The sequence below is a fragment of the Lissotriton helveticus genome, chromosome 3_1 (assembly GCF_964261635.1).
Source record: "Lissotriton helveticus chromosome 3_1, aLisHel1.1, whole genome shotgun sequence".
Classification (NCBI taxonomy): domain Eukaryota; kingdom Metazoa; phylum Chordata; class Amphibia; order Caudata; family Salamandridae; genus Lissotriton; species Lissotriton helveticus.
Genome location: NC_136061.1, coordinates 1,560,718,157 through 1,561,006,514, shown reverse-complemented (window position 1 = coordinate 1,561,006,514; position 288,358 = coordinate 1,560,718,157).

The window sequence follows — 288,358 nt, the reverse complement described above, 5'->3', positions numbered from 1 at the left end:
GCTGAACATCCACTGACTCGCTACCTCCAGCTTTCCCAAACAATCCTTGTTTCTTGAAACTGCTGTCTTTGATATGCTAGCCAAATCTGTTTGCACACCACACACATGCCATATGCATACACGTCTATCCAGCACTCTACTGTTCAACTGTCCACAACTGCTACTCGTATTTGCTCTGTACATTCAATCTTAAAAATGCCAATTAATCTGCTACTCCCTGTTCTGTTGTCCTACACTCCACATCCCCATCTCATATTTACTCTCCTCACTAAGGGCCTGATTAAGATGGCGGTTAACCCGCCACCGGCAGGCTGCCGGTGGCAAGGTTCACTGCCATTGTAAGGCCTTTTACCTCCCGCCAGATCAGGATGGCGGACTGTGTGGCCGGCGGGCGGAAAGCCCGTCCGCCACGGGACTGACAGAGGCAATCATTACGATTGCCTGTCGGACCCACCCCGCATCCATAAAATGGTAGCGGTACCTAGCAGGCACCGCCCGCTCAGATTTGGATGCTGCATCCCCGCCAGCCTGTCTATGGCAGTTCAACCGTGATTAAAAAGGCTGGCGGGGATGTACTTTGGGGCCCGCTGCAGGCCCCCCTTGTGCAGGGGCATGTTGAATTTGCACTTGGGGGCACATATGGTGCCCCCTACAGTTCCCTGCATCAGGTTGCAGGCACAGCGGGTTCCCTGCAAAGTAGTGCAGGGAAATACACAACATGCAATTTTACCATTGCGGCGGGTGCTCCATCCATCAGCACCCGCCACAATGGTAAACATGCACAATGCGTCTGCGACAGTGACGGTCGCATTGTAATGTCATGTGAGGGACCGCCGCCATATAGGCGCCTTGTTCCAATCCCCAGAACAATGGCGGCAGACTTAAGCCTGCTCGCCATCGTCATCAGGCCCTAAGTATCTATGAGAATATCTTCTCACCTTGTTCGCAATCATGATCATCATCCTCCCATAACAACATCTACTTAAACCCTTTCTTGACCCTACCACCACTTGTCGAGAAGTACTTTAAATACTATTTGGTAGCACCCTCTATCTAGAGACAGCTACTAGCACTACTTATTCTCACCTTTCATTCAATACAACCACAAGACACAACAAACACCTGGAGCCACACACAATCCCTCGGTTTTCCTCAGCTGTTCACACTCTGTACCCTTATCCATGCATCACCACTGACTCTACACAAAGTTAATCTAGACATCACTTATAAGCATTGTATACCGCTCATTCACACCAGTCTCCAGCACCCACTGACAGGGCACTCAATACCATTCTCTTTAACCTACTCTCACTAGTCACTTATAAAATTATTCACAATGCTTTTCACATATCTCACTACACCATTTACCCTCATGAAATCAGCAACTTGCAAATCTAGCGGTGCAGAGACAGACTATTGAATCAAAAATATTGATTTACACAAATATCGAGTTAAAAATATTGTGGGTCAGAAATATCAACAGACAAATTCTCGTGGTCAAGATTATCGAATGTAGGTAAGTAATATAGATGTTAAATATATAGAAGTGTAAATTATCGTTTGCAAAAATATAGTTGTTAAAAATATCGATTTTTTAAAATTAATGCTATGTACTTTAGTATGTATTTTAGATGTATGTTTTTGGTATAATATCTTTCTTTTTAACATATGTGTTAAATTTTTAGTAGTTGTTATTTTTTTATTTTTTTATTTTTGCGTTTTTGTTCCGTACTGGGTTGTGGGTTTATAGGGGAATAGGGTGGGAAATAATTTAATGATATAAAATTAATTGATTATTTCTAATATTTATTAATATTTTTCAATTTAAATTTAGTATTTTTAGTTCCGTAGCGGTTGTGGGTTTATAGGGGAATAGGGTGGGAAGTCATTTAAATATATTAAATGTATCGAATATTTTTTATTTATTATTATTTGTCGATTTGAGATGTTATAGTGTTAAATGGGTAAAGTAATTTATTATTAATTGATTAATAATTGGTTGTTAATGAATTTTAATTAATTAATTAGTAATTAATTATAGTAATTGTGTATTTATTTTAGGTGTGTGTTGTGGTGTTTACAGGAGTAAAGGGTGGTAAGTATTTTGTGTTTGATTAATTATTATATAGGGCCCGATTGCAATGTCTTTCAGAAGGCCTCCAAATAAGATTTGGCTTACCCGGATCCAATTCATAGCCCTTTTTTTGGACCAAATCGCACTCAGGTCCGAACAACCATGCGAAGGATGCGAAGATCACAAATGCGCTGACTGAATCGTTTCCGGGACCCGAACGAATCCGTGCGACTCATTCGTAGCCGAATCATGCAGTGCTATGGAACTGAATTCCGACAGAGCGAGTATGATGCACGATTTAGACAGCCACTTCGCCTCGGTCTCAGCGAGACAAAATAGCTGTTGGAAGCATACTTCGGGGAGGGGCCATAGCAAGCCCCCATTTACCCGGGGCAATCCGAATCTGTCACGGGTGTGTGCCCATGGGTACCTCTGATCCAGGCATGCACAGTGTGGCGAGCACCAATGGGTGCCTGCCACAGGGTGTACGCTTTTCTCCACCCATCCCTCTTTGCTATGGGAGCCTGTGTACACGTCTGCGCACAGACTCCCATAGAGATCAATGGGAGTCTGAGCGAAACGAGTCTGTAAGTACACGGCTGCATCGTACTCGCTCGTTTGGACCCGCAGAGCACGTTTCGCTCGGTAAGCCCTCCAGATCCGAGTCGTACGGAGTGCTTTCCTAGCGAGATGGAATTGGGCCCAGAGTTGTTAATTAAATGTTAATTATTTGATATTTATTTTGTGTACTTGTTTATTTTTCTGTCTGTTGTTTTTACTTTTGAAGGGGTAAAAGGTGGGTATTTAATAAATGTTTAAATATTTAAATATTAGTTGTTAAAAGTAATATTTAATTGTGTTTTCTTATTTTATAGTTTAATTTAGGTGTGTGTTGTGGATATTATAGTATTAAAGCATATGTACTCAATAAATGTTAATTTTGTATTAATATGATTATTGAATTGATTATTAATTATGTTAATTATGGAAATACATCTAATTTAAAATGTTGAATTGTTTTGTTATTGGTGTGGTGATATAGGGTTGGAAATAAAATAAATACATTTATGTTTTAATTAGTTCTTTTGTTTGTTAATATTTTTCTACTTTAAATAATTATTGTTTATAAATGTGTTTATTAATTTATTTTACATATTCTTTGTAGGTTTTTGTTTTATGTGATTAATATTATCATATGTGTTCTTTCTATATGTTTAATATATTTAATTTTATATTTTACAAATATTGTTTCTTTGTTTTTATGATTTTTAAAACTTTGTAATATTTGGTATTTTTTTTCAATTGTTTAAGTGTTATAAGTAATATTTGTTTCTCTGCTATCCAACACTTTCCCTAATGTTGTAATCACTGGAGTGGGAATAGTAATTTTTAACCCTCCGCTGTCCAACACTTTCCCTACTGTCGCACTCACTGGAGTGGGAATAGTAATTTTTGCCTCTCGCTATCCAACACTTTCCCTACTGTTGCACTCACTGGAGTGGGAGTAGTAATTGTTCCCCCTCAGCTATCCAACATTTTTCCTACTGTTGCACTCACTGGAGTTGGAATTGTAAATTTTATACCTCCACTATCCAACACTTACCCTACTTTTGCACTCACATGAGTTGGAATAGGTTATTTAATCCCTCTGCTATCCAAAACTTACCATATTTCTGCACTCACTGCAGTGGGAATAGTAATTTTTACTCCTCTGCTATCTAACACTTTCCCTACTGTTGTACTCTTTGGAGTGGGAATAGTAATTTTTGCCCCTCCGTTATCCAACACTCTCCCTACTGTTGCACTCTTTAGAGTGGGGATAGTAATTTTTGCCCCTCCGCAATCCAACACTTTCCCTACTGTTGCACTCACTGGAGTGGGAGTAGTAATTGTTCCCCTTCCGCTATCCAACATTTTCCCTACTGTTGCACTCACTGGAGTTGGAATTGTAAATTTTATACCTCCACTATCCAACAGTTACCCTACTTTTGCACTCACATGAGTTGGAATAGGTTATTTAATCCCTCTGCTATCCAAAACTTACCATATTTCTGCACTCACTGCAGTGGGAATAGTAATTTTTACTCCTCTGCTATCTAACACTTTCCCTACTGTTGTACTCTTTGGAGTGGGAATAGTAATTTTTGCCCCTCCGTTATCCAACACTCTCCCTACTGTTGCACTCTTTAGAGTGGGGATAGTAATTTTTGCCCCTCCGCAATCCAACACTTTCCCTACTGTTGCACTCACTGGAGTGGGAGTAGTAATTGTTCCCCTTCCGCTATCCAACATTTTCCCTACTGTTGCACTCACTGGAGTTGGAATTGTAAATTTTATACCTCCACTATCCAACACTTACCCTACTTTTGCACTCACATGAGTTGGAATAGGTTATTTAATCCCTCTGCTATCCAACACTTACCCTATTTCTGCACTCACTGCAGTGGGAATAGTAATTTTTACTCCTCTGCTATCTAACACTTTCCCTACTGTTGTACTCTTTGGAGTGGGAATACTAATTTTTGCCCCTCCGTTATCCAACACTCTCCCTACTGTTGCACTCTTTAGAGTGGGGATAGTAATTTTTGCCCCTCCGCAATCCAACACTTTTCCTACTGTTGCACTCATTGGAGTGGGAATAGTAATTTTTACCCCTCTGCTATCCAACATTTTCCCTACTGTTGCACTCACTGGAGTGGGAATAGTAATTTTTACCCCTCTGCTATCCAACAATTTCCCTACTGTTGCACTCTTTGGAGTGGGAATAGTAATTTTTTCCCCTCCGCTATCCAACACTTTCCCTACTGTTGCTATCTCTGGAGTGGGAATAGTAATTTTTACCCCTCTGCTATCCAACACTTTCCCTACTGTTGCATTCAATGTGGTTGGAATAGTAAATTTAATTATTCCGCTATCCCACACTTTCGCTACTGTTGCACTTATTGTATTGGGAAATGTAAGTTTATTTTATTTTTAATCGTTTCTTTTTATTTATTATGGATTTTGTTTAAATTACTGATATATATTTTTATTTTTATATAATTTTAAAGTTAAAAAAATAAATACAGATAATTGTTAATACATTATCTGTAATTAAATATATGTATATGTATACATGTTCATGTTTCTGTGTTTATATATTTTTTAATTAAGTTTATTCGTTATATTTATCGAAATGTATATGAAATTTAATTTATTTTGTTGAAAATATTAATATTTAATATATTTACTACATATTATTTTATATATATTTTTATCGATATTTTTTAAATCTATATTTTTTACCTCAATATGTTTGATTCAATATTTTTGTACTTACCTGTTAAGGTATTGGAGTCCATATGTTTGCAGTCGATATTTTTTGGGGGATAGTTTGAACATCGATGTTTGTTACATCGATACTCTATCAGTGAACCAATCCAGCGACTTGCAATTCACCACCCCTTTACCCAAAGCCATTCACATTAAAATTCATATCTGTTACTCTGTCCCACTGAGAATATTGCCCACTTGCACACAACTCCTACATCATGATTTCCACCAACAATGCTTACCAACACCCTCTCACCCATAGATTGTCTACCATTTTCATAGCCAGTTACCTACCAATGCTCAGGCAGTCAAAGGGAAGCAACAGAAGAAATGGTTAATAAGATTGAGATAGGTAGGCTAAATTCATGGTGATAGTTTTCTCTGACCTTCTCTCAATAACAGATTGCTGTAAGTGCAAAAAATATTCATTATCCAGTAAGTGGAATTCCGTTCATTTAGCATGATTGCTGCAATTTAGAGAAAAGTGGTGTTACTTTAATAAGTAATGTGGTAATACCATTTCAATTCACTGAAAGCTAGCTCTATCAATATAGCTTGAAATGAAGTTGACAAATGAAAATACCCTCACATTATGTTATTCCCCATTGAAATCTAAATTTACAGTAATCACAATTAGTGGTTCCTGAGATAGTTAGTTGAATTGAATTAGTACCACAAAAGTATGTCAGACAGGTATCTGACATGCAGTAATTTAGGGTATTTGTGTTTCTGCGTAACAACTCACTCTAGTGCTGTTAAAGTCTAGATGAATGACCTTTGGAGAAAGACCTGTCAATTACAAAAAAAAGGTACTTCAAAGTAATCTTTGTGGAATCCTATTTAAGTAGGCAAAACCCTTCCATAAATCCTCAGAGTCACAGTGAAGTAATGAAACCACACCCTGAAATACTCATGAAAGCATATTGAAGTAGCCTGCTCCCATCCTCTAGTTGTCACTGAGTTATTGTGAAGTAATCTGCCCAATCTGCTAGTTCTCAGAATCATCCTGGAGTAATCTGCTGTCATCCCTTTGTTGTCATGGGGTCATCCTGGAGTAATTTGCTCTCATCCCTAGTTGTTATGGAGTCTTCCCGAAGTAATCTGCGCTCATTCCTCTGTTGTCATGGAGACATCCTGGAGTAATCTGTGCTCATCCCTTTGTTGTCATGGAGTCATTCTGGAGGAATCTGCACTCTTAACTTTTGTTGTCATGGAGTCATCCTGAAGTAATATGCTGTCATCGATTGTTATCATGGAGTCATCCTAGAGTAATGTACCGTCAGCCCTTTCAAGTCACGGAGTCATCCTGGAGTAATCTGTGGTCATCCCTTTGTTGTCATGGAGTCTTCCTGGAGTAATCTGCTGTCATCTTTTTCTTGTCATGAAGTATTCCTGGAGTAATCTGCGGTCATCCCTTTGTTGTTATGGAGTCTTCCTGGAGTAATCTGCTGTCATCCCGTTCTTGTCATGAAGTCTTCCTGGAGTAATCTGCGCTCATCTCTTTGTTGTCATGGAGTCATCATGGAGTAGTTAATGATAATCACACGTTTTCCAAGGAAGTAATCAGAACATCATCCTGAAGTATTTATTGTGATGACTCTGGAGGCATCTCATTTAAATATTTAGCCCTATAGGCATACTTCAGGATGGTTTCAGATGTCTTCAACAGATCATTACAGGAATAGCTCAGCTGAAGTCAACCAATGACTTCAGCTGAGCTACTCCTGTGATGACTCCAGCAAGATCTTTTTTTTTACTTTGGAATGTGGCGGGCCTTGGAGTTGCATTTCTATGCTCTCTCCCTTGTATACCCCTCTTTTTGTTCCTTGATCTCTAAAATTACATGGTACAGTTAATTTCTAATAAGTAAATGTTGCAAAATAAAAGGAGGAAGGCACAAATATGTAGAGCCTAAAATGTTAAAGCAAGACATAAGGAGAGAGCTACACGAACCACCAAGAACACTACAAGCGGTTTTATCTAAGGCACAAGGGTGAAGATGGCAGCAAGCACTTTTGGTGAGAGAATTGGGAGGAGGCGAGTTGTTTTATGTCATTTTTCAGGAGTATTTAATATTTCCAGCACTTTTGAAACACTGCAAAAATGCTAGAATTACTACAATTCGACAAACTGAGTACCCTGCGTACCCTAAGATTGAACATCTAATTTACAATATTTCATAAAAGGAAGCGACCTTAAGATTACAATGACTGGAAATAGGAAACAAAAATTGGGTGATAAAGAAATGGGTATGAGGCTCTAAAGTGGGAATTTATATTGGCTAAATTAGGATTAGGAGAGCATAGTGGCAGCTTACTTTGATCATAAAATGGAACTGGGTCTAAATCATATTTATGAACCAGCTCGAACATGAACAGAAATACACCCTCTATATTTTAACTTTAAACTGGGGGTCTTTCTGACTAGAGAATATCTTCTAAGATGAAGAGTGTGAATACTGCGATTGCATGTGGGGGGAGAAGATGCTTTCACGCACCTCATGTTATTCTGTATCAAATTCATAACAGCATGCTGAAATTGGCTGCTGCTGTTCTATAGGATAAATTCAGTCAGGGGTACCTTGGGCCTTTGCTACAGGACAGGTGGTGGTGATAATTTTCAGACCTGTGGCTTGTCACCTGTGAGCAGTATGGTCCTCAGTTAGTTTATAACTTTCTTATGAATAGGAGATGGATTTAATTATTGTTGCATGTGACTACCTCAATTAAAGTATGAATATTATTATCTTGACTAGCTGCTATACACTCATAGGAATTGTTGGGGGCTTTCAGTAAACCTACTGATCCTGCTATTGTGCAGTTAGATCTAGAGAGGGCTCTGCAGTTTGCACAGGCACTTTATTACCACTGCACTTCTAGGCCTGATTCACAAAGGTAAACGTACACTTTTGTGTACATTCACGACTGTTTGCTATTCACAAAGATATTTTATCAGTATTATCTTTATGACTGCGGAGTCACTGCACATAAAAAGACAGGACTCTCTTATCTTTTATGAGACTCTTCAGGCAAAGTGGCTCTGCGTGGCATAGTAAATCTGATTTATGGGCTCGCTTTACATTACGGGACGCAACACAGGCCCTTGATAGATCTAGACTCTAGGGCCTAAAAAACTGGGAAAGGGAAATTCTGTTCAGAGATAGCGTGAATCCCTATTTGTGAGCCAAATAAAAATCAATGCAGTATTTAACATACTGAATTCCTTCTAGGACAAACTAATTTATTTTTCACATTAAAAAAATAAAATGCGGTTTTTAACAGGCTTTCTGAGAATGTAAAGCAAGCACCCTGTTTTGCTTCAAAATATGAAGCAGTAGACGCATTTTTTGCATTGTAGAAACATCCATACTAGCCCTTTATTATCTAAACCTACCAGTAGCGTAGCAAGGATGCCATGGGCCCTGGTGCAAGCAAGAAACATTGGGGCATATTACCAAGGGCCATTATCGCCGCATTAGCGGGACTTTTTCCCGCTAATGCGGCGATAATTGTATCGCCCTATTACCTAGCTGTCGCTAACACCAGTTAGCGACAGCTAGTAGGAGATAGCGGGCATTTAGGTGCCCACTTTGCATGTCAGTGATAATTATCGCTAATGACATGTAAAGTGGGCGTGCCAAGATGTTAGCGACTGGAAACAGTCGCTAACATCTCTATCTCCTATTAGCAACTTTTGGAAATAATCGCGCTAAGCGCGATTATCTTCAAAAGCTAACGCCTGCCCAGAGCAGTTCTTAGCCATGTAATCCAATGGTAGGTGGATTACATGGCTAAGAGCATTTGCTCGGTAATGCATGAATATCGCTGACTTTACAGCGATATTCATGCATTTCGGTCGATTTTTATCGCTTAGGAGATAAACCTTGATAATAGCAAGGCTCCTATGCGATAAAAATTGGCGGAGCTCGGCGATATTAATGTTGCCGCTAAACCAACATAGCGATAATTATCGCTAGTTGTTGGTAATATGCCCCATTTACCCTTTGACTGCTCATGAGGTAGTAAAATACAGCAATTATCAGGCTCAATGGGCGCCCTCAGGGCTCTGGAGCCACTGCACATACTGCATCAGTGGTCTCATCTCCCCTGGCAGCTATTGCACGAGTGATCACAGTTTTTAATGTGAGCAGGAGCAATTGGAATCCCTTATGAGCATTTAATGGGCACCTCACGCATGGAAGATGCACACGATTGAAACTACCTGTGGCATGCAGGTGTGAGGCATTGACTATGAGAGGTAGCATGCGAGTGAATGCTGACTGGGAGATGGGATGTGGGCTGCAGTGTCCCGAGTCAGTTTTCAACAATGCATCATCTAGGGAGCATTAACATCTACATCAAGGTGGGTATTGCAAATCCAGCTAATTAAAAAAATAAAATAAAAATCCGTAGACCATATATCGGTGTAGAGTGATACATTGTTTTGGCTCTCTTTATGAATTGCACAAATTATCCCCACCCCTAAAGTTACTGAACCCGAGGGTACCGGTAACTCCAGGGCGGGTACATTCCAGCTCAGCATAGATTGGAACCTGAGGGTTGAAAAAAAAATGATGCATTTCCGTGGCATCAGTAGTTCCAGGTCCAATTCACCTAGTAATTCCTCATTTTCAGCCATTTTGATTTTAACCTGGAGGTTAGAAGCTGAACTCTCCGGCCGAAAGTTAAAAGTCCTGCTGAGTTCCTGTGCCTCTCATAATTCCGATGGGACAGGTAACTCCTATCATTGACCCCAATGTAATTAAGAGACCTTAGAAATAAAGAATGTACTGTTAGTGGCCTGTGAGCAGTAACACCTGGATAAAGCGTGAACCAATGTTGCTGAATATAGGTTCCAATGACATTTGGCGACTCCACATGGGAATGTGAGAGTTTTGTGTTTTTATTGGCGCTGGAGTCTGATTCAGGGGTTACACTGAATTTGTATCCAGCTGGAAGCTGTTTGCCTGAGTGGAAATATAATCTCAGAAGCTTTATGACACTGCCGTTAAAATATTGTTCAGTCTTGGTTGAGCAAACTGCTTCTGGCCACATTGCTGCTGGGGGGCAAGGCACAAAACAGTATAGCTTTTGGTTACTGGGCATTGGAAAGTATATTTGATGAATCACACATTGCATACAGTTGTAAGTTTATGACGTTCAACGGGGCGGGTTATTTATATAGAGTAAACAAGGCTGCTGCATTATAGTTTTCGCTGGAAGTAATTCAGTGTGCCCGGTATCTGTTTGGCTTTGTGCCAAGAACAGCTGGTGGCAGGGCAGTCCCCTTATTTGACTCTGCAAATATTGTTGGGCAGGGGAGTGTGCACGGAGGCTGCTCCAAAGATCAAGGAGAGTTTTTCAAAGGGGAATTTGGAAATAGCTTAGATGTTTTGCGAATACTGACACAAAGGTCTGAATAGGCGCCATGGGAGATTTTCTGAAAATATAAATGACAAAGGAACAAGATAACAGAAAGAGTTTCAATCCAGAAGGGGTGTCTTTGTTTTAAGGAGCTATAAAGACACTTGCTCACTAAGCATGCGTACAAACGCAGTGAATCGTGACCTGAATGTCAGCATGTACTCATTCAAAACAATCACTATTTGTGAACGATAACTATATCATTATAACAAATTAATAATTCTGCATATAATATCAATCATGCCTAGAAACAGAACTCGGTTTTGCTTTGTGCTGAGAGCTGCAGCTGGTTGTTTGAATCTTTACAACCGTTTTTTTTTAAACAGGGGTCGTCTGGGGAACGATAAAGGCTTCATTACGAGAGAGAGCACCAGAGGAGGGTACAACATTTATTACATCCAATAAAATCAGACTCCATACCTATTTTCCTGGCATAGGGGATACCATGCACATTTAAACCATCACTGCATCAAAATTCACATTTCCAGTAAAACTACACGGCAATTTCCTCCAATTAAATTCCAGCAACGACTAGCTATAATTTAACATTAGCACACTATTTACTCAGTGCAATAACATTCCCCAAACGTATAATACCGACCTTCCAAACGGGCTTGGCAGCTGTCAGAAAACATCAGGTCACTCGTTGTGAATTCATTTTTTGGGGAGGCATCAAATGGCAGCCCCCAACCAATCACCACACAAAATATCAGGAAGAGGCATTTAGATAAAAACAACTGGTTTAAATATGAAAGTTAAAATACGCAGCATAGCACATACATTTAATACATAGGAGCTTACCGCCCACAGGGTAAGTGCAGAAACAATTGGGCCTGTGAACTCTCTTAAATATTATGCCCAGACATTACTTCAGGTAGGAGTGTGAAAAGTTTTTTTGCAACTTTTACAATGGTCAGTGATCAAATTTGTCACAGAGGGACAACCACTTCTAGCAAGATTAAAGCACGCTTTAATAAGTCTGTGACCGTCTTTTGTCACTGACACAACATCCCTGAACCCTAGGTGACTTCTCTTGCCACGTCCGCAAGCCATTGCCCTGGACAAGTCATCTGCTCACCAAAGAAGAAAGTGTGCTCGTGCCCCTCAACCCACAGTGCCCAGCAGGAAGTTCTTGGCAGGGAAAGGTGAGGTGGTGCAACATCCAGATCACCTGGCCACCACACAAAAGACAGAGGGGCATATTACCAAGAAGTGCGTTAGTAAACGCACAACGCACATCCCCATATCGCCGGCTATCGCCGGATTTCATTGCCGTTTTAGCGCGCAATTATCAATGCGCATCACGTAGGCGAATTGAAATCCGGCGATAGTCAGCGATATGGCACATTAGCACATGAAAACAATGTGTGCCTTGATAATATGGGGGTGTGGACTCAGCGTTATGATCCACTCCCCCATGTTATCAATGCCCTAACACCTTGTCAGAGCAGGCTTTGGGAGACCTGCGATAAACAAGTTTATCGCAGGTCTCCCTCTCCCAACGCCTGCCTAGGTAATAGGGTGTTCCCACCTCCAACCACATTTTACATGTGGTTGGACGTGGGAACGCCCACTTTGCATGTCATTAGCGATGTTAATCGCCGACATGCAAAGTGGGCTTGCGCCAGGCTTTAAAATGCCCTTGTTAATAGGGCTCTAGCAGTATCGCCGCTTTCTCGGCACAATTCGCCGAAAAAGCGGCGACACTTGCCCTTGGTAATATTCCCCAGAGTGCTTGTGCCATTCCCCACATCATTCAATTGAGAGCTCTTACCCCTAAGTGACCATCTGCCCCAAATAATAGAGGTTGAAAACCCTTTCTTTGAACATCATGAAGATGTGCTCTCCCTAGGTACAGTCTCTGACGTGGCTCTGGGGAGGCAGAATGGGTATACTCTAAAATGGGGCAAGGTTGTTCCAGAAATGTTCCTCGCGAAACTGCTGAACATTTGTTCAGACAGTTTCGCAATCTGCTTAGGGGAGAAGTCTCACAGTAAGCAGATAATAGAGCACTTTAATATCATAGCTTCTGAGATTAAAAACAGTCTGCGGGTAGAGGCAAAGAAAAGAATAAAGGGCAATAAAAGTTGGTTTGACAATGCATGTACAAGGGCACTGACTGACTTGAAACATGCTATCCACAGGTCACCCCGAGACCCGCTAGAAATAAGAGGTTTGAGGAAAACATATAAAGAGGCTCTAAATAATAGAAAAAATGCTATAAAAAAGGAGGCTCTAGAAGCCCTCTGCGAGGCTTCACAGTCCAAGGATGCATCCGCATTTTGGAGGGCCGTTAATACCCCTTTCCTCTTCGACAACTCCAAGGCCCGCATGGAGATAGCAATTATTGAGGAGGACTGGGTGGAGCACTTCTCAAACCTTTATAGGTCCCAAGATGAATCCCACACTATAGATTCTTTCTCTATGGGTAATAGTGGAGCAGGGGTTGAAAAATTGGTAATAACTTTGGATGAAGTCATGATGGCTGTAAAAGCAACGAAGGGAAGCAAGGCAGCAGGGGCTGATGGGATCCCTGCAGATCTATATAAAGCAAACACTGAGATCTGGGGCCTCATGCTGGTGCAGCTTTTTAATGCAGCACTTGCAAGGGGTTTAAATCCGTCTTGGTTCACCTCGGTTATTGTACCTATATATAAGAAGGGAGATAGACAAAATTGTGCCTGTTATAGGCCAATCTCCCTCCTTGACTCATCCGTAAAAATCCTTGGAAGAATCATCTTGGCAAGACTCCAGAGCTGGGCGGAGGAAAATGAGATAATGAGCGACCTACAGTATGGATTTCAGAAGGGCATTGGAACCGTTGAACAATGTTTAAATTTAATGATTGTTCAACAAAAGTACACCAGGGTAAAAGGTGAACATCTGTACTTTACGTTTGTCGACCTTTCGTCGGCGTTCGACTGTGTGTCACATACTAAATTATGGGCAATCCTGAAAGGGCTGGGCGTGGAAGATCTTATCATTCGCTTCCTGAGAGAGTTATACTCAGGAGCTACAGCTTCAGTCCGCTACGGTAGGGGGGGAGAATGTACCAGAAAATTTGAAGTGGGATGCGGAGTACGCCAGGGGTGTGTTCTGGCCCCTTTCCTATTTTTGCTTTATATAAATGGACTTGAGCATCGTCTTCTGCAGGAGTGCAGGGATATGCCCAGGGTTGGTAAGAGATCTATCCCTGCACTCTTGTATGCGGACGATGCAGTCTTAATGGCACGTACTCCCTTGGCCCTACAAAAACTGATATTATCATTTGAGAAGTTCATGTTGAGTCTAGATCTAAAAATCAATTGTAGTAAAACTTTCTCCATGAACTGTGGCACAAGATCTGGAAAGCAGATGAAAAGAATGTTTATAAATAACGTTCCTTTGAAAAATACCACTACCTTCCCTTATCTGGGTATTTTGTTTCATGAATCTGGGGTTTGGACAAGTGCTGTAAAGGCCAGAACTCTTTCGTTCCAAAAAACTATAATGGCCATAAAGACTTTTATAAAAAAGCTGGGCAAAAAACCAATAAGAGAAATCTTGACTATATATAATGCCACGTGCACATCGGTAGCCCTGTATGGTGCAGGTCTTTGGGGGTATTCGAACGTAGAACCAATTCAAATAGACGAAAATAAATTTATGAGGGACGTCCTAGCGGTCCCACAAAGTGTTTCGACCTACATTTGTCAAATTGAACTGGGACAACCTCATATTTCGGATATAATTAGAACACAAACCATCCTTTTGTGGCATAGGGTATGGACAACTAACGAATGTGTCATGAATCCAGCTATGTTGCAGGACGTATTAAAAATGGAAAATGTGGGTAGACTTGATTGGCTAGATTACGTTAAACGTTTTATGATTCAAATTGGCTGCCGACAATACTACGAGGACCCACTTACCATGGGAAATATACCCAGAAAACTGCTGAAAAAACTATGTTTGGAATACCTCGAAGACAAGAGAAGGCGAGAGGAAATGAGTAAAAAGACAGTTACCTCGCACATCTTGTTATTAACTGGCAACAAAGTACAGCCATATTTAACTCTCCCGATGTCTAATTATGACCGATTTCTCTTGACCCGTTTTAGATTAAACATAGTTTTTAGACTCTTGTCCTTCCCAGAAATGAATTCATGGTTGCGAAATTTACCTACTTGCCCGTGTGATGATTCCTCGCCCCAATCTGATATCCACATTTTATTTTTTTGTAAATTTTATATTATGCCACGTAGGAAACTCATACTCCCATTCCTTGAAGAAATGAATTTAAACAGATGTCGTCCAGCTTTTTTAGAATTTCAGAGAATGGACACAGTTTTAACTGTTGCTGTAGTTTTAAGATTTTTTAAATATGTTTTTAAATTACGGAAAACAATTGGTGATGATGAAATTTAATAGATTTGTCACTTTTTAAATTTCCCTGTGTAAAATTGTAAATTTCATGTTGCTACTTTTATGGTTATTGTCTTTTAACCGAATAAAGTACTTTTTGAACTTGAACTTTGAGAGCTCTTACCAGGGAGAGAAGAGGTGGCGCTGTCATTTCTGACCACAACTCTAGATGGTCACTAATAGCCTCCACCACCACAACCCCTCAGCAAGAGGGCAAAGAAAAGGCTCAGAAAACAGCAAAACAAGACAAGTTGTACCACTTTTCATGCGACTCGTAACCTGTTCCCAATATTTGCAAGTAGATGAGCAGAATCCGCTGTTCCAAATGGGGTAGAATGCATGCCCCTACAGTCACAGCACTCTCCAATGCGACCTTGGATGCTGTAGCAGAATCCGCAGACACTGAAAAACCACCCCAAGGGTGAGCTAAGTCAACTCTCTGGACACTCTGGCTCTGTCAAAAGAGGAATATTGTCCCAATCAGACATAGTGGTAGTGATCAGAGTGGTCAGACCCAACCATCCTCGTTATAGCATCAGTGGAGTAGGTGTAATAATCAAGGTCGACAATGGGAATCCGAGCATACAAAGCCAGCTGTCCCACTGACATGTAGCCATGGAATAACCCAACTCTACCACAGGTGTTCGTGATGATTCGGTACAATCTTTAAAGGACTCTAACAGAGTAACAATGACACAGAACCAGGGTCCCCAGTCTCCTCAAGTGGAGCCAGCGTATACAATTGAGTATTTACATCACGTCCCTTGAGAGGTGTGTCAGGAGGGAGCAACACTGCATCCAAACGAGGTAGAACAGGGATCCTTGTCAAGTAGACAACCTTGAAACTGCCTTGTTAAATCAAAACACCAGGCTAGTGTTACTCCACTCCTTGTAAGGTCCACATGATATTCTAAATAGGGGGAACATCCTCAGGTTACTTAAGTCCATCTCCCAACTGAGTAGATTGGAGTCTACTGATATCATAGCACTAGAATGTCTCCACCCTAACAGTTATCAAACAACAGAAACCACACTAGCAACATTTATTTCGACAACAGTCACACAGCTCTTATTATCCAGATCACAACTATTTAGCTCATGGGGTATCAAGATCATCCCGATCAAAGAGATAGGTTTACCCACAGTATTAGCAAAATCACCAGCTTCCACAGTGTTTGGTAGGAAGACGCCATTCTCAATTTTAAAAAATACCAGGGATTGTAATATCACAAAGCACAGAGAACAAGGGGTGCAAACCACAGACTACATGTGGAAAGACTAGATCTGGCTGCCTGCAGCATTATCCAGGAGAAGCATTACTGTATTAGCTCTCAATCATCCACGTGTGTCAATCTTCCATCACTATCCTTGGGGCTCATTTATGAGGCTGTGCGTCACTTTTACGCCGCCGGTGCGTCACTTTTAGTGACGCACCAGTGGCGTAAAAAATGTGCCTTGTTGCGCCATATTTACAAAGTGACGCATCTAGGTACATGCGTCACTTTGTAAACTCCTGCGCCACATTATACCTGTGCCAGGTATAATGTATGCAAGGGGGGCGTTTTGACACAACAAAAGGACATGGAAGTGACGCAGTGAAATCTATAAGATTTCACTGCGCCATTTCTTGCCCGCTGAAGCGTCAAAATCTTACGCCTGCCACTGATGCAGGCACCAACAACACGGGACTTGCGCATGTGAAAGGACACATTGCCGGAGGTGCGTCACTTTTGTGACACACTCCAGCAATGCGTCACTTTTGCGCCATACAGGTAGGTCAGAAATACTGACGTATCTGTAACTCCTTGCGCCATGATGCGTCATACTGTAAATATGACGCATCTTTAGTGTCGCGGGGGGAGCTCAGTGAAAAGTGACGCATCGATGTTTTCACGCAGCGATGCTTCACTTTTCGTAAATGAGGCTCCTTGTGTTCTTGGAATGTCAACAGCCTTACTCAGAAACTTCAATCTCCTGACGTGTTTACGTTTTGTAAGAACCATGAAATCATAGTTCGACAGGAAACATGGTCCGAGACAAGCCTCCCGATTGTTGGCTACATTGAGGACCAGTCACCCACCTTCAGGGGACACAAGCACGTTGGACCAAAAGACGGGCTATCTATCTACATCTCATTCAAGTTAAAAGGAATCATTGATTCATTAACACTTGAGGAGAACTGGCTGCCTGGTATCAAGATTTGTAACGCAAGATCAAACAATGGATATTACTGATAATTCTTGACATCTGTCCGAATGCAAGATAGGATAAAATATGATCAAATTTAGAGAGTGTACTAAAACCAGAAGGTTTCAAAGTGCTATAACAGAACAAAGGAGTCCACAGGAGCAGTGCAGCAAGGTCAGGGATTCAAAGGTGAGAAGGGCCAGGTTTTCAGATGTTTTTTAAATGACACAAAAGAGTCCACATCTAAGATATATGTAGGCAGGGTGTTCCATAATTTTCGCGGCAGCTACAGAGAAGGAGCGCTTCTTCAGAAATCTTAAGATCATAAAGTTTTCACAAGATGAGAATCTAAGTGGTCGGCCCAGAGTGTACCAATGAAAAAGGGCATTCATTTGAGTGGGGCCCTTGTGATGACTAGGCACAAAGCCTTAAAGGAAATACCTTTCCTAACAGGGACTTAATAGAGGGAGCAAATCACCTCCTTAACCGAATGCAGCTTGGAAGTTTCCAGAATGAGTTGAGCAGCCACATTCTGTTCAACTTGAAGTGTATTCAAGGAGTAACTATTGATGTTCAAGTACAGAGCATTGCAGTAGTCCAACCATGAAGTGACAAGGGCAATGGTTACAGTCTGGTGCAGTTACGATGGAATATCAGGAAAAATCTTTTTCAGGGTCCTAATGATGTAAAAACAAGTGCTGAGAGTGCAACTGACCTGTGCATCAAAACTCAGGAGAGTCATCAAAGATGAACCCGAGATTTTTGTCTGACCTGATGGGTGGGGAGAGGTCCGCAGGCATCCGGCCAGCATGTGCTTGACCAAATGGATTTTGAGAACCGAACATGAGCACTTCAGTCTTATCTGCATTAATCTTCAGGGAGTTGTTGTGGTTCATCCTAACCATGGTCGTAAAATCCGTTTCGCGGGCGAATTTGCGGATTTTTGACGATTTCGCGATCCGGGAATCGCACGAATTTACCCAATAATCCGCAAATTCGCAAGCTACGAATTATTTTGCTTGGTCGCGCTTTAAAAATACAATATTGCGCGCGCGGCGTTGACTCTGAGCCTGCCGAGTTGTTTTTCTCCCGGTTTTGCGTGTGCTGCGCCATTTTCGATCCTGCTGCGTGATCGCGCGAGAGTTTTTCAAACGCAATTACGTCATCGCGGCTTGTCATCTTGCACAGCGAGAGTTTCACAACGCGAGTACGTCATAAATGCCCGCGACGGCGCGCAGCTGACTTCCGGCGGGAGGTTTGAACAGCTCGAGTTCCCGAAATTGCAAAAATTGCAATTCTGCACAAGAAATCCACCGCAGGAAGCATAAACCTTGTGAAAATGATGATTTTGATCATAATAACTCCTCAGATTGACATTTGGCTGCACTTTTTGGTGCAGGAGTTCATTTTTTGGGGTGGGGTGGGAGGAAGGAAGTGCCTCAGAGTCTCCAACTTCCTGTTCCTGTCCAGCAGGCTCCTCCCAGTGCTTTGTCCATGTACTGGCCACTTTTCATTTGGCTGTTGAGCTGGAAGGATTACTTTTTCTTGCTGGTGGTGGATTTTTGTATTTGAGGACTTTTTGGACTTTGGAGTTGGGATCACTTTTGGACTTGAGATTTTACAAGTAAGTTGGTGTTGTTTGTTTGGGGCATTGCACTTGAGGCAGCTCCAGTTCTAAAACTTGTTTCACAACTTTAACAAAATATATATTGTGGTGGTAGCTAGCCACAGTATCCAGTAGGCCCAGGGTTAGTCATGGGTGCATGATACAACTGTTTCTCTGATTTTTTTTTAACTTAATTCTCATATATGTCATGGAATTTTAGCTCACTGTTATATGTTGGTTTTTTTTAATTTTGGGGGCCTGTAAAGCCTCACTAGCCAGTAGGCCCAGGGGTAGTGAGTGGTGCATGGGCCTAGTCTTTATGTTGGGTGTCTTGAATTTAAACATCATTGAGGGCATGGATGGCATGGGATTGTGGTGATTTTTATGTGTTTTTCGATTTTTGGGGGTGTTGTTGTGGACTGTGCATGTGGGTGGGGGCCATTTTGAGTGCTGGTACAGGCAGGGACGGGCCATGTGCTGGGGTGCAAGGGGCCATTTTGAAGGCAGGCAGTGTTCTCAGGCCTGCACCCATTTTGCCTAGCTTTCATCCATTATGCCCAGGGGTAGTGAGTGGTGCATGGGCCTAGTCTTTCTGTGGGGTGTCTTGAATTTAAACATCATTGAGGGCATGGATGGCATGGGATTGTGGTGATTTTTAGTTGTTTTTCGATTTTTGGGGGTGTTGTTGTGGACTGTGCATGGGGGTGGGGGCCATTTTGAGTGCTGGTAAAGGCAGGGACGGGCCATGTGCTGGGGTGCAAGGGGCCATCTTGAAGGCAGGCAGTGTTCTCAGGCCTGCACCCATTTTGCCTAGCTTTTATCCATTATGCCCAGGGGTAGTGAGTGGTGCATGGGCCTAGTCTTTCTGTGGGGTGTCTTGAATTTAAACATCATTGAGGGCATGGATGGCATGGGATTGTGGTGATTTTTATGTGTTTTTCGATTTTTGGGGGTGTTGTTGTGGACTGTGCATGTGGGTGGGGGCCATTTTGAGTGCTGGTACAGGCAGGGACGGGCCATGTGCTGGGGTGCAAGGGGCCATTTTGAAGGCAGGCAGTGTTCTCAGGCCTGCACCCATTTTGCCTAGATTTCATCCATTATGCCCAGGGGTAGTTAGTGGTGCATGGGCCTAGTCTTTCTGTGGGGTGTCTTGAATTTAAACATCATTGTGGGCATGGATGGCATGGGATTGTGGTGATTTTTATGTGTTTTTCGATTTTTGGGGGTGTAGAACTGATGTTCCTCTGTCTTCCATTGCTTTTAGGTGCACAAGAGAACCACCAGTTCCAGGAAGAAGTCCTGCAGCGGTGTGTGCAGCACAACGTCACGCGACGTCACGTGTGGCCACAGACAAGACAACTCTGCAACTTGTGCAACTGCGGCCTGCTGTTCTGACATCTGAAGAAGATGGGCCCAAAGAAAGGTGGCCGTAGCGCCACAGCAAAGAAAGTTGCCAGTGCCACTGCCAGTAAGAAGGAGCAGAAGAAACAAGTGGCACCACCTACCAAGGAGACTGGTGTGCCCACCGACACCTTTTTTGGAAAAAAAAAAATGACGCCTGCAGCAGCAGCGGTGTCCGCTGGGGACCAAGCTGGAAGCAGCACCTCCGCCTCATTGGGGTCAGTGCCACCACGCCAAGTTAGGTCCAAGACCATGAGTGCTGCTGCGGCAGCCACTTTGGTTGTTCAATCACCATCGACCAGTGATGTTGGCTCATCACAAGAAAGTACCATCCAATCAACGCCGGGTGTAACTCAGCTGGCGAGTGTTCAACAACCAGCCATCAGCAAATCAAAAGGGAGAGAGAGGACTAGGTAAGCTAGTCCGGGTCCCCTGTTATATGTAGAAATATCAATATAGGACTAGCTAGGTTGTGTTAGTGAGACTCAGGGGGTACATCTGTAGGCAAACCCTTAGGTTTGGTCATGAAGCCCTCACACACCAACCTAGTTGGTGTCATGCTTCATCATCGGGCCCACCACAGTGACACCGAGTGTGTCCCGGGTGTGCTGCGACTCCAGATTACTGAGGAGCTGGTATGCTCGCTGAGTGTGCAGTGATGGTGAGAAAGGAAGTGAAAAGTTAAAAGCTATACAGGTGGTCCCAGTTCCCGAGGGTAAAAGGTAAATTTAATACCTGGGCCCCTGTTAGCAAGATAAAAAGGCTGTGGACGATGTGGAGTGTATTAAGAGCTCCTACGTCCTTGCGGTCTACATGTTTCAGCCAGGCCTTTTGATTAAAACTGGCTTTCCTCAGGACCAATGAGTATGTGTGGGTGATAATAAACTATATTAAGTGACAATGTGTGGTAAAAAGTGTCGCACTCGCTAAGGTGCTGTACGTGTAAGAGGGGGATTCCCTCTACTTTACTGTACATGGAACATAGAAACAATACAGACATACAAGGGAGAACCAGTGAGAATGGTATTTACCAAAACACAACATATGGCCGACTTCTAGTGTGCGTGAGCGACCTAGAGCGGCAGATAACGTGGCCATGAGCGTGTGCCATGGCTGAGGTGAATTATGGCGGTAAAGTTTGAAACGCAGTGGCGGTGGTGGGCTACACAGCGAAACAGGCATAGCGTGAGGTACAGGTAAGTATGGTACATAATTCCTCACACTTGCTACTTGCTGTTAAAGCCTCATGGGTCACTTGGCAGGGAGGGAAAGAAGACCCTAAACGTTTGTAAAAGGTCAGAGTTAGGATGGTACCTGTTGAGAGAAAATATGCTGCTTACCCAGAGCGTCGTGTAGAGATCACTCGTTTACTCACGGTATTTCCGATCAGCGTGCTCCTGCGACCTATCGTCCTGCTCCAGTGTCCCGAGTGAACTTGCATGGATCAGGTATGGGCTTAAATAGCCGGTTCAATTGGTAACACCTGGAGAGGGGAGAGGGTGCGGTCGCGCTGGCTCTTAGCGCGCGTGTGCAGGGAGACAGCGGCACTCGCGTTGCGCATGCGCGGTGATGGATTTCCAGCGCATGCGTGATCAACAGAGCTCTATACATTCGCGCATGCGCATTGGCGCTGTTAGGGGTGACGAGACGCTGGACAGCAGTAATAGTGACATGTGCCCACTAGTGCGTGTGCACAGGGGAAAAGGGCCCATTTGGGACAAGGGAAGTTTAAAAAGCATAAAAAGCAACAATTAGCAAATTGCATGGAGGCAAATACAGAGTAGGGACAGACCACGAGTCTGAGTGCAGACAGGGATACAGACTTAATGTTTTGAATAGAAATGGAGTGTTTATCTGGCTAGGGCATTCCACGGGATGGAATCGTTGAGCCCCTCTATATGGGTAGAAAGGCGGTAAATCCAGCGTTGCTCTTTGGAGAGTAGTGTTTTCTCATCGCAGCTAGATGGTGCGAATTGTTCAATGACTGTCCAGGTGAAGTCGTTCGGGGTGTGATTTTGAACGATGAAGTGCTGGGTCAGCTTGCTGATGTTTTTGCCACAGCGCATTGTGCTCCTGTGTTCAGTCATCCTGGTTCTGACTTTCCTGGTAGTCATACCAATGTATCTCAAACCACAACGACAGATGATTAAGTATATTAAGTTAGATGAGTTACAGTTGGTAAATTGTCGTTGTGTCCAGGTTTTTCCATTTTCCAATGATAATGTTTTGGAAGGGGTAGTCAGGTGGCAGACGCTGCAATTGTAACACGGTTGGTGGCCTGTTATTTCTGGTAGACCCCATGCATTCAAAATTGTCTGGCCTGTTTGTTGTTTCTTTCTCGGTCTTGTGGATACCAGTTGGTCCTTCAAATTCTGTGCTCTTTTGTATGCGAACCTGGGGGGGTCCCAGTTCCTGGTTCCTGAATTGATGATCTTCCAATTTTTGCGAATTATGTTTGAGACCTGGTTTGAGTGTTCAACAACCACAGCCGCAACGACAACCACAGGTGCAACTAGTACAAGCGCAAGTACATGGTCAAGGAGAGGCGCAAGGAGAGGCGCAAGTAGAGCCGCAATGAGAGGCGCAAGGAGAGGCGCATGGACAGGTGCATGGAGAGGTGCAACTAGAGGTTCATGGAGCGGCACAACTGCCTACATCGCTTGTTCCTCCAGAAGTAGGGGCACATCAGGAAATTGATATTCAAGAGGAGGTATCATCCGAGGAAGCCACTCCTCCTGATGATGATCCATTGTCTTCCAGATCCCCCGCAAGAAAAAGGTCAAGGAGGGCTACTACTACAAGTTCTTCTTCAAGCCCCCTTCATTCTGATGACCTTGATCCTGATTGGAACCGACAAATGCAGTCTGAGAGTGAGGCACGCCATGAGCCGACAAAGGTAGCTAAGCCTAAAAGGAAGGTTCCCGCAAGTCTTCGACTTATGGGTGATGATGACGAACAAGAAGTGGTGCCTTCTGCTGCTGATGAAGAGTCTGACGATGACCCAGTCATCACAGATGTACTCCAGCCACAGCGGGCATGCAGCAGACAAACATTTTAACCCTAGCCCAAATGGCTGCTGAGTAGGATGAGGGCGGCGCGGCCCTGGTGGTACCACCACCAACGCAGTTAACTACAACACCAACACGACCTACAGCTTCCATATTTTCTCGTCAGAAGGGCCGGCAGGGACCTCCATCCAGCTCGACCCCCATTACCTCAAGTAGTGGTGCTGTAAGTCAACTACAGGGAAAAATTCAGCCACGCACAACCTACACTTCATCTGGCATTGGAAGTCAAAGTAGCACCTGCACCACCACCAGCAGACATCTCCAGTCCCCAGTTTGGGACTTCTTTAGTGTTAGCAAAAAGGCGGAAAACATGGTTGTTTGTTCAATTTGTAAAGTATCAGTTAGTCGGGGTAAGCTTGGTACCAACTATGGTACCGGAGGGCAGAGAGGTCATCTCAAAAAACACCACCCTATCCAGTGGTATAAGCACCTAAGTGACATCGATGAAGCCAAAACAAATCCAAATGTATCCCTTGATATTGCACCTGATGATGATGAGAGGCTGATCGTGCAGGGGGGAAGTGAATAAGCGACAGGCATTTTTTCTGGTGCACCCAGTACCCCTGGCATCAGCACTGCAGTGGTAGCGCACACACCCTCTACCCCTGCAACATGTATGAGGCACACTAAGAGTCTGGGGGACACACCAATGCAAAAAAGTAAATCAATGAGCCTAACTGGTTTAAGTCTGCATCATCATCATCATCATCACGTAAAACGGTCCAGCGCACCATTTGCAGCATGTTTTGATCTGATCCGCCATTTGAACGCAACCACCCAACGGTGCGTCTCTATAACGCAAAGCTGGCTAAAATGCTAGCGCTGGACCTTCTCCCTTTCTCTTTCGTGGAAGGGGTGGGTTTTCGTGAATTTGTGGCAACAGTCTGCCCTAAATGGAAGGTTCCTAGCCGGTACTATTTTGCAAAGGTTGCTGTTCCAGCACTACATCAAGATGTGCTGGAGGTGATTGGCGCAGCTATTCTGAAGAGTGCTGTTCACACTATCCACATGACAACAGACATGTGGACCAGTTGCGCAGCCATTGATTACATGTGCACTGGGTCTCTTTTGCAGGGGTCGAAAGACAGTTAAAACACAAAGATGTTGACACGGAGGAAGTTTTTCAAGCTACTCGCAAACATGCAACAGTAGGCATGTTTGCTTTGGAGAAAACTCACACTGCACCTAACCTTTTGGAGGAGTTTAACAGGAAGGTCAATGAATGGCTGCATCCAAGAAACCGCACAGGTGGGTATGTTTCCACGGATAATGGCAGTAATATAGTTAGGGCCATGTCTGATGGTGGCTATTTCAGAGTGCCGAATTTGGCGCACAGTATTAACATCGTAGTGCAAGCCTTCTTGAAAGCAGAAGAGCCAGTCATCAATGTACTGACCACCTGCCGAAAAATCTGTAGCCATTTCAACCATTCTTTTAAGGCCCGGAAGCAGCTGAGGAGCCTTCAATATGAACGTCAACTGCCAGTCAAAGGACTAATCCAGGAGGTGGCAACACATTGGAACTCAACCTTTTACATGCTTGAGCGTCTGTCTGAGCAGTGGGAGGTAATACATGAGTTTGTCTTTAAACTGAGTTCTGCTCACAAAGACTTGATGCTAGAGTTGGAGGAATGGAAGCTAATTGCAAGCCTGACAGACATGCTTCGTCCTTTTGAGCTCTTCACGCGTGTAGTCAGCAGGGAGGACTGTTCTTTGACCAAAGCTATCCCATTGTTGCGCATGCTAGAGCACCAACTGAAGGAAGTGTGTTCAACATTCCGAGATGATGGTGAAAAGCGAGAAGCATATTGTTTGGCACAGAAGTTATTATCGCGCCTACTTGACAATGAAAGGCTTAAAAAGATACATGCAGAACAACATTACATTTGTGCCACTGTTCTTGATCCACGGTACAAAAAGGCACTGCCCACCAATACTTTCTTTCCTTTTTCGGAAGCAGAAGTTTCAAAGTACAAACATTGGCTAGCTGTGTCAGCCACTCGGTTCGAAAGAGAGCGACAGAAGATTCAAGGAGGCAGCACAAGTACAACTGAATCAGCAGGCCATCCAGCGTCAAGTTCCACTTCTCAATCCGTGGCCGAAGGGAGTCACTTTCCCTCACAGCCGTTAACGACACCAGCAACCATATCATCACCCTCACCTGCACCAGGCCGCAAACAAATATTGTCATTAGGGGATTGGCTAACTCAGCAAGGGTTAGCTCGGTCCACTGATGAAAAGGTCACAGATGGTACGCAAAGTGGATCAACCCTGGAGAAACTTGAGTCGGTGGTGCAAGCCTATCTGGATGACCCAACAGAGGTCTGTCATGATGAGAACCCACTGGGATATTGGTATACGAAAAGCTCAAAATGGCCACTGATCACCAACCTGGCTCTAAATTATTTGTCTTGCCCAACTCGCAAGCGTGTCTTCTGAACGTGTTTTCAGTGCTGCTGGTGCCATTGTTACTTCAGAAAGGACCCGCCTTTTGCCCAAAAATGTGGAGAGGTTAACAATAATCGAGATGAATCAGCACTTCATACCACCCGATTACAAAATACGTGAATGCACGCAGGAAGAAGAGGACACCGACTTAGGTGATGACGACGACGGAAGTTCTTCTCGGTCACCAGACCTACTCCCGTCTCAATTCATAGTCTGGGAGGACGAGCTCTACTTCCCTGACAACGAGGACTGAAAATTGCGTCCTTTTTTTCCGTACTTATTCACTTTTATTCCTGTGTGTCTTTCTTTGTTTTGATACTTTTACCACAACAAAACTCTAATCAACTAATCACAATAAGTCCATGATCAACACTGTCTTCATCTTATTTTCCGTATTGATTTGAAGTTGCCGCAGTCTGCATTCAGATGTTCACAAGTTAACAACTCAATCATGTTCCTCTATCCTCCTCCTCCCCCTCCAGACTCCCCCTATCCATTTTCCTCAAGGCAGATGGATGGATTATGGAGAAAAAACAAACTTTGTCTTCGTAGACGAGTCCCCTCAAGTGGGACTGGAATAACTGACTGACTGACTACATGCTTGCTGATTGTTGACAGACCTACTTCTGAAATTTACAGGAGAGGCTGCCCTGTGGGCCCTCACTTTCCGAAGAAGATGCGGACATAAAGTAGAACAGGTAATGAATAATGAGAAGATGGCATGCAGTGGACAGCAATGGCTGTCTGTCTCTGTTGAAACCAATTGCTGTTTGTTTTTTGTGAACAGCGCAATTTGCCATGTTTTCAATATACCAGTATTGCAGGTTTTTGGGGGTTTATTTGTGGGTGTTCTAGATTTGTGGTGCTGGGTCGGGGGTCTAGGAGCACTGCTGGCACAGTCTAATGTTGATTGCTTTTGTTTTTCAGGAAATCCATAGTAGAAAATGGGAGTTATGGCATAGCTGCACAGCGCGCCTGGAGTGATTTTGGAATGAGGCCGAAAATATTTCTAAGTGTGAGCTTTTCCGGTTTTGCCTGTTTGGGGGTCTTCTGCTTGTTTCTGCCTGGGTTGACGGGTCTGGGGCCATTGCTGGGAAGGTCTAATACTGGATAAAAGTGTTTTGGATAAAATACATGGTTAAAAAGTTTTTCACTTTTTAGCGTTTTCTGTCAGTTTCGTGTTTTCGGGGGCCTGCTTGGGGGGGTTCCTGGTGTTTGTGGGTGGGTTTTTGGGGCTTGGAGCAACGCTGGGTATGGATACTTTTGATTGCAAGAGGTTTGAAGCAAATCCATGGTGGCAAAGGGGAGTTAGGGCCTAGCTGCAGAGCGCGCGCTGAGTGATTTTGGAAATTTTCCTGAAAATTTCTAAGTCCACACTTTTGTATATTTGCTTTTTGCCTGTTTGGGGGGCTTTTACTTGTTTCCGCCTGGGTTGACGGGTCTGGGGCCATTGCTGGGAAGGTCTAATACCGGATAAAAGTGTTTTGGAGAAAATCGGAGTTGAATTTCTTTTCCGATTTCGCTCACTTGCTTGTCTTTGGGGTGCTGTTTGGGGGGGTTCCTGGTGTTTGGGGGTGGGTTTTGGGGTCTGGGAGCACTGCTGGCACAGTCTAATGTTGATTGCATTTGTTTTTCAGGACATCCATGGTGGAAAAGTGGAGTTATGACCTAGCTGCACAGCGCGTTTGGAGTGATTTTGGAATGGGGCCGAAAATATTTCTAAGTGTGAGCTTTTCCGGGTTTGCTTTTTGCCTGTTTGGGGGTCTTCTGCTTGTTGCTGCCTGGGTTGACGGTTCTGGGGCCATTGCTGGGAAGGTCTAATACCGAATAAAAGTGTTTTGAATAAAAAACATGGTTAAAAAGTTTTTCACTTTTTAGCGTTTTCTGTCACTTTTGTCTTTTCGGGGGCCTGCTTGGGGGGGTTCCTGGTGTTTGTGGGTGGGTTTTTGGGTCTTGGAGCAACGCTGGGTATGGATACTTTTGATTGCAAGAGGTTTGAAGCAAATCTATGGTGGCAAAGGGGAGTTAGGGCCTAGCTGCAGAGCGCGCGCTGAGTGATTTTGGAAATGTTCGTGAAAATGTCTAAGTCCCCACTTTTGTATATTTGCTTTTTGCCTGTTTGGGGGGCTTCTACTTGTTTCCGCCTGGGTTGACGGGTCTGGGGCCATTGCTGGGAAGGTCTAATACCGGATAAAAGTGTTTTGGAGAAAATCGGAGTTGAATTTTTTTTCCGATTTTGCTCACTTGCTTGTCTTTGGGGTGCTGTTTGGGGGGGGTTCCTGGTGTTTGGGGGTGGGTTTTGGGGTCTGGGAGCACTGCTGGCACAGTCTAATGTTGATTGCATTTGTTTTTCAGGACATCCATGGTGGAAAAGTGGAGTTATGACCTAGCTGCACAGCGCGTTTGGACAGAATTGAAAGAAGACCGAAAAATATTGTAAGTATGAGATTTTCCATTTTTGCTTTTTGCCTGTTTGGGGGTGTTGTGCTTTTTTGCGGGTGGGTTGGCGGGTCTTGGGGCATTGCTGGGAAGGTCTAATACCGGATAAAAGTGGTTTGGAGAAAATCCATGCAGAAAAGCCTTTTGGCACTTTTTTTAACTTAGGGTTCGTTAGGGTTAGCACTAGCAGCAGTATTCCATGTGTTTGGGGGTGTTCTACATTTTTGTAACTGGGTTCTGGGGTCTTAGAGCAGTCGTGGGAATGTGTAATTTTGGTTGCAAGTGGTTTGAAGAAAATCCATGGTGGGAAAGGGGGGATTTGGCCTAGTTAAAGAAAGCGTTTGCCACTATTCTTAACTTAGGACTCGTTAGGGTTAGCAGTATTGTATTGCATGTGTTTGGGCGGGGGTTCTAGATTTTTACGACTGGGTGGGGTCTTGGAAAACTTGTTGGAATGTCTAATTTTTATTGCAAGTGAAGATTATCCATGGTGGGAAAGGGGGGTTTTGGGCATACTTTCTGAGTGCGTTTTGGCAGGATTTGAAATTAGGCCTCTGCGAGGTAGCAGCAGTATTCTGCACGTTTTAGGGAGGGTAATGTGGGGTGTTCTAGATTTTGGGGATTGTCATCTCTGAAAGTGACAGTATAATTTTTGCACTACACAGCGTGCCTTATATAATTTTTTCTACGAGGTGTCTTTAACACTTACTGTTGTGTTTTTCCATCATCAATTACAGCATGCTTTTACCCTGTGCCATCGATGTACTACTCAGGCTTACAATTAGCGATCCGCAAATCCGCATCAGGCAGGCAGTGGAAAGTGTGTCTGGTCACCAAGATTGATCGACGGAGCATCCGATGGAATGAAGGAGTACCGCGAATAAGAGGAATGGCTGGATGCATCAACTTCAGAAATTCAACGGGACAACTTCCAAAAACAGTAACAGTATCCAAAATTCTCCTTATATTTTAAATGATATTCTTGTGAACTTGAACTTACTTCTACGAGTGTGACTCTGTGCGTTTGTTTGATCTCTGCTTCAAATTCATCCATCCAGCTATTTGATACGTCTTTGCTATGTTTAACACTAATTTAATGTTCTAAGTGTTTATTCTCTCTGAGGGCAGAGAGGCAAGTGAAATTGCGTAATGACTGCAGCCCTGTACTGTCAACTTGTTTCTTCGTACTTACTAGTAAGTTGCAGTAAGTAGTAGTACTACTTCTCAGTAACCTAACCATCCATTTAGTACTTCTGGCATGCAGTAGTGCACTTCCTTTATGTCCCTTTAAAGATTTATCAATATCTTCTAATCCAAAGATTTGTTTCTCTTCATTTGTTGTTTGAGTGTCCATGCTGTGTTTTTTTTCCTCTCTACCAAACTTTCCCCAAAACCCTCATTCCCATCCAATGTTCAAACCCTACCCCTCTTCCCCCGGGCTGTGTGGTATTTCATTGAGGTGTGACTGACAACAACAATAAATTCCACACACTTGCTGGGGAGGATAAGGTCAAAGCAACCAGAAGTTCATGTGTGCCATCGTGGATTGATAAGAACATCCTCCTCCTAGACGACGTAAACAATCAAATGCTTAATGCTTACCTTACGTTACCTTGGCACTGCTTAGGCTACAATTTAGGGCACTGTTCTGTACCGTACTATCTATTGTACTGTTTCTAATGCTACGCTCAGGCCACTCAATGTTTAATTTCCTCTTTTTTTCATATGGTGACACTGCCAGTGTGTACCACTACTGCTACCAGCACAACAATGATATTGCATCCGTCGAGGATTCAAGTCAAGAACCAACCTTAATCACCATTAGCAATGAAGCCAGCCCTGGGGCTACCCCGATTGTCAAACACAAATCACAGGTAAGATAAGCATATTGGAGAGGTAGTAGAATAATGGGCTAGGACTAAGTTGGGAGGAGACTAGGAGAGCAGAGACTGACAGTACTACTAGTAAAGTACATAAAGTACAGTAGTAGGGCTACTAAATTTACTAACTCGGTTACTTGCATTTTGGTAGATTTCGGGACTAGATGTTTCATTCATGCTGGTAAGTTTGAAGAAAACAAACGTCCAGTAACCACCGCCAACCCCCACACAAAATAATATATGAACGCGTATACTGTGTTTTTGAAAGAAAAGTAATTATTAGAAAATATATATTCGTGTTGTTTTCAGCACAACACTAATAAAAAAATTACCCAAACTCACCCCCCCTCCTGAACCCAACCAATCTTAAAAAGTCCAAAAGTCCCCTTTCCCAAACACCCAATACCCACCCCCCAAACAGTCTTTAAAAAAGGGGCAAGGGACAGTCACTTCCTCCGGTGGCGTAGTTTTGCAAGCTGTTGCTGCATGTCCCGCTGCTCTTTGCGGAGGTCCCGGAGCTGGCGCTGATGTTTTTGGGCCAACCACTCCAGGTAGTCCACTCTTCTGCGTAGCCGGCGCACACGAACCATCCAGGATCTGGGGGAGGCCGCTGATGTTGTTGCTGCTGTGCGACGGCGGCGGGAAGCTGTCGGGCCACGGCTCCGTTTCTCTGGAGGCTTCTGGCTGGTGGACCCGGGGGCAGTGAAGGAGGATGTTGATGTCTCCTCATGCTCCCGATCCCACAACCGCCGATACTCGGCACAAATAGCCTCCAGCTTACGGGCCCTGGCCCAGACAGCCATCTCCTTACGGGTGAGCTTTTTGGGAGTAGCATCTATGAATAAAGAAAGAAAAATACTGTAGCCAATAGTCTTTAACATAAAGTCAAAATAATTCAACGGAAGGTTGACACTCAGTAACACCAGCAAGTAGTAAACACAGTATAACATTTTGGCATGTATCTTTCTGCCGTCTTTGTTAGCCTGTGACACTGTGAGTTTCAGGAATTCCACTAGCAGCACTATAGGTGGACTCACTACTACATACATAGTCAGAGAGTACTAAAAAAAGGCCTTTTTTACTTTTTTTCTCTTGTTTTGCTAAATAAATTACTGGTACGTGAACTTGTGGTAGCCGCCATAATGGCAGCTCACTCAACTTTCACCCAAGAAATACAGACACAGGCCAAGATGATGCAGACTCGCAGTACTTCAAGCAGTACATGCAGGTGGGGATAGGAATGTCTTACTTTTCTATAGGGGTGGCACTGCCACTGGCCATACTTCATCCACTCAGCGTCTGCTCTACTACATCATACACCTCTGCTATCGACGAGGAGGATAAGAAGATAACATCCGGGCTTCCAAAGTACGTCTATGATTCTTCTTAATGTCTCAAATGTACCAAAATTTCTTTTTGTCAACAACCAACTAACACCCTTTTTATAATATTTTTGAAACCGCCGTCTTCTTTCTTATGGTGAATTGCATTCAACAAAACCATTCTTTACAGTCATAAATATTCAGACTCCCTCGTCCTTCCTTTCACCCTTCTTTAACTTTTCATTCTTCACATCCCTAAACTACATCTGATATGACTTGGCTTCACAATAAAAATTAGCAAGCTGAGTTGAAGTGAAATTGAGGGGGCCATTGGTTACCAGAGAAGTACCGCCGCTAATGCTATTAAAAGTCAAGGTTGACTGTCTTCTCCATGATAGCCCAAAAAGTAGTTCTAAATTAGTAAATGTTCTCGACAGTACAGTGTACCTATACTAGTGTACTGTGTACTACTGTACAGTACATCATACACTCCTTTGCGAGCCTACTCAAAATAATTTCAATAAGTAAGGAGTATAATAACTTACCACCGTCTGCCGCCGCTGAGTCTTCCCCCCCAGCTCCTCCTGTTGGCGCCGCCGCATCCAGAGTGGACCCCTCCGCACTGCTGGCCCCGGCACTGGTGGTCATCTGTGCCGCATCAGATGTTGTGACGTCTAGGAAAAACATGTCATATTTTCAGATGCCATAAACAACCCCCCTATTTTGTCTCGTAATGGAAGAAAATGTTACATAACACATTTTTTATTACTGGGATTGAAAACAAATGCGGTGTTGGGGAGGGTGTTAACCTTTTATATGCTTATTCCATTAAATGCTACACTTCTTATGACAACTGATGAATGCTTGTTTAACGTGCACCATTTTTCTCATTACAGAAAGAAGATTCCATTGCCCTTCTGCCAGACTATTCACCAACTACTACTAAGTCATCACCAGCAGTACTTTAAGTACTTTAAAGAAGGTGGGGGCTCCCGCACAGTTATTCTAATAATTTCATGTGTCTGTTAACTATTATTAAGTTTAAGTCATGCTAGTTTCATTCATGGGAATGTTGTTTAAACTTTAACGTCATCTTCATCCATCAATACTACGCTATTAAAAATAAAGAAGTAATGTTTTCATTTCTTAATTGAAAATAAAAGTTTAAAACTAACAAACACGGTGTGGTTTTTGTTTACGAGTGAGTGAGTGAGCGGAAAGGTTTAAACTACTGCACTTGGCAGTCATGTTTCAGTGACTCAGATAGGCCGGGACTCGGAGGTAGTCTTCTTCTGTTCTTCTGGGTCGTAAAATCATTGGTCAGACATTCTAGATAGTCGGTCAGGGGATTGGGGGTTAAACTTCTGTTCGGATTGAGGTATGTCGAAAGTCGAACTGCACCTATCATCAACAATGTCCTATTTATCTTGTCCATACTTCTTTGTGTGCAGAATAGTCCCTGAAACACTAGCGGTATGGGATGTGCTCCTCTCAAATCAAAAAGGCAACTGCTACCTTTTACTTGGTGTAAACAATGACATTTTATTGTGGGAAATTGTCAAAGCACTTACATTAAGAAGACTGGAATAGACAGCAAGGGCAACCCAGAGGACTGCACTCAGTGCCTAGAGCTATTGCTGTATCAGAGTTTTGTTTCACACCGTTTGCCGAATGGGCAAGCTTAGCTACCTACACAGACCGACTCACAATTGTAAATAGTAGTAGCACAGAGAGTGATGGTAGAGCCAGGATACGAATGTAGAAAGTAGTCTACATTAGAAGAAGATCAAAGACTATTTTGTAAAACATAGAATTATTAGGAACCAGTTTATAATGAATAGGAGCTGTAAAAGTTAGGGAAGTATAAGTATTAATAGAACAATAAAACAACTTACTGGGGCCAGTAGAAGAGCCTGCAAGGGACTGCTCCTGTCCAACTTCTGCCACCGGAGTCTCTGTCGCTGCCCACGCCTTGCCCCTGGGAGTTGCTGGTGATCATGAAATAAAGAAACACAACATGGATGATTGTTTTTTGGGAAATATTTGATTTCTTTGTACTCAATCTAAAATTATGTCGGGGAAACAAATTAACATCAATTGCATCTGATCTGGTCAACTAGGAGGATAGTAGTACAGTATTGCAGGATTCGCAGACCGTCTAATAGGAAAGTTATGTAATTCACTAACTACATCAACAACAAAAAGGTTCTACTACGACTGCCATCACTCAGCAGCACGAGACGTCGCGTGACAGACACAGTCCGTCATCATGATTGCAGACCACTAACAAATGTCCTATAACAAGTAATAAATAATATACTCAACGTATCAATCCACCACTATCTCTTCAAAGTGGCAGCAGCAGGAGTACAAAGAAGGACTAGACTTGAGTCTACTGTCTCTAGCATTACGTAGTAATGCTCTCAAATGACTAAAAAGTTGCAAACAAGTAAGCATAGTAGCAACGCCAATAACCAGGCGAGCACCTACAATGACAGAAGCTATTTAAACATTAATTTCCTGCAATGTAATCTAATCAGCAGCATTCGTACTCTTCAGGAAAAAAATAGATTAGCAATATAACAGAGCAGAAGGAAAAAAAGTAGTTATTAAATAGCTACTTACCAAGGCCAGGGATCTCCACACCGAGCAGGTCGATCATGTCATGCTCCCGGTCCAAGATGTCACTCCACCGGTGCGTCACTTGGTGGTAGGTGCGCCGGACCCCAGACTCCTTATACATGCGCCGGCACACATTCTCCCACAGCTGGCGACGCTCCCGGAGGATGTAACCGGAAGCAATCCGCCCACCTGCTGCCACGGTCTTAGGGAGGTGGACTTGCACAAAAACCATCAAGGCGGTCACCTCCACCGCAGAGAAGATCTCCCTGGGCTGCACTTCCTCCCCCCTCCAACGCCCGCAAGGGAGCCGGGTACGTGGTGCTGGACCCTTTCCCTTGCCCTTGTCGCCTCAATTAGCCATGGTCCTGGGCACAAGAAGAAGGAAAGAAGAATAGGTGTGAAAAAAAATAAGAGAGAGAGCGAAAGAAATAAAGTAGGTAATAAAGTAACAAAAAGTAAAAAAAAAGTAAAAAAACGCAAAATATAGATGTAGGAAATTGAAGAGAGAGAAAATAAGCAAAAAAAGATGTGAGATGGATAGAAAGGTAGCATGCCCCAAACCATAGCAGTGAATGAAAAACAAGATGGCCGCGCCCGTAGAGGACCGCGTGGGTAAGTTCGCGCAATATTTTCCCCGCGAGCACGCAAAAACGCCCATGAACACGTAATCGCGCGCCGCATACGTCGCGAGCATGCAACAAGCGCCCGGAAACGGAAGCACGTCACGCAAACAAAATGGCTGCGCCCATACACGACCGCATGGGCAACCTCGGGGTCGGTGCGCTGCAAGCGGTCCGCGAATAAGCAGAAAAACGTGCGAACACGCAAAAAAAAGAAATAAGCAAATTCGCACAAATTTGCGGATTGCAAGTTTGATTTCGCACGAATACGCGCCCCGCGAATCACGCGAAATGGCAGAAAAACGACTTTTGGAAAACTAAAAGCACTTAGCAGGTGCAAAAGTTCAAGCTAATTTGTAACCATTCCCTGTAGTGCTTCCTGAGGGGACCCTCCAGAGTTCAGCTGCCTACTTGCAACTATTCTCTGACCCTGCTCTGACCCTCAAAGCAGGGTCAGAGAATAGTTACAAGTATGGCACAATGCTCCTGTAAAAAAAATAACTGCAACTGGAAGCACTTACAGCTAAGGAAGCAGGTGGCAGGGATGAACCAGAGGGTGGCAGGGATGAAGCAGAGGGTGGCAGTGCTGTTCCCGATTGATAGACGCTGGCTGCCAGACGGAATTCAACGCTGAAAAGCTCTCGACTTGGGAACACAAAGCTTTTTACCCGGGCATCCAAGGGAGCTGGTTATTTGATCACCCCAAGGTCGGCAACTACCTCGCCGTGGCTCGACCCTGACAGACGGTACGTGTAGATGACCGCCCTTGTTTAGAACGAGCCTCTTCTGTTTAACACAGTAGTTACGCGACCCCCAGCAACAATCACCCTGCAGGGGTCACAACTACTCTGCAACTAAAAGCGGCACGTCAGGGGTGGCAACGACATCGCCCTCCTGTTGAATTTGGCCCCTGGTGCGTGTTGATGACCGTTTCTGTATGAATATTGAGCGAGCCTGCCTTCAAAGAAGATCCATTGCCCCACCCCTCAACGTCCCCGTCCTGATGAAGACCCTCTAGCAAGGTTTATCCACACCTGCATTCCATTTGGGTCGAAACGTCGACATTTTCTTCTATGTTCAGCCTCGACTATCATTTATTAGTATTGTTTTTTCTTGAGGCATGATCCTGTTTAATAGAAGATGATTTAATTCTGTATACAATCAATTGGTTATACTGTGGTTTTGCAGACCTTCCTTGAAGATCTTATTCTTTCACTATCCCAACACTACCCTTCCCTTTCTTACTCTCATAGGGGCACCTTTAAAAAGTGATATATTGTACATGTATTGAATGAAGTAATGTGATTGGAGACACATTGTGATTAAAAACAGTGTTGCTATAATTAATTGTACATTTATTATTTTTATTTGTTATTGATTGTTCTCTATTTGTTCTCTATTACTGGGACCACCTTGTTTGTACTGTTCCAGAGGGTGGCAGGGGTGAACCAGAGGTGCTGTGATGAACCAGAGGGTGCTGTGATGAACCAGAGGGTGGCAGTGCTGAACCAGAGGGTGGCAGTGCTGAACCAGAGGGTGGTAGTGATGAACCAGAGGGTGGCAGGGATGAACCAGAGGGTGGTAGTGATGAACCAGAGGGTGGCAGGGATGAACCAGAGGGTGGTAGTGATGAACCAGAGGGTGGCAGGGATGAATCAGAGGGTGGCAGGGATGAACCAGAGGGAGGTAGTGATGAACCAGAGGGTGGCAGGGATGAACCAGAGGGTGGCAGGGATGAACCAGAGGGTGGAAGGGATGAACCAGAGGGTGGCAGTGATGAACCAGAGGGTGGCAGGGATGAACCAGAGGGTGGCAGGGATGAAGCAGAGGGTGGCAGGGATGAACCAGAGGGTGGCAGGGATGAACCTGAGGGTGGCAGTGCTGAACCAGAGGGTGGTAGTGATGAACCAGAGGGTGGCAGGGATGAACCAGAGGGTGGCAGGGATGAACCAGAGGGTGGCACTGGTGAACCAGAGGGTGGCAGTGCTGAACCAGAGGGTGGTAGTGATGACCTAGAGGGTGGCAGGGATGAACCAGAGGGTGGCAGGGATGAACCAGAGGGTGGCACTGGTGAACCAGAGGGTGGTAGTGATGAACCAGAGGGTGGCAGTGGTGAACCTGAGGGTGGCAGGGATGAACTAGAGGGTGGTAGTGATGAACCAGAGGGTGACAGGGATGAACCAGAGGGTGGCAGGAATGAACCAGAGGGTGGCAGGGATGAAGCAGAGGGTGAAAGTGCTGTACCAGAGGGTGGCAGTGATGAACCAGAGGGTGGCACTGGTGAACCAGAGGGTGCTGTGATGAACCAGAGGGTGGCAGTGCTGAACCAGAGGGTGGCAGTGATGAACCAGAGGGTGGCAGGGATGAACCAGAGGGTGGCAGGGATGAAGCAGAGGGTGGTAGGGATGAACCAGAGGGTGGCAGGGATGAACCAGAGGGTGGCAGGGATGAAGCAGAGGGTGAAAGTGCTGTACCAGAGGGTGGCAGGGATGAACCAGAGGGTGGCACTGGTGAACCAGAGGGTGCTGTGATGAACCAGAGGGTGGCAGTGCTGAACCAGAGGGTGGCAATGATGAACCAGAGGGTGGCAGGGATGAACCAGAGGGTGGCAGGGATGAACCAGAGGGTGGCAGGGATGAACCAGAGGGTGGCAGTGATGAACCAGAGGGTGGCAGGGATGAACCAGAGGGTGGCAGGGATGAACCAGAGGGTGGCAGTGCTGAACCAGGGGGTGGTAGTGATGAACCAGAGGGTGGCAGGGATGAACCAGAGGGTGGCAGGGATGAACCAGAGGGTGGCAGGGATGAACCAGAGGGTTGCAGGGATGAAGCAGAGGGTGAAAGTGCTGTACCAGAGGGTGGCAGGAATGAACCAGAGGGTGGCAGTGATGAACCAGAGGGTGGCAGGGATGAACCAGAGGGTGGCACTGGTGAACCAGAGGGTGCTGTGATGAACCAGAGGGTGGCAGTGCTGAACCAGAGGGTGGCAGTGATGAACCAGAGGGTGGCAGGGATGAACCAGAGGGTGGCAGGAATGAAGCAGAGGGTGACAGTGCTGTACCAGAGGGTGGCAGGTGTGAACCAGAGGTGCTGTGATGAACCAGAGGGTGCTGTGATGAACCAGAGGGTGGCAGTGCTAAACCAGAGGGTGGTAGTGATGAACCAGAGGGTGGCAGGGATGAACCAGAGGGTGGCAGGGATGAACCAGAGGGTGGCACTGGTGAACCAGAGGGTGCTGTGATGAACCAGAGGGTGGCAGTGGTGAGTGCTGAACCAGAGGGTGGCAGCAGGGGTGAACCAGAGGGTGCTGTGATGAACCAGAGGGTGGCAGTAGTGAGTGCTGAACCTGAGGGTGGCAGGGGTGAACCAGAGGGTGGCAGTGATGAACAAAGGGTGGCAGTGGTGAACCAGAGGGTGTCAGTGGTGAACCAGAGGGTGGCAGTGTAAACCAGAGGGTGCTGTGCCCACATACACAACCGCATGGGTAACTTCGCCATGCAAGCGGCCCGCGAACATGCAAAAAGCCCCTCGAACACGCAAAAATACCCGCGAACACGCAAAAAACAAAAATTCGCAATTTTGCACTAATTCGAGAATTATGCGGATCGCGAATTCGCTTTCGCACGATTTCGCGGACCACGATTTCGCTGATTTCGCGTTAGTTCATCCAGCAGATAATGCTGGACATGGATTGGTTGAATCTCCCCGCCACAAAGTGCAGGACATTGGAAATAGATATGATAACTTGCATGTCGTCTACATATGACAGCACTTGAAACCCAAATGAATGCAACAGATCAGCCAAAGGAGACACATAGAGATTGAAAAAGGTAAGACTAAGAGATGAGCCCGGCGGCACCCCAGAGGGGAGAGTAAAAGTCTTGACCCCCATCCTCCACAATATGAAAAACAAAGAGGGAGGAACCCTACTATTTCACAATAGGGACAGGGTAGGTACAATTGACAAACACAAGGATGTCCCTAATGGCTTGTATCTAATGTATGTGAGTTCTAGGTAAGCAATAAAAAGCCTATCATATACTTAAAATTACATTATGCATGTGCAGTTTTATATGTTAGAAGGGTCAGCCAAACAACAATCAATCAAAAGAAATGCAAACAAATACAATTAATAAAAACAATTATGGCAGTTTATTACACAAAGTTTAAAAACAAATCATTCATTAAAACATTTCATAGTGATTCTTAACAATCAAATATACAGTTCATAGTTCAAGAAAACAAAGTCGACGCTGCGTTTCGGTGATTTCACAAGGATGTTCACCTTCTTCAGGACAGTTTTCTCTCTTAGCCACAAGGCCGGGTCTACTATCGGTTTTCACTTTCGATACATGTAGACCAGATTAAATGAAGATAGGTTTTCGAAATTTCCTTAAAATTTCACCCAGGGTAAATACCAATGAGTGATGAACTCAAATTTAAGAGACCTTAGTTGGATGCCACCGTATTTATGTGATAAAAACTGGTGAATGCCTGACAAGAGACCTTCAATTTTGTCTGCTTGCATTTCGCGACTGGATAGCGACTGAGCCTAGCACATCCCAATGGATTTATTCTTCTGGGTCTTAAAGTGCTTTTTAAAACATTTGCTCGGCAGGCTTTAGGTTCTTCATCGACCTTAGTAGTCCGGAACGGTATCCCTGCCTCCAACGTGGTCTCTTCCTGATGCGCATCACATAAACACGGTGGCATCTAACGAAGGTCTCTTAAATTTGAGTTCATCACTCATTGGTATTTACCCTGGGTGAAATTTTAATGAAATTTCGAAAGCCTATCTTCATTTAATCTGGTCTACATGTATCGAAAGTGAAAACCGATAGTAGACCTGGCCTTGTGGCTAAGAGAAAAACTGTAATCTAAACAAAGGAGGGAGGTAGAGCTATTAGTTGGATTTGTACTCCACTATCATAAGTAAATAAACAAAAGAAATCCAACATCAGGGGAGGGAAGGAGTGATCAATGGATATTGAAGCACTCAGTGTTTGTTAAAATACCCCTCACACACCAAAAGGCCCCTTGGTGTCATGCTTCATCATTGGGGTCTTCGCACCCCTCTATCGGGATGCGGCGTGCTACGACCTACGGATACGCGGGAGCACTTCAGAGTTGGCTATGTGTGGTGTACAGTGTGTGGGGTATGTGACTAAAGTGAGTAGGGAAACGTGGTGAAGGTAATTTAAAAAGTACCTGGCACTAGAGTGAAAAAAAGTTTTATTCCGAACTCTGGCTGGTACTAGTAAAAACAAGTGCAGGGCGAGATCAACCTGTTATGTTAATGAACAGGATCTCTGGTGTGCTGTGTTGTCGACATGTTTCGGAGACAAGCTCCTTCTTCAGGACAGGGGCACAAACTCCCTTCCCTACTCACGTCTTCTTCTACAAAAAAAGTGTAATATTTACAAAAAAGTGAAATTTTGTAGGAATAGGCTAAGTGTGCCTACAGCGGTCTGCTACAAGTACAATGACCTGTAGAAAGACAAAACCAAAAAACTAATGGTTACCCATGTAGCGGGTAGTTGCAAGGCGCAGTCGCCTGGAACCACACCATGTGCTTTTTAATAAGCTAGTAAAAAGGACTCACAACACAAACAACATAAAACACATAAAACTAGGATTTTTACTGTCAGGTATACTCATACTTGTGAAGCCTGGTTGGTGGGCTTCATGAACAGCGCATTGGGGTGCTGCTTCAATGGCTATCTGTGGTAGAGGATAATGCATTTGTAAATAGCCGTCTATTCCCACTTACTTCTAAAGATAAAGGTCGATTTCATAAGGGATGTTGTCTTGGATGGTATACTCACAAGGTCCGGACACTTTGATCACCGCCTTACCCCTCTCGCTGCTCCGCTGGTATGGAGTCATGCGAAAGACATGGGTATTTATACTCTGTTTTGTTAATTGGTTTCGTTAATTGGGCGGAAACCGGAGTGTCTCCATGTATGGGTATTCCGCATGGTAGCCATACAGGGCGCTCATATGTTGCTGCCGTGTTAACATAAGAGTCGCGTCTGTCTGGTCTTGTTAGTGCCGCTTGACGCCGCTACTTCCTCGCGCATGCGCAGTTGTTCGTTCCTTCGCGCATGCGCACAGCCTGCAAGCGCACCGATTCTTATCTGAGAAGCGCTGAGGACTTTGGTGTCTTTGAGAAGTGCCAATTATCTTCAGAATGGTACTGTGTGTGGTCACAAGGCTTAGTACAGCGGGTGAGAAAAATAGCAGGAGCAGTATTGTTCCCTCGATGGTTTTCAATAGCACTTTACTAGAAAAAACTTCGAGGTCCTTTTTTGAGAATAATGAAATATTTAATAACTGTGTGGTCTGTGGCATAGGTGTTGTTATGATGTTCATGCTGACAGTTGGCTCCATGGCACATCATCATTGAGCCCATTAATATGTGTGCCCAGACGGAACACCCATCTTTGTTCTTTTTGAAAAAGGCCAGCATCAGTGGGTAATTGTTCGATTACTGTCCATCTCAAATCATTAACGCAGTGCTGCATTGTGAGAAAATGTGTGGCCATTTTCGTTGTGCTTTTCTTGCATCGTACGTTACTTTTGTGTTCATTCAGACGCGTTTTTATGGCTCGTGTTGTCATTCCCACATATTCAAGGTGGCATGGGCACTTGATGAGGTAGATAACATTTTTTGAGTTGCAGTTCGTAAATCTACGCTGTTCCCATGTTGATCCATTGCTGAAGGTGAGTTTTTTACTTTTCTCCGTTAGGTGACAGCTACTACAGTTCCCACAGGGAAAGTGGCCTTGGATCCCTATTGGTAGTTGCGGGGACACAGTAGTAGGTTTCGGTCTGGTGTGTACCAAAATGTCTCTTAGGTTGCGTCCTCTGCGGTGTGCAAACATCGGTTTGTCTAGATCCAGATCACCACTCGTTAGTATTCTCCAGTGTTTGTTCACTATCTTGGATACTTCATTCGACATGGTGTTGTAGGTTGTCACACAGATTGGTCTTTATTTTCAGTGGGTTCCCTTGTTCGTTCCTCCAGTAATGACTCTCTGTTGTTATTTCTTGCCCTCTTTAGCGCTTTGTTGATAATCCTGTTTGGGTATTCTCGTTGTTTGAGTTTGTCTTTGAGGTCAACCGCTTGTTCCTTGAAAAAAGACACATCTGTGCAGTTACGCCTTAAGCGTAAGAACTGCCCGTAGGGCAGGTTTTCCCGTAGATGCCGAGGGTGAAAGCTATCGTACCTCAGTAGGCAATTTCTGGAAGTAGGTTTAAAATGGGTAGTTGTTTTTAGTATGCCTGCATCTGCATAGATGTTGAGATCTAGGAAAACCATTGTTTGGTCAGAAATTGTGCTCGTGAATTTCAAGAATGTGTTTTGGGTATTTAGCCAAATCACAAAGGTTTCCGCTGACTGGCGGTCGCCTTGCCATATGACCAGGATGTCATCAATATACCTTCTCCAACATTTTATATTTGACCTGTACGGGTTCTGTTCATGGAGTATCTTATTGGTCTCTAGGTGGTGCACATAGAGACCAGCCAGGCTGGGAGCAAAGGTGCTTCCCATGCTGGTCCCATGGCATTGTTGGTAAATAGTTGTTTTATATTGGAAAAAGTTTTTTTGCAGAGCCAGTGAGATACATTCCAGAACTAAGCCTCGTGGTGTTTGGTAATCCCATTTGGTGGTGAAGAGTACTTCTTCGATGATCATCAAAGTCTCATCGTGGGGCAGGCTGGTGTATAGACTTTCTACGTCAAGGGACATTAGTAGTTGGGTATGTGGGTCAAAGGTCATTTCCTGAAGGAGTTGTAATACTGCCTTGGTATCCTTTAAGTACGTGTTTGTGGACTGCACCAAAGGTCTCAAGAATGCATCCGCAAATTTTGACAGTGGTTCTAGGATGGAACCAATGCCTGAGACTATTGGTCTCCCCGGAGGTTTTCTGAAGTCCTTGTGTATCTTTGGGATACTGTAAAAATAGGGGATGCGGGGTTTCTTTTGCTCAAGGAATTCGCCTTCCTTTTTACTCAGCCAATTGTGTGTTAGACCCTCCTCAATCATACTTCCGATTTTTATCCTGAGTTGTTCTGTTGGATCCTGTTGTAGAACCATATAGTTGCGTCTGTCCGACAGGAGGCGCATGCATTCAGTGTCATAGTCCTCAGCGGACTGTAACACTATTGCTCCCCCCTTGTCCGCTGGTTTTATGACTATGCTGGTGTCTCCAGATAGACTCTTTAAGGCAAGTTGTTCCTCCTTTGTCGTATTATGAAAGACTTGTGTGGATGACACATCTAATTTGTTGACGTCCGTCATGACAGCCTTTTCAAAGGCGAGTAGTTCGATTGGGAGTGCTGGATCGGGAGGTGTGAAGGTCGATTTAGGTCTCACACCAGTGTCTGTTGATGTGGTTATTGATGGTTTGTCACTGAAAAAGACCTGTAGTTTCAATTTTCGTACAAATTCTTTCATTTCGACATTTACTTTGAAGATGTCTGGTTTCTGTGTTGGTACAAAACCCAGTCCTTTATTTAGTACCTGTCTTTGGATACTCGTGAGTGGTTTTGAGGTGAGATTCACCACTAGGTCCCTCTCTGGTTGCTGGTTGATGCCTGGTTCGGTAGGGAGCCCGTCATGCTCCTGGTTTGTCTGGGGTTCCCTTGGTCTGTTGACTCCCAAGTGACGTTGTTGCCCTTCCGGTTCCTTCCCCGTGTTCCTGGACGGGAGCCTAAAAAAGGCTGTGGATCATAAAAGCCCCCATTGTAGTCTTGGTTCCATTGTGGGAAACTTTGTATATCCGGTTGATGGTTGAACTGGAACGGCTGGAAAGGGGGGGGTTGGGGTGGTCCCATGAATTGCGGATACTGGGGCGGGTATCCCCTCCATCCTCTTTGTCTTGGGAACTGCTGTCGTCTTTGTCTCCATCCGCCTCTATTCGGGCGGTTCCGTCTGCCACCGCTGGAATTCGAACTGGCAGAGCTGCCGTCCGACCCATCACTATCTGTGTCATTTCTCGTGGATACATAGTCAGCCTTGGTGTATGGGTACGTTCCTTCCGGTGTAAATTTATCTTTGTCCTTACTCAATTTATTGAGTTTGCTTTGTTTCAGGGTGAATTCAAATTCCGTCATTTGTTGGTTCAATTCATCCAGTCTAGTCTTTAGGTCTTCTGTCGACATGTACGTTTTTAGTTTGACTTCGATTTTACCGATCTCTATTTTAAGTTCCTGTGTGATTCTGGTTGCTGTTTTTATTATTAGAACCAACCAGTCCCTGGTACAATGCCAAGAGATCAGTGACCACTCTTTTTTAAACTGTAAATCGGTCTGGAAAATGAACGGTTCATTTTTTACAATAAGTCCTGCAGGTCCCATCTTGTTCCTCAAGTATCCTGTCATTATCAAGCCATGTAGAGCTGCCTTAATTAGTCACATACCCCACACACTGTACACCACACATAGCCAACTCTGAAGTGCTCCCGCGTATCCGTAGGTCGTAGCACGCCGCATCCCGATAGAGGGGTGCGAAGACCCCAATGATGAAGCATGACACCAAGGGGCCTTTTGGTGTGTGAGGGGTATTTTAACAAACACTGAGTGCTTCAATATCCATTGATCACTCCTTCCCTCCCCTGATGTTGGATTTCTTTTAAGAGAAAAACTGTCCTGAAGAAGGTGAACATCCTTGTGAAATCACCGAAACGCAGCGTCGACTTTGTTTTCTTGAACTATGAACTGTATATTTGATTGTTAAGTATCACTATGAAATGTTTTAATGAATGATTTGTTTTTAAACTTTGTGTAATAAACTGCCATAATTGTTTTTATTAATTGTATTTTTTTGCATTTCTTTTAATTGATTGTTGTTTGGGTGACCCTTCTAACGTATAAAACTGCACATGCATAATGTAATTTTAAGTATATGATAGCCTTTTTTTTGCTTGCCTAGAACTCACGTACATTTGATACAAGCCATTAGGAGCGTCCTTGTGTTTGTCACTTGTAGCCTCTACAACAAAAAAAATCGGTCCCTTTTAGACAAAAAAGAGTAGAGAAGCTGCAAGTCTGTTCCACTGACCCCCACTTGCTGCAGATGCTGAACTATCCGTGTCTGCGAGATGGTATTGAATGCCGCTGAGAGGTCAAGCATTACCAAATTAGCAGCACCACCCTGATCAGCCTGGGCAAGGATGCTCTCTTTGGCCACAATACGGGTGGTTTCTGTGCTGTGGCCAGCATGAAACCCATTTTGAGAGAGATTGAAGATCCCCTGGGTATCAATACATTTCCTGATTGATAAATTGTTCTATGATTTTGTGAAGAGCTGGTAATAACGAGATGGGATGAAGATTTTTCATATCTTCGAGATGGGCATTAGCTTTCTTGAGGAGCGGTGTAACCATCACTCCCTTCCAAATGGCAGGAAAAATGTCAGATTGGAGCATGCAATTGAAGGCCTTCTGTAGAAATTTGGTAATACGTTCTGGATTAAGTTGAAGTATTGTAGGTGTGCACGGATTTGAGGGGGCTCCTGATTTTAAACTCAGCTATAGGTGCTTGGTTTGCTGGGCAGAGATCTGGGGGAAGGCTTCAAAGAGATTCTCAGTAGCACAGTAGGCAGATTCATCAAAAGGAATTTCATCCACAACAGGCAGACTACATTTCCGGAAGATGCTGAGAACTTTATCCTGTAAGCATACTGCTACTTTGTTGCAAACATCTTGAGAAGAATTAAGTGCTCACTGAGAGAACGGTTCTGATAACTCCTTAACAATCTTGAACAGCAGCTTAGAGGAGTCATAAGTTGACCTAACTTTCTCTGTTAAAAAGATTGATTAAGCCTGTGCCATCGCCTACTTATAATTCAGGAGAAGTTCTTTATGTTACTCTTTTTCACTGAGGCATGAGTTTGCCCTCCATGTCTGTTCTTGTCTATGGCATTCCTGCCTGAGGGACATGAGTTGAATACCAGGGAGCAGAAGGTTTATTTCTACTTGCAATCTTTGTTTTTTAGGGAGCAGCAATATCCAGGGCAGCAATAACCCAGTTTCAGACACCTTTTGTAGATGAGGGGAAGGAACTGTCCTTAGTTGATATAAAGGATTCCAGCGCCTGTTCCCATCCTTCTGCTGTAATCTTATTTAAGTTCCTACATAGTAGTTGCTTATTAGGGATAGGGCTCATTCCAGTAGTGAGGCAAGGGAAGAAGAGCTTAAACTGGATCACCCAGTGATCAACACAGCAAAGGGGCTGGACTTCCTCGATGACCAAATTATTATGATTAGTGAAAATCCCATCTAATGTATGGCCCACCATATGCGTAGGAGATTGCACCAGCTGTTCGAATCCAAAATTGGACATACGTTCAAGAAGTAGGGCAGAATTCTTACAAAGAGAGTCATCAAAATAGAAATTGAAATCCCTAGAATAGTAAATTGAGTGGTAGTCGGATAAGGTTTCATGGTCCGGCACCAAGCCTCAGTGAAGTTGCCTTGTGTGCCTGGTGGGTGGTATACCAGGAGACCTCAAATGGCATATTTAACTGCAATTTTGATCCCATATTTGGCTGCCTCCAGGGAGTCACCTGTTCTCTTAGCCTCAGGTTTAAGGGTTCAGCTAAAAGCCTTGCCTTCAATTAAAGCTAGGCCGCCCCCCTCCAGTCCTGGCAGTCACATCTAAGAATAGCCTCCGGGACTGTGTCTACTAGATCAGGGCCAGAATCCTCCTTTTGCCCAGGTCTCAGTAATAAATAGAAGAGAGAATATGTCCAATAGTGATAGTAATAAATAAAAGACAGAAAAATGTAATCGCCTATTCCGAGCACTGTGTGACCTAGCCATTGATTACCCCAAATCAACATGCTTGATCCCTGGGGACTTTAACACAAATCTCTTCCAAAATCTCTCAGGCTACCACAAGGAACTACCCCTAGGGAGCGACAAAACACAATTGGACAGGCCAAGCCGGACAGCTGTCCACATATCAACCTTGGTAAATACAGGGTACTGCAATTCAGCAACATTGGCTACATAATCTACATACAAATGCTATGCCAACCTGATCCTGGAAAACGTATGGTCATGAGTGGAACAAAATCGGCTAATCCCCTTCAATGAAATGGGGTTCATGGCTGAATCTGGGATGTTAACCAATCTAACAACAATATCTGTCCCGGCGGATAAAGAAACAGCCTCAAAATCTCTGATACACTGCTGTTTCATCAACTTCAAGGCAGTGTTCATTCAAGTACCAAGGGGAGCCCTGTGGGCCAAGTTACACAGATGGGGAATACCCCAGATCCACTTGGAGGCTATAATCCAGCTACACTCTGACACAAGGATAGGTATCAAACTGGGTGATGGCGCCCACATATACAGATAAATTATGGCAACACGAGGAGCGAAGCAGGGGTGCATATTATCCCCCTTGCTCTTTAACCTAGTCATTGCAGATCTACCGCAGACATTGACATTACTAATAGTCACTCTCCAAAAATAGGCGGTGAGGTGTAGTACCCTGAATCAGCAATTTCTTGTATGCAGACAACCTCGCCCTATTTAGTTACACAAGTGTAGGCCTCCAGCGACCACTTAGCCAGCTGTACACCTATACAACGGTCAATAAATTAGTGATGAACCTGAAAAAACTATGATTGTAACATTTGGGCTGAAAAAAAATGAGGGAGGAGGATGGTCCTACAGTGGCAACAGAATCGCATTGGAACATTTCTATAAGTACCTAGGGCAGAGGTCTTCAAACTTTTGTAGGTTGAGCCCCCCCAGCTGAATTGTTTTAGCTGTTGGGCCCCCCACCACCTGACAGAAATTTCTGGAATCTGGTACACTACATAATCCTTGATGGGGCACGACATGCCCATACTTGTGTACAGGGGCTCAACTAGACCCAAACTTCGGGGGTGCTAACACTTCCATCCAGGGCTGGCCCTAGCACTGGACGCACATAGTGCAACGGTCTGTTTTGGCCCCCATTTCCTCCTTCTCCCTGAATTTCCTCACTACCACTCACCAACAATGCACCCCATCTCTCTGGCAAACATTTCATTTTTTTATTGCGCTACTCATAGTTTACCCAGACTCAGTTCTTTGATCTGCGTGGTACACATTCTTTATAGCAGGCACATTAACCCTCTGCACTTTTTGGGTGGTAGGAGTGCCCATGTGAGTGCACGGTGAGTTATGCGACAATGTGAGAGAAGGTTAGGAGGAGTGACTGCAGGGTGAGTGAGGTGACAATATGAATTTGGGTGCGGATGTAAGTGCAGAGTGGGACAAATGAATGTACGGTTAGTGATGATCTTATTTGAGTAAGTATGTACATTGAGCAAAAAGGGAGACATGTGATTGAAGTGTTTCATGAGTGCAGGGTGAGTAATGTGCATGTGTGACTGCAGGGTGTGGTACAGGGTGACCTGCACAAGTGCATTGTGAGTGCAGAGTGATCACTGTGAGTTCGGGGTAAGCGGGTGATCAGAGTGAGTGCATTGTGAATGGTGTGAGTGCATGGTGATCAGTATGAGTGCACTGTGATCGCTATGAGTGCAGGGTGAATGGTGTGAGTGCATGGTGATCAGTGTGAGTGCATGGTGATCAGTGTGAGTGCATGGTGATCAGGGTGAGTGCATTGTGAATGGTGTGAGTGCATGGTGATCAGTGTGAGTGCATTGTGATCGCTATGAGTGCAGGGTGAATGGTGTGAGTGCATGGTGATCAGTGTGAGTGCATTGTGATCGCTGTGAGTGCAGGGTGATCAGTGTGAGTGCATGGTGATCAGGGTGAGTGCATTGTGATCGTTGTGAGTGCAGGGTGAATGGTGTGAGTGCATGGTGATCAGTGTGAGTGCATTGTGATCGATGTGAGTGCAGGGTGAGAGGGTGAATGGTGTGAGTGCATGGTGATCAGTGTGAGTGCATGAAGATCACTGTGCGTGCAGGGTGAGCATGAAAGTGAAGGGCGAGAATGAGAGCGAGTTGTCTGAATGCAGGGTGCATTCCCAGACACTTGAACTAACTCAGCAGGTTATTGACGGCAGCGTAGGGTTTTAGATATGTTAAACTATTGCTATTATGACATTAACCAGGGATCAGGGTGGACGTAATAAATGTGCTGATCTTCCAACAAACTTCCAGTTTTATGGTTAGGGTTGCCAGCTCATTATTTTGATGGCCCAGTTGGTACAAAAATAAGAGTCACCTGAAACAGTATTGTCAGCACTTGCCTACTTTCAGCAGGAAATATAAATAGTAGCACTTTTAATTGTGTTTTATAGCTGCCTGAATGGTCCATGACTGATAATAATATGGAACAAAGAAAGAAACATCACATTACAAATGTTTATTTATAAGCATATTTGGTGTCAAGACAAGCAGGCTCTTTAAAAAACACATGGCTCATTTTTCTGGTGGTAACTTGAAGCACTGTGGGTGTTGCAGCGCCTGCCTGTGTAAATCTAAAATAAACTTTGTCTTCTTTCTACTAAGAGCTTCCTCCCAGGACGGGGTTAAACTGGTAAAGCTGAAATGCTTCAGCTGCTTTGGGAGGCAGGACGTCTACTTTGCTAAAACTGAAAGCAAGGAAAGACCGTCCTTTCAGCTGCAGTGGGAGGCAAGGAGTCTTCTCTGCTTTGAAATCTAACGCAAAGGAACAGGACTGTCTGTTCGTTTTTTAGCAGAGGAGACCCTGCCTCCCACTGCAGCTGAAGCATCCAAGTTCTACCAATTAACCCCCTCCTGGGATGGTTAACTGTTAGCTCTTAACGTGACAAAAGCACGCGTTCTACCTTATCTATTTCCCCTCCCTCCCCCTCCAGCCCTCAGTTATGGGAGAATTCCCATTTGAACTTGTGACACCTCGGGACAGTAAAAGGCTCTGAAAGGGAAGATCTTCGTATGGAGTGCGCGTCCCCCCTGAGAGGGTGTCGCGCCCCACAGATTGAAAAACTGTGACCTAGGGATATACATCGACGCCAGATGCTATTTTGTAACACAACGAGAAGTTGAATCAAAAGCTCCGACCCTTCAGGTGACGCTATCGAACTTAGCGGTACTGTTATTGGGCCCAAGCCTCTCTCCAGTAGAAAAAATTGTTGAGGGCCAAAATCTCTCCTTCTTTAACTTATGGCCAGGAAATCTTATTAGGCCGAGGTAACAGCCTGCTGAATAAACTTGTTGTTAATATCTACAAGCGAGTCCCTCAACTACTGAAATCTGCAAATGCCACTCAGATCAGGCTTGAACTTGGCCTACCTGATCAACGGGCAGCAGGTGCCGGTGCTTTCCTTAACCTGTGTCATAAGTTACCGAGAGCCAGAGCCGGTAGCCTAGAGACATTGCTATGGTCTGAAATCAGTTGTAGCCAGACCAGCCAAACTCATAGATGACTGTCACGAATACCTTGAAGGGGCACATTAGCAAGCGGCAGCGATAAATATCGCTGACCGCTGCTAGCGTGAGGAAATCTATCGCCCGCTATCGCTGGCGATAATCTCCATGGTAGCGTTGTATTAACAACACTTAACGCCATGGAGATAAAAATCCCAGCGAGGATTATCGCCGTTTTCAATGGAATATCGCTGGTTTTCCAGCGATATTCCATTGAAAATGGCGATAACCTTGCTGATAGGGCAGGACAATCTTAGCCATGTAATCCACCTCCCATTGGATTACATGGCTAAGTACAGGTCACAAGCAGGCGTTAGGAAAGTAGCATTAACTGTGGTTAGCGCTACTTTTCCTAACGCTCTGCTTATTAGCGAGCAGCTTGATAATAGGAGAAATGTCGCTTAGCTAAAGTCAGGACACACTGTTTCTAAAATCTACAGACTCTTATCTCCTAAACTCTGAAAGTCACAGCTAAAATGAGAGATAAAATGGAAATCTGAAACTGACTCCAGAGGAATCCCCTTTGACTGGGGCAAGATATACATAACTCCCTTCTCTAATAAAATATCACCAGTATTATCCCAAACAAAACTTATGCTAATAAATAGGACATGTATACTGGACCCCTGAAAGGATTTCTAAACTTAAACTCAGCCAGAGCGCTACATGCTGGAATTGCAACACACGTCGGTGACCTTTGCCATATGCTCTTCCATTGCCCCATCCTACAAACCTATTGGGACAAAATATACAAGTGTATGAACAAAACATTTCACATCAACCCCCCAAGAGAATTTTCCTACATCCTGCTGGGCTTTCTGGACCCAATGCTTCCAGATGTAAATGGTCGCTACTTACTAGACCTCATGCTTACACTGGCCTGCAAAGTTGTGCTTAATGAGTGGAAAAACTCCAAAGAAGTCTCCTTCCGAATATGGCAGGAATGGTTGTCCTTCCTCAGAGGGGAAGACGCACCCCACATAAGAAACTGTGGAGGTCCCTAGATGCCTTTTCCTTTACATTTAACCCACTGTGAGCAAATTGTATCGCACTCCATTACACTCCATTACACTCCATTGCACGTACTTGACACCCTATGCTTTTGAACTTTAAGAGAAGTCTACCCACCTGTCCCCTCATTACTAAAGACCGTATTTTATTTAATGTTCCTTGACTTTAACGTAATGTAGGATTTTGCTGTGAATTTACTATGTCCTCTCTGGTACGCCTGTAATGTATCATGGATTATACGTAGATTATGTTATTCTTAGCCCTCTAGGGGTTGCCTGTAATGTATTATAACTAATTTGTAGTCTGTGATATTCCTAGTCTTCTGATGCCTCTCCAACATAACTGCATTTCCTATTACATCGCATCTGGATTATTGCTGTCTTTTTCTCCTTTTGTAATTGATCTCATCATATGTTACTGATATTGTTTTATTTAGGTTACTTTCACTGTATATTTATTTTGTATTATTCTTTTTGTAAAATCAATAAAAACAATTTGAAAAAAAATAAATATATTGAAACAAGTTTTGTGTGAGATATACTTCTCCCAAACCAATATAACACTAATGTTACCAAGTGAGTTGTGCTACATCAGTCCTCCTTGCACCAGGTTTGGGAGATGGGGTGCACCCACTGTGGAGGATGAAGACACCACACGGATCAGAATGCCACTCGCGGTGGCGACGTCCACCGAGGCGGGGTCCTAGACCACTCAGGTGCTTCAAAACAATGCAAGGCCATCCCATCGAACCACAAGCCTGCAGACCATGATTAAGTGCAGGTAGCACGAAACGGATGTATGACATTACAACGCATGCTTTTACATCGCATGCTTTTACAACGCGGTTTTTACAACGCATACCATTACAACCCATAGTGCTTTTAGGCGCTGGATAGTGAATTGTTTAATTTACTATTCCAACTCCAGTCCCCGTGGATAGTATGGAAGGTGTTGGATAGTACATTAAACACACTCCCTATCCTAGAGCGCCCCCCAGCGCAATGCGTTGTAATGGTTTGCGTTGTAAAAGTTGCGTCGTAAAGGTACTGCGTGGTAAAAGTTGCGTTGTAAAGGTTGTTTACCGCACGAAACGCATCGGGGAGCAGAACTAGAATCGAGTGTGTCATCATGAATTTCTGCATGCAGCACCTCCAATAAAATATTGCCAGCCATCAATTTCCAGTTGTGTGCCCTTTCCTCACCTTGTGAGTTTGATGTTTAGCGGTTCCGCCTGGACGGCGGTAAAGAGCCCTGCTGTGTTTACAGACCTGCCACAGTGTCAACCATCACTGTGGAGAAAGTGAGAAAGGAACTAGTAGCTGCATTTGGGGGAGAAATCTGCTGGTGCAAGGAAGGCTGATGTACCGCAACACACTTGGAACATTGGTGTTATATTGGTTTGGGAGACGGCGTGCAACCCACTGTGGAGGACAAAGATACAAGGACCAGAATGCCACTCGACGTCGCACTGAGGTGGGGTCCTAGAGTACTCAGGTGCTCCAAAACAATGCAAGGCCATCCCACTGAACCACAAGCCTGCAACCCATGATTAAGTGCAGTTGGCACAAAATGCGTTGGGGAGCAGAACTACAATCGAGTGTGTCATCATGAATTTCTGCATGCAGCACATCCAATAAAGAATTGCCAGCCATCAATTTCCAGTTGTGGGCTCTTTCCTCAGCAGGCACCTTGTGAGTTTGATGTTTAGCGGTTCCGCCTGGACCGCGGTAAAGAGCCCTGCAGTGTTTACAGACCTGCCGCAGCCTCAACCGGCACTGTGGAGAATGGAACTGGTAGCTGCATTTGGGGGAGAAATCTGCTGGTGCAAAAACATCCATGTAAAAACTTATTTAAACATTTATTCTTCCATCAACTTTTACATATACATATATAACACATATTTATTTTTCAGAAAGACACACATTCACTGGATGGTGTCATCAGTGATGTCATGAGTGATGTCATTGACCATGTCATGAGTGATGTAATATGTGACGTCATCAGCTGTGCATTGCACGCGCAAGTTATAGTGAGTCCAACTAACTATAACGTGGGAATTTCAATGGTTTTATGCGAGTAAAATTTCCAGCTAACTATAACTGGTGTGAAACCTATGGTTTTTTCAGTGAATTTAATAGGTTTTTTTTATGCTAATTCCTAACTATAACTGATGTGAAACCTATGGTTTTTTCAGTGAATTTCAATGGTTTTTTAATAGCAAATCTCTATAGGTATGAAAAGTAATATTTTTTATAACTAATTTTATATTGTGTAAATATGTAATTTTTTTTTTTTTGCCCCGGGGCGCTCCCGGGGCGTGTACCGGTGAACGCACGGGTAAGCGCAATGTTGCGGCGCGCCCGGGGGCGCGTACCGGGGAGCGTCCCGTTAGCGCTATTCCCGCGAACGAAAACAACATCGTGACGTTTCGCGTAGTCGCGTGATGCGTCATATGACGCACTGCGTAAGCGCACCCGGAAGCACGCGATCGCATACGATCGCGCAACGTCTCAACTCGCTTACGTGATGCGCCCTGGGGCGCTAAGCGTAAGCGCATCGGGTCATGTGATCTGAAAATAACACTTTTCATTGGTGCAGATCAGTTTTGGTTTCCAAATGATGAAAGCCTGGATCATGTGACTTGAAAATAACACTTTTCATTGGTCCAGAACAGTTTTGTTTTCCAAATGATGAAAGCCCCCACCTTTTTTCCTTATTCTGACTTTGTCCTTTGACTGAGGAAGACCTGTTTACAGTTCTATCTCTACTCTTTACTAGTAGAAAATGGCTACAGTAGCAGCAGCAGCTGGAGCATCTGCCCCCCCACCACCACCACCACCTTCTAAAAGACCACCAGAAGATTACATTGGTGATCAAGAGGAAGAGGAGGAGGATGATGAAGAGGAGGCACAGACAAGGGAGTACCTGCCTGAAGATAAACAGCCCTACAAACCAAAAGAGCACTTTATATGGGAGTTCTACAAACTCCCAAGGGGTTTTAAAAAAGTCAACGCTGCAAAGGTGACTTGTTTAATTTGTGGTGCTGAGCTATCCAGGGGGAACCCTAACAAAAAGTATTCCTTCGGGAATCATACCATGATTCGCCACATGATGCGTTGGCATCCAAACAATTATTCTAATGCAGAGTTATGGGACCTCTGCAGTAAGCTACCCCCATCAACGTCTAGACGCTCAACATCAAAACAACCCACTGCATCGGGTCCGGGGGCAAGAGACACATTGGCTACTATTCAACCTAAGTTTGCCGATTACAAAATTGTGTGCAAATAGTGTAACAAGACACTTTGCTATGGTGAGCAAAGCATCAAACTTATCATGGTTGCTGGTGATAACCATAAGTAACCAAAAAAACCCTCATTTTTGCAGATTTTTTTTATGCTCCAGTTGAGCCATTTACAATTCCCTGTTTTTTGTTTCTCCCCATAAAAAATACAAATAAAATATAAAAGTGTTCAGAAAAGCCCAAAAAAGTACAAAATGTTCAGAAAAACATTAAAAAAATATAAAACAACAAAAAGAAGAAAAAAACAGTTCTTTTTAGAACTACCTTTACTTTATAAAAATAAACCTATATTTGTAAAGAATCTGTGTCAATCTTTTTTCTGCAGGGCACGCGTACCTGTACGTGCACCGGGGAGCGCACCAAAAAAATAAAGAAAAAAAAATTAATGAAGGAGATAGCATGAGGGAAGAACACAAAGAGAGTAATGTTAAGAGAAAGAGAGCTAGAGGCAGAAACACAGAGGGATTGTTTATTACATAGTAAAAAACAGAGAAGGTGTAATAGGGTGAAAGTGAGAAAAGGAAAATGAATAAGGGAGCGAAAGAAGGGAAGAGAGAGGAAGAAGACTAAAGTACAGATAGTGAGAGAATGTGAGTGGGTGTTGATTGCTGGAGTACAATCATTCCATTTCAGTACTGAAAACTCACTATTTTACAAAATACATTTCCTCTCTCTTGCAAACAATCCTACCAAGCATTACCAAAAAAATAACACAAACCAACAGCAAAGAAGCTCGGTGTGCTTCCTAATCTGAGGTAACACAGGTGACATGATTGTGAAAGCTTCAAATTTTTTTATGCAATCATGCACACACTATTTATTCTTTCTCAAAAATGTAGAAGTCATTGATTTGTCCCAAAATCGATTTTTCAATAACATTTTAGAAACACAGTGCAGGTCCTATGTACAATCATTCCATTTCAGTACTGAAAAGTCACTATTTTACAAAATACATTTCCTATCTCTTGCAAACATTCCTACCAAGCATTACCCAAAAAATGAAACAAACCAACAGCAAAGAAACTCAGTCTGCTTCCCAATCTGAGGTAAAACAGGTAACATGTTTGTAAAAGATTCAAATATTTTTATATAATTATGCACACACTATTTATTCCTTCTTAAAAATGTTAAAGCCATGGATTTGCACTAAAATCGTTTTTCAATTACCATTTTAGGAACAGAACACACGTCCTATGTACAAGCATTCATTTTCACTACTGAAAGCCATTAATTTGCCCTAAAATCGTTTTTTATTTAATATTTTATGAACAGAGCACAGATCCTATTTACAAGCATTCATTTTCACTACTAAAACCCATTGTTTTGCACTAAAATCGTTTTTCAATTAACATTTTAGAAACACTGCACAGATCCTATATACAAGCATTCATTTTCACTACTGAAACCCATTGATTTGCACTAAAATCGTTTTTCAATTACCATTTTAGGAACACAACACAGGTCCTATGTACAAGCATTCATTTTCACTACTGAAACCCATTCATTTACCCTAAAATTGATTTTTAAAATAACATTTTAGATACAGAGTGCAAGTCCTATGTACAACCATTCAACTTCACTACTGAAACATCACTATTTCACAAAATACAAATCCTCTATTTTACAAATATTGAAACCATGCATTTTCAAAAAGCATCACACAAACCAACAGCAAAGAAAATCAATGTGCTTCTTAATCTTAACTCTCTATCTAAATGAATCATAACTCACCTTTACAAATGCTTTAGGAGATTCAGAACAGTGTCAGATACACACACCAATATTTCTTTAGCTGAGCAAAAGGTATGTTCTCCAGGCACTGCAACCATTAATGGCACAGAAAACCTCTAATTCTACACACATATTCCTCATGGTAACCAATCAAAACTCTTCCCTCTCTATTTTCAAATCAACACCCTTCCCCCCCCTCAGCCCTTTATACCGGTTACCATAGCAACTCCCTCCTCACTGAGCTCCCAGGGTTAAAAGTTTATTCTACAATGTTGCAAATCAAATCAGCAAGCATGTTTGACCTCTCAATACACCAGCTTATCCACTGCAATCTTTCTTTAAATGACTTTTTCTTAACCACTCAAAGTACTTCTTTCACATAACAGAACCATGCACCCTAACTTTCAGTTTTCAACTATCTGAATCCACCAATCATTGCTTGTGATTCAAGAGCACTGAAACTCCACAGTTTTTTTGCAAACTCCTACTTTTCCAACTGCCATTTCATTCCTACACTTCATCTGACTGCACCAGAACCTCCTCTCACCATGTACTCTGTCTGGATTATTGGACATAGCTACATTCACTGGGCTCAAAGGTATGCAGCTACCAGAAATGTTCACAACCTTGATTTACCAAATGTGCACATAAAATGGATTGGCCAAAGAGGATTGAGATGTCATCAATTGATACCATTGGTGAAAACCTTTTACCATCTGCCGCACCCTGACCTCATAATTTTGCACTGTGGTGGAAATGACCTAGGCACTTTGACTGGGGTAGGTCTGGAGATGGTTTTAAAGGACACCTTTGGGCAATTGATGACACTTTTTCCACAAACTGCCATGGTATATTCCAATATATGCCAAAGACAGAAATGGAATCGGTCCAACCAATTTTGTCCACAAATTGAGAAAGCACGGAAACATGTGAATAAATCTGTTTCTGCTTACATGAGAGACTATGGAATGGGTTCAATATACAACAACAACTTGCGTTACAACATGCAAGATATCTACAGAGGAGATGGTGTGCACTTCTCAGATGAGGGGAATAGAATATTCCTCCTGAATTTAAGACTGTGCATTGGTACCTACTTGTAGGTACCTAAATCAGCCACAGAACCCAAAAGCTCTTTTCAGGGCTACCCTACCTCTGATCACTCCAAATGATTATCTTTTTCTAACTTTTTTCACTATTTTTCACCAAAGTACGCTCCCCGGTACGCTCCCCGGTGCACGTACCGGGCGCTCCCCCTGCGAAAAATTAATTTTTTTTTTCCGCCTATATGGGCCTCCTAAGACCCCCTCAGAAAACCTAGAGGGTCAGGGAGTGCCTACGATGCCCCCTTATACCCATTCCCAACGTTGTTTGTCCTCCATTTTCTGTCTCAAATCTACCGAAACACAAAATGGAGGACTCCCGTTACGCTTACCGGTACGCGTACCGGGGCGCGCACCGGGAACCGCTCCCAAACATTTTTAAAAGTTAATTTACATAAAAACCACTGGAGACACTTTCACCAAATATAGAATAGGCCATACTACATACCAGTCCCTACCATTTTCCCAAATTTGGTGGAATTCCATTGAGCCATTTGGCCTGTAGCCCTCTCTAAATATCCTGAGGTGAATTACTTGACAAAATACATCTGAAGTGTTAGAATTTAGAACCAATTAAAATGTTCCTTTCATATTCCACTATTATTTCGTCGCAATAGATAAATGTCTAGACCCAAGTGTGTGTGGTGCTCGGGTGGTCAGGGCATTCGAAGAAATTGCACAACACGTAAATAATTCCCTAAAGGCTACTGGGTCTAACAAAACGTCCTCAAATCCTCGCTGGTTTGATTCGAATTGCACCAAGGCGCTCAAAAAACTGAAGGTCAGCCTCCACTCTAAACCAAGGGACAAGATCATGGTGGCACAGAACAGAGCTGAATATAAAAAAGCTCTGAAGAAAACGTAAGCAAAGCCTACAAAACCAGGCCTGGGAGGATTTAAGGGATGCTGCCGAAAGGAAAGACTCTGTAAGCTTCTGGAAAGTGATTAACTCCCCATGTTTCCAGGATCAAGGGGCACCAAAAATTATGAACATCATCTTGCCGGAACAATGGCAGACCCACTTCCAGAGTCTATACAAACACTCAAGTCACCTAACCCTGGAGGATGCATCGAGGGATCATCAGCCGGCCAAGTTGGACTTCTCCCTGAAAGAAGTCGAATTGGGAATAATTGGGCTCAGTAAAAATAAGGCTCCGGGTCCGGACGGAATTCCACCAGACCTATACCTAAGCAGACCCGAACTGTGGGCGCCGTTGCTTACCAGGGTACTAAATGAGGCAGTGGTGGCAGGACTGCCTCAGTCCTGGTCAACGGCGACCATAGTTCCAATTTACAAGAAAGGGATCCTTGATGACCCGCAATGCTACCGACCCATTTCGCTCATAGATGTGACAGCAAAGGTACTAGGGCGAGTCATCTTACAGCGACTGCAAGACTGGGCCGAGGAGCATCAAGTCCTCTCGGAAATGCAATATGGCTTCAGGAAAGGTAGATCTACCACCGATCAATGCCTAAACTTATACCTCCTGACAGCCAAATATACCATCGCCGGGAAGGGGTCCATTCATATGGGATTTATGGACCTTTCAGCGGCTTTCGACCGTGTAAACAGGAGAAAGCTCTGGTCCATGCTATTAGAATTAGGAGTGGATCAACCGCTAGTGGACACCCTGCAAAATCTCCACCGGAACACCACCGCAAGTGTGAGGTACAACCAAGAGGGTAAAAAGACCGATCCCTTCACTTGTTCGAGTGGAGTAAAGCAGGGATGTATCCTCGCGCCCTTTCTTTTTTCCATCTATATCAACTCGCTGGAAAAAGACCTCCTTAAACTCAAGGTGGACTCACCACAAATCGGTCATCGTGCTGTACCTGTACTACTCTACGCCGATGACGCGGTCTTGCTTGCCAGAACTCCCCTAGGATTGCAAAAACTGATTGATGGGTTTGTCATGTTCATGGATAAACTGGACCTGGCAACTAACCTGGAAAAATCTTACATCATGTCATCAGGGCAACCAACAAAAGGGTCTTTCACCTATCACATCGGGTCGCACAAAATAGACCAGGTTAAGACCTTTTCATACCTGGGGGTACTATTTGACCATCAGCTCACTTTTAAACCTCTGGTAGAAAAGCATTCCATGAGACTGGCAGCCTCAGTAGGAGCCATTATGGGGTACGGGCAAAGACTAGGAAAATGGTCTCCGGAACAAATATTGAACTTATATAGGTCAATCTGCTGTGCGAAAGTATCCTATGGTGCAGAAGTGTGGGGCTTCCTGGATAATAAAGTACAGCAGATCCAGACAGAAGAAAATAAATTCTTGAGGAGAATCCTGAAAGTCCCCCAGAGTGTCTCGGCCCACATCATCCATGAAGAAGTAGGAGAAACCTTCATAGAAGACAGGATTAAAATTAAACCTCTCCTGGCATGGGTTAAAGTATGGACCAACCCAGAGGCGTCCCTAACAAGACAAATCATAGGGGACTGCCTCAAAAGAGACAAAGGTGAAACCATTCCCTGGCTGAAATACGTTAAGAAATCTCTAGTTGAAATTGATTGCACTAACCTCTTCACATCCCCAGACTCTATAACACCTGAGAGCAAGACCCTGGTGAAAAAACTTTTCTCAGCACAGCTCAAGTCGTCAAGGGCAGAAAAAGAAAACCATAAACCCACTAATCTTTTTTATAATGAACTTACAGTGAAGCATGGCATGGAACCTTATTTAAGGGTCATGTTCAACGCCCAGGATCGCTTTGTTATGACACGTTTCAGACTTAACATGCTCCATCACCTCCTTGCGGTCCCGGCTGGGTTTACTCACACAGTGGAGGAGAAGGGTACCTGCGGCTGCGACCACAGGTCTCCGCAGGATACCCTTCACTTTGTTTTACTGTGCCCTTTTTATACTATGCCAAGACGCAAGTTCCTGGTGGGGATTTTGAAAGACCTAAAGTTTAAACATGCAAGATTGGCCTTGAGGTGCTTACAGGAAGCGGAGGATGCTTACACCCTTTTTTGCACCATAAACTTTATTCGAATGGCAATAAGACTGAGGAATACTAGAGAAACTGGCCCCTAACATCACTCGTCCCCTTGAAACTTTAAATTTATGATCCCCTGGTCTTTTTAGAGTGCCAGATAATTTTAACATTTATACCTTTTTATGAAAAATGTATTGATGTTTTTAAAAAATTTTTGTTGTGTGTACTTTGTATTTGTGCTTTTATGGTGTCTTTTTAAGAACCGAATAAAGATTACAAATTGAAAAATTGAATACTATTATTTCATGACATTTGATTGGTTATGTACATGAATATATATAAAGAAAGAGAAGGAAACACAGCCATTTTGACTACTACTTCCTGAAGTACATTTCAAAAGGATTTTCACTGAGAACTTAAACTTCTTTTTCAAAGGTAAGATGTTATTTTGAAAACTGAAGTATCTTGTGCACTTTAAGTTAATTTGGAAACATTTTCTGATAGTTATATACTATCCCTCTGTAATAGTTATAGATTGAGATAGGCTTTTCTGTTATAGTTATGGATGGAGTTAGGCTTGTCTTGTAGAATTATGAATTTACTTAGGCTTTATGATATACACTATTTTATATTTCTACTTCCAGCCTGATACCATACACTGCCCAAAGATAACTTCACTGTTAAAAAATCAAAACTGTCTGTCTGAATTTAAACCCAACAGTGCCCTATCTCTACTGATATATTTATTTGTTATGCAAATTACAGCAAGAAAATGGAAGGAGAGCAGAATATTTCCTTCAAAATTGTTCTGGAGAACAACGGTGAAAAATTTATTGTAGATAATGATGACTTAGATAACATGGATGAATCACGGGACTATGAATTAGTTCAATGTGTAGAAGCAGTAGATTCGCTGATTGAAAATGAGGACATTTCCGGCAATGTGTTGTTAGAAGTTTTGTTAAATTTCGAAAAAGAATCAGAAAAATAAATTTATATTTAATAATCAAAAATTGTTCGAGACATTATTCATTTTTTATGTAATTCATAAACTAGTACCAAATTGATTATAATGTAAATTCAGACTTATAGTATACTGTGCATCTTTTTTATGTTACATAGTAATTTTGCTCATAGTTACTTCCTTTCTCCCACTATATTATCTCCAATGTGTATTTGACATCTCTTTTTCATCTCCTGCCTCCATGTTCTTTCTGCTTTCCTGACAGACTATGATATGGATTCCATATACCACAATAACTTCTGTAACAACATGCAAGATATCTACAGAGGAAACAGTGTACATTAAATTTAAGACTCAGCATTGGTACCTAAAGTCCACATTTGTAAAGCGCACAATCACCCGTTAGGGTCTCTAGGCGCTGGGGGCCGTCGGGAAGATTAAGCGAGCTATTGCCCAGAGTCACATGGTGCTGGGCTAACCTGCCGCCGGAGCCGGGGATCGAACCGTGGTCCCCAGATTCCAGCGTCAGTCGCCCCGGCCGCGGCGCCACACCTCTCCCTACATGTTGGTACTTAAAACACCCAAACAACACAACAACTCTATGCAGAGCTACCCTACCTCTAATCACTATAAATTATTATTTTACTGTTTCACTGGGTTTGCCTCTTGGTACGCTCCCCGGTAAGCTCCCCGGTGCGCGTACCGGGCGCTCCCCCCGCAAAAATCGAAAAAAAAATAAAAAATGTGTTTGGTGCGGGACCCTTTTATGGCCCCTACATCAAACCTAGGGGTTCAGGGGGGTGTACCCTGCCCCATTTTGATCATTTCCCCCTTTGTTTTTTGCCACCTCTTGTGTCTCCATCCTACCGAGACACAAGATGGCGGCCACTGCGGACTGTTTCAAATGTTTACAGACACCCGAGAGCCAATCAGCTTTCCGTGCGCAAGTCGCGCAGCGCACCCGGTGCGCTCCCCGGTACAAGTACCGGGGCGCGCTTATAGATATATATATATTTTTTTTAAACTCAAATTCCTCAAAATCCTCTGGAGCACATATCTTGAGACATAGCAAAGGCACATCGGGCTACCAGTCCCTACAATTTTGCCAAGTTTGGTGAAAATCCATTCAGCCGTTCGAGCTGAAAGTGAGTTCGACCGCCCTATGGAAATTAACATGGGGAAAACACGTTTTGGGACCCCCCTTTTATCTCAGCCCCCGCTTGACGAATCCCCCCCAAACTTTCAGGGAAGGAGCGGAGAGCCGCGAAGCAAAGTTGAGAAAACATTCAGGCAGATTCCTCAACCGGCGCCAAAGTTATTCCCAATAGAATGTTGCAATTTCCCTATGGAAAACAATCCTAACTATAACTACCTACTGGCGACCACCAGTAGGTAATATGTATATATATATATATATATATATATATATATTCACTGAAAAAACCATAGGTTATAGACCATATATAGTTAGGAATTAGCATTTACAAAACCTTATTTTACTCACACAAAACCATTGAAATTCCATATACAGTTAGTTGCACTAACTATATATCGCGCATCCGCAATCCACTGCTGATGATGTCACATATTACATCATTCATGACATGGTCAGTGACATCACTGATGACATCACTGATGACATCTCAAATGACATCACTGATGACAACATCCAGTGACTGTATGTTTCTGTAAAGTTAAAATATGTTTTACATATTGAAGAATGAGTAGATGTATAAGTGTCTGAATGAAGGTTTTAGTAGGTGCGTGGTTGACTGTATCAGTGAGTGATTAAATGCGTGCTACTGAATGCATAGGTTAGTGACTAAACTGTGTGAAAGTTTGCATCAGTATGTCTGTTCTTGTGCAAGCTGCTGCATGTGTTGATCAGTAGCTATATGAGTGGCTATATGGGTTATTGATTGGTTGGCCAAGTATTTGTATGGGAGACTGAGTGTGTGTGTGGCTGGTTGGGAGGTGTGTGACTCTGTGCAGATCAATGTGTACTTGTATCAGTGATTGTATAAGAGAGTAAGTATGTGTTAGTATATGTTTGAAAATGTAAGGTGCTCTATGTTTAACTGTATAGATTAGAAAATGGAGGTGTGATTGATTCTTTGCATGACTGACTAGGTGTGTGAGTAACTCCATGGATGAGCAACAGAGTGTAAATGTCTGTATAGGTGTATGAGTGCATATGATAGTGTTGTAAAGATGAGTGATTGTATGTATGAATGATTGTATGGATGAATGAGTGAATGTGTGTGTAGACGTAGGAATCAGTGAGTGCGTATGTAGTAACTAGTATTGGTGTGTCAATGGTTTCAAAAATTATACTCTGTATTTAACACTGGTTGTAACAGAGGTTATATTAAAATGTGAGGAGATGCATTGTATTGTCACATGAATGATATCATCAGTGATGTGGTCATTGATGTCAAATGAGATGTCATCAGTGATGTCATTTGAGATGTCATCAGTGATGTCATCAGTGATGTCACTGACCATGTCATGAATGATGTAATATGTGACATCATCAGCAGTGGATTGCGGATGCGCGATATATAGTTAGTGCAACTAACTATATATGGAATTTCAATGGTTTTGTGTGAGTAAAATAAGGTTTTGTAAATGCTAATTCCTAACTATATATGGTCTATAACCTATGGTTTTTTCAGTGAATTTTCAAGGTTTTGTAAATGCTAATTCCTAACTATATATGGTCTATAACCTATGGTTTTTTCAGTGAATTTCATTGGTTTTTTAACAGCTAATATCTGTAGCTGTAAAATGTATTCTTCTTTAAATCCAAAAATATATTTTATATGTTTATGAATAATTTTTTTTTTAAATTTTTTTTTTCTTCGTTCCCGCTTCGCGAATCGGGAAGCTTCCCGTTAGCTGACCTTGATGCCGCGAAATAGACCGCGAGCCGGTAAACGTTTCTTTACCGCAAGTGCCGCGTTAGAAAACAACATCGTGACGCCTCCCGTCCGCATGACGTTTCACGTTGTCGCGTGATACGTCATATGACGTGCTACGTTAGCGAACTGGTACGCGAAGCGAGTCGCAAAGCGCAGGTTTCTGGAAGCAAACCGGGAGGCCCTGCAAAGCGCTTAACGTAAACACAGCAGGTCATGTGACTTGGTAATAACACTTTTCATTGGTTCATTTCACTTTTGGTTTCCTAATGATGTAAGACTAGGTCATATAATCTAAAATGAACACTTTTCATTGGTTGAGAACTCTTGTTTTTCCCAAATGATGAAAATCCCTCCTTCTTTCCTCACTCTGACTTTCATCATTGTGAGAGAAAGACCCTTTGTGATCACTGAGCAATGGCTTCTTTAGTAGCTTCAGCTGGTGCTTCCCCACCACCTCCACCACCTCCAAGGAAGAGTGGACCACCTGCTCAAGTTATAATTCAACAAGAAGAGGAAGAAGAGGAACAGAACGACGAGCACGAAGAGAGGCAGTTTTTGCCTGAGGAGCCCAGGACGTCTCACCGGAAAGAAAACTTCATTTGGCAATTTTTTAAAATTCCCAAAGGTCAGAAAAAAGTAAATGCAAGATACGTAACTTGCCTTATATGTCAAGATAGACTGTCCAGAGGAACCGAGAAAAAATACAGTTTCGGAAACTACACAATGCATCGCCATGTGACTAGGTGGCATCCTAACAACTACAGTGCTGCACAGTTTCGGAACGACCTAGATAATCTCCCTATTATGGCCAGAAGATCTGTTGTACCGGAAGTAACGGGACCAGAGGGCAGGGAGATGGTGCCAAATATACAAATGAGATTTGGTGAAGTAAAACACATCTGCGTATTTTGCGATGGATTCATTTGCTACGGAGAAAGAAGCATCACTCTGATCAACAGAGCTATTGACTATCATATGCAAGTTTGTACGAAACGCCCAAAATAATAAATATTTTTTTTTTGTTTTGTTGCTCCTGTTCAGCCCTTTACAATGAATCGTTTTCATTGCCCCCTCCAAGAAAACCCCCAAAAAATATAAAACTGTTCAGAAAAATTCAAAAAAAGTAAAAAAATGTTCTGAAAAATAATAAAACAAATATAAAACAACAAAAACAATAAAAAAAAAGTTCTTTTCAGAACTACCTCCCCGTTATTAAAAAATTGGTACAATATTTTGAACTGTGCCAACCTCTATTTCTCTTAGTTCGCTTCCCAGTTCGCTCGCCGGTACGCGAACCGGAAGCGAACCAAAAACAGTAAGTATAAGGGAAGGAAACAGACACTTATGTTAAAAGAAAGACAGCTATAGGGGAGTAAACTAGAGATACTATTACCCGTAATCCACTGCTGATGATGTCACATATTACATCATTCATGACATGCTCAGTGACATCATCAGCAGAGGATTGCGGATTTTTTGGCAACGTGCCTTATCCACGGTTTAATAACGCTGCCTTTTGCTTTATATAAGTTTTCAAATTGTATGAAATATATACCAATAGGTCGTTATGAACCTTTAGGTAGTGCTTTTCTTCATGAGGTCTGGTCGCTTCCATACACATACAGATGTTTCAAAGATGATCAAGAAGTTTATCTGAATGGAGAGGAATGCACTGAGATGCCAGATCATTCACTAATGTGTAGGCACATACAGTTACACGGTTCATGCAACAAACACCGACCAAATATGGCTTGCGTGTTGCAAGGCACGCCAGTTCCTGCTATCATCCCTACGTTCAAGTTGTTGGAAAATGGTAGTTATTTGATGCTCAATAATGAAGATTGTTCTGAGTTAATTAAAAGTATTCCTTTTATCGTAACAGTAAGTGAACGGGTTATTTGCTGCAGAAATGTTCTATTTCCTCCCACACATGAACATAGGGAGTTTTCAATTTGGCCACAAATACCAACCTTGGGAGAGATTTCAACGGCATGGCAAGAATAAGAGCTCTTTTGTCTCAGAGAGAGGTGGCCTTGAGTTCGGCCCGTGAAACTTTCGTGCTTCACATAGCGAACACCCGTACAGAGGTGCAGACCCTTTTCAATTCACATTTGCCTTTCAATTTCAGCAAGATGGTTCGGACTATCTTTAACGCATCCTCCACAAAGGCCCTGGCGCACTTTTTTAAAGTTGTTACCAGTGGTCTCGTGACTTCATTTGAGAAAATCTTTGGAGTCATCCCTGCTTTCTTTCATTGTATTTTCTCCACTCTGCTTCGTGGATTGGCATTTTTACTTGCATTACCAGCGGACGCTCTTGTGCTTTTTTACATTTTTAAATATGGATGTCCCTCCTATGCAACCTCCCACCCTGCAGCTGCTGACACTGTTCCGCAATCGCATGCTAGAATATTATGGCACAATGCCGTTGGCGATATTAAGCACGGCATATGGATTATCTTTTCGATTCTCCTACTTCACCTGTGTCCAGCCTGTATTTCACTGCCTGACCTGTGATTTCGATTGGGCCATTGATTTGTGTCTCTGCGGACCGGTTTCTCCTGACGTCGACTTTAATCAGCTGATGACTCCTATCATTACTCACAAGTTGGTTTGTCCTGGCGAAAGGATTATGGCTGTGGCATTGATGCATGGACTATTTGGTCCCTGGAATTTACTGGCGGCAGCACAGTCTTTCTTGGAACAGAGCTTTCTTGAAAACCCACCGAGCTGTCCTCTGATGGTGATAGAGGATCCGGTGCTGGGAGAGCAAGTATGTTCTTTTCCGCTTTTAAATTGGATGGCTGAACTGTTTTCGGATGAAGACGGTGACTTCCTATTGGAGGCTGTTGCAGCTTATTTTGCATACACAGTTATGTCATAGACCTTTTTCATGTTTGATATGCTGAGTACTAGCATTTCATTGACAATTCATTGACTTATTTGTCAAGTTTTTATTATTTACCTTGCCTATTGGCTTAAGACTCGATAAAGTACTTGGCTGTTTTATTTTTCTTTAGCATTAAATTTTCCTAGTTTTTAATGCTTTACCTTGCGGACCGTCCACATATAAACTTGCAATCTGCTCTCATGAGATGGCACTTCTATTATCTTATTCAGTTCGTTTCCGGATCATGGGGAGGTGTCATCTAGGTCCTGGATATCTTTACACCGTGTTAAGTTAGCATGGGCTCATTACCGGTTTAAACGCCATTTTTCCTTTTTTGCAACTTCTGCACACGACACTTAGTTGTTGCTTTAGCTTTCCACCTAGTAGTTCATCGTGGTTTACATGAGAATAATATGTTATTGCTCTACTATCTGCTTTGCTTGTTAAACTATATCTGTACAGCGAGTGCTAAAGTTTCAAGAACAACACGATACAGAATTGTTATGAGGTCTGATCTCCACGACTTCATACTCATAACATAAGTGCAACTTCTGCCAATTCTGGGCATGAGGCGGGTTTTATATTGCTTTGCCGAACACACATACACAACAGTTGATGCGGTTCACATGAAGAGAGAGCTGGTGTATGCTGATGTGATTCCTTCAAATCTAAGACACTAAAGTATGGGCACGCCCTAAACCAACACAAAGAGACCTTCTTAGCAAATAATATAATATGTGTATTAGGGAGGGTGAGATATAAGCAGCCGCGGGCCGTGGAGGGAGTTACGGTGAGGCAGGGAGGCGGGGAGGGGGAGAAGCAGGGTGGAGCCCTCTCTACCCTGCCCCTCCCCCTCCCCGCCTCCCTGCCCCACCGTAACTCCCTCCACGGCCCGCGGCTGCTTATAAGTGTTGCTAACTCTTATTCATTTACAGCATGTTAACATACTGTCACCATTCGCTTTTTATGTACTAGTAACTATGCTGGTAATTTTGCTACTGATAATATGTGTACTTGTATTCTCCACCCTGCTTCTCCCCCTCCCCGCCTCCCTGCCTCACCGTAACTCCCTCCACGGCCCGCGGCTGCTTATAAGTGTTGCTAACTCTTATTCATTTACAGCATGTTAACATACTATCACCATTCGCTTTTTATGTACTAGTAACTATGCTGGTAATTTTGCTACTGATAATATGTGTACTTGTATTATCTAAGGTACTACGCCTGAGAAGACGGCATTAGTAAATAAACATTTCAAATACACATGTGTTCTTCTTAACTCCATGTTCTGGTTTCTAAGAAATATATAACGACCGACTGTTCATGAGTTCCACGTATCCTGAGGTACTATAAGTTCATATTCTGGATTGTCTAAACATTGAGAGTTTGTTATATCCAATGTGACACTGTACCTAGCTTGCTAAGGAGTTTTTGATTCCTAACGTGAGTTTTGGGACACCCTAATTCGCCGAGGTTCCAATCCTCTGTCCACAGTTCTGTGTGAGAACAGAAACCCTGCGACAGGGGCACCCCCGACCCTTGCTGGAGCTTCATCACACTTGCGATACAACTCCAGCAATGCGCCACCTTTACGGCACAGATACATCACGCATCTGTGCTGTTTTTGCCCCATGATGTGCCGCATTGTAAATGCAGCACACCATAGGTGACGGAACAGCGGCACAGAATGACTAACACATCCCTGGTGATGCGCCAGTCATCATAAATGTATCCCTATGCTTCTTATCTTGTTAGAGATGAACCGCCATATGTATCATCAAAGTTTTTTGCATTTCCTAAATAGCGAACTTTAAGGAATAAATAGCGATTCTTTACCATTCCTAGTTTGCGATTAGCTATTTGCTAATTACAAATTACCCATTCATTTCCTTCATTTCCATAGGGCGGTTGGACTCACTTTTAGCTCGAATGGCTGAATGGATTTCCACGAAACTTGGCAAAATTGTAGGGACTGGTAGCCCGATGAGCCTTTGCTATGTCTCAAGATATATGCTCCAGTGGTTTTTACGAAAATTAACTTTGAAAAATATATATTGGGCTACATTGGCCTATATATATGTTGGAGCCCAAATGTAGCCCAATGTAGCCCAATGAAGCCCAATGTAGCCCAATGTAGCCCAAAGATGGCCGCCAGACACACAAAAAAACAAATGTAGCCCAAATATCAGCCAGATGTAGCCCAACTATAGCCCAGTGACAGAATGACCAATCAGCTTCGCAAACCTCCGTTACGCGAAGCGGAGCGCTGTTACAGATATATATCTTTTTTTGAACGTTAATTTCTCAAAATCCACTGGAGCACATATATTGAGACCTAGCAAAGGCACATCGGGCTACCAGTCCCTAATATTTTACCAAGTTTCGTGCAAATCCATTCAGCCGTTCGATTATTATTATTTTTTATTTTTTTTTTGCCCCGCGGGGCCCTTTTAAAACCTCCACATCAAACCTAGGGGGTCAGCGAGGATCTACTATTCCCCCTTATGGTCATTTGCCCCTTCGTTTTCGCCTCCTCTTGTCTCTCGATCCTACCGAGAGACAAGATGGCGGCCGCTACGGACTGTTTGGAATGTTGACAGACGCCGGAGAACCAATCAGCTTCGCTTCACAAAGCTCCGTTGCGCGAAAAGTACGCGTCCTGGGACGCTGCCCGGTCCGCTGTTACAGATATATATCTTTTTTTAAACGTTAATTTCTCAAAATCCACTGGAGCACATATATTGAGACCTACAAAAGGCACATCGGGCTACCAGTCCCTACAATTTTGCCAAGTTTCGTGCAAATCCATTCAGCCGTTCGGGCTAAAAGTGAGGCCAACCGCCCTATGGAAAACTCAATGTTAAAAACACGTTTTGGGACCCCCCTTTTTACTCGGCCCCCCCTTGACGAACCCCCCCCAAATTTTCATGGGCTGCTCAGAAACAAAATGTGCCATTTTCCTGAAAATTTCAGCCAATTCCGTCCACAAACGCCAAAGTTATTAGACATAGAATTTTCAAAAATCCCATAGAGAAAAAATCCTAACTATATATACCTACTGGCGACCGCCAGTAGGTAATATATATATATATATATATATATATATATATATATATATATATATATATATATATATATATATATATATATCTATATATATATCTATATATATATATATATATATATATATATATATATATATATATATATATATATATATATATATATATATATATATATATCATAACAAAACACCCCTCCGGTTGGAAAGGAAAGAGGCCACTCGGGGAGACCTTTAGGGAGCCGTTTATTCAGACCACACAGCATGATGCATTTCGGCAAGATTAGCCTTCCTCAGATGCTGCTACAAACTGGTTAAAACTCCACCCACGCCTTTTGAAGTGTCCTGCCTTATCATCATTGGACGGTAAGTTTACTCCCCAGATCACATGTTCGTTCACCCAAAGCAATCCAAAGTGAACTACACTTCCCAGAAAGCACCGCTTCCCCGCGGGTGTAACGTGGAGATGGAATCACTGTTTTCAGGGAAAAGACGTGGTAATGAGCATGGAGTGTCCCGGTAAAATGATGTCCTGAGGCTCTCTTGCGTCCCCTTAACGCTCCAGCCTCCAATGTGAGTCCCAGCCTGGCTGTAAATCGTCAATACAGTGATTGCGACTTCTCGTGCAGTCACGAGCTGCACCTGGCAGCAGTCCGTAGCTGAAACAATACTCGAGGCGGGCAGGAGTTGTTCCTATACCTCGAGGGAAAAGAAAAAGCTGCAAAGCTGGTGCCAGCATCTCTCCTGCCATTTGGTAGAGCGGGCCTCTTGTGCACCTCTGGCTGGTGCACCAATTGAATCATAACAAAACACCCCTCCGGTTGGAAAGGAAAGAGGCCACTCGGTGAGACCTTTAGGGAGCCGTTTATTCAGACCACACAGCATGATGCATTTCGGCAAGATTAGCCTTCCTCAGATGCTGCTACAAACTAGTTAAAACTCCACCCACGCCTTTCGAAGTGTCCTGCCTTGTCATCATTGGACGGTTAGTTCCCTCCCCAGATCACATGTTCGTTCACCCAAAGCAGTCCAAAGTGAACTACACTTCCCAGAAAGCACCGCTTTCCAGCGGGTGTAACATGGAGATGGAATCACTATTTTCAGGGAAAAGACGTGGTAATGAGCATGGAGTGTCCCGGTAAAATGATGTCCTCTGGCTCTCTTGGGTCCCCATAACGCGCCAGCCTCTAATGTGAGTCCCAGCCTGGCTGTAAATCGTCAATACAATGATTGCGACTTCTCGTGCAGTCACGAGCTGCACCTGGCAGCAGTCCGTAGCTGAAACAATACGCGGGGCGGGCAGGAGTTGTTCCGATACCTTGAGGGAAAATAAAAAGCTGCAAAGCTGGTGCCAGCTTCTCTCCTGCCACTTGGTAGAGCGGGCCTCTTGTACACCTCTGGCTGGTGCACCAATTGAATCATAACAAAACACCCCTCCAGTTGGAAAGGAAAGAGGCCACTCGGGGAGACCTTTAGGGAGCCGTTTTTTCAGACCACACAGCATGATGCATTTCTGCAAGATTAGCCTTCCTCAGATGCTGCTACAAACTGGTTAAAACTCCACCCACGCCCTTTGAAGTGTCCTGCCTTGTCACCATTGGATGGTAAGTTCCCTCCCCAGATCACATGTTCGTTCACCCAAAGCAGTCCAAAGTGAACTACACTTCCCAGAAAGCACCGCTTCCCAGCGGGTGTAACGTGGAGATGGAATCACTATTTTCAGGGAAAAGACGTGGTAATGAGCATGTAGTGTCCCGGTAAAATGATGTCCTCAGACTCTCTTGGGTCCCCTTAACGCTCCAGCCTCTAGTGTGAGTCCCAGCCGGGCTGTAAATCGTCAATACAGTGATATATATATATATATATATATATATATATATATATATATATATATATGCTCAACAGACGCCATCCATCACGCTCCATTACCACTCGGGCAAACAACGTCGGAACGAAACCACAAATGCGTGCGATATTTTCAGTGCTTTATTCCGTGCAAATATATATATATATATATATATTGGGTCCAATACTCACTCGACGGATGTAGTAGCTGGAACCGATTGTGACCCTTGCAGGGGTCAGAATCATATATATATATATATATATATATATATATAGGAGGGGATCCACACGCTTCTTCCCTCACCACTGACCCTTGGAAGGTGGTGCGTATGCCGACGAAGCCCATCGGCAATAATGTCCATACACAAAAGTCCCACCATGGGATTTCATGCACTCTCAGGACAAATCCACACGACAAGGGAATAATGCTCAGGAAAGTTTTATTGGCTACCACGCAACGCTTTTCGGATGACCTGCAGCCTTGTTCACACGTAAATAAGCCATGTTGCAAAAGTTCATATGTACAAGCAGTCAAAACAAATAATCATCAACATAGACAGCAGACTCTGATACTCGTCAATGCATAGAAATACATGGGACAAAATCGGCCATCTTGTAATATGTAGTTAATCATGCCTTGACTGGTGGGGGGTCATCGCTGAGCGCACACCGGCTCCAGGAGGGGTCACAGCGCTTTACCGCTTGCTGCACGCTGCACTGACCTGACAGCGGGAGTCATCGCTGAGCGCACATCGGCTCCAGGAGGGGTCACAGCGCTTTACCGCTTGCTGCACGCTGACAGGCAAAACCACGCAGCGCCGCTGGATTCCTGATGCTGTAATTGGACTACAGCTCCCAGCCTGCTCTGCAACCACACCGCTTCCTCTTCCTGTGGAAAGCGCCAGGAGGCGCACAAAAGGGAACAGCTCCCACAGAGGAGTGGGGGTCATCGCTGAGCGCACACCGGCTCCAGGAGGGGTCACAGCGCTTTACCGCTTGCTGCACGCTGCACTGACCTGACAGCGGGGGTCATCGCTGAGCGCACATCGGCTCCAGGAGGGGTCACAGCGCTTTACCGCTTGCTGCACGCTGACAGGCAAAACCACGCAGCGCCGCTGGGTTCCTGATGCTGTAATTGGACTACAGCTCCCAGCCTGCTCTGCAACCACACCGCTTCCTCTTCCTGTGGAAAGCGCCAGGAGGCGCACAAAAGGGAACAGCTCCCACAGAGGAGTGGGGGTCATCGCTGAGCGCACACCGGCTCCAGGAGGGGTCACAGCGCTTTACCGCTTGCTGCACGCTGCACTGACCTGACAGCGGGGGTCATCGCTGAGCGCACATCGGCTCCAGGAGGGGTCACAGCGCTTTACCGCTTGCTGCACGCTGACAGGCAAAACCACGCAGCGCCGCTGGGTTCCTGATGCTGTAATTGGACTACAGCTCCCAGCCTGCTCTGCAACCACACCGCTTCCTCTTCCTGTGGAAAGCGCCAGGAGGCGCACAAAAGGGAACAGCTTCCTCCGCGTCGCGGACGCGCGCGGACGGCCCCGGGCGGAGCCCGGGCAGAGGGCGGGCCGTCTGTGGCCGTCAGGGGACGACAGAGGACAGGACAGGCCATATCCTTTGGCTGCCGTCATGGGGAAACGTAAGCTAATGAGACAGGATAACGACAAGGACGGTAAGAAACCTAAGGTGGCTAAGAAACAAGACACCATAATCTCTTATCTAACTTCTGCTGTGGGAGCCTTAAATGAGGAAATTGCCATCGCTGAAAAGGAGCTTGGCCTTGATTCCAGGGATTCTTCCATTACTGTCTCACAACACGCCCCACTTCTAATCAGTGCAGCCCCTGTCCCCCTTGAGCCTGTTATTGCTATTGTACAACCACCTCAGGCCCCCATACCATCAGAAGTATCATCCCTTACGGCACAAGAACATGACTGTGGACCGGTACCCCCACAAGAACATAAACGTACGGGGGTAAAGGCAAAACACAGGCTTGCAAAGAAAGGTCACATTAAAAACAACAAGTCTACTTTGGACCCGGACCTGGCCGATTCAGTCGTTCCATTTGATGCAAGGGCCATGAACTACATGGCTGAATTAGTGGAGGGGATGTTTGAGTCCCGCCTAGAGCCGGCCCTTGTTGCTATTGCTAAAGATATTGTGGATACTCTGAACTCCTGTGTACACAGACTACTGGACAAATGTAAAAATCTTGATAATTTCGTTAAAGAGTATAAAGCACAAACTAATAGGACATTGGTCCAGAAGGATTTGGGGACCAGACCCAACATTCTTTCTGGGCCGTGTGTAGCTAATGAAACAGCTGTGAGTCAGATTTTTGAGGATATATGATGTTAAAACGCATACTTTTACAACGCCTACCATTACAACGGGACTTTTACAACGCAAATACTATTACAACGCATGTATTTACAACGCAGTTTTTTACAACGCAGGTACCTTTACAACGCATACCATTACAACGTAAGTATTGGTAAGTATATATAATTATTTTAATTGTATATTATTTAAAATTATTTATATTTAATGTAATTGTATTTAATTTAATTTAATTTAAATTAATTTAATTTTATTAATTTAATTTATATTTAATTTTATTTTATTTTTTCTTGTACCCCTTTATCTAAAATTCCCAAAACTGACCCTAAACCCTAAAAATACCCCTTTACCCAAAAACTGAAAACTGACCCTATACCCTAAAAATACCCCTTTACCCAAAAACTGAATACTGACCCTGAACCCTAAAAATACCCCTTTACCCAAAAACTGAAAACTGACCCTAAACCCAAAAAATACCCCTTTACCCAAAAACTGAAAACTGACCCTGAACCCTAAAAATACCCCTTTACCCAAAAACTGAAAACTGACCCTAAATCCTAAAAATACCCCTTTACCCAAAAACTGAAAACTGACCCTGAACCCTAAAAATACCCCTTTACCCAAAAACTGAAAACTGACCCTAAACCCTAAAAATACCCCTTTACCCAAAAACTGAAAACTGACCCTAAACCCTAAAAATACCCATTTACCCAAAAACTGAAAACTGACCCTGAACCCTAAAAATACCCCTTTACCCAAAAACTGAAAACTGACCCTGAACCCTAAAAATACCCCTTTACCCAAAAACTGAAAACTGACCATGAACCCTAAAAATACCCTTTTACCCAAAATCCCAAAACTGACCCTGAACCCTAAAAATACCCCTTTAAAAAAAAACTAACATATAACATTTTAAATATAATTATATACTTACTTATACTTACGTTGTAATGGTATGCGTTGTAAAAGTACCTGCGTTGTAAAAAACTGCGTTGTAAATACATGCGTTGTAATAGTATTTGCGTTGTAAAAGTCCCGTTGTAATGGTAGTGCGTTGTAAAAAATGCGTTGTAATGTGTGTTTACCGATTTTTGATGACGCTGTGGGGTCTAGAGAGTTTAGAGAGTCTCAGACAATCCCTGGGGGCCAGCAGGGTATGCCCGACAAAGTACTACCTCAAGCAGGTGACATGAAGACAAGCTCACCACCGTTTCCCCCTAGCAAACCTCCCCAGAATAGGAACCGCTTTTTGCACCTTCCTCCTGATGCGGCCCCTCTAGTAGCTGTCTTAACTGGAATTCCACCTTTGAGACCTGGTATGATAGAAACTGATCACGATCTATTGGCTAGGACTCAAAATTGGTGCTCTCAATTCTGTAGTGGGGGAAATGACATTTCTAAGAACATCATTTCTGCAAGACGGGCAGAATGGGTAGGTAGACGGCGTAAATGCCTATCTGGGGATTGTGTGGTTATCAATTTTAACCTCCCTAATGTTGCAAACAGACTGTTTTGGGACGGTTCTGAACTTAAAGGTACTTGTATTAGACCCTTACCACTGGGTTATTTCTATCCACCTGACATCTATCCAGTTAATCACTTGAATAGGCTGACCCTACCACCTACGTGTTTTACAGGGAAGCCTTATACATCCAAATATTCCTATCAGGCAAGACAGACTGAGCTTAGACAGGGTGGTTGGATTACAGTGCAACATAGTAAAAACCCGCCCCCAGTCAATGATTCTCTTATACCTACCACTACAGAAAATAGATTCTCAGTACTGACCGATATGGAATCTAATGATTGACTAAATAATCACGTTTCAAGTAACGGGGATAATAGACAATTACTAGACAATAAAACTTCACGAAAATTTTTAAGTTGGAATATTGCAGGTTTGCATAATAAACGAAATGACCCATCATGGATTAATTATATTCAATGCCATGACATAATAGCCTTCCAGGAAACATGGGACCTAGATAATGATTTCTGTTTGGATGGTTTCTCTTTCTTCTGTGTGAAGGCAGTTCCAGGCCGGAGAGGCCGACCAAGGGGAGGCTTGTTACTACTGGTCTCTTTGGACCTGGTAGGATCTTTTAATAGACTGGAGTTTGCATCTGATAATATATTGATTGTAGAATGGGGGGGTTTAACCCACACCACCATCCTGCTGATCAATTTTTATAATGTCATAGAGAAAGAAGTATGCAACTCTAATTTTACGGCTCTAGAACGTTTTTTAAATGAATATAAAAGTTTACATAGCACTTCTGTCGAAATTGTGGTGATGGGAGATTTTAATATTCACCCATGTAGATGGGATTGCCTGGCGGACCAGCAGATGGGTCCTGCTGGATCCCTTGCTGTACATTTTGAACATACCCCACAGGGGGAAGCCCTAGAGGCTCTATTAGCGAGTCTTAACTTCTTTGAGGTAGATGGGTTTAGGGGCGAAGAGAGATTAATAACATTTAAAACGAGGGAATCCGGCACAGTCATAGACTATATATTTGTCTCAGTTGGTCTGATCCCTGTAGCCACCTCATATACAGTTGAGGATTCCGTATATAGTGATCATAACCCCCTAGTCATGACGATAGATCTAGGAGATATAACTATTAGACGCAATGCCGGTGGCATAACTAAAGACACCCTGAAACTCAAAGATCAATCCAGAAGACTTAACTGGGCGAAAGTAGTCCCTGACTCATTTATGCTGGATTTACTCTCCAAAGCAGAGACAGACTTTACAGTCTGCCTTGATGAAGCGGCCGATGGTACCAACATTATTGATTCTTTTGTATCTATTTGTAATAAGATCAATGAGGGCCTTAAAACTACAACTAAATCCTTAGCATCCAACCACCCACGATGGTTTGATGGTAATTGCTCTAAAGCCCATAAGGCCTTATTGCACGCCCTGAAACAGAAACCGAGGAACAGGGAGGCAGTAGTTAGTCTGAGGAGCGCCTATAAGCAAGCCATTGCCTCTAGAAAGAAGGACATTAAAAACACAGCTTGGCATGACCTTAGTTCAACAGATACACTGAAGGATAGTAGTAAATTCTGGGGCATAATTAATCATCCGTATTTTTCCTGTACAGAGAATGCTGTATTAGACTGTGTAATCGCAGATGATTTGTGGGTTGCACACTTTAGTAAGATCTATGACAATGAGGCCACGGATACACTCTCGCCAACTGATTTTACATCTATTAATAGTCCCCGAATGTTACACTTTGAAGTGGCTGATGTTGAAAAGGCAATTATGGATACATCCAAAAACAAAGCCCCAGGCCCAGATGGGGTGCCAGCTGACCTTTACATGACAGAACCAACTTTATGGGCTAAGGTGCTCACTAATGTTTTTAACTCAGCTGGTACCAATGGTTTTCCCCCTTCGTGGTCTACATCAACCATAATACCGGTGTTTAAAAAAGGCTCGAGATGTGACCCCTCCTGCTACAGCCAATCTCCTTAATCGACTCTGCCGTCAAAATCTTGGGCAGAGTGATTCTTTCAAAACTGGAGGATTGTCTGAAAGACGGAGGGGTTCTCTCTAACCTTCAATATGGTTTCCGTGCTAAAAGAGGTACATTAGATCAATGCCTCAACTTGCAAATGCTTATTAGCAAGTATACCCAGGCGAAAGAAGGCATGCTCTACATGGGGTTTATGGACTTATCATCAGACTTCGATCTGGTTAATAGGGGGAAATTGTGGGCAATTCTGAAAAACTTGGGAATTGACCCTTGTTTAGTGAATTTTTTGGATACTCTCCACCAAGGACTGAAGGCCAACATTCGTGTTAACAGGGAAGGAGGATGCACCCGTTATTTCGACTCTAAGCGGGGCGTAAGGCAAGGGTGCATCTTGGCCCCTCTACTTTTCACACTTTATATAAATTCCATTGACAAACATTTGATAAAAGCCACTCAGGACATTCCGCTTGTGGGAAACTCTGCAGTCCCGGTCCTGCTCTATGCCGACGACGCGGTATTGTTGGCACGTACAGGACTGGGGCTGCAGAGACTCTTAGACTCCTTTGGTGGCTTCATGGAATCGTTAGATCTGAGTGTGAACAGTAAAAAGTCCCACGTCATGGTGGTAGGAAAGCGCCCAAAAACATATAGAATACAGTCTTTCTCTTGTAATGGTGTTGCCTTGTCAATTGTCCCCGTGTTTACGTACCTTGGTGTAATTTTTGATCTAAAGGGAAGCTGGGCCCCCCAAATTAATGCTAAATGCCTTGCAGTTGCCAGATCATCATCTGCTTTAATGGACTTTGTTAAACGGTTAGGATCCAGGCCTATGGAGGCACTCTTATCCATCTATAAATCAAAATGTATATCTATTGCACTGTATGGGGCTTCATTATGGGGATATTTGCAATAGGAAAAACTGCAAAAAATTGAGAATAAGTTTTTAAGGAATCTCTTAGCAGTTCCCCAATCAACGCCTGTCTATACTATTCATACCGAGTTGGGACTGAGCTTCATCTCCGACCTTATTCACTTAGCCCCTATAGTGTGTTGGGTTAAGACATGGACCAACAAGGAGATCTCACTGAACCATGCCATCCTAAAAGACGTAATGGCACTTGATAAAGCAAATAAAATACCCTGGCTATGCTATATAAGAGATGTCTTTGCCAAACTGGGACGACCAGAGCTTTTTCATTCCCCGCACTTGTTGCAAAAAAATGATTTGAAGTGGGTGAAGACAAACTTTTTGAGGATGGTAGAGCAAGAACGAGAACAGCTGGAAATGTGTAAACCCCTTGTGAGAGCAAATTATGTTCTGAAAACTACTTCACAAATAGAACCATACCTCAGAATTGTTTCCATCCCACAGCATAGACATCTCCTGATCAGATTTAGACTGAGCATTGTTCAATACACTTTGGGTATCTCATGTGTGTGGGGGAAACCAGACCTTACACCTCCTTGTAGCTGTGATAGTGTCTCCCCCCAAAGCCTCTTGCACTTTATCATGTTTTGCCAGTACTTTTCGGATATCAGGAAGCGACATCTACTGCCTATACTTAGAGAAGCGGGATTCACCCAGGTTAAACCAGCACTGATGTTCTTACAAATGTTAAGTACACCAAGGGTGATGTTTGGGGTTGCAAGCTTTCTGGTGGCTGCTGTACGTAATAAGAATAGGAGGTATGCCCTTATGCAATTGGAGATCTGATTACACCCCTTTTTTTTCAACGTACAGATTATATCCCTCTGTTAATGAATTATGAGATTTTTTATCTATGGCTGACCGCATCACCAACACTCGATTTTATGTCTTTTTATCATGTATAATACCGTATACCATGTAAGATTATATCTTTTTATGTATTTTTTATCAATATTGTGTGTAATATTATTGTGTGATCGCTTTTATGATTTTTATTAATCGAAATAAAGTGCTATTGACTTGACTTGACTGGTGAAAAAATCAAACATAATTGTACATAGAATGAATCATCCAACCAATCTAAATTCAGAGTAAGAAAAGCATATAGCAGTCTATTGTGAAGTTAAATAAACCAGCATGAAAATTCTTGTTTACATGTACATGAGTCAATATATTAAATAACATCATTAAGTAACGGTCATATTATGTACATCTCAGCGATCCATAGGTATGGTAAAAGAATATATGCTCATTCGAGACCTTGTGCCCGTAGTGCACTTTCACTCTATGAATACCTGTGTCAATAAAGTTTGCTGCTTCAAAGTACAAATATGTAAACAATGTAAATAGAGTTTACTAAATGCGCACATAAATGAAAGAAAGCCCCAAATACTTAGGGCCCCATTAGGATGGCGGGCGCATCGCCCCCGCCGGGCCGGCGGTAGCCATCACCGGCCAGGCGGGGGCGATCCGCCGCCATCCGTGCCGGAATGACCCCCACTACATTATCATGGCTGGGGGGTCCGCGACGGACGGGAAGACCGTCCTCCGCTTTTTTGTCCCGGTCGCAAAAGGGTTCTATATGGTGGCGGTGTCTATCAGACACCGCCAGCCATATTAGAATGGGTATTTTTCAATACCTTTCCGTCGTGGCATTGCCACCACGGAAAGGGATGCGGTGTCTGCTTTGGGGGCCCGTTGCGGGCCCCCAGGGACTCCGGGGGAGGTTGGGGGGTGCACATGAAGGGTACCTATGGTACCCCCCAGCAGTTCCATGCACAACATGGCAGGCACCACGCGGTGCCTGCCATGTTGAGCATGGAAATGCACAGCATACCTTCCTGGCATTGTGGTGGGCGGAGCTGAGTGTGGCGGGCAAAGCTGAATGCACCACCCTCCACAATGTCAGGAATGCTGGATGCGCCCGCCACTTTGGCGGGTGCATCCTAATTGCAGGCACGGGACCCCCGCCCTTAAGGTGGGCAGTAACTATATACGATGGGATGGCGGGCGGACAAAATCTGCCCGTCATCCTAAGGGGCCCCTTAGTGTCAATAAATAAATATATATTGACGAAATCGGGTAAGATCCGTCAGTTGCAAATATTGAGCTGGTTCTGATAACGCCCTAGTGGGCAAAAAGGGGGCCAACGGCAATGTACTGGTCCTCACAAGTGTGAGTAAGGAAGTATAAATCAGACCAGACATGATAAAAAAGATGCACAGACTCAAAAACAAATAAAGTTAACTGTCGCCCAAGTGGGCTGATGAGAAACAGTAATACAATATCCTCCATATATACAGACATGCCAATAAAATAAGCGGTTGAGCGTAATACTGCACTTATGGGCCTATGCCCGACGGTACTAGAAATGTAAGAAAATGACTGTACAGTGAAGGCAGAACCTTCCAAGCACTGCGTGTGCACAAAAACTAGAATAAAGTGTCTTATCTGTGATATGTGCCCACAACGATGCTGTTGAAGAAAAGGTTAGGGGACCTGTGAACGTGATAAAAAGTGCAAGGTGGACCCCTTCCTTTCCTCCTATAGAAAAAGAGAAAAAGAGAGAAAAAAACATAATGAGAATTTGAAAAATCATTGATTAATACATAACAGTGTATACAATAAAAACCATGCCATAAACATGTACCCTGCATTAACAACCTACGGGGGGGGGACATATAAGAGGGAGAGAGGGGGGACTTAACACGTAACTACATCTCTCATGTAAATGAACTCCCAATTCCTCATCCATGTTAAGGCCTCCCGGGTGTTTGGTTTAGAGGTCAATAATGTATTTCAATTCAATCTGTCTCAATTTGAGTGTTCTACTTCCTCCCCTAGGCATTTGGGTAACCTGTTCAATACCTGCAAATGTCAAAAGTGTGCTATTGGAGAAATGATATTTCTCAAAATGGTGAGCTACAGGGTATTGCTGGTCTCTGCTGTTTATAGCACGCATGTGCTCAAGAACACGTTTTTTAACCATCTGGGACGTACCGCACACATACTTGAGGTTGCATGGACATTCAAGTATGTAGACAACAAATGGTGTACTACATGTAAAAAATTGTGTAAGGGGCCTTTCTGTGCCATTAAACAGCTTAAGATATTTTTTCATAGTGCTGTTTTTGCAGGCCTTGCAGTGGCCACAGGAAAAAAAATATATATATATATATATTCACTGAAAAAACCATAGGTTTCACACCAGTTATAGTTAGGCGGAAATTTTACTCGCATAAAACCATTGAAATTCCAACGTTATAGTTAGTTGGACTCACTATAACTTGCGCGTGCAATGCACTGCTGATGACGTCACATATTACATCACTCATGACATGGTCAGTGACATCACTCATGACATCACTGATGACATCTCAAATGACATCACTGATGACAACATCCTTGTGACAAAGTGGCAGACCTCCTATCAGCATAAAATAACCTTTGACACACACATTCAAAAATAGAAACTAACATTTTCTTAAAAAAGGAGAAACCAATACCAATTACAACAACTTATTAGGTAATTCCAACATCTACATACACATCCACTCATTCACCAACAGTTCTATATAGTCACTCATGCATGTACTTACTCATCATATGTACTCATACACCTATACATCCTGTTACACACTAATACTCATCCATATAGTTACTCACACACAAATTCACACATGCAAATAAACTATCAAAAAACCATTTACTTGATTATACAGCTATATACACACCACTACACATACTTCTACAGAAACGGAAACATATTTACTCTCTTAAACAATCAATTATAAAAACACATACTCACTAAGCCACCCATACACACAATCATCCACCCATACAGACTTGCACACATGCTGTCTTCAAAATACATACAAATAGTGAGTCACTCATTCATGCATCTGTGCTCTAAGTAATATCCCCCACCGACACTGATACTGATACTCAAAAAAACAACTAATAACCCATATACACACTCATGTAGCTACTCACCAACCCATGCAGCCACTTATACACTAAGTGAGACACAGATACAGATATTTAAATATTTAAACATTACTCCCTAATATATGTATTCACTAAGATACATTTAATAAGTCAGTTAACCAATCAATTTTACACAAAAAAAACATCCATTTAGACATTTATTTACCCATCTATTCTTCCATCAACATTTAGATATACATATATAAAAAATATTTATTTTTCAGAAAGATACACATTCACTGGATGATGTCATCAGTGATGTCATTTGAGATGTCATCAGTGATGTCATGAGTGATGTCACTGACCATGTCATGAGTGATGTAATATGTGACGTCATCAGCAGTGCATTGCATGCGCAAGTTATAGTGAGTCCAACTAACTATAACGTGGGAATTTCAATGGGTAAAATTTCCACCTAACTATAACTGGTGTGAAACCTATGGTTTTTTCAGTGAATTTAATAGGTTTTTTAAATGCTAATTCCTAACTATAATTGGTGTGAAACCTATGGTTTTTTCAGTGAATATATATATATATATAAAATTTCTATGGCAAAATGAAACCCCTCATTTTGTTCCTTTTCAAATTAAATGTATTAAGTGTTACCACTTTATTCCAATCAAGATGACTTCAGGTGTGCCATACTTTTGTCATAAGTAAGACTGTTAGCGTTCTAGTTGTTCTTTAGAACACTCTGGGACATTCTGTCATTGGGCTATAGTTGGGCTACATCTGGCTGATATTTGGGCTACATTTGGGCTCTTTTGTCTCTGGTGGCCATCTTGGGAGACTGCATATCAGAATTTATTTAATGAAATATAAGAGGATTTGAGAAGTCACTCAAAATGTGCCCTAATTTTTCTTTCTTCAGCACTAATCATAATTTCTATGGCAAAATGAACCCCCTCATTTTGTTCCTTTGCAAATTAAATGTTTTAAGTGTTTAACACTTTATTCCAATCAAGATGACTTCAGGTGTGCCATACCTTTGTCATAAGTAAGACTGTTAGCGCTCTAGTTGTTCTTTAGAACACTCTGGGACATTCTGTCATTGGGCTATAGTTGGGCTACATCTGGCTGATATTTGGGTTACATTTGGTTTTTTTTGTCTCTGGTGGCCATCTTTGGGCTACATTGGGCTACATTGGGCTACATTGGGCTACATTGGGCTACATTTGGGCTCTAACATATATATAGCCCAATGTAGCCCAATATATATTTTTTCAAAGTTAATTTTCGTAAAAACCACTGGAGCATATATCTTGAGACATAGCAAAGGCACATCGGGGTACCAGTCCCTACAATGTTGCCAAGTTTGGTGGAAATCCATTCAGCCGTTCGGTCTAAAAGTGAGTCCAACCGCCCTATGGAAATTAACATGGGGAAAACACGTTTTGGGACCCACCTTTTGTCTCGGCCCCCGCTTGACGGATCCCCCCGAAACTTTCAGGGAAGGAGCGGAGCACAGCGAGGCAAAGTTAAGGAAAATTACAGGCAGATCCCTCATTCGGCGCCAAAGTTATTCCCAATAGAATGTTGCGGATGTCCTATGGAAAACAATCCTAACTATAACTACCTACTGGCGACCGCCAGTAGGTAATATATATATATATATATATATATATATATATATATATATATATATATATATATATATCTCCCCATATCCTCCACACCACTCCCACTGCAGCCCCCAGCACTGGCGGCAGCACTATTTTCTGGCTTCTGGAAAAAGGGAAGCGCACTCCAGTATAGAATGCATGTGAAATTTAATCCATGGTACATGTAGGAAAACATAAACTCCAAACGCATTTCGGCGATCAAATCGCACTGATCATGGGTGGATTGCTTCTGCATTGTAAATGGTTCAAAAGGAAACATTTATGTCATCAAGGTAACAACATAAACATAAACAAAGAGGTAGTTGTTGAGGTAACATCCTGTATCTAATTCTCCACATGTTAGAAAGCTTCTAATTGCAGAGTTTATAATTATGCTGCATAAAGAAATGATGGACAAAATGCTGAACAAGTCAAGCGTTCACCTCCAATCAAGAAATCTGGGCTAAATCCATTGTGGCAGATTTACAAGCTCCTTGCAACACTTTTACTCCTCTGTTGCGTCACTTTTGTGATGCAGCAGTGTCGTAAACAATGCGCCACGTTGCGACACATTTACAACGTGATGCATCTAGGGAGATGTGTCACATTGTAAAGCCCTGCGTCACATTATATCTGCGTCAGGTATAATGTATGCAGGGTCAGCCTTCCGACGCAAGAAAGCCTCGTAAAAGTGGCGCAGTGAAATCTACAAGATTTCACTGCGTCACTTCTACGAGGCCACTGCACTAAAACCGTAACGGAGCACATTATGAATAGGCTTTCCTGAGCATTTCTGGAGTTGCGTTGTGCTAGCGACATGACTCCAGCAATGCGTTATGGGTACGCAAACAGATGCGTGACGCATCTGTCAATCCTTGCTCCACGGTGCATTGTAAATGCGATGCATCCATGGTGGTGCAACGTTTTTTTTGCGTGACCCAATTGAACTGAATGATCTCTGCTAAAATGCAGACATGCGTCAGTTCTTGTAAATCTGCCCCATAATTCTTTTGCTCACCATACCATACCCGCTTGGACCCAGCCATATGCAAATCAGTCTTGAGCCCGGTGATTCTTGTTGAGCATGGAAAGTTTTAGGGTAATCCATCAAGCGGGAGCCAGGAAAAAGGGTGGGTCAATAAAGATGTATTTTCCCATGTTAATTCCCATAGCACCTTTAGACATGGCTACAGCCTGAACAGCTGGACAGAATTAAACAAAATTTGACAGAAAGGTTGATGTTTTTCCAAGAATGCCTTTTGTGATATAGTGTAAATCCATTCAGTAATTGCTGCGTTATTAAAAAAAGAAATTCAAATTTGTATATATAGGGATGCTGAGGATCCACGACCGCTCCTGATCTTGTGCTGAGATCTGATTGGCTGCCAACACGATGATGGATTCAACCCAGATCTGTGACTGCGGTGAGTGTCTGAAAACTTTCAGAGCTCCGTCCATCATCTCCTTGTGTTTGCTTTGTTTGCCCTAATTTGGCAGGGTATGCCCAGACGTGGGTCCCATGCTCACTTTGCCACTGGATTCAAGCCAGCCTGACTGAGGAGGGCTGTTAGCCCAAAACCGGTCCCAGGATGCTTGTTTCCAGTCCAGGGAAGACATTACTTGGCAGGTCAGGCTGGACTGTTCCCATGAGGCACAGGGTCAAGACTGATTTGCATATAGCTGTGTCTGAACTGGGGTGGCGAAGGGAGCTAAAGAACGATGATGGATTTAACCCAGATCTGTGACTGGAGGTGAGTCTCTTTAAAAGTTTCAGCATTCCGTCCATCATTTCCTTGTATTTGCTTTGTTAACCCTAAGTTGGCAGGGTATACCCAGACTTGGGTCCATTGCTCACTTTGCCACTGGATTCAAACTAGCCTGGCTGAGGAGGGTTGTTAGCCCGAAACCGGTTCCAGGATGCTTGTTTCCGGTCCAGGGAAGACATGGCATGGCAGTTCGGGCTGGACTGTTCCCATGAGGCACAGGGTCAAGAATGATTTGCATATAGCTGTGTCTGAACTGGGGTGGCGAAGTGAGCTAAAGAACGATGATGGATTAAACCCAGATCTGTGACTTGGGGTGAGTGTCTGAAAAGTTTCAGTGCTCCGTCCATCAACTCCTAGGGTTTGCTGCCAACACCTCAAACCAGGAAGTGTTATCAGCCATCTTAGGACTCAGTTTGAGCCGAGTCCCAGAGAAAATGTAAAACAAAAGAAAACAGGGCATGGTATAAATACCCTGACCCCCCCTTATCCTCTTGGAAGAGTCCGGCAGGGACCCCAATAAGCCAAAAAAATGCATATTTTTTGTTTAATTTTCAGTGGGAGCCGCATTGGATCCTCGCCTCCAGCGCGAAATTCTTTTTTTTTTAAGCGTGGGCTCCCGCGCTTCTGTAGTACTCGGCCCCTGGGTAGGCCTGGTCCCAGTGGCATGTTTAAAATAAAGAAAGGGGAGTAAACAGCCCCTCCCTTCTGGACTTATTAATGCCCTGGGGACTATCAATCAATCAATCAATCATGGCATTTGTATCGCGCGCTACTCACCCGGAAGGGTCTCAAGGCGCTGGGGGGAGGGGGTTGCTACTGCTCGAACAGCCAGGTCTTGAGTTGTTTCCTGAAGGCGAGGTGGTCCTGTGTCAGTCGGAGGTGGATGGGGAGGGAGTTCCATGTCTTGGCTGCCAGGTAGGAGAAGGATCTTCCTCCGGCGGTGGCTCTTCGGATGCGTGGTACGGCGGCGAGGGCGAGGCTTGTAGAGCGTAGCTGGCGGGTGGGTGTGTAGAAGGTCAGGCGGTCTTTGAGGTACTTGGGGCCCAGGTCGTGGAGAAACTTGTGTGCGTGGGTGAGAAGCCTGAACGTGATCCTTTTGCTGACGGGGAGCCAGTGCAGGTCCTCAGGTGTCCAGAGATGTGGCTGCTTCGGGGGATGTCCAGGATGAGTCGGGCGGAGGCGTTCTGTATGCGCTGGAGTTTTTTCTGTAGTTTAGCTGTGGTTCCCGCGTAGAGGGTGTTCCCGTAGTCCAGTCTGCTGGTGACAAGTGCCTGGGTGACGGTCTTCCTGGTCTCGGTGGGGATCCATCGGAAGATCTTACGGAGCATACGCAGGGTGTTGAAGCACGATGAGGAGACGGCGTTGACTTGTCTGGTCATCGAGAGGGAGGAGTCCAGGATGAAGACCAGGTTGCGTGCGTGGTCTGTTGGCTTGGGAGCGGTGCCCAGGGCGGGAGGCCACCAGGAGTCATCCCAGGTGGAGGGCGATGGTCCCAGGATGAGGACTTCCGTCTTGTCTGTGTTCAGTTTCAGGCGGCTGTTCTTCATCCATTCGGCGACGTCTTTCATCCCTTCGTGTAGGCTCGTTCTGGCGGTGTCGGGGTCTCGGGTGAGAGAGAGGATCAGCTGTGTGTCGTCGGCGTAGGAGATGATGTTGAGGTTGTGTTGGCGTGCGATGGTTGCAAGAGGTCTCATGTAGACGTTGAAGAGGGTTGGGCTGAGCCAAGATCCTTGGGGTACGCCGCAGATGACTTCGGTGGCCTCAGATCGGAACGGGGGGAGGCGGACTCTTTGTGTTCTTCCGGCGAGGAATGAGATGATCCACTCTAGTGCCTTTTCTTGGATCCCGATGTTGCTGAGGCGTTGCACTAGGGCGCGGTGGCAGACGGTGTCGAACGCTGCAGAGAGGTCCAGGAGGATGAGGGCCGCTGTTTCCCCATTGTCGAGCAGGGCTCGGATGTTGTCGGTGGCTGCGATGAGGGCGGTCTCGGTGCTGTGGTTGGCTCGGAACCCGGACTGCGAAGGGTCGAGGGATCCGTTCGTCTCGAGGAAGGCTGCAAGCTGTTTGTTGACGGTCTTCTCGATGACTTTGGCAGGAAAAGGGAGGAGCGAGATGGGGCGGAAGTTCTTGAGGTCGGTGGGGTCCGCTGTTGGTTTCTTCAGTAGGGCTCTGAGCTCGGCATGCTTCCAGCTCTCCGGGAAGGTGGCGGTGTTGAAGGATGAGTTGATGACATCCCGGAGTTGGGGTGCGATGATGGAGTCGGCCTTGTTGAAGACGTGGTGGGGGCAGGGGTCGGTTGGGGATCCGGAGTGGATGGTGTTCATCGTACGGGCTGTGTCTTCGGTGGTCACCGTGGTCCAGGTGCGGAGGGTGGCGGTGGGGGGCATTGGTTCGACGATTGGGTGCGTGGAAGGTGCGCCGAAGCTGTTGTGGATGTCGGCGATCTTGCGGTGGAAGTACGAGGCGAGAGAGTCGCAGAGATCTTGTGAAGGAGTGATGTCGTTGTTGCTGCTGCTGGGATTGGAGAACTCCTTGACGATGTTGAAGAGTTCCTTGCTGTCGTGAGCGTTGTTGTCCAGTCGTTCCTTCAGTGATTTCTTCTTGGTGGTGCGGATGAGTTGGTGGTGCTTGTGGGTGGCGTCTTTGAGGGCGGTCCTGTTGTCTGTGGTCTGGTCGTGGAGCCAGGCTTTCTCGAGGGTGCGGCAGTTCTTCTTGGAATTCTTGAGTTCGTCGGTGAACCAGGAGGCTTTCTTGCTTCTGGGTCTGCTAGGCGGGTTCTTAAGTGGCGCGAGGTAGTCGGCGCAGGCGGTCAGCCATTGTGTGAAGTTGCGGGCTGCTTCGTTGGGGTCCGTTGTGCTGGCGGGTGGGTTCTGGCTGAGGGAGGTGGTGAGCTGCTCGGCGGTGATCTTGTTCCAGCTCCTGCGAGGAACCTGTTGTGGGTGGTGGTGGGTCGTGGTTCTTCTGAAGCTGAAGTGGACGCAGCTGTGGTCGGTCCAGTGAAGTCCGGTGGAGTGGCGGAAGGTGATGTGCTTGCTGGCTGAGAAGACGGGATCAAGCGTGTGGCCGGCGTAGTGGGTGGGGGTGTTGACCAGTTGCTTGAGTCCGAGGTTGGCGAGGTTGTCCAGCAGGGCGGTGGTGTTGTGGTCCTTGTTGTTCTCCAGGTGGAATTTGAGGTCCCCTAGGAGGATGTAGTCAGCAGTGCGGAGGGCGTGCGGGCTGATGAAGTCCGTGATGTCTTCGCTGAATTGTGTACGTGGTCCCGGGGGTCTGTAGACGAGGGTGCCTCTGAGGGTCGTCTTTGGGGCGGTGTGTATCTGGAAGTGGAGATACTTGGCGGTGGTGAAGGTGTCGTTGGAGTCGGTCGTGATGCGGATGGTGTTCTTGTGTACGATGGCGATGCCTCCTCCAGTCTGGTTGGCGCGGTCTCTCCGGATGATCTTGTATCCGTCTGGGATGGCGATGGCGATGTCGGGTGCTGAGGAGGCGTTCATCCAGGTTTCCATGAGGAAGGCGACATCTGGTGAGGTTGTGTCGAGCAGGTTCCAAAGTTCGATGGCGTGTCTGTGGACGGAGCGGGTGTTGAGCAAGATGCACTTGAGGTGGTTGCTGCTGGTGCTTGGCTTGGCGGGTGCGGTGCAGGTCCGGAGGCAGGTGAACTTGCAGGCCTGACAGGTGAAGGGTCCGTGGGTGCGTCTCGGGGTGGCTCGGTGACAGGCTCTTGCTCGGTTGGGTTTGAGTGCGATGAGGGTGGCGTCGTTGTAGGTCCGTCGGGGGCCAGGGGTCCTGGCACTGGGCGTGGTCCTGGTGCGAATCGGCACGCCCGCGGCGCGTCAATGCTGCGCGTGCATGGAGGCAACATAAGAAGGGAGCCGGGAGGGAGGGTCCGCTGGGTGGCGGGAGCGGGGGAGCCAATCGGCTGACGGGGGGCGGGGCCGCAGGGAGGCAGCGGCGGGAAAAGGCGAGTGGCGAGTGGCGAGTGGCGGCAAAAACAGCAACAGGAACCCAGCAAAACAGGAGCAGGAGGAGCGTGGGGGCGACCCGGCCTGGCAAGGCACAGTGGTCGCTCCCGAGGTCAGGACGAAGTCCCCTTAAGAAGGGAGCCGGGAGGGAGGGTCCGCTGGGTGGCGGGAGCGGGGGGGCCAATCGGCTGGCAGGGGGCGGGGCCGCAGGGAGGCAGCGGCGGGAAAAGGCGAGTGGCGAGTGGCGGCAAAAACAGCAACAGGAACCCAGCAAAACAGGAGCAGGAGGAGCGTGGGGGCGACCCGGCCTGGCAAGGCACAGTGGACTACCACCTCCCCGGGGCTTATTCTTTTTTAAATGGGGTGGTCTCTTTGATCGCCCCTGGGGGCCACCACCTCCTGGGGACCACATTGCAAAAAATAAATTGGGGGCCTTAAGGACTCCCCATACCTTGGGGACCACCACCTCCCCTGGGGCTTATTTATTTTTAGATGAGGGGCCATCTTGGACCCCCCCCTGGGCCTGGGGACAACCCCCTACCCGGGCCATAATCAAATGGTAGTGGAGGGCCTCGGAGACCCCCCTGGCCACTGGGACCATCACCTCTAAGGGGCCCTACGCCAAGTAAAGAAGGAGGCTGCATGGCCCCCCTCAGGAGCCATAGATGGTCCTGTGGTGCCCACCCCCAGGACATAGCTGTTTGCTGTGACTTGGTGGGAACTTTACCACTCCCACCATGCCACAACAAACGCTTTGCTTCCGCTTCCGGCGGAAAATTGTACGTGGAGCCGCTGCCAAGGCAAGGAATCCAAATGGAGGTAAAGTGCTATTTGAACCATCTCGGACACAAATAAGAAAGAATCACAAGGATGTATGGAAACCCATAGATTTGTAACAACTTTTAATATGAAGCATTAGGATGTAAGAGCCATTTAAAAAAAACATTGGCACCTCATCAAAGTGGATCCAATATTAGGCCCTAAAATTAAGAAACATCCTGAAATAACTTTCAAAAGGTCAAAGTCTCTGAAAGATCAAATAGCAAACAGTGAGTACAGAGAGAAAGAGACTACTTCTACCTGGCTTAAACAAAATATGGGTTTTAGAAAGTTTTTTAAATGCAAAGTGTGTCAGCATGGAGAGAATTTAACACATTTTAAAACACCATTTAATAAAACCATTGAAGTTAGGGGCTTTTTGACATGTAGATCGAGTTTTGTGGTTTACAGGCTGAGGTGTCCCTGTGGTAAAATATATGTAGGGAATACCACTCTTCCTGTGTATTGCAACACAGGAGGGAAGTTATTAATAAAGAAAGAACATACCCGGTAGCCAGGCACTTTGGAAAAAATCTTCAAAGTAACCCTATATTCATGCAGTATAGCTGTATTGCAGAGATCCCTAAAAAGAAGAGAGGGGGAAATAGGAACAAAGAACTCCGGAGGTTAGAGACGTATTATATCCTAGAGCTTGACAGTTAGGTACCAAATGGTTTAAATATAGATGAAGATTTATTCACCTGCCTAGGCTAAAAAAGCTGATGAGTCTGCATATTCAAATGATCAATTTCTTTTATGTTAAAAAACTGTTAAAAGAAGAACTTTTTATCAAAGGACACGTGGCACTTTATTATTGAGCACTTTAAATCTTAGCACTTTAACTCATTCATGTGAATACAATAGTACTAAATATTTGTAACCTTGAATATAGGTTAAAATATGTATTTTAATGTTAATGTACTTTTGTATGAGATTTATGTCTTGTGAAGGGCATATGAATTTTAATATACTGAAGCACTGGCATTTTATATAGCACTAACACTTTGTTGAAAAGAATTGTAGTGAGGATAAGGGGTTAACTGCAGACATTGCTATGTTAGCATAAGTGAGATATATGCTTAGACACCATTTTGCAGCTTTTGCACATGACACTACAGGGTTCTGTTCTCGTAAATAAACTGCTTGCGCTTCTTCACATGAGAACTGTCTGTTTTTCACATATCTAGGTGCACACTGTGCCCTCAGTCTGCACAGTGTGTTCAAGGTCGAATAACAATGTATGCTAATAATTCATGTTGATCAGTCCCACGCACATAGACATAACAGAGGGCGGAGCTACCCAAACTCAAACTCGGGTGCTTTTAATATTGCATTTTGCATGCATGAGGAGGCACTTGGAGACAATTTGTCCAACCTTGAGGAGCTTTGCTTGTGCTGGGATGTGATTCATTTCATCGGATCTTGGAGGAATGGGGTCCCCTGTCCAAGCCTAGAGGTCTTCTTCTATTATTAATTAAAACATGCTCCAAGCACAGGGAGGGTGGTAACTACGCTGTAATCCTGTTTCCACTGTCAATGTAATATGATATCCCCTTTTGTGCTTTATGGAATTGTAACCATGCTGATTGTATTATTCTTATGCATCTTTCTGTTAGTAATGGCGAGAGTACTGCATCTTAGAGCACGCTAGTTAAAATAAACACTTTAAACTATATTGTGTCTCTGATTACTCACGTTGTTTACTAGTATGAGTGTTAGAGGGAAAGAGTGTTCTTGATTCCCACTATTCCTGAGAGTTTACTAAGTCGAATGTTCTAGGTTGTCTAATCATTGCTAGCTTTGCTGTAGTAGGGAGAACGAATGAGACACTAATGCTAGTCGGATCGGGGTTCTTGGCACTGAGGTGGGTTTTTTGGTACAGCACAATAAACCGAGGTCCTAGTTTCCTGCGCATAGTTATGTGCATGAGCAGAATCCCTGCAACATGGCACACCTAACGTTTGGTCTGGTACTTATTTTCGAGACACTTTAGTAGTGCTTATACTTGTCCACAATACCCTCACTCCTGTTTCCGGAAAACAGTTGTGACAGCATAACCTACCTATATAGATGAGTTATAGGTTCATTCAAGCTCGAGATTTTAAAAAGGTTCATATTGTTATATTGAATTGCTAACCTTTTTTTGTGCTGCCACACAAATAAGTAGTTATGCTTTTCTTTGTTGGTATGGCAGTCAAAATCGCACTGCATAGTTGCGCTGCACTCTGTCGTCATTTGACACAATATGGAGTGCCTGACGCAGGTATCGTGCTTATTTTTGTGGTTGGTGCTAATGCAGAGTTCCAATTTGAGGTTTTCTACTCTTGGGTTACCTTTGCGGCAGTGAATGGGGATGATAACTTATTCCATTCATACACTCCCACAGCGATTCCTGTTGCATATCGATCATAGACGACACTCGAAGTTCCGATTTCGGCATGACAACATCGTATTTGGTTTAATGGCACCCTCCCCCACTCAGTGGCTCCGGTTCATTTAGGCCCTTTGTCAATCCCTGGGGCCACTTGGCCAGTTTGGGCCGGGTACACACCACATCCACATTATCTAGCAGCCCCTATAGATGAATTGCGTGTTTTGCACACCTCCTTAGTTCGGGTGCATCGGGCTCTAGTACAATACGTTTCCCGCAATCTCCAGGTGGGGGCACCTGGGGTTGTGGCACAACCAGCTGAGCCGGTCGGGATGTTGATTAGTCCCGTCATGGTTAATTCGGTTATGGGCAAGCAAACCCAGATTAAGGATGATTTACCTTACTGGCTTGCTGAGAAATTTGCCCAGCTGGAAGCAGTATTTCCTAATACCACTCAATAGGAAAAAAACAGGATCCTAACAATTAGTTTGCAGAAAGACTTAATACCAGAGGTAACCGATTGTAAGAATTGGGATAAAGTATTCGCAGAAGTGTATGCGAAGTGTTTTGGCAAACCTTCTATGACTGTGCTGCCCTCCATGATCCAGCGTGTTCAGGATGAGCACAGTCCGGAGGCGGCAGTTGAGTTGGGAATGAGGCTTCTCGGAGGTAGTTACTGATCTCATCCTTGCTAATGTAAAGGGAGATGCGCTTAACTTTCAGGTGTCTAATGCTTTGCACCTTGTCCCAGATGCCGCGAAACCCTGTGAGTTAATGAAGATTATTGCTGAGGCATACAAGACCATTGGCCGCAATAGTTTGGGTTTTAGGCATTTTGCTAAAACACTAGCACAACCGCAAACTTAGACGGCACAGTCTAATAAAGACGACCATCCTGTTTTTCCTAAAAAGAATTGGAAAAATCAAAAACAGGGGAAGCAACAACAGAAACATGGGTTGCGTGCTGTGTCACCGATACCTAAGTCTACTGAGCGCACTTATGACTTGCGCGACTGCGCGAGAATTAAGTCTCCAGATAGATTTCAAGTCCCTGATCAGCATTCTCTTCGTTCTTCACAGGAAACATCGGGCTCACAAGCTGGTGGAGGAGATCGTCAGGATCGCGGCAGAGGTCGAGGTGCCCCGCAAGGATGCGAGCAACCTCGTCAGACTGACGGTAAAGGCAAGCAGGACGATTTTCCTCGTCAACACCCATTGTTTCAGAAAAAGAAGGTTGCTGCATTCACAGCAAGATATGCCACAGACGGCGAGAACCCAACTTCGGAACCTAACATGGGCAGTAACGCTGCTAGACAGCGCAGAGGAGGTTACAATAGTGCGGCAAGCACTGCGTCCATTTCTGAAGGCAACAGCAACTGACACTTTCATCACAGTTGAAACTGCTGACACCCGAGTGGCTCCCCTGACAGACTATATGACATAGTATTTTTAATTGAAGGTGATATACAACATGTTGTGAAAGGGATTTTTTAAGAAAATCTGACTTCTTCATATGGCATCTTGTTAGCTGAGGCAGATTGGCCCCTGCCTTTCATTTTGGCCGCTCCGAGGGGGGAGGATGTGATCCTCCCTAGTTTTTTGCACACAGTGCCAGAAGAGCATGGAAAGGCTTTTGCGGAAGAGTGGGCGCTTGTGCTTGCACTGGAGTTGTACTGTACTCAGGTTGGTTGGGATAAAATTTCACCCTCACATGAGATACCATTGCGGTCTATGCCGCATCCACAACCCCAATATCCCCTCCGATGAGGGGAAAAAGCTCCTGTTTCTGAAATTGTAGAACAGTTAGAGTATCAAGGAGTGATTGAGAAATGAATAACCCTCTTTTTACTGTGACCAAACCAGATGGGTCGTACCGCCTAGTTATGGATTATCGACATTTGAACTCTCATTGTCGAACCTGTGTGGTTCAGATTACCCATAGTTATGCCCTCGTGGATAGTCTTGTAAGAAAAAGATTTAAAATCACTCTTGACATTTTAAATGGATTTTTAGTCATAACCTGTCCTCTATAAGTAGTCAGTGGACAGCTTTCACTTCCGGCGGCAAACAAAAACAATTTAAAAGATTGGCCATGGGCTACAAGAAAGGCCCAGGTGTTTTCGCCGCACGTGTCGTCTCTTTGTTAGACAACATAGACCCTGATGCATACTCATACGTTGATGATAATTAGCTCACGGATATCAAATTATGGCTGCATCTCTGTCACTTGGACTGCATCATAGTTTTGTTTGCGGACTACGGTTACAAATGTAACTTTTCAAAATCACACATTGCAGAGTACACAGTGTTGTTCCTGGGCTATGAGCTCAACAATGAAGGCAGAGGCTTGGCGCCTCACTTCTTGGAGAAATGAGCAGATTTGCGCTCATGTTGGGATTTTAAAATTTCGGTCGAACTTACATTCCCGAATATGCCCGGCGTATCAAGCCTCTATATGCCTTGATACAACCAACTTTTTCAAAAGCCTGCTGGCTTCCGGAACATTCAACTATACTGCAATCTTTGCAGTCTGATCTTCTTGAATCTAAATACTTGTTGACACGTGACAACCACAGGATAGGTGACCTCTTCTAAGGGCCACCTGTCCTGGTAATAAGAATTGTGCCAGGCGCAGTGGGTTTCACCTACTTGACATTTAATGAAGGGGACACAGTACCTATTGCTTACAAGTCACATTTGTACACTTCAGCTGAGATGCGATTTTCATCGGTTAAAAAAGTCTTGACAGCGGTCCAGATGGCGATCCTGAAGGAACGTGCACTGGCGCAAGGAAAATACATGTTGGTTATAACACCATATCCTGCTCTTGAAGCAGTGACGAAGGCCAGTGTACCAAATTCAAAAGCTGTACATCCTTGTTGGATACAATGGGCAACTTCGCTGACATCTCCTGATGTCACGTTTATATTTGACTCCTCATTGCAAACACAGGAGTTTGTACAGTATGAATTTGTTCATCCTGCTCCTCTATCAATGCGCCCGCTTGAGGAGTACAATTGTATCATTTACACCGACGGTTCTGCGCAACCGGTGAAGGGATCTAAGCATTCTTGTTCAGCAGCCTGCACTATAGTGGCCTGTACCATGGTGAATGGTGAGTTCCAGTGCAAGGTCATGCACACGCAGGCACTAGGGGACTGTAACGCCCAGTTAGGTGAGCTGCGTGCTCTGGTGCTAGCACTGGAGTTTGCTGATCCTCATGTGACAACCATGATAGTAAGTGACACTTACTACTGTGTTCAGTCTTTTAACAACAACTTATTCTTTTGGACTTAGAATGGCTATCATGATTCCAAAGGTATCACAATTAAGCATAAAACGCTTTGGGTTCGAGTTGCAGATTTTAAAGAACGTCTGCCTCTCACGCAAGTAATTGTTATTAGCTCGTATTTGGGCCTGGAGGGTGATTGAAATCTCCACCTTGACTGGTTATGCGCAAGCGCACTGGACTCTGTCAAACTCCATGCTGTGACATAGAAACCCAGCCAAAGACCCTTTAACCAGAGAAGCACCTGGGAACACCACCTCTTGACCCGGAGAGGGAAGGAGAAAAAGTCAAAATGTGCACACAATGTATTAATCCTAATGTGAAAAGCGGGTGGGAAATAAAGGTTGGGAAAGTAATTAAGGGGAGGGAACATAGAACAATAAGTTTAAGAAATTACATTACATTAGTATGGTGTGATGACCTCACCCCCTCCCATTGTCCAATCAGAAGAAGGGGATTTACGAATAATAAAACATTGGGGGTGGTACATACACTTAGAATAGTATAACTAAGGTAGGCTCAGTCAGTTAGATTGTTAGACTTCTCACCGACCTGTCACCGACCCATCACTACAGCAGAAGACGGCAGATACCACGGTGGTCAGAGACGCTGCTCGAGCACTCTGACAGAAAAATCGAGAAAGGAGAGATGGAGAAAAAGAAGAGTCAGAGAAATCGCTGAGGTAGAAGAATCTGTCCATCCAGAAGGGGGAAGAATCAAAGAGAGTAGTACCAGAGAGGGGTGCGACGCTGGCGTTGCACTTTGAAGAGGTCACCTGTCCTGTCCTGAACGTGTCCTGAACTGTTGGCTCCTGACTACTCGGGAGTCCCTTTCCCAGCTCCTTGGCATGGGGTTGGTCCTCACACCATTCTAGGTAAATATAATTATGTGTGGTATGTCCTTGTACCATTTACCCTTTTCACCCTCCCCAGGTACCAACGTCATGAGATTTTTCTAAGTCTTTATGTTTTATTCTGAACATTTCCTTAAACAAGTTGGGGGGCAGATTTACAACTTCTGGCGCATCTCTGCTGATCAGCAGGGATGCGCCAGAACAGTTGTGGCATGCCAAACCGCCCGTGCGCCACCACTGATGCGCCGCATTTACAATGGCGCACTGATGGCCAGATGCGTGTCACATCCCCCGGCGGAAAGGCAGTGCATTGCTGGAGTCACGTCGCAAGCGCGACGCAGCTCCAGCAAGGCTCGGGGTGCCCCAATGCCTAACATGCTGCGTCAATCCTTACACCTGCTTCAAGAGGCGCAGGGTTTTGATGAAGCATGGCCGTAAAAGTGACTGAGTGAAATCTTGTAGATTTCACTCAGCCACTTTTCCGCGGTGTTCCTGCGCCGGAACACCCCGCCCCCTGTGCTGGAACGCCCACATGTGGCGCAGGGCTTTACAATGTGACGCATCTCCCTGATGCGTCACGTTGTAAATACCCCGCAGCATGGCACTGGCTTTGCACCACCGCTGCGTCACAAAAGTGACGCAATGCTGGAGCAAATGTGGCGTACGGGGCTTGTAAATCTGCCCCCACGTGTATGACATGTATTGGTAGTTGACTCACAAAATTATTGCATAGATAAAGCTTTTAAACCTCTCTCGAGTCTGTGGTCATTCAAAGTAATAATGGTAAATTACATTTCTACCTATTCTGCTAACAACCTGATCTATTGACCAGAGGAAATTGAGAACTAAGATGGTAAGGTTTGGTAAGAAATGGCGTGAAGGTAAATTTTTATCACAAAGTAAATATAAGTCCTGATCACCAGCGGTGATTATCAGCTTATGTATGCGTGTTTTATGGGCCCAGGTGAGTATGGTGTTTTAGAGTAACCCAACCTGGTAATCACACTGCAACAGTTTTACTTGGTAGCAAAGCTATGGTTAGGTTTTAGTTAAGTTAGGTAGAAATTTGTGTATTGAAATATTGATTTATATAATAACCAACACCCGTATGTATTGTTTTATGTTGTCCAGAAATTCAAGGGAATAATGAATAGCGGGTTGGAAATGGAAGCCACACTGCAGTGAGGTTACTTGCCTTGATTAAGAAAGCTTGGAAAGTTAGGTAGAACTTGAAGCACTGGTTAGGGATTATTTTCTTGTATAAAAGTGAGAGTGATTGGTAGCAAAGGAGTTCACTGGTGAAACTTTGGTCTTGTATCACCTACAAACGGTAATACTGAAGGAGTAGCAGGTTCTTTGATGCTTGAGTGAAGAGTAAACGGAAGAGGTTTTACTCGTAGTGTGTGAGGGGTAAACGGAAAAGTTTTACTCGCAATGGAAGAAATTGACTTTTCTTTGGAATTAGTAAATCAGGCACAGTAGCAAATGTTTTTATGTTGTTAATTGAAGAAATGTGTAGGAAAAATCGAAAGAAATTGAGTTTCGCATTACCTTGTAAAGGAGGGGTCAGTTGCGGGTGCTGCACCGACGTCACTAAGAGCCGCGCTGGGATTGGTTGAGACAATGGGCATGTAGCTGAGGTAAAATTGCAAAGGAGGGGTGAGTACAGTGGAGCGAAACTGACGTCAAAGAAAAGCAGCGCAAGCATTGGTTAAAGTAAATAAGTAAACCATTGATTGGTCATCGGAATAAAAGACACGTTGGTATTGGAGAAGCATTAGAGTAGAAGTAAACAATTGATTAATTGCCAAAATAGAAGTTTCGGACAGTGGGAATTGTATGTGGAGCCAAGATACTACTATAGTAGAGACCCGTCCAGACAGAAGAATTATAGGTTTTGCCCATGAGCAATTTATTAGTGGGAATCCAACCAAAACGTATGGAGGGAAAAGGAAAATGTCATTTATGCAGAGAATCAAAAATTAGTTTAAATAGGATAAACCAATTAAAACTAGAGAAGTAATTATTATCCCTCCCCCGAAAACACCTGCATCCTACATGATGATAGAAAGAGGCTATCACACGTGTGTATGGTTAGAAAATTGGATAGAATGCACAAATAATGATGGAGTATTAGAATTTCCTGAGTACTGAACATTTAATGGAAGAGTTTTAACAATTTACGTACTTGCATGAATGAGTTGGAACCAAGACCTAGATTAACACAGTACGAAGCTTTAAAAGAATGGGAAACTGAGGCTTTTGAGCGAGACAGATCACGATGTAGTGGTAACATAAGTACATTTTATCCTAGATTTCCCAGAGAGACTCAAGATAATCCGATGAAGCAATGGAAACAGGCCATGGTAGTGGAAGGATTATATCCTGCACTGACCACAGAAGAAACAACCAGAAGTAAATGTACAGGGAAAACAAAACATTTAGTGACTGGTAGTGGAGACGCAGAAGATGATTATTTTTAAGATAATTTAATGAAAAATCCTCCACCTTACCAAGAAGAGTTAAATAGAACTACCCCTAGTGCCCCTCTTCTGAAAACACCTCTAGTACCGCAGGTTGTGCATGCGACTGAAATGGAAAGGGTACTTCAAGAAAAAGAAAGAGAAGCAATGAATAAAAATTGAAGTGAGCTAATTCAGAAAATAACTCAGTTGAATACAAATCCTTAAGCACTAACGATACCAGTGACTATAGGTCCTGTTGGCCCCTTATATGGTATTGTGGTATACTTATTGTGGTATACTTATATAGCGCAGACCTGTCACCACCAAGGGCATCCTGGCGCTTTGACCCATGATCCAGCAAATTCAGCAGCCTAGCCTGTTCTAGGGAAGAGGTAGGTTTTCAGCGCCTTTCTGAAGGCTAAGAGATCCTCAAGACTTCTCAGGGATATTGGCAGGGAGTTCCAGAGTTTGGCCGCCGCTACTCTGAACGATCGGCCACCCATCCTCACTCTCTGGAAACGCGGAACTATTAGTAGCCTGGATGAAGAGGAGCGTAAGGCTCGGGATGGAAGGTACCAGGCAAACATTCTCCGCAAAGGGATTGGGCCCAGGCCGTGGATAGCCCTGAACACAATGCACGCTGCTTTGTAGCGAACGCGTAGATGGACCGGCAACCAGTGGAGTTCCTGTAACGCTGCCGTGGCAGAGCTGTAATAGGGGTGGGAGAGGGCGAGTTTGGCAGCCATATTTTGCACCCTTTGGAGCTTGCCCAGAAGTGTTACCGGGGCCTCCAGAAGTAGTGCGTTACAATAGTCGAGTCGACTTAGGATGGTACTTCGCACTACTTCGGGTCTGGCTTGCTCAGGGAGGAAGGGTAAGACCTTGCGCAGCATGCGGATCAACATCATGCACGTTGAGGTGGTCCTATTTACGTGCAGATCCAGCTGCAGGTTGGGCCCAAAAATGACACCCAGATTACGTGCCGATTGTGCGGCTGACACCGTCTCTGAAAATGACGGGGTCAAAAATCGTCTGGGAGATCTCGGGGAACTCGGTCGTTAGAGCAGTACAGGACCTCTGTCTTAGTTCCGTTGAACTGTAACGAGTTCAAACGGAGCCATTCCGCTGTAGCCTGCATGCACCGGCGGAAGGTCTCCAATGGGACTGCATCCTGTCCCTCCAGTGAAAAGACCAGCTGGGTATCATCCACATAGTTAAATGCGGAGATCCCAAATGATTTAATGAGCTGGACTAGAGGGCGGAGGTAAATATTAAAGAGTATAGGGCTGATGGCTGAGCCCTGAGGTACTCCTTGTCCTACTCTCTGCTCCTCTGAACTGAAGGGGGGGAGCGAAACCCGCTGCTGACGGCTGTCCAGATAGGAGATTAACCAGTCCCTGGCCTTATCTTTGACCCCGCACTCTTCCAGCCTCGAAATCAAGGTAGGATGGCTGACCGTGTCGAACGCGGCCGACATGTCGAGCAGCACCAAAAAGGCTGCCCGACCACTGTCGACTCGCGCCCGCAGATTGTCTAACACGGTCACCAACGCGGATTCCGTCCCATGAGCTGGGCGAAAACCGAATTGCGTCTCGTCCAGCCAGGTGTTCCCTTCTAAGAAGCCGGACAGAGTGCGGGTAACCAATTTTTCCATGATTTTGACTGGAAAAGGAAGCAGGGAGATTGGCCGGTAGTTGGAAAGGCAAGCAGGGTCAAGCGTAGGTTTTTTTAAGAGCGGAGATACCACTGCCTTCTTCCAGCAACCCGGTACCGTCCCTGTTTCAAACGACTGGCAACAGATGGAATGCAAGGGCTGGAAGAGATCCTCCTGAAACACCTTCCAAAGTTTTGGAGGAAGAGGATCAAGAGGCGAGCCGGATGAAATCGTAAGGGCTAGGCTGCCAAACTCCTCCAAGGAGGGAAGGGGAAAGCTACTCAGCTGGGTTCGACTGGCCTCAATCGCCGGAGCTCCCAACCTGAGGGCCGGGTCCAAGGAGGGAGGGGAGAAGCTACTCAGCTGGGGTCGACTGGCCTCAATCGCCGGAGCTCCCAAGCTGAGGGCCGGGTCCAAGGAGGGAGGGGAGAAGCTACTCAGCTGGGGTCGACTGGCCTCAATCGCCGGATATGGGGATAAGCAAAATTGTCCTAAAACTCCTGTCCTGACTACACCGATCACAGAACCAAGAAAAGAAAATATAATAATTGACAATCAGGCAAGTGAGTGTGAGTCAATGGGATGCAACTGTTACAACGCAACTTTTACAACGGACTACTTTTACAACGCAAATTTTACAACGCAGGATCCATTACAACGAATATTATTACAACGCATTTTTTTACAACGCAAATACCTTTACAACGCATACCATTACAACGTAAGTATAGGTAAGTATATAATTATAGTAAAAATGTTATAGGATTGGGTTTTTGGGTAAAGGGGTATTTTTAGGGTTTAGGGCTAGGTTTGGGTTTTTGGGTACAGGGGTATTTAAGGGGTTCAGGGCTAGGTTTGGGTTTTGGGGTACAGGGGTATTTTTAGGGTTCAGGGCTAGGTTTGGGTTTTGGGGTAAAGGGGTATTTTTAGGGTTCAGTGCTAGGTTTGGGTTTTTGGGTACAGGGGTATTTTTAGGGTTCAGGGCTAGGTTTGGGTTTTGGGGTACAGGCGTATTTTTAGGGTTTAGGAATAGGTTTGGGTTTTTGGGTACAGGGGTATTTTTAGGGTTCAGGGCTAGGTTTGGGTTTTGGGGTACAGGGGTATTTTTAGGGTTTAGGGCTAGGTTTGGGTTTTTGGGGTACAGGGGTATTTCTAGGGTTCAGGGCTAGGTTTGGGTTTTGGGGTACAAGGGTATTTTTAGGGTTCAGGGCTAGGTTTGGGTTTTGGGGTACAGGGGTACAGGGTAAAAATAAAGTAAAATTAAATTTAAATTAAATTAAATTAAATTAAATTAAATTAAATTAAATTAAATTAAATTAAATTAATTTTAATTAATTTACATTAAAAAAATATTATATACTTACCAATACTTATGTTGTAATGGTATGCGTTGTAAAGGTATCTGCGTTGTAAAAACATGCGTTGTAATGGTATTCGTTGTAATGGATCCTGCGTTGTAAAAATTGCGTTGTAAAGGTAGGCGTTGTAAAAGTATGCGTTGTAACGTCATACATCCGAGTCAATAATTTCCTTAATGGATTTGCCAATAAGAGAGCCAATAAACGATTCATTCAGAAAATTCACACCTGGATGCTCAAAAGAGGTACAGATTGAAACATCCACAGGGACAAAAAGTGCCACGGTAGTAACCCCAGAAGAAATAGAAAGATGGGCACGAAAAATAGAAAAGCCAAAAATACAGCCAAAGGCATTGGATATATTTAAATTAAGATTAAGAGTAGAATTGGAACAAATGATAGCTGGAAATGTAGGGGTAGAAAGATTAAATACTTTTAGCGAAGAAGAGTTGTTATTCATATGCAGAAGCATCACCCGAAATACAAAAATATTTTATGAAAAAATTATGAATTTGGCTTCAGAAATGTGCATCGACGTAGGAAAATCCAAAGTATTGCAGAAACCATATAGAAGAATTTTCTGATAAAGATTTAAAGAACGTGAATATGTCAGGAAGAAAATTACAGATGAAGGAATTATTGACATTGTTACAAAAATGGGGAGATTTGGATAGATGGAAAACTAGGTGGACAATGAAAAAGGAAGAAGCACAGGCAAATCTAACAACATCCGAGTATTTAATGAAAGAAACAGAAAAAGTTGAAAGGTTGTGCCCAATGAGAGAAGTTCCGGGAGATGGTTATGTACATGTCCCATGGACCCGACAGGAAAATTTATCATTTACAAATGATTTCCGAAAGCTTAGAGAAAAACCAGTAGAATAGTACAGGTAAGTTGAAAGGTTTGTGAAAGTCTCGAAAGTTTTGAGAAGGATTTAGATGGTTTATTTGACATAGTTGTTCCTGCTGATTTATGGACAGAATGTACAATTATGATAGATTGGCCTAATGATGAGTACCCAAGAGATGAAAAGACAGGAGCCCCGTCAGCTGAGGTAATGAAAAAATATAATCAGGTAATTACATTTCTGAAAGGAAAGATTCCCCCAAAGGAAACTGGTTGGATAAAAATAGACAGAACAACCCAAGAAAAAGATGAGTAGGTACATGCATATTATGAACATCTCTTACAGGTGTTCAAGCAGTACAGCGGGTTTTAGAATATTGAATACAAGGACATGACACATTTTGTGTACCGGTATGTGTCTGGATTAAGGTTGGACATATTGCAAATGATTAAGCAGCACATGTTATGCTGGCAAGCAAAGCCTATAGATGAAATCCTCAAGTACTCTAAATACTGTGGGGATGAAATCTACAATAGATGAAAGAATTTAGAAGAAAAGGTAATATGAGCCCAAGTTAAATTAGCAGAGCAGCAAGAGCTTCAGCTAAGTAATCAGGCAGAACACCAAGGGAAAGGGCAAGGCCACAGTGACAATAGTGGGGGCCAATCAAAAGGGCGAATGAGCAGAGAAGAGGCAAAAAAAAAGTTTCCCTGTCACAGGTGTGAAAAATTGGGGCATTGGAAAAACAAGTGTAAGCTTATACCGAATAATAATGTCTAAAATCAAAATTTAAATCCACAGATGCAGAATGAGGTGTTAATGAGGCAACCGCAGCAGTTTGACAGAGTCAATTGCCACCTGCCCCTATGCCAAATTTTGTGAGTCAAGTCAAGTACAGTATGGACACTGGATTCCAGGAGGGACGTGGTAAGAAAAACTCAGTAACCCCACAGTTTCTTTTGCAGGATTCATTTTTTGAGAATGACATACAATGACGGTGCCTGAAAGGGGAGGAAGATGAATGCGTACTTGGAGCATCCTTGCCGGTAGATCAGTCAGGTCCATAAATAGATGGTTAGGTTGAAGAAAACATCACCTTCTTATTAGATACTGCGGCTACCCGTTCTACTGTGAGAACAGCAGACATCTCAAACCTACCTCTCTCTGGAGAAGCGATCCATGTAGTGGGTGATTCTAATAAACAAATTAAGACCCCAACTACCGAACCAATGGAGGTATGTATTGGCAACTTTAGAGAAATGCACAAATTTGTTGTGTGTGACTCAAGTCCTGTGAATTTGCTAGGAAGGCATTTATTGTGCAAAATGAACTGCACTATATTTTACACACTGGATGGTGTTGCAATTCAGACTCCTGATGAAGACGGAGTATATAAGATCATATTAGCAAAACAGGGAACAGAAGTGAATGAAATATTTTCCATGCTGACACCAAACGAGTTACTAGACGAGTTCCATAATACTGTAAATTAATGATGTTTGGGATTTTACCCGAAAGGAAGTAGGATTAATGGCAAATGGAGACCCAGTAAAAGTAACTGTAAAGGAAGGTGCAGTTTACCCTAATACCCAACAATATAAAATGAGCCCAGAAAATAAAGCTGGTGTAACAGCAGAAATTTATCGATGGGTTGAGCAAGGTATTCTAAAAGAAATAATGAGTAGCCCTTGTAATTCACCTATAATTGGAATGAGGAAACTAACGGGAAATCTAGGGTAGTCCAACATTTGAGGAAAATAAACAAAATTGTCATACCATGTTGTCGGATAGTGCCAAATCCAGCAGAAGTTTATACCAGATACTGTGGACCGCAGGATGGTTTACTGTAATTGAGTTATGCCGTGCCTTTTTCTCTGTTCCATTGCATCTTGATAGTCAAATGTTATTTTCATTCAAATTTGATGAGCATGTTTACGTTTGGAATCGTGTTCCACAAGGGTACACTGAAAGTCCTTAAATTTGTAACCACATTTTGAAAAAATGTCTTGAATCTCTGGTGTTGCCTAGACAATCAGTTTGGTGCAATACATTGATGACTTATTGGTCGCACCAAAAACTCGAAGTGATTGTGTTATTTATTCAATTGCATTACTAAATCATCTGGCTGAAGGTGGACATAAAGTGTCGCCAGAAAGATTACAATTTTGCAAAAATTTGGTTAAAGATTTGGGATACCAAATAGAAAGAGGAGTTAGAAAAGTGACCTTAGAAAGAGTAAAAATAATAAGATATATGCAGTTACCACAGACCCAAAAAGAAATAAGGATGTTTCTCAGAGTTGTAGGTTATTGCAGGCAGTGGATTGTGGGATTTGCAGTACTAGCTAAACCTTTGATACAAATGACCAAGAAAAGAGCAAAAGATCCAGTAGAATGGGATGATGAAAGCATGACAGCTTTTGTAAAATTACGAAACTGTCTGTGTGAAGCATCTGCTTTTGGTATGCCAGATTATTCAAAATAATTTGCATTATTCTATGAGCAGAGAGATAATTGTGCACTTTCACTTCTAGCATAGAGACATGGCTTAATGCGACATCCTGTGGCATATTTTTCTGCTACATTGGACCCAGTGGCATCTGCATTGCCAGGGTGTCTAAAAGCTGTAGCTGCAACGTGCATGAGTCTGGAACAAAGTGAATCCATTGTAATGGGATACCCTGTAAAGGTGTACATTCCACATTCAGTCACAATTCTGTTGACAAAAATTACAAACTCAGGGGCATATTATCAAGGACCGGTGTTAAAATTATCGCTGTTTTATCAGCAGGAAACTGCCGATAAAACGGCGATAATGGGCTTGATAATACGCCCTTGTTAATTCCCATAGAAGCCCATGTTAACATCAGAACATAGGCTTCTATGAGAATCAACGAGCGCGTATTATCAAGCCCATTATCGCCGTTTTATCAGCAGTTTCCTGCTGATAAAACGACGATAATTTTAACACCGGTCCTTCATAATATGCCCCTCAGTACCTTGCTCCTAGTCGACTGACAAAATATGAGCAAGTCATATATGGGGCTGAGAATGTAACAATAGCCAGATGTACTGTCTTAAACCCAGCAACCTTGTTGTCAGATCCGTATTATGAAGAGGTAAAAGATGAAGTTGATCATGAATGTCTTGACGTCACTGAATTAAGTACCAAACCCCATCCAGACATACAGGAAGAACCCTTAAAAGATGTAGAACATGAGCTTTTTGTAAATGGCTCTTGTATGTGCCATGAGGAAGGAGGATTAAGTGCTGCTTACACTGTGTGCACATTGGCTGGAATAGTCGAAGCATCCTATTTACCAGGAGTCAAGTCTGCACAAGTAGCCAAATTGATTGCTTTAATTAAAGCTCGCAAAATTTGGAAAAATTGGAGAGTAATCATTTACACTGACAGTCAGTATGGTTACGGGGTTGTGTATGACTTTGGCCAACTCTGGATGCAGAGGGATTTCATGACTTCTTCAGGAACCCCGATTAAAAACGGAAATTTTGAAAAATAATTAATTGAAGCAATTCAGTTGCCAAAAGAAGTGGGTGTGGTCAAGTGTGCTGCTCACCAGTCAGGAAATGATAAGGTGACAGCTGGTAATCGTTATGGTGACTAAGTTGCCCAATAAAAAATAAGAAAACTGAAGCATGTGGAATCAGCTGCCAACTTATGCTTCTTGGGGGCGTAGGAACATGGGAAGAAGTGAGAGACTTACAAGATGAAACAGACATAAAAGAAAAGGAGGAGTGGTAGAAAATAGGTTATCAGAGAAGGGCTGATGATGGTGTGTGGATTTACCTAGATGGAAGACCAGTGCTGCCAGACTGTATGCTTGCACCCATGGCTAGAATGTACCACGGAGACACTCACGTAGGCAGAGATGCTATGATTAGACTTTTCAGTCAAGATTGGCTCAATGCAAGGTTTAGGAATGTCGCAGAGTCTTTGCCAGCGATGCTTAACTCGTCAGAAAATGAACCCAGGCAGGAAAACTGTAGTCTGCACATGGAAAATTGGGAAAGCAGAAGGTCCATTTATAAGACTTCAAATATATTTCTTTCAGTTACCTGTTTGTCAAGGACTAAAATATGTACTTGTCATAGTTTGTCTATTTTCAAAGTGGGTGGAATCATATCCGTCCAGAAGGAATAACAGCTTGACAGTGGCCAGACTCCTATTGAGGGATCTCATTCCTCGATTCAATTTTCCAGTAACTATTGAATCAGACAGAGGGTCTCATTTTAATAATGAAATAATTTGATTAAGTTGTGAAGCATTTAAAATTGAACAAAAACTGTACTGGGCATACCGCCCAGAGGCTTCTGGAGTGGTAGAACAATTGAATGGCACAATCAAGTCAAGACTGGAAAAGGTGTGTGCATCCACCCCATTGGAGTGGCCTGATACTTTACCTCTTGTCCTGATGGGACTCAGAAGTATCCCAGACGGAAATACAGGCTTGAGTCCCCATGAAATACTCATGGGAAGGGCAATGAGGCAAGCATGTATTCCAGGACACAAGCTGTTGAATATATCTGATGATTTGGTACTAGATTATTGCAAAGAGTTGGCTGACCAAGTGCGTTATATCTCTCACCAGGTTGGGGAAGATGCTGTTGCCAGGCAGCCGAACCAAGTGCATGATATGAATCCCGGTAAATGGGTAGTTGTGAAAAATCACACTTGAGAATTGTGCCTAGCGCCAAGGTGGGAAAAGCCACATAAGGTTATATTGGTTACAAAAACAGCTGTAAAATGTGCAGGCTTGCCTAATTGGATTCATGCAAGCCATACAAAGAGAGTGCCAGTGCCAGCACATGACGCAGTAGATCCTCAACTAACTCAAGCAATTGAAGTGGCTGATGGTTGTACAGCTGAAGGATCATGAGTAACAGATCCTGAAGTAGCTGAACAAGAACAACCTAGCACTAGTCAGGACGACTGGATCCCAGTAGTGGACATACCTAAAATTATTGTGAGAACAAGAAGTCAAACTAGATTAGAAAGACAGGACGAGGGTGAGGGTGAGACAGGAATAGAAGAACGCGCTCAGATTATATAAAATAAAGCTAATACCGAACCTGCGCAGGACCAGATAAGGAATGAACAATATACTCGGACAGAAGAAAATAAAAGCAATATCCACGAGTCTGAGGAGGGACAGATAGGTAATAGAGACAATGCCCAGGCAGACGAAAACAAAAAATGTTAAGACCTGAGCTGGACCAGTTAGGAAAAGTAAAACAAGTTCAGGAAGAAGAAGAACAAAGCCAAATTAAACAATATCCTGAACAGGTTCAGATTAGAAAAGAAGAACACATCCAGGCAGAAACGGCTAAGGTAATAAGCCCTGGACAAGGTCAGCTAGAGAGGACTTCAGAAGATGAAAATAATCAAGTTGTGTCACAAATCAACGAAAACAAAAGAACTCTTGAAGAAACTGAAAGCACAGTGCAAGCTAAAAGAATCAGGAAGGGTGATCCTTGACCTAGTATTATTAAGAGACTGAAATATCACCTTAAGACAAGAAATGAACAACCTGACCAAGCCAATCTGGACTGTCAACAGAAAAGCCAAGAAGGAGAAGTCCACGATTGAAAAGACTGAATAATAAATTCAAGGGGCTTGGGACATATGTAATTCTTGAAGATTTAGAGAATCTGGAAATAAGTGGAGATAGTGATGAAGAATTAAATGCTGATCGAATTGACGAAGAAGTGAGACCAACTTGAAGACATAACTCCCCAGGTTGTATTCTGTACAAAAGTTAAAAAGAGGGGAAAATATTTTTAGTCTGAAATGGCTGACAATAAAGCTGCTGGAAAACCGAAACGAAATTGTGTAAAAAGATGCTGTAGAATGACACTAATGCACATGGAAAGGTAGCTAACATTAAGCAAGACAGAGTAGAATTAGAGGCACCAGATGAGACAGTATAAAAATGATACAGATCTAAATGTTTTTGCCAACCTGTTAGTATACTATGTAGAAACCATGGAAGTTAGCAATTGTTATGCATGTATGAAATTGCCAACATCAGTAGCAGAAGGAGTAACATATCATCATTTACCATTGACATATGGTATTTCATGTAGTATTGTAGCTGGTTTATTTTATAGAACTGGAAAGTTACAATATTATTATTCTAACATAGATGTGATTTTTTCTGAAGTTCCCCTGCGGAAAAGTATGAACCCTGTCCTTAGCAGTAGAGATTCACAATTCATGGGTGAATATTTTCTAACGATGAAAGCAATAGATATAGCTGAAGCACATACGCACAATTTAACATGTAAGTTACATGAAGAAGAAAAGATATTTTTGAATTTAGTAGAGAAAAGGAGACAGGATTTCCATAGAAGGGCCTCTGAACTGAAACCTCAGATACCTAAGGGGGCTGAGAGAGAATACATTATTGCAACTGGCAAGACTCGTGCTGCTATATCCCTGGACCTTGAAAAGAAAGGAAAAATCTGTCTTCATAGGTTAAAAACAGATTATAACAATATATTTATTGGTTCCAGTGAATGTGAGCATAATTTTCTGATAATAGGGGGATGGGGGACTAAAAGCTAAAAGGTGGAACAGATCCAGTATTTTCTGGAGTTTATTATGTTTGTGGAAACAAAGCTTACTTTAAGCTGCCTGACCATTGGTATGGGAGTTGCTATTTCTGAAGAGTATTTCCTAAAGTCTATCATGTAAAAAGAATCACTGGAAGCAATGAAGAAAATAACGGACTAACACGCAAGAAAAGGGCTAGTTTTTCAGAAATTGTAGGAGATATATTTAGTGCATTGATACCTTCAGTGGGAGTAAATATGAATACACAAAGAATTTGTAAATTATCTACAGTGGTGGATCGCTTATCGACTGACACTGCTGGAGGATTCTTATTGATCAATACCGAACTAGTTGCGGTAAGATCGATGGTTTTGAAAAATCGACTAGCTCTTGATAAAATATTGGCAAAGGAGGGCGGAGTCTGTAAAATGTTGAAGGCGCAACATTGTTGCACCTACATACCTGACAAAAGTGTTGAAATTGGGAGATATGGCAAAAAATCACGAATTTGGAAGAAGACTTGAAACCACTGGAAGTTGACAGTGTATGGAAGAAACTAACAAATAGTATTTCTTCTATAAGATAGTTGGTTTTCTAATGTAGGGCGAAGTATTATAGGTCAAATACTGATGGCAATATTGGGAATAACACTATTAGTCTTAACAATAATGGTTTGGTGCAAATGCTGCAGCAAAAGAAAATGGTATGAAGTGAATGAAAAGGGAAGGAAAAGAATAGATGAAGAAATTCAGCTTGAAGAAATAAAGGAAGATATTTACAAAAGAATGACTGGTTTCCAAAAGAGAAAAGGAAAGGGAAATTCCAATTGAATTGAAGAAATTAAAATGGGAAATTACTAAAGTTGCCATCTGGTTTAGTAATTAGTGATGGCATAGAATGCCATCAAAGAGGGGATTGATGGAGCAAGGTTTCGTACGTAAGAAACTTGCTCGGATACAATCCTCTCGAATAACATGTAATAATGTAACCAACATGTTATGTGGAAACTAATAATTGCATTACACAACATTTTACTTCATCAAGGGAAGCTTTTCAATGTGCTTTACTAACAAGTAATCCGAGTGGCTTAAAATGGCTGCCGAAAACGCGGGAATCTTCTGCACATGCGTCTACTGCATCTACGTAGTATGACGTTTTTTGCTTTGGTGGGATTTCTTTGCAGCTGCGCAGTAGTATTTAAGAAGGCCGCTTGAACCTCACATACTAATGCACATGCTATGCTTAAACTAAAACCTTGCATGTCTTACTAAACTGGTAATGCAATAGTTAAAATAAATTAAAGGTCTTAGAGTAGGAATAAGTGGTTTACAGTGCATTCATTTATTCCCGAAATCTAACTTTTTTTCTTTGAATTTGTTATTAGTTCGTATTTGGGCCTGGAGGGGGACTGAAATCTCCATCTTAACTGGTTATGCGCATGCGCACTGGCCTTTGTCAAACTCTGTGGTATGACATTGAAACCCAGCCAAGGTTACTTTAACCATAGAACGCCTGGGAACACCACCTCTTGACCCAGAGAGGGGAAGGAGAAAAAGTCAAACTTTGCATACATTGTATTAATCTTAATGTGAAATGCGGGTGGGAAATAAAGCTTGGGAAAGTAATTAAGGGGAGGGAACAAAGAACAATACGTTTAAGAAATTACATTACATTAGTATGGTGTGATGACCTCTCCCCATCCCACTGTCCAACCAGAAGTAGGGGATTCACGAATATTGGAACATTGGGGGTGGTACATACACTTAGAATAGTATAACTAAGGTAGGCTCAGTCAGTTAGATTGTCAGACTTGTCACCGACCTGTCACCGACCCATTACTGAAGCAGAAGACGGCGGATGCCACGAAAGTCAGAGACGCTGCTCGAGCACTCTGACAGAAGAATCGAGAAAGGAGAGACGGAGAAAGAGAAGAGTCAGTGAGATCTCAGAGGGAGAAAAATCTGTCCATCCAGAAGGGGGAAGAATCGAAGAGAGTAGTACCAGAGAGGGGTGTGACGCTGGCGTTGCACTTAGGAGAGGTCACCTGTCGTGTTCTGAACTGTTTGCTCCTGACTACTCAGGAGTCCCTTTCCCAGCTCCTGGGCCAGGAGTTGATCCTCACACCATTCTAGGTAAATATAATTTTGTGTGGTATGTCCTTGTACCGTTTTCCTTTTTCACCCTTCCCAGGTACCAAGTCATGAGATTTTTCTAGGTCGTTATGTTTTACTCTGAACATTTCCTTAAAGAAGTTGGTGTATGACATGTATTGGTGTTTGACTAACAAAATCATTGCATAGATAAAGCTTTTAAAACTCTCTCGAGTCTGTGGTCATTCAAAGTAATATTAGTAAATGTAATTTCTACCTATTCTGCTAACAACCTGATCTATTGACCGGAGGAAATTGAGAACTAAGGTGGTAAGGTTTGGTAAAAAATGGTGTAGAGCTACATTTTCATCACAAAGTAAATATTACACCTGACCACCAGCGGTGATTATCAGCTTATGTATGCGTGTTTTATGGGCCCAGGTGAGTATTGTGTTCTAGAGTAACCGAAGCTGGTAATCGCGCTGCAACAGAGAGAAACAAGATAATTACTCAAAAGGCTTCCCTTCTAAATACTCTTATCATTTAAGTCCCGATAATGTTCCCTATGTGAGAATAAATGACGTAGGTGACAGGTTGATTACCAACGCGGACTGCAGACTTTCATTGATAACAGCCGCAGGTGAAGGCATGGCCTCGGCACATGCAGGCATTTCGGCGACTGTTTCTATCTTACAGCAACGTTACTAGTGGCGTGGGTTGTATAAACAAACCAGTGATTATGTGCTTTCATGTGACATTTGTCAGCAGATTAAACCTTCAACTGCTGCACGCCCGCCACAAACACAGCTGTATATTTCTAATAAGCCATTCGGTTGTGTTTATTTAGATCACTGCGGTCCATTTTCTTCAGATACCGCGTATACGTTTATCTTAGTTGCAGTTGATTCGTGCACACGCTTTCTATGGGTCTGGCTACAGCACAGTGCTGATGCACGAACTGTCATCAGGGATCTGCGTGTCTTTGTGGAAATTTTTGCATGTGGCACCTTCCATTCTGACTAGGGTCCTGTGTTAGCCTATAGGAGTACAAGTATGCCATGAGGTCTTTGGGGGTACAGGTCAAATTTTCGTCTCCATACAGGCCTGAGGGCAACTCAGTTGTGGAGCGAATGAAGCGTGAATTAAAGCAATCCTTGACAGCTAGAGTTAAAGGTACTGGCAGGAACTGGTTTGCCCATTTGTATAGCGTACAACGTGCACTTAATAATCTACCTAGAAGATCTCTGGGTGGGCGGACCCCATAAGAAATGCTCTTGGCATAAAAATGTTTGTCCCGGACCTTGATGGTCTAGACATGGTGGCGACAGCCGCAGCCTTTTACGTAGATAATCATTCTGCTGTATTACAGAACCTACAATAGACTCATGACAGTCTTGCAAAGGAACATTTGTCCTCCGCCACTGAAGCTGCACTACAGATTCCTGTAGTTGGATGGCTACCTAAAATCGGTGACCTGGTCCGTGAGAAGGTGGAGAACAAGATAGAGTTTGGCCCCTCTTATCGTGCACCGGTTCCAGTGCTTGGCGTGAAGGGTACTCGTACAGTCATTTTACCACCACTTTCTGGTCGCAAGGATAACAGATACATCCCGGTGGACAATGTAAAAAAAACGACTGGTCGATTCGTCATAGTATGAGTCCAGCTGTTTCCTGTCCAGCGATTTTAAGGAATTCTGTCTTGGATTCAACGAGCATCATCAGTCCTGACATTGTTAACCAGTCACGTTTTTCTTTTGACACTGACTCCACAGCATCAAGTAACCCTTCAAAATGTTCTATTTTTGTCACCTGGTTTAAACAACATTTTTTAGTTCCACCTTGGACTTACATCTGGTTGGTCATCATCGCATTTTTTTTGTTCATGTCAATTGGATTTGTGACATTCTTTTCCCTTCTAATCAATGGTCACTTACTTACTGAACGCTCTGCTGTGAAGGTGATTGATGGAACTTTGGCACCACACTCGTCTTCAAACATCATGAAACGTGACCAGACTTTTGTCAACATCTCTGCCTGGCCAGTTTTAGATGGAATTGTTAGGGATGCTGTAAAGTTCCAAATTCATGGACCCACCAGGTTGGTTACTGTCCCAAATGTACTCTGTGTTTCTATGGGGGATATAGTGAAACAAAACATACGCTTTGATGATTGGGACGTTGAAGCCATACAGTCTTTATTTTCTGATTTAAAATATTATGCTGCATTTGATGCTGAAGATTTGTATATGAATTCTGCCAATTATGCTGATTTAATTTGCTACCAACCTTATGGCCATCATTTCCTGCATAAAGCGAATACATTTAGAAATGTGGTTAATTATACACAATGGGAACATTGCCCATCTCCCATTGAAGTCAGTTCAAAAACTCTTTTGAAAACATTTACATACTTCATTGATTTTAATAAATCCAATCCTGATTTATGTTATTTTAAAATGAATTCTACATCCAATTCTAAAGTCAGGCTCACCTATGCAAAGTTACTGTATTTCAAATCTTTTATTGATCAGTTAGCTATAGGTGGCTATGAGCTATGGAAAGATACTGTCGATCTTAAATCTGTTTGGGGTTCTAGATCCTGGCAGGTACAGGGCACGGAGGCTTTACATTGAGGGTGCCTTATCCCTAACCTAATCCTGTTTTTAAACAATTTGATTTATTAGACAACCTGTTTTGAGTTGGCCACTTCAAAACAAATGAATGCCCCTAAAATTCCTGATCTGTATGCTTATGACACCTGGAACAATCATACCGATATGACCCTTGATGAGTTGCAATCATTGATTGCAAATGCATCTTTTATTGTCTCTGCCTTAGACCCCCCCTGGGTTGGTTGGTTTGGTAAACAATTTCTGATTCCTGACAACATCGTTTTCTGGGCAGTTCTCCTGGTGATGTTGATTTAAAGGATTTTATTAAAGTACCCTCAGGTGCTAGATCAAAAAGATTTCTGTATGCTATTTACAATGGAGTTTGGAAGATGTTCCAAATTGAAGCAGCTTCAAGTCTAAGGGGAATAGACCAAGCTAATATTGAAAAGGTGCTTGCAGTCGTTAATAATAGCATTCACACGCTTTCCTCCGGCATTTACACATTAGACAATATTGTTTCGTCTGTTGTGGATTTTGTTCATGATGAAGTGTCTGTTTTGTACCATGGTCAAAATCAATTGCGTTCAATCATGCAGTTTGCTTGGACTTTGCAAACACTTAAAATGGGTAAGGTTCCATGGGACTATATGAACAGGTCATCTTTATTTTTGCCTTTTAACCTGACAGATAAACAACAGTTTATGTCCATGAAGGATGCAACATACAGTCTGTTACACATTGAAAAGTTAGAACTTTTACCCATTTATGTAGCTGAAACTGATTCTGCTGTCCATCCATGGGGTAATAGCTTTGCCATTTTCCTTCTTTAAGTTTAGTTCATGCATGAAACATTATGCCCTGGGCCGATATGAACCCCTAGGTAGTACATATCTCCAAGTGGTGTGGTCTTTGCCTTTCACATACAGATGCCTAACGGATGGCAGGGAGGTGTACTTGACTGGGCAATCGTGTGATTCCTCACCAGATCACTCTCTCGTGTGCGAGAATGTACAGTTGCACAGCGCTTGTAATTTAAAAGCACCAAATTTGGCTTGTGTTTTAAAGGGTAATTCAGTGCCGGCTATCACACCTACATTCAAACTGCTTGCAAAAGGTAGCTCTTTGCTTTTAAACAATGAAGATTGATGTGGCATGCTAGCTGGAATCCCTTACATTGTAACTGTCTCACAACGTGTAGTTTGCTGTAAAAAAGTGCTTTTTCCGCCCCCACACGGGAGGTTCGACATTTCAATTTGGCCTTCCATTTCGACCTTGAAAGCAGAGTTCAATCAATTGAGCAGAATAAGAGCACTATTGTCCCAAAAAGAAGTTGAGCTCACATCTTCCCATGAAACATTCGTCCTTCACGTGGCCAACACCGGCACACAGGTGCAGGAGCTTTTAAATACTGATCTCCCACTTCATTTTGGTGCCTTGATCCATACCATTTTCAATGCCTCTACTACTAAAGGCTTGGGCCATTTTTTAAACTTGTTGGCTCCAGCCTTGTGACTTCATTCCAAACTATATTTGGTGTGATACCGGCATTTTTTCATTCTATTTTTTCCAGCATCTTAGGCGGCTTCCCATTAATACTAGGCTTGGCTGCAGGGGTGCTGCTGGTAATCTGCCTGCTTCGGAATGGCTGCTCTCTCTGTGGCGCAAAACAGCCGAGACCGGCTGATCCAGCTTCGTAGACGTATGCTTGAATGCAACGGTACTCTGCCCTTGGCCACTATAAGCGGGGCTTATGGATTGTCTTTTCAATTCGCATACTTCACTTGCGTGAAACCTGTCTTCCACTGCCTGGAATGCTCCTTTGAATGGGCATTGGATCATTGCCTCTCCAACACGGTGTCTCCTGCCCCGGATTACGGAATGCTAATGAGTCCTCTTGTGGCACATGAGCTGGAATGTTCTGGAGTTGTGATTATGGCCTGCGGCTGTGCTTTGAGTGTTGGCAGAATGGGATGTCTATGCTGCTGCACATGATTTCCTGCAACAAAGTTTTCTTTCTTGAAGAACAAACAAGTAGTCCTCTGATGGTGCTAGTGGCTCCCTTTGTTGAAGAACATGCATGTTCATTCTCTTTGCTTGATTGGATGGCATCTCTCTTTTCTGACCGTAACAATGACTTCCTCCTAGAGGCTGTTGCAACATATTGCTCATATATACTGATGGATTAACTTGGCAGCCTTCCATCATCAGTCGAGAACTTTTAATGAGCTTTTTTTGCTGGCTTACGCCCCCATTTTTTTTTTCTCTTCTTCACTTTTTTCTTTTAATTTTTTCTTCTCCCTTCCAATTTTCCCATTTGACATGGATGAACTTATTTATTGCTCACTCAAACTTGAACTCTGCGTTCTATTCAGTCCATTGTCCTTTGGCCCGATCAAGGGGAGGGTGTAGTGAGGATAAGGGGTTAACTGCAGATATTGCTATGTTAGCATAATTGAGATATATGCTTAGACACCATTTTGCCGCTTTTGTTCACAACACCACATGGCTCTGTTCTCGTAAATAAACTGCTTGCGCTTCTTCACATGAGAACTGTCTGTTTTTCACATATCTAGGCGCACACTGTGCCTTCAGTCTGCTCAGCGTGTTCAAGGTCGAATAACAATGTATGCTGTTAATTCATGTTGATCAGTCCCACGTACATAGACATAACAGAAGGCGCAGCTCCCCAAACTCAAACTCGGGTGCTTTTAATATTGAATTTTGCATGCATGAGGAGGCACTTGGAGACAACCTTTCCAACCTCGAGGAGCTGTGCTTGTCCATTTCATCTGATCTTGGAGGAATGGGGTTCCCTGTCAAAGCCTAGAGGTCTTCTTCTATTATTAATTAAAACTAGCTCCAAGCACGGGGAGGGTGATAACTGCGCTGTAATCCTGTTTCCACTGTCATTATAATATGATTTCCCCTTTTGTGATTTATGGAATTGTAACTATGCTGATTGTATTATTCTTATGCATCTTTTTGTTAGTATTGGCGAGAGTACTGCATCTTAGAGCACGTTAGCTAAAATGAACATTTTAAATGATATTGTGTCTCTGATTATTCACATCGTGGACTAGTATGAGTGTTAGAGCGAAAGAGTGCTCTTGATTCCCACTATTCCTGAGAGTTTACTAAGTTGCATGTTCTAGGTTGTCTAATCATTGGCAGCTTCACTGTAGTATGGAGAACGAATGAGACACTAACTGTACCTATCATGCTAACACAATAACCACAGGGACACACTTGCTCAGACACAGGTTTGGGGGGCGTTGGCGGTCCTGGAGTTGTTGCGATGAGTCTTGTGGCCCTCATGGGTATCCTTGTATAATGCTCATTGACTCTATGGCACCTGTGGGTGTTCTGGTGTGGCTCTTGGCTGTCTTCCCTTTCATGGTGCAGGTAGTCATCCTGCTTATGAGGTTGTGGTTGTGGTGGCGCTGGGTGTTGTGGCCTTGTTGGGTGTCGGACTGCATGATCAGTAGCTCTATCACATGTTGGTCTTTAGATGTGGCTGTGAGTTGGGTCCAATTCACGGAGTAGATAGTCGACCTCCTCACACCAGTTAAAGGTTGATGTTAATTTGTTACGGATAACTCGGCTTATCGCCTGCTTTTTGGATCGGAATTGCAGATTTGGCTGGTCGTTGAAAATATGGGGAAGTGTTTTTTTGTGGGTTTTTTTGCACAGGAATGCCTACTTTGCATATCATTAGCGTTAGTTGTGGCCATTTTGTGGGCGTAAGGAATTGATGGAAGAGTGAGTACTATGATCGACATGTAGTCATGATGAAATGTCAATATTTGTCTTGTATTTAAAAAAAAAGGGCATTGAATAACCTTGCATGGTCTGTCCACTATGTTTATTGGTTAATGTTGTCACGTGAGCACTAATCACCATGCACTAGCACTTTAAAAACAAAAAATGTCTGTTGAACTGTGTCATGTGATTAAGGCTCACCCGAGCCGAAACGCGTCAGGACCGAGCAGGCGAATACACTTACTATTTTTGGCACAAACAAACTGGTCCGTTTCCGTCCAAGAGTGTATGCTGAGGAGCGATGGAGTGCTATATTGCTCTATATATATATATATATATATATATATATATATATATATATATATATATTATATATCTATATATATATATCTATATATATATATATATATATATATATATATATATATATATATATATATATATATATTCCAACTTCAGGTTGCACCATAAGAGAAAAGCCTCAGGAAGCACATTTAAAGTTCGTACTCTTTAATGTCATCAACTTGCAAACATTCACCTCGCCAGGAGCAGGCATCCCATATCTTTAGCCAGACGCGTTTCAGGAGTTGAAATCCTTTCTTCAGTGGCAGAGTAGAAAAATGAAGGGTCGCGCTGCAGACGCACAATTATTAATTCCAAACACCTGCCCTTGTGGGCGTGGCGCTCCCACTGCCTCATGGTGTTTGTAGTCCGTCTAAATTGTCCCCAGTGGGTGCGTTTCCATTCATTTCATTTTCAAATTAAAATTACATCCCAAGTGGGTTGATGCACATGTCTCGGCGCTGTGGCTGCCATGCTTTGCAGAAGTTGACACGAACTGTGCAGGCTGCAGCCCTGCTACTGGAGCTCTGCACCTAATATATATATATATATTACCTACTGGCGGTCGCCAGTAGGTATATATAGTTAGGATTTTTTCCCTATGGGATTTTTGAAAATTATATGTCTAATAACTTTGGCGTTTGTGGACGGAATTGGCTGAAATTTTCAGGAAAATGGAACATTTTGTTTCTGAGCAGCCCCTGAAAATTTGGGGGGGGTCGTCAAGGGGGGGCCTAGAAAAAAGGGGGGTCCCAAAACGTGTTTTTCCAATGTTAATTTCCATAGGGCGGTTGGCCTCACTTTTAGCCCGAACGGCTGAATGGATTTGCACGAAACTTGGCAAAATTGTAGGGACTGTTAGCCCGATGTGCCTTTGCTAGGTCTCAATATATGTGCTCCAGTGGATTTTGAGAAATTAACGTTCAAAAAAAGATATATATCTGTAACAGCGGACCGGGCAGCGCTCCAGTTCGCGTACTTTTCGCGTTACGGAGCTTAGTGAAGCGAAGCTGATTGGTTCTCCGGCGTCTGTAAACATTCCAAACAGTCCGTAGCGGCCGCCATCTTGTCTCTCGGTAGGATCGAGAGACAAGAGGAGGCCAAAGCGAAGGGGCAAATGACCATAAGGGGGCATAGTAGATCCTCCCTGACCCCCTAGGTTTGATGTGGAGGTTTTAAAAGGGCCCCGCGGGGCAAAAAAAAAAAAAAATAATAATCGAACGGCTGAATGGATTTGCACGAAACTTGGCAAAATTGTAGGGACTGGTAGCCCGATGTGCCTTTGCTAGGTCTCAATATATGTGCTCCAGTGGATTTTGAGAAATTAACGTTCAAAAAAAGATATATATCTGTGACAGCGGACTGGGCAGCGCTCCGCTTCGCGTACTTTTCGCGTTACGGAGCTTTGTGAAGCGAAGCTGATTGGTTCTCCGGCGTCTGTAAACATTCCAAACAGTCCATAGCGGCCGCCATCTTGTCTCTCGGTAGGATCGAGAGACAAGAGGAGGCCAAAGCGAAGGGGCAAATGACCATAAGGGGGCATAGTAGATCCTCCCTGACCCCCTAGGTTTGATGTACCATTTTGCCAAGTTTGGTGTAATTCCGTTCAGCCATTCAGGCTGTAGACGTATCTAAATGTCCTATGGAAAATTGCATGGGGAAAACACATTTGAAAGTGTTGAAATTTAGAACCAATTAAAATGTTACTTTGGTTTTGTATTTGTGTGTGATGAAAGTTAATTGGTTATGTATATATCTAAAATTAGAGGAAACCACAGCCATTTTGTGATACTACTGTCTGAGGTACATTTGTGAGGAATTTTTGGTGCTCAATTTCTGGTGTTTGATTTACACAGTACTAACGCTTCTCCTACTTTCAAAAAGGTGAGTTGTTAATTTGTAAGGGGAACTATGTTGTACACTTTAAGATAATTTGAAAAATGTTTTCTGTTATTTATTTACAGTCCTTCTGTTATACTAAATACTTGATAAAGTTAGTTTTATATTATGTATTACTAAAAACGATAAATGAAAGTGATTATTTTTTTCTGCAATTTACAGCAAGAAATTTCAAAATAAAATGGATCACAATGAAGAGACCGTGGCAATTTCTTTTGAATTATCCACTACATTTATTGAAATTGACAGCACCAATAATGAAATATTCTCACAAGGAGGAGATGACTTGAATGATTTTTTTGATCAATCTCTTGACGGCGAATTTATCGAATGTTTGGAGACCATAGAGTTACAAGAATCATCATTGCAGACTTTTCATGAGGAGATTCCTGATGAGATGATTGAAGAGGAAATTCCTGATGAGGACATATTACTAGTTCTTTCAAATTATGAAAATTCAGAAGAATAAATTTATATTTAGAAATCAAAAATTGTTTGAGACATTATTCATTTTTATTTTTAATTTATGAGGTTGTAGCGAAGTTCTTTTTTTTCTGCTGAGTGACGTCTCGGCCTATCTCCACGGGATGCAGTCCCTACCATCTCGGCGTTTAAGCCCAGGGGGACCGGTAGTGTGGTAGAGATAACGTCTGTTAACGTTCGATTCGAAGGAAATCAGGAAGTGTTGATAAACATTGTCTGCGCCATCTTGCCTTTTTTCAAATGCCACACTTTTGTCGTGCACGGCAGCCATTTTAGATGCCTTGACCAGACCCACTCTCTGCACGCTGTCGATCCTTAGCATGGCTCCCCACCCTCGCAAGCATCTCCCCCAGGCACTGGTCACCGCCGCTCTCTGTCTTACGCATGGGCAATAAACCTCCCCCCATCTGCGCTGCTCTTCCCTGAGAATCACACCCTGTGCCTGTCCGACACCTCCCTTTCGCCCTATTCACTACCGCACCCTCTGACACTCCTCTTCCTCTGTGTCCGATTGTCCAGGCCGGTCCCAGGCTATCAGCTAGCCCTGCAGATGTAGTTTATGGCCCCAGCTGTAAAGAATCACCCCTCTTCAAAGGAGTTATAGTAGATCAAGGCCCACACCCGATGAGATCCGTCACACCACACGCGTTCCTACTATCTGAAAACCATTCTGTATTGTGATTGGGGAGGGGACCGAGCCTGAAGCGGAAGATTCCAGGGATGCCTCTTTGTACATCAAAGTTTTTACAATTATGTGTCACATTAAAAATATATAGCACTCCAACAAAGTAGAAGGATTATAAAACTTTAATAACTTATAAATATATACAACAAAACAAAAACAGTAAAAACATTTAAACATTTTTAGGGAAAAAGAAGGAAGTAGCGGTCGGTTGTGCGAATAGTCCCAACGCAGCACAACGTGCAGATTTCTGGACGGCACCCAGGTGATGTTGCCTGGGTGCCGCACTGATTTCGGTATCCGGCGTGGGGCGTCGCGGGGGGTGGGTCATCAGTAGCGGTCTGTTGTGCGAATAGTTCCAAGGCAGCACAACGTCCAGATTTCTGGACGGCACCCAGGTGATGTTGCCTGGGTGCCGCAATGATTTCGGTATCCGGCGTGGGGCGTCGCGGGGGGTGGGTCATCAGTAGCGGTCTGTTGTGCGAATAGTTCCAAGGCAGCAGAATGATGGCACCAAGGTGATGTCCAGTAAGTTGCCGCCCTCCGAATAACGGCGTGGGGCGCCCCGGGGGGGGGGGGTGAGGCGGCGTGTACTGGCCTCCCCAGGTGGAGGCTCGTCTGCTGTAGTGGGGCGCCCCTTTACCGTTTCAGTTGCCATTCCGTCCGCTTTTGGTCCACTGTGTCAAAATCCGCCATTCAGCTGAGTTGCGCCCGCTGTTGCGGTGCAGCGATAGGCGGATGCCACAGGACTCTCAAAATGGCGGCCGGCTCTTCAGATTTGGGCGTGGTCCACTGAAATGGCCCTGGGACACCTTGGAAATCGGACGCTTGTCTGCTAGGTCTTGGACCCCATTCTCGAAAGCGTCCCCTCAGCCTTGAGGATTCTACAAAAGTCTTGGGGGCCCCCGACTCCTGCAGGCTTCCGGTGGGGAGCGGCTGCCATGATTGCTCGCGGAATGACCACGACGGAGCCACGAGATGGTGGTGCTTTCATGCTGACGCCAGCTTCAGTCTGAAACATCCAGAAACAAGGTGGGGCTTTCATCGTTTGGGAAAAAAAAATGTTTTAATCCAATGAAAAGTGTATTTTTAGGTCATATGATCAAGCCTTCCATCATTAGGAAACCAAAAGTAAAATGAACCAATGAAAAGTTTTATAAACAAGTCACATGACCTGTTATGCGGCATAGGGTATAAAAAGCGTAGAAAATCGGTTGGCACGTGAGGCAGCGTCAGTAGCGGACCGATGTGCGAATAGGCCGAAGGCAGCACAACGCGCCAAGATCCGGATGGCACCGAGGTGGTGTCTAGCAAGTTGCCGCACTGGTGTGGCCATCGTACAATGCTGAAAGTGGGCGTGGGGCGCCCCGTTGGCCTGTGAGGTGGCGTCAGTAGCGGACCGATGTGCGAATGGGGCCAAAGGCAGCGCAACGCGCCAAGATCCGGATGGCACCGAGGTGGTGTCATAGTTGAGAGTTCTGAGCAGCGGTTCTAACACCGTCTGAAGCTTATTTGCAGCTGCTGCAGCTTCACTACGCGCCAAGATCCGGATGGCACCGAGGTGGTGTCTAGCAAGTTGCCGCCCTGGTGTGGCCATCCTATAATGCTGAAAGTCGGCGTGGGGCGCCTCGTTGGCCTGTGAGTTCGCGTCAGTAGCGGACTGATGTGCGAATAGGCCGAAGGCAGCACAACGCGCCAAGATCCGGATGGCACCGAGGTGGTGTCTAGCAAGTTGCCGCACTGGTGTGGCCATCCTACAATGCTGAAAGTCGGCGCGGGGCGCCCCGTTGGCCTGTGAGGTGGCGTCAGTAGCGGACCGATGTGCGAATGGGGCCAAAGGCAGCGCAACAATATTTTCTGAATAGAAGACACCACAAGGCGCTGCGATGCCAAGATCCGGATTGCACCGAGGTGGTGTCTAGCAAGTTGCCGCACTGGTGTGGCCATCCTACAATGCTGAAAGTCGGCGTGGGGCGCCCCGTTGGCCTGTGAGGTGGCGTCAGTAGCGGACCGATGTGCGAATAGGGCCAAAGGCAGCGCAACAATATTTTCTGAATAGAAGACACCACAAGGCGCTGAGATTCGGTTGGCACCGAGGTGGTGTCTAGCAAGTTGCCGCACTGGTGTGGCCATCCTACAATCCTGCTCCGAATAACGGCGTGGGGTGCCCGAAGGGGGGGGGGAGGCGGCGTGAACGGGCCTTCCCAGGTGGAGGCTCGTCTGCTGTAGTGGGGCGCCCCTTTACCGTTTCAGTTGCCATTCAGCTGAGTTTCGGCCGCTCTTGATGCTACAGCGACAGGCGGCTGCAACAGGACTCTCAAAATGGCGGTCTGTCCTTTGGATTTGGGCCTGGTCCACTAAAATGGCCCTGGGACACCTTAGAACTCGGACGCTCGAATTTTTTTTCCTTTGATCTACATGCAAAAAAGGTAAATTCCCGGTACGTTACACGCTTCATCTGCCACGATGTACTCTCCAGAGGAATCGAAAAAAAATAAAGGTATGGTAACTATACCATGCATCGTCATATGGAGAGGTGGCACCCATTAATTATAGTGTTGCATAAAAGAGAGATTTGGAGGAGAACCCCCGACCTGCCAGTACATTCATCAAAGACCTGGCACTGACAGCATCAGAGGCAAGGGAAACGGTCCCAAATATTTAGAAGAACTTTGGAAAGATTAAAATGACATGTTTAGATTGTGGCAAATTAATTTCATGTGGACAGATGAGTGTTACTCTAATAAATACAGCATATGAACATCATCATAGTCGATGGTTGGTAGAGACATTTTGACTATATCCTGGACCTGCCCGTCCTCGCCCAAAATGGCGCCAGAATAAATGGGAGTCGTAACTCCTTGTTGTGTACTGGTTGCAGAACATTGAAATCACGAGATACGTATGCAGTTTTGAAGCACATGGCGGGCGGGGACGAGAATTGATTGAATATTTCGACATCCCTATTGATATTAAGTTCTGATGTGTTATTGATTACTGTACTATTGAAAGTTCGAATTAACGTCACCCATGGTACTTGCCCGCAAATGTATATCTAGATAATTTTATTGTAACTGGCCCTGTCGTATTTTAATTATAAAATGTACGTCCACCGATTCCGCAACTGTTAGACACCTTAGTTCTTGCAACCTAATGGCCTGCCCGTTACGTTCCTCTACAGTGTAAATGTCTACTCATCATATACGATTACAGTTTGCTCCGTGGCCGGCCCACGTGGTTATAGGCCCGTATTTGTATACTGACATTTTCACAATAAAGGTTTTTAAAAGAAAACATGGTAGTAGTATTTACATTGGTAAAGTTTTTAATAATAGTCACTGTTTTAGAATTAGTAAAAGGCAAGTGAAATAAAGCATTCGAATTACATGAAGGGTAAAAGGTATAATACGCAGGAACGCAGTAAAGATAAATGGTGAACGGTTGTGGTGTTTTCTACTCCTGCAACATAAAGTGATCGATAAGAATCTGATATTCTGGCGTATCGGCGACTAAGACAGCAGGCCGACCCTCTTTTGCTCAACGGCTCCGTCATGGGACGAAGAAACGCCCTTTTTCTCGAAAAAGGAATATGTTTTACTTGCAGGACAGTTGTAAATTTTCCGGGAAAGTACATTAGCCTGGAACATTATAACATATGTTTAAGAAAAAATAATGTTCGAAAGTAATAAAAAGCGTAATTTTGACCAAGCCTTTCATCATTAGAATAAGACAAGTAAAATGAACCAATGAAAAGTTTTATTAACAAGTCACATGATCTGTTATGCTTACGTTACGCGCTGCGCGCCGCGCCCCGGATCACTTCCGGATGCGCTAACGCGGCGCGTCATATGACGCATTACCGAACTAAAACGCAGGTCCAGAATATAGTCAAAATGTCTCTACCAACCAGCTGTCGGAACACAACCCCTTTCAGCAGGCTAAATAGTTCTGTTAAATGACAACAGAAGGGACAGGCAACAAGAACCATCAGTCAAAGAGGGGAGGGCAAGTTCTTCTCTACCGGGTCACGTTGGGGCGCTACCGGAACTGATCGAATTGGTAGTCTACAGAGTTTCTGGATGTTTCAGACTGAAGCTGGTGTTAGCATGAGAGACTTTTGTAGAATCTTCAAGGCTGAGGGGACGCTTTCGAGAATGGAGCCCAAGCTCTAGCAGACAAGCGTCCGAGTTCCAAGGTGTCGCAGGGCCATTTTAGTGGACCACGCACAAATCTGAAGAGCCGGCCGCCATTTTGAGAGTCCTGTGGCAGCCGCCTATCGCTGCACCGCAAGAGCGGGAGCAACTCAACTACATGGTGAGCGAGACGTTGTAGTCGAAAGAGCGGGCGGTAAACAGCTGAATAGCGGAAGAGGCACAGTGTAGCAAAAGCGGGCGGAATGGCAACTGAAATGGTAAAGGGGCGCCCCACTACAGCGTGTCTTTAGGTGAAACGGATTGTGGGACAAGGTCAAGAATCGAAGAGTTACCAAAAGGCAAAAAGTTCCGCTTGATCCCGGGAGCCGGCCACCTATGTCGGGGGCGATCTCAGGCCACACCAGGAGAACACGACTTGGGGAGGGGGCCGGAGCCAAGCGCCCCCTCCGAGTCCGCGCCATCACACCGTCCCTCGGGGGCCTCCGTTAAGCGGTTCAGGGTGGCACCGCATCACATTGTTTACAAATGCAGTAACGTACTCAAACAGCCCCCACTTACTTATATATATATTCACTGAAAAAACCATAGGTTATAGACCATATATAGTTAGGAATTAGCATTTACAAAACCTTGAAAATTCACTGAAAAAACCATAGGTTATAGACCATATATAGTTAGGAATTAGCATTTAGAAAACCTTATTTTACTCACACAAAACCATTGAAATTCCATATATAGTTAGTTGCACTAACTATATATCGCGCACCCGCAATCCACTGCTGATGATGTCACATATTACATCATTCATGACATGGTCAGTGACATCACTGATGACATCACTGATGACATCTCAAATGACATCACTGATGACATCATCTAGTGCCTGTGTGTTTTTGTAAAGTTTAAATACGTTTTACATATTGAAGAATGACTGGATGTATGGAAGACTGAGTGTGTGTGTGGCTGGCTGGGAGGTGTGTGACTCTGTGCATATCAATGTGTACTTGTATCAGTGATTGTATAAGAGAGTAAGTATGTGTTAGTATATGTGTGAAAAGTATGGTGTTCTGTGTTTAACTATAGATGAGGAAATCGAAGTGTGATTGATTCTTCACAGGACTGACTAGGTGTATGAGTGCATATGATAGTGTTGTAATAATGAGTGACTGTATGTATGAGTGATTGTATGGGTGAATGAGTGAATGTGTGTGTAGACGTAGGAATCAGTGAGTGCGTATGTAGTAACTGGTATTGGTGTGTCATGATGTCATCAGTGATGTCATTTGAGATGTCATCAGTGATGTCATTTCAGATGTCATTAGTGATGTCATCAGTGATGTCACTGAAGTATGGTGTTCTGTGTTTAACTGTATAGATGAGGAAATGGAAGTGTGATTGATTCTTTACAGGACTGACTTGGTGTGTGAGTAACTCCATGGATGAGTGGCAGTGTGTGACTGTCTGCATAGGTGTATGAGTGCATATGATAGTGTTGTAATAATGAGTGACTGTATGTATGAGTGATTGTATGGGTGAATGAGTGAATGTGTGTGTAGACGTAGCAATCAGTGAGTGCGTATGTAGTAACTGGTATTGGTGTGTCATGATGTCATCAGTGATGTCTTTTGAGATGTCATCAGTGATGTCATCAGTGATGTCATTTGAGATGTCATCAGTGATGTCATCAGTGATGTCACTGACCATGTCATGAATGATGTAATATGTGACATCATCAGCAGTGGATTGCGGGTGCGCGATATATAGTTAGTGCAACTAACTATATATGGAATTTCAATGGTTTTGTGTGAGTAAAATAAGGTTTTCTAAATGCTAATTCCTAACTATATATGGTCTATAACCTATGGTTTTTTCAGTGAATTTTCAAGGTTTTGTAAATGCTAATTCCTAACTATATATGGTCTATAACCTATGGTTTTTTCAGTGAATTTCATTGGTTTTTTAACAGCTAATATCTGTAGCTGTAAAATGTATTCTTCTTTAAATCCAAAAATATATTTTATATGTTTATTAATAATTTTTTTTTTAACTATTTTTTTTTCTTCGTTCCCGCTTCACGAATCGGGAAGCTTCCCGTTAGCTGACCTTGATGCCGCGAAATAGACCGCGAGCCGGTAAACGTTCCTTTACCGCAACTGCCGCATTAGAAAACAACATCGTGACGCCTCCCGTCCGCATGACGTTTCGCGTTGTCGCGTGATACGTCATATGACGTGCTACGTTAGCGAACTGGTACGCTTACCGAGGCGCAAAGCGCAGGTTTCTGGAAGCAAACGGGGAGGCCCTGCAAAGCGCGTAACGTAAACACAGCAGGTCATGTGACTTGGTAATAACACTTTTCATTGGTTCATTTCACTTTTGGTTTCCTACTGATGTAAGACTAGGTCATATAATCTAAAATGAACACTTTTCATTGGTTGAGAACTATTGTTTTTTCCAAATGATGAAAATCCCTCCTTCTTTCCTCACTCTGACTTTCATCATTGTGAGAGAAAGACCCTTTGTTACCAGTGAGCAATGGCTTCTTTAGTAGCTTCAGCTGGTGCTTCCCCACCACCTTCACCACATCCAAGGAAGAGTGGACCACCTGCTAAAGTTATAATTCAGCAAGAAGAGGAAGAAGAGGAACAGGACGAAGAGCACGAAGAGAGGCACTTTTTGCCTGAGGAGCCCAGGACGTCTCACCGGAAAGAAAACTTCATTTGGCAATTTTTTAAAATTCCCAAAGGTCAGAAAAAAGTAAATGCAAGATACGTAACTTGCCTTATATGTCAAGATAGACTGTCCAGAGGGACCGACAAAAAATACAGTTTCGGAAACTACACAATGCATCGCCATATGACTAGGTGGCATCCTAACAACTACAGTGCTGCACAGTTTTGTAACGACCTAGATAATCTCCCTATTATGGCCAGAAGATCTGTTGTACCGGAAGTATCGGGACCAGAGGGCAGGGAGATGGTGCCAAATATACAAACGAGATTTCGTGAAGTAAAACAAGTCTGCGTACATTGCAGTGGATTCATTTGCTACGGAGAAAGTAGCATCACTCTGATCAACAGAGCTATTGACTATCATATGCAAGTTTGTACGAAACGCCCCAAATAATAAATTCTTTTTTTTTTTTTGTTGCTCCTGTTGAGCCCTTTACAATGAATCGTTTTCGTTGCCCCCTCCGAAAAAAAACCCCAAAAAATATAAAACTGTTCAGAAAAATTCAAAAAAAGTAAAAAAATGTTCAGAAAAATAATAAAAAAAATATAAAACAACAAAAACAATTAAAAAAAAGTTCTTTTCAGAACTACCTCCCCGTTATAAAAAAATTGGTACAATATTTGGAACTGTGCCAACCTCTATTTCTCTTAGTTCGCTTCCCAGTTCGCTCGCCGGTACGCGAACCGGAAGCGAACCAAACATTTTTTTTTTTTAAAAAGAACAGTAAGTATAAGGGAAGGAAACAGACAGTTATGTTAAAAGAAAGACAGCTATAGGGGAGTAAACTAGAGATACTATTACCCGTAATCCACTGCTGATGATGTCACATATTACATCATTCATGACATGCTCAGTGACATCATCAGCAGAGGATTGCGGGTAACAGTATCCCTAGTTTATTCCCTATAGCTGTCTTTCTTTTAACATAACTGTTTGTTTCCTTCCCTTATACTTACTGTTCTTTTTAAAAAAATTTTTTTAGATCAGTCAGAAACAGTGAAAGTAATGAAATATAAAAGACTACGTAGAATATGAGCACTGTATGCAACAACTTTGACACTTACAGAAGCCTCACCTTCTCCATGCCTCCTACACAGTTCTACATGTACATCATAAATGCAAACAGAACAGAATTAATTATACATGTTAAATGGTTTATTTTTGCTGTTCTCAGAATGTATCAAATTTCACTAAAACAGTGACTTGAAGGTATTCATCATATAACAGCGGGGAAAAAAAAACACAATCAAAATGATTGTGTTTAAAAAACCCATACAACATAACAAATCAGAATTCAGAACTCCTTAAAGTTAACTTACTTTCCATGACGGCCAAGGATGTCCTATGAACAGCTTACACTCTGTTGTGCTGTTATTACTTTCAACCCGCCACTTTCTGAAAGAAAACCTCCATCGTTTTCAAAAACATGTTACATACAATAAATGACTTCTCGCTCTCTACCACACGTTTCCACAAGGCCAAATCGTGTCTGAGCCATTTATAACTCTTAGAATTCTTTTAAGCCAATCCCGTCATGTTGTATTTCCGCAACTTTCACAATTAAAATGTTGAAGATCATTTTCACAATCCTGGACTAGTAATATCTTCCCCTTCTTGCTCAATCATGTTCTACATTTCCTATCACACTGATACTGCTTACTATGAAGCAGACTTACACTACCTTTATGACTAGTACAATTATTTAATTCTCTACATCACTTTTAATCACAAAGCAATGTAAAACAGTAGACAGCATTGCAGACTTACATTCCCTCTACTCCATGTTTTGATTGGCTGCTTCAATTAGCTTATAAAAAGAAACAGTTTTTCTGAACTCATTCAAAGTGCACGTATTTCTCCATGACGTCCAGTGTTATGGTAAGAAGTTATGTCTCTGTACTACACGTATCCTCAAGGCCAAATCGTGTAGGAGCCATTAGAACTTCTTGAAATTCCTCAGAGCACATCCCGAGATTCTTTCCCTAAAATTTTGGTTTTAAAAACACCAGGTAAGAGTTTTTAAGGTCATACGGCAATTTTTTTGTGAAAATTAAAACAGAATCATTGCAGAATGACCAGCCATTTCTACACTTTAAATAAGCTGTATAATGTCCTGATGTTATTGAAAGACCATCATGATATATAATTGCTACAGTTACAAAAGTCCTTCCTGATATTGACAACTGTGAAGCCACAAAATTTTTAATTAAAGTTGTCAATTTTGTTCCATCAGGCCTACATCGTTGGAACATTAAAATGACATACTGGCCATATGTTCGTATAAATAATGTGGACATCATTTCAGATTTACATTGTCTACACTCCATGTTGTGATCAGCTGCTTTTACTAGCTTATTAAAAGAGACTGATTTACTGTCTGGCAAAGTTAAATATATAAATCTTTCTGAGTCTACACTAGTAGTACTTGATACCCTACAGTTCTCGCAGTCATGCTGCCATTGATAAGAAAGCCCAAACAGGTGATCTACATCTACACCTTCATCATGCAATACATCAAGCATATACATTAAAAACTCCTGACAATCTTGCTGACTATTTTGAGAGAATTGTGTTTGGCCTGAACATCTGTCTAACAGATTTCGAATTTCAGACACACTTTCTATGTTTGTTCTATCAGTGCTACATTTCTCTAACACAGAATTTAACAAACTGCAAAATCTTTGATCAGAATTGACCACAATCTCTTCTTTTACATTTTCTAGAGAAAACAAAACATTAACCACTACATTAGCATAGCAGTTGACACCAGAACTGTTTTCAAATTGAAAACCAACAACATCTTCAACAGAATCCTTTTTGTTTCTGCTTATAATTTCAGGTTCATCGACTTTTCGTCTTTTTGCTACAACCTCCCCAGTATTGGTCACATTTCTTCGTTTCCGGCCTACCACACGTTTCTCAAACAAAGGATACTGAGGCAAATGTGGCGCATACTCTCTTCTTAACCTATTGTATTCCTTAACACAATCTAGATCCGCACAAATGTTTGTGACATCACACTCAATCAAGTACAATCCCGATAAAGTTCTAACTCGTGACAATGCCACATATGCCATACCCTCCTTGAACACAGAACTGCCAATATTCACCAATGCACAGTCTACACTTAAACCTTGCGATTTATGGATTGTCACCGCATATGCCAAGCAAACAGGAAACTGCTTACGACGAACATATAAGTCTTTTACAAGCAAAAATCTAGCAGAACAACGACCAATTAGCTGTACTTCCTCAATGCCATCAAATTTAATTTTTAAAAATTCAATTCCATCTCTATTTCTGTATTTCACAAAATCAACAACATTACCCATTGATCCATTTACCAGACCTCTTTCAACATGTAAATTCCTTCTTAAAATTATACGGCAGTTCAAGCACACATTCAGAGTCTTTTCAAAACCCGCAGTTTTAGATATACTCTTCTCTAATGAATCCAATTTTGTTTTCAGATTCTCAGACAAAATAATTGTTGATCCCATATGCTCTACTCTGTCAATAGCTTCCAGTTTCACAATCTCTTGCTTTTCTAAATGCAACATTTTGTTGTTGAATTTGGCACATTCTGCAAGAGTTGGCATCAAACATATTCCAGATTTTTTCTCAGTAATTTTCTGAAAAATATTCTCAGGCACAACATCTTCGTCTGGATATAAATTTGTCAGTAATCGTGCATGTAAAGCTTCTTTCCCATGCTCGGTCACTTTTCCAATTCTAACATCTTGTAGAATAGTCTTGTAAACTTCATCCTTTGCCTGACGCATATTTTCATGCAGTTCAGCATAATTGAAGTTTAACCATATATTGACGTTGCCAATGCTCCCTAAGCACTTCCTGGTATCTTCATGCGTGAGCATTTTGAACACAGGTTGCCCTTTCACTGGTGTCAGCTGCAGAAGATCTCCGAAAACAATGATGTGTTTGCCACCAAATAACACATCATACTCGATTTTGAGAACTTCTTGCATTCTCAAATGCACAAAGGCAAGCATGACATTGGAAACCATGCTTACTTCGTCAATGATAAGAAGTTTCATTTTCCTCAAGACTCTTGAAACTTCAAAACAAGCATCTCCAAATAGCTTGTGATATTCTAATTTGTTGTCATGCTCCACTGGCAGCATCAGTAAACGATGTAAAGTAATCCCTTTAATGTTATGTGCTGCCAGTCCAGTTGGAGCGGTGACAACACAAGACAGCGATGACTCTGTCCTTTCCTGCAAATAACATGAAATTGCTTTAATAAGGAAACTTTTTCCAGTTCCCGCTTCTTCACTCACGTACAGTCGGACAGGCTTCAACGACGTACATGAGCACTCTTTCTTGTCATGACTTAATCCATGATCAATTTGCATGGTAAGTTCGTCATATATTTTCCTCTGCTCAACGTTGAGTTGTCTTTCCAACTCTTCTAAGTTAACCGCATCCTCCTGAGCATGTGCCATGGCTCTTTCCACTTCATTCATAGCAGTGGCAGCTTCATTTTCGATAAGAGGTCCTCCTAGTGGATCCTGACTCAATGAAGCAGAACTCTGACTGTCCTGAGAACTGTCTTTGGCAATCTCGGCTGCAATCGTTGCTTCCTGCTCAATTTCCACATTCAACATTTCTACATATTTGGGAAAAGCAGGACATTCTATGGTCTCCTTGGCAGCATTGAATGAGTCTTCGTAACAAAGGAAATCTCCAAGCAGTTCCTCTTCTGCACGCCAAGGCTTAAAAAGTTGCAAAAGTGCTAAATAGAAAAACTCCTTTTTTTCAGGAGATTCGCCACTCAATTTTCGATGGTTTATCAAGTGGCATTTTCTTTGCTTGACCAGACATCCCTCACTTCCTATTACAGCATACACTCCTTTCTCAGTATCTTCTTTGATATTCCTCTTGAATATGTAATTTTGCAGAACCTCATACAGACAAACATTCTCGAGGTGACTGCTTCGATTTGGACAATATGTATCCAACATGTTGGTCTTCAAAATGTCGGTACTGTTTGGCTCCTTTTCCGCCAAATACTCAATTTCCCGCACAGGTTTGAGAACTCGATTACGCGTGCAGCAAGACCAACACTCGCCCAAACGATACTCCTGGACTTGGCATAGAGACTTGCTGAAGACAACCGGTCAGAACATTCGTAAGCTCCGATTTCTCGATGCGACAACATCTTCAGACTGAAACTGTACAACTTCTTGCTGAGGCTCTTTTCATGGGAAATGTCCTCCCACATATCCTTCAATTCTGTCTTCTCTTTTTTGGTGATGTAAGATGTCACATACCGAGCCACAGCCATACAGTTATCAGCCACAAACTGTATATCCATGTTAGCATTCCACATGGACAAAATCACCGGGTTGTAGTCGTTGATGTACTTAGACTCTTCGTTCCTCTTCAAATTGTATGTGTTTTTAGGTGATTTCTTCATCACATTATGTCGCAGCGAAGACATCAAACTGTTCACTCTTCCTTTAGAAATCACCGGTCGTGGAAAGCCGAAACGACATTTGGTGTAGAACTTGTCTTTGTTCCGGAATTTACGACGACAGTACTTTCCACATCGATGGCTTTGGAAACGTAGAACTTTTTCTCTTAGGCTTTTTTTCTCCTTTGCGTTTGGAACAGCACACGTAGAATACTGTTCTATGAAACTCATCACTGAGTCTTCTGCATCCGTTCCAAATTTAGGTGCATCCTTGATCCACAGCAACATATGTATATGAGGAGCACCTCTTGCTTGGTACTCCTTCCTCCAGAAGAAATCCAACACCTCTCCAAGAGGTGGATTCTTCTTATTCATGATGAAAGACATCATACCTTCAAATCTATGATTGAAGTACCTACATACATTGACTGGATCCAAAGAGCACAGTTCTCCGGGTGTCTTGAATTCGATGTTTTCTACGTTAGCATTTGCCTCTCGTAGAAATTCAAGTAAGTCTTCCTAGCCATACTCAGCACAGCTCAAAGTGAGGAACCATGTGGGAGTTCCTAAGTTCCTCAGCATACATTTTAAATCACCATGACGACGGTACCAGTACTCATTAGTACCACGCTGACACGCCATGAGATTAATCAGGTGAGAATCCAAAATACTGTCTTGGACATTGACTTTATCCATAAAGTCACTTGCCGAGATGTTTTGCATGTGTATACCACTTTTCAAGATGTGGTTCACTGCATATGACAGTCCAGACAGATCGCTTTCAAACAGGAGATGAAACAAATAAGGAATGCATTGTCGAAACCTAGGATCTCCTGCATACAATCGCAAAGTCCGGTATTCAGAAGCAGGAATTTGATGAGGTCGCTCATCATATCTTCCTCCCTGACCTGTTGGAAAAAGCTGTGGGAAACACCGAGCTTCCAAACTTTCCTCCCAAACACTAATGGGACTCCCTTTCGCTTGTTTCATTTGAAACAACTCAATAGCATTCCCCATGACTTCCTTAGAATGCAAAGGATGAACACTATAATGTTCATATATTTCTTCACTAGTACAGGGTTCTACTTTCTCAATTTGACCAGCACACAAATCGCTATCCTCTTCCTCACTTACTTCCTCTTCTGCAACATATACAATTTTATAGTATTTATTATATTTTTTCAAATACAATGTTGCCCTTTTGACTTTCCTAACATCTACTAAATCTTGCCATATTTTCTTATTCTTTGTCGGAACCCCATTAACTAAGATAACAAGAGGTTCCTCTTCCACTTTTTCTACTCCAATTGTGTTAATGTTTTTCTTCAAATCTAGAGGCAAATAAACAACTCTTCCCTTTAATCCTCTCTGTAAATCTGATGGAGGCAATTTCCCTGTCTTTGGCTCCATTCTTACAATAGCCTGAAAGGGATGGATACTTTGAATCAAAATAGATTCATAAGTATTTAAATCCTTCAATTCAGAAGGAATCTCAACCAATTCCAGATTATTATGAACTGCTCTAGCAGGCATCTGGTTTTGATTTAATTTGTTACAACAATAAGTACACACACGTTGATCCAATCCCAAATCAAAACAATTTTCTACCATCAAGTATGTTGTAAAATCCTTCCATTCACTATTATTTTCCCTTTCACTTTTTCCATATAAATCCCCTAACTTAGGGGCCGATTAGGATGGCGGACGGACGAGTTGGAGGGACCGTCCGCATGGGCAGCGGCGGTCCCTCCATAGCAATTAGGATGTGACCGCCACCCTGGCGGTCACATCCTGTATGTTTTACATTGCGGCGGATGCTGCTTGAAGCAGCATCCGCCGCAATGCAAAAAACGAAAGGTGTGCATTTGCATGCACAAAGCGGCAGGCACCGCGCGGTGCCTGCCGCTTCGTGCACGCAAGGGCAGGGGGGTACCATAGGTACCCCCCATGTGCACCCCCCACGCAGCCTTCACCCAGGGGGCCCGCAACGGGCCCCCAAAGTGACTGTCCGTATGCTTTTCCACGGCGGTAAAGCCGCCGCGGAAAAGCATGACTCACCCTGCATCCTAATATGGCTGGCGGTGTCTGATAGACACCGCCAGCCATGTTATTGCTTTTCCGCCGTGGTCGCCTTCCGACCGCGGCGGAAAAGCGGCGGACGGATTGGGAGACCCACCAGCCATCCTGATTTGGCGGTGGGTCTTTCAGGCCTCCTCGGCGGATTTCCCGCATACTCCGGGCCGGCGGTGGCTTCCGCCGGCCCAGAGTATGCGGGAAATCCGCCATCCTAATGACCCCCTTAGTCTGATTCTTATAATAAGTGCGTCGACAACACACACAAGTGAAATTTGGCCTCTCACTTGATTTCACCTCAAACGTCGCAATTTCCCTCTGGAAATTATCTGTACTGGAAACCTGTACACTATCTTCCACATTACTCTCTTCTTCTTGGTCAATTTCAACATTCTCCTCTTTACTTCCAAAGTAACAAAACTCAATTTCTTCACATATATTCTTCACATCTATTTCAGAACCATGCAAAAGAGCAGCGCATAATTGTTTAAGCATAATTGCTGGACTCTTAGCATAATACAACATTCTAACTAATTTCCTCACTTTATTATGATGCACTGCTAGCATCCTGAAATGATGAAAAACACTCTGGCATACTCTCCTGGAAAGACAAGCCAGTGAATGACCATGCAAACCTATCACTTCTCTCACTCCGCAAGGATCTAATTCTTGCAACAACTTCATTTTCTGCTTCAAACTTTTCTTATTAAATGACCGTATAAAATCACAAAGCAAATTGATGGAATCCTGTCGTACACTGCAAATACTACTACACTTCCAGGTGTACACAGGACCCTTAGGACGTCTCCCTAAAACCTCATTACCTAACACCTCTTCTATCTCTGTTGTCACAAGTTTTTCTTTTTCAACTGGACAACCATCTTTCACTTCATAAGCTCGACCACTGATGTCAACTGCATGCACCAAATCATTATCCTGGAAATAACTCTCCTCATTAAAAAATGCCTCAGAGCTTGAACTATGCATCCATTCTCCAGAAAAAACTTACTACGATTAACTATTCTCTTCCATCTACTATTTCTTTTGAAATCATAAATTGCCTTGTTTAGCTTCCTAATTCTATTGATTGTCAAAATAAATAACTTACGTTTAATTTCAAATGCCTGATCAATAACTTTCTCAACTATTTTTTTTCTCTTATAAACCACTTTCTGTTGACCTTTCTTAATATTTTTTAACAAATTGCCAATTATCCTGTTGCGGAACATTCGTTTACGAATGTCCCTAAACTGTTGTTTCCTTCTACTTTCATGCATAGAGTTATCTCTTACTCTAGCAGTAACATTTCTCATTGGCCATTCCTTACCGTTTGAATTGCTTCTCCTTTTCTGGACTGAAACATTTTCTGTAGTAATACTTTTTTTACTACAGATATTTCTTATGAATGTTTTTCTACTCTTACCCGGTGCTTTCTTGGTGACTTGACAAATCTTTTTGTTAGAGGACTGCTGCTTTTTTTCATTCACCTGCTGTCTTTGACGTTTTGCAGCCTTTCTCACTCTTTCTTTGCTTGGCATCCTGAAATCTTGAAATAATCTGCAGTTGAATCTGTGGTAAAATATAATAAAAAATGTTATTAACCACTATTACCCAACAGTAAATTAATAACAGTCATCAAAAACTTAACACACTACTTAACATTTTTACATAGAAGAATTTTTTGTACATGGCAAATTTAGAATACAGAAATAGCAGAAAAGAAATGGAATTTATATTCATTTTACCTGTGCTGTTTTATATATGAATCTGATCTAATTTTATGACCATATTTTAATATTTTATTGAAGACACTACACATGACCTGTTTTTGAAGGTGTCTTTATTTTTAAATTAAACGGTTTACATATTTACTTTTTATTTATTATAAATTTATCAAATAAATGTTTATAGTTCCATAGGCTCAAGCACGTCAGCTTCCCATCCTATGTCATATAATTCTGACAAATCTGCATCCTCATCACGTTCTTCTTCATCCTCAGGATTGAAATCATCCAAGGGATCAACATCCACTAATGTTTCAATTACGAGTTCAATGATGAGGTCGAAATCAACTGATTGCTGATTGTCGCTCATGTTGATGTTGTCTTTATCTTTAAAGAAAGATAACAACAATGAAATGTTGCAGAGTAAGAGACAAATCTCAGAGATTATAATAGTAAAATTGTTTAACAACAGTAACATTTTGCAGCTATTATTTAACCATGTCCAACGATGCTGAGGAGGCAGCCGCGGGCCGTGGAGGGAGTTACGGTGGAGCAGGGAGGCGGGTAGGGGGAGGGGCAGGGTGGAGGGACCTAAAAACTGGCATATGAATAATTGCAGGTAAGTACACAATTTAATTATTCAAACGAATTTCGTAGCGCGCACAGCATCGCAAAATGCGATGCTGTGCGCGCTACGAATTTCGTTTAAATAATTAAATTGTGTACTTACCTGCAATTATCCATATGCCAGTTTTTAGGTCCCTCCACCCTGCCCCTCCCCCTCCCCGCCTCCCTGCCCCACCGTAACTCCCTCCACGGCCCGCGGCTGTGAGGAGGTGAAGCCTATCTCCAATTTTTCACTGAACAGGACTCATCTCTTCTTAACCTTGGATAAACCTCACCGACTCTGTGTCCCCTGCACATAATTAAATGTAAAGGGGCAGATTTATATTAACTAGCACATCCCCAGAGATGCACCAGTTAACGTGCACCGCTGCTCTGCCACCCACGGTGTGCCGCATTTACAATCAGATAGGACAAAGCTGCATCAAAACCCTGCGCCTGCTTGAAGCATGCATAGATCTTGACGCAGGTAGGCTGAAAGCTAAAGCAACAACTAAGTGTCGTGTGCAGAAGTTGCAAAAAAGGAAAAATGGCGTTTAAACCAGTAATGAGCCCATGCTAACTTAACACAGTGTAAAGATATCCAGGATCTACATCAGTTTGGGGTTCACGAACCTGGCAGGTACAAGGCACTGAGGCTTTGCACCGTGCATGTCTCATCCCAAATCATATGTTGTTTGTGAATGAAACAATTTCCCAGACCAAATGCTTTGGATTGGCTACTTCTAAAAAATTAAACACCCCTACTATCCCGGAGTTAGAGGAATATGATGGTTGGAGTAATTTTACTCGGTTGTCCATTAAAGATTTACAGGCCCTACTCCATAATTCTTCCTTTAACATTTCCAGTATAAATCCAAAAGGTTGGCTGCTTTGGCAACGTGCCTTATCCACGGTTTAATAACGCTGCCTTTTGCTTTATATAAGTTTTCAAATTGTATGAAATATATACCAATAGGTCGTTATGAACCTTTAGGTAGTGGTTTTCTTCATGAGGTCTGGTCGCTTCCATACACATACAGATGTTTCAAAGATGATCAAGAAGTTTATCTGAATGGAGAGGAATGCACTGAGACGCCAGATCATTCACTAATGTGTAGGCACATACAGTTACACGGTTCATGCAACAAACACCGACCAAATATGGCTTGCGTGTTGCAAGGCACGCCAGTTCCTGCTATCATCCCCACGTTCAAGTTGTTGGAAAATGGTAGTTATTTGATGCTCAATAATGAAGATTGTTCTGGGTTAATTAAAAGTATTCCTTTTATCGTAACAGTAAGTGAACGGGTTATTTGCTGCAGAAATGTTCTATTTCCTCCCACACATGAACATAGGGAGTTTTCAATCTGGCCACAAATACCAACCTTGGGAGCAGATTTCAACGGCATGGCAAGAATAAGAGCTCTTTTGTCTCAGAGAGAGGTGGCCTTGAGTTCGGCCCGTGAAACTTTCGTGCTTCACATAGCGAACACCCGTACAGAGGTGCAGACCCTTTTAAATACAGATTCGCCTTTCCATTTCAGCAAGATGGTTCGGACTATCTTTAACGCGTCCTCCACAAAGGGCCTGGCGCACTTTTTTAAAGTTGTTACCAGTGGTCTCGTGACTTCATTTGAGAAAATCTTTGGAGTCATCCCTGCTTTCTTTCATTCTATTTTTTCCACTGTGCTTGGTGGATTCCCATTTTTACTTGCATTACCAGCGGACGCTCTTGTGCTTTTTTACATTTTTAAATATGGATGTCCCTCCTGTGCAAGCTCCCGCCCTGCAGCTGCTGACGCTGTTCCGCAATCGCATGCTTGAATATTATGGCACAATGCCGTTGGCGATATTAAGCACGGCATATGGATTATCTTTTCGATTCTCCTACTTCACCTGTGTCCAGCCTGTATTTCACTGCCTGACCTGTGATTTCGATTGGGCCATTGATTTGTGTCTCTGCGGACCGGTTTCTCCTGACGTCGACTTTAATCAGCTGATGACTCCTATCATTACTCACGAGTTGGTTTGTCCTGGCGAAAGGATTATGGCTGTGGCATTGATGCATGGACTAATTGGTCCCTGGAATTTACTGGCGGCAACACAGTCTTTCTTGGAACAGAGCTTTCTTGAAAACCCACCGAGCTGTCCTCTGATGGTGATAGAGGATCCGGTGCTGGGAGAGCACGTATGTTCTTTTCCGCTTTTAAATTGGATGGCTGAACTCTTTTCGGATGAAGACGGTGACTTCCTATTGGAGGCTGTTGCAGCTTATTTTGCATACACAGTTATGTCATAGACCTTTTTCATGTTTGATATGCTGAGTACTAGCATTTCATTGACAATTCATTGACTTATTTGTCAAGTTTTTATTATTTAGCTTGCCTATTGGCTTAAGCCTCGATAAAGTAGTTTGCTGTTTTATTTTTCTTTAGCATTAAATTTTCCTAGTTTTTAATGTTTTACCTTGCGGACCGTCCACATATAAAGTTGCAATCTGCTCTCATGAGATGGCACTTCTATTATCTTATTCAGTTCGTTTCCGGATCATGGGGAGGTGTCATCTAGATCCTGGATATCTTTACACCGTGTTAAGTTAGCATGGGCTCATTACCGGTTTAAACGCCATTTTTCCTTTTTTGCAACTTCTGCACACGACACTTAGTTGTTGCTTTAGCTTTCAACCTAGTAGTTCATCGTGGTTTACATGAGAATAATATGTTATTGCTCTACTATCTGCTTTGCTTGTTAAACTATATCTGTACAGCGAGTGCTGAAGTTTCAAGAACAACACGATACAGAATTGTTATGAGGTCTGATCTCCACGACATGAGGCGGGTTTTATATTGCTTTGCCGAACACACATACACAACACTTGATGCGGTTCACATGAAGAGAGAGCTGGTGTATGCTCATGTGATTCCTTCAAATCTAAGACACTAAAGTATGGGCACGCCCTAAACCAACACAAAGAGACCTTCTTAGCAAATAATATAATATGTGTATTAGGGAGGGTGAGATATAAGCAGCCGCGGGCCGTGGAGGGAGTTACGGTGGGGCAGGGAGGCGGGGAGGGGGAGGGGCAGGGTGGAGCCCTCTCCACCCTGCCCCTCCCCCTCCCCGCCTCCCTGCCCCACCGTAACTCCCTCCACGGCCCGCGGCTGCTTATAAGTGTTGCTAACTCTTATTCATTTACAGCATGTTAACATACTGTCACCATTCGCTTTTTATGTACTACTAACTATGCTGGTAATTTTGCTACTGATAATATGTGTACTTGTATAATCTAAGATACTACGCCTGAGAAGACGGCATTAGTAAATAAACATTTCAAATACACATGTGTTCTTCTTAACTCCATGTTCTGGTTTCTAAGAACTATATAACGACCGAGTGTTCATGAGTTCCACGTATCCTGAGGTACTATAAGTTCATATTCTGGATTGTCTAAACATTGAGAGTTTGTTATATCCAATGTGACACTGTACCTAGCTTGCTAAGCGGTTTTTGATTACTAAGGTGAGTTTTGGGGCACCCTAATTCGCCGAGGTTCCAATCCTCTGTGCACAGTTCTCTGTGAGAACAGAAACCCTGCGACAGGGGCACCCCTGAGCCTTGCTGGAGCTTCATCACACTTGCGATACAACTCCAGCAATGCGCCACCTTTACGGCACAGATACCTCACGCATCTGTGCTGTTTTTGCCCCATGATGCGCCGCATTGTAAATGCAGCACACCATAGGTGGCGGAACAGCGGCACAGGATGACTAACACATCCCTGATGATGCGCCAGTCATCATAAATCTATCCCTATGCTTCTTATCTTGTTAGAGATGAACCGCCATATGTATCATCAAAGTTTTTTGCATTTCCTAAATAGCGAACTTTAAGGAATAAATAGCGATTCTTTACCATTCCTAGTTTGCGATGAGCTATTTGCTAATTACAAATTACCCATTCATTTCCATGGAGCAGGAGGCCCATACGAATGAAGGTGCAATTTGCGATTAGCAATTACCTCATCGCAAATTACAAATTTTTCCGAGGGTGCAGGGGTGTCTCAAGAACACCCTGCTGTACCCCTGAAAAAGAAATTTGGGGGCATATGGCGCACATAAATTTTGAAAACATTCCTTTACCTCAAAAACGATTTTCAACTCATAATTTGAAAACACTGCCCACGGGGAAATGACTTAAAATGTCCTCAAGACACATGAAAGTCTTTTTTTAAAGCCTTTGCAACTTTTTTGGGTCACTTTTAACATGACTATGTAACTCAAACAGTCAAAATCTAAATTTACCATGCACAGGTGGGAGCATATTTACAAGGAATTTGCTCCACGGGGAAAGGTCTTTTAATTTAATATTGGAAAAATAACATCAGAGACACTGAAATGCCTTATAAAGAAGCATACACCATTATGTCCTTGTCATACATTTTAAAAGCCTTCATTTTCCCCAAAAACGATTTTCAAGTCATAATTTAAAAACACTCCACATGGGGAAATGACTTAAAATGTCCTTAAGACACATGAATGCGTTTTTTGATTGCCTTTGCAGCATGTTTCGGTCACCTTTAACATGCCTATGTAACGCAAACATTCAAAATCTAAATTTCCCTTGCACAGATGGGAGCATATTTACAAGCAATTTGCTCCACAGAGAAACTTCTTACATTGAAATGGGAAAAATAACATCAGAGACTCTCAATTGCCTTATAAAGAAGCATACACCATTATGTCCTTGTCATAAATATTAAAACCATTGCTTTTCCTCAAAAACGATTTACAAGTCATAATTTGAAAACACTCCACAGCTCCTATGCACATAAAAACCCTGTCAGTACTAATACTTCACATTTTCTCCAATTACAATTTCTCAAAGAAACAAAATCTATTTATAAAACACTTCAGACAAACCAACATTTGAAAAACACAACTTTCTTCATAATTTTCTCCTTAAAGCACACTATTTTCTATCTAAATTAAAGAAATCTTTTCTCACCTTAGCAAATACTTTGATTTTCAAAACAGTCTCAGAAACACACCAATTTGTCTTCAGCAGAGCAAAAGGTATGCACTCCAGAGTCTGCAGCTATCAAAAGCACAGAAATTCTGTAATTCTTCACACATATCTCTCATGTCACCCAATCAAAACTCTTCCCTCACTTTTTTTCAAATCAAAACCCTTCCCCCCTCTGCCCCCTCTCTGCTTTTTCTACATAGCAACCACCTCTTGCAAGACCTCTGGTGTTTCCAAGTTCACACAACAATGTTGCAATTGAACTCTGAACTCTCAGTGCTCCTGCATATCCAGTGCTTACTTTCATTTAATGATTTTTTCTTCGCCACTCAAAATACATCTTTCAACGAACTCATCCATGCACCCTAACTTTCTGTTTTCAGCAATCAAAATCCACCAATCACTCTTACTGCTTCATTAACACAGAAACTCCTCAGTTTTTTTCATTTTACACTCTCATTTTTTCAACTGCCATTTCATTGCCACACTTCATCTGACTGCAGGAGAACCTTCTCTCGCCATGTTTTCTGTCTGGATTGTTGGACATAGTTACATCTATTGGGCTCAGAGGTACGCTGAAAACAGGAATTTACCTAACCTCAATTTACAAGATGTGGAAATTAAGTGGTTTGGTCACAGAGGATTAAAATGTCACCAATTGATACCATTGGTGAAAACCTTTATGCATTTGCCAAAACCTGACCTGTTAATTGTGCACTGTGGAGGTAATGATTTGGGCACTTTGACTGGGGTAGGTCTGGAAATGCTTTTAAAGGACACCTTTGAGCAATTGATGGCACTTTTTCCTCAGACTGCCTTGGTATATTCAAATATATGCCAAAGACAAAAATGGAGGTGGTCGAACCAATTTTGTCCACAAATTGAGAAATCGAGGAAGCATGTAAACAAATCTGTTTCAGCTTACATGAGAGACCATGGAATGGGCTCCCTGTACAACAATAACTTGCGTTACTACATGCAAGATATCTACAGAGGAGATGGAGTTCACTTCTCAGATGAGGGCAACAGAATTTTCACTCTGAATTTAAGACTGTGCATTGGTACCTACTTATAAGTACCTAAATGTACCATAAACCCAAAAGCTCTTCTCAGAGCTACCCTACATCTGATCACTCACAATTATTATTTTAGTCTAACTTTTTTCACTAATTTTCAAGAAAGTACGCTCCCCAGAACGCTTCCCGGTTCGCGAACCGGGCGCACTCCACGCAAAAAAACTAAAAAAACGTTTTTTTTTTTTTTGCCCTGCGAGACCCTTTTAAAGCCTCCACATCAAACCTAGGGGGTCAGGGAGGATCTACTATGCCCCCTTATGGTCATTTGCCCCTTCGCTTTGGCCTCCTCTTGTCTCTCGATCCTACCGAGAGACAAGATGGCGGCCGCTACGGACTGTTTGGAATGTTTACAGACGCCGAAGAACCAATCAGCTTCGCAAAGCTCCGTAACGCGAAAAGTACGCGAAGCGGAGCGCTGTTACAGATATATATCTTTTTTTGAACGTTAATTTCTCAAAATCCACTGGAGCACATATATTGAGACCTAGCAAAGGCACATCGGGCTACCAGTCCCTACAATTTTGCCAAGTTTCGTGCAAATCCATTCAGCCGTTCGATTATTATTATTTTTATTTTTTTTGCCCCGCGGGGCCCTTTTAAAACCTCCACATCAAACCTAGGGGGTCAGCGAGAATCTACTATGCCCCCTTATGGTCATTTGCCCCTTCGCTTTGGCCTCCTCTTGTCTCTCGATCCTACCGAGAGACAAGATGGCAGCCGCTACGGACTGTTTGGAATGTTTACAGACGCCGGAGAACCAATCAGCTTCGCTTCACAAAGCTCCGTACCGCGTAAAGTCCGCGAACCGGAGCGCTGCCCGGTCCGCTGTTACAGATATATATCTTTTTTTGAACGTTAATTTCTCAAAATCCACTGAAGCACATATATTGAGACCTACAAAAGGCACATCGGGCTACCAGTCCCTACAATTTTGCCAAGTTTCGTGCAAATCCATTCAGCCGTTCGGGCTAAAAGTGAGGCCAACCGCCCTATGGAAAACTCAATGTTAAAAACACGTTTTGGGACCCCCCTTTTTTCTCGGCCCCCCCTTGACGAACCCCCCCAAATTTTCAAGGGCTGCTCAGAAACAAAATGTGCCATTTTCCTGAAAATTTCAGCCAATTCCGTCCACAAACGCCAAAGTTATTAGACAAAGAATTTTCAAAAATCCCATAGGGAAAAAATCCTAACTATATATACCTACTGGCGACCGCCAGTAGGTAATATATATATAGATATATATATATATATATATATGCTAGCTGTACCCAGCCACGCTTTGCTGTGGCTCAGTCTGGTTAAATGGAAGAGAAAGAAAAGAGTAAGCGCACATTTCTAATATGTTTAATTTCACAATGCTTGTGGGCATACAATATGTTTTTGTCCAACTCCTCCCCCCCTCCCTCCACCCACTTCTCAGTCTGACGCACTAATGTTGCAAAGTGAACCAACTCCTCCCCCCTCCCTCCAACCACTTCCCGGTCTGCCATCCTGACACCAACTGTCCATCCTAATCTATTTAGACTATTGTCTCTATGCATCCTTTCTTAATGTTGCAAAGTGAACCAACTCCTCCCCTCTCCCCCCCACCCACTTTCCGGTCTGCCATCCTGACACCAACTGTCCATCTTAATATATGTAGACTATTGTCTATATGCGTCCCTTGTATTTGTTGCGCAACAACAAAATCAATAGGGTCTGTTCGGGTTGCAAAGTGAACCAACTCCTCCACCCACTTCCCCGTCTGCCATCCTGACACCAACTGTCCATCCTAATATATGTAGAGTGTTGTCTAAATGCGTCCCTTGTATTTGTTGCGCAGCAACCAAATTGATAGGGTCTGTTCTGCCTTTCGATTAAAAGCACGCGTGTTTTGGACATGCGCGTATTAGAATCCAACGTTGTGTATATATAAACACGCGCTAATGTTGCAAAGTGAACCAACTCCTCCCCCCTCCCTCCACCCACTTTCCGGTCTGCCATCCTGACCCCAACTGTCCATCTTAATATATGTAGACTATTGTCTCTATGCGTCTATTGTAGTTGTTGCGCAGCAACCCAATCGATAGGGTCTGTTCGTCCTTTAGATTAAAAACACGCGCATATTAAAACACGCGCGTAGTTGACACGCCCGTATTCGACTCCAATGTTTTGTATGTATAAACACGTGCTTATTCTAATTCAACGTTGTGTCAAAATTTCAAATCAATCGTTGAAGAACTTTCGTAGATTTAAGATTTTTATCAAACGCACCGACATTTTTATGTCTGTTTGTGCTTTCGATTAAAAACACGCGCTTATTCGAATGCAACGTTTTGTCAAAATTTCAAAGCAATCGGTGAAGAACTTTCGTAGATTTGAGATTTTGAACAAATGCACAGTTATATATATATATATATACTAGGGGGCTGAACTTTGAACCTCCTACCTCTGCGAATACAGGATACTTAAGGCGTGGGCGGAGACACTAGCAGACATACAGTGGCATCCGACGAAGGCTACAGACGCCGAAATGCATCATGCCTATGCTGTTTCTAATTAAAGCTTTCCCTGCTGACCCCTGTTGTGGCCTCTCACCTTCTGTAACGGGAGTGGTGATTCTTTTGATACCTCATATCTCACTCGTCTGCCAGTGGCGCGTCAGAGGCCCGGCTCCCTCACTGTGGCAGGAGACTCTGGCACCAGCTGTTCCAGCTTCATATAATTATCCAAGGAATTGGACCATCTCCTGCCCGCCTACGCTGCCGATAACGCCAGGGACCCTGCTAGCAGCAGCTCGTGACTTCATGAGGAGCCGTTTTGCACACCGGCATCGCGACTCATGGCCCGGCTGTACCATCGGTGACGCAGGTTGGGAGTTAGGGGACCCAGGGAGGCTGAACATCTTCACTACTGCCTGACTTCCACACAACGCGCCTTCCCTACTAACTCTGTTCACTGCACCCACAGCCCTCAATATACTGCATTCTGGGAACTGGAGTCTTACTTGGGAGCAGTGGCAGCGCGGACATGTTACTAGGGGGCTGAACTTTGAACCTCCTACCTCTGCGAATACAGGATACTTAAGGCGTGGGCGGAGACACTAGCAGACATACAGCGGCATCCGACGAAGGCTACAGACGCCGAAATGCATCATGCCTATGCTGTTTCTAATTAAAGCTTTCCCTGCTGACCCCTGTTGTGGCCTCTCACCTTCTGTAACGGGAGTGGTGATTCTTTTGATATATATATATATATATATATATATATATATATATATATATATATATGTATATATATATATTCGCTCTCTGCTCCAAAGGCGCGGCACTACTGGTGGGCGGGTGCGGTCCAAGCGCGTCGGAGCCTCGCGCTTTACAAATTAAAGCTCAATCTCTCCCCGGTCCCGGGAAGAAATAAGGACTGCACACTCGGGATCAATTTTCCAAACAGCAACTTTTACTAGCACAGACGCGTTTCGGAAGCTGTGCTTCCTTCTTCAATGTGGTTACAACGTCCCGCGCTTGTAGGCGCCATTTTATTACCCATGAGTACACAATTGAAATTGAGGGTCACAAAGAAAGGACTAACGTGCGAGCACCATATTGGTAGTACCAATGAACATTTACAATGAGTACTGTTGTGTTATGCACGATTGAAAACCCAAATAGCAAGTCTGTAATAGAACATGCGATTTAAGAAAACAAAGAAAATAATCAATCTCAGATCACGCCGTGAATCGGCAGTTGTCCTCCCATAGTTTGAATGACGGGTCAGAAACGAAAAATCTTGCCGTGAATCGGCTTTTGGCAACCTTATTCGGTTGCCAAATATTAAAGTTTCCGTGCCCATTATGCAAAAAATATATATCCCCCTCGTAGGTACTCATTAATTCATCATAGGGATAATACTATACATTCTCTTCAGTGTTACCAAAAAAGTTTTTTTGCCTTTATAAAAATCCTTAAATCTACGTACATTTCAGCTGTATGTCCAATTCATTGAAAGAAAAAGAAAAGCAAACATAAGCATGAATCATTCATTATACATTACTACAGTGTTTAAGAGACATGGACCAATTTGCTGATTTACACAAATTCATGCAGATTAACTGCCCAGATGCACCGCCAGTTCCTCCCCACAATTTAATCCGTCCGGATTTTTTGTTTGGTTATCAATTATGTGCCGGGACTCCAATCTTCGTTGCGCATTCTGGAACATATGAGGGCCATAGCTAATAGGGACTTCTCATATCCAGTTGCCAGACATTTCTCCATTAAACACAATGGTGACCGGAATCTCCTACAGTATTTTTGTATAGATGCCATACCCGATAACATCAGGGGAGGTGATAAATTACAAAAGCTACGAAGATTGGAGTCCCGGCACATAATTGATAACCAAACAAAAAATCCGGACGGATTAAATTGTGGGGAGGAACTGGCGGTGCATCTGGGCAGTTAATCTGCATGAATTTGTGTAAATCAGCAAATTGGTCCATGTCTCTTAAACACTGTAGTAATGTATAATGAATGATTCATGCTTATGTTTGCTTTTCTTTTTCTTTCAATGAATTGGACATACAGCTGAAATGTACGTAGATTTAAGGATTTTTATAAAGGCAAAAAAACTTTTTGGGTAACACTGAAGAGAATGTATAGTATTATCCCTATGATGAATTAATGAGTACCTACGAGGGGGATATATATTTTTTGCATAATGGGCACGGAAACTTTAATATTTGGCAACCGAATAAGGTTGCCAAAAGCCGATTCACGGCAAGATTTTTCGTTTCTGACCCGTCATTCAAACTATGGGAGGACAACTGCCGATTCACGGCGTGATCTGAGATTGATTATTTTCTTTGTTTTCTTAAATCGCATGTTCTATTACAGACTTGCTATTTGGGTTTTCAATCGTGCATAACACAACAGTACTCATTGTAAATGTTCATTGGTACTACCAATATGGTGCTCGCACGTTAGTCCTTTCTTTGTGACCCTCAATTTCAATTGTGTACTCATGGGTAATAAAATGGCGCCTACAAGCGCGGGACGTTGTAACCACATTGAAGAAGGAAGCACAGCTTCCGAAACGCGTCTGTGCTAGTAAAAGTTGCTGTTTGGAAAATTGATCCCGAGTGTGCAGTCCTTATTTCTTCCCGGGACCGGGGAGAGATTGAGCTTTAATGTATATATATATATATATCTATATCCAAAACTATGTTGCCCCCATTCAGAGAAGCCACATCAGGTAGGTTCAATCTGTGTTTATTCAAAGAGAGCTGCAAAACGCTGTGAAGAAGTATTCACCAAAATAACAGTGCCTGACCCGTTTCATGCGCAAAGCGCATTTCTTCAGAGGCAATCTTGATCAGCTACTCACAGCATGAATTGTCTTTTCAACTCTGACCTCGTGTCTTAAAGGGCGTGGGCGGGCCCCCAGGCATTCTGGTAACAGTAGTTCTTTATTTTTTAACTCAAGTGAGTTGCTCGTGGTAGCGAAATGGATCTAAATAAAAGACCACAGTGGGCTGGGACGACTTCAAACATCAGCGGTCTGTATCATGATGCTTTTCTCCAACACGACCTTCCTGCCCTTTGCTGTGCTGCATCGCCTGACGCTGCACGGGTCCATGGAGCCGTGGTGGGGCTTCTCTACGGCCGGGACTGGCCGTTTGTAAATCCAAAACTATGTTGCCCCCATTCAGAGAAGCCACATCAGGTAGGTTCAATCTGTGTTTATTCGAAGAGAGCTGCAAAACGCTGTGAAGAAGTATTCACCAAAATAACAGTGCCTGACGCGTTTCATGCGCAAAGCGCATTTCTTCAGAGGCAATCTTGATCAGCTACTCACAGCATGAATTGTCTTTTCAACTCTGACCTCGTGTCTTAAAGGGCGTGGGCGCGCCCCCAGGCATTCTGGTAACAGTAGTTCTTTATTTTTTAACTCGAGTGAGTTCCTCGTGGTAGCGAAATGGATCCAAATAAAAGACCACAGTGTGCTGGGACGACTTCAAACATCAGCGGTATGTATCATGATGCTTTTCTCCAACACGACCTTCCTGCCCTTTGCTGTGCTGCATCGCCTGATGCTGCACGGGTCCATGGAGCTACTTAATATAACAAATGGATGTTGCACTCCAACGCTGTTAGTTTTAGTTTCAGGGTTTTTATTAAAGGCTTAACCTTTTGCCCAGAATAGCACTACGATTACACGGAAATGAAGATCGACATCTACAAGTTCATACGTAAATTAAAACTGGCAAAGATTTTTGCAAAAAGTAACAATCTACAAAGAACATCAATGACAAAATCCCCTGCAACAAACACAACTATAGAACAAATTCCTGATGTTGTAACCTCATATGAACTGATGCTTGATTTAGAAGAGAATCAAATAACCACGAGCCAAGTGCTCGATCAATTGGAAATTGACACATGTGGACATCCTAATATCAACTTGAGAGAAAAATCTAAATGTTGTCCAAATCTACCTCCAGCTAACAAAATTGACACCTACCTTGATTTGGTAATCTCAGATATAGAAAAACTAAATAATGTCAAACCATGCCAAAAAGAAAAGTTCACAAAAGGTGACCGAAAATCCTTAAAAGAATTAATGGACTATGACTCAATTACAATAAAGCCAGCTGATAAAGGGGGTAATATTGTGATCATGGAAAAAAACCAGTACATCAAAGAGGCAAAAATACAGTTAAATGATGAGAGCAAATACATAAGGTTAATTAAGAATCCAATTAACGATCTAACAATCAGCTATAAACAAAATATACTAAACTGGAGAGAAAATCCATTCTCAATGATGATGAAGCCAGCTATTTAACAAATGAGAGCCCAATAATTCCCACAGTCTAGTTCCTTCCCAAAATTCATAAAACACTGATAAATCCGCCTTGCAGACTGATCATTTCAAGTTGTGGCTCACTTTATGAGCATCTATCAATTTACATTGACAACACACTGGCACCCATGGTAACAACTCTCTACTCCTACATAAAAGATACAGGGAACTTCCTGAAACATTTGGCCAACATCACGTGGCACAGGGTTCTACTGCTGGTCACAAGTGATGTAATTTCTTCATATACATCTATAAGTCAAGAATTAGGATTGAAAGCAAGGAAATATTTCTTATCACAACGAAACAACCAGTACTTCGAACAATCGGAAGCCATAATGGAAATGACAGAGCTCTGCCTACGCAACAATAGCTTCTTGTTTGATAAACAAATGTATCTATAAACCTGCGGAACCACCATGGGGGTTTCATTTTCCCTGAGCTATGCAAACCTCACCATGGGATGGTGGCAGAAGATGATAGCTTGGGGAGAGGGCAATGAACAATACAGGGATAAGATCCACCTTTGTCTGAGATTTATAGATGACTTGTTTATAATCTGGAATAGCACACATTTTGAATTCCAGGAATACTTTTCCAGACTAAATAACAATGATGTGGGGCTATCAGTCACATGCCATACCAGCGACAAGGAAATACAATTCCTGGATCTCACAGTCTATATTGAAAACGACCAGATAAAAACAACTACATACAGGAAACCAACCACCACGAATAGCGTCCTGCATGGGACCAGCTTTCATCCCCCTGCCCTACTGAAGAGTATTGCATATGGTGAGTTCTTAAGGATGCGGCGAAATTGTACTGATGACAATTTCTTCAAAGAAAAAGCTTTGGAAACATCTGAAAAGTTCAAACAAAGAGGATATTGAAAGCTGGATATTGAAAAGGATAAAAGGAAAACTGAAAATATAACGCAACTAGAAACACTGACAAACAAAAAGAAAAGTGACGACAAAAACAAAAAAATAAGATTCATAATGTCATACAACAAAGAGTACAACGAGATAAGAAAAATAATGAACAAATATTCAAACATAATAGGAAAAGACCCAGACATTGGGACAAACTTGGGTGATAATGTAGAGATATCCTTCAGAAAAGCTCCATTCATGAGAGATAAACTAACATAAAGTCATTTTACGAGAGGACAGAAAGAAGCATGGCTATTGAACCGCCAAAAAGGGTTTACAAAATGCGACAAATGTAAAGCAAGGTCTCTCAAATTGGCAGGAACATAAAACAACTGATGGACTTCTGCAACAAATCTTTCACAATAACGCACTGATTCACGTGCGAAACTACTTACGTTGATTTGTACATGATGACATGTTATGTTATGTTATGTTATCTGGATTTGTAGAGCGCACAGATGCCCCAGCAAAGGGGCGTCCTGGCGCTAATAGGACAGAAAACCGGACAGAAGCAATACCAGGGACATAAACACAACAACACTAGGAATCCAAAGGAAAGAGGAAAGTTTTAACAGCCTTCCTGAAGGCCAAGAGTCCGTCAATCGCACGGATATGGACGGGAAGAGAATTCCATAGCCTAGCAGCAAGCACTCTAAAGGAGCAGCCGCCGGTCCTAGACCTCTTGAAGCGCGGAACTGTAGCCAGATGTAATCCTGAGGACCTCAGAGACCGTGTGGGCGCATATGGAGAGATGAGATGCTCCAGAATCTGAGGGGAAGAGTGTTTCAGGATTTTAAACGAGAGGCAAAGAGACTTAAACTTAATTCTCTGAGCAACAGGAAGCCAATGGAGCTTATGAATAGTTTTTTTGGCCGAACAGAATCTTGGTAAGCCTACCAGAGCCCTGGCGGCAGCGTTCTGAACGCGCTGAAGTCTAGAAAGTTCAGCCTGATTAGCTCCAAGCAAAAGAGAGCTCGCGTAATCCAACCTAGACAGAATCGTAGCTTGTACTATAAGCTGTCTGGTAGGAGCATCAAAGAATTTAAAAATGGATCTGAGCCTACGAAGAGTCCCGAAACACGTGGCGGCAACTTTTTTAGTATGAGTAACAAAACTAAGTTTGGAATCAAGCCAGACCCCTAGATTTTTAACCTCGGTAGCAGGGATGGGGATTGGACCGAGCTCAGATGGCCACCAATTGTCACCCCAGAGATGACTCTGCTTACCAACGATGAGCACTGTGGAAAACAGTACACAAGGAGTACCATCTGTTCCCTGAGAAACCGGATACTAGAACACATCAGGCCACTATCTAATGGCGACACCAACTATGCCATGACAAAACATTTTGAAACTCACGAAAATGAAACTTGAAAGAACATTAGATTCTGCGGAATAGCACACGTCTTGATCCATGAGAGGGGAGGAGATGGAACATTACAACTGAGAAGACTGGAATCCAAATTGATAGTCAAATTCAGAACCAAACAACCACTCATCCTGAATTCGGAAGAAGACCTGCATGTACACTTTTAAGGACTAACACGCACAAACACAATACTGGTTACTACACAAGACTTACTGGACCCCAGATCGTCTACACACACTAAGCCTCAGGTTAGACTCCCTATGTTGGAACTGCAACACACAGAAGGGTGACTTAGCACACCTCATCTTCCACTGCTCAACTCTTACTTCATTCTGGGGGGGGGGGGGTGTTCGACTTCATAGACTATGTGTTCAAAATCAAAACAACGAGAGATTTCACTGCCCTAACCACAGCATTTATGATATCTGATCTCCACTCTGAGAATGACAAGGAACTAATGGACTTACTACTGACTGCGGCTGTCAAACTGGTGCTAACCAACTGGAAAGACTCTAGCAAAACCAACCTCCGAGGTTGGTTGACCTGGATTACTCACCTCAGAGGCGTGGACAGTTTAGCGCTACAGTACTCTCCTTGGAAGCCATCATCCAGGGGGCTATGGGAGACTCTGGACAGGTCCCTAGACCCATACCAGCCCCCATAACTGTGATGCCCTAAAATCCATGAAGACGGGGGAGGCGATCGTTAAGGCGATCGTTAAGACCTCCCAAGGAGCCTTAGCCGGGGACAATGGATATGCGTTCTGACCTATCGGTCCCTAAGTGCCGAGCTGTGAATGTACACCTATCTTTGGGGCAATCCTTCCCTCTCTCCTTTCCTTTCCTACTTTTCTGTCCCTTTACGAACTGATCTCCCTTCTTCTTTCAAAGCATACCAATTCAGGAGTAAGCACCACCATAGCATTGTAATACCCTTAGGGCCAGTTCTGGGTGCTGCCCCCAATAGGCTTGATGACGGTATCCACTATATAAAAATGTTCAATAAAAACATGTTTAAAAAAAAAAAAAAAAGAAAGCTACAGATATGGGAAACATTAAACTAAGCGTCTCCTCAGAAAAAGGAAAACCAGATTCAGCTTGGATATCAAACACGCCACTTAGGCGGGATGAATACAGATAACAATGATACAAAGCCATTTAGGCTACAAGTAACCTCCGGTATACTGTGAACACTGTGACAAATAACATCTTTAAACTATTCAAAGGATGAATTAGCAAATCAACGTGTATAGCACAAAATCACAGAATATGGGTAGGAAAAGGAAAAAAAGAGCCCAAACCACTTGGGTGATAACCAATCTCTAAAGTATTACGAACACTATGATAGACAACACCTTTGAACTATTTATAAGAATTACAAACAATACACTTAGTCATTGAGACTCTACAGACATTGCAACAAATGTATTCTGAACAATCCTATGAATAACCATGCTTGAATTAATCATGGCAACAACATTATCAATTATTGAGCATAAAAATGGAAAGTATCATATTGTAAATATTTGTAAATAATTGCATATTTTTACATACATTTAAACGACTTGTCCCACAATGCCTCCTGATGGGCAGAAGTGGAAAACTGTATAAACTGCAATGGGAGACAGACTTCCCCAGCCATGAACAAGCCCTTGTCGTGAAACACGTTGGTGGGAGTGGTGGTTAATAAAAACTGTGGGCCTCATTTATGAGGCCTTGCGTCAGTTTTGCGCTTCCGAATCGTCACTTTTTGTGACGCATCGGCGGCGTAAAACAAGCCTCCTGTTGCGCACTATTTACAAAGTGACGCATCTAAGCAGATGCGTCACTTTATAAACCCCTGCCCTACCATATACGCTGCGTCAGGTATAATATAGGCAGGGGGGCGTTCCCAGCGCAAAAAGCCTCGTAGAAGTGACGCAGTGAAATCTATGAGATTTCACTGCATCACTTCTAGGACGCCTTTGCGTCAAAATCTTGCGCCTGCCTCACAGCAGGCGTAAGACTGACGCAGGCCCTTTCACATGGGGCGTGCCCAATGTGAAAGGACACATTGCTGGAGTTGCGTCACTTTTGTGACACACTACAGCAATGCGTCACTTTTGCACTTACATATATGTCAGCAATACTGACGTATCTGAAACTCCTTGCGACATGATGCGTACATTAAATATGACGCATCAGGTATGTCGCAAGTAGTGCGCACTGAAAAGTGATGCATCGCTGCTTTCACACAGCAATGCGTCATTTCTCATAAATGAGGTCCCCTGAAACAAACAGCTTGGAGTGCGACATCCATTTGTTATAATAATTTACTGTTGGGCTGGATTCGCCCTCTTCATGTCTGCACCGGATGGCAGAGCTCGCTGTCCAAGAAGAATCATATCGTTAATATATATAGATTGATTGTATGTGTGTCATTTGTAAAACATAGCCTTTGTGTAGTAGGTTTGACTTTGAACGTGTAAGGTCGAATGTGTTAAGCACGCGGGGTGAAAATATTTTTGATTTACATTTCAAATCTTGTCACAATGTGCAGTTGAGGGTTTACTCTCCTGGTTTGCCAACATTAACCAGACTTACTCAGCAACTCTTAAAAGGAACATTATTTAATTTAAGACTGCTGTTACACCAAGAATGAAGTTCTACATGATTTCCACTAGATGGCAGCAAACTATCGGCAAAAATTTAGCATTTAATGTCTACAGTGCTTTTCCGGCAACACCACCCAAAAGTCATATCGATAGGACAAAGTCCAAACCTTGTTTCACAACAGCCGGTTAGAATTCAAGTTAATTTCAAGTTAATTTCTATAGCGGTGTAAGCATATTTCCGAAAGACGTGAATGCTTTGTGGGCAAGACCAACTTTGTATATTTATTTTATATAACGGTTGTTAATTGTGGGGAGTGGCCATGACTCCCGAGGAGACGCCATGTTCGTTAAATAATGCTTCTCCCCTGTCTCAACAATGTTGATTAACAGCATATATAACTGTTTGCTTATAAAGCTAATGTCGAGCCACTTAGACGTTTGTAGCAATTATAAACATAGGCCTTTACACACAAGCCGAATGCAAGAGGTGAACTATATATGCACTGAGGTAAAAAGCAGACTAAATACACCTTTACCAAGACAAAGGGGCATATTACCAAGGGGGGGCGATAGGCAATTATCGCCGATTTAGCGGCCGTTTTCGGCCGCTAAGCGGCGATAATTCTATTGCCCTATCAGCAAGCTGTCGCTAACTGATGTTAGCGACAGCTTTTAGGCGATAGCGAGCGGTTTGGGGCCCGCTTTGCATGTCAGCGATGTTTATCACTAATGACATGCAAAGTGGGCGTACCCAACCAGTTAGCGACAGAAAGCAGTCGCTAACGTCGCTATCGCCTATTAGCAAGGCAGGAGTAGCGTTGGAAATATTCGCGCTAAGCGCGAATATCTCCAAATACTAACACCTGCCCAGACCAGTTCTTAGCCATGTTATCCAATGGGAGGTGGATAACATGGCTAAGAGCATTTCGTCGCTAATGCGTGAATATCGCTGTATTCTCAGCGATATTCACGCATTTCGCCCCTATCGCTGGATATTTTAGGACAATGGAGAAAACGTTGCTAATAGCATGTTTTCTCCGCTAACATATCCAGCGATAGGCAGCAATAAAAAAATCGTCGCTAAGCCTATTTAGCGATAAATATCGTTATTTGTTGGTGATATGCCCCCAAGTATTTTTTTTACACACACGTGTCACTGTGTGGTTATAGTTAGGTTAAACGTTCCATAGGCAGAGGTTTAAAAAAAAATGTTTTTGCTAATAACTTTGCCGTCGTTTGATGAATCTTCACAAAACTTTCCCTAAAACGTTTGCTAGTTTGTTGGAACAGAACTGTCCCTAGTGTAGTAACAGTGCCACCCGGCTGATCACGCATAACTCGTACACACGCACGCACCCCGAGGGCGGGCCCGCCCGAGTGGTTAAATAAAGGGGCGCAAGACCGCTCGGGGTCTTGGCCCAGTACCAGTAAACTGGTGTGGTTGTCCCTCAATGCTGTGTTGTCACGCTAGAGGCCTAGCTTACCAGCAGTGCGTGTCCAGCCAGCCCTGGATGCCACATTAGCAATGAGGCGGGTCCTGCCCACGCCTCTGTCTTGCCTCACCTGCCGTGACTGTCCTTGTTGCTGGTGATCGAGGCTGCCTGCTGCGGAGGAGGAGCGGCTCATGACGTTTGTGGTCTAACCGGCCAGATCCGCGTGTGCCGTCTCAGCGGGAGCCCACCCTGCACTTCGCCGCTGCACATCAGTGGAGGGTGCCCCTGATGCAGCGCTTCTCCAAAAATAATCTCTGAAACCATTTCACTTATCCCTGAAAACACCAGAACACACATATACTCACCAGTGGGGCCAATATCACTGAGAGCTATTCATTCCCCTTCATTCTAGGGATCAGCGAATCTAATGGAAAGCTGCAGTATCATTTAGCGAGATGTCTAATTTAAAATGAACGATACACTATTTACATCTGCAGTTTAGAATGATTTTGTCATCAGAAAACATACGTTAAGACATATCACCTTATGGGTCGATGGGTCTGCTAGAATGAAATTAGGCGTAGGAAGTCTCAAGACCAGCTTACATTTCCCACTTTATTCAACTTTATTCAAGCAGATTAGCATGTCTAAAGCTTCACTTCTTTATTTATTTAATTCTAAAATTGACATTTAAACGAATATTTGATTCAAAACAGTTAATAGCATTTATTTGGAAAATATCAGAAAATAACATTGGAGTTTTAGGTTCAGAACGCAAGTTTTAGCAAAGATTGATAGTTCTCAAAGTCCATTTTCTCTCCTAACATCCCTAACTAAAGTCCCTAATCAAAGTGCATTTGCTAAAAAGGAAAATTAAAGTTTTTTCTTTCAAAATTCTTACGTGTCCAAGTCAATCAGCAGTACGACAGCATGTCAGCAGGAAATTAAAGATGCGGTCCTTACTTGCCAAAATCAGCACTTTTTATACCTTTTTTACAATCTCTATCTAAAATAAAGTGTAACTTTCGGAGAAAAGTCGAGTACTCATTGGTCAATTTAGGGTCGGATGAGCATAACTTCATCGATAAATTATATTTTTCTTCCTGTCATGAGTTTTTTTAAATGTTCCCATTGTTTCCACTGTCCGGCGTGGTCAAGTTCTTCAACTTGCAACGTTACCCGATTTTCACACGTTCAGAACCATTGCTCTCAGCACTTGGAAGCCACCTAGACTTCCAGGCCACTGTAACCTTGAACTGTTTTCTGCACCGGCACAGGCATTCACTCTTGCCAGTCGTTAATGCGCATGCGTTTTGTCTCTCACTGTCAAGGCAGGCCTGTGTCTCTATCTTGCTTTTTAGGCCTCACGAGCCAGAATGAGAACTATCATAGAAATAAACACAAATAAACATTAAATTTGAGAAAAATAGCGCGTTCTGTTTACCTCCCCCTTCTCTAAGGTTTTCCCGTTAGTCATTACCTAGCAAAAAGCTACATATATGCATACTATACTTACTTTTGGCCCTGATTTCAGCTACACATACATGGATAAAAGCACATTTATGCTCCATTCCATTATTTTAAAGCAGCATATTAATACAGAACACATTACACAGTTAGTAAATTATGATTGCAACACAAGCAAGAATTAATCTCCCACGTATTGATGCGTGTGTGACAATTTATTCTAAGTTGATTAGTCCATGCAGCACTCCATTAGTTCATATTACACGTTATTGAAGTATGACTTCACAAGGGGTACACAAAATGTATTTTCTCCACCTTGCTCCATCACGCCTTCACGTGCACCGTTGGTGGGTGCCCACCCCGCACTGCACGGCTGCCTGGTGACCGGCACCTGACGACGGGATCTTGTGGAGGCCCGTGTGAGGAGGAAGATGACGGCGTCTGAAGCATCTCCTTACAGGTGAGGCCAGACTTGCCTTGCGCTTGTCTGCTCCAACCAGACTCGACGGTCCCACAACTGTGTGGTCAAGCCAGCGTCCAGCAGCGACGAGGCCCAGCTGTGCGTGTTGTGCTCCCGTGGTCACGTGGCCGAGCCAGTGGTCGAGCTGGCGGCCAGCGGGTGAGAGGAATGCTCAACACGTGTGTAGGGAAAGCAAAGGTTTCCGTGCCCGCAGCGGTAAAGCTCTCATACGGGCGAGTGCTCATCTTTCAGTATTTTGGAACTAGTAGTGATAAGGAGGCCAGAAATACTGTTTGCTCCACTGAGGAGATAGCAGCCTGCTGTTACTCACGCCACCACATGGTTAACTGTGCCCAGCCCCCCGACTTCATCAGGCAGTGGACAGTTGGCATCTCTGGATCAGCAGCTCAGTGCCTGCAGCGCAAAAGTCACCCTAGTAGCAGGAGAGGCCACCATTGACAGAAGCGCTGGCATCGCCTGTCGGCTCGTCATCTCCACCAGCAGCAAATTTGTCCATGGCCTGTGTCCGCCCTACACCCTGCAGTCTACTCTGCCACCCACGCCCGAGGAGCTAGGCGAAGCGCCCTAGTGGCCAAAGATGAATGCACAGAACGCAGACGGAGGGGGCGGTTCCCCTGCGGTGCAGCCACCAGCCCCTCAGCAGGCTGCCCTACCAGCTCAACCTCGGCCTGGTCAGTCCATGGCTGCCCCCTTATCACCATTTAGCGAGCTCTCCAATATCGCCACAGCGGCATAGCACTGGAAGTCCTGGATTGGCCGCCTAGACCATTACTTTGTGGGCGTGCAAGAGACTGACGGGAGAGTGAAAAGGTCACTCCTCATGTGCTACGCAGTGGGTGAGCTGTATGATTTATTTATGACATTGCCCGATACAGGAGAGGACGATGACTACAATGGGGCAGTTGCAGCCCTGAACACACATTTCAACCCCCGAATAAACCCCGATTTGAAGCGATTCAAGCTCCGACAAGCAAGGCAAGGGGAGGCCGAGGCCATTGATGTTTTCTACGCTCGTCTACGGAAATTGGCGAGCTCTTGTACACTGCCGGACCAGAGGGAGGAGATCAGGGAGTAAGTCATTCAGGGGTGACGTTCAGTGACGCTACGCCGCCTGATACTCTGACAACCGGGTAACAGTCTGAATGAGATTCTCGTGCTCGCCAGTTCCCACGAGCTGTCCAACGCTGGCGCGGAGGAGATGGTGGCGGCCCTCAACCAGCCTACGCCTCAGCCCGCATCAAAACTACCCCCTGTGGGCAAAGAGGAGAGAGTTGACGCTATTCAAAGACGGCCGGAGGTTAAAGTTGCCAATGAGGGCCATCGTCTCAACACAAAGTTTCATGTCATGGAAGGAAAAAGAGGAACACTCCTCAGTTGTCACACTGTGGAAGGCCTGGAGTTGGTCTTTTTAGTGAACCAGGTACATGACCTGCACACTCGTGAAAATCCTCAGAGACTTCCCCATGTTATTCGAGGGTCTAGGCCGCCTCAATGGGAAAACATTCAAGCTGCACATCGATCAGTCAGTCATTATTATTATTATTATTATTATTTATTTTTGTAAAGCGCGTAGTCACCCGGAAGTATCCCAGCGCTGAGGAACCTAGAAGACAGGCCTTGAGGTACAGTCGGTTGCCATTCCACCTACACCCTCAAGTGGAGGAGGAGTTGAAGAAGCTGGAGCAGTTAGGCATGATTGAGAAGGTTTCAGGCCCCACCCCGTGGGTGTCGCCTTTGGTCGTGTCCCCTAAACCAAAGCAGCAGGGAGACATTCCGCTCTGTGTTGACATGTGCCTTCTGAACAAGACAGTGAAGAGGGAACGTCATCTCACACCCACCATGGATGACATTGTGGCCAACCTCAATGGCGCCAAGTGGTTTACCAAACTTGAGCTCAATGCCGGCTACCATCAACTGGAGCGCCACCAAGACAGCAGGAACATCACAACTTTCTCCACTCACGTGGGGCTACGCCGGTATAAGAGACTAAGCTTCGGGGTATCCTCCGACACGGAGGTGTTTCAGAAAACGATATCGCTCACCGTGTTGTAAGGTGTTATAAATTTGAGTGATGACATCCTCGTATTCTCTAAGACACTGGAGGAGCACCACGTGCATCTCACAGCCACCCTTCAAAGACTGGCGGAAAACGGCTCACTCTGCACAGAGCTAAGTGTTCGTTTTATCAAGAGTCGGAGATTTCTTTGGCTATATTTTCTCCAAAGATGGCCTACGTGTCGATCCATAGAAAGCAGCAGCCATACGATCTGCCCCGAGGCCTAAGTCATCCATAGAAGTCCACAGTTTCCTCAGCATGGCCATGTACTGTGACCGGTTTATTCCTAATCTGGCATCCTTTTCTGAACCGCTCCGCAATCTCATGAAGTCTGGTCAGCCGTGGGTAAGGACAGGAAAGGAAGATCTGGCATTCCATGCTGTGAAGGAGGCCCTCATCGACGACAAGGTGATGGCTTCATTTTGTCCCCATCGACGCACAGAGTTAGTGGTGGATGCAAGCCCCGTAGGCCTGCGTGCAGGCTTGATGCAGGGGATAGAATCCAAAGAATGGGTCCCCACTGCGTATGCCAGCAGGGTGCTGACAGGAACTGAGATGCACTATGCGCAAATTGTGCGTGAGGCCGTAGCCATCAAATGGGCGTGTCAGCACTTCCATCTCTACTTGTATGGACATGAATTTTGCGTGGTCACTGATCACAAGCCTCTTGTTCCCTTCTTCACTGTCGCACCCCGGCTGGCTCCCCCTCGGATCAAGTGGTGGGCAGTTCAACTGCAGGCATACCATTTCGATGTGATCTTCTGACCGGGGGTCAACAACCCCGCTAACTTCCTGTCTCGCCACCCCGGCACGCCGGCGTCGCCTGGGCTCCTCTCCGATGAAGACAACACCGAGGCATATGTCCGGATGGTATCTGTGGAAGCCCGCCCCATTGCCCTCACGCTTGAAGACATTGGAAAGGTGACTGAATCTGACGAGTGCCTGGTCAAGGTCAAGGCTACGTTAGCCAACCGGAACTGGCGTCACTTCCTCAATGGACTCAGTGCGCTGACAGCAGGGGAGAGACTGTTCCGCCAACAGGTGTAGAAAGCGCAGAGCGGGCTCAGCAAAGGTCTGCACGGCGTTGTGTTGCGTGGCACCATCCTGGTCATCCCCATGAGCCTTCAAGAGCGAATAGTCCATCTGGCGCACCAAGGGCATCAAGGGATATCAAAGAAAAAAGCCCGCCTATGAAGCAAAGTTTGGTTTCCGGGCATGGATGCCATGGTGGAAGAAGTCATCCACACATGCCACTCTTGCAACATCACAGGAGGCGACCCAGCACTGCATCCTGTGATCACTGAAGCTCCATGTCAGGACCCCTGGACCCGAGGGAGCCTTGACTTTGGGTCTTTTCCCGACTGCCGAAGCACCCTCGTTCTCATTGACTCACATTCAAATTTCCCGGTGGTGGAAATAGTGTCGTCAACAGCCTTTCAACACGTCCGGACCGTGCTTAAGCGAGTCTTCGGCATGATGACTGCCGGAAGAAATCAAGTCTGATAATGGCACACCATTTCAAGTAAGAGAGTTCCAAGAGTACCTGGCCTCCTGTGCGGTAAGGGTGTCTCTGACACCACCTACTATGTCTCTTTTTAGTGGTTAAGACTGGTGTTGTATGCTGTACAGAGTTTTGCAACATACGTTTTTGGGAAAATCCACAAAAGAAGTAGGACCAGGAACCAAGGGGCTTTTGTGCACATTTGAAGTTGGAATGCTACTGCGAGTGTTCATGTCTGCTAGAGAAATGCTAAGTCTTCGAAAATACCAGGTGGTATAGAACCTGCATATACATGGCTATATTATTTACTTTACTTCAACTACTTATACAAACGAAATTACATGATGGGTTATGTATATTGATAATGTATATACCGCAAGGAATGTTACCCAGAATGAGTGACCATTCACCCACAAAGAGTGTTTATTAAGTGCTGTGTGTTTCTTGCTCAGGTTTCTAACATGGGGACAGTGAGAGGTTGAAGTTAAGCCATATCCTTCCTCCCCCTGTGAAGTTAGACATTTTACCACATAGGTGGGTACACACCATCCTATTAGCATCTGTATCTCCTTGTGTTAAGTAAGATAGACCTAGTGGGGATGTATGACGTTACAACGCATACTTTTACAGCGCCTACCTTTACATCGCAAGTTTTACAATGCATACCATTACAACGCATAGTGCTTTTGGGCGCTGGATAGCGAACAGTTTAATTTACTATTCCAACTCCAGTCCCCGTGGATAGTAGGGAAGGTGTTGGATAGTACATTAAACCTATTCCCTATCCTAGAGCCCCCCCCAGCGTGATGCGTTGTAATGGTTTGCGTTGTAAAAGTTGCGTCGTAAAGGCACTGCGTGGTAAAAGTTGTGTTGTAAAGGATGTTTACCACCTAGTGGTAATTCTCTTGTTTCTGTCACAGCACCTTCTTTCAAATGGAATCTGGGTATATACATATATATACATTTATTCTACTGGAGATGCTTAGCCATTAAGATACTCTCGATGAATGCCAATCATCCTTCTTAATACTACTGCAGGATCCTTGTTATTTTTCTTTACAGGTAGCAGGGAGAGATGACATATATGAATGTATTTTATAGGTGTTTAGCTTATTTCTTAATTCAGTACCTAAACAAATCCTTCTCTCCACAGGTCTCCTTCCCCGCTGTACCCTTCCTTCCCTTCCCCCGATTGATCACCTTAACCTTCCGTGCTATAATAGCAAGTCGGAATTGAGGGTGTCAATAGGTGGACCAATCTGAGCAATGAACTGATCCTGAGAGGCAGCCGAAGTGTCCGTGACATCCGCTTCAGAAGCTGCAGATGAAAACCGGAAAAAGCGGACCTACACAGTGAGATTCCACTCCGGTGCAAAGCTGCGGCCTGATGGTGGGGACGCACGCTGGGCGGCGTGGTCGAGTAGGCACGTACCAGCCTCCTGCACATCAGAGCAGAGATACAAGACCGTTGTGGCCTAGCGGTAAGGAGCGTGAAGGGGATCTGCTGGGGGGACCGGGCGCTAAGGCTGTTTCCTCGCCGAGGGGATAGCCGGGCATCGCGGAGCCCCCTGGATGGCAGCGGCTGAGGTGGGGCCTCCATCGCAGCATGCTGGCTGAGAGCTGCGAGCCATGCGGGAACCGATCATGCTGACGGTGCCCGAGGTGGTGGTGCATGCCTCTCGCTGCAAGCAGAAGTGCAGAACTACACTCCAGCGTGACACCTCTTATAAGACGGTGGAGTTGAGTAAACCATCAGAACTGGCAGCAATCCTGGCACAAGATTGGCCCCACCATAATCGACTGGCGGTTGCTGGTGCAGCCTACACATTTCTAAATAATTCCTAATTAATATAATTCAAATTCAAAAAAGCTTTATTTCGATATACAGATTAATATCATAAAAGCATACATTATTAAAAACAAATATAAGTCGCAAAGTGCCAGTATATTTCCATAATGGGTACACCATACATTTTAAAAACAGGGGTATTATCAGCAAGTGACAAGGGCATTTAAAAAACAAAAGATAAGAATAAAACAGTCATTAAAATATAATGGGTTTAAAAAAACTCTAAGATGCATAAAAACATATGATATGTTACATCGAGTTCCTAAACTTAACCAAAAGTTTCAGAAATTTAGCTAGGGTATGGGCCACTTCCATATTTTCTAGCCATTGTAGTCTAAGAAAAGCATTTCTACAAGACCTGAGGCCCCACTCCTTTAGAATTGGTTTAAGTAGGATCTTTCTTGGAACCTCGTAAAATTTACAGAATAAAATACAATGCATATTAGTTTGAGGGGCGGGATCATCACAGGCGCAAGGCGGTAAATCTCTCGACCAGTCATTACATGCTGGAAAAGTAGTTAGACGATAAAAAGATCCCAATCTAAACCTTGAGAGAAGCATTCTAGCATAACAGTTGAGGTCACTTGCAAGGTATAGTTATTAATTAGTATAGTAATTAATATAATATAATTAAATTACTTCCCACCCTATTCCCCTAAACCCACAACCCGCTAAGGAACTAAAATACTCAAAAATAATTTAACATAAAATTCATTACTTTAAAAAAATTCCAACATACATTACAAAAATAATATATACTTTTAACACATATACTAACACTTAAAACAGTAAAAAAAATTCTTAACAATGATTATATGACTATCGATATTACTGATTTCGATATTATTGAAAACGATATTTCTTACCTGCATGTCGATATTATTCTCCACTATATTTTTGATGGTCGATATTATGTCCACTCGATATTAAAAAGTTGATATTTTGGTATATTGAATATTGAATATTGAATAAGAAAATTGATATTTTAACTGTTCACCAAGTGGCGTATTGAAACTGTACACTGTGTATGCGCAGTATGTGGGGTATAACGACTTGTTGGAAAGGTCTGTAGTGAGTGGCAGAGCACTGCGCGTGGGCTACAAGTGTGCGTAGCGTTCAGGAAAGTGTACACTAGTATAAAGAAGAAGACTGAACAGAATAGCAGGGTAGGGCCTGAACCTGCACAGCAGTACTTCAGGACATTTTAACAGCGCAGTGAAAGCCCTACTTCATAACCCTTTCAAGAGCGCAAAGCAAGATTGCACCCTCCTGTTCATGCTGTTTCCCCTGCAACCTGGCCTGCAATTGTAGCGTACAGCAGGTGTGCGCATCCTCTCCCTGAGCGCATCAAGGAGCGTAGTGCAGACCTTTGACTGCGATTCTGGTGTCCCGAGACACTAGTGGCAGTTAGACCATCAGGCATAGCCAGATAGCTATGCAAAGCAAGATAAAGCCTCCCATAAACATACCAAAATGAGAAACCAGATAAATTGCAGTTGAAGCTTCAATTTGAGCTGTGCAAAACCACCAGGTCCCGTGACACACTACGCCGGACTTGGATGCCCCCCAGGACAACCCTGAAGCTGTCGCAGACACGGACCTTAAACAGATATTACGGGCAATGCAACATGGTCAATCAAAAATAGACAGCAAAGTAGATGTGCTCACCTTTGTCATGGACAGGATGACTGAATGATTGGATAAACATGGCGACAGACTAGACACAGTGGAACAGAGGGTCTCGAATGCAGATGATGCCCTGCACACAGAAACTGAGGGATACAAAGCAATGGACAAGACTCTGAAAGCACTCCAACTAAAAGCGGAGTATTTGGAAGACAGATCAACCAGAAATAATATCAGAATCCTTGGTGCAGCAGAAACCACCTGTATCTACAACATGGAAAAATATGTAGAGCGCATATTAGCAGAACTACTGGGCAGGGACACTTCTCTGAAATATTTGTGGTGAAGCGTGCACACCGCTTGCTGGTGCCGCAGCCAGTGCTGGGGCACCCCCACGGCCAATCATTGCCAGATCATTAAACTATAGGGACCGTGATGCAGCCCTAGGAAAATCGCGTGACTTGGGCATGCTATGTTTAGAGGGATCTGAAATATCCCTGCTCCCTGACTTCACATAGCAGGTTCAAGAGGCATGACGATTGTTCCTTCCTGTCAAAGCTAAACGTAGAATATAGTATGCAATACCCAGCGTTGCGGATCAAACACGATGGAAAAGTGAATCACTGTGCGGATCCCAAGTCGGTAATGCAGTATATGAAGCAGGTGGAATGCACCGGAGGCAGACAAAATTCTCCCAGCGCCTCCCTGAAAGGCAGTAGCACTGCGCAGGACCCCGAGGTGATGAGAATATCAAAGTACTCAGTATAATGGAACAATTGCCACCACAGAATATCAAGAACAAGACAGGTCTAATAACAGCTGTGTAAGCCAGAACATTGCCATCTGGGATGCCTGTCCTGTTGGGAATGTATAGATACATGTGCTGTACTGAGCGGGCCATAAAGGTTTGCTGCAGCTGCACAGGCAAGAACTTGATTTAGTACATTGTTTTTTGCATGAAACTTGCTGTAACACTGTAGATAACGCTCATGTATTATTGCATGGAGGGGTGAACTAATGGAGATGGAGTCTGGAACATTTCCCCCAGAGTGTACTCCACTACCAAAGTGAGGTTATATTTTGTAATATTTTGTTTGGGTAGGTTAAGGGGTGGGCGGGTGGGACTGATGAATGCTATGTTAGTTGGGGACACACATAGTGGGCCCGATTCACAGAATGAACTTAAGACTAAATCCTAAACTTACTACTATTTGGTATTCACAGAATGCACTTACTACTTTCAGGATTCACAGAGTGAACTTACTACTTTCGGGATTCACAGAATAAACTTACTACTTTCGGTATTCACAGAATAGATTTAAGACTACTAACTCTAAATCCGAACTCTGGCCGTAAATTCCGGCCCGGAGGCGGAGCTTCCAGCTTGGGGGCAGAGCTTGCTGGCCGGAGGCAGAGCTTCCGGCTTGGGGGCGGAGCTTGCGGCCCCGAGGCGGAGCTTGCGGCTTGGAGCCGGAGCTTCCTGCTCAGAGGTGGGGATTTTTGCCATGCTGAAATCTCCAACTCTGGGCCGCAAGCTCCGACTCCGGGCCGGAAGCCCCGCCTCCTGGCCGGAAGCTCTGCCTCCGGGCCGCAAGCTCCGCCCCCAAGCCGGAAGCTCCGCCTCCGGGCCGGAATTTACGGCCCGAGTTCGGACTTAGAGTTAGTAGTCTTAAATCTATTCTGTGAATACCGAAAGTAGTAAGTTTATTCTGTGAATCCCGAAAGTAGTAAGTGCATTCTGTGAATACCAAATAGTAGTAAGTTTAGGATTTAGTCTTAAGTTCATTCTGTGAATCGGGCCCAGTGTGTGTGGGGGAGCAGAGACAGTTGTTGCGCGGGGAAAATGTGAAATGTCCAGAACAGTGACCAGACATTATGACAGCAAGGTGCTGCTAGAGATGTAGATCGGGTTGTGGCGGGTGCGGGGCGTGAGCAAAAAGTGAGATTGCTCACATGGAATGTGAGGGGCCTCAACGATAACAGAAAGACTCCAAAGGTGACGGCATATCTCAAACGACATAAGATTGGCATTGAAATACTACAGGAAATGCATCTGCACCTGGATAGGGTGGAGTTAACCTATCACAGGCTGCAAGGTCAATGCTACGCTGCTAATTATAAATCGCATGCTAGGGGTTTTCTACTATGGGTAAGCAGGCAATCTGGGGTACACCTCACAGGATTATATAAGGATGCGGGTGGAAAATATGTACTAGCCAAATGCTGCAAGGAGGATTTAATATTCCTAGTTATTGGTATTTATGGTCCAAATTACGACGACCCTAACTTTTACAAAACAGTAGAGGCCAGGAAGTGCAAATGGGCAGATATCCCTCATGTATGGGGAGGGGACTTCAATTGCATATTTAACCCGAACATCGACCGATCCAATAGCGCCCCAGATGCCCCTGCACTGCGGCTACTGTAAAAAATGTAAATCCAGTACTTGTATAGCGCATGAATCACCCCCGAAGGGGTACCTCGGCGCTGGGGGCCCCTTGGGAAGATTAAGCGACCTATTGCCCAGAGACACATGGTGCTGGGCAGACCCCTGCCGTCAGAGCCAGGGATCGAACCGTGATCCCCAGCCTCCAGCTTCAGTCACCCTGGCCGCGGCACCACACCACCTGATTCTTGATATTATGCATAGAGAACGACTCCTGGATATTTGGAGGTATAGATCCCCTGACATACCAGGATACACGCATTACTCTATGGTATATGACATTCACACTCGCATAGACTACTGGTTACTATCCGCGGGTTTGCAGACGCGGGTCACAGGCTGCACCCCTCTCCCCAGGACGTACTCGGATCATTCCCCAGTACTGTTCACACTCACATATCAGACGCCTAGAATTCCAGAATTTACATGGAGATTCCTGCCATATTCCCTCCTACACCAGGTCTTCAAGGCTGAGATGATGCAGGCTATAAAAGAGTTCTTTGAACGCAATGTAGGCACAGTCCCTACCTTTGCTGTGGCCTGGGAGACTTTTAAAGTTTAAATTAGGGGGATAACGATTTCTAAGCATATGGGTGAATTGAGATCTATTATAGGCAAGCTAGTCAATCTAGAATGTGAAATAGCTGAGATGGAAAGTAAACTGCAGGAAGATAGTGAACCCCATGTAGGAGAGTAGCGTCAGCTTCCTATGGTCACCCCCACTTTTTGCTGTGATTTTCTTGTTTTTCGACTTTAGTGTGGCTGTGGGCCTGCTAATCAGACCCACAGTCCAGCTGTTCTCTCTCTAAATTGATACCATGTACTTTAGGTACATACCTGATTGGGTATTGGGTCACCTCTGTGAGCCCCTGTATAGTGTACCATAGGTACCCAGGGCATAGGTGCATCCAAGGCCTACCAGGGGCTGCAGCATGTATTATGCCACCCCTGGCTAGCCATCCAAACTGACACCACAGGCCGATCACTCAGCTTGGGTAAGGTGGTGTAATCACCCCTTACTTAGATATAGTATATCTATATCTACCTTATATATAGACACATATGCACCTATAAGTCACTCCTATGGTAGGCCTCGATAATCCTGGAGGCAGAGTGCTTGGTTTTATCTGAGAGGGTGCCCTAGCATGAGCTGAGCCCCTCTGCAGCTATCGGAACCATCTCCTTATAGCTGTTCTATGATATAGCCATACCATATACTCTTAAGTGCATTATAATCCTAGCGGGTAATGCTAACTTTGGTTTGGCTTTATCGAAACATGTCGTGTAAGGTGTCAAACACTTTGGAATACTACCCCCCCCCCACCAGTTCTGGTGGTGGGGGTAGCATTCAACCCTTCTAGAGGTAGTAGACATGTAGTTACTGCTTTACCCGGTTAAAGTTAAACAGAGCCTCAGCATCATAAAATGGATGCTGCTGCCACAGACACGAGTCTGACCTCCTGCTGCTTGGGGAAACTCCAGCAAGGGAGGCCTGGACAATAGGTTTCCTGTCGAGGGAGATGCTAGCACCTCCCCAGACAGCCTGTAGTGTATTGGGGCAGGGTGGGTTGAATGGAAAGATGCCTTTCCAGATACTGCCTGGGGCACACAAGGTGCTCCATGTATAGCCCGGTTCAAACCAGCTGCTGGGGTACTCCAGCCCGCTCTGGCGTGAAACTGGACAAAGGGAAAGAGGTGTAACCACCCCCTTCCCAGGTCCACCCATAGGAGGGACCTAGCAGGTAATCCAGCCCATTTTCTTAGTATAAAGATAGGTGCTGTGTCCCCAGGACTTTAGATTATCCTGGAAAGAAACTCTGATACGAAACTCTTGGACTTTTGTCGTTCTATTTTAACTAGAAAACAGAAGACATCTCCCTTGTGGTCAAGGAGTGACCACCCTGTGCAAACAGGCACCACCAGTAACTTGCCGGTCTGCTTTGTCGACGCTCCCGCCGGAACGCGAAGACTCAGCAACACAGGAACTGGACTCTCAGACTTCTCTGACTCTGACCCACATCCACAGCAAAGCTGAGACCCTTGGCAGACACGAGAGACGTGGGACCAGACACCCTGGACATCCTGCATTTTGCTAAGTGCATCGACTCCTGAGGTAACTCGCAGTTGTACATTGGGGTACGAGAAGCCCCAGACCGGAGCGCCATTTGCACCAAAGCTCAGCCCTCCACACTCCACCTTTGAAACCAAACTGCTTTTCTGGTTGCTCCAGGCTTGTTCCAGCTTCCCTGTAAAGGAGAAGCTCCTCAGACCTTGCTGGTCTTTTGCGAAGCCAATCTTCACTTCCTGCGTGGATTGAGTTTGCCAAGGCTTGTTGGGTCCAGTCCGGATACCGACACAGCAGTCAACTAGATCCTTTGTGGGACAGCTCGAATCCAGCTCCTGGTCATCGTCGACACCTCCTGGTCCTCGTGGCTGCAGAGACAAGCTTCACCTGAGATCATTCCTGGTTCCTTCCTGGTCACTGGCTAGTGACCCAGACTGTGTCCCCTCTGCTTCCAGGTTCTTCACATCTTCGATCCACCTTTGGATCCACCCGGACACTTTTCCTCTGGTCGCCTGCAGCACTTCTTTGCAGATCTCCATAGAAAACGACGACGAAACCCGACACGAAAAGACACCTATGCACCCGGCTTCCCTAGGTGAGGTAACTCGAGTACTCCAGTGCTCCCGTGGGTATTGACTCTCCAAGTGTCCTAGTCTAAAGGGGTTTTATCGTAGTCCATCCGGAAGTGCCCTTAAACAGTAACTCTGTAACTCTTACGTTCTCCATTATAAGTCAATGGTAACTTGCGACTGTGTTTAGACACTGCACGCATCTCCCGTGGGTCTCCTACTTCCTAACCTTTGGTTGTTTAGTGTAGCCCCAGCGATTTCCTAGGCCCTAGGCCTATTCACTATTTCTGAAGTGGTTCTAATACCACTTACTTGGTATATGGTTTGTGAGGCCCCTAGGGCATAACTGTATTTGTGCAACTTATTGTATGCTAATTGAGTAGCTTGTGATGTACTTCGATCTCTGACCTCATAAAGAGTGCAGAGGGGTTGTGTTAGAAATAAACACATATATATTTGATAGATACCTTGTGTGGTGTCCTTTCATTTGGCATTCAAGGGATTATAATTGTTAAAACAGCTGGCTTCACATGCTCTCTGAAGTTTTAGCCTAAGATTGCTGGTCCATGCTACCACTAGGATAGCTTGTCTATAAGATTGACTTAACAACCACCACGCATATTGTTAGCTAAGCGGAGAGTGACCATGAGATGGGGGGAAGTGCCCTGCTCTGAAACTAGATGACTGGCATACAGACATGCTTTACTGCAACACCCAAACTGAGGCATTTAACGAACTTCTCCCTCCAAAGAGCCGACCTAAAAACATCTGGGGTCCGTACCAAGCGTACTTGTTAAGTAAGGAGACTGGGGCAGAAGACGGGATGACAACCCTGACATAGAGAGACAGAAGCTGCATGATATTGACCAGCCGCGGCCCGTGGAGGGAGTACCAGTGGGGCAGAAAGGCGGGGCAGGGGAGGGGCAGAATGGGGCGGTGCTAAACACCGGATTATGGATAATTAAAGGTAACTAAACAATTTAATTAATAAAACTAAATTCGTAGCGCACGCTGCATCGCACACGAGGGACTGCATCACTGCCATCTGAATTCCGTACAGACGGTGTCTCTTTCACGAACAGGGACCGGCGGTGCTTACTGGACATAAATGTGCGACAGGCACAAGTGGAGAGGGACTTATCTGAAATCAACACCCACCTCAAGGACATCAAGGGTGCACTGGGGCTCCCATTTTGAACAGCCCAGGTTGTGAGCCTTCTGCTTTTTCTACAGTTTCCCGATTCCTTTTAGAATACAGTTTTATTATTAATCTAGGTTTTAAGTGTTTACTAAGTGTAGCTGTAGAGTAGTAATAGTTAGTATACGTTTTAAATAAGGTTTTAGATGTGTTATTCTATTTATTTAATGTTATTGGCTAAGTTTCCATTTCCTATGGGTGGGGGGGGGTTGATGTATTTGTCTTGTTTTAAAAAAAATAAAAGAATATATTGTTTGGATTAAGCTGTCTTTGTCCCGTCTGATGATGTGCTTTAAGGGGGATGGTGTTTCATATATGTTGCTGAGTGTTTATAATTAGATCAAGTAGTATTATTAGTGTAACATTTAGTTAGTAGCAGTTCATTTAGATTAGGTTATCTGTAGTGATCAATGTTAGTTTAAGTTTGGTAATTCTGTAGAGTTTTAATAACATGTTTGTGTTTTGTATTTATGGTTGCACTTATGTTTGAACTGACTTGATGAGGTGGTGATTTTGAAGACAGATACAACATATTCAATCACACAACACTCAACGGAATGTCTAAGTGAGGTCATGACATCATCTTTTATGGAACGGTTACTGTCATGATGCTGTTGGCTTGTGTTCAGGAAACATGCATGAATTTCAGGATGGCAAATTTGAGTTATGCCCTTGCAAAGTGATAGTCTGCTGATATTTTTAGCGTCTTATAAGGAACTGACAGAATGGTAAGCCACATTGGGGCACATTTAGTACAGAATGGAGAAGCATGGCATTAAGCAACCATTGCTAACGCAACCCTTCTCCATTCTGAAAATGCAGGTATGCACTTCTCCTTGTTGTGCAATGTAAGACCACCTATTTATGCCACCCTTGGAAATATGGTGCAGCATCAAAATCTATTGTAGTTGCGGTTCAGCACACACCACAAACATATTGCCCTCCCCTTTCACGCTAAGCATAGCATGATAGGGTGCCTTATTTACAAAGCATTGTTAAGCCATGTTTAGTGGCTGAATACTGCCTTGTAAATAAGGAAAATATCCTATTGCCACCACAACGTCACTGAAAGTGACATTGTGGTGCCAATAGAGGCTTGTAAATGTGCACCATTATGCTTCTTCATCTTTATGAATATGGTGAGGGCTCTATCTTGAGATGTGACATGGCATGACACCCATCTCTACAACCATTGTCCACTCCATTGACTATGAGTAGATCTGCCAAGTAAGACATGTTAGTAATGCTAGGTGAAAACACTTCTTGTGGCATGACACTGACTTTAACATTGAAGCAAGTGCCTATCCCCATCCTGATTGTAGGACAATGTTGACTTCCTTCAAGAATGTTGTATTTGAGATATGAGCGATTGGCTAATTCACACATACCCTGTCATCTCACTGCTTCTCAGGGACACAGACTCAATATGACCCTTTTTTAAAAGGCCCTCTGGTTAAGTTTTGATGTATAGACTGATCATGCATTTTTTGACACGTCTATCATTGAATGGTCACAGGCAACACACATATTTGAGACTTTAATGATTTTATTTACATGTGCATTCATAGATGTAGCAGACTGGCCCAGATAATTGGAAAACAGCCACTACATCGTGTACATGCCCAGTGGAGGGCCAGACCGAGTTCTTGAGGGGAGCATGTTCTCAGACATGTTGAGGAAGAGGCCAAGTTCAGTCAGCGGGCTGATTGCAGTGTCATTAAGGATCAATGACCACATTGTCAGTGCATTAACAGTCCAAGGCGATTGTAGCAGAGTCAGTCTGAGGACAGGGGAAGATAATGTTCCGAGGCATGATGGTATGCACAAGACTAAGGCAACGCTGTCCATTTGACACAGATGAATGATAGTGCTGAGTTTTCCTTCTGAATGTTGTTTCATCCACATCTTCCTCCTCTGATGTGTCATGTGCCTTCCAGGAGGGTGATGGTGGATTTGCGCAACCACTGGGAGGCAGTAACACATCAGGGGTATAAGAGGTGAATGTTGAAGGTGCAGCAGTATTCATATGTGCCAAATGATGTGGCATAACTGCAGTGATGAGAACCTGCAGGGCTTGCAAGACTCCAGCAACGTCTCTGTTGTAGGCAGTCATGGCAGCCATGTGGTAATCCTGTTTCCGCTCCATGATCTCCATGATCTTTCGCATTTCACGCAACTCCTTGGTGACATCGTTGGAGGCACTTTGACTGGACAATTGTTCTTGTCTCTGAGTAAGGATTCCAGCGATGTCAGCCATGGAGTGCTGGAGAGCATGGAGCGGACTGTGGGTGCCTCTAATGGACTCTAGTTGGTCTCTAATGGGACAGAGGCACCCACGGATCTCATCTAGTTTGGCTGCCAAGATGTCCAACCCCACCTGGACATGACCAGCCATCTCACGCTGGACTTCTACTGCACAACATTGGAATCTTAACAATGGGTCCTCAAAGTCCTGGGACAGAGCATTAGTGGTATGCTGGTGTAGCTACCACAATGCTGCTGGAGGTCCCCGGTTCCGGAGATAGGCTGCCTATGGAGATGAGCAGCTCTTGGAAGGTGCCCTGGTCGATGGTTGAGATGTCTTCTTCCTCTTCCTCATTGAAAAGTGGGACAGGCTGCTGAATGGGATGTGGTGTTTCTTCTTGGCTATGGAATGGGCAGATAAACCTGTAGGTGTTTGTCCAGTTTGGTCAAGCATTTAAGTTGTTGACAAGCATATTGCATGACAGTATCCTTTCTCTGATTGTACATGCTACACCTATTACACACAGCTTTAAAAAAACATTGTACAACATCATTGATCTGACATTTGGGTTGATCATGGTTTTTGTCAGTTTCCCTGTATGTCAACTGTGAGGGACATGTTTCAACATCCATGCTGCACCTGATTCATCCTCTGCTCAAAGGTCTCAGTGGTACTGCTTGTTTCACATTGTATACAATGCAGAATTGATCATATTAATGTGTCTTTACACTGCATTGAGGATGAATCTCCCCATCTCAGTCAAGTTTACTGATTGATTTTATTCGCTTGGGGGCATATTTACAGGGGAACTGGTGGGCAGTGAGACATTAGCCTTCCTGACTTTACACCTCACTCCGCCACTTCATACACACAGGTATGCAACATATTTCCAATATTATGCTGCAGCCCTGCGTTTCACCTTGCGGTGGCACAACACTTAGCAGCCTTGTGCCAACGCACGTACACTTGCACCATAGTTGAAGGGTGTCTGCGTTGGGAGGAAGATTGTTAATGTTCAGGAATGTCCCCCTTCCTGCACCTAAACAAACATGAAAAGGCATTTGGTAACTTCTCCGCATGCTCATTAATGCAGCACACACAGAGGTTGCAAAACAGTATTCTTTAAAAATTAATGTTTATGTGCAGGGAGGAGGACCTCCGTGTACATGAACAATGATTGGCCTTTTGCTGTTTTCAGGTGTGTTGCACAACGCAGTACACGTGGAAAAAGCAAAAACAAGGGGAAACAAAACATTTCTCCTCATTGCGCATGGGTAAAACCTATTTTTCCCTGATCTTAATTCTGGTGCAGCCTCCTATTTACGCTGCCCTTGTAAGTAGGCGGCAATGTCAGAATCAATGGGTGGTGCAGTGGAACGCCCACTGCAAAACCCATTGCCCTCCAATTTCACGCTAATTATAGCATGAAAGTGTGCCTTATTTACCAGGCAGAGTTAAACTATGTTAAGAAGCTTAACGCTGTCTTGTAAATGAGGCGAAGACCCTATTGCCACAGCAACATTTGTAAAAAGTGACCTTCCTGTAGTGATAGGGGTTTGTAAATATGCCTGTAGGTTTTGAGTTATACATTAAACAGCCCCCCACCTTGATGTTGGCACCGCCACCTAATTGTTTGGCATGAGGATGGCAATCATGCACTTAAGATCAGGGCTGCCGTGATGTACGCCATGATATGACAAGTTGATGTGCTTGATTTGCCATACTATGACAAGTGTCTATGCGGTTGAAGGAGGAGAAATCACATTGACACACTGACGGCAGGCTTATGAAATTTGTGCATTCTTGCACATCATACATTTTTGGCGCCTACACAGGGATGGACACATGAGTGATATATGCTGTTCTGGTCAGGGTAATTGGATGTCTTTTTTAGTAGAAGGATACTTTCATACATCACTAGCTATGCATATGTTCACTGCCACTTGTGACTTAACCTAAGGGACAGTTTCCATGCATGTCAATGTGTCTTGGACATCCCAAACCAGGAACATGATGGCACTGACATACTGCTAACTGTACGACACATGTAGATACTTTGATGTGGATAACTGCCTTTTGATGGATAGTGTCAGGGCAACACGTGGCAAAATGACATGCATTAATACCACATTGTGAATGTGACTCATTGTCATACTTTTTTTTTTTTTTTTTTTAATAAACCTTTATTTGTACAGAAAGGATATACAAATCTGGGCCTACAACCAGACCGGCCGGCCACGACACGATAGAGCAGTCAAGAAATACAGAAGAAAAATATACAGAAACAATCATAATGGTGTGCAATCAATACAGTCCAAAAAAGGAAGGGGGGGGGGAGGATCTGGACGGCCCACAAACAGGAATAAAGAAGGTTAATTTTATAATATTACAATAAGGAGTATAACAGGCTCGGATACAGCATAAATGACTCCGGTTTCCCAGAGCAAACCATTGGCTATAAGAAAACTAAAGGGCAGCAATGCGGAGAAGTGTCACTACAGCATACAGCAGTACGAAAACAGATGCGGTTAACCCAAATCAACATTCAATTAGACTCATCTTATGCACATCTACCACCCAGTAGTACATCGGAAACAGAACGAAGGAACCGGATTATTAACATCACTAGAACTAGCCCGTCATACTAACCTTTGGGAGAGAAAGAAGGAGAAGGGGAGGGGAAGGAAGAGGGGAAAAGGAAAAATACAGACTGAAAGAGAAGAGCGCCGCGCCGAAACAAGCATCTCGTAGCAAGGACACAGAAAAGAGCAGGAGTATTAGCAACAAGGAGGGGATGGGAGTCGCCATTAAAATGCAGCATAGCCACAATAAGGAGAACAGCGACGATACAGACCCCATCCCAATCATACCATGGGAGGCAGGGACAGACGGGGCGCTCCTATAAAGAGACACAAAAGGGCCATAGAACTAAGGAAAATAAACCAGCAAATAATACCCATCCCACCCATCCCACCCAGCACCCCTGCAGAAGGCTACGGCCTACCCCCCCAGCAGCGTGCCTGTCGCCCTAATCCAGAACCCGAAATGTAGTAGAGACAAGAGAGAGAAGAGGAATAAAGAGACAAAAAGAAGGGCATGAAGACAAAAGAAGTAGGAGGGAGGAGTAAAGGAGCAAAGACAAAACGGTCGGCCTCAGCCCTCCGCCCAACCATACAATCGTGATACGTTTAAACGAAAACGACACAATCTCGAGCGTCATAAAACTTACAAGTGGGTCACCCACAGCACTATGTATATGGGAAACTTCGCCACGGATATGTACACCAGCAATCCACCGGGAGCAATGTATCTCACCCCAGGCCTTTCTTAGCCACAACTAACATCCACCACATGACAGCGGGAAGTGAGCAACTCGGTGCGGGGCAATCACACGAATGAAAAGAAGTACGATGAAGACATAGGCCAGGGAGGTCAATCCATAGGCAAGAGAACAAAAGTCCGGGTATGCAATTCAAGTGTCCCAACAATGTTAACAAGGGCAGGAAGAGACAGGAGTTCAGTCTCGCTGTTTGGGAAAGCGGGGGCTCCCCTGCAGCACAGAAACACGACCTCATCAAGGCAAAGACATGCAGCAATCCACCATGCCTCTCGGGCACTCGAGCAGGAGCGGACCCCAGCACGACATCCAGGCCCCCAAACTCCAAACATTGAAGCGCAGGAGGTTCCAAAGCCACTTGTATGCATTCCTGTCGACGGACAGTGGTAGTATCCCTCATCGCGGCCGAGGGGGGTGAGGCAGTGGCATCACTGAGACAAGAGGAGACCATGAGGAACCGGCCATCTAAGATGGCGGCGGACCGCACCGATCCCCCAGGGGCATCGGGGGCCAAGGCCGCATGCAAGGATCGTAGTGCGTCTAGAACGTCGCCAATTGTAGGCTCACGCACACATGTCCAGGCCCCCGTGCAGTCCAGCAACCCAGGTCCGCCGTCTTGAGGATATCCACGGCCAAGTTTGACGGCCGCCATTTTGTAGATTCAGCCTCGTCACCACCCTCCGTGACTCTCGGATCAGGCACACAGACGCGGACCCCCTCAGGTACCAAGGGGGTCCCACTAATGTAGCCTTGGTGCAGAAAGGAGAGCCGCCAAAGTCGGGGTTCCGCCTGCAATATCGCTGGCATGTCCGATGAACAGAGCCCGGGCGCGAGGCTCCAGGGTGGATGGACGGAGCAGCGGCGGGGGGACCCCTTCACACGATCAGCCCTCGGAGCACCGCGCCCCACACCAGCTTCACGGCCGCCAAGGCAGGCCCGGATCAAGACCACCGGGATGTTCGCACAACGGTCTCTCGCCAGTGGCTCACTCTCTCGGCCGGGGCCGACGTTTACATCAACGCCAGGCTGGGTCCAATAGGCGAGGCCCCGGTTTCATCACCGCGGAGGCCCCGGTCCCTCAGGGGGCACAACTTCGGAACCGCGGCACACAGGAGCCTCCAAGTCAGACGGTGAGTAAGAGCAACACGTTGCGTTTCTATTTCTGCTCGAGGGTGTCGTCTCGGGCAGGATATGCAGCAGGATATGGGAGGCAGGCCGGAAGGCTGACGGAGCCGAGCTACAGAGCGACCATTACGATCGCGAGCTTGGCTCCTCCTCCCTCATTGTCATACTTAACTTAACATGCATGTGTCATTGAAGTCGCGTTTCATGGAGCATGGCAAACAGAATATACATGCTGCGATTTTAGGGAACACATTCCTCAAACGCAGAGTCATTACACTGTACCTATCAATGCATATCCCTTAAACTCATATTTGAAAAGCACTTTTGACCTCCAGTATGTTCATTTTTGACAAATAGGAAATGTCCACATTATAGACACGGGGTGACTGATTTACAATTGAATGGTGATGTGCGTTGTTGAGCCAAGAAGGGTAACAATACACTTTAGGAATGCAGGGCTGCACCATGTTGACAACAATATGATGCAGCCCTGTGTTCCACCCTGCGCTGGTCAATAGGTTAGCAGCCCACCACCAATGCAGGCACCCTTGCACCATTGTGCATGGGTGCCTGTGTTGTGGGTACGATTATGTATGTGCAGAGAGATCCCACTTCCTGAATATGAACAATCTTCCCCTCAACACAGTCACACTTGCACTGTGGTGCAAGGGTGCTTGCATTGGTGGTGGGCAGCTAACTTATTGAGCAGCGCAGGGTGGAACACAGGGCTGCATCATATTGGTGTCAATGAGATGCAGCCCTTCATTCCAGAATTAGCAGAGAGTGGTTGTTCATGTAGACCAAAGTTATGTGACACATGAACGTTCAATTGTTTATATATTTACATATTCATATGTGCTTGTGTGCTGGATTACGAGTCTCTTACACCACCATTATGTGTCTTTATATGTATTCAGCAGCTAAAGTGATATACCCCCAAGTACCTATGCAAGTGGAATTTACTGTGCACACAGTGTGGGTGGGCACTGTGACATATTTCAATGGACAAAGACATTAGTCAACACTCCCCACCCACTTGTCCCTGGTTGTTACTTACCCTGTTCCTGATGTATCTGGTAATATTTAGAACTATCCTGTCCCTCAACTCCGACCACTGACTCCTCACAGAAGCCATGGATACCTGTTCCTCCAATTCACCCAGCTGCTCCTGTGGTGCTGGACTCCCACCTCCGGTCTTCAGTGCTGCCTGCTGATTTTTGGACAGTTTGGACTTGGTCTTGCCCTTGGCATCATGCCAGCAATTCTTGCACTTGGCCACTGTCCTCTTGACCTCTGTTACTGCATTCAGGTTGGTCACAATGACTGTTAAATGGCATTTTTGGTCCCCAATGACACCCTGAAGATGGTGTTGTTTATCAGTCACCTCCGCAATCAGGATCTCATTTTCCTGCTGGCTGAATCTTATTTTCCTCTTGCACTGGAACTGTGTCTGGTCCCCCTGGCTGTTAGTGGGGCTAGAAGTTGTTGGCTCCAGGCTGCTCCATTTTGCTTCCAGGTATTTCTTTCGTGCTTTGCAGGCTTTTTGTGGTTTATTTTTCCTGTGAAGCGTGAAAAAAGTGGTGTGACGTTGAATAACATGAGTTTTCAGGCCGCTGACTGGTCAGCCGTTACTATTTTCACGTTAGCGCCAAGATTTTTATTGCTGTGATGTTCGTGTTATCGACATCATTTGCGGCCGCGAGAAGATCCTATCGCCATGTAGTGACATATTGTAATGTAATGTAAATCGTTAGCGGCAATTCTTGTAACTATACCCCTCACAGATTTACTCAATTAGTTGGAACCGTACAACAGCTGACACTTGGGAAGAAGTGAAAAGGTTACAGGAAAAAGTGCCAGAGGTGGAACAGCAGGGTTGGATCAGAGCAGGTTGTGTCAAAAAAGAGGACAACATTTGGGTTCCAGCAGATGGAAGAACTGTATTGCCATATGGCTTGCTGACCCTAATGGTTAGACATTTTCATGGTCCTACACATGTTGGAAGGGATGCCATGGTCAGATTTGTTTGACAGAACTAGTTTAACTTTGAAACAGGTTGATGGCTGAATGATTGTATCACAAATGTGTTTCGTGCCAACAGATGAATGTATCGAAAAGAACCTCAGTGACGCATATAGGAAAATCAGGAGGGCTGTTCAACAGGATAAAGTTAGACTTCATCAAGATGCCTGTGTGCAAAGGGATGAGGTATATCCTGGTGATTGTGTGTATCTGCTTGCGAAGGCCTGAAGCAGTCTCAACCAGGACAAATGATAGCCTTGCAGTAGCTAAGTTGTTGTTGGGAGAACTGATACCTAGGTTTGGTTTCCAGACTTCGTTGGAGTCAGACCGAGGAACTCATTTCAATAACGAGGTCCTGAAAAGGTTGTGTGCATCATTACAAATGAAGAAAAGACTACATTGCAGTTATCGGCCTGAGGCTTCAGACATTGTGGAACAGGTCTACAGAACATTGAAATCGATGTCGGCCTAAGTGTGTACGTCAACATATCTAAAGTGGCTTGATGCATTCCCCCTTGTGTTAATGAGTCTTTGCAGCATTCCTCATCAGAGGACAGGACTGTCCACACATGAAATCATCATGGGTCAAGCAATGACATGGTCAGCAGTGCCTGCAAATGCACTTGTGAAAATGTTAGATGACATGATTCTTGATTACTGCTAGGGATTAGCAGTTGTTGTGCATTCTGTGTCTCACCAGGTTGAAGCTGCTACCACCGTACCGCATCAGGAGCAGTGCCATGACCTCTGTCCTGGTGACTGGGTCTTGGTGAAGAAGCACCTTCTGAAAATGTGTCTGGAACCTTGATGGAAGGGACCATTACAGGTGATCCTTGTGACAAACACTGCTGTTAAGTGTTGGGGTCTCCGCAACTGGATCCACGCTGCACATACTCGCATAATGGAGTGTCCCCTTGATGATGTGACAGTGCCTCTCCCAGAAGTGCAAACCTCAAGTGAAAGGCAGTGCAAAGAGGTTGAACGAGCTACAGAAAATCAAAAAAGAACCTGAAACAGCACATCCTCGACTTGAGGGGGGTCTTGATGAGTCGAAATCTGGGGCTGAGACCGGATAGTCTTGGCCAGTGGTGCTGGCTGAACCAGATCCTGATGAAGGGCCTAGTGCTGTGGTAAGCTGAGTAGAAGCTGGAGATCCCTGGCCAAGAAAGCAAGAGAGAGAGGGACTAACAGCCTGATTTAGATCTTGGCCAACGGGTTACCCCATCACAATGGTGGCGGATATCCCGACCACCGAAATATAAATCTCATTATATTCTATTGGATCTATATTTCGGCAGATGAGATATTGGTCAATATTGCGATGGAGTAACCGGTCCGCCAAGATCTAAATCCGTTCTTAAGTCTGCCTGCAGAATGTGTGCCATGTACTATCTCAGAGGAACCTGAGGATTCTGGTACGAGTTTCAGTGAGGATGTGCGACCTGCACACAGGAGAGTACCCTGGGGGAGGTACGTATCATCTGAAATGGACATACTTTGTGGAATCTTGGGATTTGGAGTATAACAATGAGATTCCAATTGAACCTCAATGAATTTGAGCATGTGGCTGAACAGTGCTTGAATTTGCTTTGTCATTGAATCAACTTATCTGATTTGTCACTGGCATGATTTTAAACTGAACTTTGATCTGAGGTTTCATTAGAGACAATAAAGTGAACTTTGTTTAAAAAGAATTAAAAAAATTCCCTAGGCCTGCGGCTGCAGAAGAAGTGTAAGAGTTTCATTTAGAAGAAAACGGGGAAGGGTATGGTAAGACTCATGAAGACTTTGTAGATAATCTTATCATATGATCTACTGATTTTGTTTCGTCATTTGCACAAGTGGAAATGTACGGAAAAACCCGTTTGCTATCATTTTCTACTCAACAGTCTATTTTTAGTGAAGTCATGGAAACTAGTAACGCTAATAGGCATAGACTGATATTAGCTGGTGTGTTAATAGTTATAGTTAAGGACTAACTGTTTTGCTTTCAGGATTATATTCACCCACATTTCCCATTTTGGTTGAACTTAAATCTAAGAGTACCCCTAGAACCCAGTTTCCTACTAACAGTAGTTTACATACATTTAATTTCAAGACATTACATGTAGATTCATTGAGCGGAGACTTCTCTTCAAACATTTATTTTAAGTTGCTTTATGAATACATTGACACTATGGATGCCAAGGACTGTTACGCATGTACACAGTTACTTGCATCAGCTGCAGACAGCATTACGTATCATCACATTCCTCTTACATATGGTTTTACATGGCATGTATCCTTTTAATGAGTCATTTATATGGAAAAGGTCATTTTCTGTGTATTTCTCGAATTATGATTTAGTGCTTTATAAAGTTCCCATGTTTAAGCACTTGAATCGCCACCCCAATGCTAAAGAGATGGATACAACAGATTGTTTCCATAAAACAATTGCAACATTAGATACTGCTTATGTTTATAGCCTCAATTTGCTTTGTTCCTTAACTGATGTTGAGAAGAACTTTTTAGATTCGGTGGAAGACAGTAGAAGGGCAGTGTATGATAGATGGACGCAGGGAAGGATCAAAAGTATAGAAATAAGTGGGCTAGAGAGGAATTATACCATCAAGAGTAAGGAGTCATGCCTGCTCTAACTTTAGATTGGAACCACCATTAAACATTCTGTGGGTTTAGAGTTAAATCCATAGTTCACACAAAATGTATGGGAAAGAGTGATTGTGGTCACATTCTTTAATATGGGGAAACTTGGCCATTATTCATAGGAGGTAAGGAACCTGTTATTCCTGGTGAACTCACATGTTTTAAATTGCCCTGGTATGCACATGTTATCTGGCAATAGAAATCATGTAGAACATCTGGATAATCCGGTATTGGGATCACAAGTTATAACCAAACAAAGCAGCAGTGGTTCTGAGATAGTTGGTGATAGATCTGGTGCATTGATTCCTTCTATAGGAGTAGTTTTGAATTGTCTATAAATTAGAAAGTTGCCCACAATAGATAGTAAATTAGCTACTAGTACAGCAATTTCATTGTTGGCCTTGGACACTGAAATGATAGCTATCAGGTCTATAGTAGTGCAGAATGGCCTTGCATTAGACATCCTTCTCTCGAAGGAGGGTAGAGTCTGCAAGATATCAAAGGTTCAGCAATGCTGCACCTATATTCCTAACAAGAGTGAGGAGATGAAGGGATACATTAAGAATATTACAGACTTAAAGGGAGAAACAAAGGAGTTGGAAGCTACAGGTGCTTGGAAAGCAATTGGAAAGGGATTCGCTGCAGTAGGCTAGTGGTATGGAAACCTTGGAAGGCTCCATTGTGAGAACCTTGCAATAACTGCCCTTTGTGCAATCTGTCTTTTCATAATGGTTAAGGGGTACAAGGGTATAAAGGAAAATAAAGGAGCAGTAAATGAAGGAAATAAGAAGAAAGGGAAAGGATGTGATACTAGAGGAGAGTAAGTGTTGATTTCATGATTAAATTAAATACCAGGAACATTCCAGATGAAAAATGTTGAAAACATTAGGGTTGTCAGCTGGTCTCATCTCATAATATTCATGTGTTGATTGTGATGTCTAACATGGCCATTTGAGGGGAGATTGGAGCATCACAATTCAGGCTCCACCCTTAAGCGTCAAAATTATCAAATTATATATTCATTACTGACATTATATTCTCTGTGCACCTCAACTTCAATACCATGTGTAACATTTAAATGCATTAATGGAACATAATCACCCTAGTGATTAGAGATTTAATGTGCGTATTCTAATGTTCTGTTTAAACATGTAATCATGTTCTCTTTTACTCACATTTTACATTCATTCAATCTACATGTGTGTTTGTATAACCATGTATTCGAGGTGCATATTAAATGCTTGGCTAAACCTAGCCTGACCTTGGGCGCCATTTTATTGGGCATTCCAGGTAGGTAGGATGACCAAAATGATGTGTTATTTTTGCTGAGACAGTTGGAGAGCAGAACTTGATTTTGAAGAGAGGACGCAGCATATTTTTAAGGATGTTGTTATAACTCTGAGAAAAGATATATGTCTGTTTTTGATCCACCAATTTGATTATTTGTGTCACTGTGTTTCTTATCAAGGCATTAAGCCTTAAATGCCTCTGATTCAAGCAATCCTCAGCCAGGCCTACCAGTGCTAGGGGTTCGCCCTTCTCTGCACAAGTCATCAGACCAATAGGAAAGAAGTTGGCACGGAAACTGGAATATAAAACAAAGCTTTAATTAATAAACCTCATGAGGTGGAACCAATTCACACAACACCCTTCGGTAGTGTATGAAGTAGCACACTGAACAGAAGGAGCATGGTCCTTTTATACCCACACAGGGGCTCAAAAGAAGGTGGTACAAGTACAGAAGAGAAGGGTGCATGGACAGTCACAGTCTCCTCTGCGCATGTGCAGAGTGGCAGAGCCTAAATATAGTCTGTCTCTAAGCAGAGAACAAGAGCAAACAACAGCAAGGTAGGACAAAGCACATGGTGAGCACATGGCAAACAAGATGGCTGCTGAATACAAGATGGCTTCAGCCTAATGCTAACCCCGATCGCTGTCAAATTACAACACAGAATGCTAAATCATTCGAAGGTAAAGACATTTTGCACTCTTTTTTAGGCCTGTGTGAGTACAAACCTTTGATTTTCTAGATTAAAGATAAGGGTACTGGAAAAGCATCAGCCACACTGGTTTGCTTGTTTTCTAGGCTTCAAGTATCATTTTTCAATTAAGTACATTTCTGGGGTTAGGAACTTCAGGGTGGACTTCCTGTCAAGGATGCCTATTAACAGTGATGATTTGGATGAACAGATGGATGATGTTGAGTATGTTGTGACCTTAATTGGAGATTTGCATGAAGGTGGTAGTAGGATTTCCAGTGAGGCTTGGTTGGAAGCATTAAATGCTGATGTTTTGTTGAAATGTGTTATAAAATGTATGGAAAATGGATGGCCCAAAGAATGAACTTTGGAGATTGCTCATCTTTGCTCATCTTCCCAGGTCAGACCTGGGAAAAACTATAGCTGATGTTACTGGTTTTTAGAAATCAAATGTCTTGTGCTTTTCTATTATTGTTGATGCAGTTCTTTTTTAATCTGTTTGCAGTACCCCTCAAGAAGAACAAATGTTCGAAATGTATTGGGTTCATTTACTGCACTGGTCTAAGTAAGGTTGACAGCACGTGTCAATGTTTGAGCTTTCGGCAGCATTTGGCATCTGAAAATGCAGAATAAAATATTCCATATTAGCCTTAACTGTCTCTGAAGTGATTTAAAAAGAATGGAGTACATGGACTAACAGTTTTGAAAACTTCAATTGGATTACTATGGATTACTTTGCTTTACTTGGTGAAATATGGTTCACTGTAAGAGGAAGGTTTCCTCATTTTCGCAGTGCAGCAGCAGGGGACAAAGTGTTGCCCCCTTGTTTCAAGATTGATGATAAAGCTGTGTTGGGGCGATCACAGCGCTCTTATGCACGCTATTTCAGCAGTCACAGCAAACACAGATCTATCTACGAAGGGAAGGAGTGCACGCGACATCCTTACACTTGCTTAGCAATTATTGTCCCAAAAACGCGAGTTGCACCCCAGGAGTGATAAAATACTGAATCAAGTGAGCTAAAATGTATATACATCACTTTGGAGACAGGTTAACATCCAGGACCATTTGATCATCGTTTCTAAAACATCAAGTTTGGACTGCGTCTGTTTCATTCTGAAAGAAGTTGACTCGACTCTTAGAGGGCTGCTAATTACACCATGTACTTTTGTTCTGCAGAAAGTTATTGATTTTAGATATCACTTTTTAATGTTTATTTCATTAGTCTTTGTCAGCACATCACAGTAAGAGTTTTTTTTATTAATTATGTTCGTAAATTATTTACGGTTTAGGTTGATTAGTTCTGATTTGTTTTTATTCTCCAATATGATGTTTGATATTTGGGTTAGTGCATTATGGGATGGGTAGTTTTTAGATTTGCACCCGAGCACCAAAGGACACGGGACTTGGTTTAATTAAGGTCTAATGGGGAAAACGTGTTCGAACAGGATTTAAGAAAGGGTTGTGGAAGGAGGGAAGTTGATGATTTTTTGCAAGCAAGGGAAGACACGCAGACTTTTAGTTGCCGGTTTCATGAGGTAAATGTACATTATTTCTTGATGATTTTATATTACAGCAAGGGAGTTTGGGCGAGGAAATCTTTGTAATTTTTTCTGTATTTTTTGCTTGCACGTGTTTTGAAGAGGGGAGGTAGGAAACTTGGGGTCCAATTGCAGACCTGGCTAAAACTATGGCTGATGTTACTGTTTTTTAGAAATCAAATGTCTTGTGCTTTTGTATTATTGTTGATTCAGTTCTTTTTAATCTATTTGCAGTACCCCTGAAGAAGAACAAATGTTCGAAATGTATTGGGTTCATTTACCGCACTGATCTAAGTAAGGTTGACAGCACGTGTCAATGTTTGAGCTTTCGGCAGCATTTGGCATCTGAAAATGCGGAATAAAATATTCCATCTCAGCCTTAACTGTCTCTGAAATGATTTAAAAAGAATGGAGTACATGGACTAACAGTTTTGAAAACTTCAATTGGATTACTATGGATTACTTCGGTTTACTTGGTGAAATATGGTTCACTGTAAGAGGAAGGTTTCCTCATTTTCGCAGTGCAGCAGCAGGGGACAAAAGTGTTGCCCCCTTGTTTCAATATCGATGAGAAAGCTGTGTTGGGGCGATCACAGCGCTGTTATGCCTGCACATTCGGCAGCCAAAGCAAACACAGACCTATCTACGAAGGGAAGCAGTGCACTCGACAACCTTACACTTACTTTTAGAAAGTTGGCATTTTTTGCTTAACCCATTTGGTGCCTTCTGCCTGTCTCTGTAATTCACATCTGGGGTGGGTGGCTGCTGGCTTCCTGCATTCCCTCTAGACAGCCACACACAAAGGAAGGGTAGGTGTGACTCAATAGCCACCTGTATATGGATGGGTCAACCTGAAGCACGTTGGGAAGGAGAAGCTGACAATTTAAACATGAAAAGGGCTAGTTCCTGTCCCCCCACAAAGGGTTGCATAACCCCTGTAGTGAGTTTGGAGCCAGATCAGGAAAGGCAGTGTCTTGTGTACTTTAACACATTTCTTTGACGTCTCCTCACTTCAAAGGTCAAACTGGGCATAAATACTGGCCCAATGACCCCAACAACTGAGAACGCTTCTTGAACTGAGGACATTCTACCAGCAAGAAGAACCAATGTGCTGCCAGGAAGAATTGCCACTTTGCTGAATTACTTTGCTGTGTTTGCCTGCTGCTTCTTGATTGGGAGTGAGAAGGACTGGATCTTCTCTCTACATCGTAGAATGTGGTGGGTCTCATTTACAAGATTTTTATGCAGGACAGCGCAGTAAGTCACTTTGCGGAAGGGGAAGTGGAGGGTTAGGAAGGTAAAAATGTTAAACAAGCATATTTAGGTAACTGTATCTTACTACTTCCCCAAAACGTTCCCATTTTGAGTGACCTGAAATGAGTGAGACTGGGTGCACATGCCTCACATGTGCACCCAGCCTCAGAACCATAGTAGATGATCCTGTATTAGACTATTTCCTCCTATTGGTCCATAAGCATAGGGTCTTAAGTCACACCACTTCCGTCACTTTTTCTTTTCAAACGTCCATTGTTCGGTTTCATGCTGTCATCATCGTCCTTAAGCACAGGAAAGAAAATCTTCTCCTTCCTCGACACACGCATATTCGAACAAACATGGAAACGTTTCTCCAGCTCTGTTATCCACAAAATAAACATTTTCCCTTGGAAGGTAGGAAATATTACTGATATACTGAACACGTAGCAGCCATCAACAAGAAAGAACATAATAGTCGTCTATGAAAAATATTACACATTTTTCTGCACTTCTACATTTTAAAGCAAAATTAACCCCTAACAGTGTTGAGGCCTTCTTTGTAAAGCGTGTAGTTTTTCTCTCGGAGAAATAAACAGATTTTAGTTTTTCATTTCGTAATTTCATTTCACTTCTTTCATTAGTCTAATGATATCATAATCATTATTAAGCTATTATTTTATAATTAATATTGCTTATGAAATCGGTAAACAATAAACACATTTTTCCGTATTTGCTCATGGTACAGGAATCATTTGTGGCCTACTTAAACACTGCATCATTTTCCCAGACCTTTCTTATTTCTTTTTCTTAACCATAGGATAAAAAAACTTTTCGATTAATCTCAAAACTTTGGTAATGATTTTCACACCATGAGAGGTTTAATCTGAGCAGGTTTTATGTACGGCAAACCCTGCTCCATCAATCCCCACTTTGATGGATAATTAAGCCATCAAAAATTCAAAAATCTGATTACAATCTGCTTGTATCAGAATATACTGGTTCTCATCTGTTTCAACCTAATCCCATCTTTATATTTTATTACTTCATACTAGTTTCTCTACCTGTCTTCCATTTCTATCTCTTCTCTCTTTCTTTTCTTTCCTCTTCGTTTTGCTTCTAGTGTTTTCCCTTTGCATTTGCAGCATTTATATCATAGATACAGCTTTACTATTCCAATAGCAGTAGCAGTAATAGGTATTAGTATCTTCCCTAACAAACGGTTACCAATGTTAAAAACCAGTCTCCCATAGAAGAGAAACTCTTACCAAGTTTCTCCCAAGCACCATAAACCTTCAGTTCAGTTAAATCTTCCTTTAAATGTGTAATATTTGCAAAATATCCCTCTAAATTCTTACTTTTGTCAGGGATATAAATACAACATTGTTGAATTTTCAACATGCTATAGACTCCGTCCTCTTTCGTCAATAATACATCAAGAGAAAGTCAATTTTGCAAAACCATAGATCTCCTAGCCACCATTAAGTGTCAATCATTAGAAATATATCAGCAGTATCTCTTGATAAATGCTCAACCACCGTGGACAGTTGTCTAATTGTGTGTGAATTTAAAATTACTCCAACTGAGGGTATCAATGCTCCAAAAATATTACCCACAGTTTCAGCTGCACTAATTCCCCTTTTGTTACGTATTACTCCACTCTTACTCTTTTCATTGGTTCCATGATTCTTACCAATATGATAGGCCTTAGGGAAAACTATTCCCATATAACAACACCCATACCAATGCGCTGGGAACCCATAATAGGCATTCCTTTCACACACAAAATAAACTCCAGGGAAAACGGGATCCGTACCACCCTTCAAACCCCATCCTCCTGTAATCAGAAAGGTATGATCACGTTCACTAGAACCAATGAAATAATTATTATATTCAGTGTTCTGCCTTAGTAAGCAAAGCTTCCCTCTAAGGTGCCAATCCAGGGTCATTGCAGCAATTATTTTCTCACCTTTCTTGCAATTTCCTTTTCTATGAGCCCAAGGAGGAATATATTTTCCTCTGCAGCTTTCTTCTGAAAATTCTCTCCTCTATCTTCTACAGCATTAATAAATTCAATGTTCTCAATTCATAAACTACCAGTCAAGTTATTTCTATGAGCATATACAGTATCTATTGTCTTAACGGTATGAAAAAATTCCCCCATATACTAAGCATTCTCCGCACTACTTACTACATTCATATTCGTTCAAATAGGAAGTTCAGAAAATACTAAATCTATATTTGAGCAGAAATATTAGAGTTGCCCTTTTTCATAGAACGAACTTGTTAGTACACCACACAAAATACCATAGGTTAAAGGATGGTGGTGATAAGTCACCCCTTCTGACACAGAAGATGGTAGTTGCATGCACACAGAACAATCTCTAGCATCCATAGTGTTTACATACTCATAAAGAAGCTTAGTACAAATATTTAATGAAAAATCATTAATAGAATTATCTTGATGTAAATCATCCCCAGTTAATCTCTTAACATTAGTATGTGAGTCTTCTCAAAGAGTTTCTCCCACATCCATTTTTATATTCGCTAAATCATTAGTAGTATTATTCTTAGTATGAAACATAAACTAAGGCACATCAATTATTATTATTAATCAAGCAATCATTATTAGTAAGGCACATAAACAACAAGCATTAATACATTTATTCCTAATTAATCCCTGATTCCCATAACCAGTCTCTTTAATTTTAGCTATCTTAAGCTAAAAACAAAAAAAAACTAATATGTATATCCAAGCCCAAAAATAAGTGTATCCAAGCACTTTTAAGCTTTAAGTCTTTTCAGGTATTCCATCTCCAAGACCCTTTTCCGGAGCTTTCTCCAATTCCCTCTTTTTTAATTTTTGTATATGAGTCTTCTTTCAGTCTTTTAGCACAGTTCCAGTTTCAATTGCAGTTTCTTTTTTCGATTTTTCTGCACCCAACATTTTAACACAGTTCATTTAGGGTGGCTCATAACATTTTCTCTGATCTATTTTAACATTTTTCCCATTGTTATCTTCCAAAGCAATTGTTTCAGCCACCAAGTATGCCCATTCAGGTGCTGTGTCATTCTTGTTTGGTACTCTTGCTCTCTTTGTTCTCCGAAACTGTAGTTTCCTCTGTATCACTCTGTTCAGGTATTTCAAGTATTGTATTTGGAACACTCTCATTCAAAGTATATTTCAGTCTTTTTACTCCTCCTAGCCATACTTCTCCCTTTCTTGCTTTCTTCTTTTCAATGTCATCGCTTTGTTTTGTTCAAGACTTGTTTCATTATTTCTTTTAATTGATTCCTTCCTTTTCCCTTCACTGTTTTGTTCTGGAATCAATTTCTTCACTCTATCGACTTTGACAGTTTCACGAGACCCAGTAGCTGGTGCCCACTCTACACGACTCTCAGCATGTTCAGGTTATTTTTGGCAAATTTGTTTATCACCTTCAACTGATTCTTCACTTTCAAGTGGACTTGGAACTCTTTGTGTATGGCTGGCATGAATCCAGTTTGGAAAACCTTCACACTTTACTGCTGCTGTTGTCACCACTATCACTTGATGTGGCCCATGCCAGCTGGGTTCTAAACACGACTTCCTCATGTGTTTATTGACAGGAAACCACTCTCCAGCATTGAGATCATGTGCCTGTTCTTGCGTTGTTGTGGTTGCGACTTCTCCAACCTAATGAGACACTGAACGCACATACCTTTGCAAGTTTCGATTTAGCTGTTCCATTGACCTGCTCAACCACCCCTGCTGCTTCTGGTCAATAGGCACAATGTAAATTTTGTTCAATTTATAATGCTGAACCAATCATCCGAATTATTTCATTATTAAAATGTGTTCCCCTATCAGATTCTAAAGAGGCTGGAAATCCAAACCTTGGGATGAACTCTCTAAAAAGCAATTTAGCAACTGTTAGACTATCATTCAATCTAATTGGATAGACTTCCACCCACCGAGCAAACAAACAGACAATCACCTGCACATATTTTAGTCCATTACATCTTGGCAACTCAATAACATCAGCTTGTAACCAAGTTAATGTATCTGCTACTTTTCCAATTTATCCCCATCTGACACCTGGCTTGTTCCCTGCATTTTGTTGTTGACAAGTCACACACCTCTGACAACGACTTTCTGCAATGACCCTGAATTTATGGTTGAACCATGATTCTTTGAACATTCTAATCATAGCATATCTACCAATGTGTGTAGGACCTTGATAAAATGTTGCCATTTGGGACAACAAACTATCTGGCATTATATTCCATCATGATTAATCCACACCTCATCTTCTTCCCTGCATGAACAACCTATCCTGATCCAAATCTCTTTTACTTCAACACTTGCTTCTTCTTTTAGCTGTCTAAGTTCCTCCCATGTTTCAAGAGAGAGAACGACAGGTTGCATTCTTTTTGATCCGATTTCTGTATCTTTGTATTTATTGAAACCAAATTTAGAACACAAAAATGTGCAACTTCGTCAGCATACTTATTTCCCACAGTGATATAATCACTGGCAGATCTGTGTGCTGAACCTTTCACAACCCCAATTTCTTTGGGCAATTATAGTGCCAACAATAGTTCTTTTACATATTCTCCATTTCAGATTGGGGAACCTGATGAGGTCAGGAAACCTTGTTGAAACCACTATTGTCCAAAGTCAGGCACAACCCCGAAACCATATTGACTATCAGTAAATATGGTTACTCTCCCATCTTTCCCAAAATAGCATGCTTTTGTCAGAGCGAACAACCCCCCAATTTGGGCAGATTTTATTACTTTCAAGCTTGAAGCTGCAATGACATTAGCCACTGTACTAATTGCATAGGAAGCTCACAAGGTACCTTTATCATCTCTCAAACAAGATCCATCCACAAACATCACACAATCTGATTCAGATAACAGACTATTTTTATATCAGGTCTTGGTTTGGTACACAATTCAGTCACATCCAAACAATCATGATCTGCTTCATCCACCACCATTTTACAATCTGGATTTGGCAACAAGGTAGCTTGATTTAGATTCGTACATCTAGTCACTGTCACATTTTCAGCTCCAGTATCACTCGTTCATATTTTGTTAACTGACTACTCGTAAGATGCTGCGTTTGAGTACGTGTCAACAAGATTTCAACAGAATGCGGTACATATACCTTCAATGGATGTCCCATCACAATTGCCTCACTTTGTTCCAAACTCTTGCACGTAGCAGCAACCACTTTGAAACAACCTGGTAAAGCTGCAGCTACACTATGCAGTGTTGCTGAAAAATATGCCACAGGATGACGTGCAGTGTATTTGCGCTAGAACTGAAAGTGCACAACTGTCTTTCGTAACAGAACAATCCAAATCCTTGTTGAAATCTGGCATTCTTAATGCTGGTGTATGACAAAGTCTGTCTCGCAACTCAACAAATGCCCTCATGCTTTCTTTATCCAATTGAATCGGGTCTGACACATCCTTGTGTGTCAATTTTTGTAATGGCTTGGCTATCATTGAAAATCCATTGATCCACTGTCTGCAGTATCCAACAATACCCAGAAACATTTGATTTATTTATGTGTCTTAGGAGGTTTCATTTGCAAGATCGCATTTATTCAATCTTGTGACACCTTTCTGACTCCTTTTTCAATTTTGTGCCTCAAATAAATAACTTCTTTTTGGCAAAATTACAATTTATCTGGTGACACTTTATGCCCACCTACTGCCAAATGGTTCAGTAGAGCAATGGTATCTGTCACACAATCTTCTCTCGTCTTTGATGCAACAAGCAAATCACCTATATACTGTACTAGCACTCAGTTATTGAGCTTTACCAATGACTCTAAGCACCTTTTCAAAATCTGATAGAAAATTGAAGGGCTTTCAGTATGCCCTTGAGGAACTCGGCACCATGCCAAAACACGGTCTCCGAACCGGAATGCAAACAAATATTGACTATCCGGATGTAAGGGTATCGAGAATAATGCTTGACACAAGTCGATCACTGTGAACCATTCTGCATCACATGGAATTTGATAAAGAATTACTGTGGGGATTGGCACTATTGGACTGCAAGGCACTACTATCTGATTAATCTTCCTCAAATCTTGGACAATACGATATTTTCCGCGCGGTTTCTTAATTCCCATAATAGGTGAATTACAAGGACTGTTAGTATCCCCTTTAAAATACCTTGTTCAATCATCATTTCTATCACAGCCGCTACTCCTGCAATTGTTTCAGGACTCATTTTGTAAGGTGGTGTTTTTGGAAATTCTGTACCTTGTCTAACTGTGATTTGAATAAGATCAACTCATTTCATCAATCCGATGTCTTTCCCTGTAAAATCCCACACACCATTCAACACAGCCTCTCTCAATTCAACAGGCAAATCATTCGCTTTAAGCAAAGGATACAAATCATTTACCTCTGTCCCTTGCCTTGCCATTTTGAAACCCACATCCTCATCTTTGGAATACTATTTAATCTGGTGTACACTAGATGGTGCAAATCATTTTGCACTACAAGTCTCTACCTAAAAGGTTAACTGGACTTGTATCACACACCACAAATCAATGTACGTCTCCAAATATTTAATCAATTGATTTGAAATGCCTACAACTTGGATATTTGCTCCCGAGAGGGGTATGTTAGAAATTTTCAACAGGTCTCATAGTGGAACGGGTAGCGCCAGTGTCTACAAGGAATGTAATCAAGCAAAGGTTGGAGTGGGAAGTGCACAGTGTTTAGATGATTGAAATTGCAAAAAGTTCTGATACAAGTATTTTTTGCACTCATTTGTAACTTTATCCATGTCAATGATACCTAATTGCGAACAACCAGACTGTAGTTTTCAGATTGGACCATTCTTGGTTCGTCATTGGCCAACTCCCGATCACGTGATCGGGTGTTTTACCAATCACGACCCCTGAAACCTTAGAGGCACGAATCGGTATTCCTACAAGACCGATGATAGGCGGCCGCCCGGGGCTGTTTGGAATGTCCATTAACACTTTTCTGGTGGACCTGTCGTGAGATGCTTTCGCATCTAAGAAGTAAGTCATACGGAACACAATTCCCCATAGTTTGTGCTCACATACCGAACAGCGTGTCTAACGCAAGTTATTTCTCCACAGCCATACTTAACTTAAAGTCGACCGCTTTACGATCATATTTCGTCAACAGTTCATCGATGTAAATGCCTGAGGGCATTGTTTATTTGCTTTTTCACTTATTAACTTTGGGATTTCACTGATGCGCACACAGTGATAATGCATGGTTTGAGTATTTTTCTGTTTGTTATATGGAGTTTGTTGTATTGATTACGTTTTTTATGCACCTTGTTTCAGCTCATGGTCCCCGATGAAGGGCTAGATAGCCCGAAATGCAATGGACTGATTAATTAAGATAATGTCAATAAGTATGAAAGGAAATACAAAGATTTTTCAAAAGAACACTAATTGAAATCTGATGGACTTATGAATAAAATAAGACTATTTGCAACTATATACAATTTAAATTATCGTATCTTTTGATTATGGAATTCTGGTGATCCAGGAGAACAATGAGAGGTGCGCCAGGGGATGCTTCCAATGGTTCATTGGGGGCACAACTTGTTACAAGGAATGCAATCAAATTACCTTCTACTTCTCCATCCACAAAAGGACCACACTTATCTACCTCTAGGGTTGAGCCAAGCACGCACTCTTCCTCCTCCCTCAGGCACCGTCATTGAGATGTATCTGAATCACTCCCTTGGGACTGTAACCAATATTGTGAAGCCACTTATACATTTTCCTATGTTGATTCATCTGTGCGAAAACCCACACTTGCACTGTATCTCTGTTTTTGACCACTCATATTCTGATTTGGCATAGGAGTTTGAGATATTTGAGGTTGACATATTTGTAAACCCTGTCCTCTTCCATATATTACATTTTGATCTAACTCTGCATTTGATTTAGCTGACTTTGATTCATATCACTAACACCTGCACCACCACCTTCATTTGCCAACAAACTCCTACACCAGCGTTTCCAATATCCATATTTTCCATTAGCATGACACAGCTATTTCTTCTTCATATATTCTTTTACATAATTACCCTTTGCACCACCACTCTTTATAACAACACCATTCTGATTATCATGAATAATCTGATCTTTGCCTTGAAAACCTGATTGAGAAAAGTCCACAAATCCACCTTTCTGTGCTGCTTTCATCTGATCCCACATTAATTTCTCTTTCAACTTGTTATGTCTTGAATCAATATCATCACTACGGTATTTGGCATAACGCAATATTTTGTCGATAGACTTGCTTTGCCAACAGATTAAATGCTGTCGAATCATCTTGCTAATCTCTGGTCCCAATCCAAACACAAAACTATATACAAAATGACTCATGTCCTTATCAGTGATATTCTCAATGTCGCTATACTGTTTAAACACTTGAAGAAGCCTTTCATAATAAGCATGGACTGTGTCTTTAGTTTCTTGTGTAGTTCTGTCTATTTTAACCCAAGCTGTTTCTTTCGGTGAGATCTTTCTCTTTGAGTAGGTAATGACTTGATTATTCTTTTTCTTCATCTCATCAGATGGTGCTCCAGTTTTCGCATCTCTTGGGTATTCTTCTTTCAGCCAATCTACACCATTCTTACACTCTACCCACAAATCAGCTGGAACTACAATATCAAATAAACCATCTAATTCTTTCCACAAAACTTTTACAAACTTCTCTACTTGTTTGTACCATTCTACTGTTTACTCTCTCAATCTGGGTAACTCATTCGTAAAAGACAATATATCCTGTCTTGACCACGGAACATGAACATATCCACCTCCAGGTACCTTTCCCATGGTATATATCATTTCAGTTGTTTCTGTTCTTGTTTCCCTCAATGAGTACATTGGTAAAACATTTGTATTCACAACTTTTTCTTCTTTCTTTTTAGCCCATCTTCCTTTCCAATTATCTAATTCACTCCATTGTCTCAATGTGCTAATTAAATCCTTAATCTGTAAACGCTTTCCTGAAGCATTAAAACTCCCTAAATCTTTGTCACTGAAATCCAATCTATATGTTTTTTTGTAAAGCTTTTGACTTGGTCCTGATGAAATGCCATGATCCTTCAGACAATAATAGGCATGAAACATGTTGACCCCTATTTTTTTCACACACATTAACTAGAGCTGGAGTGGATCATCATATCCTTCTCTCGCCTTGACTTTTGTTTTTTAATTAAAACAAAGGAACCCAGTGAATAAAGCCTTATGGATTCCTTTAGTTATTTTTATTAACACACCCTTTCGCCCCTTATACTCAGACTCAACCACAATACCCTATGACCGTCTGGATCTTCTGGTCTGCGGTCGCTCCCACTCGCTCCCCCTCGATCCCTGCCTGTCCCGAGAGAGCGCCTCTACAACAGCATAGCGCCTGGAGCGCCTGGTATCGATATTTAGACTGCCTATCATTCTTTACGATTTAGTGCAGCATTACGATAAATTTAATTAATTCATCAGCGCTCGTGCAGTTTATTGGCATACCTGTCCATTGTTCATTGCTCTTTGCTGCCGCATTACGGTAATTTAATATATTAATTAAGCAGCGCTCGTGCAGTGTTTTTGGCTTTTTGACCGGCGACTGTGCCCCTGCTTTGTACTGGGATACCCCACCGCCATCTTGCTGTTGTTGTCTGTTTACCTGGGCCCCGTGTCTCCTCGCCGCTCCCGCCTCCCAGCCGACCCGCCCATGCTCCGCCCCCCCCACTAACCATTTAAGTACAGATGTCCCAACGCGCAGCGTCCACGCGCTACGGCCGCGCCGAAGGTGCGCCAAAGGTAAGCCCGTCTACGCCCGTCCGCGCCTGGCCCGCACCCAGCGCCAGAGCCCCTGGTCCTCGTAAGGTCCACCCCTCTCGCATTAATTACGACGCCTCCACCCTCCTAGCCCTTAACCCCGGCCGCTCCCCCAACTGCGTCCAAGCCGCTCCTGGACACACCCATGGACCCTTTGCCTGCAACTCCTGCAAGTTCGACGGCACCAAGAACAACTCCTCATCTACGAACACACAACAGATATCCGACCCCAACCACCTACAATGCATCCTGCTCAACACCCGCTCGGTCCACAGACACGCCATTGACCTCTGGAATCTACTAGACACCATCTCTCCGTACGTCGCCTTCTTAACAGAAACATGGATGAATGCCTCTTCAGCCCCAGACATCACCATTGCCATCCCGGAAGGCTACAAGATCACTCGCAAGGACCGTACCGGCCACACAGGAGGAGGCCTCGCTATCGTCCATAAGAAATCCATCCGCATCTCAACCAGCTCAGACGTCAATCTCGCCAACTCTGAACACCTTCTCTTCCAGATCCACACCGACCCCAAGACCACACTCAGAGGCACCCTCCTTTACAGGCCACCAGGACCCTGCGCACAATTTAGTGAAGACATCACGGACTTCATCACTCCACACGCGCTCCCCTCCGAGGATTACATCCTTTTGGGAGACCTCAACTTTCACCTTGAAAAGAATAACGACCACAACACCACCACCCTTCTGGACAACCTCGCCAACCTCGGACTTAAGCAACTTGTCACCACCCCCACCCACATCGCAGGTCACACACTCGACCCTATCTTCACCTCCAGCAAACATGTCTCCTTCAGCCACACCACAGCTCTCCTTTGGACTGACCACAGCTGCGTTCACTTCACCTACAACAAGCCCACTTCCAACAACCACCCCCAACCCACTCTGCAAAGAAACTGGAACAAAATCACCATCGACCAGATCTCCTCATCGCTTCTTCAAAACCCCCCAGCCCACTCCTCAAACCCAGACCAAGCAGCCACCAACCTCACCCAATGGCTATCCAACAGCGCCGACATCCTAGCACCACTGAAAAAACGACAAATCAAACTAGGCAGCAAGAGGACCTCCTGGTTCAACGATGAGCTTAAGAAATCAAAGAAACTCTGTCGCTCCCTTGAGAAGGCCTGGAAAAAAGACCCAACCACCAGCACCAAGGACGCCTTCAAAAACGCCACCCGACTACACCACCAACTGATCCGGAATGCCAAGAAAGCCGCTTTCAAGGACCGACTAGATAACAACGCCCACAACAGCAAGGAACTATTCAACATCGTCAAGGAATTTACCAACCCCTCGGCCAACTTCAACGACATCACCCCCTCTCAAGCCCTCTGTGACTCCCTAGCCTCATTCTTCCACAACAAAATTGCAGACATCCACAACAGCTTCGACAACCGACCCGAAGACCAACACACCCAACCCCCTGCAGGACCCCTACCCCCCCTGAACATCCTCAATGACTGGAAGCCAATCTCCACTGAGGACACCATCCGTCTGATGAACTCTATCTACTCAGGATCCCCCACAGACCCATGCCCTCACCACATCTTTAACAAAGCAGACTCCATCATAGCACCGCACCTTCGAGACGTCATCAACTGCTCCCTCAACTCCGCTAGCTTCCCGGAAAGCTGGAAACATGCCGAACTCAGCGCCCTCCTGAAGAAACCCACAGCTGACCCCACCGAACTCAAAAACTACCGCCCTATCTCACTCCTTCCATTCCCGGCCAAAGTCATCGAGAAAGCGGTCAACAACCAGCTCGCTGCATTCCTCGAAACCAACAAATCCCTCGACTCCTCACAATCCGGCTTCCGAGCCAAGCACAGCACTGAAACCGCCCTCATCGCAGCAACAGACGACATTCGAACTCTACTGGACAATGGTGACACAGTCGCCCTCATCCTCCTCGACCTCTCCGCAGCCTTCGACACGGTCTGTCATAGCACCCTTTTACAACGCCTCAGAAACGTCGGAATCCAAGGAAAAGCACTGGAATGGATCACCTCGTTCCTCACCGGAAGAACCCAGAGAGTCCGCCTTCCACCATTCAAGTCAGAGGCCACTGAAGTCATCTGCGGCGTACCACAAGGATCCTCACTCAGCCCCACCCTCTTCAACGTATACATGAGCCCCCTCGCGGCCATCGCACGCCACCACAACCTCAACATCATCTCCTACACCGACGACACTCAACTGATCCTATCACTCACCAGAGACCCTAACACTGCCAAAACCAACCTGCATGAAGGAATGAAAGAAGTAGACGAATGGATGAAGCACAGCCGTTTGAAACTGAACTCAGACAAAACAGAAGTCCTCATCCTAGGCACCTCCCCCTCCGCCTGGGACGACTCCTGGTGGCCAGAGGCCCTTGGAAAAGCACCCATCCCGACGGATCACGCACGGAACCTGGGCGTCATCCTAGATTCCAAAATTGTGGAATCCCGGTGCACACGAAATCAAATAGTTAATTCTTGGATGTTTGAATAAATTTTAGAGTGGGCGCCACATCTGACGCACGTCGTCCAAACGTGCCTTAGAAATACTGGAGCTGTGGAGTGAGAAAAGAAGTTTCTCACAAAGATGTGCGCTCTCAATAAACATGAAACTATCAAGTTTCTGAACAGTTCGTAATACGGATTAATCCAAAATAAATGTTTCACATTCAAAGCAGTTGATTGCTTTCAAAGTTTTAATCCAAAAGTTTTCATTTCAAATGTTTTCATTCACATTTTGTTAGGGTACATTTCCAATTTGTTGAAAACGTCTTCAATTTCAAATACCCAATGCATTTCGGGTCGTAAAAGGAGGACCCTTCATCAGGGGTCTAAGGAAAAAGGAAATACAGGACCAGGATAAGTATATGAGGTCATTGGCTTACAGCGCGTGTTGCATGCTTAAAACGAAGGTGAAAAGGACGAGAGGAAAAGACTCGATACTCATGCGTTTTAGAGACCGAAAAGCGGTGTTTTGTGACGGTAATTTGAAAACGTGATTGGAAAATATGAAATCCGGTGAAAAGTGCGATACCAAGTGAACTTAAACAAAAAGTGAGAAAAAATGAGAAAAATAAGAAAAAAATAGATCACGCCACCATCAACATGTAACCATAAAGCCTGATGCAAAAGGAGTGGAAACTTACATTAAGGCGGACGACAAGCGTCTCAAACGTGTGTTCGGCTCAGCGACAGTCGGAAACACCCGGAGATGTGCAAAGTCAACAAAGATTGGCGTGTGACGTAGTGTCACGTGATCGGAAGAAGCAAGAGACGAACACAAAAGTAGGACTTAAAATGCCTGGTGCATCATAGCAGAGGGACTAGAACGCGTCAAATACCGACATAACTTGCAACATTGACTAATTATACATAAAGTACTGTGACATACAAAAACGAAACGGATGTAAATGAGAACAATACAGAAAATGGTAATCAAGGTGAAGGTCAGCAAACATGTAAGACTGGCATTAACATTCAAATGCACAATGAATATACTACCAAGGGGGGTGAACAGATTAGACCGAAAAAGGCAAGGCTGCATATTATAAAAAACAAGAATATTCAACCCTATCATTAATTCCGAACGGTTGTAAAGCATTCAATTTTTTTATCCAAAAATATTCGGCCTGCAGTCTTTGTTTGACCGGATCAATGTCTCTGCGTTGTGTGAGAACCTCAAGGATAGTACAACGCAATTGAGCAATTTTATGACCAGCTTCTTTCCAGTGACTGGCCACTGTGGATTTAGTGTTCAACAATCTGATGTTACTCTTATGTTCGGTTATGCGTACTTTGAATTTACGCTCGGTCTGTCCCACATACACTTTGCCACATGGGCATTTGATGGCATACACGGTGTTGACCGTGTCGCATGTACTCGAATGGTGTAATTGGATGGGATATCCTTTAGTTGGGTGAGTAAAGATGTTGCCAACAATAACGTTTCCGCAGTGAACACAATTATGACATTTGGCCATCCCTCTGTGTTTGAGTTTATCTTTTTTGGGTGTGTTCAGAATTTCTTTGAGATTCCTCGATCTCTGAAATGCAAAAGTAATTTTCTCATTGTACAGATCTTTCAGATCAGGTTCCATTTGAATAAGGTTCCAGTGTCTGTTGATGATACCTTTGATTCGCAAAGCCTCAGTGGAAAATTTCAGTACACACACTGTTTGTTTAGATTTGGGGTTGGTTCTTGCTTTGAGAAGCGATTCTCTGGGTCTTGCTCGTACTTTCTCCATAGCTACTTGCAGGACTTCTTCCGGATAATGTCTCAGTCGATACTTGTTAGTAAGCGTGTCCCATGCAGCATGTAGATCATCCTCTTGTGAAGTGATTCTTTTGAGTCGAGTGTATTGGGATGTGGGCAAATGTTTTTTTAAGGGCTCAGGATGGAAACTGTGAAATAACAGGCTAGAGTTCCTGTCTGTAGCTTTGATGTGCACTTGAGTGGTGATCAAATTGTTATGTAATGATATCAACACATCTAAAAATGCAATGGTGGATTTCTCGATGGTATGTGTAAATTTAATCCGGTCGTTCTTGGTATTCAGAGAGATGATGTTGTTTTCAAGCATAGTTCTGTTACCTTTCCAAATCAAAAAGATGTCATCGATATACCGTTTGAAAAGAACTAGATTGGATATCCATTCAGGATTCTGTAGAATGTAATCTGACTCGAATTTATGCATGAAAATATTAGCGTATGAGGGCGCCCCCCCAAAGCCCATGCTGGTACCGTTGCATTGATTGAAAAATTTGTTTTGCCACTCAAAGTAGCTATGATACAGCGAAAACTGCATCAATTGCAGTATGAAGAGTTGTTGGGATTCTTCGAGTTCACTGTTAAGCAGGCTCCATTCTAACGCTTCGATGCCCTCTTTGTGCGGGATCGAAGTGTACAGAGATACTACATCGATGGTGCAAAGCCAGTACGCCTCATTAGTGTCTAGCTCAATCTCATGCAGCATGTTGAGAAAAGCGGTGGAATCTTTAATGTATGTTGCGCTAGTTTGGACAATCGGTTGGAGAAATTTATCGACGAATTTGCCAATAGGTTCGGAGATGGAACCACACGCAGAGACAATCGGTCTAAAAGGTGGTGTAATGGGATCTTTGTGTATTTTTGGCAGCATATAAAGTTTTGGTCTTCTTGGAAACTTTATTTCAAAAAATCTTCTGGTTTTTTCATTGATCCAGTTCATTTCAAGAGCATGGTCAAGAATTTGATGTAGAGTCATTTGATATTCGTTTGTGGGATCTTGGTCTAGTGGTAGGTAAATGTCTTCATTGGATACATGATCATTGACGCTTTTGAGATAGAATTCCATGTCCATCACTATTAGTGCTCCTCCTTTGTCAGCCTTTTGGAACATCAGATTTTTGTCTTGACTGAGATTTTTCAGAGTGTTCCATTCTTTATTCGTGAGATTAGTGTGTTTGGGTTTAGAAAAATAAATTTTCTGAACGTCAGCTAAGACTGCACGTTCAAATGCCTCAATCGTTTTGTGAGAGAAAGGTGCGCAAAAGGTGCTCTTCGGTTTGAATTCTTTGTCCCATGTGTCAGTTAATGGTGTTTGCGCGACATCTTTAAAGAAAAATCTTAATTTCAACACCCGGAAAAATTTGAACAGGGCAATTTCAGATTCGCCTAAACTAGATCTGTAGGTCGGAACGAAGGTGGTGCCTTTGTTGAGTAGTTTGATTTGAGTGTCAGTTAGCGTGGTTGACGAAATATTAATCACTAGGTTGTTTTCGCCAGCTGGCTGCGGGTTCTTTTGGCAACCTCTTCTGCTGTTTCTCTTACCTCTCCTTGTTTTTCTGCGTGCGGTGGGGCATTTGCTGCCGGGCTAATCTCTAAAAAAGACACCTGTTGGGTGGTGGATTTTTCCAATTGAGTTTGAACACTTTTGGCCGGAGCTCTTGATTGGGCCAGCTCGGAGTCTGATACGACACTTTCTTGAGATGATGATACGTTGGTTTTCTTGGGTTGAGGTTGTGGTTGCCACTTTTTTTGATTATAAATCTCGGCCCACGTGTAGACCTCTTCGAGCTTGTAATCAATTGTGTCGCGGCGGTACTTGCGTACCTTTCTTTCATTGACCTCCTTGGCATATCTTTCAAGTTTGGCTTCAATGTCTTGGAGGGTTGTTTGGAGATCTGGAATCTTGTCAATTTCAGATTTTAAAGTTTTAATTTCTTCTTCCAACTCAAGTAATACTTTGGATAATTCTTCTACGATTAGAAGGATCAAGTCCAATGAACATTTGTTGAGTATCTGGTACCATTTTTCAACGAACTTCTTGTTAGTTTTACACAGCATTGGTTTTAAGGCTATTCTGAGCCCTCTTGGGATCCTTTGATTCTTGTGGTAGTGTATGAGCGTAGTGGCGTGAAGCCTTTGGTTGATTTCTTTCTTACATGTGTATTCTAGCTGCCTTAGTAATTGAGCGGTAGTGGTTTTTTGAGGATTGAATGTCCTGGTATCCTGTATTAGCCCGTAAATTTCACGAGCGGCTTCCTGTGTGAAAACGAGGGTTTCGGCTTTGTTCGAAGTTAACAGGGCTATATCATCGAATTGCATGTTGAATCTATGGTGCAAACCACGGGATGAGGTAGACTGAAAGGTTGCACTGCAAAATTGTGGAATCCCGGTGCACACGAAATCAAATAGTTAATTCTTGGATGTTTGAATAAATTTTAGAGTGGGCGCCACATCTGACGCATCATCCTGGATTCCTCACTCTCGATGAACAGACAAGTCAACGCCGTTTCTTCATCTTGCTTCAACATTCTTCGCATGCTCAAAAAAACATTTAGCTGGATCCCCACCGAAACTAGAAAAACAGTCACCCACGCTCTGGTCACGAGCCGACTGGACTACGGAAACACCCTCTACGCCGGTACCACCGCAAAACTCCAGAAAAAACTCCAACGCATCCAGAACGCTTCAGCCAGGCTCATATTAGACATCCCGCGTAAAGAACACATCTCTGGTCACCTGAAAAACCTCCACTGGCTCCCCGTCAATAAGAGGATTACTTTCCGGCTCCTAACCCACGCACACAAAGCACTTTACGAAATCGGACCCGAATGCCTCAACACACGACTGTCCTTCTGCACCCCCTCCCGCCAGCTACGATCCTCCAACCAAGCCCTTGCCACTGTACCTCGCATCAACAAAACCACCATGGGAGGTAGATCCTTCTCCTACCTGGCAGCTAAAACCTGGAACTCACTCCCCACTCACCTTCGCCTTACTCAGAACCACCTAGCATTCAGAAAGCAACTTAAAACGTGGATATTTGACAAGTAATTCCCCTCCCTTCTTCAAGCGCCTTGAGACCCTCCTGGTATGTAGCGCGCTATATAAATGACCTGACTTGACTTGACTTGACTACCCCCACCACACCTCACACTTCACATCAGCAAAAAGAAAAGAACCTCGGCAAAGAGCCCCCCACAGGGCCCGTTGGGCATTGCAGCACCAGCTCAACAAGGAGCTGCCCGATGATAAGGCATGACACTCCTTGGAGTGAGTTAGGGCCCTTGCTCCTAAAAGGAGAATCCTCCCTTCTAACCCTCTTTCTGGTAGACCTAGACTCCCCTTAGGAACTGCATACTTTTTTTCTTGCTAGGTTGGAAGTAAAAGGCATGACATGAACTCAAAACTACATTACATCTCCACTGTAGCCCGGGGACATTCTTGAGAGAACAATTGGACATGACAATGCTATCAAAAAATGTTAATCATGTTCAGGGGATTTCCCCTTCAGCAAAGGGCAGTCTGGGCTATTTTTCACTTCCTGGTGAGAGTTTTCGAGATGGCGCGGATAGTTTTATCTTTGCTCAGGTCTCCAAAGGAAACAAGTGTACGCTGAACTAATGAGAAGTTAAATTTGCAAAGTGCTTTTTGCCATAAAAACATTGATTTTGCTGCTGTGAATAGATAGCAGTGAGGAAGGGTATTGTCTGAGGAGGCCTGGGCAGCAGCATGTTGGGCTTTGCTGCACAGCTCAGAGACATGCATCTATCTGTTTAATGTGCATGTAGGGCGTAAAGGGAATGTGTTGAACCTGACATTTCTTTGAGTCAGTTTTTTATTTTTAGAGAATATAGCACCGCAACAGAAAAAGGGAAACCCTGCTCACTGTTTCCAGCTATACTATTTAAAAATAATGCAAAATAATCTGAGAAATAAAGAGTTAAATGAATTTACCTTACGTACTGCGGGCACATAAAAGAGACACTTGGTTCTGCTCTGTGCCAGTGAAGCCCTTCATGATATCAGAGTTGGACTAGCCTATAGGGCACTCAGGCAGTGCCCGATAGGCTGGTCTGACAGATCAGTGTACAGGCCCTTTTTTCTGGCTGTTTGTCGGTCTGTTTTATGCTCAGGCGTGCCAATTTTTATTCTAGATTTCCCTGATATTAAAAAAAACATTGCCTGTAGTAAGCTCAAAATCTATGCAGTCTTCCATCTTTTGCAAAACACTTATACAGCATGTTTTTACAAGTTCAAAACTGCCCCAGTTTACAAATGTGGGCCACTTTTTACCTATTTAATTCCATAATGGGGGCCGCATTTGTTTTGGTGGCCAGGCCTACTTTCTCTCCCAGTCAGATCCTGCATGATACGGCCCCAGAACGGAATAGTGAGCAAGATCACAAACATTTTTACATTTTTAACTTGCGTTATCAAATGTCCTTCTGTGTAAGTCAGGCAGTACTTGGTGCACACACTTTTTGTCAAGACAATATGAAAGTAAATTATGGAGCTGGTAATCTGTGAAAATATTATCTGTGCATATTTAAGTAAAAAGAATTCAAATGAGATGAAGCAACAGCACAAAACCATAGCACTATACTATACCATATTAACAGCAAACCAACGTTATAAAACAGTACACCCAGGTCTTAATTTGAGTTGTAATTGCACCGCCACTTATTTGTCTGGCACTTTCTATTTGAAAATAAAAAAAAGTACTGCTCCCTTCAGCATGGGCTTCGTCTCCATGCCGGGAAGAGTATTATTTGTTTTTTGTTGTCCGTCACTGCCAGGTTATGTCATGTTTTTGCTTACCGTCACTCACTGCCAGGTTATTGCCTGGCACCCAAACACAAAACAATTACATTTGGACAAAAAAAATTCAGGAAGAGTAGCTTGTAGCCAATATGAATAATTAGGGCAAGCTTTTAGAAAAAAACACTTAGTGTACTTGTTTTAACACATTGGATTGATGTGCATACTGTTTAACCAAGTCAAAGATGTTTCGATCCTTTTAAAACAATACTAGAATCATCATCAGGACGGGTATAATACAAGCCTGAATTACACACTGCCTTGGTTCCGTTGTACGGGCAGATTGAGGAAGAGCGTGGAAGCTCGGATCGAGCTTTAAGGTGACTGCAATGAGCGGTCCTTAAGTGATTATATTGCGATTTGCTATGGAGGGATAGTTGTAGAACTCTAGCCGGTAATTGCTAGGTCCGGGGCTGGGTGAATATTACATGTCAACCAGAAAAAGGAAGATTCCAATCCATAGCTCAATGGCTAGAAACCGCAATATAATCACTTAAGCACTGCTCATTGCAATCATCTTAAAGCTCGATCCGAGCTTCCACGCTCTTCCTCAAACTACCTGTACAACGGCTCCAAGGCAGTGCTTTCAAAATGTGTGTTCGCAAGATATTTCCCCCTGAGCACGCAGACAGCGTTCGCGTACAGGAAAAAAGCATCGCGAACGGGCAGAAAAAGCAATCTTCGTGTTCGCGGAATTCCTGCTTGCTCACGGAGATTTGTTACCGTTTCGTGGAGTTTGTGTAGCGCAACTATGCAAATTCCACCCACCCCTAGTAGATACCTACAACTAGTAATAACACCACATTCACAAATAAGGTCCAGTCAAGTTCTCCATGAATTAATCCATGACCAACCCTTGATAGCTTGGCTGTGAGAAGATGGGCTTTACTTAGGAGACTAGTGTGTAAAGCATTTAAATACACCAATACATTGAATAGGTAAAACACAACACACAATAAAAATCCAAAGCTAATTTATAACAATATGACATATTTTTAGGATTAAAATGATAGCAAAATGATCAACTTCCAATGTAGCAAACCGGAGATATGAATTTTAAAGATTAAAAGTATAACTATGGCTTAGGAGCAAATAGTGTTCAAAGGGTTAAAAAAAGGTCACACTAGACAGGGACAAAGTCAAGAGTTTAATCTGCCTGTGATTTAACACTTTTATACTTACCTCTAGAAGTGTTTCTTGATGCAGGAAAGTAGTCCACAGCACCAACCAAGTGTTTAGAAGCTCTGAATTGCGTCCTAGGGTTTGGGACTACAACTCCCACAATGCACCGTGTCAATCCAAGTAAAATCCAGGTGACGCTTGACTGCTGGAATTGTCCTTGTTGTTGATGTTGCAAGTAGCCCTTCCAGCACTTTTCTACTTAATGATGATTAGAGAGCCCACTCCTTATCCTTTGATAGAGGTAAAGTCCCTTTGTTGTGAAGCCTTGTGAGCGCAGCAGGCACAGTCCTTATGAGTGCAGTCCATCGGTCCAGCAGGGCACCTTCTTCTCCAGATGTTCTTTTGCATCTTTGAGGGTCGACAACACCAGCCAAGGGTCCAGAATCTCTGAATTGCCTTTAGGTGATTTGGGACTCCAATTCCCACAATGCATTATCTCAGTTCAAGCCACTTCACACCTCATCAGAGCAGCTTGTCTCAGCCTGTCAAAGGCGGGCCAATCGGAAGCGGCTGCTACATGGCTGAATTGGGTAACTTTAGGAAAGCAGTTCTATAACTCCTTTCCTATAATAGTTATAATAAAACTCACCATGGCAAGTTGTTGGTTTATTTGTAACTAATAATTTGGTACTTCGAGATATTATTATAGCTCACTCCGGTCAAAAGATAGACTTTATCAATGTTAAATTTCTTATTCACATGTTCCGGCGTTCATATACTTACAGGGGCCCTTGTCCTACGGTGTGCGCTGAATGGCTATACTCTGGCCTTGAACTTCTTTTGGTAGGATGAAGAACTGCTGGCGCTACAGAATGCCTGCCACTGACATATGTTATGCATATATTATAATGTGGGTTTATGACTGCTCAGGTGTTTAATTGTATGGTACTGATAGGAACAACTGGTGTACCAATGTGATGTTTAACGCAGTCATCTAACTGACACCTGACTTACGCAATAATATGCGATCCCTATTATTGTCGTGAAAGAGCTTTACTGTTATGGTCTTCATCTTTGAAGGCCTACTATTTGTTTGAGACAGTTGGCTGATATTTCTCCAAAGTTGGATCAGTGGATTATACATGTCACTCCAAATACGACTGCAACCTGATCATCTTATGCATTGATTAATCTGTTATATGCAGTTGGAGTCCATAAGACCTCGTTTCAGTATATAACGGGGTAGCTAGATAATGTTGTTAGTAATGTGTTCCTTCTTGAGACTCTCTGTCTCAGATGAACTACTGACTGTTTTCGGTTGTTTACATAGTTTGATTCCGTAACACTGTTTTGCCTACACTAATGAGCAGGTTCCTAGTTTGTGCCACGGAGGAGGGCAACCAATGTGGTTGCTTCTCCCTGGTCGCCATGCTCCTAGTGCACTATTTGGGTGGGAGGGGTGGGTTGGAAAGGGGTGGGGGTAGGGCTGGGTTTTTTGTTCTTTTAAGCGTGTTTCCTTTTGTGTCGTCTTATCTCTTGTGTCTTTCCCCTCTCCTTCTTCTGTCTTCTTGCAGCAACACACTACACGCCGGCACTGACGAGACTGTTCCGTGTATACAGCATACCCGTTCACACGATCCAGGGAGCCGAGGTCGCACCATTGAAAGGTTGTTAATGTTAGACATATGTCACCATACACATATCATGTGGACTAATAGATCATTAACCCTCTCTTCTGATGGCTACGGATAAGCAGACTATAAAAATAATATCGCTCAATGTCAAGGGTCTTAATCACCCAATTAAAAAGAGGAAAATCTTGGATTACTTATACAAACAGAAAGGTGATATTATAATGCTCCAAGAAACTAAAATAGACTCCTAGCAATTCAACTCCATGAAAAACAAGCTCTATAGCGAAGCAATTGGATCTGACGCCATGGGCAAAAAGAATGGGGTACTCACACTCATTGCGAAGCGAGCCAACATAGATGTTTTACAGAGTAGTGCAGACACTAAAGGTAGATGGGTTTCTACAAAATTATCTAAGGGTGGAAAGGAGTTCTATATAACAAATGTATATGCACCCAATAAGGATGATCAAGATTTTTGGAAGGAACTTAGCTCACACTTAGAATCGATCCCAGACAATGCAAACCACATTCTGGGTGGTGACTTAAACCTACCCATGGACCCCCTCTTAGACAGAGACTCAAAATGTCAGTTCAGATCAACCAACTCACATAAAGCACTTCTCAATCTCTGTACCCGCTTTAACCTAGTTGATTCTTGGAGGCTGATGAACCCAACAGGTAGAGACTACACCTTCTTCTCCCCACCGCATGGCTCATACTCACGTATAGATTACCTGCTCACATCGGCGCATTCAAAGGGGGATATTGAACACACATCTATAGAAGCTCGAGTGATCTCCGACCACTCATGCGTTACAATGACTCTGGCAATGCGCAAGACGGGTAGGAAAACGACCTTGTGGAGATTCAATGATGCGGTATTAAAAAAAGAAGCACACAGGACTGCCATAGAAGCAGCAATCACTGACTACCTTAGCCACAACAAAAAAGGAGACACCACGGACCTCACAAGGTGGGAAGCTCTTAAAACAACGCTTAGAGGGGTAATAATCAAAATCCGTGCATCCATGAATAAAGACGAAAACTCTACCCTGTCACGACTAGAAGACGAGATAACTGCCCTAGATAAAAAACATATATTATCCAAAGATCCTTCGGTCCTCAATGCCTTAATGAATAAAAAATACGAATATAATAAAATCCTTAGTGAAAGAGCAGGTGTCTGGCTTCAACATCATAAAAATTTTAGGTTGTGCCAAACTAACAAAGCGGGTAAAAGTCTTGCCGCCTATCTGAAATTTAAATTACAGCAATCAACTATCAAATGCATAGTAGAAAAACTAGGCACATCTCACTCAGATCCCAACAAAATAGCCGATTTATTTAAAGAATTCTACAACAAACTATATAGCAAAAACAAAGATATTGACAGCTCCAAGGTAAGGACATATCTCGGTAAATGTGAACTCCCGGCTCTCTCAGCTCAAGATAAAATTGCACTCAACCGCCTCATATCCGAATCAGAAATTTTACAGGCCGTTAAGTCCCTCAAAACAGGGAAAGCCCCGGGCCCGGACGGGTTCAGTGCTTCGTTCTACAAGAATTTCTCGAATGTTCTGACGGAACAACTCAAGGACCTCTATGAACACTTCAGCACCAGTGGTCAGGTCCTTGGCACGCCGGCAGAAGCCATTATTGCGGTCCTGCCAAAAGACGGGAAAGACCCGTCTGCCCCCAAGAATTATAGGCCTATATCATTGATCAACCTTGACTGCAAGATCTACGCAGCGGTCTTGGCAAAAAGGATCCAACTAGTCTTACCCCAGTTGATAGACCCTTCACAAGTGGGATTCCTTAAAAATAGACTTTCGAGTGATAACACTAGAACCCTTGCGCACATTTTAGAGAGAGCTTCAACGTCAGACTCCCTCACCGTGGCCGTGACCCTAGACGCCGAGAAGGCCTTTGATAAGGTTGACTGGGCCTACTTGGAAGCCGCTCTACATAAATTTAATCTGGGCACGAATTTCATACGCATGGCAATGGCCTTATACTTCAACCCCTCCGCACGTGTTAGAGCCGGTGGATGCCTGACGGACTCCTTTTCCTTGCAACAAGGTACGAGGCAAGGCTGTCCCCTTTCTCTGTCACTCTTTCTTCTGGCAATTGAGCCCTTCCTTTTCTCTGTAAGGAATAACGACCTAATTAAAGGCTACGCTGACGATGTTCTGGTAGTGTCCGAAAAGGCGGACGAGGCCATACCGGCTTTGTTGTCCACTATTGCAGAATTCTCGGCAGTGTCCGGATATAAACTCAACAAGGACAAAACTGAAGTAAAACTGCTTAGTAACATCGGTGATAGCAGTGTCCTGGGTGATACAGGCCTTTGCAGGCAACAGAAGAGTTTTAAATACCTAGGGATTGATTTTGAGAAGGACTTAATTAGTACGCTTAAAACTAATGAAACCTCATTGTTTAAGAAAATATCCACACTTCTAGAAGGCTGGTCCCCAAAGTTTTTATCATGGTGGGGAAGGGTGGAGACCCTCAAAATGATGATTACGCCCCTTGTAAATTATTTAATCAGCATGTTGCCCATGTTGCTTTCGGATGATTTCCTTTCCAGGCTACATAAACTCTTCAATAATTTTATTTGGCAGGATAAGAAACAGAGAATTTCCCTGAAAAAACTTCAACTGCCAAAGGACAAAGGAGGGGTAGGTCTACCTAACTTTAGATGTTACCAGACGGCATTCTTATGCAAGCAAGGTGCAAATTGGTTCCTTATGCAACAAGAATATACTCCTGTGTGGGTTCATGTGGAAAAATCCATCATTAACAACCTGCCTCTTTCCGCTATAATGACTATGGATTCTTCGGCCTTCACTCAATCAAAATATATATTTCTCAACACTAAGCGGGCTCTACTCAGCCTTGAGAGGCACTGCAAGGCTAAAACAAAATTCTCCAAATCAAACCTATCATCGTTTTGGTTTAACCCAGCTCTAAAGGATGATTGCAGACTTCTCTTTTTGGAGGACTGGGCTAAAAATGGTTTGAATTTGGTGCAGGACATTTACGATGGTACTTCCCCGCTCCCTTTTGCCACCATACTATCGCGATTTGATCTCCGACCACTTGACTTTTATAAGTTCCTACGCCTTAAAGCACTTGTCTCTGCCAGAGCCATTGTTCCGCAGCAACCCACTCTATGCACCAGGCTAGCTCACATTATGTCACACGGCCACATGGTATCAAAAATGTATAAACTCATATCACCGTTACCACAGAAATCACATAGAAAGTGTGACAGGGACTGGGAAAATGAGACAAATTCCTCCACCCTGACTTTTGATTGGGACAAGATTTATCTCACTTCTTTCTACAATAAAATATCACTGATACTATCGCAGACCAAACTTATGCTGATAAACAGATCCTACTGGACACCTGAGAAACTCTTTAAGCTCAAACTTCTAGACAGCCCCCTTTGCTGGAACTGCAAAACACACGTGGGTAACATGGCACATATGTTTTTTCACTGTCCGTTGATCCAAACATTCTTGCCTACATCCATCACACCTTCCACTACCGTCCACCCAGGGACTTCACATATATCCTGCTAGGTGCGATTGACCTGAGTATCCCTAGGGAACATGACAGACACCTCCTGGACCTCATGCTCACATTGGCTTGCAAAATTATCCTGAGCAAGTGGAAGAGCGCTTCTGACGTCTCCTTTGCGCACTGGCAGGAATGGCTGTCTTCCCTGAGGGGTGCGGACAATGACGTATTACGCTCATCCCCCTGGCAAAAGCCTCACTCCAAGCTCTGGAGTCTGCTCGACTTATTGGAACTCTGTTATGACCCACCTTAGGTGCACTGCCAAAGGACTCACTATGTCCCTATTGGGTCGCTGCTACTACATCGGGCAGTACTTCCGGTATGTATGACGTATGTCCGGATTCAAACAGTTTCTTCAAACCTTGTTGCTGCTACTCGATCTCTCCCCCTCTCTTCGTCTAACCTCCTTCCCTCTTCTTTCCTTTCTGTCTTCTTTGTCTTCTTAGTTATTTTCGCTCCATGACACTGAGATTGTATGCACGGATATCTGATACACTGCTTTCCCTGCTTTACAACTATATAGATCGATTGTGTATTTCCCACGGGTGTATTTTGTCATTAGCATCTTATTACTTCCTACTAATTGCATTAACTGTATTTGTCCATGCATTATTCATCGTATATCTCATGCGAGCTATCTTTTGTATGATTGCTTTCTTTTTCTGTGTAATCTTATGTTCTTGAACCTTAATAAAAAAGATTTAAAATAAAAAAAAAAACCTTCCCATGTTAGCCTATGGGGCTACTGTACTGTAATGGGGGAAAACGAAATTGGCGGTTTTTCTCTCACCAGGGCTTATAAAAACATATTTTATAATGTCCCTGCTTGTTTTAACATGGCACCCTACCCTTGTGGCACCTAGGGCTGGCCTTAGTAGTGGTTTATATGTATAAATAAGGTAGTCTAAGACTTTGGAAGTACCTTTAATTCTACAGTATAACTTGGACATAGTTTTATTATAAAAAGCAGCCTACAAGGCAGGGCTGGCTTTTAAAATGACCGCAGACACCACAGCAGTGCACACTTAAGTTGTCAGAACCAACGATAATTATACCGAATTACCATATACCTTTTAACAGAGCACTGGCCCTGGGCCTGGTTAGCAGGGCCCAGGGCCCAATCAGAGTCAGTAACCACCAGAATCAGTTAAACATGGGAGCAAAAAATAGGGGATACTGCAAAAAGCCCTATTTTCTCACACAAGCTCCCCAGCCAATTCACCAAGGAGACTCCGCTCAACCCTGGAAGAGTTTGCCTGGCTTTTCAGGTGAGGAAGATACAGACAAAAACTGGCTGTACTATTGCAGGGCATGCTCTGCCTCACATCCTCCTGTTAAGGTCATTCCCTCTGGGTAAAGGCCCACTCTCAACAGTAACATGACCAACTTTAAGTTGAACCCCAACTACAGGTGTGTTGGTTTCTTCCTTACCTGTTTTCTCCTGGATAGTGAGGTGCTCACCTCTTCTATCCCTAGGATAGCCAGGGCAATACCTAGCTCAACCACAGAGGTCACCCAACACTCGAGTAACCCCACCATGGCCAACAAAGTCAGAGAAGCCTAACTTACTTAACCACATCAGTGCTAAGGGGTTTTCCCCTCCTGCGCTGCAGATTCAGATTTGCCATTGTTCATGACAAGGTCAACTCGTCATAAGCACAGCTCCACTGGTACTGCATGACGAGTTGACCTTGTCATGAGCATGGAACAGGTTAAGGGGTCTGCCCTCCATGCAGAGTACAGTGCTGCTATGAAAGCCAGTATGCAGCATAGGCTACTGACAGCTGTCAGAATACAGAACCACACCCTCAGCTCTCTACTGACAGGTGACTGAGCTGCTTTAGGGGTACCTGTGGGTTCTTGAAAAAACTCTTGCTGTCTAGAGTGTGGGGCTACCACATCCTGTAGCAGACACCCTTCTTCTACTCTCCCTTCTGTCAGTGCAGGGGTGATACCCTGCTGTTGAACAGCTGCCTGACTGCTCAGGATGTCCTTGTGGTCAGGTGAAGCCTTACCAGTACAAACTCTGGGCTTCCCTCTTACTGGGTCAGATGGCCATTGGCTCTCTGGACCTCTCTGTAAGAGTGTCTTACCTTTCCTCTTCTTTTTCCCTTTTTTTGGGTTTCCAGTCTCCTTTCTGGTGGACTGGCTCTCCATTATCTTTGGATTGGGGTGGCGTCCTGGGTGGTTGCCTCATCTGGAACTAGACCAACCTCTGGGCGGTCATTGCCTATCCTACAATTAAAGGGGGGGTCAGCACTGACTCCCACCTTATACCACCCAAAGGCATCCTCCCTTTCCCTGGGCACTATGACTTTATAGGTTTAGTTGTGACCTCACCTTGGGCTACCCTTACTATCCTTCTTTCTCCTTGCACATACAGATCTGGGATACCAACCTGTCACTCACTAAGGTGTGACTGGCACATGTGCCTCTCAGGCCAATGGTAGGGATACCATTTACTTGAATTGAGTGGAAGTGCCTATTCCCATCCTCAGGGATCGCCAGCTTACAATCAGGACCTGTCTCCCAGCATCATGACAAGATGGTGTCCTCATCTGATGTGTCCTCCTCTGTGCCTACAGTAGACAGCACAGTGCTAACCAACCACCTTTTTGGAGCAGGCTTGGTACCCCTTATGCGACCTGACTGCTGACAGTCAAAACTCACCCTGCTATCCAAGAACTTTTTAAGCCCTGGGCTCCCCTGCCTCTGTTTGTTAGAGATGGGGTGGGAGCTACTCTTTCTTTTTAGGGTTTTGGAGTACTGCGGTGGGTTTACCACCTCTGTTCTTAGGTTCTCGTGGGCCTAACCCCCCTTCTCGGAGTCTCCCTCCTGGGACTTCTTGTGTACTCTTGTATACACCCACCTAGCAGCTGTCTCCCTCAGTTCCCTGGGGCCAGACAACTTAGAATTAACCAGATACTACTGTAACTTGGTGAAAGGTGATAGGAGCACGCTGCCATCACGTCACAGCGTCATTACATCTAGACATCTTGGTCAGTGTAGTCCATTGTTTTTTGCTCAGTACAAAGTTCGTAATAATAATTGGCTAATGGCATATTTTTTATAGCCTATCCCTAGAAACGTGTTTCTGGATTCCTCCGTAATCAGTAGGGAAAATTAGTAGGTTCCTGGACATGCTGCCACTTAATTTTCACAGGCACACTTCCACTCAGGGCAAGCAGGCGCTCCCAAGCTCGTCAGCTCAAGAGGCTCAAGGGAGCCTTTAAAACAGTGAAAGGGAATAGGAGCACTCTGCCATCACGTCACAGCGTCATTCCCTCTAGGCACCTTGGTCGATGTAGTACATTGTTTTTCGCTCAGTAGAAAGTTCAAAATAATAATTGGCTAATGCCATATTTTTTATAGCGTATCCCTGGACACGTGGTTCTGGATTTCTCCGTCATCAGTAGGAAAAAAGTTAATAGGTTTCTGGACATGCTGCCACTTAATTTTCACATGCACAATTCCACTCAGGGCAAGCAGGCGCTTCCAAGCTTGTCAGCTCACGCGGCTCAAGGGAGCCTTTAAAACAGTGAAAGGGGATAGGAGCACGCTACCATCACGTCACAGCATCATTACCTCTAGGCATCTTGGTCAATGGAGTACATTGTTTTTGGCTCAGTACAAAGTTCGGAATAATAATTGTCTTATGCCATATTTTTTATATCGTATCCCTAGACACGTGTTTCTGGATTCCTCCGTCATCAGTCGTGAAAACGTTAGTAGGTTGCTGGACATGCTTGGTGCACACCAGGGTTCAGGCGGATAGTCCTTCTCTTGGTGTTTCAAAGCAGTGATCTCAGTTACTGGGCAGCTATCCCAAATGTATTGTAGTTTCTGTACTGGCGAGTATCCTCTGTGATGAACCTCCTTAGAAGTGTTGCATATTTTTGTCCCAGAAAGCGCTTCTCAACAAAAATCAAAATGGAGAAAATCATGCTGGGGGTGTAGGTCTGGCTAACTCAACAGACAGGTGTGCCTAACTTTTCCCTACACTACCCTTCTAGCCCCTCTTCTAATTCAATTACAGGGGATCCCATCTAGCAGAGGGTGCAGGAAGTGGGGGTGGGTCTGGTCCCTTTCCTAAGTGTCTTTCTCCCTTTAAAGGCCAGTTTGACTAATAAACCCTCTTCCTGTCCTGGCATTTGCAGGCGTCAGATCTCCTCTCTTAGACCTGGCATCCTTGGAGTGTTTTTCTCTGTCTTCTCGCCTCTACCTCCTATATTTTTGATGCTATGCTGGATTTCGTTTTTGCTGGTTTCGATGCTTTGGGCACTTTGCCACTGCTGATCAGTGTCAAAGTGCAAGTGCTCCCTGTGTAAATTATTATGATGATTGGTTATCCATGATTGGTATATTTGTCTTACCAGTAGGTCCCTAGTAAAGTGCACTAAGTGTGCCAGGGCTGATAAGTCACATGTTACTAGTGGGCCTGCAGCACTGATTGTGACACCCACCTAAGTAGACCTAAAAGAGATGTCCCAGGCCTGCCACCGCAGTGCCTGCGTGCAGTTGCTAAATGCCATCCTGACCTGAAAAGTGCACCCACTTGCCAGGCCGTCTCCCTTCCTGTGCACATAGGACACCCCTATAGTAGGCCCAATGTACCCCCCTGGGCAGGGTACAGTGTATGTGGAAGGTAGGACTTGTACTGATGTGTGTACTATGTCCTGATAGTGAAATACTGCCAAATGTAGTTTTCCACTATTAAGAAGCCATCTTGCCCATAGGATAGAATGGGGAATGTTGTGTACCATTTGGACCTGCATATCTTCCCATTAGAGTGAGATAGCCCATAGGAGTCTGGTAGTGCTGAACTCAGAATTTAATAACACATCTTTTAGTAAAGGTGGTTTTTAAATTCTGTGTTTGAAAATAGCACTTTTAGAAAGTGGCTATTTACTTGTTCAGTAGCACAACAAGTTTAAAGCAGGAGGGTCCTAGACAAATTTGAAAGATTTGCAAAGGATTATATCCCCAATAGTATCAGACAAAAACAAGTGTAAAATCCTTGGGTCTATTTTGCTCAGAAAAGCAAAAAAAGGATATTAGTGAGTAAAGAACTGTCAAGAAGCCACAAACTATAACACACAGACCTAGATATGGGAAATTCCCTTTTTAGGACGAAATCCCTCACTCACCAAAGGTGACATGCTTCATCATATGGGATTTTCCTCTCAAAGGAAAAACCTAGGGACATATTGTAAAGAAGGGCGTTAAAAATTATCGCCGTTTTAGCGGCAGAAAACTGCCGCTAAAGCGGCGATAATGGGCTTGATAATATGGCCTTTTGAATTCCAATAGAAACCCATGTTCTGGTAAGAACATGGGCTTCTATTTGAATTCTCCAGGGCATATTATCAAGCCCATTATTGCCGCTTTAGCGGCAGTTTTCTGCCGCTAAAACGGAGATAATTTTAACTCCCTGCTTGATAATATGCCCCCTAGTTCCTTTGAGAGCTACAACCCCCTCTCTGAGAGGGAGGAGCTCAGGGATGTTTTAAATTTCTACTCTATTAGGATATTCTAAATCCACATCGCATCGCAAAGCAAATGTAGAATATGCGGAAAGTGAAAATAAAACTAGCTAGCGGGCACAGAATGTAAAATGTATTCAGGTGCACCCACTGCCAGGATTAAAAACAGTGCACCAGCGACATGGATTTAAGCAGCAATGGTATGGTGGAAGGTAGTGGTCAAAATGTTTCAGGCTAGATGCCCCTCAATCGGGTGAGGCTTTCGTCAGGACCTATACCGATGCTGCTGCTTCAATGCTCAAGTGGATAAACAAAAAAAGGATACGTGAACCAGAAACATTCATGGTCTGTCTGCTCCGGAAGGTGACTTTAACTAATGGAAACAGAATCATTCAATCAGATTTGTGCAACATGTAGGAGGGTGGTATAACTAGTGGCTTAAACTAATTATCAGTAGAAAAAAGAGAAACAAGAAAAACCCTAACGATAGTTGTATCCCAATTTTTAAATCCTAACAAATGTACACATATACACTAAGGCAACATGTGTGGCATAAAAAAGTGTAGGACATCTAGGGATCTACACTTCACCACGGAAAACACAACAACTAGCCCGGTAAATCCAGGCATTAGATTAAGAGACTGTAAAGGCAGCACACTTCTGGCCGCTTAAACCTCTTAATGGTTATGAACAGTCAAAAAGGTAGGGAGACCCTCAAACGGTCTACGTAGATACTCTTATCTTAAAAGAAGTAGATACCATAATATTAGAAGAGAGGCCTCTAAATACAATTTGAACAGAGCCCCGCCGCTCACCTCTCCGTCAGTACCCCGTGCTCAAATGAGCCTGCAACCGGAGGTGAGTTTCTACAGCAGGAGCGCTCACTTTTGTAGTGCTTGAAAAAGAAGAAAATGAAAAACGGGTGTGTGGAACCCTGCCCTCGAGTGTAAATGCGCTTGCACCAGTAAACTAATGTTAGATAATTCTGCATGAGCTATAAGCGAATTAAGTGCCTGAAATAATAGTTATATCCCATAATAACACGTTGACATGAGGTTTTTTTAGTGCAAAATCTTTGATCATAAAGGAAGTATTTATTGAACACCAGGAACTGAGTAAATATCAAATAGATGTGAACAAAGTTGCACATGCGCCTCATGTGCTAAGCATGCTGGGAATTGTAGTCTGAACGTCATAGAGTCCCGACAGATGCGACACAAATGAATAAAAAATGCAAATACCGGGAATCATCGTATCCCGTGTCGATAACAAAAAACCCTGGGTCATGACTTTTATAGTGTAATAGCTTTGATCTTGGAAATAGCCTTTAACAAAAAACCAGAAGCCAGTTCTATGAAAATAGAGGTAAACAAAATCCACCGCGCATGCGCATCGTGCGCTGAGCATGTTGGAAGTACAGCTGTCAAACCAAGGGCATTAACAACACCGTTCAAACGATAATAAAGCATTTTGGTATTTCTAGCGGATAAAAGTTCAGCATGCCGCCGAGAGTGTCAAAAAAAGGCTACTCAACCCGGAAAAATGGAGCAAGTGGCAGTATAATAAGGACACATAGTCGGGAACTTAGTAGATCTAACAAATGTCTTTAGGAAAACAACGATATAAGGCTCAGAAGGCCTGGCATTGCAGTCTGAAATTTAATCGTATTGATGATCTACATTAAATAGAAAATATTGTGTATTAAATATACAATACCATGGGATCTGGATGGATCCCCTATCCCCCTCAACAGAGGATTTTCGTGTACATTAGTTAGTGGAAGAACTAAGCCTGAGTGGGGAGGCACATTACCTCCTTATAAAGAGACACATGGAATCTCATCATTCAGACCTGTGTTGTTACTATGTAATCTGTGCACCCACTGTTGCTCTCGTCTGTACAGGTATGCAGTGATGTCAGTGATATGGTTTGGAATAAACGGTTTTTCCCAAACTGTTCATCTGAGATCTTGTGGAAAGTGAATGGCTTCAAGAAAGTGGCTAGTCAATTTAGTAGAAGATTTCCTATACCGGATAGTACTCTTGTGTTCCAGGATACTGGTTTTGACTTTACGTGTAGTCATACCCATGTATCGCAGTGTGCAAGGGCAGGTAATTAAATAAATTAACTGCTCGCTATTACAATTAGTGTGGTTGGATAGTATACAGGGTCTGGCCGACCCGATGTGTATCTCAGTAGTGTGAGTCGTTTGAGGACAGGCTGCACACGAACCATATGGAAAATGTCCTTTCACCGGTGGCAAGCCCCAAAGAGTGTCCTGTTGACCCATCTTGCAGCATCGTGGTTGTGTGTTTACTAACCGGTCTTTGATGTTAGTACTGCGTCTAAAACCAAAAAGTGGACGTGGCAATGGGTGGTCCCAATGTTCAATATCTTCCAATTGGAAAGAATACTCTTTTTGATTTTGTTTGAAAAGCTGCAGCATGTATTCACGCAGGTCAGTCTATGATTCGTTTACTTGGGTTCACTGGGCTCCATAAGTGCTGCCCTGTTATTGTTGGCTGCACGTTTCAAGGATCTCTTTACAAGTTTCCTCGGATAGTGCCTAGCTTGTAGCTGGGCCACCAAATGCTGTGCATGTTCCTGATATTTAGAAGTTGACGAACAATTCCTTTTGATGCGCAAGAATTGTCAGAACGGCGAGTTCTCTCGTTGAGCTTTAGGATGAAAGCTCTTGTATGACAACAATGAGTTCCTGGACATCGTTGTCTTGTAGAGCTCAGTGCTCAGGCCACCGTCTGAAGGAAAGTTTATGACATCAAGGAATGGTAAGCTGGTATTGCTATACTCGCAGGTGAAGTTTAAGTAGTCATTTCAGCTGTTTAGCCAAGCTTTGATTTCAATAATCAATGTTAGTGCCCCTCTCCACACCATCAGTACATCGTCGATGTAGCGTTTCCATAAACGTATATGGTCTTTGTATCGATTCTCGCTGCTGAAAATTTGGTCCTGTTCAAAGATATGAACATAGAGGTTCGCTAAGCTTGGGGCAAAAACGCTCCCCACTGAAGTACCCGAGACTTGGAAAAAGAGTTGATCCTCGTACTTAAAGTTCTCCTTCATTGCCAAACTGGCACAATCAATGATGAAAGACACCAGGGTGATTGAATCTGGAGCTTTGTTCAACAGAAGAGTTTCAATAGTGGATCGAGTTTCATCTTGGGGAAGACATGTGTATAAAGATTCCACGTCGAGGAAATCACACTTGATGTCAAATTGTATGTCTTCCACGGATGTACGTCATGACAACGCAGGCTTTTACACTGCGCTGCCATAACGACGCATCCATTACAACGCAAGTCGTTACAGCGACTTGCGCTGGATTTTGGAATAGTATGATTTACTATTCCAACTCTGGCCTACGCAACAGAAGGGAAGGTGTTGGAATAGTGAATCTACTATTCCTTAGTATCTAGCGCCATCCAGCGTAAGTCGTTGTAACGACTTGTGTTGTGATGGCAGCGTCGTAATGGCAGTGCGGTGTAAAGCCCGCGTTGTCATGGCTGTCTCCCGTCTTCCACCAAACGCAAGAGATTCTCCGTATCTTTTAAGTATGTTGGCATTACACTTACCAAAGGCCTCAGAAAATGATCCACAAAGGTGGAGAGTGGTTCGAGAAAGGAGCCCAACCCAGAAATAATAGGGCGACCTGGAGGCGGTCTTTGATTTTTGTGCACCTTTGGCAGGGCATAAAAGTACGGAATGGCTGGGTGGGCTTTGGTCAAAAAGGCGGCTTCCTGTGTGGTGATACAACCGTTCATGCTCGCCTCTTCAACTGGTATTTTAATTTCATTCTCTAGCCTCTTTGTAGGGTCCTCTCAAGGGTGTGTAGAAACGGGTGTGCTCCAGTCGTCTGAGACACTCTGTTCGATAGGAGGAGGTATCCATTACGACGATGGCTCCCCCATTGTCCGCCGGCTTGATTGTTATGGTGTCATCACTAGCCAGGGATTGCATCGCTTGACGTTCCTTCTTCATCAGATTCTGGTACTGACTGTTACTACTGGCACAGATGCTGGTAACTTGGGTTGTTACCCCTTTTTCAAAAGTCAGGACCTGTGGAGGTATTTGATGTGCAAGAGGATTGAATGTTGATTTGTTCTTTAGGCCTGTGTTGCTGTTGACCTCATTCGTAATGTCTTGCGTCTTGTCTCTGAAAAAGAAATTAAGACGAATCTTGCAAAAAAAACAGGCACGTTCCTGTTAGATCACGAAAGTATCACCTTGGTTTGAGGGAACAAAGTCTAATCGCTTTTTCAAGAGGGCCTCTTCGTCCGTGTTCAATGTCCGACTACTCAAGTTTATAACTAAATCGTTTCGTTGCTCGGTCCCGCTTGGGCTTCTGTCATGCTCCGGGTTGACCGAGCAGGGGAAGTGTCTGCCCAATGTACCTGGGTTTGTTGGTTCCGCTGTTGCCAATAGACTATGGGTAGGACATGCTGTATAATTGACAGATGCACCATTATTGTTCTTTCCTCCAGAGCCCCCATCCTGAGCTGTCGCCAGGGTGAGGTGGAGTTACTAACCCAGCAATAGCGGGTAAGAGTTTTCTTGTTTCTCTTTTTTCTACTGATAATTCATATAAGCCACTAGTTATACCACCATCCTACAGGTTGCACAAATCTGATTGAATGGTTCTGTTTCCATTAGGTAAAGTCACCTTCCGGAGCAGACGGACCATGAACGTTTCTGGTTCACGTATCCTTTTTTTTGTTTATCCACTTGAGCACTGAAGCAGCAGCATCCGTATAGGTCCTGACGAAAGCCTCACCCAATTGAGGGGCATCTAAGCTGAAACATTTTGACCACTATCTTCCATTGCGGCTTAAATCCATGTCACTGGTGCACTGTTTTTAATCCTGACAGTGGGTGCACCAGAATAAATTCTACATTCTGCACCCGCTAGCTAATTTTATCTTCTCTTTCTGCACATTCTACATTTTCTTTGCGCTGTGCCCTCGTTCACACTATTTTGTTCATCACATGTGGATTTAGAATATCCTAATAGAGTAGAAATTTAAAACTTAGAGTGGGCGAATTTTGCGAATTGGCAATCTGCGAAATTGCGTATTTACGGATTCGCAATCCGCGAACTCTCGCGAATTTTGCGGATTTTTTCTTTTTTTTTTGTTCGCACGTGTTTCTGCCGTTTCGCGAGGGTTTTTTTACCAGTTCGCAAACGCGAACTTACTTGTCGGGTAGCAACAGTCGCGACCATGTTGTTTCTATGTCTAGTTCATCACAGCACCCTCTTTTTCACCACTGCCACCCTCTGTTTAACCACTGCCACCCTCTGGCTCACCTATGCCACCCTCTGTTTCAGCACTGTAGATTATGGGGGGAAAAGCACACCTGCCCTGCCTCAACTGACATGAATGAATTAGGGGCTGATTGATTAATGTGTCACTGAATTTGAACTTCCAGTCTGGAACCTGCTTCCTTATCTGTAATTGCTTTCTGTTGCAGTCTAATTTTTTTTAGCAGGACCTTTGTGGCATACTTGTAGCTATTCTCTGAGCCTGCTGTGAGGGTCAGAGCAGGGTCATAGAATAGTTGCAAGTAGGCAACTGAACTCTAGAGGGGCCCCTCAGGAAGCACTAGAGAGAATGGTTACTAATGATAAGATTGAACTTTTGCACCTGCTGAGTGCTTTCAGTTTTGCAAAAATCATTTTTCTGCAATTTCGCGCGATTTCGGAAGCCACGAATTCGTGCGAATATACGATTTTTTTTTTGTGGCGTGTTTGTTCGCGTGACTTTTTGCGTGTTCGTAAGCCGCTTGTAGCGCAACGTTTGCGAAGTTACCCTAGCGGTCGTACATGGGCGTGGCCATCTTGTTTGCGTGACGTATTTCCGTTTCCGGGCGCTATGTGTAATCTCGCAAAGTGTGCGGCTCGCCCACCGCTGGACGGATCTCATGGACCGGGAACGCGACTTGCTGGACGTGCTCGGCATCGAGATCCCCGGGCTTGGTGAGTAGTAGTAGCTATTTCTAGCTATTTCATCACTACTCTGTTTTCTCCCGCTCTGTGTGTTATTATATCGTAATTTTTTTTTTTATCAAGAGCAATAATGCTGCCGATTACATTGTAGGTAAATTATAGTTCAAAATCTTCTGTGCATTTCAGGTGCACTGCTCTCCTTCTCAGTAGCGTTGCTACTATGCTTATTTGTTTTCTATCTTGTGTTCATTTGTTCATTTCATTGGCCTGAGAAATTATGTATGAGTGTAGTGTAAAGAACTGCGTAATGCTAGACACTAAGGGTCAGATTTTCAATTACCGACGCATCCCTGCAAAGTAGCAGGGATGCGCCAGTATTTGTGCGCCACGCCACCACCACCCATGGTGCGCCGTATTTACAATGCGGAGCACCATGGGCCCAAAACGTCACCGAAGCGTTACACATCTGTGCCGTAAAGGCGGCGCATTGCTGGATTTGCGTCGCAACGATGGCGCAGCTCCAGCAATGCTCTGGGGTGCCCTATCTCCCCAATGCTGCATCAAGCCGTACGTCTGCTTCAAGCAGGAGCAGGGTTTGAGTCACGCATCATTCATTGTCCTAAAAGTGACTGATTGAAATCTTGTAGATTTCCCTCAGCCACTTTTAGGATGCCTTCCTGCGCAGGAACGCCCTCCCTTGCGCCGAAACGCCCCCTGATGGCGCAGGGCTTTACAACGTGATGCATCTCCCATATGCGTCACGTTGTTAATATACGCCGCACCATGGCACCTCTTTTGTTCTGCCGCTGCGTCACAAAAGTCACGCAACATTGGAGCAAAAGAGCCGCAAGGGGCTTGTAAATCTGCCCCTACAGACTCAAGTCCAGTCCTTCCTTTGTACACCTGGCAATAAGAAGAAATAGTGGTGGTGGATTGATAGTTTGAGTATTTTAATGACTGGTTAATGTAGTAGGAAACTTTTTAGTGTTGTCGCTGATCTGCAATCACGATGGTGTTTGTCTGTCACTTCGCGTGCTGCGGACTGCTGCCTGCCAGTCCTAGGCGAACCTTTTTAGTAGTTTGTTTAGTGAGTTAAATAACTTTGCAAGTCGACGGTCCGCAAATCAAGCAATACTAATATCGTAGTAGACCACATGAGATAGGTCAATATATCCTGTGGAATAGTTGTCTATTTGCTATTTCGCCAAAAGATTTTGTTATTGTTCTTTTGAAATGTTTGATTTGGTTGACAACAATCATCCATGTTTTCGGGTCTTTCTTTCATGTTGTACATCAGCTTCCCCCAGGGGCAAGAGGACATTGCAGGAGGCTGCTGCTGCTGAACAAGGCCAGGATCGGTCAGGCGAGGGCTCCTTTGCTGGCCCCGGTAAGTTTTAATTTTAATATAGAGTACCTATTTTTTTCTCATTCGATTTTTTCTAAATCGTCTTTGATCTTCTTGAAGACTGTATCTAAATTCTTATCCTGCCTCGGCTATGACTCACTGTGGTATAACTAGATTATTCTTATTAGTCTGTCTATGTAGCTAACTAAGATTGTACATTTGGCAAAAGGTGTAAAACGAAACTCACATTCTAGTCAGCAATAGCTCTATGCACTGAGTGCAGTCCTCTGGGATTGTCCATAATGTCTTTTCAAGTCTTCTAAATGTTTATGCTTTGACAATTACCAACAATAAAAAGGTGAATTACCACCAAGAAAGAATAAGATACTACTTTACTTTTGGTTTGGATAGGAGGACAATCCATACTACTACTGTTGCAGGAACAAATCTGCACAAACAGAACTATGGACACTAAATAGTGCATTGTTTATCAATTATAATAGGCGCAGGTAGACTTTCCACATTTCAGTGATATCAGACTTTGAAGAACCCCCAATCTCCTTACTGACTAGATAGTGTGGCAAAGTCATTTAGCTCCTGAATTCATCGATGATTGATCCCCAATGATGATTATCCAACGCAGGACAAGAGTACGGAGTCAGAGTCCAGAAGTGTCAGAGGCACTGCAAATTGCTTGCAAATTGCAAAACCTTTTGCTCATTCACTCATGACCAAAAACCACAGAGTCTATTTAGGTTTTAAAGCTTTATTAAAAGTAAAAATATTTAATAAAATCAAGCTTGTCATAAAACATAAACGGTTGATTAAAAATGGAAAAGTGCTTATAGTGATTTATTTCACACATTTATTGTGGGCGAGCCGAGCCCTCACCTGGTTTGAACTTTTCTTTTTGGTGCTGGTGCTGAATCGTTGGTCCCTCCGTCCTAGTGATGATGATTTGTTCTTAGAAGTGAAGCTTCTGTCTGTTATGAGAAAAATGGTGCGTGTTAAAAAGCAAGCATTCATCAGTTGTGCCAAAAAGTGCAGCAAGACAACACCCTTCCCTGGAAAAAGGGACATTTTTACTTTAGAGTAGACAGTCACAAATTATTAGATTGGTTTCTGTATTCACATTTCTTCATTCCTAGACAAAATACTAGTGATTGGTGTATGTCTATGACATCTAACATTCTTAAATGTACTTTGTAGGTGGAACATCTGGTGCTGGGCCCAGCGCGGAGGTGGAGGAGGAAAGTTCTGGGGAGGAGGCGGTGCAAGTGCCGGACCAAACTGCTGCGCGGGTTGCCACAGTAGTGGCGGGCAGTGGAAAGCTCTTATATTCCTTACTTATTGAGATTGCAGACTGCATAGTGTGCTCCCCGTGAGAAAACGTAAGGTTTTTCCAGATGAGAGACATGAAGAAGAATGATTGACATATAGTTTGAATGGATGGATGCCTGGATCATGGTACTATCTGACTCTTAGATAGCATATGTGTATCTAGAGAGAGTAGACGGTAACTGGATGAACTAAGTGTTACTTTGGAGAGCATGTAACACCGCACCCGCACGTCCGTCCCAGTGTAGGAAAGGCAAGGAAAAGAAGTTGTAATTTTGTCCGAATACTACCATGAATAGTAGCAGTAGTTTGTATTGCAAGCACAGCATATATCCGGCTATTACGATGGCCAGTCACTACCTCTGTTAATAAGTTTAGTAGAACTCGGTCATTCTTGTATGGATGTAGCACTGTTCACTCAATAAAAAGCAAAGCACCTAAAGTCATCCCATATGTAAGCAAATACATACCATGTGCAGTGATAGATAATCAGATTATTTATCTTCTTCATTTTCCTTTTCTAGTATTTTTTCATTGCCACTGTAGGGTGAAAGTTAAATTAATTAAGCAGTAGCCCTTGTAACAGAGTATTCTCAGTGCCACCCGTAATAGAAAAGTAAGAGCTTCACCACCTGCATGTACTGGACTGGTACAGTAACACAAGTCTGTCTCACTCATCATGGCGGGCATCTGTTTTTCTCGGGTGCAAGTTGACTGCGCTGGCATTATGCCGGCTTGCAGAAGTTAATGTACCAATTTTGCTAAACAAGAGAGAAGAAGAAGAATAAGACTGGTGTACTGTCATAGTCGACTCTAATGGAGTGAGTCCATAGTGCTCGTAGAATTGATTCCTTAAACTCCCATTAATGTTAGAGCAAGGATGAAGAAGTGGGAGGTTTGATAGATACTGGACACAATAGTTATGTACTGCGCTTGCAAGTTGCTACTTCTACTGTGACACAACTTTCTGCTGAATCATTTTGTGTTAATCTTAAAGAGCATTGGTTACAGACTATATCTTTCTTTCTTCATATAGATGCTCCTTCCAAACCAACAAGGAAGGAGCTGGCTAAAAGGGCCCGGCAACGGAGGCTGGAGGCCACTGTCGCCGAATATCGGCGGCTGGTGGCCCAGGAGGAGGAAGACACGCAAAGTACGTCAATAACATCCACGGCGACACCTGCATCCTCCTCCACGCTCCCTGGGTCAGCCAGTCAGCGCAGCAGGTCTCCAGCGGTACGGAGCCGGGGTACCGCAGCCACCCGCCACCGCCGAGCAGCAAAGAAATCAGCTGCCCCCCACAGCAGTTGCAAAAAAAGGATGCACCGCCTTTCCCTGAGGGTTTCCTACCTCGAGCAGGAGCTCCTCAACACCAAAACCCTTCTCAAGACCCTCCGCAAGGAGCATGCTGACCTGGCCCGAAAAGTCAACAGCAGCCAGTAGGAGGAGACTGTCCCTTGCCCCTTTTTTAAAGACTTCTGGGGGGTGGGAATTGGGAGTTGGGTTTTCTACTTTTTTGGACTTAGTTTTCAGGGACATTCGTTGGGGTTCGGGAGGGGGGTGGGTTGGGTCTTGCGGGAGATTTTTTATGTTACTAGATTTATAAATATACTTTAAACTTAATCTTAGCATACGTGTTTTTTACTGCTTTTGAGGCTGGTGGGTGGGGGTTTAACAGTCCTGAAACTTAAGTGGCATCTTGATTCAAGTTGTGTAAGTACTAATGGCACAAATGTTTTCAAAACTAAGTGCCTCTCACAGAGTAAGTGAATTCAATAGTCCCAGGACCGTCACTCTCTCGTCTCTCCTAATACCCCATTATACTACCTCCCCCCAAACGCTTATCTTACCTGTAATTTGTGTTTGGAAATAGGGTTAGGCACAGGGCTGGCTGCACGCGAAATAATGATTAAGGTTGGCAATCCTGGGCGGATGAAATGTCATCATTGCGGTGGTACTTGTGGTGTTACACAGTGGCAGTTGCAGCATCTGAAAAAAAAGAAAATGAAACCTTGTTTGTCCTTACCGTAGCATTAGAACGGTACGATAGAGAATATAGCAGGTGACAGTACACTAGAACAGTGCCACAATGTAGCCTAACAAATGGTAAAGTATTGAAAGTATAACTACTACTTGCGTTGAATTTCTTTGACATTGGCTACTATTACAAGAAATAGTACTAAAGGTGAAGGACACAGCAGCGTAATAATTTCATTTGCCACGTCTAGGAGGAGGATGTTCTTGAAGACCAATCAAGTTGATGGCGCACATGAAAATCTGCTTTCATTTGCCAATAGTGACTCAGTGTCAAGCTGAGTAAGAATATATCCTCGGATTCCTTCACCAGCCTGTTGCTATGACCTTATCCTCCCCAGCAAGTGTGTGGATTTATTGCTGTCATTTAGTCACACATCAATCAAAACCACACAGCCCGGGGGAAGAGGGTTAGGGTTTGGAAAAGGGATGGTAATGGGGGTTTTTGGGAAAGTTTTGTTGAGAGAAGAAAAAAAAAGCACAGCATGGACAAACAATAATTGAAGATAAACAAATCTTTGGGTACAAAGCTAACCATAAATCTTTTAAGTGACATAAAGGAAGTGCATGCACTACTGCATGCATGGTTACTGAAAAGTAAGTAGTACTTTCGACAACCGTGAATGAAAGAATGCGACAGTACAGGGCTGCAGTAATAATTATGCGTTTTCACTTGCCTATCTCTGCACTCAGAGAAACACTTCGTACATTAAATTAGGTTTGAAAAATAGCAGAAGTAAAACCTATCCAATGACTGTAGGGATGAATTTAGAAGCAGAGATCAAAGAAATGCAGAGTCACACTCATAGAAGTTCACAGCAATAACATTACTTAACCCCTTCATTGCGGCGGCTATTCCGCCGCAGTGCTAAGGGGTTGGGGCGGCCGCGCGGCCGCCGCATGCTGGTGACGGAACCGCTCCGTCACCAGCCGCGGTTGGGCTGTGCTTGTGACGGAGCGGTTCCGTCATGGCCCGCCCCACTCAATAGAACGCTCAGCGCAGGCGCGGAATTCGCGCCGCACATGAGCAGCGAGCGGGCCATGACGGAACCGCTCCGTCATCAGCACAGCGCACCCGCAGCTGATGACGGAGCGGTTCCGTCATCAGCGTGCAAGGGGTTAAAAGATAATTAGAAAAGAACGGATACAGTATCTGTATGTTTTTGTAGTTGTCCTGTTGAATTTGGGAAGTTGTAAGATGCATCCAACCATTCCTCTTATTAACGGGACTCCTCCATTCCATCTGACGCTCCGTCCATCAATGTTGGTGACCAGAAGACACCCTGTCCACTGCCTGCCTGGCGGATGCTGAATTGCGGCTCGCTAATGTGAAGCCTGACTTCATCTCTTTCCCATTGCACAGGCTGAAACCCGGCCTGTAATTATTGATGGAAAAACAGGAAGTGATATAGAACACCACTGACAAATAAATATAAGGTATGTACGCTGTGTAGTGCAAAAAGTCACACTTTGAGGTTCCTAATAGACAGTACAATATTTTTTAAAGTGCGTACTCTGTCTGAGTCTCCTTTTGAAGGATAAATAAGTATGGCCAAATTAATTTAGCGGATCTTTCCCCTCAAGCTAGGTGTTTTAGAACAAAATTAGACCTTCCCAGCAGTGCTCCTAGACCCTTACTAAACCCAGTCGCAAAAATGTAGAAGACCCCCAATCAGATCTCAAAAAACGAGGCCTAGTAGAAAATGGTGACAAAACGTACTTTGAAAGTAAAGTAGGCCCAAATCCCCCTTTACCCACCGTGGATTGTATTCAAACCACTTGCAAGCAAGCAAAAGTATCCATACCCAGCATCGCTCCAAGACTCGCAAACCCCCCCACAAACAGCCCCCCGCCCAAACACATGCAATACAATATTGCTATCCCTAACGAGCCCTAAGTTAAGAATAGTGGCAAACGCTTTCTTTAACTAGGCCAAATCCCCCCTTTCCCACCATGGATTTTCTTCAAACCACTTGCAACCAAAATTACACATTCCCACGAGTGCTCTAAGACCCCAGAACTCAGTTGCAAAAATCTAGAACACCCGAAACACATGCAATCCTGCTGCTAGTGCTAACCCTAACGAGCCCTAAGTTAATGTGCCAAAACACTTTTCCTCATGGATTTTCTCCAAAACACTTTTATCCGGTATTAGACCTTCCCAGCAATGCCCCAAGACCCGCCAACCCCCCGCAAAAAAGCACAACACCCCCAAACAGGCAAAAAGCGAAAATGGAAAATCTCATACTTAGAATATTTTTCAGCCTTCTTTCAATTCTGTCCAAACGCGCTGTGCAGCAAGGTCATAACTCCACTTTTCCACAATTGATGTCCTGGAAAACAAATGCAATCAACATTAGACTGTGCTAGCGTTGCTACCAGACCCCAAAACCCACCCCCAAACACAAGGAACCCCCCCGAACAGGCCACCGAAAACATGATATTGAGCAAAAAGGCAAAAACTTTTTCTGCTCCGATTTTCTCCAAACCATTTTTATCCTGTATTAGACCTTCCCAGCAATGGCCCCAGAGCCGCCAACCCAGGTGGAAACAAGTAGAAGACCCCCAAACAGCCAAAAAGCAAAACTACAAAAATGGGGACAGTAATTTTCCAGGCAAATTTCCAACATCACTCCACGAGCACTCTGCAGCTAGGCCCTAACTCCCCTTTGCCACCATGGATTTTCTTCAAACCACTTGCAATCAAAAGTATCCATACCCAGCGTTGCTCAAAGACCCCAAAACCCACCCACAAACACCAGGAAGCCCCCCAAACAGGCCCCCGAAAACGCTGTAGTGAGCAAAATGTCAGAAAATGCAAAAACGTTTTCCTCATGGATTTTCTCCAAAACACTTTTATCCGGTATTAGACCTTCCCAGCAATGGCCCCAGACCCGTCACCTCACCCGCAAAGAAGTAGAACACCCCCACAAGTGCAGAGCGTTTCTTCATTGGGTGTAATCCAGCCATCTGCTTTGAGGGAAATAGGAGTCTGGAGGAGGAGGATAGAGGAGCATGTTCTTGTGAACCTGAGGAATGCAGACTGCGGCACCTTCAAATCAATAGGCAAATAAGTGAAGACAGTTCTGCTGATGGGCTTATTTTTGTGATTAGGTGATTAAAGTGTTTTTGTTTAGATTTTTCAAAACAAAGAAAGACAGATACACAGGAATAAAAGTGAATAAGGACGAAAAATAAAGTTATTGATTCATTGGCTCATTTTCAGGGCTCGGTGTCAGGGAAGAAGAGTTTGTCCTCATACTCTGCGAATTCAGGCAGGAGTAGGTCACCTAACAGAGAAGAAATTCCCTCATCTAAGTTGGTGTCCTCCTCGTCTTCTTCCTGCGTGTACTCTCGTACTTTGTAATCTGGTGGTATGAGGTGCTGATTCATCTTGATCATTGTTAACCTCTCCACATTTTTGGGCGAGAGGCGGGTCCTTTTGCAAGTTACAATGCCACCAGCAGCACTGAAAACACGTTCAGAGCACACGCTTGCGAGTGGGCAAGACAAGTAATTTATAGCCAGGTTGGAGATCTCTGGCCACAATTCTTTTTTCCCATGCCAATACGCCAATGGGTCATCATTAAGAGAGACCTCTGTTGAGTCATTCAGATAGTCCTGCACCATCGACTCAAGGTTCTCCACGGTTCCGCCCACTTTGCTTACTTTTTGCTGGGACCTTTTGAGAAGCAAACCCAAGCTGAGTTAGCCAATCCTCTACTCCACACAATGTTACTGTTGTGTCTGGTGCAGATGATCCGGTTGCTGGTGTCTTTAACGGCTGAGAGGGAAAATCACTCAATTCTGCCACAGATGCAGAAGTGGATTCTTTTGACTCCGGATGGCCTGCTGATGCTGATGTACTGTCTTTTCCTTCAATTTCCTGCCGTTCTCTTTCAAACCGAGTGGCTGACACAGCTAGCCAATGTTTGTACTTTGTAACTTCTGCGTCATCAAAAGGAAAGAATACTCTGCCTGCCAGTGCCGTTTTGTACCGTGGATCCAGAATAGTAGCACAAATGTAATGCTGTTCTGTGTGGATCTTTTGAAGACGTTCATCGCAAAGTAGGCGCTCTTATAATTTCTCCGACAAATCAAAAGCTTCTTGCTTTTGTTCATCTTTTTGAAACGTAGAAGACACCGCCTTCAGTTGGTGCTCTAGCATGCGCAACAATGGGATAGCTTTTCCCAAATTACAGTCCTCCCTGCTGACTGCACGTGTGAAGACCTCAAAAGAAGCATGTCTGTCAGGCTTTGAACTAGCTTCCATTGCTCCGCATGTATCCTCAGGTACTTCATAGCTGCACCCTGTGTAAAGAAATACTGATCGACTACCACACACTGCTCAAACAGACGCTCAAGCATGTAGGAGGTTGAGTTCCAACGTGTTGCCACCTCCTGGATGAGTGCTTTCACTGGCAGTTTACGTTCATGTAGCAGGCGCCTCAGATGCTTCCGGGCTTTAAAAGAATGGTTGAAATGTGTGCACATTCTTCGGCAGGTGGTCAGTAACTCGCACACTGGACTTTCTTCACTCAAGAATTTTTTAACAACCAGGTTTATACAGTGCGCCAAACATGGCACTCTGAAATAGTTACCCATATCCATGGCCTTAACTACATTGGCGCCATTATCCATGGAAACATAACCAATCGTGCGTTTTATTGGGGACAGCCATTGAACGACCTTTGTGTTAAACTCCTGCAAAATGTTTTCTCCTGTATGACTTGTCTCCATGCCAAACATGGCTAGAGTTGCATGTTTCCGAGCAGCTTTAAAAACGTTGTGCGGGTCAACACCTGCCCTTAGCTTTGCTTTAACCCCTGAAAAAGAGAACCAGTGTGCAGTGATGCACATGTAATTAGTGGCTGCGGAACTGGTCCACATGTCTGTTGTCAGATGTATAGTGTGAACAGCACTCTTCTGCAAAGCTGCCCCAATCACCTCCAGCACATCTTCATGTAGTGCTGGAACCGCAACTCTGGCAAAATAGAACCGGCTAGGAACCTTCCATTTAGGGCAGAGCGTTGCCACTAATTCAAGAAAACCAACCCCTTCCACAAAAGAAAAAGGGAGAAGGTCTAGCGCTAGCATTTTAGCCAGCTTAGTGTTATACAGACGCGTCATTGGGTGGTTGCGTTCAAATGGCGCATCTGAAAACAACATGCTTCTAATGGTGGGCTGGACCATTTTACGGGATGATGATGATGACTTCTTCGACCCAGTTACGCTCGGTGATGATGAACTTTTTCGCATTGGTGTCTCACTCTCTCCCACACTCTTAGTGTGGCTCATATGTCTTGCAAGGGGTGTGCTGCTGACAGGGGTACTGGGTGTAAGTGAAGAAATGTTTGACGCTTCTTCCTCCTCGTCATCATCAGATGAAACATCAACGGATACAGTTTGTTGACTTGCAATTCGGGCCTCCTTGATCTCCTTTAGGTGCGCATGCCATTTGACAGTGTGCTGTCTCTCAAGATGACCTCTCTGGCCTCCGGTACCATAGTTGGTACCAAGCTTGCCACGATTAACTCCAAGCTTACAAATGGTACAAATGGCTATGTTTTCCCTTGTTGTGCTAACACTAAAGAAGTCCCAAACTGCGGACTTCAAATGTCTGTGGGGGGCGGAGGAGGCGATACTGGGAATGCTGCTAATGCCAGATGAAGTGGAGGATGTGTATTGCCAAACTTTACTACGTTGTGCACTTGCAGCACTACTAATTGGGGAAATGGAGGTCGAGGTGGATGGAGGTCCCTTCTGGTGAGAAAATATGGAAGCGGTAGGTGGTGGTGTACTAGTTAACTGCAATGGTGGTGGTCCCACTCTCATTGCCTCGTCGACAACATCACGCTCAGCAGCTTTTCGGCCTAGGGTAAAAATGTCAGTTTGCTGCATGCCCGCTGGGGCTGCAGTGACGTTTATGATGACTGCGTCGTCGTCGTGAGAGTCTTCATCAGCAGTAGTATACGCCACTTCTTGTTCAGCGTCATCATCACACTCCATAAGTACGAGAGTTTCAGGGACCTTCCTTTTACGCTTAGCTACCTTTGTCAGATCATGGTGTGCCTCACTCTCAGACGGCAGTGGTGGTTCCCAATTTGGATCCATATCATCAGAAGGAACGGGGCTTGAAGAAGATGTAGACACCATCCTTGATCTTTTACTTGCTAGGGATCTGGAAGACAATGAATGATCAGGAAGAGTGGCTTCCTCAAATGATACCTCGGCTTGAATGACGATTTCCTGATGCGCCCCTACTTCGGGAGGAACAACTATTGTGGGCACTTGTGCCACTCCATGCACCTCTGCTTGCGCATCTCCTTGCGCTGCCTCTCCTTCCACATGTACTTGGACTTGTACTTGCAAATGTGGTTGTTGTTGTGGCTGTGGTTGTTGAACACTCGTCAGATGAGTTACAACATCCTGTGTTGATTGAGGGATGCTGCTACTTTCTTGAAATGAGCCAACATCACTGGTCGATGGTGATTGAACAACTATACTGGCTGCCTCTGCAGCACTCAAGGGCTTGGACTTAAGTTGGCGTGGTGGTGGTGGCAATGAGCCCAATGGAGGGGGGGGTGCTACTCCCAGCTTGGTCTCCAGCAGACCCCGCTGCTGCTGCAGGCGTACTTCTTTTCCCCAAAAATGTGGCGGGCGGCACACCAGTCTCCTTGGTAAGTGGCGCCACTTGCTTCTTCTGCTCCTTACTGGCAACTTTCTTGCTAGAGGAGCTACGGGCAACTTTTTTTGGGGCCATCTTCTTCAGATGTCAGAACAGCAGGCCACAGTTGCACGAGTTGCAGAGTTGTCTTGTCTGTGGCCACACGTGACGTCGCGTGACGTTATGCTGCACACACCGCTGCAGGACTTCTTCCTGGCACTGGTGGTTCTCTTGTGCACCTAAAAGCAATGGAAGACAGAGGAACATCAGTTATACACCCCAAATCAGCACAATCCCATGCCATCCATGCCCTCAATAATGTTTAAATTCAAGACACCCCACAGAAAGACTAGGCCCATGCACCACTCACTACCCCTGGGCATAATGGATGAAAGCTAGGCAAAATGGGTGCAGGCCTGAGAACACTGCCTGCCTTCAAAATGGCCCCTTGCACCCCAGCACATGGCCAGGCCCTGCCTGTACCAGCACTCAAAATGGCCCCCACCCACATGGACAGGCCCCATCAACACCCCCAAAAATCGAAAAACACACAAAAATCACCACAATCCAATGCCATCCATGCCCTCCATGATGTTTACATTAAAGAGACCCCACAGAAAGACTCAGTCCATGCACCACTGGGTATCCCTGGGCAAAAGGCCCCAACAGCAGCCAAAAAATCGAAAAACACACAAAAATCAGCACAATCCCATGCCATCCATGCCCTCAATCATGTTTAAATTCAAGACACCCCACAGAAAGACTAGGCCCATGCACCACTCACTACCCCTGGGCATAATGGATGAAAGCTATGCAAAATGGGTGCAGGCCTGAGAACACTGCCTGCCTTCAAAATGGCCCCTTGCACCCCTAGCACATGGCCAGGCCCTGCCTGTACCAGCACTCAAAATGGCCCCCACCCACATGGACAGGCCCCATCAACACCCCCAAAAATCGAAAAAAACTAAAATCACCACAATCCAATGCCATCCATGCCCTCCATGATGTTTACATTAAAGAGTCCCCACAGAAAGACCCAGTCCATGCACCACTGGGTACCCCTGGGTAAAAGGCCCCAACAGCAGCCCAAAAAATCGAAACACACACAAAAATCAGCACAATCCCATGCCATCCATGCCCTCAATCATGTTTAAATTCAAGACACCCCACAGAAAGACTAGGCCCATGCACCACTCACTACCCCTGGGCATTATGGATGAAAGCTAGGCAAAATGGGTGCAGGCTTGAGAACACTGCCTGCCTTCAAAATGGCCCCTTGCACCCCAAGCACATGGCCAGGCCCTGCCTGTACCAGCACTCAAAATGGCCCCCACCCACATGGGCAGGCCCCATCAACACCCCCAAAAATCGAAAAACACACAAAAATCACCACAATCCAATGCCATCCATGCCCTCCATGATGTTTACATTAAAGAGACCCCACAGAAAGACTCAGTCCATGCACCACTGGGGACACCTGGACAAAAGGCCCCAACAGCAGCCAAAAAAATCAAAAAACACACAAAAATCAGCACAATCCCATGCCATCCATGCCCTCAATCATGTTTAAATTCAACAAAACAGTTGTATCATGCACCCATAACTAACCCTGGTCCTACTGGATACTGTGGCTACCCACAATATATTTTATTTAATGTTCTGAAAAAGTTCCAAAATTGTAGTTACAGCAACTGTAATGTCCCAAACAAACTTACTTGTGAAATTTGATTTCTAATCCAAAAGTGATCCAAAGAAAGTCAAAAAGGCCTCAAATCCATATATCCAGCAGCATCCACAAAAAGTAATTCTTCCAGGTCAAGATCCAAATGAAAGTGACCAGCACATGAACAAAGCACTAGGAGGAGCCTGCTGGACAGCCACAGGAAGTTGGAGACTGTGGGGCGCTTCCTTTCTCCCACCCCCCCCCAAAAATGGACTCCTTGCAAAAAAAAGCGCAGGCAAATGTCAACCTGAGGAGTTATTCTGATAAAAATCATCATTTTCAGAAGGTTTATGCTGCTTGCTGGTGGATTTCTTGTGCAGAATTGCAAATTTTGCAATTTCGCGAGTGCGAGATTGTTGCTGCCCGCCGCATCTACGTGTTCGCAATTGCGAACTCTCGCGATGCGTGCTTTGCAAGGTGGCAAGCCGTGATGACGTAATCGCAGTCGCCAAACTCCCACGGGATCCCGCAGCAAGATCCAAAATGGCGCAGCACACGCAAAATATGGAGAAAAACAACTCTGCAATCGCTGAATGATGGTAAGTGAACGCCGCGAGCCGCAATATTGTATCACCAAGCAAAAAAATCCGCTGCGTGTGAATTTGCGAATTTTCGACAAATTCGCGAGAGTTCGCGGATTGCGAATTTGCTGAAAATCCGCAAATTCCGCGAGCGGAACGGATTTTACGCCCACGCTTATTTAAAACATCCCTGAGCTCCTCCCTCTCAGAGAGGGGGTTGTAGCCCTCAAAGGAACTAGGCTTTTCCTTTGAGATGAGAATCCCATATGATGAAGCATGTCACCTTTGGTGAGTGAGGGATTTTGTCCTAGAAAGGGAATTTCCCACATCTAGGTCTGTGTGTTATAATTTGTGGCTTCTTGGCAGTTCTTTACTCACTAATATGCTTTTTTTGCTTTTCTGCGCAAAATAGACCCAAGGATTTTACACTTGTTTTTATTTTCTTGTTCAACCTCCCTGTGTGTCTCTGCCTGCCCGTGGATTGGCTGTCTGGTTTGAGAGTGACAGGAGCTGGGGTGGCTTCAGGAGTCTGGGTGAGTCAGCACCAGGCTAAATAGACATACCTACATTTGGAGGGGTGGGAGGAGTAGCACCTTGGGCCTGATTAGGGATGTGCGTGCCTTCCACAATGCTGGCTGCACCTCCTGGCGGTGCATCTGAAGACCCTGGCCCTCCTTCACAAAGGAAGAAGTTGTGCACTGGCAGAGTGCACCCAGGACTGGTTTGAACTGGGTCCAGGACCCCTAACACACAAAGAACAAAGACTTTTGGGGTATAAAAGTAAGAGCTGAAACCCCAATAAAATTAGACTACTACTACAATCAAGAGGAGCCTCTGCCCAAAAACATCAACTGAAGAAACTGAGGAAAAGTACTGCCCTTGATGTGTTCTCTGGGGCTGGCCTGCAGTCTGCTGATTCTACTGAGGGTGAAGACAAGGGACTTTGCTGTGTGCTGTGTCCTCCCTGCTTGCTGAGGATTTTGCTGTGTGCTGTGTCCAGAAGTCAAGAGTCCCCAAGGCCCTGAGGAGAGCTGCCCTCCTGTTTCAGGAAAACTCAGGGATATGAAAGTTTTCCAAAACATCTTCTGCTCAGCGCTGTGTGTGTGCTTTGCACCCAGCGTGTGTTTTACAAGGAGCCCGTGTTGCCCAAGGGAGCTTTCTCCGTGACCTCCTCTGCTCATGGTCGTGAGGAGTCTGAGAAGCCCCGTGCCCGCTTTCACCACTGCGGGCACAATATCTGCAAGAGCGCCGTGTCTGCTGGCAACCCTAACAGCCCCGAGGCTACAAGAGCACTCTGCCTGTGTTCACCGCCGCCAGCCAAGATCTCTGTAAGTGCTAAGGACGAGACACTGCAAGCTGCTGCCTAGCAATGAGGGGCTCTTCACCAGTGGCAGTCTCGCTGCATACAGGAGTGGAGAAGCATCCCCTGATAGCCAACGGGAAGTCGGTGCTTGGTGCCCCCGCCCAACAAGAAGTCATTTTGGGCGACCAGAGAAGCACCAACATAGGCGAAGGGCTCCCGTCGGAGCTTCTCCCTGTGCGTACACCAGTAAAAGGCCAACTCTGCAGGTAAAACGCTTCCTGCCACACTGCTGTGTGTTGTGTGTGGCTGGCAGCGGGTTTGGAGTCGGGGAGACTGTGCAAGTGTCTTTACCAGGAGCGGAGGGCTCCCCTGTACTGTAAAGTGTGAGAACGGCCCGTACCTGCCCAGCAGACAAGCTGCGGTACCGGGGCCTGCCCACCGAATCTGGCGTTGTTTACCAACATTCAAAAGGCAACTTTATGTTACAACTGTGGCTCATTGAAGCTTGCGTGGTTCGCAAGTATATATGGGGTATATTGCTGACAACAAAGTCAGCATTATTGACAACGGCACCAATAGTTTACCCAGAGTTAAGGGGCACCTTTATTTCATCATTGCTGCTCACCGAGCCATAATTAGCCTCGAGATTGCAGCGCACATCTGTAACAAGTGCCAGGCACTGGGGACAAAACGTTTTCAAACCTGACACAGATCTTCCAAAAGAATAATACATCTGTGACTGTGTTGCATTTTCAAGGAGGCCTACAGAACCTACCAAATCTGTGTTTGTGTTGATAATAACATTTTGATTAGTAAGAAACTTTCCAAAGAAGCATTCCAAGAAGAGAATTGTGTATGTGGCATTTTTTGTTGATTTGGTCTAGCCTGAAACTTTTATAAATATATTTTATATTTTTCATATAAATAAGCGATGTGGTGTCCATTTGTGGTGTTTCACTGTGTTAATGTGGGTGTTACTGCAAATACTTTACACATTTCCTTGGGGATAAACCTGCCTGCTAGTGCCAGGCTACCAAGGGGGTGAGCAAGGGTTATCTACGGTGCGTTACCCCCTTACCTTGACTAGAAGCAAGGGTCAAAGGTACCTACCTATGCCAACTAGAGACCCTCAGTTCTAACATTGGTGGTCAGCTGTGAGGATTTGAACTTGTACTTGCACTTGACCCACAATGATTGGTGTACATCACTAGTTTAGTGCAGACCACTATGTAACCACATAATGTATTTTTTGGGTTTCTGGTTCTATTTTTGAGTAACTCTTACAAGAAACCATCATGTCTCAGAAGGGGAATGCAGCAAGTGAGAAGGCAGAATTGGAATTTTGTATTGAGGATCTGTATTCTTACAAAAAAGATGAGCTCAAATATTTTGGAAGGATTTTGGATGTTCCATAAAGAGCAGCTCTAGAAAGGATGAGCTGCAAGCAGCCTTGAAGGCCTGGTGGGAAGCCAAAGTGGCAAAGGGGGCAGATGCTGAAAATGGACGGGAGGATATGCCAAGGGGTGGTTTTGGATCACACGATCTGCCAGTGGGCAGACCAACCTCTAGGGCTGGCAGCAACCATTCCAGTAGGGGTTTCTCCTCAGAGGAGATACAAATAGAACCAAAGGATCAGGGAATATGAATTGGAGATCATGAGGCTCAAAGAGAAGGCAGAGGGGGAAGGCTTGTGCTTTGGAAGAAAGCAATAGTGCATGTGCCCTAGAGGAAAATAAACTTCTTTTGGCTCATAATTGCGCATGAGGCAACTGGACATTAAAGCCAAGCAAGTGGAGTCCAGTTCAATTGGTGGCAGTGCACAGCCAGTGCAAGGGGGTAAGGTGTGCATACCCAAGGATCTGGTATAGAATTATCAGAGGGGTGAGGATATCTATGCCAGGTTTACTTCATATGAGATTGCATTGAACATTAATGAAGTGCATGAGAAGAATTGGGGGGCAGGCCTGTGGAAGCACGTTGAGGCTTCTGGGAGGGATGTTCTTGCACCCTTAGAGTTAGCAGGTACCCTGACCTACCCCAATAGGAAGGAGGCCTTATGTCCCAGGTATGGACTCACTCCAGAGCAGTACGGGCAGAAGTTTCAAGAAGCAAGATTCCAGTACTTGGGTTGAATGTGTGAATCTGTACACGTGTGCACTGGAAGGATGGATAAAGGGCAGCAAAGTAACTGATTATAAGGGGTTGTGCCATTTAATTAGTTATGAGCACTTGAGTAGTCTCTGTGTTCCAGAGCTGCGCCAGCATCTTTTGGATAGTAAGCTAACTGACTCCAGCAAGCTTGCTAAGGAGGCGGACCGCTGGACTAGCACCAGAGTCCACAAGGGGATTGTGGGTGCCACAGCCAAAGGTGGGCAGGGTCCCCAGCAGAAGGTGAGGGAGGACAAGGGCAACAAAAAGGAGTACTCTAAAGGGCCCCAAAATAGTTCCCAGGAGAAGGAGTCCCAGCTCCCCAAGCCTAAGAGGTCCTGGCCCCTTAAGGGCAGACAGGTCAACCGAGCTACAACCACATGTTATTCATGTAGGGAGGTGGGTCACATTGCCTTAAGTGCTCCCAGAAAAACCAAGCACCTACTGGTGCTCAGACACCGGGTTTAGTGAGTGTAGAGTTGGGGCAGGAATTTGTTTTTAGTGAAGGGGGGAGCCAGCAGTGATGACCCTTGTCTCTTTAGGAGACAGAGAGATGGTCCTGGAATCCTACCTGCCAGAGAACACTAGAAAATACAGGTCGTGGGTGACAACCAATGGGAGGAGGGTGGAGGCTCTAAGAGACACAGAGCAAGTGTGACATCTGTCAGGTGACAATGGGTGTCCGAGGAGCAGGTATTCCCAATGCACTTCACCCTGTAATTGCAGCAGACAACTCTGTGTGCCTGTGTATGGTAGTGCTAGTTCCCTTTGAGTGAGTGGGGGGGGTTCTCGGGTTCCTTGAAGGTCATTGTCAGTCCATCCATGACTGTAGACTGTCTGTAGGGAAATGACCTGGAGGGTTCCCCCTGGAAGGAGGTGGAACGCCAGGCTCATTTGGAGATGTTGCGACTGCCTGAGTGGATCTGTGTGACCACTATGTCAATGGCAGCCAGTATGGGTAATCAAGAGGACCTACAGCCTGAAACAGTGGCCCAGGTGCCTGCCAGGAGGAGAAGAAGCAGAGGGCGTGGGAAACCAGCCACAGCTGTTCCCACGGTCCAGGAGGAAGCAGAACCTGAGGGGGATGCCCTGGAACCTACAGGGGAACAGGTGGCCGAACTGGGTGCCCAGTCTAAGCTGACCCATTGGCAACAGGAAGGAGGTCCCTCCAGGGAGGAGTTCTGCAAGGTGCATATGGAATTCCCTTCGCTCATTGGTATGCGGCAACAGGCTGCGGACCATGCTGCAGGTGGAGAGTCCGGAACTCACCTCATTTACTGGGAAGATGGATTACTCTATATTGAGCCAAAGGGCACTGAGCCCGGTGCAGCCCATGTGCTGGTGGTACCCCAGCACTTCAGGGCCTTCCTAATGGGCCTGGCTCAGGATGTGCCTCTGTCAGGACATTTTGGGTATGACAAGACCTACCAGAGGCTTGTCACTCACTTTTACTGGCCCCAAATAAGGAAGCACGTCGGTAAACATTGCAGGACTTGCCAGACTTGCCAGGCAAGAGGCAATTTTTATTTTTATTTATTTGCGGTATTTATAGAGCGCGACACTCATCCCAGGGGATATCACGGCGCTATGAACCAAGAGGGACTACTGAAGGCATATGCTGAAAGGTTACTTTTTGGGAAAGAGGTGTGTTTTCATTTTTTTCCGGAACTGAAGGTAGTTTGTGGTGTGTCTTAGGTAGGTAGGTAGATCATTCCACCTTTTGGCTGCCAGGTAGGAAAAGGCACGACCGCCTGTTCTGACTTTATAGATTCGTTTGGATTTGGCCATAGCTGATTGACTTGACCGTAGATTCCTATTGGGAACATAGAAATCGATCTCCCCTTGAAGAATTGCGGGGCCAGTTTTATGTAGAGCTCTGTGCGCATGGCTAAGCAGTTTGAAGGCAGCCCTCTGACGCATCGGGAGCCAGTGGAGTTTCTTTAGGCATGCCGATGCCGAGTCTCGTTTGCCTTTATTACAAACCAGTTTGGCCGCCTGATTTTGCAAGACCTGTAGGCGGGAGAATAATTGTTCATTCATCCCTTCGAATAGTGCGTTGCCATAGTCTAGGCGGCTGACCAGTAGGGCCTTTGTGACTGAGCGTCTACAATCCAGGGGTATCCAGGGAAATATCCTTGCGAGAAGTTTTAGTATAGCAAAACCCTTGCCCCAGAGGGAGCGGACATGATCCTTCATGGACAGGGCGTCGTCCATGATGATTCCCAAGTTTCTCGCGTGTTGTTTTGGAGTGGGGGCCAATCCCAGTGAGGGTGGCCACCATGTGGCGTCCCACACACGTTTGGCTCCCCCAAACAGGAGAATCTCCGATTTGCCAGCGTTCAGTTTTAGGCAGTGGTTGTGCATCCATTGGGCCATCTCGGAGAGGCAGTCATGTAGCTTTTTTTTTGTTATCTCGGGCCCTTCGTCCATGGCCACCATCAGCTGTGTGTCATCTGCGTAAGAGCAGATACCAATGCCCCACTTCCTTCCAATGTCAGCAAGAGATGAAATATAGACATTGAAAAGAGTGGGGCTCAGTGAGGCCCCCTGAGGGACCCCACAGCCGATGGGGTTGGGTTTTGAGTAGAACTGGCCCATATGCACTGCCTGGGTGCGATTGCTTAGGAAAGATTGAATCCAGTTCAATGCTGTGGATTGAACTCCTTTACTCAGGAGTGTGTTCAGCAGGCAGTCGTGGGATACCGTGTCAAACGCCGCTGACAGGTCAAGCAGTATCAGTGCCACCGATCCCCCTTGATCGGTGGAGGATCCGATACTGTCCGACACTGCCAACAACGTTGCCTCGGTGCTATTGTTAGCTCTAAAACCGGTCTGGGAGGGATCCAGAAGAGAGTTATTTTCTAGATACCTTGTCAATTGTACGTTGACCGATTTCTCCAAGGCTTTGGAGAGGTAAGGGAGCTGGGAGATAGGTCTATAGTTCTCTGGGTTGAGAATATCGGATCCCGCTTTCTTCAGAAGGGGGGTCACGGAGGCGTGTTTCCATGCCTCAGGGAAGATGGCAGTGACTAACGATTTATTGAAGAGTTGGGTGACAAGGGGGCAGAGCGTGGGTGCGATTTTAGAGAACACGAAATGGGGACAGGGGTCCGAAGGGGATACGGATTTGACTGTGTTCAATATCGCTAAGACCTCTTCTTCAGAGAGTGGTTCAAAACTGGTTAGGCGAGGTGCATTGCCTGAGTCTGATTGGTCATTGCATCTTTCTGATGTCATGATAGTCTCGCAAGGATTGTCTGGGGTACTGAGGGTATTTTGGGGGGTGAAGGTAGAATATATTTTCTTGATTTTATCAGAAAAGAAGGTGCTAATACGCTCGCAAGCTTCAGTTGAGGGGGTGAGGGTTTGTGAGGTGCTGGAAGGTTTACTAAGCTCCTTCACTATTCTGAACAGTTCTTTTGCTGAGTTACTGTTCTCTTGGATGCGTTGGGTGAAATAGGCCTTCTTTGCGTCTTTAATGGCCGAGATATATTGCTTCCGTTTGTTGACATAGTTTATTCTTGCTTCACTGTCTTTCGTCTGTCTCCATAAATGTTCATTTTTTTGGCATTCCTTTTTAAGATTTTTTAGGTGGGGGGTGTACCATTTCTCGGTTGTGGGTTTTTTTCTCGATTCCCGCATGGGGGCTAGTTTGTCTAATGTTTGCCGTATTCTGGCGTCTAATAGAGCAACGTCATTACAGACAGGGGAGTCGTCCGGTGGTGTAGCGTCTGTCTCAAGAAAATAGTTCTGAAAGTTTGATTCATTAATTAGCCTCCAAGCTCTGTTGGAGATGAGAGGGGCTGTTCTAGGCTTCAGAGGTTTACCAGGAAGTTTAAATGAGAAGGATATCATGGAGTGGTCTGACCAAGATAGGGGGAGGATTTCTCTTATATCGGTGGATTCGATGTTGGTAAACAGTAGGTCTAGGGTGTGGCCAGCTAAATGCGTGGGATCCACTATCCACTGTCTTAGTTGGAGAATTCCCATGTCATATTCCAATTGGGAAGATCCCGGAGCGTCCGTTTTCTCGTAGTGGATGTTGAAGTCACCAACAACCATATAGTTTTTGTTTTTTAAACAAAGTGGTAGCAGTTGATTCAATAGTTTGGCACCGAGACTGGCTTGTTGCCCTGGGGGATTATATATGACTGCACCGGCTATGATGGTAAGGCCCTCAAAAAGTACTTTGAATGGTAGGGTCTGATGTTCAATGTGGACAGTTGTAGGTTCGGCGAGGCATGTTAGGTAATCCCTGAATATCACAGCAACTCCGCCACCTTTTTTGCCCGGTCTATCTTGTGTAATGATTTTGTAGTTAGTGGGAAGGGCATTTGCTAAGTCTGGAGCACTGGTTTCAGATAGCCAGGTTTCGGTTATAAAAACCAGGTCTGGGGTCTTGGATATGAGTAGATCCCAGATGTCCAGGGCATGTTTAGGTAGGGATCTTGCATTAAGACAGAGACAATTCAACGCCAGATGGTTATTTTCGGGGATTATGTGGTGGTCTGTTAGGGTTTGACTCATGCTAGACCAACGGCAGGCGAGGCAGGAGATGGGTCCATAGGATAAGCCTGGGCCAGTTTGGGTACACGGATGTGATTTCGTATCCGTATTGACTTTGTTAAAGGCTAATAGCTCGCTGCGTGGGTAACGAATTGGTATGGGCAGAGTTGGGTGGGACCAGTAGGGGGTGTAGCCCCTAGTCCCGGCCGGTCGCTGACAGGCGCAGACGGGCTTGCCTTTGGCGTGCCTTTGGCGCTCTGCCGGTGCGCCCGCTGCGCTTGTCCGCTGCGCGTCCTGCAAATGCACATCCTTGTAGTGGCGAAAAGGGGTGTGGCCTCCCGTTAGTGGGCGTGGCCTCTAGGTCATTGAGGCAGCTGTCTAATGGCGGCTGTACCTTTTTTCCAACCCGCGGCAGCGTTGTCAGGGGCTGCGCGGGGATGTTCCAGCAAGTCTGCAGAGGGGGGGTGCCCAGGGAGCAGAGTGATTACAGGTAAAATAGTTTGTGAAAATAGTGAAATTTTTAAAAGTAAGCAATTTCTCCCGGCTTCCGCCTCAGGAGTACGATCTCAAGTGCGCGCTAGTAGTTCAGAGCGCCTTAAGTAGCGGGAAAGGGGCGTGGCCTCCCGTTAGTGGGCGTGGCCTCTAGGTCATTAAGGCAGCTGTCTAATGGCGGCTGTACCTTTTTTCCAACCCGCGGCAGCGTTGTCAGGGGCTGCGTGGGGATGTTCCAGCAAGTCTGCAGAGGGGGGGAGGTGCCCAGGGAGCAGAGTGATTACAGGTAAAATAGTTTGTGACAATAGTGAAATTTTTAAAAGTAAGCAATTTCTCCCGGCTTCCGCTTCAGGAGTCCGATCTCAAGTGCGCGCTAGTAGTTCAGAGCGCCTTAAGTAGCGAGAAAGGGGCGTGGCCTCCCGTTAGTGGGCGTGGCCTCTAGGTCATCGAGGCAGCTGTCTAATGGCGGCTGTACCTTTTTTCCGACCCGTGGCAGCATTGTCAGGGGCTGCGCGGGGATGTTCGAGCAAGTCTGCAGAGGGGGGGAGGTGCCCAGGGAGCAGAGTGATTACAGGTAAAGTAGTTTGTGACAATAGTGAAGTTTTTAAAAGTAAGCTATTTCTCCCGCCTTCCGCCTCAGGAGTCCGATCTCAAGTGCGCGCTAGTAGTTCAGAGCGCCTTAAGTAGCGGGAAAGGGGCGTGGCCTCCCGTTAGTGGGCGTGGCCTCTAGGTCATCGAGGCAGCTGTCTAATGGCGGCTGTACCTTTTTTCCAACCCGCGGCAGCATTGTCAGGGGCTGCGCGGGGATGTTCCAGCAAGTCTGCAGAGGGGGGGAGGTGCCCAGGGAGCAGAATGATTACAGGTAAAATAGTTTGTGACATTAGTGACATTTTTAAAAGTAAGCAATTTCTCCCGGCTTCCGCCTCAGGAGTCAGATCTCAAGTGCGTGCTAGTAGTTCAGAGCGCCTTAAGTAGCGGGAAAGGGGCGTGGCCTCCCGTTAGTGGGCGTGGCCTCTAGGTCATCGAGGCAGCTGTCTAATGGCGGCTGTACCTTTTTTCCGACCCGCGGCAGCGTTGTCAGGGGCTGCGCGGGGATGTTCGAGCAAGTCTGCAGAGGGGGGGAGGTGCCCAAGGAGCAGAGTGATTACAGGTAAAATAGTTTGTGACAATAGTGACATTTTTAAAAGTAAGCAATTTCTCCCGGCTTCCGCCTCAGGAGTCCGATCTCAAGTGCGCGCTAGAAGTTCAGAGCGCCTTAAGTAGCAGGCAAGAGTGGAGGGAAGTGTAAGGCTCCCCTCCAACCCCTTCCTGTGGTAAGCACCCCTTTTGAGCAGGTGGGCATCAACATTGTGGGGCCACTGTAACCCAAGACAGCCTTAGGCAACAAGTTTCTCTTGATCTAGGTGAACCAAGCCACCAGGTACCAGGTACCTGGAAGCTGTCCCTCTCAGGACAATCACAGCCCCTGTGGTGGGCCGTGCATTGATGGGAATCTTTTCCCATGTGGGGTTCCCCAGAGAGGTGGTCTCCGACCAGGGTACCAACTTCATCTCAAAGTACATGAAGTCTTTGTTGGAGGAGTGTGGGGTAACTTACAAGTTCACCCCTCCTTACCATCATCAAGGAAATGGATTGGTTGAGAGATTCAACTGAACCCTGAAAGGCGTGGTTATGCGCCTTGCAGAGCCCATGAGACGGAAGTGGGACATCTTTCTGCCATGCCTGTGTGTACCCCAGAAGTCCTACGGGTTCAGTCCCTTTGAACTCTTGTACGGTCACCCTGTGAGAGGACCTCTGAGTCTGGTGAAGGAGGGTTGGAAAAAGTTCCCTGGTAAGACCCCCCCAAGATATGTTCACCATTTGCTGGCCTTCAGGAACCAGACTTAATGCTTCAAGAAACTCACTCAGGCGAATCTGAAAGCTAGCCAGGAAGAAAGTAAACGATGGTCTGACCAGAATGCCACTCTGGTAGAATATAAACCTGGACAGAAAGTGTGGGTGATGACACCAGTGGAGCCCTGTGCGCTGCAGGACAAGTGGACTGGTCCTTATGAGGTAGTGGAGTGCAAGAATGAGATAACCTATTGGGTTGACTTGCAGACTCCCAGGAACCCTTTGAGGGTCCTACATGTGAACTGCCTCAAGCCACACTTTGAGAGGTCTTATGTGACAATGCTCCTTTCTACAGATGATGGGATGAAGGAGGAGAGTGAACCTTTACCTGACCTCCTGTCAGCAAAGGAGCAGGATGGGTCAGTGGATGGGGTTAACCTCTCTCCTACCCTGACCCCAGAACAGTAGAGGGACTGTCGCCATGTGTTGGGTCAGTTCGCCTCCTTGTTCTCCCTGACACCAGGAGTCACCAATTGGTGCGTCCATGATGTGGACACTGGGGACAGTCTGCCTGTGAAGCAAAGATTTTACAGAGTAGCTGACAAGGTCAGGGCTAGCATCAAGGAAGAAGTTTCTAAGATGTTGGCGCTAGGGGTAATTGAGCACTCCAGCAGCCCCTGGGCTAGACCAGTGGTCTTAGTGCCAAAAGCGGCTTCAACTGGTGCCACCTCAAAACTTCGCTTCTGCGTGGACTACCGTGGCTCAATGCGGTCACCAAGACTGACGCACTCCCCATCCCCAGAGCTGATGAGCTCGTGGATTGGTTAGGCGCTGCCAGGTACCTCAGTAAGTTTGATTTACCATCTGAGTACTGGCAGATTGCCTTAACTGAGAGGGCCAAAGAGAGGTAAGCGTTTTCAACCGCAGAAGGGCACTACCAGTAAGTATGGGCAAAATGTGCGAATTTGCGGTACGCGTATTCGTGCGAAAGCAAATTCGCGGTCCGCATAATCCACGAATTTGTGCGCATTTTTTTATTTTTGTGTGTTCGCGGGGCGCTTTGCGTGTTCGTGGGTTTTTTTTCAGCGTGCCGACCGCGAAGTTACCCATGCGGTCGTACATTGGTGCCGCCATCTTGTTTTCAGTGTTCGCGTTGCGTATTTCCGTTTCCGGGCGCTAGTTGCATGCTCACGTTGGGCATTTCCTACGTGCGGGGCGCAATTACGTCATTGCGTCCAGTTTTGCGTGCTCGCGGGGGAAATATAGCGCGAACTTACCCGCGCGGTCCCAATGGGTGCGGCCATCTTGTTTTTCATTCATTGCTATGGTTCTGGGCATGATTTTTCTATCCTTCTTTAATCTTTGCAATCCTTTGTTTGTTTGAACTTTGTTTTGATCTTTTTTACTCATTATCAATCCCTCTCTTTTTCTACATCTATATTTTATGTTTTTTTCTTCTTTTGGTTACTTTAAAACTACTTTTTTTTAACTCTTTTCTTTTATTAACTTTTTCCCTATTCTCTTTCCTATTTATTTCCATTCCTGGCCAGGACCATGGCAAAGGGAGCCGGTAAGAACAAGGGGAAGGGTCCCGCACCCTGTAACCGGCTCCCTTGCGAGCAATTAAGGGGGAGGATGTATTGGCCCGGGAGATTTTCAGCACGGAGGAGGTGACCGCACTTATCTTTTATGTTCAGCGCCACCTCCCAAAGAACGTCGCAGCAGGAGGCAGGCCTGGTGCAGGGTATGGCCCCTGGGAGCGTTGCCACCTCTGGGATAAGGTGTGCCGGGCCATGTTTAGGGAGTCGGGGTTCAGCGCACCTACCATCAGGCGACGCACCGGTGGGCAGACCTCCTTGACCGGGAGCAGGACGTGCTCGACCTGCTAGGCATGGAGATCCCTGGGCTTGGTGAGTAGCTATTTAATAACTACTTTGTTTTCTTCTGCTCTGTGTTATTATATTGCTAATATATGTTTTTCCCGAAGAGCAAGAATGCTGCAGATTCGATTACATTGCAGGAAAATTAATGTTTATAGCTTCTGTGATTGCAGGTGCTCGCCTGCTCAGTGCCGTTGCTACTATGCCTACTTGCTTGCAACTTTGTGCTCATTTGGCCTGATTATGTATGAGTGTAGTACTTTACAGAACTGCGTAATGCTAGAGAGACTAGAGACTCAAGTCTAGTCCTTCCTTTGTACTCCTGCTGCCACTAAGAAGAAGAGATAGTGGTGGATTGATAGGTTGAGTATATTATGACTTGTTATTAGTATTAGGACATTTTTTAGTCGTCTGCAATCATGATGACGGACTGTGTCTGTCACGTCGCGTGCTGCTGAGTGCTGGTAGTCGTAGTAGAACCTTTTTGTTGTTGGTTTAGTTAGTGATTTACATAACTTTCCATGTAGACGGTCTGCGAATCCAGCAATACTGTACTATCCTCCTAGTTGACCAGATCAGATAGGTCAATACATATAGTGCAATTGTTGGTAATTTGTTTCCCCGAGATAATTTTAGATTGTGGTCAAAGAAATCAAATATTTCAAAAAAACAATCATCCATGTTTGTGTTTAGTTTATGATCATCAGCAACTCCCAGGGGCAAGAGGACAACAGGGATGCCAGCGGAACAAGTTGGGCAGGATCGGTCCTCCGAGCTCTCTTCTGCTGGCCCCAGTAAGTTGTTCTGTTGTACTGTTAATAAGAATTATACTTCCCTAACTTTTACATCACCTATTCATTCCAAACTGTTTCCTAATTCTATTTTTTACTAAATAGTCTTTGATCTTCTTGTAGACTGTTTCTACATTCTTATCCTGCCTCTACTATCACTCTCTGTGTATTACTATTTTCTATTATTATGATTCGGTCTGTGTAGGTAGCTAAGCTTGCCCAGTCTGCAAACGGTGTTAAATAAAACTCTGATCCAGCAATAGCTCTAGGCAGGGAGTGCAGTCCTCTGGGTTGCCCTTGCTGTCTATTCCAGTCTTCCTAATGTAAGTGCTTTGACAACTTCCAACAACAAAATGTCAATGTGTCCACCAAGAATAAGCTAGTAGTTGGCTTTTTTGATTTGATAGGAGCACATACCATACCGCTAGTGTTTCAGGGACTATTCTGCACATACAGTAGTATGGACAAGAGAAATAGGACATTGTTGATGATAGGTGCAGTTCGACTTTCCACATACCTCAGTCCAAACAGTTGAACCCCCAATCCCCTGACCGACTATCTAGTGTGTCTGACCAATGATTATACGACCCAGAAGAACAGAAGAAGACTAATGCCGAGTCCTGACCTATCAGAGTCACGGAAGCATGCCTGCAAAGTGCAGTAGAGCAAACCCTTCCGCTCACTCACTCGTGAACAAAAACCACACAGTATTTTTTAGTTTTAAAGTTTTATTTTCAAAAAAGAAATTAAAAAACTATTTCTTTATTTTTAAAAGCACAGTATTCCGAGTGAGCAAAGATGACATTAAAGTTTAATCACCCTTCCCTAGAATCAATATACTTCAACTTAACACATCTAATTATTAGAATAACTGTGCGGGAGCCCTCACCTTGTTTGAACTTCAAGTACTGGTGGTGATCAGGAGTAGGTGGTGAATTGAAAAGCTCTTGTTGGCAGAAGGGCAATGCAATCTTCTGTCTGTAATTAGAAAAATGGTGCACGTTAAAAAGCAAGCATTCATCAGTTGTGCCAAAAAGTGTAGCATGTAATGGCTAAGCATATAAAAGGTTAAACAAAAATCCCCAAAAACTTCACTTTTTTTCATTCCCAATAATTAAAAATTGGTTATGTATTAACATTTTCTCTCATTACGAGACGAAATAGGGGATGGTGTATGGCATCTAAAAATATGACATGTTTTTTCTAGGCGTCACAACATCGGATGCGGCACCAAACACTACCGGTGCCGGGGCCAGCAGCGTGGAGACGTCCACTCCAGGAGGTGATGCGGCGGCGCCACAAGTGCCACCAGGAGGAGCTGTGGTGGATGGCTCAGCAGCGGCAGACGGTGGTAAGTTATTATACTACTTACTTATTGACATTTTAGAGTAGGCTCGCAAAGGAGTGTATGATGTACTGTACAGTAGACAGTACACTAGTACAAGTACACTGTACTGTTAAGAACAGTTACTAATTTAGAAGTACATTTTTGCCAATCACGGAGAAGACAGTCACCCTTGACGTAGCAATAGCATTAGCGGCGGTAGTTCTCGAGTAAGCAATGGCCCCCTACTATTTGACTTCAACTCAGCCTGGAAACTTTTATCGTGAATCCAAGTCATATCAGATGAACTTGAGGGATGTGATGAATGAAAAGGGAAAGAAGGGTGAAAGGAAGGATGAGCGAGTCATAACATTTATGACCGTAAAAAATTATACGTGTTATTGAATGCAGGCAGAGGTGGCTGATAGGAAGGAATCAGATGCATGGCTGCTTGAAGCAAGGATGGTTGGAGGACAAAGAAAAGATGACTGCCTGTGTGAGTAAATCAGAAAATGCATGTGTGGTGTGCATTGCAATATATCATTTGGGTGAAACTCAAATGCAAGTCAAGACGGTGGTTTACCAAATAAAATTAATGAATAGACGTTTACTTTGGAAACCTGGATCGTATCTTCTTCCTCATAGATAGCAGAGGTGTATGTAGAGCAGACGCTCAGTCGATGAAGAGTGTTACTTTGAACAGCATGTTCGTGCCAGAGTAGCAAAGCAGAGGAAATCCAAATACTAGAAGTTGTGATTGTTCAGAAATACTCCCTTGACTAACAGTACAGTAGATTACTTTGCAAGCACAGCATATATTGTGTATGTATTGTATAGTTGACATTATATCAAGTCAAGTCCCTTCCTCCGGCAATTATGGGTACCACACTCACTCCCTATGTTAATAATTTTCTTTCAGCTGTGTCATCGGTATACTATCGCTGTTGTTCACTCAATCTATCAAAACCAAGCACCTAAAGTCATCCATCATATAAGCAAAGATCATGTGATCGGCAGGATATATGATCAGAAATCAATAATCTTCATTTTCCTATTGTAGTAGTCAAGGCCCGGGGGGGGGGGGGGCAGTGCGAAATATAAATTACATTGAGAAGTAGCCCTTGATGTAACCGAGTATGGCCAGTGCCACCCCTATAGAAAAGTAAGAGCTTCCCTATCCCCACCTGCATGTACTGCCTAAAGTAATGCGAGTCTGCGTCATCATGGCTTGTGTCTGTTTTTCTTGGGTGCAAGCTGACTGAGCAGGCATTATGCCGGCTACCACAAGTTCACGTACAAGAGAAAAAAAGAAGAAGACTGGTGTACTCTCTGACTATGTAGTGAGTCCATAGTGCTGCTAGTAAAATTCCTGAAACTCCCACTAATGTTGCAGGCCTACAAAGACGGCGGAAAGATACATGCCAAAATGTTATACTGTGCTTGCAAGTTGCTAGTGTTACTGTGAGACAACTTTCTGTTGAATTATTTTGTGGTAATGTTAAAGAGTATTGGTTACAGTATTTTACTTTCTTTCTTCATATTGATGCTCCACAAAAGCTCACCAGGAAGGAGATGACTTTCCGGGCCAGGGCCCGGTCGCTGGAGGCCATTTGTGCTGAATATCGGCGGCAGTGGGCTCGGGAGCAGGAGGAGGAGGCGGCAACAACTGCATCCTCCTCCAGGGCTCCCGGGTCCACCAGCCTCCAGTTGTACGGCGCCGTGGCCCGACAGCCTCCCGCCACAGCGCAGCAGCAAGTAAAACAGTAGCTGCCCCCCCAGAGCCTGGATGGCACGTCAGTGCCGCCTACGCAGCAGAGTGGACTCCCTGGAGCGCGTGGTAGAGAAGCTCCAGTGCCAGCTCCGGGACCTCCGCAAAGAGATGCGGGACCACCTGTCCACAGGACACCGCCGGAAGAAGTGACTGTCCCTTGCCTCTTTTTTAAAGACTGTGGGGGGGGTGGGAATTGGGCGTAGGGGATTCAAAGGGAGTTTTGAAGGACATTTGGACATTGGTTGGGGTTAGGGAGGGGGGTGAGTTGGGTCTTTTGAATACTGTATTTTTATTACGGAAAATATATTTATTTATTTTACATACTTAAACATAGTATACGCGTTCATATTATTTTGTGTGGTGGTGGGCGGGGGTTACTGTACATTTGGTTTCCTCAAACTTACCAGCATGATTTATCTAAACATCCAAAAATGTACAAAAGTGCCACTAACAGAGTTAGTGAATTCAATTGCCCTACTAGTACTTTAGTAGTACTACTGTCAGTCTCTCCTCTCCTCCGAACCCTAGCCAATTATTCTACCTCCCCAAAATGCTTATCTTACCTGTGATTCATGTTTGAGAAAAGGGCTAGGCACAGGGCTGGCTGCATGGAAAATGGCGATTAAGGTTGGGTATGGAATCCTGGACGGATGAAATGTCATCGTTGTGCTGGTAGTAGTGGTACACACTGGCAGTAGCAGCATGTGAAAAAAAAGGAAATGAAACATTGAGTGGCCTGAGCGTAGCATTAGAACAGTACGATAGATAGTACGGTAGAGAACAGTGCCATAAATTGTAGCCTAAGCAGTGCTAAAGTATTCTAAATATAAGTACTAGTTGCGTGGAGTATGGCTACAATTAGAAATAGTATTGAAGGCGAAGGACACAGCAGCATAAGCATTAAGCATTCGATTCATCACGTGTCGGAGGAGGATTTTGTTGATGATCAATCTACGATGGCGCCCATGAAATTCTGATTTGAATGATTTATCTGTTGCTTTGATCTTCTCCTCCCCAGCAAGTGTGTGGAATTATTGTTGTCATTTAGTCACACCTCAGTGAAAACCACACAGCCCGGGGGAAGGCGGTTAGGGTTTGAAAATTGGATGGGAATTGGGAGTTTTGGGAAAGTTTTATGGAGAGAGGAAAAAAAACACAGCACGGACAAACAATAAATGAAGATAAACAGATCTTTGGATACGAAGATATCCATAAATCTTTTAAGGAACATAAAGGAAGTGCATGCACTACTGCATGCATGAAGTTGTTTGCTAAATGGATGGTCAGGTTACTGAAAGCTAAGTAGTACTTTCTACAACTTACTAACTATGAAGAAACAATGTGACAGTACAGGGCTGCAGTAATTACGCAATTTCACTTGCCTATCTGCCCTCAGAGAGAATAAACACTTAGTACATTAAATTAGTTTTAAAAATCGCAAAGAAAAACGTATACAATGGCTGGAGGGATGAATTTGAAGCAGAGAGCAAACAAATGCACAGAGTCACACTCAAAGATGTTCAGAACAATAACATTATTTAAAAGATAAGGAGAAGTGAAGAGGATACTGTAACTGTATGTTGTAGTTGTCCAGTTGAATTTGGGAAGTTGCATGCATTTATTTATTTATTTATTTATTTTTTGCATTTATAATGCGCGCAGATACCCACAAAGGGTTTCCCGGCGCCAGGACTAAGAGACCAACATCCAGCCATTCCTCTTATTCACGGTACTCCTCCATTCCATCTGACGCTCCGTCGATCAATCTTGGTGACCAGACACACTGTCCACTGCCTGCCTGGCGGATGCGGAATTGCGGATCGCTAATGATAAGCCTGAGTTAATCGTTTTTCCCATCGCACAGGGTAAAAACCGGCCTGTAATTTTTGATGGAAAAACAGGAAGTGATATTAAAACACCACGGAGAAAAAAATATAAGGTACACTGTGTAGTGCAAAAATACCACTTTCAGTTTCAGAGGCGACAGTATGACATACAAGCATCATTTCTAAAGTGCGCACTCTGAGTCTCCTTTTCAAGGATAGTAATTAGCACACAGCAGGCCAGGGCCATGCAGACGGTCAAGGCAGTCACCACTGAGTGAAGCAACCTGATGTAGTATATCTCTTTGACACAGACAGACAAAGCAATTTTACATGAACTGCTGTCTGGACTCTGGCATAGCAACACTACACTGGCTCGACCACTCCATACCACGACTAGACAGACATGTAGTTCTGCTGTAGTAGTTGTTGTTGACTGGTTTACCTGTTTGCCACTCACAAATTGGCCATAGTTCTTCCGTAAACCGACGATGATAATCCATCCATCCCAGTGAGTGACTGTAAAGAAAAAAGATATATTATTTAACTTTGATCATCAACACTCATCATCATCATGGTATATTGGCAAACAGTGAGTCCAAGGACATTTTTCATATTGGAAAATGCAATGTAGTGGCCCCTGCAGTTGAAGTACAATTTGTAGGTAAAAAAAAAAGGTAAAAAAAAGCAGAGTAGACTTGAGTTACATTTAGTGTGTAAAAGATTAAATAATAACAGAAGAGATATGATTCATTTCATGCACAACAAACAAACAGCAATTGCTTTCATCAGAGCCAGACAGCCATTGCTGTCCACTGCATGCCATGCCATTGTCTCATTATTCATTACCTGTTCCACTTTTTGTCCGCATCTTGTTCTTAAAGGCCCACAGGGCAGAGTCTCCTGTCAATTTCAGAAGTAACTGTCAGCAATCAGCATGTAGTCAGTAATTCCAATCCCACTTGAGGGGACTCGTCTACGCAGCCAAAGTTTCTTGATTCTGCGTAATCCAGCCATCTGCCTTGAGGGAAATGGATAGGGGGAGTCTGGAGGAGGAGGATAGAGGAGCATGACTGAGTTATGAACTTGTGAACCTCAGGAATGCAGACAGCGGCACCTTCAAATCAATAAGGAAATAAGATGAAGACAGTGCTGCTGATGGATTTGTTGTGATTAGGTGATTAGAGTTTTGTTGTGGTAAAAGTTGCAAAACAAAGAAAGACACACAGGAATAAAAGTGAATAAGGATGGAAAAAAAGGAAGTCATTTTCAGGCGTGCATTCACGTATTTTGTAATCTGGTGGTATGAAGTACTGATTCATCTTGATCCTTGTTAACCTCTCCACATTTTTGGGCGGGAGGCGGGTCCTTTTTGAAGTTAGAATGGCACCAGCAGCACTGAAAACACGTTCAGAAGACACGCTTGCGAGTGGGCAAGACAAATAATTTAGAGCCAGGTTGGTGATCAGTGGCCATTGACCCCTTTTCCAATACCAATACAGCAATGAGTTCTGATTAACGAAGACCTCTGTTGGGTCATCCAGATAGGCCTGCACCATCCACTTAAGGTTCTCCACTTTGCGTACCATCTGTGGCCTTTGCATCACTGGAACAATGAGTTGATGAGTTAGCCAATCCGCTTCCGACAATATTATGGCTGGGCCTGGTGCAGGTGAGGATGATGATACAGTTGCTGGTGTCGGTAACGGCTGTGAGGGAAAGTGACTGCCTTTGGCCACAGATTCAGAAGTGGACCTTGACGCCGAATGGCCTGCTGATTCTGTAGTACTTCTGACGGTTCCTTCAATTTCCTGACACTCTTTTTCGAACCGAGTGGCTGACAGAGCTTGCCAATGTTTGTACTTTGAAACATCTGCTTCATTAAAAGGAATGAATGCTTTGCTGGCCACTGCCTTCTTGTACGGTGGATCCAGAATAGTGGCACAAATGTAATGTTGTTCTGTATGTATTTTTTTAAGCCTTCATTGTCAACTAGGCGGGTCAATAAGCTCACAACCAACCGATATGCGTCTTGCTTGTCAGTCTCACCTTTGAACGTTGAAGTCACTGCCTTCGGTTGGTGCTCTAGAATGCGCAACAGTGGGATAGCTTTGTCCAAAGTACAGTCCTCTCTGCTGACTTCGCGCGTGAAGACCTCAAAAGGATGAAGCATGTCTGTCAGGCTTTTAACTAGCTTCCATTCCTCCAACTCTTGCCTCATGTATTTCATAGTAGAACCCAGTGCATAGACATTCTCATTGATTACCAAGCACTGCTCAGACAGACGCTCAAGCATGTAGAAGGTTGAGTTCCAACGTGTTACCACCTCCTGGATGAGTCCTCTGACTGGCAGTCTACGGTCACGTTGCATGTTCCTCAGCTGCTTCCAGGCCTTAAAAGAATGGCTGAAATGTGTGCAGATTCTTCGGCAGGTGGTCAGTAACTTGCTGACTGTGTTTTCTTTTTTCAAGAAATCTTGACCAACAATGTTAATACTGTGCGCCAAACACGGCACTCTGAAATAGCCACCATCAGACATGGCCCTAACTATGGCCCTAACCTTGGCTTTCGACACAGATGCTACCGAGAGGATATATGCACTGATCAATGAGGATTTAACTCAAACTGCGTCTAGCAGAACAAGGGAGCAGTGCATCAAGCAACTCCTATACCTTTCAAGACGGCGTATTAATCAGAGACTACACGCCAACACCTTGATTAAGTACCACAAGGTACTCCGCATTCCCCGTGGCCTACGGATTGCTTTAAAACCGTCTCTATGCAAGAACTCTAAGACTTTCATTGAACGTTGGAATGCCATCCTCAATAAATGCAGTCTGGATCTTATTTTATTAATCGTGGAGGAACTGTCGGGCATTCTGAATGAGCTCACTCAAGAGATTACCATCATAGAAAGTGAACTAAAGGAATTAAGCACTGCCGAAGAATTGAAAGACACCCTAGATGAAATCAACGCACAAATTGATAAGCACACCAAAGAAATTAATGAGCGTAAGATACGCAAATTCCGTCGGGACACCTTGGATTACAAGCTAGGAGAGGTTTATACGTGGGCTGATGTCTACGCTCAACGTCGCAGGAACAAACCCTATAATCCTAACACAGACACCTCATCCTCCGGGAGTGATAATACCAACCGACCCCCAAGAAGAACCCCTACGGAGGCATCAAAATCGGCTCCTTCATCTAGCGGAACATCTCCAACTCAAAACACAGATCAAACTACCGCCGAGCCTTTTTTAGAGCAAGGCCCAGACAAAACCGCAGACCCAGACGGGGCAAGAGGGCAGGCAAAAAACAACGGAGAGAATCAACCAGCCACGAAGCCTTACAAGAAAACCAGGAAGAATCGTTAGTAATTAACATCTCAAAGGTCCACCTTACCGACCATGAAACCAAGATTCTACAAAAAGGCTTGTCTTTTGTTCCTACCAGCGATACAAATCTACTAGAATTAGATGTGAGCACATACAAACTCACGAGGAAGTTGCGACTAAAACATTTCTTTGAGAGAGTTCTCGAACCCACCGTCAATCCGAAACCGGATCAACTCATGGGCCTACGACCCCCCAGCACCTTCACACCTCCAATAAGCCACAAAAGCATAGACACATTTGAGACCCTAGTGAAACAGGACATTTCCATGATCAATTTCCACAAAAAGACTCACAAGAATATCACCAACAAAGATCTTGACACGCTTAAAAAGATCGCACAGAATCCAGCCATCAAGTGCTTGAAAGCTGACAAAGGAGGCGCCCTCGTCATCTTAGATACTGATCTATACAAACTGAGAACCAGAGAACATGTCATGGATCCGAATGTATACTTGCCCCTTGATGGCAACCCGACTAATGAGTACAAAATGGAACTTTCACGCATTGTGGAAACAGCCTATGTGGAAAGAACAATTGATGACAGAACCAAGAAATACCTGATCACCGAACATCCTCGGAGCCCATCTATTACTATGTTACCGAAGATACATAAGAATCTTAAGGATCCACCGTTCCGTCCAATTGTTTCAACTAGGGGTTCGATACACGAACCCACAGGCAAATTCATTGACCGTTACCTGCAACCCATGGTTCAAAAATTACCTAGCTACATTAAAGATACCACACAACTATTGAATAAACTCTCCACAATTGAATGTCTTGAGAACGAGAAACTCATCTTATGTACTGCGGACGTAAGAAGTCTATACACTTCCATCCCCCACGAGGGAGGAATCAACGCGGTGGAACAAGCATTGCTCTCATCGGACGTCAACGATTCACTGAAGCCATTCATCCTTGAACTTATGGTATATACTTTATACCATAGCTACTTTGAGTATGATGATACTTGGTTCCTACAAATGTCCGGAATGGCTATGGGAAATTGTGCGGCCCCCACCTACGCAAATCTATACATGGGTGATTTTGAATCCAATCACATCTACCAAAATAAAACATGGATGGACAATCTTAAACTTTATGTTCGTTACATTGACGATCTTCTGTTTGTCTGGAAGGACTCCCAAGCAAGCCTTGAACTTGCATTAACCGATCTCAACACCAAAGATGACCGTATCGACTTTACCTGGACCATCAACCATCAAGAGATCGCTTTCTTGGACGTTCATCAAAATCACCCCTCAGGGTGTACAGACAGACCTTTTCCGGAAGGCCACAGATCGCAATAATGCTCTACTGTTTAGCAGTTTTCATCGAGATTCCCTTAAACGACACTTGCCTTACAGCCAGATGTTGAGGGCAACCCGTATAGTCTCTGATCCAGAGATCAGGTTGAACCAAATGGTAAACATTGCATCCAGATTTCGTTGCAGAGGTTATCCAGAAACAATCCTTAAGGAAGCTATGGACCGTACATCCTCCACCTCCCGGACTGAAGCTCTCAAAAGTAAACCCAAAACTGAAGACCAGCGTATGGTATTAGTTTCTAGATATTCGACCTCCAGCAATAAGTACAAAAAAATCATTATGAAACATTGGCGCATTCTCGCATCAGAACCTGATTTCGGAAACCTCTTCCAAGATCCTCCGATCTTTGCGTACACCAGACCCATGAATTTCAAAGAAATTCTATCCAAGCAAACGACGGCAAGCACCTCAACCACCCACACTGGCACACGACCATGCCATCATTGCAGCAATTGCAATAACGTAATGAAAGGAAATATCATTTGCCATCCCATGAGAGGTTTTGACATCAAACTAAGTGTAGATGCAACTTGTGACTCTTCAAACCTGGTTTACCTGCTAAAATGCCCATGTGGCAAGGTCTACGTGGGCAAGACAAGCAGGAAAATTAAAACAAGATTAAACGAACACAAATCTAATATAAGGACTAAAAACACCAAGTCTAACATTGCCATCCACTTCAATGAAGCCAACCACAGTGTGGCTCAACTCAAGTACATGGTCCTAGAGATTGTTTCCAAAGTTGAAGGCAGAGACAATAATAAGACTTTACTGCAGAAGGAAACCGCCTGGATTTACAGATTACAATCTCAGAAACCGTGTGGTCTTAATGACCGGACAGAATTAAGCTGCTTTCTTTAAACGCCACGTGTGGGCACTTATTGATGCATAACCTGCGCTGCTATACGCTCATATCCTTCACTGTACTAACCCTCCATTCCATCATGGCCGTTTCATTCACTGGTTTAACACACCTAACTTCCGAAGTCCCTTTTCTCTTTCTACGATTCTCTAGTCACTCACTTAACTTCGCATTCACTCCGCGGAACCTCACCCCCGAGGAACCCGTTTCACGTTCCGAAACGTTTGCTATCCAAGTAAGTTTTCTGCTCTTTCACTTTTGGCCGTTTTATTTTTTATTTTTTATTAGTCATTATTCACCGTGCCGGCACCGATCCGATTGGTTTTCAGGATCGCCGTGTCAGTTTCAGGCATGCACTTTCGAGCCTACGGCTTAATTCTTTCACTATTTAATTTTTTGCACACGTCTTTACTTATGTGCCACGTTTGTCACTCACCCTTGAAGACCCCACTCGTTTTAAACCACTTGTCTCACGCCGTAATCTTTGTCCTCTTCACAAGTTGGCACGCACGTCTACAACCACATTCGTTAAACTCAACCCCAACTGGCATTTTCACTTCACCCTTTTATGATGGGACGCATGAGGTTTACACATCAAGTCACTTGCACCAATACCATTATGTTGCATCAGACGCTACTATGTATATATTGATTGGCATTTATTCTCTCTATTTTAGTGCTCCTTGAGAAAGGACACTTTTGTCCGAAATGCATCGGAGCCACCAGATAATGGATTAAACTTGATGGTTTATTTTCATATGAATGTAATATGAAACACTAACATGAAAGACTTTGATTAAAAAGAATCTTTTGAAACTCACCTCAAGAAAACTTTATTCTAAATTGGGAAACCCCCTGTGCTGTTGATCCACAACACACAGTTCCGCACAAGTGTGCCCACCGCAGGGATGCGCCTACACTCCTGTAGCGCACTTAACCCCTAACTATATTACTGCCATTATCCGTGGAAACATAACCAATCATGTGCTTTCTTGGATGCAGCCATTCATAGACCTTACTCTGAAACTCATCCAAAAGGTTTAGTGCAGTATGAGATTTCTCCATGGCAAACATGGCTACTGTTGTTTATTTCCGAGTAGCTTGAAAAACTGTCAGTGTCAACACCTGCATATAACTTGTCTCGAACCCCTGCAAAAGAGACCCAGTGTGCAGTGATGCACATGTAATCAAGGGCTTGGCAACTGGTCCACATGTCTGTTGTCAGGTGGATAGTGTGAACAGCACTCTTCTGCAAAGCTGCCCCAATCACCTCCAGCACATCTTGATGTAGTGCTGGAACCGCAACTCTGGCAAAATAGGACCGGCTAGGAACCTTCCATTTAGGGCAGACTGTTGCCACAAATTCTAGAAAACCCACCCCTTCCACGAAAGAAAAAGGGAGAAGGTCCAGCGCTAACATTTTAGCAAGCATTGCATTATAAAGATGTGCCGTTGGGTGGTTGCGTTTAAATGGCACATCCGACCAAAACATGCTTTTAATGGTGTTCTGGACCGTTTTCATACGCGATGATGATGATGATGCAGACTTTTTCAACCCAGTTAGGCTCATTGATGTACTTTTTCGCATTTGTGTCTCTCCCAGACTCTTAGTGTGCCTCATACATGTTGCCGGGGTAGAGGGTGTGGGCGCTACCACTGCAGTGCTGCTGCCAGGGGTACTGGGTGTACCAGAAAAAATGTCTGTCGCTTCTTCACTCCCCCCCCCCACACGATCAGCCCCTCGTCATCATCATCAGATGCAATATGAATGGATACATTTGGATTTGTTGTACTTTTGGCTTCCCGGATCTTCCTTAGGTGCGCCTCCCAAGTGATAGTGTGGTGTTTTTGGAGATGACCTCTCTGGCCTCCGGTACCATAGTTGGTACCAAGCTTACCCTGACTAACTACAGTTTTACAAATCGAACAAACGACCATGTTTTCCGCCTTTTTACTAACACTAAAGAAGTCCCAAACTGGGGACTGGAGATGTCTGCTGGTGGTGGAGGTGCTACTTTCAATGCCAGATGAAGTGGAGGATGGGCGTGGCTGAATTTGACTCTGTTGTGCACTTACAGCACCACTACTTGAGGTAATGGAGGTCGAGCTGAATGGCGGCCCCTGCCGGCCCTTCGGACGAGAAAATATGGAAGCTGTAGGTCGTGTTGATGTAGTAGTTAACTGCGTTGGTGGTGGTACCAGTGCCACGCCGCCCACATCCCGCTCAGCAGCAATTCTGAATAGGGTCAAAATGTCTGTCTGCTGCATGCCCACTGGGGCTGGAGTGACAACTGTGAAGACTGGGTCATCGTCAGACTGTTCATCAGCAGCAGAATACACCACTTCTTGATCGTCGTCATCACCCATAAGTGAAAGCCTTGCGGGAACCTTCCTTTTAGGCTTGGCTACCTTTGTCAGCTCATGGCGTGCCTCACTCTCAGACTGCATTGGTGGGTTCCAATCAACATTAAGATCATCAGAATGAAGGGGACTTGAAGAAGAACTTGTAGTAGCCCTCCTTGACCTTTTTCTTGCTGGGGATCTGGAAGACAATGGATCATCATCAGGAGGAGTGGCTTCCTCGGATGATCCCTCCGCTTGAATCTCGATTTCCTGATGTGCCCCTACTTCTAGAGGAACAAGCATTGTGGGCAGTTGTACCGCTCCATGTGCCTCTAGTTGCGCCTCTACATGCGCCTCTCCTTGAGCCTCTCCTTGCGCCTCTCCATGCGCCTCTCCTTGCGCCTCTACTTGCGCCTCTACTTGCGCCTCTACTTGCACCTCTACTTGCGCCTCTCTTTGCGCATGTACTTGCACTTGTACTAGTTGCACCTGTGGTTGTCGTTGCGGCTGTGGTTGTTGAACACTCGTCAGATGAGTTACACCCTGCGTTGATTGGATGCTACTTTCTTGCGATGAGCCAACATCACTGGTCGATGGTGATTGAGCTATTAAAGTGGCTGCCTCTGCAGCACTCATGGCCTTGGACCTAACTTGGCATGGTGGCACTGAGCCCAATGAAGCGGAGGTGCTGCTACCAGCTTGTTCCCCGGCGGACCCCGCTGCTGCAGGCGTAGTCTTTTTTTTCCTGAAAAAAGTGTCTGTGGGCACACCAGCATCCTTGGTAAGTGGCACCCCTTGCTTCTTCTGCTCCTTCTTACTGGCAGTGGCACTGGCAAACTTCTTGGTAGAGGAGCTACGGCCACCTTTCTTTGGGCCCATCTTCTTCAGATGTCAGAACAGCAGGCCGCGGTTGCACGAGTTGCAGAGTTGTCTGTGGCCACACGTGACGTCACGTGACGTTGTGCTGCACACACCGCTGCAGGACTTCTTCCTGGCACTGATGATGAACTATGACTGATGTGGTTCTCTTGTGCACCTAAAAGCAAAGGAAGCCAGAGAAACATCAGTTAAATAAATGGTGCAAATGTTGTGCTTCAATTAATATTTGTAACTAGGCATTTATTATTATTACAACACACCCAAAGACCCAAAATAAAAATTGCAATTCTAATCAAAAATGGATGTTTACATTAATAGAAGAGAGACCACACAGAGAGAGTTGTTTCATGCACCACTGAGTACCCCTGGGCATAATGGATAAAAGCAAGTCAAACTGGGTGCAGGCCTGAGCACACTGCCGGGCTTCAAATGGCCCCTTGACCCCAGCCACATGGCCAAGCCCTGCCTGTACCAGGCCTCAAAATGGCCCCCACCCACATGGCCAGGCCCCAACAACACACCAAAAAGTTGAAAAAAACACAAAAATCACCACAATCCAATGCCCTCCATGCCCTCAATGATGTTTAAATTCAAGACACCCCATAGAAAGACTTGGTCCATGCACCACTGAGTACCCCTGGGCATAATGGATGAAAGCAAGGCAAACTGGGTGCAGGCCTGAGCACACTGCCTGGCTTCAAAATGGCCCCTTGACCCCCACCCACATGGCCAGGCCCTGCCTGTACCAGGCCTCAAAATGGCCCCCACCCACATGCCCAGGCACCAACAACACCCCAAATAGTAAAAAAAACACACAAAAATCACCACAAACCAATGCCATCCATGCCCTCAATGATGTTTAAATTCAAGACACCACACAGAAAGACTTGGTCCATGCACCACGGAGTACCCCTGGGCATAATGGATGAAAGCAAGGCAAACTGGGTGCAGGCCTGAGCACACTGCCGGGCTTCAAAATGACCCTTGACCCCTATCCACATGGGCAGGTCCTGCCTGTACCAGGCCTCAAAATGGCCCCCACCCACATGGCCAGGCCCCAACAACACCCCAAAAAGTCGAAAAACACACAAAAATCACCACAATCCAATGCCATCAATGCCCTCAATGATGTTTAAATTCAAGATACCCCACAGAAAGACTTGGTCCATGCACCACTGAGTACCCCTGGGCATAATGGATGAAAGCAAGGCAAACTGGGTGCAGGCCTGAGCACACTGCCTGGCTTCAAAATGGCCCCTTGACCCCCACCCACATGGCCATACCCTGCCTTATCAGGCCTCAAAATGGCCCCCACCCACATGGCCAGGCCCCAACAACACCCCAAAAAGTCAGAAAACACACAAAAATCACCACAGTCCAATGCCATCCATGCCCTCAATGATGTTTAAATTCAAGACACCCCACAGAAAGACTTGGTCCATGCACCACTGAGTACCCCTGGGCCTATTGGCTAGTGTGGCTTTACAGGCACCCCAACATTTAAAAATAAATTCCACATTTAACAGTGAGCTAAAATTCCATGACATAAATGAGATTTAAGTTCAAAAAAACTCACAGAAACAGTTGTATCATGCACCCATGACTAACCCTGGGCCTACTGGATACTGTGGCTACCCACAATATATATTTTTTAAAGTTGTGAAAAAGTTTTAAAATTGTAGTTGCAGCAACTGCAATGCCCCAAACAAACAACACCAACTTACTTGTAAAATCTCAAATCCAAAAGTGATCCAAAGTCCAAAAATTCCTCAAATACAAATATCCAGCAGCAGCCACAAAAAGTAGTCCTTCCAGCTCCAGATCCCAATGAAAAGTGACCAGGACATGGACGGACAGGAAGTTTGAGACTCTGGGGCACTTCCTTCCTCCCACGTCCCCCAAAAATGGACTCCTTGCACAAAAAAGTGCAGCCAAATGTCAATCTGAGGAGTTATTCGGATAAAAATCATCATTTTCAGTAGGTTTATGCTGCCTGCGGTGGATTTCTTGTGCAGAATTGCAATTTTTGCAAGTTCGGGAAAGCGAGCTGTTCAAATCTCCCGCCGGAAATAAGCTGCGAGCCACATCTACGTGTTCGCAATTGTTTACTCCCGCGATGCGCGATCGCGGGCCCTTATGACGTACTCGCGTTGTCAAACAGTCGCTGTGCAAGATGGCGAACCGCGATGACGTACTCGCGGTCGAAAAACTCTTGCGCAATCACGCAGCAAGATCCAATATGGCACCGCGCACGCAAACCAGGAGGAAAAACAACTTGAAGAACTCAGAATCACGGTAAGTCAACGCCGCGCGCCTGAGATTGTATTTTTGAAGCGCGACCAAGCAAAAAAATCCGCCATCTTGGGAATTGCGGATTTTTGGACAAATTCACATGATTCGCGGACCGCAAAATTGCTAAAAATCAGCAAATTCCGCGAACGGAATGGATTTTCAGCCCATACTTAACTACCAGTTCTGTTATGCCCTTTGGATTGAAAAACGCCCTGCCACCTTCAAGAGACTGGTCAGCCGGGTACTGTCCAGACTTGAGGAATTCAGCACTGCTTACCTGGATGACATTGCTGTGTTCTTCTCCACTTGGGAGGAACATCTGCAACATCTCTGTGAAGTGTTGAAGGCGCTGCAAAATGCAGGCCTCACTATCAAGGACTGAAAGTGCCAGATAGGTCAAGGATCAGTGTTTTACTTAGGACACCAAGTAGGGAGTGGCCAGGTGGCGCCCCTACAGGTAAAAGACTATACCATTCTGGCTTGGTAACCCCCCAAGACCCAGACAGAGGTGAGAGCCTTCTTAGGTCTCACCGGGTATTACCGATGGTTTGTAAAGGGGTATGGAAACATTGTTGCCCCCTTGACAGAACTGACTTACAAGAAGCAGCCCAAGAAGGTGATCTGGACTGAAGTCTGCAAGGCCGGTTTTGATGCCCTGAAGGTTGCCATGTGCACAGCACCCGTGCTTAAGGCACCTGATTTCTCCAGAGAGTTTGTAGTACAGACAAACGCTTCAGAGCATGGTGTGGGAGCAATACTCTCACAATTAAACAACGAGGCTTGGACCAACCCATAGCTTTCATTAGTAGGAGGCTACTTCCCAGGGAACAGAGGTGGAGGGCAATTGAAAGGGAAGCTTTTACTGTGGTCTGGGCACTGAAAAAGCTAAGGCCCTACTTGTTTGGGACTCACTTCCGGGTTCAGACAGACCACAGGCCCCTCACATGGTTGATGCAGATGCGGGTTGAGAACCCAAAACTGTTGAGGTGGTCCCTCTCCCTACAGGGAATTGACTTTACGGTAGAACACCGCCCTGGCACAGAACACGCCAATGCTGATGGTCTGTCCAGGTTTTTACGCCTTTGTGAGAACTACCAAGGGAATGGATAGTTATTCCCACTTTTCAGCTGGAGGGGACACGTGTTAGACCTGGCATCCTTGGCGTGGTTTTTCCTGTCTTTTTGACTCTACCTCCTATCATTTTGATGATATGCTGGATTTCGTTTTTGCTGGTTTAGATGCTTTGGGCACTTTGCCACTGCAGATCAATGTTAAAGTGCAAGTGCTCCCTGTGTAAATTATTATGATGATTGGTTATCCATGATTGGCATATTTATCTTACCAGTAGTTCCCTAGTAAAGTGCACTAAGTGTGCCAGGGCTGGTAAGTCAAATGCTACTAGTGGGCCTTCAGTTCTGATTGTGCTACCCACCTAAGTAGCCCTAAAAAAATGTCTCAGGCCAGCCACTGCAGTGCCTGCACGCAGTTGCTAACTGCCATCCTGACCTGACAAGTGCACCCACTTGCCAGGCCCTACCTCTCCCTTCCTGTGCACATAGGACACCCCTAAAATTGGCTCATTGTACCCCCTGAAAGCGGTACAAAGGGGGTGGTGATGGACGGAGCATCCGAATCAATCAAACACTCACACCCGGTCAAAAGATCTGGGTTTAATCCATCACCGTTCTTTAGCCCACTCTGCCACCCCAGTTCAGACATGGCTATATGCAAATCAGTCTGACCCTGTGCCTCATGGGAACAGTACAGCCCGAACTGCCAAGCCATGTCTTCCCTAGACCGGAAAAAAGCTACAGAGGACCGGTTTCTGGCATTCCAGCCGTCTTCAGCCCGGCTTGCTTGAATCCAGTGGCAAAGTGAGCAAGGGACTCACGTCTGAGCATACCCTGCCACACTTATGGCAGCCAAAAGCGGTACAAAAGGGGGTGGTGATGGAGGGAGCATCCGAATCAATCAAACACTCACACCCAGTCAAAAGATCTGGGCTTAATCCATCACCGTTCTTTAGCCCACTCTGCCACCCCAGTTCAGACATGGCTATATAAAAATCAGTCTGACCCTGTCCCTCATGGGAACAGTACAGCCCGAACTGCCAAGCCATGTCTTCCCTGGACCGGAAACAAGCTACCGAGGACCAGTTTCTGGCATTCCAGGGGTCTTCAGCCCGGCTTGCTTGAATCCAGTGGCAAAGTGAGAAAGGGACTCACGTCTGAGCATACCCTGCCACACTTATGGCGGCCAAAAGCGGTACAAAAGGGGGTGGTGATGGACGGAGCATCCAAATCAATCAAACACTCACACCCAGTCAAAAGATCTGGGTTTAATCCATCACCCCTCTTTAGCCCACTCTGCCTCCCCAGACATGGCTATATGCAAATCAGTCTGACCCTGTGCCTCATGGGAACAGTACAACCCGAACTGCCAAGCCATGTCTTTCCTGGACCGGAAACAAGCTACCGAGGACCGGTTTCTGGCATTCCAGCCGTCTTCAGCCCGGCTTGCTTGAATCCAGTGGCAAAGTTAGCAAGGGACTCACGTCTGAGCAAACCCTGCCACACGTATGGCGGCCAAAAGCGGTACAAAAGGGGGTGGTGATGGACAGAGCATCCGAATCAATCAAACACTCACACCCAGTCAAAAGATCTGGGTTTAATCCATCACCGTTCTTTAGCCCACTCTGCCACCCCAGTTCAGACACGGCTATATGCAAATCAGTCTGACCCTGTGCCTCATGGGAACAGTACAGCCCGAACTGCCAAGCCATGTCTTCCCTGGACCGGAAACAAGCTACCTCGGACCGGTTTCTGGCATTCCAGCCGTCTTCAGCCCGGCTTGCTTGAATCCAGTGGCAAAGTGAGCAAGGGACTCACGTCTGAGCATACCCTGCCACACTTATGGCGGCCAAAAGCGGTAAAAAAGGGGGTGGTGATGGACGGAGCATCCGAATCAATCAAACACTCACACCCAGTCAAAAGATCTGGCTTTAATCCATCACCGTTCTTTAGCCCACTCTGCCACCCCAGTTCAGACATGGCTATATGCAAATCAGTCTGGCCCTGTGCCTCATGGGAACAGTACAGCCCGAACTGCCAAGCCATGTCTTCCCTGGACCGGAAATAAGCTACCGAGGACCGGTTTCTGGCATTCCAGCCGTCTTCAGCCCGGCTTGCTTGAATCCAGTGGCAAAGTGAGCAAGGGACTCACGTCTGAGCATACCCTGCCACACTTATGGCGGCCAAAAGCGGTACAAAAGGGGGTGGTGATGGACGGAGCATCCGAATCAATCAAACACTCACACCCAGTCAAAAGATCTGGGTTTAATCCATCACCGTTCTTTAGCCCACTCTGCCACCCCAGTTCAGACATGGCTATATGCAAATCAGTCTGACCCTGTGCCTCATGGGAACAGTACAGCCCGAACTGCCAAGCCATGTCTTCCCTGGACCGGAAACAAGCTACCGAGGACCGGTTTCTGGCATTCCAGCCGTCTTCAGCCCGGCTTGCTTGAATCCAGTCGCAAAGTGAGCAAAGGACTCATGTCTGAGCATACCCTGCCACACTTATGGCGGCCAAAAGCGGTACAAAAGGGGGTGGTGATGGACGGAGCATCCGAATCAATCAAACACTCACACCCAGTCAAAAGATCTGGGTTTAATCCATCACCGTTCTTTAGCCCACTCTGCCACCCCAGTTCAGACATGGTTATATGCAAATCAGTCTGACCCTGTGCCTCATGGGAACAGTACAGCCCGAACTGCCAAGCCATGTCTTCCCTGGACCGGAAACAAGCTACCAGGGACCGGTTTCTGGCATTCCAGCCGTCTTCAGCCCGGCTTGCTTGAATCCAGTGGCAAAGTGTGCAAGGGACTCACGTCTGAGCATACCCTGCCACACTTATGGCGGCCAAAAGCGGTACAAAAGGGGGTTGTGATGGACGGAGCATCCGAATCAATCAAACACTCACACCCAGTCAAAAGATCTGGGTTTAATCCATCACCGTTCTTTAGCCCACTCTGCCACCCCAGTTCAGACATGGCTATATGTAAATCAGTCTGACCCTGTGCCTCATGGGAACAGTACAGCCCGAACTGCCAAGCCATGTCTTCCCTGGACCGGAAATAAGCTACAGAGGACCGGTTTCTGGCATTCCAGCCGTCTTCAGCCCGGCTTGCTTGAATCCAGTGGCAAAGTGAGCAAGGGACTCACGTCTGAGCATACCCTGCCACACTTATGGCGGCCAAAAGCGGTACAAGAGGGGGTGGTGATGGACGGAGCATCCGAATCAATCAAACACTCACACCCAGTCAAAAGATCTGGGTTTATTCCATCACCGTTCTTTAGCCCACTCTGCCACCCCAGTTCAGACATGGCTATATGCAAATCAGTCTGACCCTGTGCCTCATGGGAACAGTACAGCCCGAACTGCCAAGCCATGTCTTCCCTGGACCGGAAACAAGCTACCGAGGACCGGTTTCTGGCATTCCAGCCGTCTTCAGCCCGGCTTGCTTGAATCCAGTGGCAAAGTGAGCAAAGGACTCATGTCTAAGCATACCCTGCCACACTTATGGCGGCCAAAAGCGGTACAAAAGGGGGTGGTGATGGACGGAGCATCCGAATCAATCAAACACTCACACCCAGTCAAAAGATCTGGGTTTAATCCATCACCGTTCTTTAGCCCACTCTGCCACCCCAGTTCAGACATGGTTATATGCAAATCAGTCTGACCCTGTGCCTCATGGGAACAGTACAGCCCGAACTGCCAAGCCATGTCTTCCCTGGACCGGAAACAAGCTACCAGGGACAGGTTTCTGGCATTCCAGCCGTCTTCAGCCCGGCTTGCTTGAATCCAGTGGCAAAGTGTGCAAGGGACTCACGTCTGAGCATACCCTGCCACACTTATGGCGGCCAAAAGCGGTACAAAAGGGGGTGGTGATGGACGGAGCATCCGAATCAATCAAACACTCACACCCAGTCAAAAGATCTGGGTTTAATCCATCACCGTTCTTTAGCCCACTCTGCCACCCCAGTTCAGACATGGCTATATGTAAATCAGTCTGACCCTGTGCCTCATGGGAACAGTACAGCCCGAACTGCCAAGCCATGTCTTCCCTGGACCGGAAATAAGCTACAGAGGACCGGTTTCTGGCATTCCATCCGTCTTCAGCCCGGCTTGCTTGAATCCAGTGGCAAAGTGAGCAAGGGACTCACGTCTGAGCATACTCTGCCACACTTATGGCAGCCAAAAGTGGTACAAAAGGGGGTGGTGATGGACGGAGCATCTGAACTAATCAAACACTCACACCCAGTCAAAAGATCTGGGTTTAATCCATCACCGTTCTTTAGCCCACTCTGCCACCCCAGTTCAGATATGGCTATATGCAAATCAGTCTGACCCTGTGCCTCATGGGAACAGTACAGCCCGAACTGCCAAGCCATGTCTTCCCTGGACCGGAAACAAGCTACCGAGGACCGGTTTCTGGCATTCCAGCCGTCTTCAGCCCGGCTTGCTTGAATCCAGTGGCAAAGTGAGCAAGGGACTCACGTCTGAGCATACCCTGCCACACTTATGGCGGCCAAAAGCGGTACAAAAGGGGGTGGTGATGGACGGAGAATCCGAATCAATCAAACACTCACACCCAGTCAAAAGATCTGGGTTTAATCCATCACCGTTCTTTAGCCCACTCTGCCACCCCAGTTCAGACATGGCTATATGCAAATCAGTCTGACCCTGTGCCTCATGGGAACAGTACAGCCCGAACTGCCAAGCCATGTCTTCCCTGGACCGGAAACAAGCTACCGAGGACCAGTTTCTGGCATTCCAGCCGTCTTCAGCCCGGCTTGCTTGAATCCAGTGGCAAAGTTAGCAAGGGACTCACGTCTGAGCATACCCTGCCACACTTATGGCGGCCAAAAGCTGTACAAAAGGGGGTGGTGATGGATGGAGCATCCGAATCAATCAAAAACTCACACCCAGTCAAAAGATCTGGGTTTAATCCATCGCCGTTCTTTAGCCCACTCTGCCACCCCAGTTCAGACATGGATATATGCAAATCAGTCTGACCCTGTGCCTCATGGGAACAGTACAGCCTGAACTGGGGTGGCTGAGTGAACTAAAGAATGGTGATGGATTAAACCCAGATCAGTTGACTGGGGGTGAGTGTTTGATTTGTTCAAGCGCTCTGTCCATAATCCCCTTTTGTATCGCATTGTACCCCCTGGGCAGGGTGCAGTGTATGTGCAAGGTAGGACATGTACTGATAAGTGTACTATGTCCTGATAGTGAAATACTGCCAAATTTAGTTTTCCACTATTAAGAAGCCATCTTGCCCATAGGATAGAATGGGGACTGCTGTGTACCATTTGTATCTGCATATCTTCCCATTGGAGTGAGGTAGCCCATAGGACTCTGGTAGTCCTGAGCTCAGAATTTAATAACACATCTTTTAGTAAAGGTGGTTTTTAAATTCTGTGTTTGAAAATAGCACTTTTAAAAAGTGGCTATTTTCTTGTTCAACCTTCCTGTGTGTCTCTGCCTGGTTGTGGGTTAACTGTCTGGTTTGACAGTGACAGGGGATGGGGTGGCTCCTGGATTCTGGGTGAGTCGGCACTAGGCTGAATAGACCTATCTACATTTGGAGTGGTGGGAGGAGTAGCACCTTGGGCCTGAATTGGACTGTGCCTGGCTTCCACAATGCTGTCTCCACCTCCTGCGGTGCGTCTGAAGACCCTGGCCCACCTTCACAAAGGAAGAAGTTGTGCACTGGCAGAGTCCACCCGGGACTGGTTTGAACTGGGTCCAGGACCCATAACAAATGAAGAACAAATACTTTTGGGGTATAAAAATAAGAGCTAAAACCCCAGAAAAATTAGACTACTTCTACAATTAAGAGGAACTTCTGCCCAAAAAGATCAACTGAAAAAAGTGAGAAGTACTGCCCTTGCTGTGTGCTCTGGGGTTGGCCTGCAGTTGGCTGATTCTACTGAAGGCGAGGACAAGGGACTTTGCTGTGTGCTGTGTCCAGCAGCCAAGAGTCTCCAAGGGCCTGAGAAGAGCTGGCCTCCTGTTTCAGGAAAACTCAGGGATATAAAAGTTTTCCAAAACATCATCTGCTTAGCGCAGTGTGCGTGTGCTTTGCACCTAGTGTGTGTTTTACAAGGAGCTCATGTTTCCCGAGGGAGCTTTCTTTGTGACCTCCTCTGCTCGTGGTCGTGAGGAGTCCGAGAAACCCTGTGCCTGCTTTCACCTCCGCGGGCCCGTGATCTGCAAGAGTTCCGTGTCTGTTGGCAACCCCGCCAGCCCAGAGGCTAAAAGAGCCCTCAGCCTGTGTTTACCATCGCTGGTGCTCCATCGAGCTCTGTTCCCCCTACGCCATAGGGGTGCAGATTTCCACAGGTTTGATCTGTCTGCTGCCCCTCCCCCATGGAGCCGCGTACCCCCATACGTCACGGGGGAGGAGATATTGACAGTTCTGTATGTCTGCTGCATGGAGACAAAATCGCTCTGCTTACACACGCCAGCAATTATTTTCAATAAATTGAATTAATTTTGGTAACATGGCATATGCATGTTCAAAAGGAAATTATTTTTCACATATTTTCATAAACGTTGTGTTTTAAGTATTTAAATGTTGTCAAACAAGTTTTTGTTTTCAATATTTATTTTATAATATATAATTTATAATATAATATATATATAATATAATATATTATATAATATTATACAATATATAATATATATTATAATATATAATATATATATAAACATTTAATATATTTATAATATATAAGTTTTTGGCTGGCGTTGATGGGGAGTAGGTAGTATTTCGGCAGTGTGCGTGGACTAGGGTTTGGCTTGCAGGGATGGGGAGCAGATAGGATTTCCACTCCCCGTGGTTCTGTGTACCCCCTATGTCAAAAGGGAGCTTATACAGGCCGTTTCTAGCTTGCCAGTGTGCATGGACTATGGTTTGGCTTGCGATGATGGGGAGAAGGTAGTATTTCAGCTCCCCGTGCTTTTGTGTACCCCCTATGTCAAAAGGGAGCTTATACAGGCCAATGGTAGCTTGCCAGTGTGTGTTGACTAGGGTTTGGCTGGCGTTGATGGGGAGCAGATAGTATTTCTGCACCCCATGGTTTTGTGTACCCCCTAAGTCAAAAGGGAGCTTATACAGGCCTATTCTAGGTTTGTAGTGTGCGTTGACTAGGGTTTGGCTGGAGGTGATGGGGAGCAGATAATATTTCTGCTCCCCGTGGTTTTGTGTACCCCCTTATGTCAAAAGGGAGCTTATACAGGCCCATGCTAGCTTGCCAGTGTGCGTTGACTAGGGTTTGGCAGGCGCTGATGGGGAGCAGGTAGTATTTTTGCTCCCCGCGCTTTTGTGTACCCCCTATGTCAAAAGGGAGTTTATACAGGCTGATTCTAGCTTGGCTGGCGCTGATGGAGAGCAGGTAGTATTTCTGCTCCCCGTGGTTTTGTGTACCCCCCTAAGTCAAAAGGGAGCTTAAACAGGCCTATTCTAGTTTGCCAGTGTGCGTTGGCCAGGTTTTGGCTGGCGCTGATGGGGAGCAGGTAGATTTCTGCTCCCCGTGGTTTTGTGTATCCCCTAAGTCAAAAGGGAGCTTATACAGGCCGATGCTAGCTTGCCAGTGTGCGTTGACTAGGGCTTGGCTGGCGCTGATGGGGAGCAGATAGTATTTCTGCTCCCTGTGGTTTTGTGTACCCCCTAAGTCAAAAGGGAGCTTATACAGGCCTATTCTAGTTTGCCAGTGTGCGTTGACTAGGGTTTGGCTGGCGTTGATGGTGAGCAGATAATATTTCTGCTCCCTGTGGTTTTGTGTACCCCCTGTCAAAAGGGAGCTTATACAGGCCTATTCTAGTTTGCCAGTGTCCGTTGGCTAGGGTTTGGTTGGCGCTGATGGGGAGCAGGTTTTATTTCTGCTCCCCGTGGTTTTATGTACCCCCTAAGTCAAAAGAGAGCTTATACAGGCCTATTCTAGGTTTGTAGTGTGCGTTGACTAGGGTTTGGCTGGCGGTGATGGGGAGCAGATAGTATTTCTGCGCTCCCCGTGGTTTTGTGTATCCCCTAAGTCAAAAGGGAGCTTATACAGGCCTATTCTAGTTTGTCAGTGTGCATTGGCTACGGTTTGGCTGGCGGTGATGGGGAGCAGGTAGTATTTCTGCTCCCCGTGGTTGTGTGTACCCCTAAGTAAAAAGGTAGCTTAAACAGGCCTATTCTAGGTTTGCCAGTGTACGATGACTAGGGTTTGGCTGGCGCTGATGGGGAGCAGATAGTATTTCTGCTCCCTGTGGTTTTGTGTACCCCCTATGTCAAAAGGCAGCTTATACAGGCCTATTCTAGTTTGCCAGTGTGCGTTGACTAGGGTTTGGCTGGGGTTGATGGTGAGCAGATAGTATTTCTGCTCCCCGTGGTTTTGTGTACCGCCTGAGTCAAAATGGAGCTTATACAGGCCTATTCTAGTTTGCCAGTGTGCGTTTGCTAGGGTTTGGCTGGCGCTGATGGGGAGCAGGTAGTATTTCTGCTCCCCGTGGTTTTGTGTCCCCTCTAAGTCAAAAGGGAGCCTCTTAAAGGCCTATTCTAGTTTGCCAGTGTGCGTTGGCTAGGGTTTGGCTGTCGGTGATTGGGAGCAGATAGCATTTCTGCCTCCCGTGTTCTGTGTACCCCCTATGTCAAAAGGGAGCTTATACAGGACTATTTTAGTTTGCCAGTGTGCATTGGCTAGGGTTTGGCTGGTGGTGATGGGGAGCAGGTAGTATTTCTGCTCCCTGTGGTTTTGTGTACCCCCTAAGTCAAAAGGGAGCTTAAATAGGCCTCTTCTACATTCGCCAGTGTGCGTTGACTAGGGTTTGACCGGCGCTGATTGGGGAGCAGATAGTATTTCTGTTCCCTGTGGTTTTGTTTACCCCCAATGTCAAAAGGGAGCTTATACAGGCCCATGCTAGCTTGCCAGTGTGCGTTGACTAGGATTTGGCTGGCGCTGATGGGGAGCAGGTAGTATTACTGCTTACTGTGGTTTTGTGTACCCCCAAAGTCAAAAGGGAGCATATACAGGCCGATTCTTGCTTGCCAGTGTGCGTTGACTAGGGTTTTGCTGGCGCTGATGGGGAGCAGGTAGTACTACTGCTTCCTGTAGTTTTGTGTACCCCCTAAGTCAAAAGGGAGCTTATACAGGCCGATTCTTGCTTGCCAGTGTGCGTTGACTAGGGCTTGGCTGGCGCTGAGGGGGAGCAGACAGTATTTCTGCTTCCTGTGGTTTTGTGCACCCCCTCAGTCAAAAGGGAGCTTCTACAGGCCGATTCTTGCTTGGCAGTGTGCGTTGACTAAGGTTTGGCTGGCGCTGATGGGGAGCAGGTAGTATTTCTGCTTCCTGTGGTTTGTGTACTCCCTAAGTCAAAAGGGAGCTTATACAGGCCGATTCTTGCTTGCCAGTGTGCGTTGACTAGGGTTTGGCTGGTGCTGATGGGGAGCAGGTAGTATTTCTGCTCCCCACGGTTTTGTGTACCCCCTAAGTCAAAAGGGAGCTTATACATGCTGATTCTTGCTTGCCAGTGTGCGTTGACTAGGGTTTGGCTGGTGCTGATGGGGAGCAGGTAGTATTTCTGCTTCCTGTGGTTTTGTGTACCCCCTTATAACAAATGGGAGCTTATACAGGCAGATTCTTGCTTGCCAGTGTGCGTTGACTAGGGTTTGGCTGTGCTGATGGGGAGCAGGTAATATTTTTGTTCCCCGTGGTTTTGTATACCCCCTAAGTCAAAAGGGAGCTTATACAGGCCAATTCTTGCTTGCCAGTGTGCGTTGACTAGGGTGATACTGTTTGTGCATCCCCTTTGCAGCTCCTGAAACATTTGGACATATCATTTCTGCAGTTACTTTTCTGTGTTGGACAACAGAGTATTACCCCGGTGTGTTTGTAATCATGTACGATATATTTTTTACCTTTCCTGTTTTTTGAACACCGCTTTTTAGGTCGAGCTATTACATCCCGCAGGGATTATTAGCTCGAACATATAGTAGTTCAAACAATCTCTTGACCAAGCGAGGATTGTCCCCAATGCATGTGAGGTAATCAAGCGTGAGGCTTCGCCAGCGCGCGCTTGGCCTCACTTCTCACTCACACCCCCTCCTTCCCTCCCACTCCCTCGCTTGCTCCCCCGCTCCCCCACCAGGCTCTTTTATGTACTTGTCTGCTTCTCTATTGTCTTTCCTAACAATCCGAACTACTTTCAACATATTTTTAAGCATATTCTCCCATCTGCACCGCCCCCCCCTGCATACATGTGGGGCGCACAGTGTACAGTGCCATAAAAAAGTGCTCCCAAAGGAACAATGTGGCATATTAGTCTTGGGCACACACAAGCCCTTGGTAATTTGTGTTTGTAACAGACTTTCTCCACAAAGAGGGACAAAATATGCGCTGGCACTCGTCAGAGCCATATCTCCACCACCCTCTCTCCCGTTGTGTGTGCTAGCCCGAGCCGAGACAGCTCCCCAGGCTGGGGACCGTCTGATCGCAGCTGCACCAGAGTACTTCAAAGACCATTCAGTTGTTAACGAGGCTTCGCAGTGTTGTCACCCTTTTTTAGAGCCCCTGCATCTCCGTTCTGAGGGGAGCGGGGAGCCGCGTTTGTCTCGGCCCCTGGGGCCAACATTCTCAGGGCTCTTGTCAGGAGCAGTTACACCTATTTAATGCATATGGAAATTCCATTTACAAATGTTATATAGCGCAAACTTCACCAGAAGGTAGCTTTGGCAACTATTTAATTAAGGCATCACGTGCAATCTGGTGCTTAATATAAACCGGTGACTAACAGAACACAAGAATGTTTAAAAGCATTTCAAATGCTGCAGCAGCACGTTTCCTTTGATATTTGCAGCCAAAAGATTTATGTGCACACAGAGCCACTTTTTTTCATGGGAATTAAAACATGTATTTGAAATAAAGACGCGCGCCTCGCACGGTAAGAAAAAAATGCATTTACGGCTTCCTGCAGCCAAATACTGAAACATGATAATCGGGTCTAGGTTATTAATACGGTAGCCCTTTCGACCAAAATAGACTACAAATGTCCCTCGAGAACCCTTAATGAGCAACAGGACGCTTCCCGTACCTTCACTCAACCTTCGCTTTCCTTAAAGTTATTTCCCCTTTATCCTTTAGTAAATTTTTAAATCTGACCTATGCAATACTTAATTTGTGTAAATTCACTGGAAGGCTGCCTGCTCGTAGGAAGTTGTAAAAGTCACATACTTCACTATTCGTCGCTTCTCTCTGCCCCCTGCGTCACCCCGCCCCCCCCCCCAAGATGAAAGGAAGCAGGCATTTGTTTAGAGCTTGTAAATTCAGAACCAATTGGTCTGCGTCCCTGAATATGAAAGGGGCTCGATAAGATCTGCTTGTAGGCAGTCGTCTGGAGTGTGCTGCGTGTTAACACCTCAATGCAGTTCTACTGCAAGCTGTCGCAGTGGCTCAGATCAAACCCGGGAAAGCTAGATCAGAGGGATTTTAAAACAAAACAACAAAAACTCCCCAATCCACTTCGAGGGGCTCTCAAAGGCTCAATGGGCAGGTCTCTACCCTAATTTATAAAATAATTGGGTGACACAAAGTAAGGGGCTCTGGTTGTTACTGTGTCTTAACCTTGCAACACAGTAGGTAGGAACTTGGATTAACAAACCCAGCCTCCACCATCTATGGACCTTTCTGCCCGTTGTTGCCACCTTCTTTGCTATGCCTTATCAATCAAATCTCTTCTCTTGACCTGGTCCTCCTCCAGTGTCTTCTCCTCATAGTCCAAGCCTGTACAATTCACCTGCCCTTGCCCACTCAGTGCGTGATGGTTCCGCCACCAGACATTGATCTTTATACATCACCTTGTGCGTACCCACCCTCAAAACGCCTCCACTGGCCTTTGTACATGCAGACTTTGGTCCACCCTTTTCATAAATTCTTGCACTGTCATATGTACCCTCCTACCTCTGTTCTTCACCTCCTATTTTCTCCTTTCAAATTCTTTTGGAAACACCTTACCAACCCTTCAAGAGAAAAAGTAATAAGCCTGGGAAACCACTTTATATGCGAGCTCTGTATGCCATCCTAATACCCATTCATTAAATTACATGCTTGCTACCGTTCTGTAATGTGCTTCATTTGCATGGTCTATTCTTGTCTGCCTGTGTGCGGCACAACAATTTGAGGGACCATCTTCCTGCATAATTTTTAATAAAGCACTTGACAGAATGCATAGTGACACTGCTTTTAATTTTTGTAATTATTTATTGAGTTTTTTTAAAGTAATTTCCACAAGTACAAACTTTGTTCTTTTCTTGCCAAAATAAATATTACATACATTTTAGAGTGTACACCACAAATGCAGATATTACATTAAAAAAGTTGAAAGAATATTTCCAATGTTGATATTACAGTAAAGAAGTGGTAAGAACATTTCCAATGTCACTTCAAACACTAAGTTTTCAAAATAGTTTCAATGTATCATAAAATAATTTGTGGGCCCACAAATGTTGATATTACTTATTTTACAAATTCTTTACTGTTTCAGTGTAGCTCAAAATCCTAAAAATCAGGACCGTAAACACTGATTGAACAGTAAAGAAGTTGTAAATATTGTTTCAATGTTTCAGAATAACTCATTTCACTTCTCTGAGAACATGTTTCTTTACTACTGACAGATCTTACATATGGAAAATGTCACTTACACAGTAAGTATTTTTACTTGGCATGTAGTGCTGTAGATTCACATGGTTGCCATAATCCTGCCTTCTTGTTTTTGGATGTTTGCAAGTTGTTTATCTTTGAAGAACTCTATCTGGTCACTTGGTACTGTCTCCTCCTTCTGATGGTATTGTGCCAGGGACTCGACTCTATTGTTAACATTTTTGTAGTCAGATGTAGATAATGGAATTATTAAGAGTATAATATACTTGTACCTTTGTGTATGTGTGTATATATATATATATATATATATATATATATATATATATATATATATATATATATATATATATATATATATATACAATTCTACAGGTATATCGATGATATTTTCATCGTGTGGCAAGGTAGTAAAGAGAAAGCATTGGAATTCATTCAAAACATCAATCAAAATAATTTGAATCTCCACTTTACCCACCACATAGACAGTTCCAGTTTGGAATTTCTAGATGTTAAGCTATATGTAGCTGATGGAAGAATAGAGAGTACCCTGTTTAGAAAATCCACTGCAGGCAATGTCACGCTCCATGCCTCGAGTGCCCATCCCAGGCATCTGATTGCGAGCATCCCCTATGGGGAGCTATTACGCTTAAAAAGGATATGTAGCACGGAGGTTGAATTCAATACCTGTGCTGCAGAATCCATGCGACGCATGAAGGCAAGAGGATATTCTGATAAGATCTTGACATCAGCCCTGTCTAAAACCTCGCTAAGATCAAGAGCAAGTTTACTACCAGCCCCTACAGAGGAAGAACCTGTCCCGCATGATTTACCTGATTCACCAGCAATCTCCGGGTCACCTGGAATTGATCAATGTCCGAGACTAATCACAGCTTATAGTGAGAATGAACGTAAAATAAGATCTATCATTAATAAGAATTGGGCAATAGTTCTTACTGACCCCGTTCTTAGAATGAGTTTGCCATCCAACCCCACTATCACCTTCAGCAGAGCAAAAAACATGGGAGCAGTGTTAGATCCGACGAGTCCTGAAGTAAAAAGTAAACCCAATTGGTTGAAACCCAAAGATGGATTCTATAAATGCTCCACATGTCGTGCATGTAAGTTTGGAATAAACACAACAGAATACCATACTCCATTCAGTCCTACACCGCATAAGATATTGGGGAATTTCAACTGTAAAACTGAATTCGCAGTTTACGTTCTCACTTGTACCTGTGGGCTAAACTACATCGGTAGTACCAAGCTGCAGGTTCATGAGAGAATCCTTCAACATCTACGTGCCATCTTGCATAGTGATCCCAATTATCCAGTGGCACGCCACTTTAAACAAGTACATGGAAACAAATTATCTTGTCTAAAGTATTATGTGGTATCTTCCGTCCCTAAACCACGCAGAGGAGGGAATAGAGAGGCTTTGCTTAGGAGATTAGAAACTAAATTTATTCTTAACTTCGATAGCAAATGCCCAAATGGACTGAACAACACCGAAGACATGTACACGTGCCTGTAATATATGTATTCTGACTGTTTTTCCGAGCTGAGTGGGATATATCTCATATCCCAGAATTTGTTGCTGGTCTTGATGCAGATAACCCTATTTTTTCATTTTGTACATATTGATAATTCATGGTATAGATGGGAATATTTGGTAGTTTCCGATATATGATGTATGGGGACTGCCAATTCCTGATCTCACTTATTCACACTTTGGCTGAGACATTTGATCAGATGTAGGGCATCATTTGTATGAGAGAAGTATCCTCCTTAAATATGGTTGAAGATTATTAGAACTAACTCCCAAAAACAATTGGTTGCCATCTTGTTATACATCTTTTCTTTGTGTCATGTCCCAGCCTTAGTTTGGTTCCAAGATGCATTTTTGTCTTGCGATCATTTTATCTATGCACGTAACAACACACCCTTTGCACATGGTACATTGTACATCTGCTAGGAAAAAATTATAGATATTGCTGCTATGCTCTGCAATTGTTTTGCACATTCTTTTTAATCAGAGTCACGAATCAGCGAGTAATTACATGCATTTATGCAGGTATGTTAAATTGCACTATTGCACTTTATATGTATATATGGATTTATCCAGGAATTCTAATTTGCCAATTGGACTCTCTTTTTTGAAATTATATTGTGGTTTCAATCAAATGTTTTCATGACGCTAGCTTTATAACTAATTAATTTTCCGTTTTATTTAATTATATAGTCGGAAATGTTATAGTAGGTCATGATAATTTGTCCTGATGGTATAATGAATGAAATACATGAGCAATTTTACATCGACTGTTCTTTAATTCACGCAGTCTGTTTGCTATGTTTATCATTAACTTGCTGAACATGTGACCTGAGTGGGAAGGGCATATTATTTAAAAATGGCTTCAATCGTTTACAGCCTTTATGTGATCAAGGGCGCCTGAGCCCGAAACGCGTCATCTGTTGACTGCTGCTGAAAGGTTGAAATAAAACATCTTGCCTAACAAAGAAGTGGTTCGCTTCTCCTTCTACGCCGCCGAGGTTTTGGTGGAAGTGGATGGAGTTATATGCTTGTGATATATATATATATATATATATATATATATGTTAGTAAATGCAACAGGGAAACTTGCTTACTATACAGTGCAGGTCTGACATAGTAGTGACAGATGACTTTATATATGTCACTGATAAATTAAAGTCAGTGAAAGTTTGCATGTATTAAAATTTAGTTTCACTTATGGATCAACAGACCTAAAAGTTAATGCACTGAAACTCATTAAAAAACTTATGGCTGTATAGAAATAACCAGTCAAAGCACGCCTGGAAGCAATTGTTTCAAGCATAAAATTGTATGATTCTTCTTTTTGTTCACTCCAAACACACCAATGGATAGTTGATGATGTTGGTTTCTATAACATCTAAACATGTACATCCAACATGTACATCCTACTCTATTACACATCCTATACTGTTTTAAAAAATATATATTTCTAGGTAATTGATGAGTACCTTTCAAAAATGTGTATGTGCACACCAAACGTATTTAAATTGTCATCAATTACATACAGACCTAGCCATAAATAATAATTGTTTATCAATGTGTGTAAGCAAATCCTTTCACTGTAGTGTTTAGTAATCTCTGCAAGTGTTGGTCTGTATATTCCAGGGCAATTATCGCTCTCCTGTTTTTTGGGTAACTATTCATATCTCTTAAGTGACTTTTCTCTGTTACTGATTTTAAGGAATATTCAAAGTTACTGATTTATTACATTAATGTCGGAGTGTAAATTAGAGTTAGAGTGACGTTTTGAAGTCTTTTAAAAATGTAACGTCTTCACAGTTAATATTATTGAGTTTGAATTTTGATTGATTTGTCCTGTCTGTAAAGTGTTCTCATAAAGCATCCACCCATCCCAAAAACACTGTTTTCAAACACTGCAGAACTCTTTAACAGAATCTAAATATAAAAATGTTGTACATTAGTGCATGTGATAGTGGTGCAACTGTATGTATAGATTCAGAAAGAAAAATATAAAAATAGAGTTTAAGAAAGATAAGCTGTGCACCTTCTGAGAAGGAGAGTTAGTGCTTCTGAAAGATTGCAGGTGAACAAAGAGAAAAGGATGCATTTTGGAGCATAATTTTACTGGACCGTACCGTATTGCCATAATGCAAGGAAACTGTGTAAAATTATTCAATGCTATACAAACACTAGTTCAAAGATTTCAACCACAACACACTCTGCCAGCAAGAGTGTTCATGCAACTAACAGCAATGATGACATCATGCATTTTCCTCATCCCTCATGCAAAACTACAAATGCGCCCAATACAAGAATGTCTAGCACAACAGTGGACCCAGGCTCAAGGTCACTTAACAGATATGGTGTTGGTAGACTACCGCACCCATCGCTCTCTGCAGTGGTGGAACACAAAAAACCTTGCCAAAGGATGGTCGTTCCTCGAGCCACTTCCACAGCTAGTGCTAACAGATGCGTCGCTCACTGGCTGGGGAGCACATCTCAAAAACCATACCACTCAAGGGTTAGGGACCTCTCAGCAAAAACAATTCCACATCAACTACCTGTAATTGTTAGCAATCTCTCTGGTACTAGAATAGTTTCGACCACAACCCCTCAACAAAGTTGTCTTAATACGTACAGACAACATGACGGCAATGTATTACAGACAAAAACAGGAGGGGACACACTCTCTCCAGTTATCCCGTCTAGCACAGAGCATCTGGAGGTGGGCCATTCGGCGAAACATATAGCTCCTACCAGAACATCTACCAGGAGTACACAATCATTCATTCACATGTGGGGACAGCCAGAATTAGATCTGTTCACAACACACAAAAAGACAAAATGCAAAAACTTCGCATCCACCTATTCAGACCCATTGTCCAAAGGCAATGCGCTACGGATGAACTGGTCAGGAAAATTTGCTTACGCTTTTCCACCTCTCCCACTCATTTCATTACTAGTGAGGAAGCTCCAACAGCATTCCCTTACAATGATCCTAGTTGCTTCAACATGGGCAAGACAACCATGGTTCACAACTCTGTTGCAGCTATCAGTAGTACCACATCAAAAGCTGCACCACTCTCCAAAGTTTCTCACTCAGAACCATGGAGAGATAAGACACCCAGATCCCATCTCGCTCAACCTGGTGATCTTGCTCTTGAAATCATAGAGTTTAGATACCTCGATCTTCCACAAGAGTGTATGAACATTATTAAAGAAGCTAGACGCCCTACAACAAGAGCATGATATGCTGCAAAATGGAAAAGGTTAGTCATTTATTGATCCAACAATAAAATGTACCCAATAGATGTTTCCATTCTGAACATCATTTGTTATCTTTTACAGCTATAAAAATGTAACCTGGCGTATACATCAATAAGATTACATCTAGCTGCCATAGCAGCCTACTTACAGAACAGTCAACATCTGTCATTGTTAAGTTCCCCCAATAAAAGCTTTAATGGAAGGGAGATCCGGCAGTCGGCCCCGCACCGCTCGAGGTCCCGGTCCAGGAGGAGGATGGGGCACCGGTCGCTCCGAGAGTCGTCATCATTCATTGGGCTCCAAGTCCTCAGGTAAGAGGCGAGAGCGCTCTTCTGACTCCCTCCCGACGCTCGCACGACGCGGTCGGGTGTTCGGGCGACCCGGCCCACGCGGCGCCACCTCCAGCCCTATACCCACCGGTCTCTGGGCTAGATGCGACGTTGGAGGAGATTGAGGCCTTTCTCATGGCCATGCGGAACCTCACTTCTCTGTCGTGCTCCGTGCCAGCGCCTTCAGGCCCCGCGATCCCGACTGTAGGTCCTCGCGGGCCGGCGACTCCGGCGCCATCGACGACTGGAGGCTGACAAAAAACGTATGGCGGCAACAATAACAATAGTCGATGCCCAAGCAGACTAACTACAAAAGGAATCACCTTATGGCGGCAAAGCTGGACGAGCAAGAAGGGCGCTCCCGCCGAAATAATGTTCCAATAACAGGACTTACGGAGTCCGAGGGGGGACCCGCTATGGACATCTACGTTGAAGATCTCATAAAGGACAAGCTGGAACCTAAAGGGCTGTCAACCTTCTTTTCTGTGGAGCCGGCGCACAGAGTACCAAGAGGACGACCGAGGCCTGGAGCTCCTCCGCGGCCGGTACTGGCCCGCATATTTAATTTGAGACAGAGATGCCATTCTTCAAACGGCATGGGTGGCACTGCCTATCCAAGTGCAAAACTCTGTGATCTCTTTCTTT